The 238,066-nt window shown below is 32.5% G+C and overlaps 13 protein-coding genes, 2 long non-coding RNA genes and 1 other non-coding gene across 21 annotated transcripts; 10 read left to right on the top strand and 6 right to left on the bottom strand.

Moving 5' to 3' along the window:
- The first annotated feature begins 25,029 nt into the window (after positions 1 to 25,029).
- On the top strand, positions 25,030 to 28,642 carry LOC105828664 (enolase). The gene is made up of 7 exons (XM_012667127.3): positions 25,030 to 25,166; positions 25,855 to 25,966; positions 26,056 to 26,229; positions 26,343 to 26,500; positions 26,848 to 27,148; positions 27,242 to 27,528; positions 27,645 to 28,642. The coding sequence occupies exons 2-7, from the start codon at positions 25,904 to 25,906 to the stop codon at positions 27,964 to 27,966; spliced, it is 1,305 nt and encodes a 434-aa protein (XP_012522581.2). The 5' UTR covers positions 25,030 to 25,166; positions 25,855 to 25,903; the 3' UTR covers positions 27,967 to 28,642.
- Positions 28,643 to 29,049: 407 nt separating this feature from the next.
- On the top strand, positions 29,050 to 30,229 carry LOC105828662. Its single transcript, XM_036283034.1, has one exon. It carries the CDS (start codon positions 29,744 to 29,746, stop codon positions 30,227 to 30,229), a length of 486 nt encoding a protein of 161 aa, XP_036138927.1. The 5' UTR covers positions 29,050 to 29,743.
- A 1,777-nt stretch (positions 30,230 to 32,006) lies between these two features.
- On the bottom strand, positions 32,007 to 46,314 carry LOC105828665 (facilitated trehalose transporter Tret1-2 homolog). Its single transcript, XM_012667128.3, has 11 exons — positions 44,262 to 46,314; positions 42,179 to 42,418; positions 41,933 to 42,089; positions 40,324 to 40,459; positions 35,328 to 35,536; positions 34,305 to 34,574; positions 33,353 to 33,575; positions 33,038 to 33,234; positions 32,778 to 32,957; positions 32,374 to 32,508; positions 32,007 to 32,296 (listed from the first exon to the last, which is right to left on the bottom strand). Exons 2-11 carry the CDS (start codon positions 42,199 to 42,201, stop codon positions 32,195 to 32,197), a joined length of 1,632 nt encoding a protein of 543 aa, XP_012522582.1. The 5' UTR covers positions 42,202 to 42,418; positions 44,262 to 46,314; the 3' UTR covers positions 32,007 to 32,194.
- Positions 40,491 to 41,632, top strand: LOC118644459. The gene is made up of 2 exons (XR_004962235.1): positions 40,491 to 41,268; positions 41,375 to 41,632. It is a non-coding gene; the product is annotated as an uncharacterized LOC118644459 (long non-coding RNA).
- A 4,610-nt stretch (positions 46,315 to 50,924) lies between the features above and the next one.
- Positions 50,925 to 53,198, top strand: LOC105828663 (ejaculatory bulb-specific protein 3). The gene is made up of 2 exons (XM_012667125.3): positions 50,925 to 51,174; positions 52,839 to 53,198. The coding sequence occupies exons 1-2, from the start codon at positions 50,979 to 50,981 to the stop codon at positions 53,003 to 53,005; spliced, it is 363 nt and encodes a 120-aa protein (XP_012522579.2). The 5' UTR covers positions 50,925 to 50,978; the 3' UTR covers positions 53,006 to 53,198.
- Positions 53,199 to 71,033: 17,835 nt separating this feature from the next.
- Positions 71,034 to 116,124, bottom strand: LOC105828666. Of its 2 annotated transcripts, none has more exons than XM_036282654.1 (5): positions 115,630 to 116,124; positions 94,937 to 95,038; positions 94,677 to 94,790; positions 85,644 to 85,840; positions 71,034 to 76,991 (listed from the first exon to the last, which is right to left on the bottom strand). In XM_036282654.1, the coding sequence occupies exons 3-5, from the start codon at positions 94,726 to 94,728 to the stop codon at positions 76,056 to 76,058; spliced, it is 1,185 nt and encodes a 394-aa protein (XP_036138547.1). In that variant the 5' UTR covers positions 94,729 to 94,790; positions 94,937 to 95,038; positions 115,630 to 116,124; the 3' UTR covers positions 71,034 to 76,055. The 2 variants fall into 2 exon arrangements, with proteins under 2 accessions (XP_036138547.1, XP_036138548.1); XM_036282655.1 differs by having other exon boundaries at positions 85,644 to 85,831; positions 115,630 to 116,120.
- Positions 78,366 to 85,578, bottom strand: LOC118644335. The gene is made up of 2 exons (XR_004962133.1): positions 84,356 to 85,578; positions 78,366 to 84,094 (listed from the first exon to the last, which is right to left on the bottom strand). It is a non-coding gene; the product is annotated as an uncharacterized LOC118644335 (long non-coding RNA).
- A 10,841-nt stretch (positions 116,125 to 126,965) lies between the features above and the next one.
- On the bottom strand, positions 126,966 to 129,533 carry LOC105840018 (putative odorant-binding protein A10). Its single transcript, XM_012686728.3, has 2 exons — positions 129,282 to 129,533; positions 126,966 to 127,177 (listed from the first exon to the last, which is right to left on the bottom strand). The coding sequence occupies exons 1-2, from the start codon at positions 129,475 to 129,477 to the stop codon at positions 127,011 to 127,013; spliced, it is 363 nt and encodes a 120-aa protein (XP_012542182.1). The 5' UTR covers positions 129,478 to 129,533; the 3' UTR covers positions 126,966 to 127,010.
- Positions 129,534 to 133,040: 3,507 nt separating this feature from the next.
- On the top strand, positions 133,041 to 136,610 carry LOC105840017 (DNA primase large subunit). Of its 3 annotated transcripts, none has more exons than XM_028194451.2 (8): positions 133,041 to 133,679; positions 133,787 to 134,058; positions 134,153 to 134,490; positions 134,567 to 134,794; positions 135,120 to 135,257; positions 135,336 to 135,714; positions 135,790 to 135,954; positions 136,032 to 136,610. In XM_028194451.2, exons 2-8 carry the CDS (start codon positions 133,905 to 133,907, stop codon positions 136,337 to 136,339), a joined length of 1,710 nt encoding a protein of 569 aa, XP_028050252.1. In that variant the 5' UTR covers positions 133,041 to 133,679; positions 133,787 to 133,904; the 3' UTR covers positions 136,340 to 136,610. The 3 variants fall into 3 exon arrangements, with proteins under 3 accessions (XP_028050252.1, XP_028050254.1, XP_028050255.1); XM_028194453.2 differs by having other exon boundaries at positions 133,762 to 134,058; XM_028194454.2 differs by having other exon boundaries at positions 133,753 to 134,058.
- A 320-nt stretch (positions 136,611 to 136,930) lies between these two features.
- Positions 136,931 to 146,279, bottom strand: LOC105840019 (L-threonine 3-dehydrogenase, mitochondrial). Its single transcript, XM_012686729.3, has 5 exons — positions 145,692 to 146,279; positions 143,339 to 143,602; positions 139,406 to 139,666; positions 137,517 to 137,783; positions 136,931 to 137,252 (listed from the first exon to the last, which is right to left on the bottom strand). The coding sequence occupies exons 1-5, from the start codon at positions 145,852 to 145,854 to the stop codon at positions 137,092 to 137,094; spliced, it is 1,116 nt and encodes a 371-aa protein (XP_012542183.1). The 5' UTR covers positions 145,855 to 146,279; the 3' UTR covers positions 136,931 to 137,091.
- An 8,823-nt stretch (positions 146,280 to 155,102) lies between these two features.
- LOC118644114 (protein artichoke-like) lies at positions 155,103 to 163,733 on the top strand. The gene is made up of 9 exons (XM_036282881.1): positions 155,103 to 156,251; positions 156,663 to 157,369; positions 158,185 to 158,509; positions 158,788 to 159,054; positions 159,459 to 159,612; positions 160,397 to 160,609; positions 160,901 to 161,663; positions 162,073 to 162,455; positions 162,706 to 163,733. The coding sequence occupies exons 1-9, from the start codon at positions 155,139 to 155,141 to the stop codon at positions 163,215 to 163,217; spliced, it is 4,437 nt and encodes a 1,478-aa protein (XP_036138774.1). The 5' UTR covers positions 155,103 to 155,138; the 3' UTR covers positions 163,218 to 163,733.
- A 147-nt stretch (positions 163,734 to 163,880) lies between these two features.
- Positions 163,881 to 165,776, bottom strand: LOC105840020 (26S proteasome non-ATPase regulatory subunit 7). Its single transcript, XM_012686730.3, has 5 exons — positions 165,529 to 165,776; positions 165,276 to 165,368; positions 164,996 to 165,174; positions 164,594 to 164,797; positions 163,881 to 164,510 (listed from the first exon to the last, which is right to left on the bottom strand). The coding sequence occupies exons 1-5, from the start codon at positions 165,701 to 165,703 to the stop codon at positions 164,199 to 164,201; spliced, it is 963 nt and encodes a 320-aa protein (XP_012542184.1). The 5' UTR covers positions 165,704 to 165,776; the 3' UTR covers positions 163,881 to 164,198.
- A 132-nt stretch (positions 165,777 to 165,908) lies between these two features.
- On the top strand, positions 165,909 to 168,556 carry LOC118644115 (inosine triphosphate pyrophosphatase-like). Of its 3 annotated transcripts, none has more exons than XM_036282882.1 (3): positions 165,909 to 166,104; positions 167,172 to 167,736; positions 167,774 to 167,901. In XM_036282882.1, exons 2-3 carry the CDS (start codon positions 167,173 to 167,175, stop codon positions 167,786 to 167,788), a joined length of 579 nt encoding a protein of 192 aa, XP_036138775.1. In that variant the 5' UTR covers positions 165,909 to 166,104; position 167,172; the 3' UTR covers positions 167,789 to 167,901. The 3 variants fall into 3 exon arrangements, with proteins under 3 accessions (XP_036138775.1, XP_036138776.1, XP_036138777.1); XM_036282883.1 differs by having other exon boundaries at positions 165,909 to 166,125; XM_036282884.1 differs by having other exon boundaries at positions 167,172 to 168,556.
- Positions 168,557 to 170,393: 1,837 nt separating this feature from the next.
- Positions 170,394 to 179,076, top strand: LOC118644117. Its single transcript, XM_036283072.1, has 14 exons — positions 170,394 to 171,419; positions 172,783 to 172,821; positions 173,263 to 173,561; positions 173,637 to 173,777; positions 173,853 to 174,029; positions 174,134 to 174,276; positions 174,347 to 174,724; positions 175,304 to 175,632; positions 175,744 to 176,366; positions 176,605 to 177,485; positions 177,640 to 177,769; positions 177,846 to 178,082; positions 178,220 to 178,573; positions 178,983 to 179,076. Exons 1-13 carry the CDS (start codon positions 171,401 to 171,403, stop codon positions 178,526 to 178,528), a joined length of 3,705 nt encoding a protein of 1,234 aa, XP_036138965.1. The 5' UTR covers positions 170,394 to 171,400; the 3' UTR covers positions 178,529 to 178,573; positions 178,983 to 179,076.
- A 12,163-nt stretch (positions 179,077 to 191,239) lies between these two features.
- Trnan-guu lies at positions 191,240 to 191,313 on the top strand. The gene has a single exon. It is a non-coding gene; the product is annotated as a tRNA-Asn (tRNA).
- Positions 191,314 to 191,644: 331 nt separating this feature from the next.
- On the top strand, positions 191,645 to 193,808 carry LOC105840234 (protein l(2)37Cc). The gene is made up of 4 exons (XM_012687116.3): positions 191,645 to 191,776; positions 192,157 to 192,261; positions 192,600 to 193,021; positions 193,361 to 193,808. The coding sequence occupies exons 2-4, from the start codon at positions 192,174 to 192,176 to the stop codon at positions 193,667 to 193,669; spliced, it is 819 nt and encodes a 272-aa protein (XP_012542570.1). The 5' UTR covers positions 191,645 to 191,776; positions 192,157 to 192,173; the 3' UTR covers positions 193,670 to 193,808.
- Positions 193,809 to 238,066: the final 44,258 nt, after the last annotated feature.

Raw genomic sequence — 238,066 nt, 5'->3', positions numbered from 1 at the left:
TAATGATTAATTATTGAGTCATTTTTAATAGAATATTGGTAAACTAATTTGTCAAATTATATTTAGTAAAGAAAGACAAAGTGTAAAACAACCATTCGATGGCTGAAAATAAGTGGTCGAAAATCATGGACTAACATATTAAGAAATTGGAACATAACTTATAATTTTCGACAAAAAACATTACTAGATCCGAATGATGGAAGAAACAAACCACTTTCGCTAACGGATTATTTTTTCCAATGGAAAGATTTTGTCTTCGCCTGAAGGGTATACTCTTGTAAGTCTATTAAGTATTTTAATTTTATATTATATTTAATATATTTTATTATATTTAATTGTTACTCAGCCGCTCAATAAGTGGTGTCATTGGAAAAAAGCACGGTAAAGGAAATAAATAATTAAAATATTTAAAACCCCGGACGCACATAATTCTCCCGGACAAATTTTCAATACTTTGAAAAATCCCTCGGGACGTTTCCAAATGCCCTAAAAAAGAGGACAGTGTCTGGGAAAAAGAGGACAAATGGCAACCCTAATTACAACAGATTGTAAAACTGTTAAGAGAATTTAGTATTTTGTATGGAATATTTTTTATTTAATATTTAGTACTTAATATAAGTAGGTAGACAGTTTCATTAATGAAACAATTTTTTTTTAAATGATAAGGTAGATCTATAGCGGAGTTGAAACTGGTTTTAATATACATATAACATAGATATATGTATGTGGAAAAATAGTATCTAAAGGTAATTATTACGCGCAGTCAAATTTTATTAATTTTTATTACGTTCGCCTCAGCTGACAGCAGTAAGCGACCTAAATGCTTGTGGACCGTCCAGCTTACGTCACGTCTCAGTCCTAACTTTGCTGTGTACGAATGCCGAGTAACTATCATAAACAAAAAATTTATTTTATTGATCATTTTTAGGGACAACTAATATCTGTCTTAAAAAAAACTTCATAAATCGCAGTTTATCTGATTTGTTAACATGATATGTTAACATTATACACATAGTAAAAGTTAATATACAAAATTTAAAAAAAAAATACAAACTTCATGCAAAGTTTATGCAGAATTTATACAAAATTTATTCAAAATTTATAGAAAATTTGTAGTTTACTCCTAAAAAATTTCTTTTAAATTTTTTATAAAATTTTTATTCATTTCACATTCATGAAGCAATGGAAGAAGCACTAGGGCATCAAGAGAAAAAACAATAAGTGAAACACTATTAATTGGATGGAGAAATCGAGAAGGACATTACAGAAAAAAGAAATAAGTACAGAATATTTTTTAACTCAAAAATCAATAAAGATAAAACAGAATACAAAGTCCAAGCAAGAGTTAGAAAAAAGATTGCCAAGAAAAAAAACAAAGCATGGGAAACAAAATGTAACAGGATTAATTCCTTCCTGGGAGAACAGAAAAGTACGAAAAGCTGGATAATTATAAAATCATTACGACTAGATAAGAAAAAGGATATAATGCGCCAATTTTGCTTCAGTAGTGAGTTACTTTTTAAAACTACTAAAAGAAAATAGGCCAAAATTTCAGAAGTAGCAACAGCAACAGAATGTCCAAGTAATAGCATCCTCAATCAAAATAACTAAGTATAAACAAAGTCATAAAAATCTGCAAATTGTTAAAAAGCGGAAAAACACCAGGTCCCGGCAATATCCCTGCAGAAATAATAAAACATGAAACAAGAAAGCTTTGGCAACACCTAAAAAGTTTATTTCAGATATGCATAAATGGAATGGCAGTGCCGCAAGAGTGGAAAATGTCATTAATATCAACCATCCAGAAAAAGAGGAACAGAGTTTTGTTTAATCAATTCTAGACACAAAATTATAAAATCTAATATTTAGGATATTATTTATGAAATGTAACGACAATGCGTAGTCGGATCGGAGAGAAACGGGTGATAATGTGGCCTCTCCATTAAAATAGCTTGAAATTATTATGTTAAATTTTTTAGTCACAAAAAGTAAAAATTTCTCTGTATTTATAAATAAAAGATTAAACTTTTTATTTGCATCTTGAGCATTTTTTAATCTTTTCATCTTTTTTATTTTTTGGGACCAAATTTAAGATCCACAATAATATAAATTGTTTTTATTAACATTAAAAAATTAAAGTACATTAAAAAATAAATTTTTAAAAAATAAACTAGCGTGCACACGCGACAATTATTTCTTAAATATTTCATATTTACGCCACTCTAATTTAGATCGTACATTCATATATTACAGCTTTCAACATAGACAAGATGCAGTTACAACTCCGCTGTTGCGCGTCGAAGCGGTGAGTTGCCTTTTACCTTAATCAGAAATAATTGAATTAATGAACAAGTTACAATCGACAAATTACAATCAATAAATTATAAAATTACTTGGAAAAATTTTAATATACCGTTTCACAAACTTGCCAACAATATAATAGTAAAAACTGAAAAACCAATTTCTTTGGGAATTTTAAAAACCAATGGTATAGCTACTCAGATACGGCTTGAACGAGAACTATTGAGAACTGTAAGAAAAGTGATCGAAACTGTTTGCACTTTGCGCGTCTCGCAAATACAGTGCCGACGGCAAGAGAAAAAAATTTTAAAAATTAATTAAATAACAAAATTATTTATTAGAACGCATGGAAATGGTCGGAACTTTGTGAGAACTAGCGAAAACTGTCGTAGGAATAATAATCGACTCTGCTTGCATCTCATACCTCTGCTGAATGCAGTGACAGGAGTCAAAATGAAAAATTATTAAAAAATAATTAATTGACGGAATTGTTATCAAAACGCATGAAATAGGTCGAAACTGTGCGAGAACTATTGAGAACTGTCAAAAAAAAGTGATTGAAACTGTTTGCACTTTACGCGTCTCGCGAATACTGTGCCGATGGTAGGAGAAAAAAATTCGATCATTATTCTAACGACAGTTTTCGCTAGTTCTCACATAGCCCCGACCATTTCCATGCGTTTTAATAACAATTCTGTCAATTAATTATTTTTTAACAATTTTCCATTCCGACTCCTGTCACAGCATTCAGCAGAGGTATAAGATGCAAACAGAGTCGATCATTATTCTAACGACAGTCTTCGCTAGTTCTCACATAGCCCCGATCATTTCCATGCGTTCTAATAAATAATTTTGTTAATTAATTATTTAAAAACATTTTTTTTTCTGCTGTCCGCACAGTATTCGCGAGAGATAAAGTGCAAACAATTTCGATTATTTTTTGACAGTTCTCAATAGTTCTCGCATAGTTCCGATTTATTCCATGCGTTTTAATAACAATTCCGTCAATTAATTATTTTTTAACAATTTTCCATTCCGACTCCCGTCGGAATCTGTTTGCACCTCATACCTCTGCTGAATGCAGTGACAGAAGTCGGAATGGAAAATTGTTGAAAAATAATTAATTAACGGAATTGTTATTAAAACGCATAAAATAAATCAAAACTGTGCGAGAACTAGTGAAAACTAAAAGATGTGATCGAAACAGCATTTGCACGTCTCGCGAATACTGTGCCGACGGCAGGAGAAAAATATTTCGAAAAATAATTAATTAATAAAATTATTTATTACAACGCATGGAAATGATCGGGGCTATGTGAGAACTAGCAAAAATTATTGTAGAAGTAATGATTGACTCTGTTTGCATCTCATACTTCTGCTGAATGCAGTGACAGGAGTCGGAATGGAAAATTGTTAAAAAATAATTAATTGACGGAATTGTTATCAAAACGCATGAAATAGGTCGAAACTGTGCGAGAACTATTGAGAACTGTCAAAAAAAAAGTGATCGAAACTGTTTGCACTTTACGCGTCTCGCGAATACTATGCCGACGGTAGGAGAAAAAAATTCAATCATTATTCTAACGACAGTTTTTGCTAGTTCTCACATAGCCGGACCATTTCCATGCGTTTTAATAACAATTCTGTCAATTAATTATTTTTTAACAATTTTCTATTCCGACTCCTGTCACTGCATTCAGCAGAGGTGTGAGATGCAAACAGAGTCGATCATTATTCTAACGACAGTTTTCGCTAGTTCTCACATAGCCCCGATCATTTCCATGCGTTCTAATAAATAATTTTGTTAATTAATTATTTTTAAAAATTTTTTTCTTCTGCTGTCCGCACAGTATTCGCGAGAGATAAAGTGCAAACAATTTCGATTATTTTTTGACAGTACTCAATAGTTCTCGCACAGTTTCAATCTATTTCATGCGTTTTAATAACAATTCCGTTAATTAATTATTTTTTAACAATTTTCCATTCCGACTCCCGTCGGAATCTGTTTGCACCTCATACCTCTGCTGAATGCAGTGACAGGAGTCGGAATGGAAAATTGTTTAAAAATAATTAATTAACGGAATTGTTATTAAAACGCATAAAATAAATCAAAACTGTGCGAGAACTAGTGAAAACTAAAAGATGTGATCGAAACAGCACTTTGCATGTCTCGCGAATACTGTGCCGACGGCAGGAGAAAAATATTTCGAAAAATAATTAATTAATAAAATTATTTATTACAACGCATGGAAATGATCGGGGCTATGTGAGAACTAGCAAAAATTTTTGTAGAAATAATGATTGACTCTGTTTGCATCTCATACTTCTGAATGCAGTGACAGGAGTCGGAATGGAAAATTGTTAAAAAATAATTAATTGACGGAATTGTTATCAAAACGCATGAAATAGGTCGAAACTGTGCGAGAACTATTGAGAACTGTCAAAAAAAAAGTGATCGAAACTGTTTGCACTTTACGCGTCTCGCGAATACTATGCCGACGGTAGGAGAAAAAAATTCAATCATTATTCTAACGACAGTTTTTGCTAGTTCTCACATAGCCGGACCATTTCCATGCGTTTTAATAACAATTCTGTCAATTAATTATTTTTTAACAATTTTCTATTCCGACTCCTGTCACTGCATTCAGCAGAGGTGTGAGATGCAAACAGAGTCGATCATTATTCTAACGACAGTTTTCGCTAGTTCTCACATAGCCCCGATCATTTCCATGCGTTCTAATAAATAATTTTGTTAATTAATTATTTTTAAAAATTTTTTTCTTCTGCTGTCCGCACAGTATTCGCGAGAGATAAAGTGCAAACAATTTCGATTATTTTTTGACAGTACTCAATAGTTCTCGCACAGTTTCAATCTATTTCATGCGTTTTAATAACAATTCCGTTAATTAATTATTTTTTAACAATTTTCCATTCCGACTCCCGTCGGAATCTGTTTGCACCTCATACCTCTGCTGAATGCAGTGACAGGAGTCGGAATGGAAAATTGTTTAAAAATAATTAATTAACGGAATTGTTATTAAAACGCATAAAATAAATCAAAACTGTGCGAGAACTAGTGAAAACTAAAAGATGTGATCGAAACAGCACTTTGCATGTCTCGCGAATACTGTGCCGACGGCAGGAGAAAATATTTCGAAAAATAATTAATTAATAAAATTATTTATTACAACGCATGGAAATGATCGGGGCTATGTGAGAACTAGCAAAAATTATTGTAGAAGTAATGATTGACTCTGTTTGCATCTCATACTTCTGCTGAATGCAGTGACAGGAGTCGGAATGGAAAATTGTTAAAAAATAATTAATTGACGGAATTGTTATCAAAACGCATGAAATAGGTCGAAACTGTGCGAGAACTATTGAGAACTGTCAAAAAAAAAGTGATCGAAACTGTTTGCACTTTACGCGTCTCGCGAATACTATGCCGACGGTAGGAGAAAAAAATTCAATCATTATTCTAACGACAGTTTTTGCTAGTTCTCACATAGCCGGACCATTTCCATGCGTTTTAATAACAATTCTGTCAATTAATTATTTTTTAACAATTTTCTATTCCGACTCCTGTCACTGCATTCAGCAGAGGTGTGAGATGCAAACAGAGTCGATCATTATTCTAACGACAGTTTTCGCTAGTTCTCACATAGCCCCGATCATTTCCATGCGTTCTAATAAATAATTTTGTTAATTAATTATTTTTAAAAATTTTTTTCTTCTGCTGTCCGCACAGTATTCGCGAGAGATAAAGTGCAAACAATTTCGATTATTTTTTGACAGTACTCAATAGTTCTCGCACAGTTTCAATCTATTTCATGCGTTTTAATAACAATTCCGTTAATTAATTATTTTTTAACAATTTTCCATTCCGACTCCCGTCGGAATCTGTTTGCACCTCATACCTCTGCTGAATGCAGTGACAGGAGTCGGAATGGAAAATTGTTTAAAAATAATTAATTAACGGAATTGTTATTAAAACGCATAAAATAAATCAAAACTGTGCGAGAACTAGTGAAAACTAAAAGATGTGATCGAAACAGCACTTTGCATGTCTCGCGAATACTGTGCCGACGGCAGGAGAAAATATTTCGAAAAATAATTAATTAATAAAATTATTTATTACAACGCATGAAAATGATCGGGGCTATGTGAGAACTAGCAAAAATTTTTGTAGAAATAATGATTGACTCTGTTTGCATCTCATACTTCTGCTGAATGCAGTGACAGGAGTCGGAATAGAAAATTATTAAAAAATAATTAATTGACGGAATTGTTATCAAAACGCATGAAATAGGTCGAAACTGTGCGAGAACTATTGAGAACTGTCAAAAAAAAAGTGATCGAAACTGTTTGCACTTTACGCGTCTCGCGAATACTATGCCGACGGTAGGAGAAAAAAATTCAATCATTATTCTAACGACAGTTTTTGCTAGTTCTCACATAGCCGGACCATTTCCATGCGTTTTAATAACAATTCTGTCAATTAATTATTTTTTAACAATTTTCTATTCCGACTCCTGTCACTGCATTCAGCAGAGGTGTGAGATGCAAACAGAGTCGATCATTATTCTAACGACAGTTTTCGCTAGTTCTCACATAGCCCCGATCATTTCCATGCGTTCTAATAAATAATTTTGTTAATTAATTATTTTTAAAAATTTTTTTCTTCTGCTGTCCGCACAGTATTCGCGAGAGATAAAGTGCAAACAATTTCGATTATTTTTTGACAGTACTCAATAGTTCTCGCACAGTTTCAATCTATTTCATGCGTTTTAATAACAATTCCGTTAATTAATTATTTTTTAACAATTTTCCATTCCGACTCCCGTCGGAATCTGTTTGCACCTCATACCTCTGCTGAATGCAGTGACAGGAGTCGGAATGGAAAATTGTTTAAAAATAATTAATTAACGGAATTGTTATTAAAACGCATAAAATAAATCAAAACTGTGCGAGAACTAGTGAAAACTAAAAGATGTGATCGAAACAGCACTTTGCATGTCTCGCGAATACTGTGCCGACGGCAGGAGAAAATATTTCGAAAAATAATTAATTAATAAAATTATTTATTACAACGCATGAAAATGATCGGGGCTATGTGAGAACTAGCAAAAATTTTTGTAGAAATAATGATTGACTCTGTTTGCATCTCATACTTCTGCTGAATGCAGTGACAGGAGTCGGAATGGAAAATTGTTAAAAAATAATTAATTGACGGAATTGTTATCAAAACGCATGAAATAGGTCGAAACTGTGCGAGAACTATTGAGAACTGTCAAAAAAAAAGTGATCGAAACTGTTTGCACTTTACGCGTCTCGCGAATACTATGCCGACGGTAGGAGAAAAAAATTCAATCATTATTCTAACGACAGTTTTTGCTAGTTCTCACATAGCCGGACCATTTCCATGCGTTTTAATAACAATTCTGTCAATTAATTATTTTTTAACAATTTTCTATTCCGACTCCTGTCACTGCATTCAGCAGAGGTGTGAGATGCAAACAGAGTCGATCATTATTCTAACGACAGTTTTCGCTAGTTCTCACATAGCCCCGATCATTTCCATGCGTTCTAATAAATAATTTTGTTAATTAATTATTTTTAAAAATTTTTTTCTTCTGCTGTCCGCACAGTATTCGCGAGAGATAAAGTGCAAACAATTTCGATTATTTTTTGACAGTACTCAATAGTTCTCGCACAGTTTCAATCTATTTCATGCGTTTTAATAACAATTCCGTTAATTAATTATTTTTTAACAATTTTCCATTCCGACTCCCGTCGGAATCTGTTTGCACCTCATACCTCTGCTGAATGCAGTGACAGGAGTCGGAATGGAAAATTGTTTAAAAATAATTAATTAACGGAATTGTTATTAAAACGCATAAAATAAATCAAAACTGTGCGAGAACTAGTGAAAACTAAAAGATGTGATCGAAACAGCACTTTGCATGTCTCGCGAATACTGTGCCGACGGCAGGAGAAAATATTTCGAAAAATAATTAATTAATAAAATTATTTATTACAACGCATGAAATGATCGGGGCTATGTGAGAACTAGCAAAAATTTTTGTAGAAATAATGATTGACTCTGTTTGCATCTCATACTTCTGCTGAATGCAGTGACAGGAGTCGGAATAGAAAATTATTAAAAAATAATTAATTGACGGAATTGTTATCAAAACGCATGAAATAGGTCGAAACTGTGCGAGAACTATTGAGAACTGTCAAAAAAAAAGTGATCGAAACTGTTTGCACTTTACGCGTCTCGCGAATACTATGCCGACGGTAGGAGAAAAAAATTCAATCATTATTCTAACGACAGTTTTCGCTAGTTCTCACATAGCCGGACCATTTCCATGCGTTTTAATAACAATTCTGTCAATTAATTATTTTTTAACAATTTTCTATTCCGACTCCTGTCACTGCATTCAGCAGAGGTGTGAGATGCAAACAGAGTCGATCATTATTCTAACGACAGTTTTCGCTAGTTCTCACATAGCCCCGATCATTTCCATGCGTTCTAATAAATAATTTTGTTAATTAATTATTTTTAAAAATTTTTTTCTTCTGCTGTCCGCACAGTATTCGCGAGAGATAAAGTGCAAACAATTTCGATTATTTTTTGACAGTACTCAATAGTTCTCGCACAGTTTCAATCTATTTCATGCGTTTTAATAACAATTCCGTTAATTAATTATTTTTTAACAATTTTCCATTCCGACTCCCGTCGGAATCTGTTTGCACCTCATACCTCTGCTGAATGCAGTGACAGGAGTCGGAATGGAAAATTGTTTAAAAATAATTAATTAACGGAATTGTTATTAAAACGCATAAAATAAATCAAAACTGTGCGAGAACTAGTGAAAACTAAAAGATGTGATCGAAACAGCACTTTGCATGTCTCGCGAATACTGTGCCGACGGCAGGAGAAAATATTTCGAAAAATAATTAATTAATAAAATTATTTATTACAACGCATGAAAATGATCGGGGCTATGTGAGAACTAGCAAAAATTTTTGTAGAAATAATGATTGACTCTGTTTGCATCTCATACTTCTGCTGAATGCAGTGACAGGAGTCGGAATGGAAAATTGTTAAAAAATAATTAATTGACGGAATTGTTATCAAAACGCATGAAATAGGTCGAAACTGTGCGAGAACTATTGAGAACTGTCAAAAAAAAAGTGATCGAAACTGTTTGCACTTTACGCGTCTCGCGAATACTATGCCGACGGTAGGAGAAAAAAATTCAATCATTATTCTAACGACAGTTTTCGCTAGTTCTCACATAGCCGGACCATTTCCATGCGTTTTAATAACAATTCTGTCAATTAATTATTTTTTAACAATTTTCTATTCCGACTCCTGTCACTGCATTCAGCAGAGGTGTGAGATGCAAACAGAGTCGATCATTATTCTAACGACAGTTTTCGCTAGTTCTCACATAGCCCCGATCATTTCCATGCGTTCTAATAAATAATTTTGTTAATTAATTATTTTTAAAAATTTTTTTCTTCTGCTGTCCGCACAGTATTCGCGAGAGATAAAGTGCAAACAATTTCGATTATTTTTTGACAGTACTCAATAGTTCTCGCACAGTTTCAATCTATTTCATGCGTTTTAATAACAATTCCGTTAATTAATTATTTTTTAACAATTTTCCATTCCGACTCCCGTCGGAATCTGTTTGCACCTCATACCTCTGCTGAATGCAGTGACAGGAGTCGGAATGGAAAATTGTTTAAAAATAATTAATTAACGGAATTGTTATTAAAACGCATAAAATAAATCAAACTGTGCGAGAACTAGTGAAAACTAAAAGATGTGATCGAAACAGCACTTTGCATGTCTCGCGAATACTGTGCCGACGGCAGGAGAAAATATTTCGAAAAATAATTAATTAATAAAATTATTTATTACAACGCATGGAAATGATCGGGGCTATGTGAGAACTAGCAAAAATTTTTGTAGAAATAATGATTGACTCTGTTTGCATCTCATACTTCTGCTGAATGCAGTGACAGGAGTCGGAATAGAAAATTGTTAAAAAATAATTAATTGACGGAATTGTTATCAAAACGCATGAAATAGGTCGAAACTGTGCGAGAACTATTGAGAACTGTCAAAAAAAAAGTGATCGAAACTGTTTGCACTTTACGCGTCTCGCGAATACTATGCCGACGGTAGGAGAAAAAAATTCAATCATTATTCTAACGACAGTTTTTGCTAGTTCTCACATAGCCGGACCATTTCCATGCGTTTTAATAACAATTCTGTCAATTAATTATTTTTTAACAATTTTCTATTCCGACTCCTGTCACTGCATTCAGCAGAGGTGTGAGATGCAAACAGAGTCGATCATTATTCTAACGACAGTTTTCGCTAGTTCTCACATAGCCCCGATCATTTCCATGCGTTCTAATAAATAATTTTGTTAATTAATTATTTTTAAAAATTTTTTTCTTCTGCTGTCCGCACAGTATTCGCGAGAGATAAAGTGCAAACAATTTCGATTATTTTTTGACAGTACTCAATAGTTCTCGCACAGTTTCAATCTATTTCATGCGTTTTAATAACAATTCCGTTAATTAATTATTTTTTAACAATTTTCCATTCCGACTCCCGTCGGAATCTGTTTGCACCTCATACCTCTGCTGAATGCAGTGACAGGAGTCGGAATGGAAAATTGTTTAAAAATAATTAATTAACGGAATTGTTATTAAAACGCATAAAATAAATCAAAACTGTGCGAGAACTAGTGAAAACTAAAAGATGTGATCGAAACAGCACTTTGCATGTCTCGCGAATACTGTGCCGACGGCAGGAGAAAATATTTCGAAAAATAATTAATTAATAAAATTATTTATTACAACGCATGAAAATGATCGGGGCTATGTGAGAACTAGCAAAAATTTTTGTAGAAATAATGATTGACTCTGTTTGCATCTCATACTTCTGCTGAATGCAGTGACAGGAGTCGGAATAGAAAATTATTAAAAAATAATTAATTGACGGAATTGTTATCAAAACGCATGAAATAGGTCGAAACTGTGCGAGAACTATTGAGAACTGTCAAAAAAAAAGTGATCGAAACTGTTTGCACTTTACGCGTCTCGCGAATACTATGCCGACGGTAGGAGAAAAAAATTCAATCATTATTCTAACGACAGTTTTCGCTAGTTCTCACATAGCCGGACCATTTCCATGCGTTTTAATAACAATTCTGTCAATTAATTATTTTTTAACAATTTTCTATTCCGACTCCTGTCACTGCATTCAGCAGAGGTGTGAGATGCAAACAGAGTCGATCATTATTCTAACGACAGTTTTCGCTAGTTCTCACATAGCCCCGATCATTTCCATGCGTTCTAATAAATAATTTTGTTAATTAATTATTTTTAAAAATTTTTTTCTTCTGCTGTCCGCACAGTATTCGCGAGAGATAAAGTGCAAACAATTTCGATTATTTTTTGACAGTACTCAATAGTTCTCGCACAGTTTCAATCTATTTCATGCGTTTTAATAACAATTCCGTTAATTAATTATTTTTTAACAATTTTCCATTCCGACTCCCGTCGGAATCTGTTTGCACCTCATACCTCTGCTGAATGCAGTGACAGGAGTCGGAATGGAAAATTGTTTAAAAATAATTAATTAACGGAATTGTTATTAAAACGCATAAAATAAATCAAAACTGTGCGAGAACTAGTGAAAACTAAAAGATGTGATCGAAACAGCACTTTGCATGTCTCGCGAATACTGTGCCGACGGCAGGAGAAAATATTTCGAAAAATAATTAATTAATAAAATTATTTATTACAACGCATGAAAATGATCGGGGCTATGTGAGAACTAGCAAAAATTTTTGTAGAAATAATGATTGACTCTGTTTGCATCTCATACTTCTGCTGAATGCAGTGACAGGAGTCGGAATAGGAAAATTATTAAAAAATAATTAATTGACGGAATTGTTATCAAAACGCATGAAATAGGTCGAAACTGTGCGAGAACTATTGAGAACTGTCAAAAAAAAAGTGATCGAAACTGTTTGCACTTTACGCGTCTCGCGAATACTATGCCGACGGTAGGAGAAAAAAATTCAATCATTATTCTAACGACAGTTTTCGCTAGTTCTCACATAGCCGGACCATTTCCATGCGTTTTAATAACAATTCTGTCAATTAATTATTTTTTAACAATTTTCTATTCCGACTCCTGTCACTGCATTCAGCAGAGGTGTGAGATGCAAACAGAGTCGATCATTATTCTAACGACAGTTTTCGCTAGTTCTCACATAGCCCCGATCATTTCCATGCGTTCTAATAAATAATTTTGTTAATTAATTATTTTTAAAAATTTTTTTCTTCTGCTGTCCGCACAGTATTCGCGAGAGATAAAGTGCAAACAATTTCGATTATTTTTTGACAGTACTCAATAGTTCTCGCACAGTTTCAATCTATTTCATGCGTTTTAATAACAATTCCGTTAATTAATTATTTTTTAACAATTTTCCATTCCGACTCCCGTCGGAATCTGTTTGCACCTCATACCTCTGCTGAATGCAGTGACAGGAGTCGGAATGGAAAATTGTTTAAAAATAATTAATTAACGGAATTGTTATTAAAACGCATAAAATAAATCAAAACTGTGCGAGAACTAGTGAAAACTAAAAGATGTGATCGAAACAGCACTTTGCATGTCTCGCGAATACTGTGCCGACGGCAGGAGAAAATATTTCGAAAAATAATTAATTAATAAAATTATTTATTACAACGCATGAAAATGATCGGGGCTATGTGAGAACTAGCAAAAATTTTTGTAGAAATAATGATTGACTCTGTTTGCATCTCATACTTCTGCTGAATGCAGTGACAGGAGTCGGAATAGAAAATTATTAAAAAATAATTAATTGACGGAATTGTTATCAAAACGCATGAAATAGGTCGAAACTGTGCGAGAACTATTGAGAACTGTCAAAAAAAAAGTGATCGAAACTGTTTGCACTTTACGCGTCTCGCGAATACTATGCCGACGGTAGGAGAAAAAAATTCAATCATTATTCTAACGACAGTTTTCGCTAGTTCTCACATAGCCGGACCATTTCCATGCGTTTTAATAACAATTCTGTCAATTAATTATTTTTTAACAATTTTCTATTCCGACTCCTGTCACTGCATTCAGCAGAGGTGTGAGATGCAAACAGAGTCGATCATTATTCTAACGACAGTTTTCGCTAGTTCTCACATAGCCCCGATCATTTCCATGCGTTCTAATAAATAATTTTGTTAATTAATTATTTTTAAAAATTTTTTTCTTCTGCTGTCCGCACAGTATTCGCGAGAGATAAAGTGCAAACAATTTCGATTATTTTTTGACAGTACTCAATAGTTCTCGCACAGTTTCAATCTATTTCATGCGTTTTAATAACAATTCCGTTAATTAATTATTTTTTAACAATTTTCCATTCCGACTCCCGTCGGAATCTGTTTGCACCTCATACCTCTGCTGAATGCAGTGACAGGAGTCGGAATGGAAAATTGTTTAAAAATAATTAATTAACGGAATTGTTATTAAAACGCATAAAATAAATCAAAACTGTGCGAGAACTAGTGAAAACTAAAAGATGTGATCGAAACAGCACTTTGCATGTCTCGCGAATACTGTGCCGACGGCAGGAGAAAATATTTCGAAAAATAATTAATTAATAAAATTATTTATTACAACGCATGAAAATGATCGGGGCTATGTGAGAACTAGCAAAAATTTTTGTAGAAATAATGATTGACTCTGTTTGCATCTCATACTTCTGCTGAATGCAGTGACAGGAGTCGGAATGGAAAATTGTTAAAAAATAATTAATTGACGGAATTGTTATCAAAACGCATGAAATAGGTCGAAACTGTGCGAGAACTATTGAGAACTGTCAAAAAAAAAGTGATCGAAACTGTTTGCACTTTACGCGTCTCGCGAATACTATGCCGACGGTAGGAGAAAAAAATTCAATCATTATTCTAACGACAGTTTTCGCTAGTTCTCACATAGCCGGACCATTTCCATGCGTTTTAATAACAATTCTGTCAATTAATTATTTTTTAACAATTTTCTATTCCGACTCCTGTCACTGCATTCAGCAGAGGTGTGAGATGCAAACAGAGTCGATCATTATTCTAACGACAGTTTTCGCTAGTTCTCACATAGCCCCGATCATTTCCATGCGTTCTAATAAATAATTTTGTTAATTAATTATTTTTAAAAATTTTTTTCTTCTGCTGTCCGCACAGTATTCGCGAGAGATAAAGTGCAAACAATTTCGATTATTTTTTGACAGTACTCAATAGTTCTCGCACAGTTTCAATCTATTTCATGCGTTTTAATAACAATTCCGTTAATTAATTATTTTTTAACAATTTTCCATTCCGACTCCCGTCGGAATCTGTTTGCACCTCATACCTCTGCTGAATGCAGTGACAGGAGTCGGAATGGAAAATTGTTTAAAAATAATTAATTAACGGAATTGTTATTAAAACGCATAAAATAAATCAAAACTGTGCGAGAACTAGTGAAAACTAAAAGATGTGATCGAAACAGCACTTTGCATGTCTCGCGAATACTGTGCCGACGGCAGGAGAAAATATTTCGAAAAATAATTAATTAATAAAATTATTTATTACAACGCATGAAATGATCGGGGCTATGTGAGAACTAGCAAAAATTTTTGTAGAAATAATGATTGACTCTGTTTGCATCTCATACTTCTGCTGAATGCAGTGACAGGAGTCGGAATAGAAAATTATTAAAAAATAATTAATTGACGGAATTGTTATCAAAACGCATGAAATAGGTCGAAACTGTGCGAGAACTATTGAGAACTGTCAAAAAAAAAGTGATCGAAACTGTTTGCACTTTACGCGTCTCGCGAATACTATGCCGACGGTAGGAGAAAAAAATTCAATCATTATTCTAACGACAGTTTTTCGCTAGTTCTCACATAGCCGGACCATTTCCATGCGTTTTAATAACAATTCTGTCAATTAATTATTTTTTAACAATTTTCTATTCCGACTCCTGTCACTGCATTCAGCAGAGGTGTGAGATGCAAACAGAGTCGATCATTATTCTAACGACAGTTTTCGCTAGTTCTCACATAGCCCCGATCATTTCCATGCGTTCTAATAAATAATTTTGTTAATTAATTATTTTTAAAAATTTTTTTCTTCTGCTGTCCGCACAGTATTCGCGAGAGATAAAGTGCAAACAATTTCGATTATTTTTTGACAGTACTCAATAGTTCTCGCACAGTTTCAATCTATTTCATGCGTTTTAATAACAATTCCGTTAATTAATTATTTTTTAACAATTTTCCATTCCGACTCCCGTCGGAATCTGTTTGCACCTCATACCTCTGCTGAATGCAGTGACAGGAGTCGGAATGGAAAATTGTTTAAAAATAATTAATTAACGGAATTGTTATTAAAACGCATAAAATAAATCAAAACTGTGCGAGAACTAGTGAAAACTAAAAGATGTGATCGAAACAGCACTTTGCATGTCTCGCGAATACTGTGCCGACGGCAGGAGAAAATATTTCGAAAAATAATTAATTAATAAAATTATTTATTACAACGCATGAAAATGATCGGGGCTATGTGAGAACTAGCAAAAATTTTTGTAGAAATAATGATTGACTCTGTTTGCATCTCATACTTCTGCTGAATGCAGTGACAGGAGTCGGAATAGAAAATTATTAAAAAATAATTAATTGACGGAATTGTTATCAAAACGCATGAAATAGGTCGAAACTGTGCGAGAACTATTGAGAACTGTCAAAAAAAAAGTGATCGAAACTGTTTGCACTTTACGCGTCTCGCGAATACTATGCCGACGGTAGGAGAAAAAAATTCAATCATTATTCTAACGACAGTTTTCGCTAGTTCTCACATAGCCGGACCATTTCCATGCGTTTTAATAACAATTCTGTCAATTAATTATTTTTTAACAATTTTCTATTCCGACTCCTGTCACTGCATTCAGCAGAGGTGTGAGATGCAAACAGAGTCGATCATTATTCTAACGACAGTTTTCGCTAGTTCTCACATAGCCCCGATCATTTCCATGCGTTCTAATAAATAATTTTGTTAATTAATTATTTTTAAAAATTTTTTTCTTCTGCTGTCCGCACAGTATTCGCGAGAGATAAAGTGCAAACAATTTCGATTATTTTTTGACAGTACTCAATAGTTCTCGCACAGTTTCAATCTATTTCATGCGTTTTAATAACAATTCCGTTAATTAATTATTTTTTAACAATTTTCCATTCCGACTCCCGTCGGAATCTGTTTGCACCTCATACCTCTGCTGAATGCAGTGACAGGAGTCGGAATGGAAAATTGTTTAAAAATAATTAATTAACGGAATTGTTATTAAAACGCATAAAATAAATCAAAACTGTGCGAGAACTAGTGAAAACTAAAAGATGTGATCGAAACAGCACTTTGCATGTCTCGCGAATACTGTGCCGACGGCAGGAGAAAATATTTCGAAAAATAATTAATTAATAAAATTATTTATTACAACGCATGAAAATGATCGGGGCTATGTGAGAACTAGCAAAAATTTTTGTAGAAATAATGATTGACTCTGTTTGCATCTCATACTTCTGCTGAATGCAGTGACAGGAGTCGGAATAGAAAATTATTAAAAAATAATTAATTGACGGAATTGTTATCAAAACGCATGAAATAGGTCGAAACTGTGCGAGAACTATTGAGAACTGTCAAAAAAAAAGTGATCGAAACTGTTTGCACTTTACGCGTCTCGCGAATACTATGCCGACGGTAGGAGAAAAAAATTCAATCATTATTCTAACGACAGTTTTCGCTAGTTCTCACATAGCCGGACCATTTCCATGCGTTTTAATAACAATTCTGTCAATTAATTATTTTTTAACAATTTTCTATTCCGACTCCTGTCACTGCATTCAGCAGAGGTGTGAGATGCAAACAGAGTCGATCATTATTCTAACGACAGTTTTCGCTAGTTCTCACATAGCCCCGATCATTTCCATGCGTTCTAATAAATAATTTTGTTAATTAATTATTTTTAAAAATTTTTTTCTTCTGCTGTCCGCACAGTATTCGCGAGAGATAAAGTGCAAACAATTTCGATTATTTTTTGACAGTACTCAATAGTTCTCGCACAGTTTCAATCTATTTCATGCGTTTTAATAACAATTCCGTTAATTAATTATTTTTTAACAATTTTCCATTCCGACTCCCGTCGGAATCTGTTTGCACCTCATACCTCTGCTGAATGCAGTGACAGGAGTCGGAATGGAAAATTGTTTAAAAATAATTAATTAACGGAATTGTTATTAAAACGCATAAAATAAATCAAAACTGTGCGAGAACTAGTAAAAACTAAAAGATGTGATCGAAACAGCACTTTGCATGTCTCGCGAATACTGTGCCGACGGCAGGAGAAAATATTTCGAAAAATAATTAATTAATAAAATTATTTATTACAACGCATGAAAATGATCGGGGCTATGTGAGAACTAGCAAAAATTTTTGTAGAAATAATGATTGACTCTGTTTGCATCTCATACTTCTGCTGAATGCAGTGACAGGAGTCGGAATAGAAAATTATTAAAAAATAATTAATTGACGGAATTGTTATCAAAACGCATGAAATAGGTCGAAACTGTGCGAGAACTATTGAGAACTGTCAAAAAAAAAGTGATCGAAACTGTTTGCACTTTACGCGTCTCGCGAATACTATGCCGACGGTAGGAGAAAAAAATTCAATCATTATTCTAACGACAGTTTTCGCTAGTTCTCACATAGCCGGACCATTTCCATGCGTTTTAATAACAATTCTGTCAATTAATTATTTTTTAACAATTTTCTATTCCGACTCCTGTCACTGCATTCAGCAGAGGTGTGAGATGCAAACAGAGTCGATCATTATTCTAACGACAGTTTTCGCTAGTTCTCACATAGCCCCGATCATTTCCATGCGTTCTAATAAATAATTTTGTTAATTAATTATTTTTAAAAATTTTTTTCTTCTGCTGTCCGCACAGTATTCGCGAGAGATAAAGTGCAAACAATTTCGATTATTTTTTGACAGTACTCAATAGTTCTCGCACAGTTTCAATCTATTTCATGCGTTTTAATAACAATTCCGTTAATTAATTATTTTTTAACAATTTTCCATTCCGACTCCCGTCGGAATCTGTTTGCACCTCATACCTCTGCTGAATGCAGTGACAGGAGTCGGAATGGAAAATTGTTTAAAAATAATTAATTAACGGAATTGTTATTAAAACGCATAAAATAAATCAAAACTGTGCGAGAACTAGTGAAAACTAAAAGATGTGATCGAAACAGCACTTTGCATGTCTCGCGAATACTGTGCCGACGGCAGGAGAAAATATTTCGAAAAATAATTAATTAATAAAATTATTTATTACAACGCATGAAAATGATCGGGGCTATGTGAGAACTAGCAAAAATTTTTGTAGAAATAATGATTGACTCTGTTTGCATCTCATACTTCTGCTGAATGCAGTGACAGGAGTCGGAATAGAAAATTATTAAAAAATAATTAATTGACGGAATTGTTATCAAAACGCATGAAATAGGTCGAAACTGTGCGAGAACTATTGAGAACTGTCAAAAAAAAAGTGATCGAAACTGTTTGCACTTTACGCGTCTCGCGAATACTATGCCGACGGTAGGAGAAAAAAATTCAATCATTATTCTAACGACAGTTTTTCGCTAGTTCTCACATAGCCGGACCATTTCCATGCGTTTTAATAACAATTCTGTCAATTAATTATTTTTTAACAATTTTCTATTCCGACTCCTGTCACTGCATTCAGCAGAGGTGTGAGATGCAAACAGAGTCGATCATTATTCTAACGACAGTTTTCGCTAGTTCTCACATAGCCCCGATCATTTCCATGCGTTCTAATAAATAATTTTGTTAATTAATTATTTTTAAAAATTTTTTTCTTCTGCTGTCCGCACAGTATTCGCGAGAGATAAAGTGCAAACAATTTCGATTATTTTTTGACAGTACTCAATAGTTCTCGCACAGTTTCAATCTATTTCATGCGTTTTAATAACAATTCCGTTAATTAATTATTTTTTAACAATTTTCCATTCCGACTCCCGTCGGAATCTGTTTGCACCTCATACCTCTGCTGAATGCAGTGACAGGAGTCGGAATGGAAAATTGTTTAAAAATAATTAATTAACGGAATTGTTATTAAAACGCATAAAATAAATCAAAACTGTGCGAGAACTAGTAAAAACTAAAAGATGTGATCGAAACAGCACTTTGCATGTCTCGCGAATACTGTGCCGACGGCAGGAGAAAATATTTCGAAAAATAATTAATTAATAAAATTATTTATTACAACGCATGAAAATGATCGGGGCTATGTGAGAACTAGCAAAAATTTTTGTAGAAATAATGATTGACTCTGTTTGCATCTCATACTTCTGCTGAATGCAGTGACAGGAGTCGGAATAGAAAATTATTAAAAAATAATTAATTGACGGAATTGTTATCAAAACGCATGAAATAGGTCGAAACTGTGCGAGAACTATTGAGAACTGTCAAAAAAAAAGTGATCGAAACTGTTTGCACTTTACGCGTCTCGCGAATACTATGCCGACGGTAGGAGAAAAAAATTCAATCATTATTCTAACGACAGTTTTCGCTAGTTCTCACATAGCCGGACCATTTCCATGCGTTTTAATAACAATTCTGTCAATTAATTATTTTTTAACAATTTTCTATTCCGACTCCTGTCACTGCATTCAGCAGAGGTGTGAGATGCAAACAGAGTCGATCATTATTCTAACGACAGTTTTCGCTAGTTCTCACATAGCCCCGATCATTTCCATGCGTTCTAATAAATAATTTTGTTAATTAATTATTTTTAAAAATTTTTTTCTTCTGCTGTCCGCACAGTATTCGCGAGAGATAAAGTGCAAACAATTTCGATTATTTTTTGACAGTACTCAATAGTTCTCGCACAGTTTCAATCTATTTCATGCGTTTTAATAACAATTCCGTTAATTAATTATTTTTTAACAATTTTCCATTCCGACTCCCGTCGGAATCTGTTTGCACCTCATACCTCTGCTGAATGCAGTGACAGGAGTCGGAATGGAAAATTGTTTAAAAATAATTAATTAACGGAATTGTTATTAAAACGCATAAAATAAATCAAAACTGTGCGAGAACTAGTGAAAACTAAAAGATGTGATCGAAACAGCACTTTGCATGTCTCGCGAATACTGTGCCGACGGCAGGAGAAAATATTTCGAAAAATAATTAATTAATAAAATTATTTATTACAACGCATGAAAATGATCGGGGCTATGTGAGAACTAGCAAAAATTTTTGTAGAAATAATGATTGACTCTGTTTGCATCTCATACTTCTGCTGAATGCAGTGACAGGAGTCGGAATAGAAAATTATTAAAAAATAATTAATTGACGGAATTGTTATCAAAACGCATGAAATAGGTCGAAACTGTGCGAGAACTATTGAGAACTGTCAAAAAAAAAGTGATCGAAACTGTTTGCACTTTACGCGTCTCGCGAATACTATGCCGACGGTAGGAGAAAAAAATTCAATCATTATTCTAACGACAGTTTTCGCTAGTTCTCACATAGCCGGACCATTTCCATGCGTTTTAATAACAATTCTGTCAATTAATTATTTTTTAACAATTTTCTATTCCGACTCCTGTCACTGCATTCAGCAGAGGTGTGAGATGCAAACAGAGTCGATCATTATTCTAACGACAGTTTTCGCTAGTTCTCACATAGCCCCGATCATTTCCATGCGTTCTAATAAATAATTTTGTTAATTAATTATTTTTAAAAATTTTTTTCTTCTGCTGTCCGCACAGTATTCGCGAGAGATAAAGTGCAAACAATTTCGATTATTTTTTGACAGTACTCAATAGTTCTCGCACAGTTTCAATCTATTTCATGCGTTTTAATAACAATTCCGTTAATTAATTATTTTTTAACAATTTTCCATTCCGACTCCCGTCGGAATCTGTTTGCACCTCATACCTCTGCTGAATGCAGTGACAGGAGTCGGAATGGAAAATTGTTTAAAAATAATTAATTAACGGAATTGTTATTAAAACGCATAAAATAAATCAAAACTGTGCGAGAACTAGTAAAAACTAAAAGATGTGATCGAAACAGCACTTTGCATGTCTCGCGAATACTGTGCCGACGGCAGGAGAAAATATTTCGAAAAATAATTAATTAATAAAATTATTTATTACAACGCATGAAAATGATCGGGGCTATGTGAGAACTAGCAAAAATTTTTGTAGAAATAATGATTGACTCTGTTTGCATCTCATACTTCTGCTGAATGCAGTGACAGGAGTCGGAATAGAAAATTATTAAAAAATAATTAATTGACGGAATTGTTATCAAAACGCATGAAATAGGTCGAAACTGTGCGAGAACTATTGAGAACTGTCAAAAAAAAAGTGATCGAAACTGTTTGCACTTTACGCGTCTCGCGAATACTATGCCGACGGTAGGAGAAAAAAATTCAATCATTATTCTAACGACAGTTTTCGCTAGTTCTCACATAGCCGGACCATTTCCATGCGTTTTAATAACAATTCTGTCAATTAATTATTTTTTAACAATTTTCTATTCCGACTCCTGTCACTGCATTCAGCAGAGGTGTGAGATGCAAACAGAGTCGATCATTATTCTAACGACAGTTTTCGCTAGTTCTCACATAGCCCCGATCATTTCCATGCGTTCTAATAAATAATTTTGTTAATTAATTATTTTTAAAAATTTTTTTCTTCTGCTGTCCGCACAGTATTCGCGAGAGATAAAGTGCAAACAATTTCGATTATTTTTTGACAGTACTCAATAGTTCTCGCACAGTTTCAATCTATTTCATGCGTTTTAATAACAATTCCGTTAATTAATTATTTTTTAACAATTTTCCATTCCGACTCCCGTCGGAATCTGTTTGCACCTCATACCTCTGCTGAATGCAGTGACAGGAGTCGGAATGGAAAATTGTTTAAAAATAATTAATTAACGGAATTGTTATTAAAACGCATAAAATAAATCAAAACTGTGCGAGAACTAGTGAAAACTAAAAGATGTGATCGAAACAGCACTTTGCACGTCTCGCGAATACTGTGCCGACGGCAGGAGAAAAATATTTCAAAAAATAATTAATTAATAAAATTATTTATTACAACGCATGGAAATGATCGGGGCTATGTGATAACTAGCAAAAATTATTGTAGAAGTAATGATTGACTCTGTTTGCATCTCATACTTCTGCTGAATGCAGTGACAGGAGTCGGAATGGAAAATTGTTAAAAAATAATTAATTGACGGAATTGTTATCAGAACGCATGAAATAGGTCGATACTGTGCGAGAACTATTGAGAACTGTCAAAAAAAAAGTGATCGAAACTGTTTGCACTTTACGCGTCTCGCGAATACTGTGCCGACGGTAGGAGAAAAAAATTCAATCATTATTCTAACGACAGTTTTCGCTAGTTCTCACATAGCCGGACCATTTCCATGCGTTTTAATAACAATTCCGTCAGTTAATTATTTTTTAACAATTTTCCTTTCCGACTCCTGTCACTGCATTCAGCAGAGGTATGAGGTGCAAACAGATTCCATCATTATTCTTACGACAGTTTTACTGTGCCGACGGTAGGAAAAAAAATTTTTGAAAAATAATTAATTAATAAAATTATTTATTAAAACAAATGGAAATAGTCGGAGCTATGTGAAAACTAGCAAAAACTGTCGTAAGAATAATGATAGAAACTTTAATAACTTTGCACTTTACGCTTCTCGCGAATGCGGTGCCGACGGTCGGAAAAATAAATGTTGAAAAATAATAGATTGACGAAACTGTTAGTAAAACATGTACCCCGGAGCCATGCGCCATTATCTAGAACATTATATCCCATCAAATAGTCGAAAGATTTTGTTACTCGCATGATTGCGATTGTAAAATTTTAAGATCGCGAGTATGCGAGTAAAAAAATTTTTCAACTATCTATTGGAGTATAATGTACTAGATAACTAGATAATGGTGCGCTGTGGACGGGCAGGCAAAAGTATTACTAAAATATAATGTACTTACTATGCTCGTTCGCAGCGGTCCACAGCGATCGTCCTGAAGCAGAGACGGAGGCAACGGCGAAAGTGGTCCTGAAGCAGCGAGGAAGGCAACGGCGAAAATAATCCTGAAGCAGCGAGGAAGGCAACGACGATGCACTTCACACACACCACACCACACCACACCACACCACACCACACCACACCACACACACACGAGGCGATCGCGATATTCTTTTCCGATAGACGAGCAGCGTACATGTTCACTACCGAATCTTCGCGACACAACTGATCCACCGAACCCCTCTCGTCAGGCAACTGAGCCCGGTCCGCGCGGAGTCGTCGAAGCGTTTGAAAGAGGGAAGGAGAAAATAGTAGGCGGAGCTAGTAGCTGATTGGCTACCGTGAGTCGGGCGACTCGGGGATTTGGCGAAAAAGAAAAGATAACCGTTAGGCTCGGAAATCGTGGAGGGGACGATTTCCTAGAACTGCGGTTTCCGCTTCGATGCTTCGGGTAATCGTTTCTCGGAATTCGTCGAGGGGACTGGCGCCTGAGTGGCGCCTCGCTTTTTTTTGACGACAGAAAAAACTTCGGACAAGCATCCCGGAGCCTCAACGATTTCCGAGAAGCGATTATTCGAAGCATCGAAGCGGAAGCCTCGCTTTTTTTCGATGACGGAAAAAACTTTGGACAAGCGTTTGCACTTAAAATCAAATAGGCCGAAGACGATTTTCGAAGAATCCTATTCACCGTGAGTCGCGAAACTCGGGATTTCGCGGAAAAGGGAAGAGTCCCTCTCGACGATTTCCGAGAAGCGATTATCCGAAGCATCGAGGCGGAAGCCTCGCTTTTTTTCACAAGTACGGTGTTGTGTCGTCGCGCAATCATACAGAGATACAAAACTTTGAGAGCGATTTACTTCTGTTCAGTGTGTCTTGACGAGCCGTACTTTTAACGTATTTTTCCAAATGTAACGGTCGCGCCAAGTGAAATTCTCGCGCGCTATTTACGTTTTACTCGTGTGTGATATATAATATTATCCGTAATATCGGGAGTGCCGAACAAAGTATCGGGCGATCGTTATTAATGCGCGGTTCGAGAATAGCAGGATGATGCCAGCAGAAAGTGGCATCTATGATGGATTCGAGCGACTCGGTATTCCGAGAATGTAGCAGCAGCAGCAGGAGCAGCGACAGCAATCGGTGAGTGAATTTTTATCATGTATATGTGGAACAAAATGATATGTGATAAACGTGATGCGAGATAAAATATTAGTTCTGTTCCTTGCTATATCTGTACAGAATCAGTATTGCACATTTGAATAAAACATTTAAAATATGAATGCATATAATTGTAAAATTTACTGGTATAGCATAAAACAGAACCAAATAAACGTGGACATAGCATAGAAGAGATCCAAAAAGTCATGCACATTACCTACGGGATTAATAGATATTTGACTACATAATTCAACATGCACATTTTGTGCATATAGAGGCGCTGATGAAAACGCCTAAAACGACGCGATGACCGCTCACAGGTTCCTCTCTGCTTCTAACCTAATTCATCTCTCGTATACCTTGCAATCGATAACTCTCGACTTGCATCATGATCGAGGAGGTCGTCAGTTAGGTCAAGCCTCATTCCTCGTCAAACGTTTCGTGTGGATTGTCACGCGTTTCACGTTAGGTGAGCATATTCGGAGCATTTGTTTGGCCTAACTGTAGGGAAAATCGCGGTTTTCCCTCGCGAATCGCGTTACCGTAAAATTCGTCTGAACACGTATCTTTTATGTAATCGATTACTTTGAGGAAATGTTGGTGTTGCGCGCCGGTTGCATCGTCTCGTATCGGAACTTTGTTAACACAAGGTCGTTAACAGTCGTGATTACGATAAGAGTAAAATCTTTTAACGAGTAACACTATTTTCAACATAAAATAAATATTTCCCGCTAAACATAATTTTTCTTAAATATTGAGCGGATTATGTGATGACCTTGACAAGGTCGACTTGCGGCTCGACATCTATTCTTATGCATTGACACTTAATGTTTGCACTGTCAGTTCAGCGTTAATTTTCAAATAATCGGAAAATACTATTTTATATCATTATTTTCTAAGTTGTACTTGATAATTTATTGTCATTTCTTGTGCAGCAAATGGTATACTATGTTGCAATATTCTGAACTGAAACAGTCTCTTTTTTAATTAAACATTATTAATTGTGTAATCACTAATTATATATACATTACACCCATATATACTCAAAGATCTTAACGTGAGAAATAAAAGTGGTTTCTTATAAACGCCAGGAAATTTTTATTCCTAAAAAGTCAACACGATTTGCTCATAATTTTTTTTGTCCCGTTTTATTGCAGTCTTCTAATCTCACCAAGGTGCTTTACGTCGATAAGCGATTGTGTCAAAATGCCCATAAAAAGCATCAAGGCTCGTCAAATCTACGACTCCCGTGGAAACCCTACAGTAGAGGTAAAAATTGACTAAATTTTTTTTAAAAAACATCTCTGATCTTATTGAATATTCATCTACTTATATATATATTATTTGCTCTCTTCTAGGTTGATCTTGTCACCGATCTTGGACTTTTCCGTGCAGCAGTACCATCTGGCGCATCTACAGGCGTACATGAAGCCTTGGAACTGAGGGATAATGATAAAACTAAATATCATGGAAAATCAGTTTTTAAAGCTATAGAAAATGTAAACTCTATTATTGCTCCTGAATTGTTAAAGGTATTATTTTCTCTATACAATATATTAATATAGAATATTTATTATATAACATTTGACATTAACATTTGTTGACAATTACATTTATTGACGAATAAACTTTTTTTGTCTTTAAGGCCAATATAGAAGTTACACAGCAAACAGAAATCGACAATTTCATGCTAAAACTGGATGGCACACCGAATAAATCTAAACTTGGAGCAAATGCAATTTTGGGTGTCTCCTTAGCAGTTTGCAAGGCTGGTGCACAGAAAAAAGGCTTACCTTTATACAAGTAAATAAATCCGATACAAATCAATCATTTACACAGAGAGGCATTTATTTTAGATTAATTATAAAGAAATTATCGAACACAATAAACTTACTTTTTTAGCGGAATTTATTTTTTGTTATTTTTTAAATTATATTTTCTAAAATTTTATGTATAATCTTAAATAATCTCAAACAATAAGTATTTTTTAAGTAATAAAATTTTATAAATCTAGTGTATACTTTCTTCAAAAAAAAATTCTAGGAAACATAATTTTATGTTTGATGATGAAACTGTCTTCTCTTAATACATATTCTTTCTTGTAAAATAAAAAGTGTAAAGTATATAAATTTTTGTCGCTCGTATTACAGATATATTGCTGAATTGGCCGGCAATAATGACATTGTCCTACCAGTACCAGCGTTTAACGTTATTAATGGTGGTTCTCATGCTGGCAACAAACTGGCTATGCAAGAGTTCATGATTCTGCCTACTGGCGCATCTAACTTCACAGAAGCAATGAAAATGGGTAGTGAAGTCTATCATCACTTAAAGGCGGGTATCAAGAAGAAGTTCGGTCTTGATGCCACGGCGGTTGGTGACGAGGGTGGTTTTGCGCCAAACATTTTAGAAAACAAGGAAGCTCTTAACTTGATTATAAATGCTATTAAGGTAAATTGAAAAATTTATAATTCAAATGCATTTCTTATTTTACGATAATTTAGCTAGCAGTTAACTTGCAATAATTTTGTTCTGAATTTATAGACCGCTGGTTACGAAGGAAAGATCAAGATCGGCATGGACGTTGCCGCCTCGGAATTCCACAAAAATGGAAAATACGATTTGGACTTTAAGAATGAGAACTCTGATCCAAGCACGTATCTGGAGCCTGAAGCGTTAAAGAACTTGTACTTGGAATTTGTCAAAGATTTCCCGATCGTATCAATTGAAGATCCCTTCGATCAGGACGGCTGGGACTCTTGGACGTCCTTGACTGCAGCCACCCCTATTCAAATCGTCGGTGACGATCTTACCGTCACGAATCCCAAGAGGTAACGCATGAAATAAAAATATTACGTATCGTTATCATTTTAAATTAAAATTTACTTACATCAAAAAATTATACCAAACTTTACTGTAAATCTTATGGTATGCTGTGATTTTACAGAATTAAAACAGCTATTGAGAAGAAAGCTTGTAACTGTTTGTTGTTAAAAGTCAATCAAATCGGTAGTGTAACCGAATCCATCAACGCTCATAAGCTCGCCAAGAGTAACGGTTGGGGTACCATGGTCTCTCATCGTTCTGGGGAGACAGAGGATACGTTTATTGCCGACTTGGTCGTTGGTCTGTCAACTGGCCAAATTAAGACAGGCGCACCCTGTCGTTCAGAACGTTTGGCCAAGTATAATCAAATCTTACGTATCGAGGAGGAGCTTGGTGCAGCCGCGAAATATGCCGGAGAGAAGTTCCGCAACCCTCACGCTTAAAAATAAAATGATAACTATCAAAAAGCCCATTTTATTGTGAGAGTTAAGCAGACTCAATCGTTCATTGATATGATCATTCTAGGCGCAGTATAGTTTAAAAACGTTATTCTTAGCCTAGATGAACAATATTTATGAATTGTTAAACAATATTTACGATCATAAACAATGTTTGATATATATTATGCACAATGATGAAGATTATGCCAAATATGATGTAGATGTCATTTTAAGAACTATGAAGAAAAGACTGTAGAGTTTTAAAAAAGATATAAAGTTCACAACAGTATAGTTTTCCGCGTTTTATTAATTTGTCATGCCATTAACAATTTTCATTTTTTATTATGAAATATAATTATAAAAAATTAATAATCTCTATATATTTACAAATCTATAAATAATATATATTGGAAAAAATATATTGAAGAAGTAGATAATTAAAAATTATATTAATACATATAGAAAATGTTGTATAGTAATTATGTGTCTATATGTAAAATATATGAAGAGGAAAAAAGTCAAAAAGATAATAAGGTTTTAATCCAGTGTTAAAGTGTGTTCAGATCGTATCACATATGAGATTATAGATAATAAATTATAATAAGCTTTATCCCCGAATATCATATCTGTAAAATTAAATCTGAACAAGATTTTTAAATAAAATTTAATTCGATAAAAATGGGTAAACTTACATAAAAATCATTTATTATCCTTTAGAATTACAGAAACGTTTTATTTTTTTTTTACATTTTACACATTAAAAAAAACTATACATACATATTATAATTTAATATTGCGTGTAATCAAAATAAAATTGTAATCTAAATGGAATATAAAGTTATAAAATACAGTAAAAAACTGAATTGTATGAACGAAAATTTAACACTATATAACACTAACAATATATAATGGAAAATAAAGTCTTCAATTGTTTATAACTCTATTAATTCATTACAAAAGTGTAGATTTGTTTTTTAGCTATTAATTTGTAATTTTCAATATTTTTTTGTTTTAACAAAAGATATTTAAAAATATTAAAATTCCTTAGGAGCCAATAAGATGCGATAGCAATTCTTTAATTATTCCAAAACTCACATTGTATAAGTTTTATTAATATAATGGCAGTCGCGTCATCGATCTTTCATAAAATTAATTTCACAAAAATTGTTATAAGATTTGTATGGTTTATTTCTACTTAATTCTACACTAACTGACAATTTAAATAAGCATTCACAAACAAAAAAAACAAATAAAACTAGATTTGTAAGTAAATATTTGTCTTGAACATATTATTATCTTCATCTGTCAACCGTTCAGTAGCACCAAACTCTCGACAGTATAAGCATTATTAGAGAAAATAATAGTTAAAATTGACGATTGCATTATCCAACAAGATTTCTTCAAAATTATTTCAATAAGAAGTACATTCTATTTTTATTTTATCAAGAAAGCAACAACATAAGGTATCTTTTTTAAAAGTATTAAAACGCATTTTAGTATCTCTTGACCGAAGCCGAACATTAATAAATCTGATGTTAAATATTACATTAATTTATAACTTTTTATTTAAGTTGTACAAATTTATAGAAAATAATTGTGATTTTTAACTCTTTCTCAGGTTATAATTCCAAATATCAGAAAATTGAATAAAATAAATTACACGTAAATTTAAATATTTTTTTAATGTAAATTTAAGAAAGTACTCATAAAAGTGCTACGACGTAGATTGAGTTTCTTGACAATTATAATAATATTTTATGTAACAACATTAATTGGAAAAATGATTGAGTTCAAAATATCCGCACCAAATAGATTGAGTTTATTCGGTGAATACGCAGTGAAGTATGGTAAAAGAGGTTTAATGGCCAGCATGGATATACGTACAACGCTGACATTCAAGGAACTCTCGAATTCGCATTCCAGCAGTATGCTTCAAATTGAACTCCCTTCATTTTTCTCATTCTTTCAAATATCTTTACATGAATTTCAAAAGTTATATGACAATTGTACCGAGAATATTGAACTTTTGCGTGAAAAAGTACTACAATATACCAACGACTATGTATTCCCAGCCCATAAAACAATTGTACAAATACTTTATTATTTGCTTGTCTATATTACCTACGAAGAGCAGATCGAAATGAAACCTTTTACTATGCATTTATCTACGAAATTAACGATGGCTAAGAATTTGATTATCTGTCCAGCATCATTTACAGTATGCATTGTATATCGGAATTTGTGCTTATTGCTTTATAATTTATAATTGTTCTAACTTTATAATTGTGTTATTATTGCATATGAAGCTTGTTTTCATGTCAGAAACGAAATTAGTCTAAAATCGTTAAAAATTTATTAGGTGTCATTCATAATCTCTTTTATTAGATGTGAATGAAGAAACTATTAGCAAATTATATATTTTATAAAAAAAGTATCTGGAATTTTTTATTTAAAAGTTCCGTGGTAAAGGTATCGAAATAATTTTGTGTGTCGGCAGTACATATATTATACCTAATTGCCACGCACAGTTTAAACGCGATTTGTCAATTAATTTTGTTTACAGCAGCTGTTTATGTTAGTCGAATTTAAGACCGTTTTGCGATTTTTATAATGGATAAATTTGCTGAGTAAAAAATTTGTCTTAAATTTTACGTTAGCAACAAAATTTTTGTGCCGAATCGTTGAAAATACTACAAATGACAAATGCAAACAAATTAACAATTTCCGGAATGGCGAAAACAAACCCATTGTTTATGTTATTTGTTTGTTTACCATAAATTGTTATTTTAACACAAATAAATGTAAAATACTAATTTAACATAAAATTATTCTAATAACATAATTACATTATTAATTTAGTGTTAAATTAACACTTGAACATGTTACAAATTTAACATAAAAAAACTTAACAAAAACCAATTTTAACATAAAACATGTTTTTTACTGTGTGTATAGTGATGTTCTATATACAAGTAAATATAATATTGCTATTAGTACCTATAATGTTACTATTTACTTTTAAAGAGTGAATAATATACGTCGAATTTTTTTAAACGATCGTTGTTACGAGAAAACAACTCTGAAGTGAGAAATGTGAATCATAATGAGCATAAATACCGACACATTAATTTTCAGTTTAAAATTACAAATCTTGATTAGCATGGCTGTAAATGACTAAACTTAAATAGTGTATTAAACTTAATACTTTACTATATTAAAAATAAAGGATGTTTTCATATATACTATAAATGTGTAAAAAAATAGAGAGGGGATATGTGTTTTAATTTTTCTTATTTTTAGTAATAATGTAATATTCTTTAATTTTTTTTTTAATTGATTAAAACTTTGATCACGTTCTGTAAAAATAAATAAATTAAAAAATGTTTTATCTAGTTTTTTTAAATGTTTTGAGTGTTTTTTACCCATTCATCCCTCCCCCCTCCTCACACACACACACACACAATTTTATTATTTTGTTTTTTTATGTAAGTAAGATGCCTTTCGGTAATGCGTAAAATAAAAAAAATTTTAATTAAATTAAAATAAACTTTTTTAATAAAAAATTTATTGTATGATATAAACTTCTTGTATTATTTTCATATTAATATTAATATTTTATTATAAAAGAATATAAGATCAAAATTTTTAATATTTATTGTAAGAAACGGAAACGTAATACACAAATTCAAATTTTATTTTAGTATATATTTGTAGCTTTAAATCATTGATATCAAATTATGTAATATAATATTAAATTTGTTTTAAAATTAATTATAATACACAATAAAAAATATAGCATTTTATTTTAAAAAATAAAAAATAAACGTTTGAATCTTTCCAATGCTTTTATCCATAAAATCAAAGTTGTATCTAGATTTGAATAATTTTTTAATGTGTTATTTTATTATATATATATATACATTTAATTTATAAAATAATTAACAATAATTACATAAAATTAATAAAAAATCTTTTTATTAAAAATGTAATTTATTCAAATAAAATTTAAATAAAATCTTTCAACTTACAAATATACAATATACTTATTATTCTTTAGTTTTTATTTATCTAATTATATATATTTCCGCATATCAATGCAATATTGAGGTATCTTATTTTTATTCTTATAGACATAGAGGTATCTTAAAATAGTACAAAAATATTCAATTATGTCTATTATAGAAAAATAATATCGCAGTCGTATAAAATTCTAATCATATATTATTCTTATTTACTCAGGTAGAGGAACTAAACTAACAGATTCAGCTTTTGCAGATAAGCGTGTGTCTTTTCTCTTCGCTTGTGTTCTATTTATCCACAAGAAGTTACTTTGCTGTAAAAACACAATTATACATTTATTATACTGTCGCCACTAATAAACTGTTCCATTTCTTATATAAATTTTCTTACTTGAAAGTATTCTTCAATCTCTTGAAGCGAACAATTCTTCGTTTCTGGCAGAGCAAGATAAATGAAAATTGCCTCCAAAAGAGAAGCGATGCCGAAGATAATAAAGACTCCCGTAGTACCAACTATACTATTTACCTTTAACATATTTATATATCTATTACTTCACTTTATTTATTACTATTATTAATATTACATCTATGACTTGTTATATCGATAAAATAAAAAAATATATAAAATATTTTAAATTATACATATATTTATAGATTTGCAAGCATATTGTCTTTATAAAAAAACAAAAGAATAAAGAATATAAAATAAAAACTTAAATGTTTATCTTCCACACACACACACACAGAAGGAGCACTGTGCAATTGACTTCTAAGTTTTATAATACGAAGTTTTACCCATGGAAAACATTTAATCAGGAAGAACAGAAACAGATTGAAGGCAAAAAAGATGAATCCGCCGCCAATGCCACGAGCTCTCAGCGGCATCAGTTCACCGGCCATCAGTCCAGGAAGCGTTAAAAGGCCCAAGGTATTTGCACCAACGTAAAACAGCAAACATACGGTCAGCACGTAGACCTGAAATTATTTGTCAACTTTTTTAACAAATAATTAACAATTGAACAAATTTAAAACAAGATATATGTCAGGATACTCACATCTAAGGAAGATCCCTCCTTTCTAACAATCAAATATCCCGCGAGGATCAACGAAGCCAAGCATGTGCCGAGCGCCGAAACAATGCCTAAGGGTCGTCTGCCCATTTTAAGTAACAAAACACAAGAAAGAATGCTGAAGATAAATCTGATAGCTGCCGTCACTACAGCCGCTAAATAATTATCCACGTTACTGTCGCCTACGAGCAAGGTAAAAATTCCTGTACTTTTTCTGCTGTCTCATCTACCTTTAAGATTTCCCTCATAAAATTGCAAATTAAAGTTTCGCCGAAAAATAAAGTTGAAATTCTTTCTTACCTATATCTTTGATCATATCAACGGCATAGAAGATGACAATGTACGTCCCGCTGGCTAATTGAAACGCGTTGAACACATTGATAATAATTAATGGTTTCAGGACGCCCGGATCGCGAATTGTAGACATCGCCGAGGAGATCTTCTTCATAAACGTGGTATTTACAGTCTTTTTAGCGAGATCGACCTTTATATTTGTCTCCAGCAATTCTACCTCCTTAAGCATCTAATTAATTAAAACAATTTTAATTAGAACGATTTTAATCATTTGTAATATTGTTATGGCAGTTTCATAGTTAAAAGAATACATAATAGGAAATTGACAGAAAAAATTAAAATAAAGCAGCTTTTTTTCTTATCAAATATTTCACGAGAACAAAAAAATTTATAGGTCATTATCCCTTAAGTTTCCTTAAATTTTGGACAGATTTTTTATTTTTAGAACTTTAACATCTCAAATCACACTTTTACGATATAAATTAATAAATAATTAATTTTGCAAAATCAGAGTCCAAAGATAAAAATGCGCTTCTGATTCCTTCAATGAATAATAATTATTATATATATTCATAAGATTTCATGTAACTTTAACGCGTCATAAATCATTATGTCCATTTTATTACCTATAAATTTTAATTTATTTACAGTAGAACTACGTCCATGCAGTTAAAAGCTTCATGTTTAGATCTCCTCATTAAAAAAGACTTTTGCCTCGAAGTTAACAGTACTGCACATCTTTTTATCGTACCTATTGTAAACAAATGCAAAAGAATGGTTTAAAGGAAGAACCGAAATGTTCAATATGCTATAATTTAAATATTTAACGATTGGTATTATTTTATTTTGGCGCACTAGGTATTTAACTCATATTTGCCGCTTTATTTTAATTTTAATTTTTATAGTTTAGCTAAGCAAAAACTTTTTGTATTGCTGAAAAAGGTTTATGACTCTTTACTTGCTCGATATCGCCACCCCTGAGCCACAAAAGAGCTTTCTTGGCTTCTTCAATTTTCTTCCGTTTAATGAGCCAGGCGGGACTTTCGGGTATCAAACAAAGGGCGACAAAGGCCGCGACAGGCAGAATGATAGCATAGAAGGCTACGACGTCCCAATTAAAAGAAGCGCCAAGAGCATAAACCAGCAAGATTCCGGCGCAGTACGAAGCGAACGATCCAACTACCAGGAAGCCTCGAAGAGCTGGATAAGCCGTTTCTCCTACCAGTACCTAAATTTACAGATCATACAATATACAATTTGAAATAATCTTTCAATATTAATAACATTTTAATGAGCAACACATAAGCGAGTAATGTGATTTGTTATTTAAAAATTAAAAAATTCTGTTGTAATTTCATAATTAATATTTAAATAAAATAGAATAAAAAATAAAAATTTCTGGTTAAAGAATTTCTAATTGATTTTATAAAAGTATTAAGATATAAAGTATTAAGATATTAAGATTAAATCTCTTTTTTTAAATTAGATGTAATAAAATTAATAATCTAATAAATGAAATGCGTTTATTTATATAACAGAAAACGGCAAATATTGTTTTTAATAATACTGAGAATTTTGACTACTGTACTAATAACAGAAAACAGAAAAATAAGTAAAAAACCGATAAATAAAATAAATAGTAAAAGTCAGCACCAAATATTCGTTTATGCTTGAAGAGAATTTAATTCAATTACAAAAAAGATAATTGCATTATCGTTATTGGGCATTAAAAATTTATCACGTGTAATTAATATTCCAATGCAGAAAGCATATAATGGCGATGCATAAATTAAATTAAAGCGTATGTAAATTGAATTAACAAAATTCAATGTAATTTTTTGCATAAAAATATGCAATGTTGATTTATCTCCAACTTCGAAAATTTTTGTATCACAATAATGATCATAATTATCGTAATAATTGTCATAATAAATTTTGTATTATTCAAATGTCAGTCATGAAATTTAAATGGAATTTGTACCTGAGCGGGTACTGCCATGAATCCTACGGACACACCGCAAATGACTCTTCCTACTAAAATAGGAGTGACGGTCCTTGACAAACCGATGATTAACCATCCTATACATAAAGGAATTACCGACATTTGAAGGCAGCCACGTCGACCGATTGCATCGAGGAGCGGTCCTGATAATAAAGAGCCGACAGGAGTTGCCAGACTGTGTACTGCAGCTACAGAACAAATAATAATTCGTTGTTTTAATAATTGCGATCTACATGTTATATACAAAATTAATATACAAAATCAACCCAGATTTTATATTAAAATTCTTATTTTCAGAATATCTTTATTTTTAAAATATTTGCAAATTTTCGAAATAAATATTAAAATAAAAATTGAATAAATATTGAGATTATATAACATTAAACAGACATAACATCCTTACATAAAATATGTTATACAGTTTCATGAAAGAATAAATACTTTTTTTATTCAATAATAATTTCAATGAGTTGAGAAGAAAAATCGATAGAAAATAACAATATTTTTAAACCAAGAATTGTTTAATACTTATATTCAATTATTAGTAAAATAATTATATTTGTTTTTCAAATAACCATTATATAATATTGAATACAAGAATATAATATTAAAAGATTGCCAAAATTCTGACATAGGTCTCTTAAAGTACCATCTCTTTATATCTCAAAAACTTAATATATTACACTGTATTAATAAAAGCATAATTTATTTAAATTATTTTAATATTTAGATTATTTTTAATTAAATAAAAAAACGATAGTTTGCATTATATATGCATTTTTATTACACCAATTGATTTATCTTATTCTATGTATAAAAGTATTACAGTTATTAAAAATAAACTTCACGCAAGATATTTTACCATATATGTTATGTCAAGATATGTTAATTTTTAAATTCTATTACTTCTTATAATAATCTTTCATGTAGAACTAATAACACTCTTCCTGATTGTATTGTATACAATTTCACCATTTTGTGTAATTGTGTACAATACCACCAGTTACACTCTATATATAAAACAATAATTGTGTTAAATAGAATATATTAGTTTTAATTGTTACTAATTGTTTTTCTATGTAAAAAAAAATACAAATATTCTACTCATGTTTTTCCTTCATCTACCTCAATAATTCTGACTTTTCTGAGTTGTAGATAGAGTTTGGAAGAAAACCTTAACGCACTTTTCTCGTCCGGATTAGGATTTGTGTGCCATAAAAGGTTAATGAAATTGGAGTCTTGGGTTTCTAAGCGCAACATAAATATAAATTTATACACTAATGAAAGTATTAAACGGTGCATAATTGCGCGCCGATTGAAAAATTCTAACAAGTTTTGTAAAAAGGTCACTGTACATCAGAACGTAACAGAGCAATTAACGATCTATTTACGATCGCATGTGTGTCTACACTATTATTGGATTAAGCGTAGGACGTTCTAACTAAATGTTAAAAGTTTAACTCGCAATAACACGATTATAATCGCGTATTATCACCGCGTACATAATTATCAATACATTACAAAAAGCTTGCGCAGGAAACAATGTATTGAAAATTTATATTGATGTCGGGAAGAAGCTGTTAAGTCGGATTACTCTTGCTATTCCATGACTTAAAGGGATAAGATTATAAGTATATTCCTGCACTTAAAATGCGACGATCATCAGCGTAGATTCAAGGCTCCACCTTTCTACCGGAAATGAGAAAAGTTAGCCCATATCGTTAAAATTTACATTTTATAATTAGAAGCATACCGTAACACGGAAAGTCTCCAAAGATGATAACTATTTTAACTTGCACTCTAGAAAAACTTGGAATAACGCGATTGCTCTTGGTATCGAGCCTCTATTATTGGTATTTGATGTCAATGAAATTGTTATTGCAGAATGTTTGCAACCAACTAATTAATGTAAATTGCAATTCCACTTCTTGTCCAAAGCTATTGACACTCCGTTCATTTCCCAGGGAATGCAATCAGTATCGCACAGTGTTCCGTTGTATGTCGATTTTGTCTTTTTACCGTGTTACTTCCGCTTTAATAAAATTAAAGAGATTCATTACACATTCCTCTTTGTCGGAGATGAACGATTTTACAGTTATCCAAGTTTAATCAGACGCAGGACAACTGCGACATTAGCGACTCGAGGAAAAAGTTGTTGCATACATGTATAAAAGTACAAAAGTAATTAATTTACTATACAAAATCCGTTTTATTATTAATTTAATATAGTAAAATATAAAAATTTAAATTTTGTTTTATGATTTAATTTTATTACGCATATAATATTTTTCTTTTTAAATATAAAATAACATCTAAAATAGACTTACTGCAAATTACAGATTTAGATTATTCTTTAATATAACATAAAACTTTATTATAATGTATTTCTTTCATACGCGTTATATATTTAATTTCCGATTCGATAAAATCAATTTTTAAAAGGAAATGCTGTTTTAGACTTATTCTAAAGCTAAAACCTATATTTCTTTAATACATCCTAGACTTTAAAAAGAAATGCTATTTTGTGACACACCTGAGATTGATACATTAAAAAGACATATACATCTAGATGGATAACACTTTGCGAATTTTTGATGAAAAACAGAAAGAGATAGAGAAAACGATGAAGTTCTGAATGAAAGTATCCCTGAGGAAAAGAAATATCAAAAAATATATGCATATGAACTGCATATCAATATAAGACATAAATTTAAGACTAATGTTATGTAGTTAAAATATAAAAAGTAAATTCACAATAGTTGTAATCCACACATAAATAAGTTTAAAATACAACTTTTTAATATTATAATAATATAATAAATTATTACATTAAAACAAGTAAAAATAAATAAATATACGTATAAAAATAATACAAAAAATTGGTCAATAATCAAAAAATCTGTTTAAATATTTTTTATAAATTATACGCTAATTACTACGCAGCAGTTTTCCATTACTTTTTCGTTACTATCTCGAGTCCTATAATGGTTATTTTATGTAAAATTTTGTCATATAATTTAATTAATATTTTAATAAATATTACCTTATATAATTTAATTAATGTTATCTTATCGAGCTTCATTAAATAGCAAACACTTCCGATAATTTCAGTAGATAGATTATTAAAAGTTATGTTTAATTAATCTTTATTATCTTCGTTAGATTTATAGTCTAATTTACGAACAAAATTTTTCTTGTATAGCTTTTTAAAATAGAAGACATTTTTTATTGCTTTATTGCTACCCATGAAATCGATGCGATAAAGCGATATCGCGAATTTTCATGTGACTTCGTATACATAAATGCATAGCTTTATAGTAGGAGGCGTACATCCACCATTTGCAAACTGTAAAATGTATAATGTGCTGAGCATCGCAAATTTTATGGCGTGATAAAATATATTTCCACGCTATATGTATAAGTAATGATATTACGTACATTACGTGCTGAGACACTTTGTATTGTTCTTTTTGCCTTGTATGTTGTATGTTTAGAACGGTAAATGTATTTTGCACAGCTTATACGCGATGTGCACGTGAGATAAGTAAAAATACACGAAAAAATTATTAAAATTCATGTTCTGGCTTTTATTTCAATTTCAAATTATAAAAATCAAATTACCAGACTAATTTAAACGGCACTTATAGAAGATTATATGTTTTCCATGTGATTATTTAGTTATGATCTTGAGAATTATTAAGATATAAATGTAGGAATCAAAGTTGTTCGACACCAAATTAAATTTTATCGAATTTCATTTTTTGTTCGAATTCAAATCGAATCAATAATTATCTTACTGACAAAATCTAATATCCCAATTGACAGTATGATAGAAAATTTGATCATAATAGAGCAGATTTCTATCCACTATAATTTTTGAATTAGTTTTTGCTGTTACGATTTACCAGCTATAATATAACAGAAAAGTAACAAAAATATAACACACTTTGCCATTATGATATCATAATGCAAAACCTGTTTTCTGATTTCTAACACTATTAGGGAAATAGTAGATTATGTGCTCGGCTATTGTTTACATTTCTATCAATATAATATGCAACACACATTTGCAATACATGCTAATAATAGATTTAGCTATCTGAATAACAACATAATTATTATTAAGTTAAATATATATATATAATAAAAAGGTTTTTATGCAAAACAAATTATTGAATATCTAATATAAAATCATTTTAAATATGATTTTATAAGATTATTAATATATGTGATTTATATTCAAATTTCTTAAAGTCGAAATTTACGAATGGATTTATAAATCTGTACAGAGATTCGAATTTGAATCAAATCAAATCTTAGCTGACTCAATTCAATTTGTACTTATATTCGAATATCATTTCTGTTATCAAGGCTCCCACACGTGCTATCCTTCCTGCACGAACTTGGCCTTGACACTTATTGGTAAAGAGACAGGCTCAATTATCCAATGAGACAGTATGTAGGTCAGTAACGCCATGCAGTGATCAGTTAGACGATCGCTTCATTTGCGCGAGGGTCGTGATAGTGCAACCTTGAACCTGCTTGTTGGTTCTTGAACTCGCAAGGTCTCTGCGAGAGAATCTCACTAATCTCACGCAAAAAATTGCAAGTATACAAAGATTGTGTTTTCTGATTTAATGTAAAACATTGTCTATCATTTCACTTATTTCAGAAACAAAATAGAAATTCATAAAAATTTATTTCCCACACTGAAAAAAAAATTTGGTTGAATTAACTGGAATATGAACTAACGGTTTGGATTCTAGTTAAACCTACCAAATTTCCAATTAATTTAACAAAAATTCTTGTTGAATTAATTGGAAATCTGGTAAGATCGACTAGAAATCTGAACCGTTAATTTAATTCCAGTTAATTCAACAAGACTCTTTTTTTCAGTGTTTTGCAAAAGTGTTTAAAAAATTTCTTGTCTTCTATCTTTTTATTAAAAATAAAAATGTTAAACGTGCGTTCTTACCTATCCAGGATCCAGTTTCGCGATCTATATGCAAAGTACTGTTTTCTTCTGATAGCTGCGGTAACATAACGGCGCTATAACCAATCGGCATGCCGCCTCCGGTCGCAACCAATAATACTGCACCTGTTACCAAGAACTGCAAACAATTGAATCGTTAATTATTTAATTGTGTTCGCCACAATTGTTATAACGTTATTATTTTGTATATTTAAATCTTTCATTCAACATAGTAAATTAATGAAGTACACGGCTACAATGCACCGATTGATATTTCAAAGTTTATTGTCCGTATTAAATGTATCTGTAAATCGAGATAACTGAAAAGGAAAAAATGTCAATCACTAAGTGATTGATACCTTTAAGTTTGGACATAATCTTTTAGTAAGTTTCACTGCGCTGAAAGATTAACGTTCGAAAGGTACATGTGCTCTTTGGTTCTTTCGCAGTTCTACTCAGTTCTTTCGCAAAAGAACCAAAGTCGTGGGAAAGAACTTTGGAACAGTTCCCGAACAGACATATAGTCATGTACAAGACCAAGCCCAAACTAATCGGAAAGAGGATAAGAAACCTGCGGTTGACAATTCGCCAAGATTTACTAGCCGCTTCGCTGCTCTCTTTCTATGAAACTTAAATCGCTATTATATCGCGTGGAATTTGTCTTGCTGCTGCAGGTTCATAGATACTGACGTAGGTTGCTGGAGGATATTTATGCGCCTTGCGACATTCAAGGTAAAATACACTTCAGAATTCTCGCTGCTCGAGATATACAGATATGTAACTTGTGAATAGCAATAAATAATACGTCGCAGACAAAGAAAGGTAGGCTGGTATACGAGCCAAGTCTTCATCGAGAGAATTAAGCGCAATTTTATTTGTTCCAGTGTAACGTAATTTGTATATTACGGAGACACTGAAGAGATGAAGAAACATTATGTATATTTTATGGTAAACGCTCTTGTTTACTTAAAATCACAAATTTTATGTTTCGCTGAAAGAATGTAAGTATAATTCCGTATTTAGCAGTTTTTTTAAATAAAAACATTTATTGCAGATGAAACATTACGGTCATATTTTTTCTCGAAAAATGATAAAACGAGTAATAAGAAGAAAACACGAGTGATGAAAAAGGATGGGTGTGTGTGTGTACTGTGTTTGGTACCTTTCTATCTATTTTTAACAGAAAAATGTTCTGGCAGTAATCCAGAATATCTACGTTGATCTCGCATAGTTGAGCAGTGCATCTCTGCCATGCATTGGAAATTTTCTTTTGTGCAAAAGTCATCAGTTTACATGTGAATGAAAAAATAAATAATTTTATACGCATAATGGTTTTTGATAGAGTAAAAAATTCTCAAACTTTACAAAGTTCATTGCAACACATGCGTTATGATTTAATTAATAAGATATTAATAAAAACGTTTAAAAAATTATTTCAAATATAGAGTTTTTGTGATTTATCTATTGCTCAATCGCATTATGCACAAATGCAACTTTTATAGAGTTATAAGTGCGTATAATGCGATTGTTCAATCAATGAATCAAAAAATTCGTCTTATAAATGGTTTTATACAAATGTATTTAAAACAATAAATTATATTATATATCTCACCTGTGCGAGCACTCCTTTTGAATTCGATGAATTTTGTACAGTTTCTTCCTTCTTATTTAAAATGTTCTTTTCTTTCTTCACATTGTTATTATTGTTATTCTCCATGTCCGATGGATTCTCGATTAAATTGTAACTCATCATGGCACGCCCTTCCTCACTATAACACAACGATTTGAGAATGTAAAATTATATTTTCTAATTTGTTTTAATAGAACAATTTTTATTTTATTTTAAAGTATTTGTTACCTATACGTCAAATCAACAGCCATATTAATTCGACTGAGTTGCGATAACTGAAATCCTCACAAATCTCCGGGTAATATCCTCGTTACGCGAGATTGGCGTCTCGATCACTACATTTATCACCAACAAGCTCTGGTCACGTTTGGCACCGCAACCCTACTGCAGTTTCCGCTCCGCATTATGCAGTCCAAGAAACTCTTAAAACTTTAATTCTGTCCTCTCTCGGGAAGCGTAAGAAATCTTCTAAGCATATAAATAAAGTTTTCATGAGATTATTGCATATGCAAACTTGTTTCGAAATAAATAGCGATAATTTTCTAATGTAACGTAAAAAAAACTTGATATAGATATCTCATAATTATGTATGAAGCAGCGTTTTAATTTAAAGTAAAAAGATATACAAAAAAGTATACACAAAAGAAATGTTAACCCCAGACAACACATAATGTCCAAAATCGGGACATAATACGTCCAAAAAACATGTTAAAAACATTATTGCAATTTGTTGCAATTATTTATCAAAATTGTATTAATTATCAAATACATCAAAAGGAAAATTAATGCAAAATGTATTTTTAATAATATATTCTTCATGCAACGATGTATTCTTAACATTGTTGTCGTAATTATTAAGATATATAACATTACTTATATAAATTACAATAAAAATATTTAATAAAAATAGCAGAGATAAAACTTTGTTATTCATTTAAGTTCAGAGCTTATTTGTTTGTCTCCATCATACAGTTGATTTACATGTCAAACTTGACATTTTTTTTATACATATATAAAGTCTGTCACGTCTTTTAACGATAATTATGGTTGTTCATATTTTCAACTTTCTTTTTCCAACTTTCCAAGAAAGCGAAAAGAAAAAAGGAAAAACGTCAGGTAACAACTCTTGTTGTTGTCTTTCAAAGAATTCTCTCTAATTGTATGAATTGTATTATATAATTATAATTATAATGAAAAAAAGTACACTATTGTATCCAAAAAAGTATACTGTTTAACATGTCTTCAACAATCTTTTGCATATTCATATCAGAATTTTTTAATATTTAATATTCCAATATCTTTTTAACATTCATATCTTTTAACATTTAAAGTAAGGTTAAACTATTAGTGTATAATATTTGCAACTGAGCACGTTACTTGCTTACAATTACTACAAATGTTGAAAGTTATTCAATACCAATTACATGTTTTGTTTTTTTAACACGTTATGTCTCACACAAATTAATAAATTGACTGCAGAGGAAAAATACTATAGAAACTGATTGCTGCAATTAATTTTACAGAAAAAATTACTTAAAAATGTATAACTTCTTAAATAAGTCTCTGTATATATAAAAAAATAATTTGTTTATAACAATTGTTTTTGCAAAATTAATTGTATGTACTTTTTATAATTAAATTTTTATGTTTAAATTAAAATTTTTTTTCCAGTTCTATTTCCTAACGTTATTTTTTAATTAGCTGACATTTTTAATTTAATTCATGGGACTTAATAACGTGAAATAAATTAGTATTATTTAAATTTCATATGTTAATAAACAAGAGATTAAATTTGTAAGATTTATGAATTTCTATATTTCCTTGCAAACTTGATTTACTGTACTGAGAAAAAGATTGTTAATTTGATTTTCAAACTTTCAAATTTCTTCAGTTCAAGTATTTATTTATTCAACATAAATACTATAAAATATTTAAACATTAATTCAAATATTTATATACATTTAATTAAAACAGATAAATACTTGAACTAGAAAAATTTAATCAATGTACACTCTCAGTACATACATTTAAAAACAATAAAAATACATCTTCAAAAATATATTGTTTTCTTTTAATTAAACATAATTTTATTTATTTTTTTTTATATTATATAAAGAAAAAAAAGAAACACTAAATTAAAACGAATAGAAGAGAATTTCTTTTACTGCATTTGTTCAACACGATCACATAAATATCATCCTTGAAGCTCTATGTGAAGTGGAATGCATTCCAGAAACTAAAAACAAAATACTACGAAACGAATGACAATATCAGAGAAAATAGAAAAAGGAAAAAAAAGAAGAAAACTTACGATCTGACACAACTCTCTCTTGGCCCGGCAATGAATGCCACGTGGTGCTGCGACTTCACGCGTGGGTCGTGGACTCATTCATCTCCCCGGAGAACATTGCACTCTCGTCTACGGATCGTAATTCACGGCGTAAAGCACTCCCGTAGAAACTTTGCCTTATCCCGTCCGTCAGTTTCTCGCTGCTTCGGAAACACCCGGGCAGAAACGAGGTGAGATCCTCATTCGGCAATCTCGGCAATAGCTTCTATCGCTTCGCGTGTAACGAGCGAAGACACGAATGATACAAAGGAGGGATAAACGACAATTAATTCCCCCACGATGTCACAATGACTAAGTCGAATTAACGAAGCAAAACTGTCTATCATGAGGTGGCGTATCTAGCTATCGATTATATCATAAGGTAGACCATGCGCGCGCTATCTGACTTCCAACTACAAGGCTAATAGCGTCGGATCGTGTGTTTCCAGAGGTAATATAGCCTTTTGAATAATCGATCAAGTTGAAGGCAACGTCGGCAATTGTCATCAGATCTATACGAGCGCATCGCTTAATATGTCACATATACACCAAGACTAAACTTCAATCGAAGAAGAAAAGACGTCGATTTCTCTTTCACGTGAACGTCACGGTGCCTAATTTACATACTGCAGATTATAAATCTGCAGATTATAATACAGAGCATTTCGTTGTTTTTATGCGAATAGGTGTTCACAATTCTTGATAAAAAACGAAATTTCGATTCTAGGTTCGCAAAATGAGCAGGTTCTTCCGACAATCTGGCGATGAAAATACTATCGAAACCGAATGTATCTAGCAATCTTTTCATAAAAGTAAGCTCCTTCGACCTTCGTTTTGACGCTTATCGTTCTTTCCGGATTCTACGAATACTTTCATAATATTCAAATCCGCATTATCGTATTGATAATCAATATTACACATTGTAACAGCTACTTTGTGACCAGATCGCGAGATATATCGACTAGCATCGACTCGACCTCGATTCCAATGCGGTTATCTCACGCACTTTAGGGATTCTCGTTAAACGTCGTAGCTATCTCTCTCTAATGTCCGGGTCTAAGTAGCAATTACCCAGCTATCTGGGAAGTGATAAATACAGAGAACTGATAATTTCGATGCTCAACAACACGCACTGTCGACAAACAAATGTACACACAAGATAGTAATATTATAGATCGGACTGACACACACACACGAATAAATGTTGTATCCAACTCGCCTTACGAGTTACATTGACTACACTGAATCAAACATCTGTTGAAGCTCGCTCTTATAGGCCGCTCACTTTAGGCCCCGTTTTTCGACGACGACCACTGGTGTCCATAGTCCGTCATGGGAGCCTTGGCTTGCTGACCTCTGCGAGAAAACGTCCGGGGACTCTCTTTTCTCAATGGAGGTAATAGGTGGAAGCCGGTTCGAGCGGAAGCGCTTCAAATGGATCACGATGCGTGTATAAAAATAACAGATACTTCGGTATAATTTTATTACGTCCAAGAAAAGCGAGAGAATTTAAACAATCGAGCTGCTGTCGATGTTATTCTAACTGAAGAACTTTAATTTGAAACGAGGAAGAGATGGTTCAAATACTTCCAGGCGTTCTTAAAATTTGAATATTTCTAAATCACAGTTTTTAATCGTTTTTCCAATCTTAAATACAATTTTAATTTTTTTAGTGGGTTATAAAAATGATCACATCTCTCATGTGTTATAATAACGAAAAAGATACAATGAAAGTTACTTATGCTTATCAGTGCCATTTCATTCATGTGTTACTTCATTGGCCGCACGATTAGCTTTACATATCGATCGAACTTTACACATATTATCGCATTGGCATTTAAATTAAAACTATTATAATTTTAAAATATTTTATATTGCTTATCTATAAATGTTTGATTCGTGACCTTACTTTTATTATTTATGTTAAATGGCGACCTTATCACACAAAGCATTAGCTTGAAAGCATGAACGTAGTATTATAAACTTAATTTTTTCAGAATGTCGTTTTTATTTGTTAGTAAAAGTTTACGCAAAATAAATATTTATTTAAAAATTACAAATTACAATATAATTGCAAAACAAAATATTTTATAATATAATACCGTTATGATAATAAGTTAAATATTGGACAATTAAATATTAATTTATTTTTAACTATGTAAAAAAATATTTGAAAATTTATAAAATATTTTTAATAAATGTAGCAAAAAGTATTTATTAATTATACAATGCCAAAAAATAAAAAAACTAAAATTTTACTATTATTGAAAGAAAATTGATAGAGATAATACACGTAGAATTGCTTTAAAAAATATGTTTCTTTCTATTTAAAAATTTAAGAAAGATAGAGATTATATATTCCAATAAAACAATGATTTTAACATTGAAGATTGTAAGACATTTTTAAAAGAAAGCAACATCTTTTTGCTGCCGTAGTCATAATAAAATTCAAATATTAATCCCATAGAGTACTTATGCAAGAATTTAAACAAATCTGCAAAATTGATATAATAAAATTTTATAACTGCGTTAAAAGAAAACTGACATAAAATATCTTTGACTACGTTAAAATTTTTAATTTATAGCTTGTCTTGTCATCTATTACAAATATAAAAGAAAAAAGTTATTAACTTCATATTTAAACTTTTAAATTAAATTATTTATGAATATAAATTAGCTTTAACTTAATTTCCAGTAAATGTAAATTATAAGTAATTTATTGCTATTAAGTATAATGATAAAATTACTGATGCTATTAAAAGTTTAATAAACCGATTTATAATTGTGAAAGCACTGTACTTGCATCTATTAAATTTATATATCTCTTTAGTAAACTTCATGACGTCGACTAATACCGACATGAGCATTATGACATACTTTACACAATGCTGGAGTACTACTTATTCCGTACATCGATAGTTACCGGTTCGAGAAGTTGTTGCGCACATATTTTGATATGAAAAGTGTACACAACAAATTTATGGAACCGACAACTATTGGTAACCGTGTATAAAATAATATACCTAAACTTATATATTCACATAAATTATAGGATTTTTATTTAAAAAAAACTTGTAATTTTTGTAATCAACTTTGTCAGATTTTACATAAATCTTGTAAATAATACCAATTCCATAAAAATTTTTTTTTGCTAAATAATATTTTAAATATCTTTATTTAAAAAATATTTTTTAATATCTTTAAAATATTTAGTTCAATATAGGAAACAAAATTTCTTTTACATAATTCATTGAATTAATTCTTGCACGTTACTCTTTTATCATGTATGTCATAGATCTCATTATATCATTCTCTTATTATATTTTAAAATTATTATATCATTTATTAATTACATTATCTCTGGAACACTTATACTAACGCAATAGATTACTTATCAGATTTTCTTTACTTCCACGATACATATCTAGCGCATAATTTGCATTAAAAAAAAAAATGTTTTATATTTATAAAAATTACATTATAAAATAATTATATTTAAAAGCTCTATTTTCATAATTCGTCTGTTTTACCGACATTTTGTTTAACCATTTAGTTTTGAAATAAATTTACAGAATTTAAAATTCTTTTACACGTTTAAAGTACGTACACATAAATCTAAGAACGATTAGATCAAGAATGCAAAAAAAAATTTTAAAGTTTATTTGTTCATAAAAATATTTGCTGTAAAATATAAGTTATGTAGCTTATACGTACAAATGAATGATACACCGCAGTTTGGAATAAATTGAGGAATAAGACTATATTCGTCAAATTACGATTACAAGCCGTAAAAAAGAGTTATTTATTGGACCAAATTTTGTTCATCTAAGCGCTTTTATTACAAATTTTTCAGTAAAAGCGCTTAAATAAACAAAATTTGATCCAATAAATAACTTTTTTACGGCTTGTAATCGTAATTTGACGAATATAGTCTTATTCCTCAATCTATAATCAATATTTTTAATTAAAACTTAACAGTTATATTTATTAAAGTGTTGTTCTGTGGTGTACCGTTCATTTGTCGGTATAAGTTACATAACTTGTATTTTGAAACAAATATTTTTATGAACAAGAATAAATGAATAACTCTACATTATCGACCTGGATCAAATTTGACGGGCTGTTTAGCATCCTCTTAATGATAATTAATTAATGGTTTATTTATATTTATAGTTTTAACAATTAAAATTTTTACAATAAACTATTATATAATAATTGCAAATATTAATAAAAATTCAATATCAAAATATAATTAATAAAAATAGAATAAACATTCCTGTATAATAAATGTAACGATAATAAATATAACTATTTTTTTACATTTACTTGTTATTTAAAACCATTTTGCATACGATACAAAACGCGAGTCATAGGCCACAAACGCAAATGTAACAAGCAAAGCATCAATATTTAATGTCTCTGATAGGCTGTGCTATCTGCATTTGCGATCTGCGTTTTAAATCTTATGCAAAATGGTTCTTATGTAATAATAATAATTAATAGCTATAATTTGCATGATTAAAAAGCATAATATATAGTTGGCATCAAAAAATGGCTGTAAATAACAGTTAAATTATGATTATTGCAACAATTTTTTTTTTCAGTAAAATTTTTTTTAGTTTTAAAAATACACGCTATTTTCGAGTTATACAAAGTTAAACAATGACATAGGATTCGTTAATATATAGCTACCTAAGCGTGCTGGTAAAAGTCACTTTCAATCATCTTTATATAACAAAAAATTCCTTGATATATTGATTGCCATTCTAATGTTAATCAATAATTTGTGACATGTATAAATTATTATCGCGACAAAAAGAAGAGATTACGTATAAACCCAAAAATCTTACCTTTATTAAACAAATCTATATACCTCTACCTTTCTTCACCATTATGCTACAATTATTTTAAGTTTAATCAAATTTATTTTATATAAATGTATAATTTTGTAATAAAATATTGTGATTTGTTTTAATAAAACCATGTTTTTTTACAATTATTTTTGTGGTGGCCGTATTACCATCACTGTTTCTTTTCAACCCATTATGCACTACATTTTTATAAATAATATGTAATGTAAATATTTCATAACTTTGAATCTAAAATCTAATGAACAACACTTTAATAAATATAACTGTTAAGTTTTAATTAAAAATATTGATTATTAACGAAGTCATTGTAAATAATATAATAAAATATAAATAGAAAGCCATATCACCTTTTCCTCTATAATCTATAAAATATTCAAAACATTTTTCAAAAATTTTTTATAAAAATCTGATACAGTATTTTTTTAATAAAACAAATTAAATTACCTTAGTTAGCTCTGGTGTTTTAACATAATATAATTTTCAAGAATACATGTTATATCTTATGCACAATATAATCTATTACGTAAGTCTTTCGTATTCTAAAAATAAGTTTAATAAGAGAAATGTGTTCCATAACTTATTAAAGTTGAAGCTATTCTTCTATTCTAAAACATTCGATTTAAATCAAATTTTTAAAATAGATTTTCTTAAGATAAAAAAGAAAACTCTTCGACTCAAAAAATAAAAATGTAGAACACGTAAAGTGTGAGATGGATCCAGGGGGAGGGGAGATACAGTCTCTGTTCCCCTACTATTGACGTATAAAAAATTATAATATATCTCCATGGCACCTAACAATCTATATATAAACAGCGTAGACTGTCTTATTTATTTGTAAGATTAAATAATGCAGCATACTCACGTTACTACATTTTAACAGATATCCTAATGTGACTAGTCTCCAACTTTAATAATTTATATATCTCTTTGCAGGACATAACAGCACTTTTCATTGCCAGATTTCTTCGTTTTGTACAAAAGTGTGTCGATATTCTATATTTTAATCAAAATTTACAAGATAAACTACAAACTAAATATTTGCCAAAATTTTTCTCACATACGTAAAAAAGTCTCTTAATTTCTGAATCGCCAAAGAAAATCCATCTCGCATACAGTAGGCTCTCGATAAGTTGAAAGTAGGAGAGGAAAATTTTCAGAAATGACATCTTACCGCAAGCTCCCACTTCTCCCAGCAGTCACGCGCAGCAAGGCAATTAATGAGTTACACTGGGCCGCAAGCGGCGCAGGCCCAGGCGGCACTTAGCGACGTAGTGGGGGAGCATGAAAAAAATCGCGTTTGTGTGGTAAAAGTACATATGAAGGGGACGGCAGCTTATCACACGGCAACTTATCGAGAGTCTACTGTATTTCTTTTTACCGATAAGAGATCTACTTTCTAAAAATCAAACTAAGCATATTTTTCAAAAAAATTTTGCTTAAATTACTTTATAAGTTCAAAGTTGTCGCAAGAAAGTTATATTTATGAAAATTATATTAATACTCGTATCTGGAAATTTTTCTGGGAACTTTAAGTTATAACTAAACCGTTTTCATAACATTTAAAGTTACATAATAAATTGTTAATTAGCTATGTTTAAGCAAATGCAAATTTATATCTTATATATTCTTTGTACATAGATCTAAAGTAAAGATAATACTCATTGCAGCAGTTTTTTATCCGATTATAGATATGCAAAAGCTGTTACTAGATTCATTAATTTGTATAGCGCCATTTTGTATTGTTTTTATAAAACATAAAATGTATAAAAGAGATGCACATTTGATCACTTAGTCAGTATCTCACAAATTTGTGCGAAATTATAAGAAAATGGCTCGATTAAACTATATAGTGACTGTCATCAGTATTACATTGATGTACGTTGTCGCACAAGAACTATACTCTGATAAATACGACGACATCGACGTAATGAGTATTCTTGAAAACGAACAAATATTTAATAAAATATATGGTTGTTTTATGGATACGTTCCCATGCGAGACGGAAGCTGGAAAATTCTTTAAAGGTATTCGTATACAGAGTGTTGCAAAAAGTAAAACTTTACAACAGATTGTTTAATTAAATATTTTAATTAAGTAGTATTTCTCAATCCATTAATCAAGTCATTTTTAACTACGTAGTAATAGTTTTAAAATAAATATCAATTGTGTATATAAAAAACTTTTGGAGAAAATTATGTGAATAGAAACATAACTAAATAATTAATATCCTCAGCTAATTTTGAAAGAACAAGTTTTTATTCAGAAAATTTAATTGTTTTTACAAATTATTGTCTACTTTATAATAGAATTTTTTTTTAAGTAGCTAAATATTTTTAAAATTATTTTTATATTTATCCCTTATTTATTATAAAATTTTTTTTGTAAATAAAAATATAAATAATAATTAATTAACAAAAGATTTATTTGGCTTCTACATGATTTAATGGTAATTATGATTTCAAATCTCGTATATGTATATAGTAAATTGAAATTAAAGACTCACAGTTATTTTAAGCAGAACACTTAAGATTATTGTCCGAATTGTTTTAATAGTTTTATATTTTATATGTTTATAAAGTTTAAAAACATAAATATAGAAAGATAAAAGGATAAAAAAGTTTTTAACAAGTGCTATTTTTTTTTTTATTATTATTTATTAGAGACTACAGACTACAGACTACTTAACTTTTTATTTTTACTTTTTAAAAATAAATTACAACAATAATTGTATAGATAACCGTCTATACAAATTTGACAATTTCAATCATAATAAATCAAAATTCAATTATAATAATTACTCTGGCAACATAAAGTAAGGGCAGTGAGAGAATCAATCAGCATCGCAAAAAACTGTCAATAATAAAGTCGGTAATATCTTTTTTTTATAATAAAAATGAATTTACTGGACAAAATAACAAATTCTGGTCTTGACTCAATGTCGCTAGTGACAATAAGTAATTAAAATAATGTTTAAATTTTTAATTTTAATTCACCGCATGAGAAGGATTCAAAATTATATACTCAAGAAACCATAAAAGTCAAATAGATTTATTATTATTAAATTAATATGCTTGTTTTTATTGAAAAAAATTAATTATTTAACAATAACAAATAAAAAACAAAGTTATTAAAAGAAATATTTTATCTCTTCTTAAAATAATTATCTAAAATTATGCAAAAGTCAACTCGAGAAAGTATAAAATATCCTTCTAATTAGAAAAATATATAATTTAAAAAATTAAAAAATTACAAAAATGCAATATTAACATATTTAAATTTTTTTCAAAGAAAAACTGACTAGAGTTTAATAAAATTTTATTTAAGAGTAACATAGTTAAAATAGACATTCCATAAACATAAGCAAAGAATATTATGTTATTTAGAACAAACAGAAATTTTTATATTGTTGTGACTTTGGAAAAATTTGTTTTAACATAAAAAATAATTTAAAAAATTTTTTTTTTAAACTACACAGATATCAGTCAGCTAAATATTCTTTATTTTAAACTTAATTTTTCAATATTTTATCCATACTTGTTATAATAGGAAAGCAGAAAGAGAAAGAGAGAGAGAGAGAGAGAGAGAGAGAGAGAGAGAGAGAGAGAGAGAGAGAGAGAGAGAGAGAGAGTAGAAAAAATTATGTTACCAATTAAATGTAATTATTCAAAACTTTTTGTTTTTATTTCAGGGATTTTTCCCGAAGCTGTCCAAACCAATTGTAAGAAATGTACTGAAAAACAAAAAAATAATTTAAATTTAGCAGCGGATTGGATGACAAAAAATAAACCTAATGAATGGCAGGCCCTCGTCGCAAAAAGCGTAGAGGAGATGAAAATGAAAAACGTTGGTCAATAATTCTATAATAATTATTAAAACAACGAACAAAGAAGAGTATAGAAAAAATTGAAAGTTAATTATCTATAAAAATATTGTATCTTTTGTATTTAAAAACATTTTGGGGGAAAAGGGAGAAATGTAAAGATACTTTTTAAGTATTAATAATGGTTGTATTGTATTATATTAAAATATAACATATTATAAAGAGAAACAATAAAATTTTATTTTATTTAAAAAAATTATAAGTACTAATTTTTCTGATAATAATTATGCTAATTATGAGTAACATTCTTATTAAATAAATAGTCTAATTGTAAGTACATACAAAAATAGACAGTTTTATATTCTAATATAACTTTGCGTAAATTCCATCAAAAGTAAAAGAAAAGCAAACTCTAACTCTTTTAATATATTATTCAATAAAATTATAAAATATTGTATATTTGTTAAGTAAATTATGATAAATGTTTATCGTAATTTATTATATACATTTTTATTTAGAAATTATAATAAGTCATTGAAAGAAGTAAGTAAAAAATAATTTTTTTCTAAAATACAATATTTTATGTTATTTTGAGATCTTGATATACGATAATTACGTTTAAGTTGCAATAAAAATAATTCTACAAAAAGTTATTTTGTAGTGTTTATTAGTCAATTTAGAAAAAAAAAAATCTTACGACCGCGCATCACTGAGCACATATCACTGCTGTTTACGTCGTTTTGCATATAATTGCAGGATAATAAAAAAATAATTGTAAATGTAAATTATTAATTACTTTTTCTATCTTTCTGCAATCTCTTGCAAAAAAACACTAGCGCTAACTAATTGAACGCTGTTGTAGAGGCACATGCTAACTTACTTGTAAAAATACATATTATACGTAAATGTTAAAACAATTAGTCTTATTGTTAAAAAGGATTTAAGAAATATATATATTTTACAGAATTATCAAGCACTTAAACAGCACAATATTTAAAATCAGACGCCTTAAATACTTTTTTCTTTACTATATTCTTATATTTTTATTATATTGTTATATTTTATTACTATTTATATTTCTACTATATTAATATTTAAAATTATTATAATTTATAATAAAATGTTTTTGTAGTTAGTAAAACTGTAAACAAAGAATTATTATTACTAACATTACAACAATAATAATTATAAAAATATACCTCTTAACTATAATTCTTTTACTACATAATTATAGTCACAAATACGAAACACTTTTCTATCTGTATAAAAATGCTCTAACCTGCTTTCAGTATAATATATGTAAGGGTATCATTTTCGTAATTTTTAAGCAGAATAAAAGATTACCGTATAACATTAAAATAATTTCAAAATGATTAATAAAAGTCATTTTTTGATCACGATTTATTTTACAATCATTTTAATGTTATTGTGACTGTTTTATTTGAGATGATACACGTCATAAATTGACAGATCCTCTTTGTAGAATATATAATTAAGACATTAAAAATTACAGGAAGAGCTCTCATAACGATGATAAACAATGTCATAATTCTGTGAGGAATAACAGAGATTGATGAAAGTGTTTATGTGCATTTCTCACAGTCAACGCTTGACGTTGCTTCAATCTTTTAGGCACGGAGATTGATTGTTTGAATTAATTCATATTAAATTATCACCTACTTGTCCTTTCATAGATTATTGTGTTCCTATACAAGAAAGGGCAGATTAATTAATATCAGATTAATTAATCTCATACAACGTTGGAAGATATTTAAGATCCACGAGTATCGGAGCCACGCAATGCTGGGCTAGGTATAGAGGAATACGGTATATATATTTGCCACATCTATGCCGGAGGAGATGGTTCTATGGATACTCCCTCGCTAGCTAATTATGGGCCGTCGGCTATTTGGAAATTAATCGGGTCACTTGTGTTATTCGCAGACAATCAACACTAATTACGACCGCTAGAAAACATAATTATTGAAGAAACTGTCTTAAGTTAATCATCTCTTATAAACGATATAAAGCAAATAATAATTACTAATTATCCTTTGTGCTAAATCAACAATCTTTCAGAAAACTTTATCCTTTTAAGAAATATCTGGCCATATAACCTGAGGAGACTTCAGTTATATGGAAATTTAGCTTCGGAAAGTTTTGCGGAATAGTAAAATGAAGGAAAGTAAATTCTATTATTTTTAGCAATTTATACGATCAATATAAAATTTACATTTAAAGTAAGGAACAGAATAAATTGCTTTGCAGAAGCGTCCAGATAGCAGAGAATGCGGACTAGTTAATTAAGCTTTCTTGTTTGACTCATATTTTGGCTATGATCTAAAGAATTCAAAATCTAAATTAATCGACTGTATCAAGGAAATAATTACGATTAATTATGAGTAAAATTGTAAAATTAAAACAGAAAAAATCAAATGTTTTAAACTTCATTATTTTACTTATGTGCAAAATATAATAATTATCTTATAAATTTTATGTACGCATAATGAGTAAATCATTAATTGCACGTATTGTCTCATTTTGTTTGTGTTTATTACTTTATTGTAGAAATTTCGAATTTGGTGTAATCAATGGACTTGTGTAAAATAATGTTATTAGTTAATAATTGCGAATTACTGTGCTGTTTGCACAACGCTATTAATAATATGTTGTTTAGTATAATTTAATTTATCAAAACAAAAAATTATGTGTGTGTGTGTGTGTGTGTGTGTGTGTGTGTGCATGTTTAAACTATTTAAAACACATTGTCGTGTCGATAGTAAAGCTTTCTCTGAATTTTCATATGAATTGGGACACGTTTCAAAAATACAGAAAATAATCTACATACGTTCTTAGAATTTTTCATATATAAATTTTGAAAATATTCTAGATTTGTATAAAACTGCTAAAAAAATTTTTTTAATGTAGTTAAAAGTTTATAAAATTACACAGAAATATATTTCTGAAAAGTTCTAAAATTCATATAGAAAATTCTAAAAAAGCTATCTAAAAAGTTATGACAAAAGATATAGCTTTTCTTAGTCTTTCTGAAAAATGTTTCAATTCGTATAAAAATTCTAAGTAAAATTTTCACCGGGGCACTTTATTTGCCATATCATAAAATGTTAATACAGCATGAAAGTACAACTCAAAACAGTTTTGCATTTATAATTTGACAGTCGCGGTTTCGATAGATACTCGACAGGTAAATCCATGAGTATCAAGTGGTCCTACCTTCAATTGTACAACAGAAGGACCCCGGCGCGGTGCGATAATCGTTTGAATGCAGTGTCATCTTTATCGCGCATCAAAAATCAGCCAGCGTGATGCCAAACGTTTGTCCATTAATATCTGGCAACCTCGACCCGATATTCAGACAATTCGTTGACAAGGCTAACGTTCAACCTGACAAATTAGATTGAGACTGCCTCGATACGTGTATATGTATGTGGTCACACCGGCTGATTGTTTGTATACATGTACAATTGTTGATTCGTGGACCGTTTCTGGAGCTCCCACCGGGAGCTCTTCCTAGATTTATGGATCACAAAGTCCAGGGCCGCGACTACGCGCCATTCACCAGTATAGACGAAAATGAACCCGCAATAACAATTACGATGATTTCATCGTGACTGTCTTAAGTGCATGTCGTAATGACGTAATGTATGCGTTTAAGTCTTACCTTCAAGTTACCTTAATTATCAGGAGTAACTGATTGTGAGTTGTTCTAATACTTTTCAAAAAATTTCCGTTTAATATAGAATTAACAAGCGTTTACAAAGAAATTTTTTTTTTAGAATTTAGTTTCAAAATCATGATAGTAATAGTACAACATAGACTTCGAAGAATTTTAAAAAAGATTTGTCAAATGTCAGTACCTTTCTTGTCACCTAATCGTATCTAGGAATCTCTTAAATTGCATTGCCTTTAAAAATTGCCTTCAAGTTTATTACTTAAAATAATTAAAAATATAAAGCATTTTTTACTAATATTTAATTTATTAAACAAAAAATTTGATAATTTATCAAAAAAATATCAAATATTTAATAAATAAGAATAATAAAAAAGTAATGATTAGACATAAAATTAACTCAAATATATTTTTACAACTGATTTATTTTTAATTACATTAATTATTAGTTATATTATTATTACGTAATATTCTTATATAAATATCAACTATTGTAATAAAATTGGTGTAATGGTTTAAGAAATTTAATGAGTTTTATAAAAATTATTAAAAAATTTGTATATATGTAATAATTATACCTATGTATATACAATAAAATATATATGTAATAATTATACCTATAATAAATATGTAATAATTATACCTATGTATATACAATAAATGTAAAATATTTTACAATAAATTGGTTTTTGAATAAAAATTTATCAATTTAATCATAAAATTGCAAAATCAAATTATTATATTACTACTTGTATAAATTAATCAAAAATTAACTTCAGTTTTATCTTTAAAAAAAAAATTTGCGCAAAATAAGAACTTCTAATTTGTTAACAAGAACTTGTAATCTGCTTTTATATTTTTTGTTTCTTTTTATATTACTTATTTCTCATTTATTGCATACTTTTGTTATACCAAATGTTGTTTGTATTATGCAAAAATAAGATTTAAGAGATCGATACACATTTAGCAACTCTGTCCTACGTTTCTATAAAATTTAATAAAATTTTAATAAAACTTAACCAAACTTTTATATTTAAAATAATTTGATTACATTTTACTAAATTTTATTAGAAGTAAAAAATTTCTTTAATTTATGTTATCCTACGATTATCCTGATTTTAAAGGCAGATTAAAAAAAAATTTTCTGTATTTTTTAATCTTTTTTAAAATAATTTATATTTGTTTAAAATACAAAACTATAGTTATACATGCAATATTTTATATTTTCGATAGCTAGTCTTTTTCTTATTTTGCAAACGTAGCACATTTGCGTGCATTAATGTAAGTATTGCACATTACATTCACGTATTGCTTGAGACCGTATGGCATGTGCCAGATTCATGTATGTACGTATTTACATGCGGTTTTTCAGGGCAAGCCGATCATCATTCGTAACTGTTGGAGCTTAAGAGCTTAGATTAGATAGCGGGAAGCGAGGTATAATTCGGCAGATCTTACTCCTAGCTCCTATATCTCTTACAACTGAACTAGCGCAAGGTCGACTGTGGTTTCTCGTCAGAATCATCTTGCCAGGAGAAAACACTATACTTCTTGCAGTTTGTTTTCTTTTGTAATCCGTTCTTTTATTTTAACTCTCGCGAGCTTTGGCACATATGCTAGACTACGTGTGAGGATTTAACTTTAATGTTTGCTTTTATCACGTAAAATTCTGCATACGTGTAGAAATAAAAGTACAAATACAAATAAAAGTACAAGATAGTTCAAGATAAAATTTTAAACAAAATTTTGTGTTATTTATTTAGTACATTATTTATTTAAATTTAAAAGCTGTAACAAGATCAATTTCAACAAAATTTGTTAAAATTAAATAACCATGGCATTTTATACAAAAAGATATAAAAAGAAATAAACCTGATTTACTGATTACAAATAAATTCGCTACTTGCCATCGGCTTTGTAAAAAAAAAGAAAAAACATAATTTAGTTTTTTTTCAGTCAATATCATCGGGGCAAAGTCTGGTAGGTAACTAGGAGCTATTAGTAAGCATGACATATGTATGTTTTCCTGCACCTCAATTTATTTCGCGTGAGCGCAACATCCGTGACGGTTCTGTTAGCTAGAAAATATGTTTACAAATTTATTGGATTTCCTACTTCGTGGGAATACGAGCTATATCTATCACAAATCTGTTATAAGCCAGATATAAAATTCAACAGATGCATCAACATTAAAGGTATTAAAACAAACTTGTCAAAAGAATCCATATAAAAGGAAAAAATATATGTACTACTTTTATATATATTATTGTTGCATATATATATGCAACAATAATCTCTATATGATTGCAGGCGAACTGCTGCGAGAGAAATTAATCCTGGACTTGCCACTCTAAACTTCTACAATTTCTCCCTTTCTATCTTCTTGCGCCTATGTGCTTTCCAGTCGCGTATTCGCGAGCGAGATATTATATTCGCGTTTGTCATACATATTTGCATAAACTATGAATAAATGCATACGCATTAGTGTCTTAATGCGAGGACATAATTTCACTCGTACGCAGCATTTAATTAGAAAAATAACAGACAATGCTTTTTGAATTAAAAATAAAGATGAAAATATTAAATTCCCAAACTATTTTCTTGCACAGCTTTACTTACAAATAATAAAAATAAAATAACATTTTTTTATTATTTAAATAATTAGATAATATTAAATTATGAATATACTTGTATGATTTATATAAACTCAATTATTAATACATAAAAATAAAATATAACTCAAACAAATTAATATATCAATGTATTAATAATAATTTATGAGTTATAAGATAATAATTGCTACGGTAATTGTATTTACACGTTTAATAGGAAGTACTTAAGTAAGTTACAATTTTATATCAGCTCGCCATCTCTTTTTTATAATAATTTATACATAATCGCTTATTTAAAGTTTACATCATCGATGAGAGTTATTATTGTCTCGCTCTTATCTATGTGTAATTAATCACGTATGCAATACGATGTTTAAGATTATTTTGAGGACACGTGTACAATAACATCTGATTCTTTTCCTGTTCGCACGGGCATTATGATCGTAACGCAAGAGTGATAACATGCAAATTCGCGTTACTATATCGTGTTTCCACGTTCCGCACTGCATTCCGCAACTGCCGCTTCCGCTCTGGCTCCACGTGCCGCCATGCCGCGTCGTTTTGCTTCCAGAACGTGTATGGCATGGAGCCAACGGCGGGTTAGTCCGCAATCATATCGTCCGCAGAATATCAAATCATCCGGGAGACTCTTCCTGGATCGGAAACTGGCAACGCGTAAATCAGTGAATTAAACGCAGTCCCATGGAATTCCGATAACCAATCGTTCGGTCCGCGCGGCAGACAGATTGCCGTTCGATATTAACGTTCTACGCGAGCTGCATGCTCCATAAACTGCGTCCCCGAAGCGCCATAGAAGAAACCGTCATAAACAGCACGTTGCCATAAATCCATAACGCCACCGACCATTTGTCCGTACGAATCGCCCATAAAGTGTCAGTATAGTCCCGACAGATAAGGTGCATCCCCTATCCAGTGAGACGACCTTGAGATCACGCTGGTCCATAAAACGTATAATGATCGACTCCAAGCTCTAGTGAACGACCACCCGAGATACCGCCATCCATCACCATGACTGACAATGCGTAAGAAATACCTGGAGCCGAGCGTGACACGAGAGATTCGACCGAGGGGACGAGCTGATAAATGAAGCTGACGTTCGCAGAGCGGTATCCCCATCGCTTCCCGTATGAAAGATAGGGTTTGAATATACTTGCCGACATTGCCGATCTCTATGGAAGGTCCCCCGCGACGTCTGTAGCCGTCGGGAGACGACAGCTGCAACCGTTCTTAAGCACTTAGCGAACAATAGCCCTGGGGATCGAGGGTTGAGGGCGAAGGTGGTGAGCGCGTGGCAAAGCGAGCTATGAAAACGCGAGGACAGGTGGACGAGGGATACGTAATCGAGAGCAGGTACGTGCCGTAACCTGTTCTAAATTCCGATGGGAAACGCGATCCGAGATGAAGCATCTTCTTACGTGCGCCGGCTTGGAAATAGAAGCGGAGGCCCGCGGCTCGCTTCCGCTGCTCGCGTCATACAGACCGAAATGGTTCTTCGAACGTGAGAAAAAAGGAAAGACGCAAAAGTGCAGAAATGGCCGCTGACGAAGTGGGTAAACACTTCTTCCTAGGTGTACTTAGCAAGGACGGCACTTCGAAGAAAGCGGAGCAGTGGGCGGGTAGACTTGACGCACGTTCGCCTCGAGAGTGTCCTCGACAAGATGAAAAACCATGCTTTGCGCATCATTACGTAATATATCCTACGGTCCCGTTGTTCCTAAAACTACAAAAGCCGATCAGACCTTAATCGAAGGTGACCTACTCAATCCCGGACGAAGGCTGGACTTATTGTATGACGCGAGAGGAGAATGGCATTCTCGTATGGCGCCGGATACTCCTCGTAAAAAAGCATACGGTGACTCCACACAAAAGGTAATAAATCCGGAATTGATGAACCAGCTAACGGATAAATCGAGTTATATGATAGTGTCCGGCCAAGTCGAGGGAGATCGTGTCTTGGAGGGGTTCAAAGCCCTAATCCGCAAATAGAATCTCTAAATGCAGCCTTCAAAGGAGGAATAGAAGCCGCTGGAAATTCGATTGCCACTCGAACCGCAGATTACGTCGCATCTGCGCATATTCTTGCATAGCATACGCAAATGGAAATGGCACGTATGATAAAACACGTAACTACGCCAATGGAATTATAATATAAGATATATACCTGAGCCGGATGAGACCCAACACGAAACATGGTTCTCTTTTAAATTTAAAAATGCATTTTACATCTAAAGTATGCTTAAAAGATGTATCCTAGGAAGTAGAAAAGAAAAATCTAGCGAATTAGAATTGGCAGTAATGCGTCTGCAACAAAATATAATGCAACAAATGCAATATATAATACAACAAAAACTTGAAGTGGGTGTATGAACCGTATACATACATTGGATTGAGTATGCATACATACATATACATATACATATATTAAATATACATTATATTTTATTATTTATTATAAAATATTATTATATGAATTAACTTTCTAAGTATAAAAAATAAAATGTATAAATATCGATCTTTTAAAATAAGTATATCTTTTTAGAAACAATGTACAAATTAAATAATGTCTACTCATATGGTCATTGTTATATATTTTTTTATTAAGGTTTGCATCAGAAGATAACGATTTTCAGTAGTGCTAATGTTTGTGTAACCAAAATTAACGCTAAGAAATTTTTTTTAATTTAGAAATTAATTAACGACCAAATTAAAGATAATTGTGCTTAAGAGTAAAATTATAAATCCTAAAAGATTCTATTTTTTGTAATTAATAATAATTTTAAAACTGATTTAGAAGATAATATTTCATATATTTATTAGTTTCAATTTTTTAATTTCCTATTTAAACCTTATTTTATATATTCATATAATAAGATATCTGATAAATGTTTTTATTTATTTATTAATATTCTATATGAGGAAAATACATCTATTTTAATTTTGTAAGCGATTGAAAGATTTACTTGACTTAGTTTATTTCAATGTTTTGAAAGAGATAAACTTTTTAAAAAATAAAATTAATTGAGTGAGCCGTCATTTAAGATATCTTATTCTCGGTTTGTTGGTTTTAAATGTAAATTTAAGATAACGAGAAACGCTGTGGATGTTCTCGAGGTTAAAGTTACTGAATATGTATGCACGAATGAACTTGCGTCAATGAGGTTCCCGAAACTTTTGCGAAACCTTATTAGTCCTTTACGCGTTTCCTCAAAAATTATTTCGAGAGTTAGCTAGCAGAGGTATATTACCTACGCGAGTTACAAAGGAATGCCTTGGGGGAATTTTAGTGGTCCATATAAATGTGATTAATCTAGTGGAAGTTGTTCAAGTCTTTAAATGTAATTGAATTGCGATTTGTGCGTTATTGCGCAAGAAGAAAAGAGGAGAGGAGAAGATAGTTTTAAAAGAGTATGAAAGAAAAAAAACACGTCAAACGATAAAATAGACAATAAATAATAATAGACAATAGATAATAAAATAATAGACAATTATTGAATCTAATAAAATCTTTCAGATAAAACTGATTAAACTGCATTATTATCAATTCCTTCATTTAGTTCTGTTTATTTAGTTTTCTTATTATTACTTGTTTGACGTCGACAAAAGGTTTATTTTTATTTTAACAATCTCAAGTTGAATGTAAAAGTCGACAAAGTCGTAATTCTGAATTTCTATCATTCCTAATGGCAATATGTCGTAAGACTCACAGTTTCTGTTATTATCGTTTCATACGTATTCGATGACGCTGCAAAACGTCAGCCTTAAGCATGAAAATGTTTGCTGACACGAGAAAACGGAGAGATTTTCCACGTACGTATCGAACAATGAACGTAGGACGGAGTGATCCCGGCGGTAATCCGAAAGTTCCCAATTCTGGCTTTCTTTATCCGGAATTAAACCGCCGTCGGAAACACGGTAACGCGGAAACAACATACCGGTGATGGACACTGTGACTCGTCGAGTAGAGGACTGCAGGGAAATTATTTGCCAAACTCTGTCTCTGAAGCACGGCGGAGTGAAATTTTTGCGGTCAACGTCCCGGCTCTCATCGTGCAAAATACTCAAATTCCCTGGTGTACACGTGTACGTACAACCGCGCGACTGTCGCGCTGAAGTTTAACAACTGCAGCGCTATAGTCTATAATTAAAGAGTAAATTAATTCTCAGCGAGTCGCATTTTCCTTCTCGTCGAAGACATCGCGAACGATTACGTTCTTCTTTTCTCGGGGTTCATATTATAGCGAGTTTCTGCGGTATAATTAAATGAAAATAATTGCGCTCTGCGTATCATTGGCGACGAAGCCGAAGAAGCCTCTCCATGCTGCCAGATTCCACATACTTGTCCCTCTCTGTCTCCGCTAGATTAGACGTCACCGTGAGTCGAGTCGGCGGTATCTCTCCTCCGCTCATGTGTTACCCAGGGATCTAATTTTTCCCCTTTTTTTTTATCGACTACCTTTCCACCTGCGACCCTTGAAACTACCTATCCGCGCTGCCCTTTGTCAAAGGGGAAGTCTGCCATTACGCAAAAGCGCACAGCCTGTGATATAATTAATTTTAATGTTGGATTAAAATTATACGTCAAGTTGCATGAAATACCTGAAAGCTCCCATATTCCAAATGCAACTTTGAATAATTTCCGAGTTGAATAAACGCAAACTCTCCATCTTTCTCGCAGAGTTAAAATTACATTTCGTAAATTGGAAATACGGAACGTATCAAAAGAGAGAAAGTGTGTGTGTGTGTGTGTGTGTGTGTTTATAGAAAGAAATATAATTTTATGAAAAATTTGTCGATTGTACAGAGAGATAGCCTGTGTTCAGCAATTTTATTTGTTATTCCTTCTTTTTGAAATTAACATCGGATTCTGCGTCTCACGATACACTTTGTAATCAAATAGTATTGTTCTATGGAGTGGAACTAGCAGGCTTTGCTGACGGGTGAGGCTGTGAGCCGCAGCTAACGCATTAACTCGATCTCACGGCGCATTAGTAACACAAGCGATCGAATGTTTAACGAATGCCGTTAAAAGCTACATGGGAACGTATCTGTTTTCAGTCGATGCGTCGATCTGTTCGAACAGCATAATATTAATTTACACAAGAAATAAGCTACAGCTGGAGTAAAGGTAGATCGGATGTGGCATAATTAATCAAATATGGAGACGCGAACGTTGGAATATTTAATCCATTTAAATTAATTAACGCACTCTCCCGCGTATTTCAAACTATGACATTTAGCAACAACGTGCTTCTGTGTAATTAAGAGTGGTTATTATATTGCTGTTGTACATCGCAGAAATCGGAAGAGGTAAATTTATTAAATCACTAATTATCCCGAACGTAAATTGATCTTTTGCCGGGAATAAGATTATATTTAACGTCACAGTTGAGACAGAAATCTCACTGATACTTACGAAAGTCGGCTAAACTTTAGAGTTCGCTAATTATTCAATTTACTGGCTAGCTAGAAGAGATTTAGGTCTTTTTAAAGCGTTTTATTAATTTTCTCGCGATTTCTTCTTCTCTTTTAATAAAGAACTTTTCAAGCAAATGATCAAGTAGAAAACTCTGAGTATTTACATCGCGAAAAATATTTTCTATCACGATAGAAATTTTGTACAGTACATTAGTTACGTTTTTCTATATAACGTACATCACATTTGTTAGTGAAAAATCGGAAGCGATCAACGTGTAACTCTATCTCGCGCTTCTTCCTAGTGAAAAAGCACGCGATCATAATTCTTAAGGGCGGACGTATTATTGTGCTGTGTTTGACTATAGCGCTGCATTTCGCAATGTCGGCCGTAAACTTTTAACAAGATATAAAGAGCGCCAACAAGCCTTGAAAGATGGATCTCGTCTTTGCGCGACTTAGGAATTGTGGCATAATTCCGCTCATCGCGATCGTTTCCTTTACCTCCGTTTCTCGCAAAGTAAAGGTATTGTCATCCGGCGAACGCGATTTACGAGTTAAAACTTCACGGATCGTATAACTTCTAACGCGTCGGAGCCGGAGCGGCGCGAGCTGCCCTACTCGGCTGCTCCAAGAGAGACGTCTTTGCCTCCCTCGATAAACGTATTGAAATATAGCGATCGATGGAATCTATAAACGATACACTCGTAGAAAACCATATTACGTAATCATGAAATATTACTGAGACTCTTAGTGCCGCCTACGAAAAGATGATAAAAACGGTACGAGATAAGACGTTTACAATGTTGAACAGCGATACGAATCGATCACTAGATACTCGCAACTCTTAGTCGTGTCTACGAAACGAGGACATAAAAATAAAATAAGATGCTTATATTTTTTGGATAACGGTACCGATAAACACGAAAATAGATGTATAACAGTAAATATATTTACTGTTTTCCATGCGCCCTTACGTACAAGAGCCAAAGCAGATAGCAATCTCTGTTGTAAAGTCATCCAGAACTTAATTAAGGAGTCTCTGGCCGGAAACCAGTGGGAGTGCCTGACGAAATCCGGTGGCTAACGATCTAACGACGCGACGTGACGATTAACTGAAATAGTTTCCGCAGAGGAGAGAATAAATAAAATACATATACATATATACATACATATATATATAAATTTCAAATTTTCCAGACTTTTATTTCGACAATTCATACACAAAATGCACAAAATATTTTTAACTTTTTTCTTTATGTAGAACGCAAATTAAATACAACAAAATAAGCAAAGTATCCTCGAGAAAATCGTAATATATGTCACATATACAATTAATCACCTTTTTACATGCAATTTCTATTTCGCTTCAACGTTACTTTCTTTAAATAGTGTTCTACTTAAAGCTTGCTGGAGTATTGTAGAAACCAACTACGAACGACGTCAGAAGTACTTACATGCGGTAAAAGTCGTAGGAAATTTTACCTCGAATTTAAGGTTCTTTGCTGAACGTTTGACTTAAAAAAAGAATTCCGCAAAAATTCTACGTTGCCGGGAAGCAATTCTCCGGAAAAGTCCGAGGAGGTTTTGTATTATTTGTACCAAGATCAAGCATTACAAAAGACCGTAAGCATCATTTATACAGAGCATCATTTATACGTCGACTCGGGTAATGGACTTTAACGTTTACGCTTGAGTCGTAAGCGGGGTAGTCCGCGCAGGGACAGCTCTCCTTTTTCAATCTGTCTTAAACGTCATCCAGATTTAACCTCGGACCTTTACGTTTCGCATGCGGCTCCCCAGCATTGAGGGCTAAGTATTTCGTATATCCTGCATTCCCTGGGAATTTATGTCCCCGACGCGCAAAACCACCGCCATATATCCTCGTCAGGGATTTTTTTTTACAGACCGTAGATCGTAAGAAAGAACAAATCGGATCTCCGAAGACGTCGTTGGGAATACCGGCTAGGTGTTTCTCCGTTTTTACCTCCGTCCTTTTTCTTTCTTTTTTTCTGGAAATTCTTCCGTCAGAGTCGTCCGTACCTTATATCGTCCAGCTCCTTCGAAGGCATCCTCCTGTTTTTCGGTCTCATATATACGGCATCTCGCGCGGCCGTAAAAATAAACGTAGAAATTCACCGTAGCCGGAAGATGGAAGAACGCGATAGTTACGTGCAATACCTGGAATGCCGGAAACTCGACGAAAGTGCGGAAGATGCATTTGAGATCTTGGAAAAGAGGAAACATATAGTACAAGATAAAAATGACGAATAAACAGCTTTATGGTTTTGTTCGGCTGCGAAACATATCGTAACATTATACATATCGGAAGCAATGTATTTAACCCTCGCACTATCGGATGTGAAATAATGCCAAGGTGGAACGTCGTGTCCTTGAATCAAATCATCCTCAATAATCTTTAAAAGGAGGACACTTCACCGTCATCGCCGCGTCGTCGTAATGCTCGGCCTTCATAAATCATATCTATTTCATTGTCAAAAACAGAGCCTTAGATTATATCCCTCTGTCATCCCCGCTAACTCGTCCAAATGCGTAATACAGCGCGGAGGACTTCGGATTAAATGGAGCCCATTTTACGGTGTTACATTTATTCACGGCGATACAAATTTTACGAGTCTTTCGTTGAGCTTATTTTAGTTTCAATGCTTTGCCTGCGACCGTGAATGATTCGAATTGCTATATATGTATATAAGTACATGAATAAAATTTGCTTCATATGCAAATTAAAAGTAGCTGCTGCTGTATTATATATAACTATATAGTGTATATAGTAATAACAAGAACTCGATATTTGCATATATATATAGAGGTTTATGAAAATAATCTTCAATAGAAATCAAATAATTTTTGAAAAAATAAATTTAAACAAACATAACTTTCAAAATATTAATTACAACGTATTTATTAAAAAAACAGTTGTATGAGGAATAAATATAGATGTAAGTATATCTATGTTTATATATTTTACGAACAATTAATCCTAATATAACAAAGACTAAAAAATTTATACTTCTTTTTTGTTCTCTCTACTAATTTTATCAAAAGTTTTTAGAGTTAATAAAATACATCGCGTTTGGGAAGAACAATGACTTACCTTCTAGGAAGTGGAATCTTCTGGGAAAACCTGCTTTGCAGTCGCTGTTTTGTGTCTTGTCGCAAATGTCTCCATGAAACTTTTGATAGCTGCCAGCGGACCGTTACCGGTTTTCTCCATGAGCCCCTCATCCCAGAATCTTTTTTCACCTGTCCTCGCGTAAGTACTTCGTTTTATTTCCCCCCCCCCCTCTCTCTCTCTCTCTCTCTCTCTCTCTCTCTCTCTCTCTCTCTCTCTCTCTCTCTCTCTCTCTCTCTCTCTTTCTCTCCGGCAAACCACGACGGCAAAATAGTTGCCCTAGTTTTGAGTTCGTCCGAGTATGGTGAGAAAAAGCAACAATCTTGAACGTGCCAATGTTGGCTTGGGATATCAAGCCTACCTGATCCTGCGATCCCTCGACCTTTCCTGAATCACGTGCGATTTGAAGCATGTGGAAATATTAAGGTTGACCCATCTATGAAAAATCTATAATATTCTTTACTGCCAAAAAATTAATAATGTAACATTAATTTTGTGAAACACTAACAAGATAGATTATCGCGCATTTCTATTAACAAAGTTCCTATCCATTAACAATATTAAGAAAAAGATCAAAGTAATTTACACAAAAATCTAATTGAGCAATTTTAGATCAAGTTAGGAGAAATTTATTAAATATGCAAAGATTTTACTAGATATTTCGCAAACTTATAAAGTTAAATTACAAATTCTTAAGCGCTCGTTCAACGAAAAGGAATTAGAAAAATGTTGAGAAATAGTAACCACAAAGCATGTTGTATTCTACCTGTGTTATCGTACTAAGCGCGGAATGTAAAATATTTATAAATTTTACTAATAGATAAATAAATGCAAACTTTAAATAAAGTGGCTTTCAAAACATCAGCGTTGTTGTAGTTATAATAATAAAATTTTTAACCAACTCTAATTAGTAATAAAAACGAAAAGATCTTTACGTTGTAACAAATAAAATTAAGTATTAACAATAAAAAACAAAACACAAGGATATAATATTAGTAAATATTCAATATTTATATAATTTTACTGTTCTCGTACGTCGAATATTTCTTCCTTACATCCACATCCGACATAAAAAGTATAATTGTTGAATCGCGTGAAGATAATAAAAACTTTAGAGAAAAATGCACCACATTTTTATTAGTCACACACAGTAGCACGATAAGGAAAAAATATTCTATTAAGAAAACTAGAAAAAGTATGACAGATTAAAAGTATGGAAGAACGGTTATATGCGTTATATGCGTAGTTTACAGATATTGACGTTTAGTCAATAATATTGATAGGTCGTATTAAATAGTTTGAGCTGCTTGTTTCCTTCATGTTCAAACAGTTTAACGTGATTATAAAGGTAATCCATGCGTTGATGTCCGATCAATGTTGAAATATCATGTAATATGAAGTAATATACAGTTGACAATTGACAATCGCGCCATACATTAACTAAAATATGAAATAAAGTAAATACTAAAAAATTCATTTAAAATAAATAATCTGTAATTATCTCAAAATATGCAAATTATTAAAATTAAATTATAAAAATATACTATACTACTGCAAAAAAAATCATTTTTGCTTTGAAAATATCTTAACTTTTGAAATATTAAACTAGTGTTTAATATTTCAAAAGTTAAGTTCTGAAATTAGTGTTCGAAAATGTTAGATAATTAAACAATTTAAATCTCAAAATTAATGTTAAATACTTCAAATCTTTTAAACTAAAAATATGTTCAAACTGTTTAAAGTCACTTCACATCAAAAATTAGTATAAATTAAACCTAAATTTTATGAAATATTAACAATAGTGTATATATAACATATATATTTAAAATTATTTTGTTGAAAATAGAGATAAAAGTAATTTATAAATAAAATAAATAATAAAAAAGAAATAAAAATTCAAAATAATATTTTTTTATAACGATGAATTAAAAAAAAAAACTTATTTTAACAAAATACATAAAATATATTCAAAAAATTTAAAAAATAAAAATCAACCTTTTAAAAAAATTAACTAACTTTTAAAAAAAGTTTTTTTATATTGAGTTTTATTATTATGAAATTTATTGAGATAATCCTTTACTTTCCTCTTTTACATTTAAAAGAAGAGAAAGATTTCTCATAAAAAACTACTCTTTTGTTTCAATGTATATTGTATTCAATCATCTTTACTGTCCGAACTGTCTAAAATATTTTATATAGATCCTTTTTACTTTAAACTATTCAAACAACCAATTATACAATGTATTTTAAATATTTTATTTAAATCTTAATTAAAATAAGTTTATATGTATTATTGAACAGCTATAACTTGCTTGCATAAAGAATTTCTTTATAGTTTTATCAAGAAAAATATATTTTTTTATTAAATAATAATTTTTATGAATTGAGAGGCAGAATCTCTAATAGAAAATTACATCTTCAAAAATTAAAATTTTATAATAATATTATTATTAAAACAGTCATTGTGCTGTTTAAATAATTATAATGCTGAAATAAGAATAAATAAAATATTCTTCTAAAATGTAAGATTACCAATTGAAAAAATTAAATTATATATAAGCATATTATCATTGTTAAATATATAGAATACATTAATTTTTATTTGATACTAATATTTAATATTATTTCTTGTGTATAAAATTTATTAGATAAGATTAGAACTGTTAAATGTAGTAGAAGCAAGAACATCCCTGAACTCTTGAAATGGATGAGAGAAATTGAACGAGAAGGTTCCTGGTGCAATAGAAAATTCTTACTTGGTTCGTGTCCCTTTAAAAATCGAGAGGTTTTAAGATAACGAGTCTCATCACGATAATCATCATGGGATAAAGGGTGCAATGCGGTCCAAGATATTCTGAAATAGAAGGCTTTTACGAAAATTTCCGGTTAGCGAGAGAGCCACTGATTTCGCAAAGCTCTGCGCATTTCGTTCGTCGCTATTGCACTTTATCGCACAACGAGCGGTAGCCGCTGGGCAATCTTCTTCCAAGCTCGTGCAAAAGCACGGGTACATTTTTCTGGTGTGTCGCTTTGCTTCCCTTAAAAATGACAATGGAGATAGGATAATATGTAAAATTAATTTACTAGAGCAACTGACGTTTACATATTATCATGAAAACGATACACAAGAAAACTTTATAAGCTTTGATTAAATTAAAAATAGATATACTCTAACAAAAAATTGTTTTCCAATATTTGTTTCAAATAATATTTATTGTAAAAAAGTCATTTGCTAACATATTGACAAAATTATTTTTTACACATAATCTAATGTTTATAAGACTAGAAAAATTACTCGACCAACACACACAATGGTTAATTGTAAGAAATTATAATCGATAATTAACGTTATTAATTAATCAAGTTGTACATCTATAATTATATAAATAACAAACTCGTTAAAACATAAATAATTTAAATATATGTATGATAAGGTACATAACTTAACATCAATTTGTTTAATAAATGCTTCTTTGTCGAATTACTTATCCATTTTGCAAGTCATTCATAATAATCCAATCTTCTTAACTATTTATCATACTTTTACATTATATTCCATACAAGTTTTACATTATTCTTACTCATACGTGGTTCTTTGATATATTGTACTCCTCTTCAAACTCTTCGAACTCTTCGTGAGAATAAGAGAAAGTCCATTATAGAAATGTCCGATTTTCTTAGAAATTCACACAAAAAAACGCGAAAAATTTCAAAAGTACAATATTTAGCAATTTTTAGCAATATTTAGCACTTTTATCATTACCATTAAAAATATTTGGCAATTTCTATACTTAAAATAAATATACAGCCATCTGTCGGACAAGTTTTTAATAGAATTAATGCAACGCATTAATGTAACGCTAAGTATTTAATAAAATTAATGCAATATTGTGCAACGCTTCGTTCATATACATAAAAAATATACTTGCGCTTAATATTTATCGGACATTCATGAAAAATACACTTCAAATCACACTTTTAGAATTCTCGAAATCTTTTGATTGAAACAGTCTGAGTCGTCGAAAGTACGAACGTTTCTAATCTGTCTGAATCTAAAGTTACGAAATTAACGTGTAATATATAAGTAGTCTTTATTATAATATTTTGTAATCTTAAAATTTAAAGCTTACATTTGGTCTGAACGTGTCTACGTACGTATACATCTAATTACTCTACGATATTCTCTCATTATCAACTAATTAGAGAAGGTCCCCTTACTTTAATGAATTTCGATCGGACATGAAAGAGTTATAATACTTCCGTAACTTCGTTTAATACTTCCGTAAAGTTTGATAATAGACATAACAGAGATCGCGAGAAATATAGTATTTTATTTTACATAAAAGAAGGATCTCTGCAACATCGCATTCTTTTTTTAAAAAGTAATGCACTCGAAAAAAAACGTAATTTTTTAGTTGAATCATTTCATAATTACTTATTTATGTAAGTTAAGTAAACATTAGATATACTCTATCACACAATCGTCAAAAGTGTAGATCATAATAATTCAAAATAAAAAAAATTTTAATAATTCAGTCCATATGTGTTAAAAAATATTAAAATTATTGTTACTTAAAAATAATAAAAAGAGATCAAAAAATAATGCTTAACCAAAAGTTGCTTAAGAGAATTGTAAAACACAAAAACCAAAAATAACATTTAACCATGTTTTTAAAAGTTTATTCAAGTATTTCATTAGTAATTAATTTTTGAAAAATTTAATGTTTTTATAAAATGCGCAAATTTAAAAATTAAAAATTAAAAATTTGCTTAAAATTATTAAAACTCAAGATCTGCTCTAAACAATAAAGCTCTTCTTCTCTTTGCTTTTTTAGTATTACTTTTAAAATAAGAATACGACATGTATATATTACTTAATAGCTATAATCAATAGCTATAATCAATCATTAGGAACAAAATTGGTTTGGATCAATAATGTATTGACTACTGTAGATGAGATACGTTTTTCATGTAGATTAATACATTATTGAGCCGAGCCATTTAATTATTATATAATGGTGCGATCACATCAGGAGGAAAGTAAAATGATAACCTCATCAGCAAACAGATTCGCATTCCCACTTTTATATAAATGTGCACAAGAAAATTGTACAGTGATATCTTGTTTTTATTAAAGGCCGCTTTTTACCGCACGGGATTAAACAGTGATGATTCCTCTCTTTTTACACAGTGACTTCGTTGCACTTTTAATTAAAGCATCAAATAGCAGACGGGGGCCTTTAATAAATTGAGAGACGCTCGCACTGAGTTATCTAGTAACATATTTTTTTTTTTTAATTCACTCTTATCCTTTAGCATGAACAGTTCAAATTGAAAGGAGGTAATATACCGATGGCTCAACGAGCTCATCTCTTTAATTTCGTGCGCTACAAACACGTGTACAACTACGAATCTCGCTAAGAGCTCTCTAGCACCGAACACGATAATCGCATATCATACATCTTCCAATGTTGAAGGAACTAGATACTATAAGAGTATAATCTTAGTAAGTCTGCTAGTCTTATCCCCCAACGCAGATAAAAATATGTAGGCTCTCCGAAAATATCTGACATTAATTCCCGCATATATGTATGTATATGTATGTATTATGTAAATCTATCAATTATTCAAAATAGGTTTCTCGTTATATTATTATACATGGATATTCGTGGATATGACAGCGAATATTATTACAGTTTTTGTCCGTGGCTTTAGAATAGTATGCTTTGAACGCTTTTGTACTTTACGACAGCTTTAATCGCGAAGAATTATGTCATACCTTGTCGAAACAAGAGAAGCAGAATCAAACCCATTGCTACGATAATGAAATTTTAATGACCGTTACGATCGTTAAATGTAAATGTACGGTCGTAATGCGCGGACTGCGTATCGCATTTCATACGGCGGCCACAAAGCTCGATTAATGAGCCGACCGATGCATTCGATACCAATTCATTCGACATTAGCTAAATTAATAGGCTTCTGTAATGTTTAATTAATTTGGAACAAACAAATGCGCATGCATGATAACTTGACGTATCAGATTAACAGACTGCCTTTTCACGAGAATGAAGAAGATTTTAAATAATAAAATCCCTGAGAGCGTGTGCCGTTCCTTCCTCGTGCTGATGTTCGATGGCGTTGACAGGTTCTACAAATCGAACGACCGAGTGCGCACTCGGCGAACGCGTCCCTTTTTTTTTGCGTCCAACCGATTTACGCTGCCTCGTGTGTGCAGACAATTTACGAGAGCCCGTACGTACGTCTACGACAAGTAAGAGGAGATGCTACGTGAGACGCTTCGCCTCTCCTAAGAATGGAGCAATTTCTACAGTTCGCTCCCTACGGCGGATTTAAGTTCTGAGAAGAAAACGCGGAAAGAGAGGAAAAAGTCTGCCGTATATAATTGTGGCTACGAGGGGCAAAGGACAGAAGGAGGGATAGAGACAGTGAAGAGAGCAAAATTGAGTAGAGAGATGAATAAAGTTGATCGATCGATTCTCATTTCGTTGGACTAATTATATGCCGCCCGCTCGTCGGGCCTCGCCGATTAAATGTGTTAATTAAAAATTGCGGGCCGCCCGAATAAACGCGTCGCTATGAAACGATCTACAATTCGTTGGCTCATCTCCCTACGGTGTCCGTTCGTTACGGAAAATGACGCCGCCACGCTCGCGATGTATAGTATATCCGTTCTACAGTTTCGTTGTTCGGCTAGCGAAACTCTCGAATATATCATTAACGAATTGTCGACTAACGAAGGAAGTTCAACGGTGTTTCCCAGGCGAATTCGTTGAAATGCCTGTCATGTATCATTCATGAGATCGACCGAATCGAGGCGCGGCAGGTAGTTTCGTTATTACGTTTAGTCCGTGGCAAAAAATGAGGGAAGAAAAAAATAAAAAAAAGAAGAAGAAAAAATAGAAAATACCGCGCAGAAAAACGTTCTTCAATGTCCGCCCTTCTGTTGCGTGTCCGCGCGACGCGCTTTTAATTTCCGGAGAGCACCTAAAGACTTGACGCGCGCTTAATTTCGCACGCGCAGGAAATAAACGAGAAATGTTTCTCGGTCCGAGACCAAATCGTTTTACATCTCGCGGGATGCGGTCGAAGCGACGTTTATCGCGCAAAGTAGGGAAATAAGGGAAAACCGTCATTTCGTAACCGCGTCACGTTCAAATAAATCGGTCATTTGGAGAAACAACATAATCTCGCTTTTGGAAAATTGGAAAAAACTATCTGGGGTTTTACATGCTTTTAAAAATAATTAAAAATTTATTAAAAAATAATTTATTGTTTTATGCGTTAAGTGAATAAAATGTATCACTTTTAAAATCTCAAAGGAAAACTAATTTTCGAAATTTTTAGCCTGTGTTGTTTCTTAACAAAATAAGCATTTTTGTATAATATTAAATAGTATTTTCTTTACATTTCGTAAATGTTGAATTTTGTAAATAAAATGTTATTTTTTAAAAATATACAGTTCATAAAACAACAAGCTTGTAATATTTAATTCTAATATGCTAAAATGGATCGTTGTTCAGCGTGTTTTTATAGAATATATTGTAAGGGAAAAACATGGTTGCTGGGCACAGATTTATGACATTATACTCATGTGAATAACAATTTTGTAAACCCGATGTCTAGCAAAAAAAATGCTTTAATTGTGGTTATTAAAAGAAATTGTACATATAACTCAGTTACGACAAAAACTGTCTTGATTTATGTTGGCTTTTACAAATGATCGACTCAAATACGGCGATTAGTTATGGCGGTTCGATAAGAGCCATTGGTGCTCGGGGCTGTGGTATTTTCAAGAGAATCCACAAAAGAATGCAAGAAATATAGGCGATAAAAGTGACATTGACGCAAAAGCGATTATACGAAAGAATTTCACAGCCGTATTTCGTCTAAGGTACACTGAGAAAAAAAAGTTGTTGATTTGATTAAATTTTTCAACTTGATTAAATTTCTTTAATTCAACTATTTGTGCATTTCAGTCAAATGTATAAATACTTAAATTACAATTCAAGTATTTTATGTATTTAAGTTAATTACATAAATACTTGAACTAAAGAAATTTAATCTAGTTGAAAAATTTAGTCAAATTAACAACATTTTTTTCTCAGTGATATAGATCCGCGATTGGACCAGTCGTCGACGGAATCAACGTCGTCTTTTTCGAGCGTTCTCCAGGCCCCCGGAAGAAGCTACGACTAGACACACGTCGCTTTGTACCCAAGCACGACGTCGGACGTTTTGCTGCAGGATGGACGATCGAAGTGATGCACGGAGTTGTTCCTCTCCCGGATCGTGTTGTATTTTGTCAGGCTGTCCTGCCTGTTGTCGATCACGTTGCCGATGCTGCCGCGCAGGTCTCTGCGCGACGACGATTTCCCAAGGGTCTCAATTTTGTCGACGTTACTGACGCTCAATCGCCTATCCTTTTGCAAGGAGTTTCCGCTGCTCGGCTGCTCCTCGTCCCTCTCCAGGAAGTTGCACACGCTGACGCGTCTCTCGCGCAGCAAGGACTTGCCGGGCGGAAACGTAGGCCTCGCCAGCACGTCCATTCTATCAAAGTGGCAGATACTCATGCCGCGGTCCCTCTGCAGCGGCCTGGCGAGGACGTCCGTCCTGTCGAAGTGGCAGATGCTCATGCCGCGGTCCCTCTGCAGCGGCCTGGCAAGAACGTCCGTCCTGTCGAAATGGCAAATGCTCATGCCGCGGTCCCTCTGCAACGGCCTGGCGAGGACGTCCGTCCTGTCGAAGTGGCAGATGCTCATGCCGCGTTCGCGTTGTATCGGCCTGGCCAGGACGTCCATGCGGTCGAAATGGTAGGTGCTGGTCCGACGCTCGCGCTGCAACAGTCGCGACGTCTCGCCGATGGACCTGAGGGTCCTCAACGTGTCACCGTCGCGCTCCTCCTCGTCGTAATGTGACCCCGTGCCCTCCGCGTGCACCAGCGACTGCAGATCGAAGGCGCTCTTGGTTCGCCTGGGCGTCTCCTGGCTGGCCGGCAGCAGCGACGTGCTCGAGCCCACGAACACGCTGTTCTGGCGCAGCCTGGCAGCCGGCCCGGCGGCCGAGATGCAGCTCACCTGGTGCACCGGATGCTCCATGCAGTGAATGTTGAACTTTGAGTAGCTCCGGTGCTGCGAACAAGAGGAAAGTTGTCCGACGGTCTATTCACTACCCCGCAAGTTCTCGAGACGTAATTCACGTCTTGCAATATTATGGCAATGTTACATCTCTGCGGCGAGTTATATTTAAAATGGCAGTCTGACGAATGTGCAACGCGACGTAAAGATAAAATCTTTTTATCAATTTTATATGCTACAAAAAATTAAGATATCTGAGCCGAATAAGGCCCACTTGGAAATGTACTACTTAAAAACGCATTTTATACGCAAAGTAAGTGCTTAAAAGATATGTTATATAAAATAGATAAATAAAAATCTAAGATTTAACGCAACAAAAACTTGTAATGAATACAAGTGTAAAGTAAATCAATATAAAAATAAAAAATTTACGAGATATACCATTATTTGTCTATTATGTGTAAGGCATGCATCAGAGAATAACGATTTTCTATTAATCCATACTATTAACTTTTAAGTACCTAAAATTGCACTCAAATGATTTGAAACTTTCAAAAGTAAAAGATTAAAACCAAAATTAAAGATAATTGTAATATTTAACATTAGAATAAATCCTAAGAAATTTTGTTTTCGTGATTAATAATCATTTTAAAACTGATTTAAAAGATAATTAATATAAAAGTATACAACAACAAAAGGTAATTAATTTAGTTTAGTTCTTTTGTTAGTTTTAATTTATTCTTGATTTGAGCTTTATTATATTCATGAGTATGTAATAAGGTCCATTGTCAAAGTTAAAAAATTTTTTATTTACAATTATTCTAGACCTAAAAAAATTTGGTTAATATAGACTTCTTGATATCACAACCAAAATGTATCTACTAAAATTTCAGCTGTCACTTATATTATAGAATTTGAAAATTCTGCTTCTATTAGCTAGATTGATTAGGTGCAATACATATATACATATCACAGTATTTACTAATTATTTATCTATCTTAGCTAGATTTTACATACAAAATTTTTGTTAAAGTTGCAAGATCATTTGTTTGAGTGTATATAAAACATGTATTTTACTTTTGTGAGTAATTAAAATAAAGATTTTATTCTTACTTAGTTTATTTCAATATCTCTATAAATGTTAAAAACTAAAATTAATTGGGTGGTCTTTATTAGGCTCAAGTAATTTGCTATAATACGAAAATATTAATAGTTGTTACAGATCGTTGATCACTGACGATAACTTAGTTGAGAAAATTAATCAGCAGCGGTAGATGTCCTCGACAATCAAGCGTACTATTGACATTACAGTTAAGCGGCTTAAGTGCCATAAATACGCGGACTCGTAATTGAGTATGTACATTGAGTCAGGTCCATTATCAGTTTAAATTCATATTCTCCCATAGGGATATTCTAAAAATTAATTAATTTTTTTTTTTTAGTGAAACACGATGCGACTCTCGAATAATGTATACATATCCAATAAAATGTTGTGTAAATTATGATGGTGTTCTTACAGAAACATTTGGACTAGGAATTGTATAACGTATTTGGACGGGGCACACACACACACACACGCACGCACGCACGCACGCACGCACACACACACAGACACACACATACACATACATGTGACTGGTTGTCTGCCGGTGGAGAGATGTGTTGAGCGGACGTGACCTGATATACGGAGGCGTGTGGTACATCGGACACGTTGACATGATTTTCTAGTAGACGCGATGACAGTTTAATGGCCGTAGCAGTATTGTTGTGATAACGAGGGGAATTTGTTTTATAAAAGCCCCGGGGCCAGCCTGGATAATATTGTTCCTTCGTAAATGAAGTTTCTCAACGCGATCGAAGTTTCTTCGTGTCAAAATCGGGTTAAAACCCCATTCTGTTGAATTCTATTAAAACCGAAGGGGGAGAGATTGCGTTACAAGATTTCCTCGTGGAGAGTAAATGGAACGTCTTAAGAGTCCGGGTTTGTGATACCGCGCGCGCTACCGGTATAGCTCGCTAAACTATGTAGCTGAAAAGTTGCAACGGGGGAATTCTCTTCCTTTTTCTCTCGCGCGCGACACACACGTTCGCGATTTTCATTGCGGGCTACGCGGGTGCACGTTATCCCGGGCACCGAGCGTAAGTTGGTATCGCGTTGGATTTTATAACACGCGGCGCGGCGGGTGCTGCTTCTTCCGAGATTACGGATGTCGCGAGTCCGTTGAAAGGGCAAGGGATGATGCTGCATTTACATGTATTATGCAACAGCGGGATGGAGACGCGTATACCTCCGCCGATGCTTCGCTCAATTTCCCTCGCCGATCCTCTCTGCTGCGAAAGTAATTCAACGCGGAACGTTGTATTAGACAAACAGAATCAAGCCGATAAAACATCATGGCGCAGGTAAACGGATGGAAGCAGCGAGACGAGATTTTCCATCTCGTGATTTTTCAAGCAACGTAGAGGCTGCAATTTCTCATCTGCAGTGTAATCGTTTGTGTTTGTAAACGAAATGAGAGAGAGAGAGAGAGAAAGAGAGATTGCTGAGAGAGAACTAATTATTCAACTCCTGAATGATACGATTGGAGATGCTCGGAATACATTTCCACGGAATACATTTTCTCCTAATTATCGGGGAATGTTCGACGTTATGGGCGTGTACGAGTTGTCCAGTCGCGATGAAGTGCCCCCGAGCACACGTCGAATTCGGCAAATATCTTCCACAATTTATCTGACCCTGACAGACCGTCGTTCGTCATCATTAACTTCGCGCGTAATTCCCGATCATTTTGCTATTTATGGAGTCGACGTGCAAATAAACAGAATGATTCCTCGATAATATGATGATCACGTGAATTATTGCGTGAGGCATTTATCGCAACGTCGCAACACGACGACGAACAAAATGTGAAGAAGTTGTCATTTCATTCTCGCACCGGCTACATCACGTTAACGATGCGTTTCATCATTCTCTTTAGCGAATCTCTACTCTGCAGCTACTGTAGCGGGATTCTGTAACTCGTTATCTTGTCGTCGTGTACTCATAACGACAGTTGCGCGGCTTTTTCCCCCATATAAAATATCTGCGCAACTGTCGTTATAAGCGCATAACGACGAGATAACGAGTTACAGAATTCCACTACAGGAAAAATACTCCCGCGAGAAATTAATTCGTTCGTAAGATCGAAAGTCGCGCCAGGGGTCTCCTTCGGTGGGCTTATTTCCCCCGTAGGTTCCTCATCAATCATGAAAATTGCACGAGACAGCGATGTCGCTTAACGCGGCTGCGTCGGATTACGGATGTATCTGGGAAACACACACACACACACACACACACACATTGAAAACAAGATGAGATAATATCTCCAAAATGAAAATGCGTGTAATGCACAGCACGACATCGCTTTAAGGCTTTGACGGCACGATGTAACACGGCGTACTTGCGTACAGAGAATGACAAATTGCAGATTTCGTGCGCAGACGTGTGCGGCACCGCGTTCGGCACACCGCTTCATTACACAGATGCTGCCCTGAATATTGCATGCAATATCGTGTCGTTATTCGCAAACATTAGCATAATCGTCTAGCGTCTCGCACAGCGAATTGGGGATAACGGAATGTTGTTACAACGGATTTAACTTTGGGATCCAGAAACTTCAAGATACGTATCGAACAGTAAGGTATTAATTCATCATGTAAATACAGGGTACCTTCGCGACCTCACGGTGACGTGGGAATGTAAATTGTTGGTTCGCGATAACTCGAGGATTTACATGGGCACGCCGAATATGTAGATCCAAGATCCGCAGGTTTATGGATATATTCTGGAATCTACTTGATCAGCGGGAGAATATTCGTTTGCACAGAGTGGAATATGCATGATAGGTAGTCGACAGTGGTGTTAATATGTCAGATCGTGTGCACGCGCCCCAAGCGCTTCCCTCTAGAGGCTCTAGAGTCCCTCCGACCGCGGGTTGTAATCCCCTGAAAGCTCGCCAAGTACTCACTCTCGAACAATTTAGAGAACAATAGTAAATCCACTCGCACTCGATATTACAAATGGACAATCGATCCTCCTCTCAGGGTGTTAAACCGAATATTCGGAAGATTCTCGCGAGATTCCGAGCAACCCGAATCCCACAGTAAACTTCAGTAACTCGTCCCGACGATCTACGATCCCGGCATTCGACGGTTTGAGTAACCTCTTGTAACTAACGTCGGAACGAAGTCTCACTTCAAGGACATTTAGAATGGCGCTTCGCTATCCAGGACAGTTAAACAGAATTACGCCAGGTATCCTGAGAGAAGTTTTCACATAGTTTCATTAAAGAACTCTCGCCAATCGACTTGCTGTCCGTCACCGATGAGCAATGTTGTTACCGTCTTTAATTTTCCTTGCATCACGCCAAAGATACAAATTAATTCACATTGTTGCACTGGTTAAGCTCGTTGTTATTGGTATTATAAATTTTATACCTCTACAGTTAGACTTCTTGCTTATTGTGTTCGTATTTTACGTCGTTGCGACATTAAATGCTATTCTATTGGCTGTAGCAGTAGTTGTAAGAAATAAGTACTAAGCAAATTGACCTATTCTAACAATTCAAAAATAATAGATTGTAATTGGCCTATTTGCTTACTACTTACTTCTAACTACTGCAATGGCCACTGTAGAATGGTCTTAATATTTTGATTCAGATATATTCGCAAATAAGAAATAGCTTTAAATCAACATCGTCTATGCAGACCATGAGCAATTTGCTTCTTAATAGACTTCTTAAGTTTCTAAAAAAATTAAATTTAAAAAACATAGTTTTTTCCAAACAAAAGGAAAACGGCTATAATAATGAGATATTAGTATTCTTTTCTAAAAAAGATAAAATTAAAGAAAAATTCCTTTTTTAATACATAACAATATTTAATACATAAAACTATAATAAAATAATAGATTTTAATGATGAATTACTTAATTATTAAAGCACAAAAGAAATCTTCACATCATTGATGTATAAAGGACGATAAAAGTGATATCTAATCTTTAAAAAAAAACGTGAAAAACTGTGGTGAGGAAAAAGATCGGTTTTTCCAAAAAATTTTAAAGAATTTTTCCAGATTAAAAACACTATGCGCAATTTTAAGAGACGCGATTGTCCGTTTTGATAGAATTGAGGTCGACGTGTTTCTGACATGGTAAATGCCAATGCAATCGAACGTTTCCGGGATTGAATTACCATGGACGCAGAAATACATATTGGCAAACGGTGATTCCTATCTAAAAGTAATTGCTCGAGTCTCACGAACACGAAATTGTGTGTCCGTGTAACATCCAGTGCACATGCATTCCCCTTTCTATCGAAGTAAAAATCTTCTGTTTTATATGTAACAAAACATTTTATATATTTTTTGCATCACGTTCAAACAAAACTCGGAATTATTTTACCGTTTTTGCACGCGAGTGTGATTAATTGACGCGATAAAAAAAATAGTGCTAATATCGGGGAGCAAAATTTTACACGGAACAAAAGATAGCTGCAGCGAGTTCGTAAAAACCTCAGCCGGTACGCAACGCGACGATATAATCGGACTTCTGTGAACTTCGTTGTCGAGCACCCATTCCGGACGTTTCCCATTCGCATCGTGATTTATATTCCTTTGTACCGGTAAATCCAATATCGATATATGCGATTGACATCGTGAAATATTCGGCACATTCTACGCGCGCCGATGGAGGTCGGTTTCAGACACAATGCGTTATTCGCTCGGAAAATTCTTTTCTAATTTGCGCTATATATGAATAATAAAATGCGCGTCAATGCAACAACATTGTAAAAAAAAATTGCCGCGAGAGAAGATGCGATACATTTATATTTGTTATCTAAAATCTCTCTCTAGGGAATTACAAGCTCAATTCTAAACAAATAAAAGATGATCCGTACGACAAATTCTCTCGTTTTAATCTTTTTTATTTACCAGGGTTATTTAAACAATTCTGCGAATGTGAATATATAGATAACTGGGGAAAAGAATGTTTTGCATGCTTTCGTTGCGTCATATTTTAACACCATCAAATAAATTTTCTCTCTCTCTCTCTCTCTCTCTTTCTCTCTCAAATAATCAATCCTTGATTAAAGATTGAATCTTTATTTCATGCTTATGCATTCTTTATGGCGTAACTGCATTAGCAAAAATATTACACTCAGTGGTTTGCTATTGTCTTCCGAGAGATGGTGATCAATTAAAAATCTGATATTGTCCTGAATAAAAGCCAGATCTTTGGCACAGAAAGCACACGTGCAACTCTCAATTGCTACGATTGCTACATATTATATCAGTATATTTCAAGTTTATCATTTTGTACAATGATAAATAACAGTTTTATTTGTGTCTACCGTGCTTCGTTGAATCAAGACTGCTAAACTCCGGTCGGTTACTTCTTTTTCTTTCTTCTTTCATTTCGTTTTTACGCAATCCCAAATCAGCACATCTTTCTCTTTGTAGATAAAAATATTTAAATTACACGTCTTTTTACAAGATATTTATCAAAATATTTACCAAGATATTATTAATATTTCATAATTTTGAATCTAAACTAAAATAATACATTAATAAATGTAACATTGAGTTTTCAATTTGAGATTTTGTTTATTAAGGAAGTTATTGTACAAAATGTAAATAAGGTGGAAGATCGCAATATCACTTTTTTACTGTCCACCAACACGGATCCATTAAGTTGCAACCCGGTAATTGATCTACGGATATCAAGCAATCCTACAGTGTTCTATAATAAATGATAAATTGCTCCATTTTCGCGCGTACTTCTCTTTTGTATAATGAAATTATGAAGTATACATGGTTACGTGAAACAAGGCCAGCTGCGGAAATATGTTATCCGCGCCCGACCACGATGAGAAGCGTCTGTTCCGGTGCAGGGAACCATTCCAGAATCAATTTATAACAACACGCAGTAGTAAATCCTCTCGTTTATTTTGCATTCTTCTATAAATGATAAATAAGCTGACATAAATGCGTCTGGCAGTTTAATGGGTACTACAAGATTTAGGTACTTTCAAAGCGCGCGTTTAGAATATGAAATGAATGGAGATATCGACGATTTGACTTACTGAATATGCACTCTCTCAGGGCCGTCAATCGAGTGCCTTTTCGCAAAAAAAACAAATATTATTTAACACCCCTTCTGACATCATCGAGGAGTAAAAATAATATTTTGAAATTAATTCTTGTATATCCTACAACGATCCTTAAAAAATCCTCATTTAAAAATTACTATATTTTATTTTCTAAATTGATGCCTAAATATATGTTTTTGTTAAAAAATTATTATTTTCAAAAGAAAATCAATACAGTATTTTTTTTGTAAGAATTAGTCTCAATCTTTGTAAATTCTTTTTTTAACTTACGATTCATATTTCTTCTTTTTTATGTCGCTTTTGTGCGACGTAAAATTTGCACGTTGCTCTACAGCACTGCTGACTCAATTCCTAAGAATCGCACAATCTGAAGCTGAAGCTGAATTACCATAAGGGTCCACTGCAAGATACGAGTGAATTTATGATCGTATCCATGTTAAGGTAAAAATACGTTTACGTTACGTGACTTGTGCAGCATATGGAAAATACGTTATTTCCCGCGTAGGCTCGTGCCATCTCCAAGTTATTGCTTGCTTAGGCCATAATGTACGAGACACTGCACACGCGTGTATTTATTAGGTTGTAAACTTTATTGAAAAAAAGATAGGAAATATTTCATGTTTAACAAATTGAATGAAGTTTACAGTATTTCTTCTAAAGCGAACATTAACAATAATATTAATATTAATAAAAGCTAAAAGTTTATCTGCAATTGTAACAATAAGTAATACTTTAGAACGTTTAGTCTACATGGTATTTAACTGACCCAGTGTACATCCTGGATAGGTTGCGGTGATTATTACGCTATACTCACGAGCTTGCAAATCCCTTTTAAACGGCGGTTTAACATACCCATTGGCAGTGTGCTACAGCGCTGTATGCGTAATGTTTGCCGTTATTTTAGTAATTAAATGGAAAATAATCAAAATCTCGACATTGGTACATAAATTATATTGGGAAATTTAATTTCTATCCCCAATAATTTAATTATATAACTGCAGTATTTATGTTTCGCAGAGTACATTACGTAATTTATATACCGCGATGAAACTTCGCAAATTATTTAATTTAATTAATGCACAACGCCCGATAACGATCTGCACAAATGATATTAAATTCATAAAATTTAAGGGAAACACTATCGACTGGACCATAAATAATTAAAAAATTTGTAGCTAATGCTAAAAGCAAATTGAATTCCATTAATTAGTATTGTTTAAATGTTACCGAGCAATGTATGCAATTAGTGCTTTAAGTAATTAGAAGCAAAATCTGTTATCTAAATGAAATCCGTTAATTTACTTTATTTAATTGTCTATTAGCCGCAAGACAATTCTAGATACATGCATATATTGTAATCGCGCGGCGTCATGTAAAATACAGTTTGACGTACAGGGAGCTGTTTACGCATTTGCGCAGATTATGTGCATTATGCTGATCTGACTATGCAATTCGACGTACTCCAACAACTGTACGTTCTCTGTGTTAACTATCCATGCGAATCCATAAGAGAATTCAGACAGAGAGACGAGAGCATGGGCGGTATGAATGCACTTACCTGGAGAGAGTTTGCATCGATCATAGAGCAGCTTTGTCTGTGTTGTTGCTGAAACTTCGGCTGATACGGTTCGAGCATTCGAATCTTGCCCCATCGATTAAAAAACAGAGCGATGGCGGCCACCCACAATACCAGAACGAGAACGACGATCAGGACTTCCTCGGCTCGCACCACCACCGTACCTGTTCCTGCAATCCCTAATTAAATCAAACCCAGTTTCTTACAAAGTGTAAAAAAATTGTGCAACTAAAAAAATAAACACAGTTATAAGTTACGGAGTAAGTTTAAGCAATAATTGAGACCGTGTGTGTATGTGTGTGTATAACATAATTAAAATCTGAGAAAGCCAACAAACAATTATAGCAGTATCTTACTCGATAATATTTCTTGTATAATTTTATACATTTTCTAGTTCTTCAAATTGCGCGCTGTTACTTTTGCTGGTTTTTCTTGAAAACGCAATTCTGAGTTGAACAAGAATAGTAATATCATAATGGTAAGTTGATCAATTAATCAATTTTAACCCTTTTGTACCTGGTAGAATTATATATTCTGATCCCTTTCAAAGATTCATATCTTTCAAAAATAGCGACTTCTTTCTGAATCTATTTTAAAGATGAAAGATAAAACTTCATAAAAGATTCACAACCTTGTGAGTTTCATCCCTTGATCTGCATACCTTATCAAACAAAGTAAAAAATGAAAAATACATATACCTTTTACAAAAATTTAAAAAAATTGCTACTTAATTTCAAAATAGTGAATTCAATGTAGCGAATTAAAGGGTTAAATTTTGCAATATTTACATGTAAGTTGATATAGGTTTTTGATTGTCAATAATAAATCAGCAATAAAAATTTCAAAATTAAAAGTGACAAATCTAGCTTAGCGAACCAAAATTGAGCGAAACTTATTATAATTCGTAGTTTTGAAATTTGAAATTTTAACTACAGATTTGTAATCGGTGACTTTAAACAATCTTTAGATGTAAATTATTCTTTGGATACTAATTATTCTTAGAAAAGTCAGACACAAAAGAGTTGATATTAACAAGCATCTATTGTATCTATGTTGCTAATAAAATAACTTCCTCTGTACAAGCAAGTTTGTGTTGAGAGATCAATGTTAAAAGAACAGCGTGGATGCTTCTATTAATACAGATTATCATTAAGATTAAAACTGAGCGAACCATTACGATAATGACCTAATTTCTCGTGTGCACTCTTTGATCTATGAGCTAACTACGCGAACGTGTCTGGGTAACTGCATGAGAGAAAATAAACTCGGGAAATATCGCTCAGAGGCACAATTCGATGTTCAGTCATACGTAAACCTTTGTTGGCGGTTCTACAATGCCTTCTAACGATGTTTCATAGTACGTTCGCATGGCAAACAATCGAATTGATAAATTGATATCCACTGTACTACGTGGGTCAAACTGGGTCCGAGGAGAGAACTTTACCTCGGGGGCTATCACGTAGAAAAAATCAAAAGGAGCAAAACGACTAGTCAGATTCCATTATGCAGTGCTCCCATATACTTGTTCCTGGTATCCGTACTGTATGTCCTATCTAAAAAAGGAGATGTTAAATCAAATCGAATTTATTGTTGCCGCTATTCCGAGATGCTGATTGGCTGTCTCGCTATCTCGTTGTTAAGTGCGTTGTGACTTTCTTCACTTCGTGTCATTTCCAGCTGTCAAACTACTTCGTGTCATTTTCAGCTGTCAAAAATTCTCATATAGTTCGGGACGCGTACAATATGTTTCTATAAAGTTTAGGTGATATAATTAATTAGAACATTTTTTAAACAATTATTTTGCCCGAAAAACTTGAATTTCTAGGGTTACACGTCAAGTGCTAATCGAATATCGACAGATCTATTTATTTTAACGTAATTCTCATATAGTTCGGGACGCGTGCAATATGTTTCTATAGAGTTCAGGTGTTATAATTAATTAAAACATTCTTTAAACAATTATTATGCCCAAAAAACTTGAATTTCTAAGGCTACACGTCAAGTGCTAATCGAATATCGACAGATCTATTTATTTTAACGTAATTCTCATATAGTTCGGGACGCGTACAATATGTATCTATACAGTTCAGATGATATAATTAATTAGAACATTTTTTAAACAATTATTTTGCCCGAAAAACTTGAATTTCTAAGGCTACACGTGAAGTGCTAATCGAATATCGACAGATCTATTTATTTTAACGTAATTCTCATATAGTTCGGGACGCGTGCAATATGTATCTATAGAGTTCAGGTGTTATAATTAATTAAAACATTTTTTAAACAATTATTTTGCCCAAAAAATTTGAATTTCTAAGGCTACACGTCAAGTGCTAATCGAATATCGACAGATGTATTTATTTCAACGCAATTTTCATATAGTTCGGGACGCGTACAATATGTTTTTATAAAGTTCAGGTCATATAATTAATTAGAACATTTTTTAAACAATTATTTTGCCCGAAAAACTTGAATTTCTAAGGCTACACGTGAAGTGCTAATCGAATATCGACAGATCTATTTATTTTAACGTAATTCTCATATAGTTCGGGACGCGTGCAATATGTATCTATAGAGTTCAGGTGTTATAATTAATTAAAACATTTTTTAAACAATTATTTTGCCCCAAAAACTTGAATTTCTAAGGCTACACGTCAAGTGCTAATCGAATATCGACAGATCTATTTATTTTAATGTAATTCTCATATAGTTCGGGACGCGTGCAATATGTTTCTATAGAGTTCAGGTGTTATAATTAATTAAAACATTTTTTAAACAATTATTTTGCCCAAAAAACTTGAATTTCTAAGGCTACACGTCAAGTGCTAATCGAATATCGACAGATGTATTTATTTCAACGCAATTTTCATATAGTTCGGGACGCGTGCAATATGTTTCTATAGAGTTCAGGTGTTATAATTAATTAAAACATTTTTTAAACAATTATTTTGCCCAAAAAACTTGAATTTCTAAGGCTACACGTCAAGTGCTAATCGAATATCGACAGATGTATTTATTTTAACGCAATTTTCATATAGTTCGGGACGCGTACAATATGTTTCTATAAAGTTCAGGTCATATAATTAATTAGAACATTTTTTAAACAATTATTTTGCCCGAAAAACTTGAATTTCTAAGGTTACACGTCAAGTGCTAATCGAATATCGACAGATCTATTTATTTTAATGTAATTCTCATATAGTTCGGGACGCGTGCAATATGTTTCTATAGAGTTCAGGTGTTATAATTAATTAAAACATTTTTTAAACAATTATTTTGCCCAAAAAACTTGAATTTCTAAGGCTACACGTCAAGTGCTAATCGAATATCGACAGATGTATTTATTTTAACGCAATTTTCATATAGTTCGGGACGCGTACAATATGTTTCTATAAAGTTCAGGTCATATAATTAATTAGAACATTTTTTAAACAATTATTTTGCCCGAAAAACTTGAATTTCTAAGGTTACACGTCAAGTGCTAATCGAATATCGACAGATCTATTTATTTTAATGTAATTCTCATATAGTTCGGGACGCGTGCAATATGTTTCTATAGAGTTCAGGTGTTATAATTAATTAAAACATTTTTTAAACAATTATTTTGCCCGAAAAACTTGAATTTCTAAGGCTACACGTGCAAGTGCTAATCGAATATCGACAGATCTATTTATTTTAACGTAATTCTCATATAGTTCGGGACGCGTGACAATATGTTTCTATAGAGTTCAGGTGATATAATTAATTAAAACATTTTTTAAACAATTATTTTGCCCGAAAAACTTGAATTTCTAAGGCTACACGTCAAGTGCTAATCGAATATCGACAGATCTATTTATTTTAACGTAATTCTCATATAGTTCGGGACGCGTGCAATATGTTTCTATAGAGTTCAGGTGTTATAATTAATTAAAACATTTTTTAAACAATTATTTTGCCCAAAAAACTTGAATTTCTAAGGCTACACGTCAAGTGCTAATCGAATATCGACAGATGTATTTATTTTAACGCAATTTTCATATAGTTCGGGACGCGTACAATATGTTTCTATAAAGTTCAGGTCATATAATTAATTAGAACATTTTTTAAACAATTATTTTGCCCGAAAAACTTAAATTTCTAAAGCTACACGTCAAGTGCTAATCGAATATCGACAGATCTATTTATTTTAACGTAATTCTCATATAGTTCGGGACGCGTACAATATGTATCTATACATTTCAGATGATATAATTAATTAGAACATTTTTTAAACAATTATTTTGCCCGAAAAACTTGAATTTCTAAGACTACACGTGAAGTGCTAATCGAATATCGACAGATCTATTTATTTTAACGTAATTCTCATATAGTTCGGGACGCGTACAATATGTATCTATACATTCCAAATGATATAATTAATTAGAACATTTTTAAACAATTATTTTGCCCGAAAAACTTGAATTTCTAAGACTACACGTGAAGTGCTAATCGAATATCGACAGATCTATTTATTTTAACGTAATTCTCATATAGTTCGGGACGCGTGCAATATGTTTCTATAGAGTTCAGGTGTTATAATTAATTAAAACATTTTTTAAACAATTATTTTGCCCAAAAAACTTGAATTTCTAAGGCTACACGTCAAGTGCTAATCGAATATCGACAGATCTATTTATTTTAACGTAATTCTCATATAGTTTGGGACGCGTGCAATATGTTTCTATAGAGTTCAGGTGTTATAATTAATTAAAACATTTTTTAAACAATTATTTTGCCCAAAAAACTTGAATTTCTAAGGCTACACGTCAAGTGCTAATCGAATATTGACAGATCTATTTATTTTAACGTAATTTTCATATAGTTCGGGATGCGTACAATATGTTTCTATAAAGTTCAGGTCATATAATTAATTAGAACATTTTTTAAACAATTATTTTGCCCAAAAAACTTGAATTTCTAAGGCTACACGTCAAGTGCTAATCAAATATCGACAGATCTATTTATTTTAACCTAATTCTCATATAGTTCGGGACGCGTACAATATGTTTCTATAAAGTTTAGGTAATATAATTAATTAGAACATTTTTTAAACAATTATTTTGCCCAAAAAACTTGAATTTCTAAGGCTACACGTCAAGTGCTAATCAAATATCGACAGATCTATTTATTTTAACCTAATTCTCATATAGTTCGGGACGCGTACAATATGTTTCTATAAAGTTTAGGTAATATAATTAATTAGAACATTTTTTAAACAATTATTTTGCCCGAAAAACTTGAATTTCTAAGGTTACACGTCAAGTGCTAATCGAATATCGACAGATCTATTTATTTCAACGTAATTTTCATATAGTTCGGGACGCGTGCAATATGTTTCTATAGAGTTCAGGTGTTATAATTAATTAAAACATTTTTTAAACAATTATTTTGCCCAAAAAACTTGAATTTCTAAGGCTACACGTCAATTGCTAATCGAATATCGACAGATCTATTTATTTTAACGTAATTTTCATATAGTTCGGGACGCGTACAATATGTTTCTATAAAGTCAGGTGATATAATTAATTTAAACATTTTTTAAACAATTATTTTGCCCGAAAAACGTGAATTTTTAAGGCTGGACGTAAAGTGCTAATCGAATATCGAAAGATCTATTTATTTGAACGTAATTCTCATATAGTTCGGGACGCGTACAATATGTTTCTATACAGTTCAGGTGATATAATTAATTAAAACATTTTTTAAACAATTATTTTGCCCAAAAAACTTGAATTTCTAAGGCTATACGTCAAGTGCTAATCGAATATCGACAGATTTATTTATTTTAACGTAATTCTCATATAGTTCGGGACGCATACAATATGTTTCTATAAAGTTCAGGTGATATAATTAATTTAAACATTTTTTAAACAATTATTTTGCCCGAAAAGCTTGAATTTCTAAGGCTACACGTCAAGTGCTAATCGAATATCGACAGATTTATTTATTTTAACGCAATTTTCATATAATTCTGGACGCGTACAATAATTTTTTAAAGAGTTCCGATAATATAATTAATTAAAACATTTTTTAAACAATTGTTTTGCCCGGAAAACTTGAATTTTGAATGCTAGACGTGAAGTGCTAATCGAATATCGACAGATTTATTTATTTTAACGCAGTTTTCATATAGTTCTGGACGCAAACAATAATTTTCTAAAGAGTTACGGTGATATAATTAATTAAAACATTTTTTAAACATTTATTTTGCCCGAAAAACTTGACTTTTGAGGTCTAAAGGTGAGATGGTGTTCAAATATCGACAGTTCTATTTATTTCAACGCAATTCTCATATAGTTCCGGACGCGTACAATGAGTTTCTTAGAAGTTCCGGTAATATAATTAATTAAAACATTTTTTAAACAATTAATTTACCCGAAAAACTTTAATTTTGAAAGCTGGACGTGAAATGCTTATTGAATATCGACAGATTTATTTATTTTAACGCAGTTTTCATATTGTTCCGGACGCGTACAATAATTTTCTAAAGAGTTCGCCAGAAAGTGAAAGTTTTGAAAGTTGATTGAAAATCAACAGGTAACATTACATATAATATATTATAATTTTTAATTTATTTAAAGGGGATTAAGTTTGGAGATAAAGTATGTAAGAGTGATATTAAGAAACATGAAAATATAATATAATTACTAATTTTTGTTTAGTAAGAGAGTAAGGGGTGGAAGGGGGAGAGTGGAGAGCGTGAGAGATAAAGAAGAGGATTAAATAAGAAAGTAAAGTGTAAGAATAATATTGAACAATATGAAAATAATATAATTAATATCATTAATAATATAATTAATAATTTAGAGAGGGGGAGAAGAAGCGTGAGATAGAGAAGGGCATTAAATATGATAAAGTGTGTGAGAGTAATATTACAGAAGAAAAAAAAGTGCATTGTTCAATATAAAAATGCTAAGTGGCGCGCGCAAAGCGCGCGCTATGTTGTGTTCTAGTAGTAGTAAAATATACGCAATTTAAGATACGACATTCTATACTTAATTTATATCTGCTTTAAGTCTCCTCTCTTTGTATCCCCTCGAGCGACAAGACTCTTTATGCATTTTCAAATTTGCATGTTTAAAGAAATAAAATTTAAAATAACTGCAAAAAACGCAACAAATTATAGAATATAATTTGCTTTCCTTCTTTTTTTTTGTAACAAGTTTGATTACATTACAGGTGATTTATCACAAATTTCATTACGATTAGGTAAAATTTATATAAAATTTTGTTCTTCATGTTTTTATTTCCACAAAAAATTATGAGTTTAATCTTCTGTCGCCAACAATTTTTTTATAAAATCTCTGAAGTGTCGTCAAGTATAAACATTCTTGTTTACAGTATTGCGTACAATAGATAGCAACCGTGGAGACGTGCCTAAATAGTGTCGGATTACCAAAAATCCAATGCTATAAACGAAAATTCAGATATCGGAAAACTTGCACGTTTTGCAATAATCAATTATTTACTCAATTAAAAGCGTAATACATTACATCTCCGTTCACCGTTGAAACCGTTACTTTATAACATAGATATAGATTTCACGAAGATACCATTGGGAAAGAAGGATGTGAAATAATCCTCACTGAGTAACGTTTCATTGATTGATGAGGATAAAATTGAGTCGACTTGCAGGACAAAAGCTCGAAAAGTAAAAATCGTTGGAAAAGATAGTTACTCCACGGATCATTTCTTTTCGTTTGTACCAACAAAAACAGAGAGAATCGTGTCAAAATTTCACAACAGAAATACAAACAGTTTACGAAAAGGATCCTTCTTTAAACTCCAACCCCTCGGGATCTCTTTCTAAATTGAAAACATTATTCGTAATCAACCTTTCAAAGATCTTATTAAACTTTTATGTAAGAATGTTTTTCTATTTCTATTTTATTTCTATTGTTTAATATAACAAACCGATAAGATAAAAGCCACGTACAAAACTTTATCAAGTTTAAAGAGAATCGTAAACGAAATAAGGTAAGTCGTGGGAAGGTGCCAGTTGAGAGAAAAAGCCACTTTGATTATAGGTTTTTCATAAATAAAATTAGATATTCTGATTGTGCATTAGACTGTTGGAAAGTTATAGCTGCGGAGAAGAAAGTTCCGATACTAATAAAATAAAAATTTTAAAATATAAAAAAATAATCATTAAATGTGCTTTTTATAATATTTGATTTGATAGCGTAACAGCTAAATTCTGTAATTCGAAACTTACTTGAGAATTAAATAACTGTTAGATTTGAGTCACATTTCAAAGCAATCACGTAACTGATATAGGTTGCATTTTATGAAATCATTATGTATACAAATCGCAATATAACAGTTTTTCTTTATACTTAGGAATGATAAACTAGCATATAAACAAAACATTTTTTTAATTTAATACTTTTAATATATATATATGTATATATATAATATTGTATTTTATTATATATATATTTATGTGTACATTAAAATAATTTTATAAAATAAAATTTTGAGTGTTTTAAATTTAAATACTTGGAGCATTTTCCTTTGTGGCAGATATCTTATCTGTATACATTATGAAAGAAAGACAAATGTCAGTTTTGCAATACTTAACTAATTCTTTATCGGAAATTTAATTATTTTATTTGTACGAATAAATAAGAGTCTCAGAAATTACATTAATTTTTAGTAGTTTAATTCCATAACATGACAAAGTTATTCTAGAAAAAAGACTTAACACATTTTCCCTCATCTCGACTTATCTTATAGCTTCTCGTATCCCATAATTTCCTAAAAGTAATCTTATTTTTCTAGTTATGATAGTAACATAAAAGAAGAATTAAAAAGACTTCGAAACTGCCATCAATTTTTGTTACGTCTTTTGTGAAAAAAAGAAAGTGGAAAGACAGAGTTGCAAAAAGAACACACACCTTTATATCTTGCTTAACAAGATCGGGCAAAGAAACACGATCAGAAATATACAAGAGTTACAGTTCTCTCTGGATTATACGAAGTTATTAGACTTACCGTTGGGAAAGGTCGAATTGAGTTCAGAGGTGGCTTCCAATTCCGATGACATTGAACCGACGATGACAGCGTCTGGTGCTTCCTCGAGCACCACTTCGATCTTTGTCACGTTACCTGTAAACGAATGTCCAAGACTTTTTAACTCGCCTCAGTAATTACCAGAGTGTCGTAATTAAATATTAATTGTAGCAGTATAATCAAAACTTTTTAATTAAACTTTTATCACTTCTTATAGTACTTCTATGTATACGTGAACATACCGCTTCCATCAGCGTCGCGACGTCTGCTCGGCGGTATCGCATGCCGATGTCTTTTGGGTCGATCGCTTCCCTCCACAATGAGATATTCTCTACTGTGACGGCCTTTAATTCAAACAGTGGCTTTGTTAATGAAAGTGTTATAATTAAATTTAAGCTGTAAAATCTTTTTCATTAATTAGATTTTATATCAAATAAATTTGATAACGCAATTTAATTATAATTTGCATCAAAATTCAAAATACATATTTATGTAACTTTATATGTTGTATAATATAAATATTTAAAAATAAAAAATATGTTTATAAAATATACATCAAGTTAATATTTTTAAAATTAAAGGTAAAACTGTATTCTGAAATATTTGATGCAAATATTGTATATTGCAATAAATTTTTTTTAACAAGATTTTCTACAGTGTTTTAGATGCTGAATATAAATTCGAATTTTAAATTGTAACAGAATAATTAAAAAACTTGATTTGTATTTAATCCAAAAAACCACTAGTAAAATGATTAATCTTGTTCTTATATAGTAACATTGTTTAAGAGTGTATGCATTAAAATATTATCAACAATTTTATTACTAAAATTTAATTATTATTAAAATTTATTAATTTGTTATTAAAATTTTATAGATTGTTCTATTATTTAAGTACATGGGTAAAATTTGACACAATTTTCTTGGTTTAATAATTATTTTATTTTTTAGTTTATTTTTTTATTTTTATATATAAAATAGCGTTTTGTAATATTTATTTACGAATTTAATGAGAAAGTAGCATTACAAATTAAACTTTCTACGTATAGAGGAACATTACTAATACCGACGTGTCACTTTATTCTTTTAAACAAAATTAAAAACAATTTTAAAAACAAATACAAACTAGAAAATGTCTTCTATCAACTACGTGATACAGTTTTTATAATATTGTTTCGAATTTTGCAATAATTAGAGGTGTTTCTTTAGAAGCTGCTAATGACTTTCTTTTATTATTAAAACTAATAAATATTTGTGTAAAAGATAATTTGGATATCTCTTGTTCAAAAATTATTTATCTAAAACTGTTGTCATATAGAATTATTTTCGCTAAATAAGCCATTGTAAGTCAAACATTTTATCATTTTCTTTCTTGCAATTAATTTCAAGAACCAAAATTTGAGTATTTCTGATAAGAACTTTTTGAATTGATTAGGAAAAAAGTTTAAACCTAAAAAGCCTGCAATTATTAAATTTTAGTAACTCTTAGCTGATATTGTACAGCCCGGACATTAAATGGAAATTATTTACAGAATGAGCTTTCTTCTCTTAACATTCCAGTTGTCTCAGCACTGCAGTTGTCGTAGCGCACTTCAATTGTCTTCGAGACACCTTTATTTCTAAAGAATTCAAAACACGCTGTGATATTATAAGATTCTCTCAGACCAGGATGTCTGCAATGGATTTACATGAAAAATGTCGCATTGCGTTTCTCAACCAGAAATGAGAAACAGGTGAGGGTGCATCTGCATGTAGAATGCACACAAAAAAAAAAGAACGTCGGTGGTGCTGAAAATGTGTCTCCTCGCTCGCGCATATGCATTATTCAGGGAGCAAAGCTCGTCTACGTTTGATATATCGGTTACGGTATATATCTGCGCTTCACATTTTCATCGCGAGCAGAGAAAGGCTTCGTCGTGTGGACGGCGCAGCGGCGACATTCGTTTGCGCTTTCATCCTATCGTGTGTGCAATTTCGACATTTTGATTTAACGTCGCGCTAAATCTTCCGGCGCGGACGTCCCGGCGTAAAGCGACTTCAAAATCCGCTTAAGTTTCGCCACGTGCCTGTGTTTATCTTCCTCCTGCATACTATAAATCGCGCATTCGAGCGCTCGCCCGGCTCCGACTAACGCGCGATTAGAAGCATACGACTAATCGCATAAGCCGCCCCCTCCCCTCCTCGACCCTGAAAATTATCGTGCCGATCACGCGTAAGCTTTTTGTAAGCTCGCGAATATTTCTTCAAGCGTACGCCTTTAATAATGAAAAAGCGGATCTATCGACCGCTACTGCGGCTCCGTAAATAATGCACGCGACTAATATAACTCGCGTACTACGTCTATTAGGGGAATTGCCGTAAGAAGAAGGACTCGCGATAGGCGGGGGATTAAAACGTCACAGTCGCCGTATCGCACGAGTTACGATTGTTGAAATAAGTTTCGTATAGCCCGTAGAGGTGGAAAGTTTACGCCGACTTTGCGGCGCAATTTTATCCCGCAACGGCCACTATACGCTTAATAGAGGGAAAAAAATCTTCGACAAATCTCGATGTCTCATATTTCACGGTGGGGACTCGCTTACCGTTAAAAGCCCGACGGCGGACAAAGGGTGAGAGAAAGAGAGAGAATTGTGTCGACGAATTGCCGGGGTGCCGCGAAGAGCACACGAGAGTAATTACGCGTCTGGAATTTCCTCCTCCTCTCTCTCTCTCTCTCTCTCTCTCTCTCTCTCTCTCTCTCTCTCTCTCTCTCTCTCTCTCTCCCTTTCGCTTTCTCTTTCTCTGCCATTTTCTCATGCTTTATTCTCCCGTAGACAACGGCGAACGGAAGGAGAGATAATCGTGACACTTAAACGAAGCGAGAGATTTAATGGAGCCGCAAAGTAGCGGCAAGTAGCTTTTTTTTGTTCTTCCAGGCAAAAAATCTACGACCTTGGGGTGATAAAGTACATGCGCGATAAAAAAGAGTTGGGAGATCAACGCGCATGCATTTAATTGCACGCCTCTATAATACCGTGTACACGTGAAATTCTGCAGAGCATTGTTGCACGCCATTTTATTCCGTGCAACGTTATTTCTAGGCCACAATTATGATGTAATTTTTTCATCCGCCTATACGAATGTTACTTCTATTGATTGAAAATAACCGGTGCTATTAGATAAATTTATTATGTGCTGAAACAGTCTCCATTTCATTATGTAAGATCGGCCGACATAACCGGTTATATAATATGCAATACCGGCTCTCAAAGAGCAACGCATACACAAGGGTAATTTACCTTCTTTTGAAACAAAGACGTCTTTGATAAATTTTAATCAATATGTTTACTAATTAAGGTACATAAAATAAACGCTGGTATTGTCAAAACATATTGACATAATAACTAATAATTACAAATTGAACAATAATATTAATAATGTAACAATAATCTTTACAATGTAATAAAAATTGATAAATAATATTAAATTAAATTCATAAAGTTTTATTACTAATTATTATAAAGGATTAATGTAATATATAATATTTCACATATTAATCAGCAAAATATTATATTAATGACATATTATTATATTGCTTTATCTGTTTTAATAAAAGAAAAACTGTTATCACGTCTTCTTCCTTAAGTTTTCTTAAAAAGTATGTAGAGATAAATAAATATCTCAGAATTCTTATTTAATTATTGTTATAGCTTTTAGCACAAAAGCACTTCACATTGGAATGCTTTAAGAAGTCTTGATAAAAGTACGTGAAATGCAGGAATGTAAACATCTTTAGATCCAGAAGAATACTTCTAGAAAGTGTTTATTCTATTTTATGCGAAATAAAACGCGCGTGTAAGTAATAATTAAATAAAATATATTAATTTTTTTTATTGACTTTAAACAAAAAAATGCACGAATTTTCTCGAGAAAATTTAGATCTTAAAAAACGAAAATTAAAGCTAAAAGTGATAATATATTAAAAGCTTTTTGTAATCTTTGATCTATAATGAGTGTCACAAAAGAACGGAAATAATTTACAAGGCCTGTCCTTTACATTCATTCACGTTATGATATAATATTAGAATATAAATTGTAATAAAACGTTTACAATAGTTTTATACAAAAATAGTAACAGACTTTATAAATATAATTATAAGTAAATTTTTTAATATAAAATAGAAAGAAATATATAAAACGTATAATATGCTAATGTATTAAATAAAAATGTACTTTTTTATTTAATACATTATAACATTATGATATTAATATTATGTAATACAATTTAATATTCTAAAACAACAATACATTAAAATAAATTAGTTTAATATAAGTACTATTGCAATTTTAAATAAATTATTATTGTATAATAATTAAAAAAGGGTTGACCTACATATATTTTCTGCTTTTCCCTAGATAAAAATTACTTTTCTATATTTATAACAGTTTTTCTACTCAGTTTTACAATCCTGACAAATTGCAACTTTCATCTCTCAGATTACGTTCTCTCAAATACTATGAAAAAGTTGAAGAGTGCGACAACGATCACTAGAATTGAAGAGATTCTATGCACCGACTACAAGCTAAGCTACTGCAATGGGACACATGCAAAAAAACATTACACGGAATAAAGTACCGTATAAAACCAACATTAAGCTGCTCCTTGATCAGCACAAGCATTCTTTTCACAAGAACGGACACTTTATTTCAAGGAAAAAACGTAATCCTGTTGAATAATCGGCCTTAAAAAAAACTGTATAAGATTTTAATACAATGTTATTGTCCATTTCTTTCTACCTGAAAGTCCAATAAATATATTCGATCCTATTAAAAAATGTAATAAGGAGTATTATAAAAATGTAATAAGAATTATTACTTTTTCCCAAAACACACAGTCTTAAGTCACTCTAAAAGTAGTGTCCAATCGAAATTAGGTTTTGTTACCGAAATCGAAACCGAAATCGAATTTTCAAGTCAGTTTCGGCCGAAACCGAAATTAAAACCGAAACCTTTTTTAGTTTAGTTATACATAACCAATAATTAAATTACGGAACAAAATACATATTAATAAAACATATTAATTATTTATTAATAAAATTAAAACTTTTACAATTATATAAAATTTTACCAAATAAAAAAGAGATATTCTTCTTCGAAAAATAAAAACATAAACTCTCTTTAAAAAATAACACAAAAAATTTTTTTAAACAAAATTTATCTTTTTTTATTTCTATTCTTATTTGCACAAGACATAATTAATGGAATATAAATATTTTGTAATAATTTCTCAGTAATAAATAATAAGTAATAATATTGGTTGATTGATTACTGACAGTAATATAATTTATTTTGTTTACATTATTTGTTAATAATCAAAATTAAATAATCTAATGTTATATGCTAAGTACGCCGAGATATGCCGAACATAGTTTTGGCAGCAGTCGAAGGCTCGGCCATTTTTTGCCCGAAACTGAAAATCGTGTTTTATATCGAAATCGAAACCAAAACAGAACCTTGGATCGGACACTATCTACAAGTATATAAACACAAAAAATTTTGCTGATATAGACAGATTTCTTGATATATCAACCAAAATGTATCGCTAATTTTTGTATATACTAGAATTTTGGCTGTCACGTATAGAATTAAAAAATTCTACTTCTATCAGATAGATGGATAGGTGCAATGCATATACATATTACAGTATTTGCTAATTATTTATTTATCTCGGCTAATTTTTACACACATATAATTTTTATTAAAGTTGCAAAATTATTTTTAGAGTGTATATTTTTTTAGATTTCATATTTTAAACATTACATTTATATTTTCTTTATTACGAATAAAATTATAAAATTAAATTAAAAATAATATTTATAATATCCTTTCACATACGTATTTATTTTTTAATATTTCATAAGCTCAACCGTTGAACATCATTTAGATTAATTAAATCGCATTAATAAGTTATCTTATTAATAAAAAACTGTAATTCACGGTTACATAATTTTATTCACGTTTAGAAGTTGACAATAAAACGTAATGTAACAATTTTTATTTAATAAAACGCAGTGCTTTAATATGAGAATTTGTAAGAATAAATTAAGTGCGAACGCTTTAGTGAAGCCGCTACGATAAGTCGACACAAGGAAGTAAGAACAAATATCGAAGGTTTAATAGGGTGCACGTTCCAGGGTTTAGCACAAAGTTTGCCAGCACACAGCATGCTTTGGTCACAGGCACGATAAATGCGTCTTGCGGTAAAGAACAAACACCCACATGGGGAACACACAGCTGCCTAGCAACTCCTAAATGCCGCACTGTACGAAAATAATAATGCAACTTTCAAGCAAATTGATTTATCATAAGTCAAAATAGCAATTAATTATGCAGCAATTTTCAAACGTTAAAAATCTATCATTTTTTAATGTTCTAAAAGATGAGAAATAGAGCCTAATTTTAATTGGATTGATTTTAGTGTTTATGCGCTATTTATATCTCAAGTAATTTGTTTTGCTTATTACAAATGTAACATGAATAAGAGATAATAGACGTCAAAAAAGCATCTTCTCATGTTCACGTTGTTATTTATCACATAAGAAACAGTTATTCCAGTTAAATAACACTGAAAGAGAATAACGTAGTTGCACGCAGAACTAAGGCTGCAGTTTCACGAACGTCGAGTAAAACAGAATTATACACTCCAAGTTGTCCAACGGTGATGTAATACGATACTAAAGTTGATATTTCAAACATATCAAAGTATATTGCACAACATGTTTCGTTAGAATAATTTGTTTTTTTTGTGATAATAATTTATCAAATGACAATCAAGTTATTTTTTTTATAAATTTTTTAAATAAAGATTTAAAAAATATATATCCAAATATTAAAGAACATCCAATATAGAAGATGGATACATAGTTTTCAAGAGCACATACATAGTTTGTGAAGAAAATGCTATTCAACAAGAAAAGCTTTAAAGGCGAGATTGCATTTTCTCAAATATCTGTGGAAGTATGCGCCATTTCCCAACGCTATTTACAGTCTGCCTCACAAGAGCGTATACATATCTGTGTGCAAGAAAGTTTAAAAATTAAAAAAAATGTATGTAATGTTAAATATATTTTAGAATATATTTAAAGGCCTATTTCGTCATTGTCTAAAGTCTTCGGCACAGGATACGATTTTTCATGCTAGATCGCATACGAAAAATCTTAATACGTGTCCTGATTGGCTTGGATGATTATGTCACCAATCGTAAGCCAATGAGGATACGTAATAAGACGCCTCGTATGCGATCTGCATAAAAAATTGTGTCGTATGCCAAAGGCTTAATATATTGTCTTAGTTTTCATCATAGCTTAAAAAAATGTAATACTGGACAGTATCAAATTGACCAGTAATTAATATTATTTTAAGTATAATTGAAAGCACTGTTGTTTTATTAGTATTTTTAAATAATAATTATTAAAATAATAATTATTGGCCAATTTAATACTGTCCAATATTAGATTTTTATAAGGACTTGATATATGTTTTCAATTAGTTTTATAGTCTGGAAGTTCGAAAATATCACGACTGGCAAACTTTTGATGCAAAACTTTTTACGCGTATATAAAAAAACTTCGAAGAAAACGTATATGTAATCTGAAACAGTTATGTTATCAAATCCGGCAAAAAAGTTACTTTTCAAAACTATATACATATGTTATAGAAAACTACTCAAAAGAGCATACCCAGATTATAATAGAATTATTATAAGCTATAAGAAATAACAATAGAGTTCTAAACAATTCTAACGACATATTAGGCATTGACAAAATAGATAATTAAAAGTATTTTAAAATAGTATATATATATTCTCATAATCTTCTTGCAAATTTAACATATACGCCTTTGTGGAATTGTATCAAATTGTTGAAAAAGAATTTCTTTAAAAAAATAGATTCTGCAAGTGCTTCTATATCCAGCGTTATGTGTAATATCCAGCATTATATAAAAGTTACATGATTATCCTTGCTCTTACTCTTTGGTAATAACGAGGCAAACCATATCTAAGAAGCAATTAAAAACAATGGATATTATTTTTTATATTTATATGTTGCTAAAAACATCACATTTATGTCACGTTTTGAAAGTTTTTAATTTTATTTTAGGAATCATATTAGATAACTGATTATTAAAGCTCAAAGATAGACGCCTATCTATTTTTACCTTCAACATTATCCAGAACATCGTACTGAACAACACTCCAATAAAGTTTATCCGATGAATTTAATTAGTAATTTAATTTTATACACAAATACAAAAGAACGAATTTTGCTGAAATATGTAAAAATTTAACTATGATGTGTAAATCCGAAAATATTGTTATGTTAAACTATTCAAATAATTATATTGGACCTTTAACCTAGCTACTCATAACTTTTTACAGCATTATCATTATGTTTTAGCGTTCTACATAATTATCAATATGAAACTTTTTCAATCCGTCAGTGAACGATGACAAATTGGAAAATTATTAACTAATTGACAGTACTGGTCTAAGTAATGTTTATTAGTAAATGTTTATAACGTTTCGGCCTTTGCTTAGACCATTATCAAATGATAGTCTTGAATTGAAAACGCAGCTAAACTTTAATCATGTACATACGCCGAAGATTTTCCCAAAGAAACAAGTACATGGTAGAATTTAATATAAAAATTTTCAATTGCATTGACTGTTATAACTAAATGCGTCACATACTACGATGAGTTGGTCAAATTTTTATAGTGAGACATAATTAATAATGATAAAAAGAGTCTGCACACCGTATCTTGTTAAACGTGTCGGAGCGACTCGTGTCAGTCGCTCCGACACGTTTAACAAGATACGGTGTGCAGACTCTTTTTATCATTATTAATTATGTTTCACTATAAAAATTTGACAAACTCATCGTAGTATGTGACGCATTTAGTTATAACAGTCAATGCAATTGAAAATTCTTATATTAAATTCTACCATGTGCTTGTTTCTTTGGGAAAATCTTCGGCGTATGTACATGATTAAAGTTTAGCTGCGTTTTCAATTCAAGACTATCATTTGATAATGGCCTAAGCAAAGGCCGAAACGTTATGAACATTTACTAATAAACATTACTTAAGCCAGTACTGTCGATTAGTTAATAATTTTCCAATCTACATAATTATCTTGTTGATCGAACCTAATTATTTTCAGATCTGCGTCTGACCTAATTTTTATAGGAGCTTTAGCAAATCCGTTCTTTCCGTGATTTCTATTTCATATAATGTGAAACTTTGTATTTTCCCAAGTAATATGATATGGATGTTCATATTCCCTCGGATAAAAATCGTGAGAAAAATGCGCGTTGAACCATACATCGGTTACATTACCGTTATATCTACCTATTGCATTGGATTGTTTAGAAGGAAACATAAAGGGATAGCAGGTGGTCAGAGAGAAGCGTTCTTCTTTTCAATTTCAAGAAGGAAACCATGCAGGAAATGACTACCTCGAACGTTGCCACGAATAGCAAAGGGAAAGATTTGCAGGAAACATTTGAATGAAATGGTGCTTATAATACGCGTACACAATTCTTTCCTTATCATTCGGCTGGTCAACGGAAAACCCATAAAAACTGAAATCGCAATTTTTCGATAGAAATGTCTCTCCTCGCATTGCCTTCCATATCTCGTAACACGTTTTCGCACGAGAATGATTTCATCTCGAACCATTCCAATTCAATTTATCGAGAAAGTATCACCAAAGACATATAGGTTGTCAGAGAAATAGATTTTTCCATTTTCTTCTATCTAATTTGTAATTCTACGTATTTTTTAATTACACATGTATTATTGCCAAAAGAATATCGCAATTGCTAAAAGAATACCGTAAGAAAAATGTAACTTCTCGAATTTTGTGTTTTTAATCCATCGGCCAATATATGTAATACAATACACGTATACTTAATACAAGTCAATTTTTTTAAAAATAAAGATATAAAAAAATAAAAATTGAAAGAAAATATAAAATTAATTTCAACATGATAAAAGTAATGTCTACATTATTCCTAAACGTAAAACAAGGAATTTATAATTAGCTATAAATATATTAAACAACTTTATATTTGTTATACTTGTATCATTCTTCTTGTAAGAATGCGATATACATACATTATAAGATATCTTTTAAAATAAAAAAAATTGATTTTCAACAAATATCTTAAAAATTTTGATAAACGCTCTACTGAATATTTTCAACTTCCAATTTTAATCAAAAATAAACTATACACAAAGAATATAAAATTTTTTAATCATAATTCTTTTTATTTTAGATTCAAATTGCACGCAAAAAATAAGAAACTTTGGTTTAAAACATTTTTTCCAAAAATATCTTTATTAACTATAAGATAATCTCGAAAAAATAAGTATACATATATAATAAAAAAATAAACTTAAATCAAAGATTAAGATAAAGGGATTTTTAGAAAAAATCTTTAAAATAGAAGTTTCTTTTTGCGTGTAATTTATATGATTTATCTACAATAAAAAGATTTCTTTGTTTTATTTTTTTATGGATAGTCTCAGATATTCTGTATAAAAGTTTTCAACAAGAGCATTATTTGTAAAGAAAATATGATTAAATAAGACAAATTAAATTTCTGCAATATCACATTATTGTAATATTTGATAAAGTAACTAACGATAATACATAATAAAATTATAAAAAAATATCACAAATTAAAAAGAATATAACAAATGATCACAAACTTTCAAAATAAGATTTACAATGGAAATTAAAATACACGTCTACATATTGTTACATTAACTCTCCAGTGTATATATGGCAAGCTTTTGCATGAAAATAGCCATTGAAATTCCGTTGCCTTGAAAGGAAACATCAATATTTACATCAAACTCCATTTTCGCTTTTCAAACTTGTGATCCTATGCGCGCCGACGAGTCTTACTGACTGAGTTTTACTGACATTTTCTATAACACTTTGATTGCAGAATGTTTTGCTTTCCTTTATAGTTCTATAGATTCCTCGTGTCTGTGAGCCATATGCATCCTGTTTGTGCCAAAATCACGCTGCCAGGCTACAAAATTGGCTGCCCTCGTCAAAAGCTAACAAAAATACCAAAAAAAACTCGATGTGCCTGCTTTATCGAATGATCTCCGTGGTATCAGCAACGTCAAAAGATCGATACTGCCGAAGCTGCGACGAAATTGCGGAACTTGCCTAGATGCAAATCTTTCAATTGCCCGTTCGTTAGCATTTCTGCATAATTAATCGGCTGAATCGACGGATTCAATATCGAAACTTTGTTGTTGATCGAAAGAAAACTCTGAACGTATCATGAATCCCTTCTACACAATTGTAAATACTTACAAAGACTTTCTTGTAGACGCCTAACAGTTATGGCTATAAATAAAAGTAAAGGTTTTTATTTAAAAATCGATGCAACCTATTGAGAGCTCATATCACGGAGCGAAACTCTATACGACTTCGATAAATGCGCAATATCGTGAACGATTAATGGATATCCGACATCAGCGAAGCGCAAAAAGTTACGGGTACCAGCAGGCGAAGAATTACGCTGTGTTTAAGGCGGGCTCTTTTTTATTGAAGACAGACAGGAAAAAAAGACGAAGAAACCCGCAGTAGACAGTAATTGATGGAAACGGATTACGCTTGGAGTACTCTGATTCTTTTTTTGGTCCCTACTAGGTCAGACTGCATTCGCCCTTACAGGGATTTGTTCTTAATGATACAACAAAAAAGAGTTTTCCTGTAAAAAATAATAAATTTAGGGTAAAAACAAGTAATGCCTGTTATTATTAAATCAACATTCAATAAAAATCTTTCTGCGCAATTGTGTATAATTAAGTCAATTTAATCAAAGCCAACGTGACAAGCCTTCACAAATCAAGGAGAATCGATTCGACAAAATCTACCATCGATGTGAAATTTTGGGATTCTCACAAGTTAATCTATGCTGTCATGTCCGGAGATAACGAAAATGAAGATAACTGAATCCGATATCGAAGAAGATATATCTAACTTGACTGGATCCTGTGATAATTAAATTTGCGATTTTGCATTACCTGCAATCTCGCTTTCGAAATTGGACAAGTATATAATCACAAACGTAATGCGCGAGTAATCCATTGCGAAAAAATAAATTAAGGTATTAACCATAACATGGAATCGTAGAGTTCTAATAAAGAACAAATAGATTCCAAAATTCAACTGGCTTATTTTATCGTAATAAAGGGTTTAACACAAACATTAATATTTACATTAATAATTGCATCAGAAAGTCCGTTTCTCATTCTTATATTTCACAATAAAGGCGCAACACAAGTATGAAATATGAGATTGAACACATTGACCGTGTATCTCTATAGTTACTCGGTCAAGCAACGAGGACTAATAATAGTCTTTCTGATAGAAGAAAAGGTTGTAAGGTCTGAAAAACAGACGAAATTAAAACGGTAAAAAATTCCATTATAATATACAAGACAATAAAATTATCAGACTCGTCGTAAGTAAATTTATCTCTAAGTATCAAGGAGAACAATGCAAATCTATCACTATCTTCTTGCTTTTTTTCTACTTTTTGTCATAAGAGCCACTAGCTGTTCTAAGAACTTCGTTTGTCAAAATAAAGTTCCATTCTATCCATTTGCGTGAAACCGTGTTAAAGTTTTTCATAACGTTCATTTTGTTGCGCAAACCGTTGTATTTCGTAAAACAACCCAGTGCAATGAGAATCAATAATGAATTTATATGGAAAAACCAACGCATGGTCTGATAAGTTTATTTAATGTATGTCTCAATTTGATCGCGATAATTGATTTCGACCAAAATACAATCAGACATTAATGACACAAAATTTAAATTACAAAAAGCTATTTAACAATTGTAATTACTTTTAATGTATTTTTGTCTGATAAATATAAATTCGTTCTTCAAATTTGATTATTACAATTTTTTAAAAAAAGATAACATCAAAGAAGCAAAAACCAACGATTCTGATAATTATCTTGTTATAACATCGGCACCAATTTTTTTTAATTTCTTTAATATCACGCAAAAGTATCAACTTTTAGTTCTAAAGCGCACTTTAATTCACGTTGATTTTTTCGATAATTTTTTGTTTTTGAGATATAGCAATTTAAACATAGTTCTTTTCTCATGTAATATTCTGTTCGACAAAATTTAATCTTTTTTTATATCGCAAATGTAAATGTCATTTTTGATCAATTTTTGCCTGTCGAACACGAATCCATTATCCAAATTTAGATATTATGTCTCAGTTTTAAGAAAAACGATAATTTTATATATGTATTATTTTTAGCCTTTTTAACACTATTTTTTTAATTGTGACGTGATAGTCAATGAATTTGTGTTCAGCAGACAAAAATACATTAAAAACAGTTATAATTGTTAAACGAATATTTATTATCCAAATTTTTTAAACCAGTGTAATTTTAAAATTATTAAAATTAAGATTAAGACTTAAAGATTAAAAACAATATTAATGATTTAAAGATTTTTTTAGCCTAAAGTAAATTTATTTATATTTTTGTGAAATAACGATGACTGAGGACTTGCATGTATTTAATTTTATATCAGAAAATTTCACTGATAATATTATCACAAAGTTGCACCAGCCGAACCAATGTAGTTATCTTCCGAGACACTAACAAACTTGTCACAAGAAAATGCACTTTCAGCATCCACTTTACTTACGCCTGCCATCTTTTTGCCTGAGGATGCCATTAACGAATTTGAAGCAACGTGAAACATGCGGTTTCTTTAGAATTTGTGAAAACAAACTTGGCCTTCGTCGAGCAGCAGCAGCAGCCGACCGTAGTTCGGAAGACGCAAAACCCAAGCGTCAATAATTCTTCAAAGCTCGTTATATCTGTCACGTGGAAAGAAAAGCGAAAATGCATTTTATCTTCGAATAATACAAAAGTCCAACGATAACATTTTTTTTTTTTTCATTAAATCCTCGTTTGACAAAAAGGTGTAATTCAATGGAAATGTCTTTCATTTTTATCCACTCTAGGGGTAACGCGTATTCATTCCTCTCCATTTTTTATATACGTACGTTGCCGTCAGAGAAGATTCGAAAGAATAAGTGAGATTAATGTCCGCGCACAACCGATCGAATTATTTTCACCTCGACAACACAAACCTCTGAAGTCCGAAAAATAAAATTAATTTTTCGAACAAGTGCAAGTACGTGAAAGTTAACGGCACGTTCGAGCATAGATATGCGCTACACAATCCGTGTAAACAATCAGTTGCGACATTTATTATTTCGAAGCAATCGATGACCGAGATCGATCGCCCCGAATCAACGTCAGAGAAGAAGGCGTCATCGATGTGATCGAATCAACATTTATGACAATTCAATTTGACACATGTGCATTTTTTAATAATTTTTTTATGTCACTTTAAGTTAAGAATATTCTCTGCAGATTCTCTTTGTAGATTCTCTGCAGATTTCTCTAAATAGATTTTTCAAAGGCAAACAGATTAAAAAATTGTCGTCAATAAGATCTACAAAAAAAAGGTTTTATCAAAGTATTTAAAATTTTAGCTAGATACAGACCTAAAATTAATTTTGTCAAATTATCAAAATAACTACGACGTTCATAATTATTTTGCATGATAAGCTGCAAAGCTGTTTTGACATTATTCTAGTAATCTAAGCATCCTGTATAATCATTTTTATTTTGTAATCTTTTACTTGAACTTAAAAACTTCATAAATAATTATTTTTATTTTTACATTTGTTTTCGATTCTTGTGTGTGTATGCGTACGTGTGCATACGCGTGTTTGCGCAGTAGTAGTAGTATCCAATATCACAATTTCAAAAGTTTTTAGTTTACCGTAATTTTTTTCTCTTGACATAAATTGCCACACACACACACACACACACACACACACACACACACACACACACACACACACACAATTTAAACGCAATTTAATTTCCGAACAATTTTACCAAAATAATCGCTAAGGAAAATTGTAAGGAATTAATTTTTGACGATATCAAGATAAAATTTGAGAAAATTTGGTCAACTTTAAACATATTTATAATTGTGACAAGATATACGTGGATAATTTATTGTGATATATTAAATTAGTTAAAGAATTTTTCTAATTTGCAATTGTAACAAAAATGTAAACGTACATTTCAATCCAAACTTTGTTTCACGGATATATCGATTAAATAGTAGAAGTTTGCCACATCAAAATCTACTTCACTACATTCACAGAAGCAAGACCAGTTTCAACCCTTGCCTGAAATACCTTATTTCTCTGGTAAAATCGAACATTTCTACGTCATCGGTCATAGTAGCCGGGCTCATAACATTGTCTCTCTCGACAATGCTGATCGAAAGTGGCTGGCGCTGTGTCTGTTCTGCGAAATTGCAGCTGGAGTCCATTTTTTATGAGATACAGAGTTCAATATCTCTTCACCTAGCGACCGGTGAAACTCCACGTGTGTATCGCCAAGTAACACGCCAGTGAATTCCCTATAGGATACGCGCTTTTAGGTTATTAACAACGACTCAGATCCCACAAATTTCGATATCAAAGTGAAGTAGGTATTTTATCCGTGAATGACCACACGAAAGAGACGAGGGAAAAATTTACCTAATGCCGCGATTACACAAAATATCGGTTTGAATTTTCTTTCACCCTTCAATTCTTTGTATATAAAAAATATCTACCTATAACATATTTATATTCTCTCAAAACAATGTACAACACGGAAAAAATCTTCTAATCAGATTCTTTAATGTCACTTAGTAATTTCCCTTTATAGCTTTCACATACTCGAGAGATTTGTCCTTTTGCATGCTCGTGTGCAGAAATTCGGGACAATCGATGGGTCACGAGACCCTTAGGGTTTTGCCGGTCAGGTTCGTTAATCTCAATCGAGGATCAGAATCACCACAAAGGACTAAGCGCATCGAATATCCTGTCCACCCACATCTCGTTGCATCATCGGGTTTCCCAACGATGCACCAAAATATCTCGTTCGTGTCTGTGGTTTATAGACTAAATTATTTTCCTGCCTTTGATGTTAATGTAACTTTAATGACATCCGAATTGGAGAATTAACTTTAGAATTAACTCTCAAGTTATAAAACATAAAAATGTGAAAGTTCTTTAATAGTAATATCTTTCGACATTTTTGTTAGACAAAAAAGCATTTTTTTTATTTTCTATTGAATAATATTTAATCCTTACTTTCTTAATTTATCTATTTAAATAATAATAATATCTATAACATATTATTAGTTTGTTGTGCATATAAAGTATTAAATTTATAATTTATATATGCTTTACATACAATTTATATATACACATAAAAAATTAAAGGACCTTAGCAGATCAAAAAATAAACATATTTTTTAATATTATATAAAACTTTTGTGTAAAAAAGCAGATATGTAATGTGTTTCTGTTTTAAAAATATTCAGAATATATTTGTTATAAAAAGAAAACTGTGACTGAAACAGTGATACAATTTTTTTTCTGAAAATCCATTATTTTATACACATTAACTTAGTATTTTAATTTATTAATGATTTTTCCATTCTAAAGAAGAGCTATAACTTGACATATACAATATATAAGACTTCAAATATATAAGTTTAAGCTACATAAATAAAAGATGGAAAGTCGAGAAGTTTACCCTTTGACGAGTGCTCATAAATACGTCGCACGACGAGAACCTCTCTTCGGGAACCAAGAGAAACACGGTAAATGCACACAGGAGAAACTTTCATTTGCTTAATTCTTTCCGCTCGCTCGTTGAATTCGAGTCGATGTTATTTGACCCATATAAAAAAGCAATTTTGTATTTCTCGATAGAAGATGGAATTTTCATCAATGCTATAATGTCATCAGGGATTATACCGTAAACCTTTACTTGCTTCTCTTCCTTATTCGCAAATAATCTGTGGACGTAAAAATCAAGAAATAAAAATTACTTTGTTAATGATTTCTATTTCGTAACTGCGTATTATTCTGCATATCGTTCATCAGATATTAACTGTGTGTCATGAAAAGTAAGTGAGCTATATAAATGTACTATACATCACGCGAATTATAGTGGCACGCGTGAACTAAAACTTTTCGATTAATCTAACTGATTACGTCTGCGTGACACGGTCGGTACATTTTAAATGTTTTATGAACTTCCGTGCCGCAATGTTTAGTACCGCAAATTTTCCGCCAAATTAAATTTGATCAATTAATAATTTTAATAAAAGGATTGAACAATTACGCGCTATAATTTAATTTATAATTTAATACGTTAAAATACAGCGCTTTATAAATATTTGTACATTTTAATATACAATAAAATAAAATAACAAAAAGCGATATATATTTGCATTACAATTTAAAATGTTAAATGTCCAAACGCGTTCTCTTCCTTTAAAAAACTTTTTCAAAGATTTTTTTAAAGAAAATAGGATTAGGCAAAACAGTCGCATTGTTTCTAGCAACGTATAACTGTTGACTGATTCATTAGGAGTGGTTTCCGGCTCTTCAAAATTTCATCTTTCGAGATAAACCACTGCCGCCCCGAGAGACTGCAAGCTCAGATATTGCGCCTTTAAGAGAAGTAAATCGTGCTCTATTTCCGGAAAGGTGAAAATCGTCTATCAACCCCCTGGGAGTGCGTTTGAAAACTTTAACTCAAATACAATCTTCCATCTTCGAACGGATTTGCAAAACTGATAGAAAATAAATGTAAATCACTCGGTTATTATACCATTTGTTAACAATAATTTATTATATATTAATATTACTTTGTGATTAACATACGAACCTTTAGTTAACGATTAAACACAAGTATAATAGAATTTCTCGCTAAAGATATGATTGGTTTTAAACACACAGTTGATTCCAACTGTAAGTTGAGAATTAAATTTGAAAGATGAAATATTTTGTGGATAAAACATGCCTATATTAAAAGAATAATTTTATTGCAGTATCTAAAAATGTAACTAAATACAGATCAGAAAGTAAATTTATGTTGGACTATCAAAATAACATGTAAAACACTTAAGCATAATAATAAGCCAGATTCAAATATGAAAATAATTATACTGGAGCAAGATAATTATGTAGGACTCTTAAGCGTGGCGATAATGTTGTAAAATATTTTGACATTCTAGCAGCTTAAACGTCCAATACAAATTTTTTAATATTTTAATATAATTGAAGTCTGTACTTATCTCTTTTATCAAAATTGATTTTTCTGTTTAATTTAATGTTGTACATTAAATTATCAAGAAAAACTATTACTGTCATGCGCTAAGTACACACGTAGACCACCCCGTTAAGATTATAACTTCGCGTCACGTACGTAATTTCTTCCTTGCGATGGCGATAAGATACGGCAGATAATATATATACATTTGTGCATAGAGAGAAAGGGGGAGAGAGAAAAAAAGAGAGAAAGAAAAAGAAAGAGAAAGCAAAGATGTCACAAAACTAATTATCCGAACACAGGATTTGGACATTTACTTTATACTATAAATATACTAAAAATCATAATTGGTTTTCCTACCAATTAAACATATAAAAACCTTTGAAAGTGCATCTTCAAGTGTAGAATTATTATGCTAAGAAGTATTATGCTACGAATCAATCTTTGATTCGTAGCATAACACTTCTCAATACCTTATCTTTGGACTTTATTTTTGTGATTACTTACATATTGTCCGTAAAATTATCTTATTTATTTAATATTATTTCGCAATATATATATATATATATATATATATTTACATCATTTTTTATACACATTTTCAAATTTCAATAAAACAGTAATAAAGTAAAACCAACGTTTTACTACAAAATAAAATCAACGTTTTATTGCAATTTTATGTATTTAAATACATCTTTCAATCTAGTTTTGTTAACAACAGTGCAGTGAATCTTTTCAGTTTAAACATAAGTACACTTTTGAAAAGAATACTTTATTTCAGTATGATAAAGGTTTTTATCGTGTTTTCACTAATACATTATATAATTTTTATCAAATTTGTAATATAAAATAAAGTTCTAATATCATGTGACAATTAGTATTTCATAACAAACACACATATATACTTCCATAATATACATATTAGTATTTCATAACAACATACATATATAAACCATAAATTCCCAATATATTGTACATATATATACACAAAAAAAATAATATAACCAATAACATATGTAACTGCGTTACCAACTATATAAAATATTCAATACAATAATATTTATTGTTAATGCAAATACAATGTTGATATTGCAATAGCATATATTATTGTATTGAGTATATTGTAGTTGTTGGCAGCCCGCAACTACATATCTTATTAGATATATTACTTTTTTTTTCAGTGTACATATCTTTATAGAATATTTAAATGAAATCCATGTAAAACTCGATTTTCCGCAAATGAAAGCTCAAAGAACTTTACAATGAGCATTCGAAATAATGCATATTAAAATAAAGAGTATAGCGACAACTCTTCACTTTCTTGTAGATTTCCTATGTCAATCCCCGAGAAGTTGCACAAGGTAGAATATCGCCGTCGCGCGTCGTCAAGTGAGCATCGATGCATATTTCATTATTCAATACAGTAACCAAGTATCATCGGACATTGAGACTGCGTTCCCCCGGGTAGATATTAGATTCCAAATGTAGGCTCTATGTTGCGCGATATCGACCGTATATCTACTTTCGCAGTATGCTCTCGTCTTTCAAATTAATAACGCACTTATGTCAAATGATGAGTTATCTTATACTCGATTTTACAATTTTTTAAGTCACAAATTAATACAATAAAATTAATTAATAAAAAAAATTTTAATGAGAAAACATTAATTGACAACTGCTTCATTATTGTCCCAACATTTATTGTTATAAAATTGCAGCTTTTTGGCCATTTTTTATTTTCTCTATTTTCTATATTATTTTTCCTATTATACCCAGATAACCAAATGTTTTGATGTTACAAACACGTTGCCAACAATCATTGCAACACTAATTTAGACTAACTAATTGCACAACTAATTGAGACTAACTCGGAATAAGGTGAGACGACATTTATGTATATATATTTATTAGATTAAACTCATAATTGTAATTTTTAATACAGCATAATAATAGCGATGTGTCAGCATCAATTTGTTATCAATCACTTGTTATTATCATGTTATATTGCAAATAATATATTAATATTGCTAACCGTTTCTTTTTTTAAATGTCCTCAACTAATTACACGGATAAGTAGTCATGCCGCTGAATTTGTAGTGTATTTTATTTCAATGTCAGTAAATATATAACAACACATATAATGCGTTAGTTTACTCAGAATGCTACATCACTTGGTTATCTGGGTAAGTACATACAAGAAATTTTCAGTCAGCTACGAAATAGTTTTACTGAAGACTAGGATTGGACGTTTATGCGTAAAGTTTAAATAATCTTTGTGTATACTATGTAAACTGTGTATTGTTCTACGTGTCACGTGTTACTGTGTAAACAATAATCCATAAATCATAAAATCATAAGTCAAGATTCAAATTTTATGTTAGAAATAATCAATATAAAATTCCTTTTTTTAAATATTTTATATTAAACAAATTTATTTTATTAATATTAAAGATAGATATATTAAAATTTCAATAACTTAAGTACTTTTTTCTTGTATTTTATTTTTAATTTTAATTTTACTTGTATTGCATTATTTAATTTATAATAATTTATATTGCTTGCATAGTGTCTACATAAAAAAGATTCATGTAAACATAATGCAAATAATAATAATAATATAAACGTAATCTATGTAAGCATAATTTTGAAATTTACGGCATAATTCTTGTGAAGACTTTTACAAAGACATTTACCTTCGACGATCTTTAAAATGCACCTTGAACCGTGATGAATCCAGATGTCTCCTCTCTCTTTCTCTCTTTCTCTCTTTTTGATACTGGTTTCTTTTACACCACTGAAAAAAGCCGACAGAGGAACGCGATCCTTACCCGCGAAAGCTCACCACGTGACTGACGGGAATAGGTGTATCCGTCGCTGCCGGGAAAAGCCAAACAGAAATCTCTTGCAGCGCGCAGACTCGTTGGTGGATGGAGCACGTCAAAATAAAGCAAGATATGTGTGTGTTTTGGATCTGTCCATCTTATCTGTGTTACATCTCAAACTTTCCATTGAAATTGATTTTAAAAAACCATAAAAAACACGACACGAAAACTAAGGAGGTCCGAATAATAAGAGAAATAGTGATCAGAGAATACAGAATAAGGAACAGTTTAATATTGAATAAGGAAAATAAAAAACATTTTTTATTATGTTTAACAGAAACATATTACTATACAATGTTCATATCTTAAAAATTATAAAAATAAAGATAAAATGCATAATATAAATACAGTTATAATGAGAAAGATATTTTTTGTTATTTTTATTTATCACATATCGTGCCTTTTTTTTCCTACGGAAGAAATATTATCTTTTAATAATAATCCCGGGCAAAAATTTTTTATATAATAGCATATATAAATATATATAAAATGTATCTATATATGTTTATACTAAGTTCCTTTTTTTTGTAAAATTTCTGTTTGATATAAAAAAATAACAGTCATACTGAAAAGACAGAAATTAACTTAAAAAATGATATTTGCATTGCTTTTTTTAAAAAGCTAAGTATGAAAAATTGTCCATATACAATTATATATATTCCGGAATGTATATGGTTATATATTGACAATTTCATGCTTGGCTTTTTTAAAAGAAACAATAAGAAAATTATTTTTTAAATTAGTTTTTGTCTTTTTAGTATAACTATTGTTTTTTTATTACAAACAGAAATTTTACAACAGAAATGAAGCTAATATAAACATATATGGACATATTTTACATATATTTATATATGTTTTTATATGAAATATTTTTTTCCCGAGATGTAACAATACTTATCAAATAATTTGTTTATGATTGTCTTGGAATCTTAAATTAATGATCCATTTATATTTGGTGTACAAAAAATTAATAAAGATAATGAAAAATAACAATTTTTCAATTCTGTATACACGTAATGAATATTTATCATAAAATTATTAAAAAACACTATCGAGAAATAAAGAAAGATCATTCGAAGGCGAAATTTTGTCATACACATACTTCTTTTTACATTTATTAAAATTTATTAATATATAACAAATATTATACACATAATAAACATATCGACATATAAAAAACATTATTTATACAAAACTGTTTTACATATTAAGAGATTACGGAAAAGAATATTAATAGAAATAAAAAACTGAAGAATGGAATTAAATAGGAACAATAACAAGTTATGAAGCACCATCTAGCGTTTATTAATAACAGAGAGAAACTTGAGAGCGCTCTTATCCGTATTTTAGATGTTCCTAGGGTGTTCTTATCGACTAGCGCCTCAATGTGCATAAAATGGGCACCTAGAACATAGTTAACGTATGTCCACGAAGGTCCATAGATAATGTACACAATTATCTGGGTCTCTTCCATGCTATATGTCTACGATTATTTGGTTCTGTTCCATACTACATTCATAAAATTGTAAAAAATAATCAATTTACGTAATAGGAGCTTGACTTCTGTATAAAGCGATTAAAACTAAATTATTTTTAGAAACGTGTTTTAAAGTTTAAAAAACCTTTATGTCTCCGCTCGAATACTTTGGATAAACAAATCATTCTCAATTATTAATAAAAAATAACTTTTTTTAACGTCATTGACCTCAGAAATTGTCTTTGTCATTGTACGTTTTGGCGCAAAACGCAGTCGTTTGAAATATTTAATCTTACATATTCGATGAAGGATATATGGCGCATGGACTTTCCAAACATTGTCGAGTATATTACAAATATAACTGCAGCAAAAGACAGACTATTAAACATCGAGAGACATTTCGAAACGTCGCGATACGGTGAGTATTAAATTTTAATTAATGTTACAGTTAATCTGTTTTATTTAGTTGTACTTCTTTAATACTTCGTCTATGATATGCTAATTCTCTTTATTTCATGTACGCGCAGATACTTGGACAATACAGAAATCTTCCAGACTCTCAACTATAAGTAAATTAATATTTTTTAAAAATTATTTGTCTTAGATATTGTCCTTGCACTTGTGCATTTTGGTTCAAAACGCAGAAGCAGTCAAAAGATTTTCATTTTATGTTTTTATATGCGTAAGAATACTTTGACTCGGGAAAAAATCTTCATATCAAGAATCAAATTATAAATTAAATTATATTACAGAAAATCTGTACCATCTCTGGATTATCTTACATTTGATCTATCTAATATAATTTAATCTATTTTGATGTAAAGACTTTTTTGTGGTCAGATGAATGGATCACTTTCAGGCCTCGATTATTAAAAAATAATTTTTTTTCTAACGTCATTGATTTCAAAGATTGTTGTCGGTTTTATACATTTTAGCTTGAAACGCAGAAGCAATCGTTAAAAGTTTTTTACTTCATGTTTTTATACGCGTGCGAATACTTTGACTCGGAAAAAAATCTTTATATCAAGGATCAAATTATGGATCAAATTATATCACAGGAGATTTAATTTTATTAATTGGTTTGTAAAATTAGATCTGACGCAACGGTTGAATCATATTTTCGTATTATTTGAATAATTTAACTCTATAAATACGTTGTGCCCGTGTATATTATTATTATCTACGATTTTAAACTGAATCATATGCAAAGGAAAGGGGAGGGATTGACTGAAAAACGCGCGAACAGTAAAAGTAAAAAGACGCGCAGTTAAGCACTTACAGATAAGTAACAAAATTCTAAATTTCGCGATGCATCCTATTTTATAATTAAATTATTAAATACATCCTATTATTAGCTCTAACTTCTTGAATTTTTAATTAAAAATCTTATCTATCTCTGAATTATCCTACATTTGGTCCTTCCGATAAAATTTGATATAAAGGTTTATTTCGCGGTCAAGTAAACGGATTGCTCTCAGACCTCGATTATTAAAAAATAATTCTTTTTAAACCGTTTTCAAAGATAATTACATATTTACAATATAACGATACATTGTCAGTTTTCAAGATATCTTAAAACTAATTAGGAATTTGTTTGTAGTTTTTGTAGTAATTTTTATTTACAAAATATAATTTATTTATTTAAACATTTGCAAAATATCTTCAAGCAACAAAATGCGTTTTCATTATACATACAATTAAAAATATTTCAAGCAATCAATTGACTGAGAATAAATTGGAATTTATTTAGGATAACAAAATTTTGCATTTACAACATTAAATTAAAGACCGTTTTAATATATATATATATAACTAGCTATGCCCTGCCACGCGTTGCTGTGGCTCTCTATTTTTAAGTTACGTTTTTTTCAAATTTTCTTTGCTTTTGTTGTTTAACTTTCAAGAGCCTTGCTTTACTGTTGCTCTTTTTATTTTATTTTTGAATAAGCATTTATCTATCTTTAATAAATCTAATATTCATTTATTCACGTACTTCTAACTTACTTTATTTATTTATTGCCTTTGGCACTGTATTCAATTAATTTGTTTTCCGGTGTATCTAAAATCAAACTGCATAAGAACACTCCTATTTTCGAATGCAACATTGTGTCCAAATTTCAAATCCTGCCATTGATTCTAAATTGTCATATACACGCTAAAAGAAACATTCTCAAATTAAAGGCTTGTATTTATGAAACGACTAGTAATAAATCTAATATTTATTTATTCGCGTACTTCTAACTAAATTCAATACTACGTTGTGTCAAAATTACAAAAAAAATATCATTTTAAAAATATTGTTTAAAATTAAATTATGGCCCCTCATTTTTGAAACACCAAGTATTTTCAAAATCAGACCCTGTAACAACACTCACGGTTACGAATGCAACGTTGTGTCAAAATTTTAAAGCATTCGGTGAAAAACTTACGGAGATCTTAGATGACGAACAAACATTTACATTTTTATTTATATAGATTTTAAATATTTTAATTGTAGTATACAGTTCTTGGTTTATATAATAGGTATGTGCGATGACAGTTAGTCGATGTTATCCTTTGTGCTCCGTGTCTCGAACATACAGATCTTGCCATTACTTGGATTCAATTATTTTTTAAAACACGTTAGCGCAACAAGTACTACAAGTAATTTTTGCGAAGACTAATCAATCTGTTTGAGATTGATAAACTTCTATATGAAAAACTATTTTAAACTACGAAATAAAAATTAAAATGCTAAATAATAAAAACTATAAATTATTGTTTCTTAACGTTTATATAAGCAATATAATTATTTTTTTAATTTACAAATATCACACACTTTTAATTTACCGAACGATAAATGTAATTTATCGGATTTTAATTAAGAGCGTGACGTAATGCACGAAGAGCCGGTAAAGCAAATAATTTTACAGAAAACCGCATCATATATATCGTATATATTACAAGAATTTTATAATAAATTATAAAATAATACGAAATTTAATAGCTTATTCGCACGCAGCTCAATCTTCTAATTATTAAAAATATTTTAATATAATTCAATATAATTTTTTATAGAATCTGAAAATATCTCCTTCGATAATTGATCGTTGTTACAAATATTTAATTGTGTAAACTAATTTCGCTTATTGTGATAATTAAGATACCTAAAATATAAAATTACAACAATTTTATGAAATAAAAAAAACAATAAAGTTTACTTATTAAACAATATATAAAATGTAAAATAGGTTATTTAGCGTTTACTTATTTCTATAATATCTATAGTCTATAATACCAATGCATATTACACGTCAAATGTTTTGGTAAACGAAACTTGCTCAAGTATTCTTTTGTTTCACAATGATAGACTGATATATGCTCAATATTCGTTCCTCTTTTAAGTGAATTAAAATTTGTATAATCTTTTAGAAGAAATCTTCCCTTCCACGACCTTGACGTGTTGGGAGGGTTCAGTACCCTGAGGGCTTGAAAGTCTATGGAGGAAGCTAACTGTACCCATTGCACTGATTACATCGTCGACGAACACAACTGTGGTTCGTCGCGTTGCGTTTTCGGGAGTGCCGACCAACTTAATTGAAAACGAATCGTAGTTGGTTCGTCACGTCGCGCGTTTGCTTCAGGAGAGCCATTCAATTGAACGAACTAAAAGGGCTTTTCTCATAACTATCATGATACAATTCGATTGAATATAATACCGCTGATCCCCTTCGCCCGTTTCTACCTGAAATAAAGAAAAGGAAATATTATTAATAAACATACAATAAGATAAGATTTATGGTGTTGATTCCACGGAACTCCCTTTGAACTGAAAGTTATATCATGCACTAAAAAAAAAATATCAATAAGATATATAATATATCCAATAAGATATGTAGTTGCGAGCTGTCAACTACAGATATACACAATACAATAATATATGCTATTGCAGTATCAACATTGTACTTGCATTAACAGAAAATATTATTATATTGAGTATTATATGTAGTTGGCAGCCCGCAACTTCATATATTATTGATTATATTACTTTTTTTATGTGTGGGTTTTATAGATTAGTCTAATTAGTTCCACGCGCGATTATAGTATGTTATTCGCGAATGTGCAACAAGAAAAGAAGGAGGAGATTGATGCCTAAGAACAAGGAAAGGCAATCGGGATCTCGGCACAACAACCTTGAGGTGAGTATGATTTATTATTATTTACATAAAATTAATAGTTTTTTTATTCAGTTTTACTTGATAAATTAAAAAATTAAAAATAGAATTACGTAAAATTTTCTCTCGTCTTAAATATATGAACGTTTTATGTATCAGCAAAAAGTTATATGTAATATAAACTTTGTAAAGTATATTTAAAAAATATATTAAAAATTATTATGTAAAAAATTATTTTTCGTCGGTTTCCATAAGATTAAATTAAAAATTACAATAAAAACCAACATTTTTAATTAAGAAAGCATCAAGTTTACTCAAAGTGTATTTGGTTACAATGATATAAAACGGTATAAAAACAAAACAGTCACAATTTATCTTATTATCGTACAAAAGATTCTGTTTTTTTATTTACTGTTCAACTTTCAATTAGTATTTCGTGTCTTTTTTCAAAAGTTGGAAAAACTTTTTGATAAGTAAATGTTAAGATAACGCCTTGTAGTAAATAAAATTTTATATTTAATAAATAGTTGTGTTTATTCCTTATATATATTTATAAATGTTTAATTGAACATAATTTTTTTATTTAACATTTCTTTCAAAATATTAAAAAAAAATCTTATATGTAATAATACTGGGCCATATTAAGTAATATGTAATAAACATGAATTGCGAAAGGCTAGATAGTTAATGTTAAAGGAGTTCCGCTGCTAAATCAAAATTATCAGATTTTCATGAAACTTTGTAAGAAGTTCAAATTAGTGATATAAATTGACCGTCAAATATTCAGAAAGCTGAACTAGCTAATTAGATATTAATTTAGATATTAAATATTTTATTAACCTGAGCTCTTATGGGAATCGATAAATTTTCAGGATTTTTCAGTTTTTATTATCGTATTAAACATAAAAGTAATGAACAGATGTTAGTGAAACTACTTTACAATAATACATCTTAGCTGTCCAGAAAAATACTGTTAAATTTTTGAAACAATGCACTTGCTCGTTAGAGTGAAATAATTGATAAAATAAAAAAAGTTTACAATAATCGAAGTAATACACGTACCATAAGTGTGGTAAATGTGTGCTAGTGATATAACATAAATTTCAAATTGTTGTATTTAGTTATCTAAGGGTGGTATAATAGTGAAAAATGTTTATTCTCAATAAAAAAAATTATTTTAGTAATAAAGGTAGTACTTTATAGCCAATATTTTTCTTATATTCACCATTATTAACTTTAGAGCACATACAACAAAAAAAAGGAGGCAACAAAATAGTCATTTTCTTTACTTGAATCCCTGTGCATTTGTTCTGCCGGGCCTAAGCAGAGAAATTCCCTTAAGCTATCTACCAGCTCGTATTTTTTTTATGACTGCAGCAAAACAATTACTTTTTACAGTAAAAAAAGCAAATAATTAGCAAATAATTTTCATATATTGTTTTTTGCCTTATGATAATTTGACTTAGACAGCTTAATAGACCTTCTTCACCTTGCTGTGGTAGAGGACTAGTAGTAGATATGTGGAACATTTTTTATCTCCACTTTAGCTCTCGTTATTGTTTATGGTTTGTAAATGCCTAACACATGAATACTGTTCGAATATACGTATTCAATGTTCCATCTGAGGATAAAAAATGTTTAAAATAATATTGCTTTACTTATTGGATATCCTACATGTTTCAATCTCGATAACCATTTCTGCTGTGACAAATGTTGGCAACAGATATATATATATATATATATACATTCCTTGAATCTTTTTTAACAATATGACCTTTGTTTTAACATTTACGTATTATATATATTTTTACAAGTACAGCCTCTGCAACAGCATTTAATTAGTCTTGTTTTGTAAGAGATTGTAAAAAACACAAAAAAAGTAATTTGATAATTTAAATTTATAACTACTTTTTTCATCATCCTGCAATTATTTGCAAAACAAAATAAACAACAGCGGTATGTGCTCAGTGATGCGCAGTTATAAGATTTTTTTCACGTGAGAATTTCCAACGGAAAAATTCCAATATGTGCGTGTTACGTCAGGCAGATTCCACTCCTTCGTCAGAGATTAAATAAGATTACAAAAAAAAATTCTGTTTTAACAGTCTCCGTTAATCTTTTTATCCGCCTAGGATTAGTTTGTTAGAAACGTGACGATAAACATAGATGGACGAAACGACTAAGTTAATAATTTCGGTTTCTTTCGAATATTGAGTTAACAAATAATAAATTTTGACCGTATAAATACAAAGACAAACTCACGTTCGAAGCAAGGTTTCACGTCTCCTCGCCAAAAAATGAGTAATAAAGAATCCAAATATTAGTAAAAAATAAATAACAATTTCTTCCATCTGCAAACTATATCACAGCACGTTTAGGACAATGGAGAATTTATCTTTTAAACTTATAGGGAAGATAGACTAACGCAGTAGGTCGGATTCTTTCGATAAAATTAAAGGAAATGTGGGAGAAGACAGAGAGACTTTTAACAGATTATTCAATGTATAATATGTCAAAAAGGAATAACGATTCCTTGCAATATACTAGGAATTCACCCACTCCATAATCCTGTAAAAAGTCCCACCAAGAACCCTTGAATTACCTACATCTCGATCCTCCTTCTGTAAGGCCCTACATATATAAACATCATATTATGAAAAGTGGCATCACTATTAAGAGTCATAAAGTAGAGCAGTTGTAAAGTAGAAAAAACGATAGTCAGATCATTAATAGTAATTAATATTGCAGAAGTATATAGAAGTATGGCAGTCAGAGTAATATAACATTATCAGTATAACAGAATCAGTATATAGCAGTAGTTATCAGTATATCAGTATATAGTAATAGTATACAGAATATAATCATGTGTGTAGAATCACTGCGTGAATAAACTTTATAGTGCCGTTCCATCCGGTCAAGAAATCTACTCGATTCAATCAGAGAACCAGTGATAAATAAATCCCACAATTTTTTTTCTTTTTATTTCTTTATTCTCCTCCGTTTTTAATTCTTTAAAACACATTTCTATTTATAAATAACCTCTCTTATTTTCCAATCCACGATTTTAACCAAGAGTATCTCATCGTATCCATCCTTAGTTTTCTTGCTCAAAGAATCTAGTGTTCTTCGGTTCTTCTCTTCTATCTCAACCGTTGAAGAACCTGGTGTTTCTCGACCTTTTTCAAATACCAACAACTTCTTCCTAAGTCCTGCCTCGTCACTACGTTATTCTCCGTTAATTCTCCGGAGCCAGATTCACTAACTCCTCAACTATCCGCTTGCTCCTCAATTATTATTACAATTATATTATAGAATTAAAATGGAAAATTCTTTCTGTTTCCCTTTCTCCGCTCACCACACACTTGTATAACTGTATAATTATTTACATATTTAGTATGCGTCTTAAATTCGATAATTTTACCGTCATTATAATCTTTCAAATCACGACTTCAGCGTCTAGGTTGTATTCCCACTTAAAAAATGTTATTAGAATAAATATTTTGTTAATTTTAAGCAAAATTTTACCATTTATTTAAATTTATAAACTACCCTTTTCCTCCTAACCAAAGATTGTACCTGGTCCAGTCTCGAGTGGATTAAAGTGATTCAATTCGAGATACCTACCCTTTCTCCATTTGCATTCCTACGGAAGTTGTAAAAGTTTTGTTACGTCCTTCCTTACCTTATCTGCACTCCTTTGAAATATCCTCCCAACCATTTAAATAAATAAAAAATGAGGTAAACTTGCAGTCGCCAATGGTAATAAACGATAAATGAATGTTAATAAGGCTACTTTCTGGCAAAATTCCGTTTATTGGAGAAACAACGTTTCGATCCTGATTTGGGTCCTCTTCAGGTTACAATATTCGCAAATTGATCGGCATAACTGCTTAATAAATTCGGATTTGACACAAAACGATGTTTGACGTTACCATACATAAAGGATATCAGTGATAGTACTTATTAGTCACCATGTGAAAAAAATTAAAATTAATGCGCTCTTTACAGTTCCAAAAAGATTAGATATTGTCATAAAAAAGGACAAAGATAAATTAGACATATTTAAGAGAATTGACGTTATGTATTGCTCGAAATGTAATGGTTGTGATGCATCTTACATTGGGCAAACGAAACGTCAGTTAGAGATACGCAGAATGAAAGAGCATAGGAACGACATAAGAAAGAATGAAAGTGAACATTCAGTAGTTAGTAAACACCGAACAACAAAAACTCACAACTTTGATTGGCAATCTCCGAAAGTATTATACAGTGAAAAAAAAACAGAAAAAAGGAATATCACCGAAATATTTTTCATAAGAAAGAATCAAAATTCTAATAACTTCCAAAAAGATACTGAAAGTTAGAACACGGTATATAATAGAATTATCAAGGCAGCTTAATGTTTACTTTCTATACATATGTTATTTGTACCTTGCTATGATCTTCAGTCCATTTGCTACCATCGTGCACGCTTGACATGATTTTTGTTAATTTGACGAATGGTACTTCACAAGCAACATATGTACGTATTACTTGATCACATTGTATTTTATAACTTTTTCATTGACATGGACATAGACAGTTTCATCTAATTTATGTTCATATATATTTGCGACGGCTTTTTTTTATTTGTTTATTGTTTTAACTTAATTATACTTGCATTATAGAACGTTGCTTCATATTCCGTTGCTTTAGATCCGATTTATTAAACGGTTATTTTCAATTCGATCAATTTGCGAATATAATTGTAACCTGAAGAAAATCCAAATCAAGGGTCGAAACGTTGTTTCTCCAGTAAACGGAATTTTGCCAGAAAATTAACTTATTAACATTTATTTATCATTTAAATAAAAATTCTAATTCTGTAAGGCTGGTCGTAACATGTGCATATAATGTATTTTCTTCTAAGTTAACTAACAAACACTAAAAAACAACTTTTTGTAAAATTATTTTTATTGAAAATTAAACCCAATTATCGTATATCAAAATCTCAGAATAATAAAGAGTATTATATTCTACAAAAAAAATTATTTTTTACTTACTTCTTTTAAAGACTTACACAATTTCTAAATAAAATTATGTACAATTGTACATAATAAATTACAATAAACATTTAACATAATTTTCTTAATAGATGTACAATATTTTATAATTTTATTGAGTAATATATTAAAAGAATTATAGTTTGTTCTTCTTCTACTTTAGATGGAATTTACGCAAAGTTATATTAAATTATAAAACTATCCATTTTTGTATGTACTTTATAGATCATTTATTAAATAAAAATCTTACTAATAAGTAGCATAATTCTTATTTAAAAAATTAATGCTTATGATTAATCTTTTTGAAATAAAATTAAATTCCATTGTTCTTCTTTATATATAATTTATTTCAGCATAATACAATACAACCATTGTTAATATTTAAAAAGTATCTTCTAATTTCTTTCTTTTTCCCCCAAAAAATATTTTTAAATACAAAAGATACAATATTTTTTTAGATAACATTTTCAATTCTTTTTATACTTTTTTTTATTCATTGTTTCAATAATCATTATAAAATTATTGATTAGCGTTTTTCTTCTTTATCTCCTCCATAGCTTTTGTGTTAAGAGCTTGCCATTCATCGGGTTTATTTTTTGTAAACCAATCCTTTATTATTTCATTATCATCCTTTTGTTTTTGAGTACATTTCTTACAGTTGGTTTCGATTATTTCAGCAAAAATCTCTGAAATAAAATTAAAAAAACAAAATATTGGATTTAATTAAAAACATAATTTTTTTTTCTTTCTTGCGCTCTCCCCTCCTTCCTCCGTCTCTCTCCCTCTCCCTCTCTCGCTCTCTCTATCTATCAATCTCTCTCTCTCTCAGCTATTCCTTCCTAATTACCAATATAGATGACGTATTAAAAAAATTAAATTTGAAATAAAGAATATCTAACTAATATCTGTGTAGTTTTTTCAAAAAATAAAATTTAAAATTTATTTTTTATATTAAAAAAAATTAATCAAAATTACAACAATACAAAATTTTCTGATTAAATTATATAATACATATATAGTATTCTTTGCGTATGTTTTTATCACATATTTTCATTAACAAGTATCTTTATCATAGGTATAGTTTGAACATTCAGAGGCTTGTAATTTTATTAATTTTTTATTAATAATATAATATTTTTGACATTCATTACATATACATATATTATGTATATTATTTATTTATGTTATTATTTATTTATATTTCAATTTTATTAAATTTTCTTCACGTACCAATATTCACCACTTACGTTACAAAATAATTTTATTTTAGTTTATAAATTGTATATAGGCACATTGTGAAGCTCCTTGAAAGACAAACTGGCTTTAGGTGTGTATACATGTAAATCTGTAGAAAATAATTCAAGTGAGCTTTTTTTGCAAGAAATCTCGAGATCTCAGAATTGAGTGTACTAATTTTAATCGGACTGGTAGCAATTGAAAGCTTACATCAATATTATATAATAAAATTGCCATTAGATTTGTGATTATGATTGCAGTTTCGAAGATATTTTAAATGAAAGTGAATTTGACAGCTAAATTCTAGATAAAACATAGTAACGGCGTGACGTTTGCGCAGTGAAGTTTGCATCATGCGGCACGATTTTTTTGTACTTGGCGTCACGCCGCTACCGCGTCGCTTAATTACATTTTTTGAAATTTTTTAATTTTTAAATTATATATTTTTCTGATTTCTGAAGAGGAGGTTTTATATACTTCTTTTTGCTGCAAAATAAGAGAATGGTACTTGTTATATTTTTTATCTTTGTTTGTATTTTTAAACTGTGAAAATATGTAAATTATAAAATTATAAAAATTATCAAAACAATTCAAACGGTAATCCCAAGTGTTCACAGAAAAAAGAACAAATTTTATATATTTATATGATCGTGTTCATGGTTTCATATATACGCAACAATATATAATCTTAGAAAAATTTGAAAATCTTGAATTTCAACAATATTATAGTTTTATTTTAATATTATAATTGTTATTTCAAAAATATAATATAATTTGTAATAATATTTTAATAATTAACAATATTTTGATAATTTTATTCTAAGAAAATTATAATTTTTAATTTAAACATACAGTATTTTCTGTACAACATTTTTTTCTTTTCATTTAAAAAAATTATTTCTAAATAACAAAAATATCATTTCTCTTGATTATAAACTGTATAAAATCTTAAAATAAATCTTCATTCAAGTAAAATTTTTTTATTTAACGCAATATAATCTTATTTCAAGATTTTTATTTTAAAACTAAAGGTAATGTTAAAATAATAATATTCTTTTTTTTTGTGTTTTCCTTAAAATAACTTTGACTTTTTAATTTCAATCCACTATATGTATATGTAAGAGATCTGAAATCATGATTACCAATAAATTCTGTAGAAGTCAAATAAACTTTTTGTTAATAAATTATTATCTATATTTTTTCTTACAAAAAAATAAATTTTTGGTAATAAATAAGAGATAAAGGGAACGATAATTTTTAAAAATATTTAACTACTTTCTAAAAAATTTATATTAAAAAATTGATAACAAAGTAGAAAACTTTTTTAAATTTTCTAAATATAAACTTGTTTCTTTATTTGATGAGAAATTATTTATTTAGTTTTTTTATTCAAATAATTTTTGTCAAAAGTTCCTTACTTACAATTGATAATGATTATAAAGCTATTGATATGTAGTTAAAAAACTTATTTGATATATTGAGAAATACTGGATTAAAATACTTAATTAAACAATCTGTTGCAAAATTTTACATTTTGCAACACTGTGTATATACCTTTATAGAATTTCGCATCTTCTGTAACGCATGGCGATGTTTCCATAATACAACCAACGTATTGATTACGAAGTTCTTCGTTCTCAAGAACACTCATCACGTCAGTGTCTGCATCGTATTTATCAGAGTATAGTTCTTGTGCGACAACGTACGTCAGTGCAAAACTGATTATTGTCATATAGTTTAATAGAATCATTTTCTTCTATTTTCACGCGAATATATAAGATACTGAATAAACGATTAAATGTACGTTTCTTTATATACTTAATAGAAACGATTCAAAATGGCGCCGTTCAAGATATGCTGCAATAGTTTTTGCATCTCTCTAATCTTGATTAGATAGGGAAAAATTACTACAATAAATCATTGTGTATTTGAGTCATAGATAAAGAGGTATAATTTGCGTCTGCTTAACCATGGTTAATTAACAATTTATTATATAACTTAAAATAAAATGATCAAAAATTTTTACTTCACCAGTATAAGAACAAAACAACTCGAATAATTAGTTTCGAGCTAACTAGCCAGGTTTAATTCAAAATTATAGCACTAGTTTCGACCATAGCTTTTGGTCCTTTTCAAGTACAGAATATGTTACATTTCCTTTACATTACATAACAAAAACGATCTATGATAACGATCTATGAAACGTAGTGCTATAATTTTGAATTAAATCTGGCCAGTTAGGTCGAAACTAAACTAATTATTCGAGTTGTTTTATAACTTAAAATGTTATGACAACGGTTGTATAGTTATAACTTGCAGTTTCCAGTAAAATTTCCATCCAAATCTTTCTTTTCTTTACAAAGTACTACAAAGTACTACGCTACGCATATATTTTTAACAGAGGGAGAGAACACTCCTTCTATTCATCTTCACATTCATACATTTATATCAGGGACTTCCGCTTCCGTTGCTTTAACAATTACATTTCATATTTCCACATTCATTCACTTACTCTTTTTCTCTCTCCCCTCCAAGTTCCTCCTTCCACTACATCTTTCTTGCTCTCCTCTTTCAAATTATCCATTCTCTCTATCCACCAATCTTCATCTCCCCCTCCCCCAAAATTTCTACTATCATTTTCTGCCATCCTTTTTCCACCCCCAATCTGCACATTCTTCTAAAATATGTTTCCATGTTTCCTCACTCCTCCTACACAACCTACAGCTCCTCCCGACCCTATCAGATCAATATCCCCCCCCCTCTTATTTCACTTTCCAATTTGCCACCCTTTGCCACCTTTTTTCCTCCCAATTCTTCTTCAAATAATCCGGAATACCCTTCCCTTTGACTCTCTCATACCACTCATTGTACTTCAAATCTTCTCCTATAATTGTATTCAAATCTTCTCTCTTTTCTCTGTTTATTCCTCTCTCTTCTTACCAAATCTTCTCCTCTAAACAAACCCTTTTTCCTCAAATTTTCCACCTTCTCCATTCTCCATCCTTTTTCTTCATAAAATCTCCGCCTTTCTTCTTCTCACCCTGTCCTTGCTTTACCTTCCTTTGCTCTTCCCTTTATTTCCTCTCATCTTCTAGCTAACACTCCTTCTCTCCCTTCTTCTAACTTTCTTTATAACCCCTGCATGCTCTCATTTCTGCTCTCTACTCTAACCTATTTCTTTGTAATTCTTCATCTCGGCACACTTCTCTCTACTCCCAACACCCACCTCAAATATCTTTCCTGTAACTTCTCTACTCTTTCTTTTGCTTTCCAATCTCAGATTTCAATCCCATAGCTTACCACTGACCATACCAACTTATCAAATATCCAAATTCTTCTACTCCAATCTTTTTCAAATCTCCTTTTACCTATCAAAGTTTCAAATTATGATTACCAATAAATCATGTAGAAGTCAAATAAATCTTTTGTTAATAAATTATTATTTATATTTGTTTTACAATAAAATAAATTTTTAATAATAAATAAAAAATAAATATAAAGATAATTTTTTAATATATTTAACTACTTCCACAAAATATTATTTATTTTGTTTTTTTTTATCCAAATAATTTCCGCCAAAAATTTGTTACTTACACAATTATTTTAAAACTATTGATATGTAGTTAAAAATGACTTGATTGATACATTGAGAAATACTTGATTGAAATACTTACTTATTATAATTAAAACAATCTGTGGTAAAATTTTATTTTTTGCAACACTCTGTGTACGGATATATTTGTAAAGTATTTTGCATCTCCTGTCATGCATGGCGATATTTCCATAAAACAACCAACGTATTGATTATGAGTTGTTCGTTCTTAACAGCACTCATGATATCATTAATGTCGTATTGATTAGAGTATAATTCTTACACGAGAAGATATATCAATACTGATGATCGCCGCAATATAGTCTAATAAAGCTATTTTTTTTTTTACACATTTTGAATTTATGAGATACTGAATAAACGATCAAATGTGCGCTTTTTTATATATTTATAACAGAAACGATTTTAAATGGCGCCGTGCAAGATATTTATATAATTTTTGCATATCTATAATCTTAATTAGATAAAAAAAATGCTGCAGTAATTATTGTGTATTTAAATCCTACGTACAAAGGTTACATAATTTGCATTTAATTAATAACAATTTATTATATAACTTGAAATGTTAAAAAAACAATTGTGTAATTTAACTTGCAGTTCCCTGAAAAATTTCCAGACATTAATATAAATTTTATAAATATAATGTTTTCTTGCGACAATTTTGAATTTGTAAAGTAATTTAGGAAAAATGTTTTTTGAAAATCTCGACTCCCACTTAGTTTAATTTTTGGAAGATAGATCTCTTTTAGATAAAAAGAAACATGCAAGATGGAGTTCTATTAACGATTCAGAAATTAAAAGAATTTTTTATGTATGCAAGAAAAATTTTAGCAAATATTTATTTTATCTCGTAAAACTTATCGTAAAGATTAAAATGTAGACAATCGACACACTTTTATGCGAAATGAAGAAATCTGACAACGAAAAGCGTCGCTATGTTCTGCGAAGCGAGATATTAATTAATTATTAAAATTTGAGACTAGTCAAATTAGGATCTGTTGAAATATAGTGACATAAGCATCATCTAATCTCATAAATAAAAAAGACAGTCCACGCTGTTTATTTCCATATTATTAGGTGTCATGGAGATATGTTATAATTAAATTTTTTGTACGGCAATGTAAAGAAAGAGAAACTATGTCTCTCCTCTTGCATCTGACTCACACGTTATATGTTCTACATTTTTATCCTTGGAGTCGACAATTTTTTTCTTATCTAAAAAAATATTTTATCTATTTAACAAATTTGAACTTAAATCAAATGTTTTTATAAGAAGTTTTTAGAACCTTTAACTTTAATAAATTATGAAATATATTTCTCCCATTGAATTTATACTTTCTAAATTATAAAAGAGTTACTTAAAAAATTAAATCGTGCATAAAATATACATGTGCCTTATTTGCAAATTATATTATATTAATCTTCAGTTGTCACAACGTCGGAATTTCCCGTCGTTTACATTGTGAGTAATGCATACCCAAGCAATTTTCAATTACTTATATCTCAGAATCATATATTAACTAATTTTTTACTATTATATTAACTTTTTTTAATTGTATAAGGTCAGAATCTCAAGAAAACAAAAATCATAGTTAGAACATTGAAAATTCATAAACTTTAACTTTAACTTTTACTTTAACTTTTATTTTTTTATTGCCAAAATTACAGCTCGGGTATACCATTGGTGATAACTGAGGGTTAAAACAATAGGCTGAATAAGACTACCAAGAGTATAGCATATAAGAGACCCAAAAAATTGTACATATTATCTACGAGCATTGGCTATGTAGTTCAATCTGCACGTTTTATTCATATAGAGGCGCTAGTGATAGGAAACACCTTTTGACTGTAAGTATACGACATGACCCTCTGTTAATAAAGGTGTGATTCACTTGATTCTACAAAAATGCCTTGAAACGTGTTTGATTGACCAATTAGAACCAAAAATTTTATGCACTGATCAATTAAAGAATGCTTTGAAGTGTTTATAGCATTATATCAAATGGATCACACCGTAAGGCTTATTATATAGCACTATCATTTAAAAAATATTTCTAAAAAATTGTAGTACTTGAAAAAATATGTACAATTTTGAAAATATACATACAACTACAGTTCCTTTAATAATAAACAATTGAGAAAGAATGAATAATTAATTTTTTTAAGATATTTTATTTAAATGTAAGATTTTCCAGTTGACGGTAGATGACGTTTAAATCATATGTCACGTGGTGGACCCGGTGGAGTAAAAGGGCGGGAAAGCAATAAGCATCGGCCAGGCAAGTAATTGAAGGAGCATGAAGCAGCATGAGGGAGCTAGGAAAGAGCTAGAAAGTTACAAAGTAAACTTCATTTACAGAATTATATCTTATTTCTTTTATTTTGTACGCTACGAGTAGTCAATGTATCACATAGATCTCAAAGATATCAAATACTATCGTTTCCACAGACGTAACCTAATCCACGACGTTCGTCACCTCTTCACGTGTGCTTTATTTATTACCATTTATTACGTTTATCTTCATCTCCACCGCGCAACCAGAAATAGATCACTGTAAGACTGGAGAATGGATTACAAGACACGTCGACGTCACACGGCCGTTGCGGATGTAAATGGCCTCAACAATGATTATCCTTATGACATTCAGATGTACGATGTGCCGCCGATAGGAGAAATGTCACTGGAGGAGTTTCAAGAGCTGGGATTTGACAGATTAAAAGGTAGAGAAATCAAAGGTCCTTGTAGAATTTTCTAGCTCCCTCTATACTTAGTCATTGGATATAATACTGATGGTTACTATCGACTTTGTTACAGCATTACGGTTGACAGAGACAACAAATTGCAGAGGCGATTTAAAAACGCTGGAGGATCGTAAGAAAGCATTCTGTGAATCGTTAAAATCCGATGGACTAAAGTATTATGCGAACCTCTTGTATGCCGATGGATCCAATCCACAGTCAGAGGAGCATTCACAGACCAGAAGGAGAGATCACATTTCACATTTTATTTTAAGATTAGTATACTGCCATGATAATGAACGAGCCAAGTGGTTCATTAATCAGGAAGTCGAATTTTTCAAATTAAGATTTAGCTCTTTAGATAAGAAGGGCATTGAGCATCTGTTGAGTACTAACAATCTGGATTGTATGCCTGTACGTTCCATTATATTTTCCTAAGAGATTACAGTGTAACATAAATTATAATTTGGTCATTAATGTTTTTTTAAAGATTTCCCAAGATGAAAAACTTGATCTGAAAGAAGAGCTTAGCTGGTCTTGTGGAAAAGTTACAAATATTGATATCACTGATATTTATAAAGTACCTTTCGAAAAAGTTATTGATTTGGTTAAAGGACGGAAAGTATACCTCAAAGCAGGAATGGCATATATTACTCATATGGATCTAAGTTCTGTGTTTGTCTCCTATTTTAGAAAAAATTTAGTTACAGGATTAGAGGTATGTAGTTTTCATTAGTTTCAAAAAAAGATTACCATTTAACCATTTTTATTTCTATCTGCAATTTGGGTCTTTAAGTCTAGCCTACATTTTTGTTCTAAGCTTTCAAAAAATTTGGAAAAATTCACGATTACTTTTTAACATTTCTATTATAAAATAATTTTTTAACTTAAATGTATATTATATATTTTTTTTAATATTAAATTTATGAAAATTTTTATTAAAATTTAAACAAATCTGAGAATAAAATTTTATTGATGCCAAAAAAGTCCAAGATTGCAGACATAAAGTTACATTACATTCAATTAATTTCTATATCTTACAGAATGCAAAAATTCAATACAACAATATATCAGATGATGAAAGATTGACTAAATACTTAAATGGTCTTCCTTCAGCTTTTTCTGGCATGGCACGTGTTGTGTGGTCAACTACAACCACACCCATCGATAAACTGAATGATGTATAAGTCAATTATTTTAGCTGGAAACTGTACTTTCTTAAGTCATTTTATTTAAAATCTATTGTAAATTATTTTCAGTTATCAAAATCATCATATCCGTTATGCATGAGAACACTTCACGAAGCGTTGTTAACCAACAATCATTTAAAAAATTCAGGGCGCATGCAGTATGGATTATTCTTAAAAGGTATAGGTGTGACCCTAGAAGATGCTCTTCGTTTTTGGAGAGACGCCTTCTCAAAAAAAACAGATGGAGTTGGATTTGAAAAAAATTACGCCTACTCCATTAGGCACTATTATGGTAAAGAAGGGAAACAAACAAATTATACTCCATATGGTTGTCAAAAGATTATATCTAGTTCAGTTGGACCTGGAGAATACCACGGTTGTCCTTTCAGACATATGGATCGTGATTCGCTTTGCCAAAAGTTAACAAGTTGCGGCATATTCGCCTCTAGTAAGACCATTAGTTTTGTCATTATTCCAAAACCAAAAGTATTTTTTTATGTTTAAAAATTGTATTCTATTTTAGATGTGAGTGAAATATTAGACTTAGCCAAGGATGGACAATATCATTTAGCATGTGCTAAGTATTTTGAAGTTATCCACAACAAATCAGCAAGCAAACCACTTTTACATCCCAATGCATATTTTAGTGAAAGTCGTGCAATTTTAACTGAGGACGAGAGTGATAAAGGTAAGAAAAGAAGAAAGAATTTTTAAGGGAAAAGTATTTTAACATTCATATTACACATATGTAACATTTATTGGCAGATATAGATAGCAAAGAGAAATTCTCTCAAAGTACGGTTGGAACTCCCGGAAGCCTATCTTCAAGGAGAAGCGATAAATTTCCTACACCTTCTAGAATAACAGAGTTTGCTGGGACACCAAAGAGGAATAGATATGCTACACCTACGAGAAGTATAGACACGATCGGCACTCCTTCGAGAAAAGATCAAAAAACAAATTATCAAACGCCTTCCAAAAAGAATAAAATGACACCAATAAATATTGCAGAAATGCTGAACGACGATGATTTTACAGAATTTATGGATGTAGATACTATGGATCAGAGTTAACACATACCATTCTGTCTTTATATTATATGTATATTTTTCGCATTTTATTTACGAAATTTCTTTAGTTATATATTTTTATTGCTATTTATCAATATTCTTTTTATCAATAATTATCAAATTAGAATTAATAAATATTTATATACAAAATAATCTCTAGAATCTATATTCTCAATTCATTTTTATCGATAAATGTACCTTTAGGGATGTGGTTTATATTATGTATACATATAAAATCTCAAATGTTCGTACTTATTATTAAAAGAATTGAAAATATGGGCCTAGATTTCTAATTTTTATGGCCTATATCTTTTGATAATATAATTTTTAAAAAATGTTTAGAATAAAAATTAATTTTTAGCATATTAGAATCTAATTATATTACTATTTTTATTATTTGAAATTTCAGTGATATATATATTATACTCTTTTCTACCTAGTCTCGAAAAAGTTCCGAAATTCAATCGTGATATAGTTAAAAAGTTTCTTGTAACAAGAAAATCACTATTTTTTATCTAATTTTATCTGATCTAAGATATCAGTCTACAACTTTGTTTGCGCCACCTCGTAATATGAAAATATTTCTCAAAAATTTATTTTAACATAATTATATTAACTAGCGATTTTTTCATGAGTTGTTTCTTTCGAACCATTGAAGAACTTTGATGAAGCCACATGTATTAAATTCATAATAGAGAAGCTCACAAGGCGTATATCAATTGAAAGAAGTCAATATGTATACATTTTTTATGCAATTATACATAGCTGTTGACCTCTTTCAATCGATGTTTCGGTAGAAAATTCGTGCTAACATCCTGCACCATTAATTCCACCAGCCTCTGTAGATCATATTTGTGTTTCCATCCCCAATCCCGGCGTGCTTCGCTATCGTCAAAAACTTGCGGCCAGCTTTCCGCTGAAATCATATCGACATATAAATTTTAATTCAATTATCTTTGTTACATAATCGATTTAGTCACTGCATCAGTCAATGAATAAATAAAAATACCCTAATGTAATTACATTAAAAAAAAAAAAATATTTTAATCAAATCTGTATGTAAAATAAAATTAAAAAAATATTAATTTGTAATTTATTATTCTAAAATCTTATTTTTTTAATATTTTTCTTAGTCATTTACACTAATGTTTGTTTAGCAATTGGTGCAGTCCGTACGTACCAATATGTTGTCGTTTGTCAGGTTTATAAGTAATTTTCAAATCCGGTATATACTTAAGGAGTTCATTAAACAGCTCCTCGGGGGTGAAACTCATGGCTGTGACGTTGTAAACTCGTCTACGCAGCAATTTGTCAGGTGTATTTAAAAACTGAAAAAGTGCCGATAGACAATCTTCGATGTATATCATCGGCAGTCTCGTGTGAGGCTCTAAGTAGCACTCGTATCTTTTGTTTAACAGTCCCTCGTGAAATACCGCTACGGCGTAATCTACAAAAGCGTAAAAAAAAAATTATTGAAAATCTATTAAACGTGTAATACACATACGTATAATTAAATGACATGTATATAAAAACATGTTTTTCATCGAACGTATATTTCCTGGTACTTTACGCATTGAAAATTAAGAAAAAAGCAAAAACAACCAACCAAGGAAACTCGCTGCATTATTTGCTAGTAATATTGTCCTTGAGAAACGATACATTCTACCATTATGCAGTTACTTCAATCGCAGTTAATGCTCTAGTTCTTTGCAAAAGAAGGTAAAAGATAATAATTTTCAGTTATCAACCTATTCTACATGCGGCATTAAGCGTTCCTTAAGCATAAATATGATTATCTTGCCATGAATCGGAAAACTTGAACACGCAAATGTTCGTTTGAAAAATCTCATGTTTTAAATATTCCGTGACAGTGAATTCTTAAAGATGAGATATTAACAAATACACTAAAAAAAAAAACCCGCGATGAGAAAAATTACATTAACTCATTCCATGTACTTAACGGTGAATGATGTTTTTAATAGTAAACAAATCATTGCAAACATAAAACATTACAAAGTAAAGACGCGTTTCTGTTATGTCCTAAGCGTAGATAGTACTACATGTTTAGTTTATATACATTTTAATTATAACGTATGTATAATTTATAAAACATGATCAGTAAAAAACATACCAAAGATATTTCTAAAATTATAATTTACGAAACACAGCTTTTACGTTTTTATATATTTAAGAAAGATTTATTTCTTATAAATAAATAAATTTTCTATTATTATAAATTTACTTTATTTATAATAATATTACCTATTATTATCTATATTATATATTACATATTTTGTTTACTTTTAATTTACTTTAATTAATTTAGTAATGCAATTTTTAACTGTGTGAGTCAGTTTTTATTTATGCAACTTTTACCATAATTAAATTATTTTTTTAATTATTAATTTTAATTTAATTTATAAATTTTTTTTTAATATTAATTTATCCTGAACATATTTATTAAAACATATTTATGTATAAATAATGTTTTTATAATGTATTATTTATAAATATTTATAAATGTAAATTATTTATAATCTGGCTCGCCAAATCTATAACATTTTATGTATAAATACATGTGTTAAGCACGCTTTGATGTATATACAGTCTCTTACCGTATGATATGTATGGAAACGCTCATCTGATCACGTCTCTTAAAATTTGATTATTAATATATTTGTTAATATTCTAAATATAGACAGCAAAAATATTTTAAGTATACAATATATATGTTATTGTATATAATATTGTTTATTGAAATAATTTTGTTTAAAATATTGTGAAAATTTTCTTTATCCATAAAATATAAACATTTTAATAAATATATTTTTCTTAAATGTATTTTTGCCAGAAACAAAAACGTTTTATCTAACGTTTTTCGAGTGAACATTTCAATTCATGAAAAATGTTTCTAGAACTCGATTATAAACATCCTGGATAAAACCTTATAAAATAATTTTTTAATGTGTGCGTGCGTGCACGCACTACCTGGGACGTTTTTATTATAAGGAAAGATAGCAATTGATTATTAAATAAGCGATAAGTATTAAGGAAAACTTTTTTTCTCACCAGTGGTACCGCCGCCAGGTGGATCGCTGCTAATTACACCGGGGAATCGAAGACACCGGAAATCGAGACCAAATCGATGATGGTAATACTCTCCTAAAAGTTCGGCATGAACCTTGCTAACACCATAGATCGTACGGGGTCGTTGCACCGTGACATTCGGGGTAGGATTCCTCGGCGAGTCGGGACCGAATGCTCCAATTGTCGACGGTATGAAGATCCTCAATTTATATTGCTTCGCCAACTCGATGACATTGTGCATTCCTATTAATTTACAAAAAAAAAAACAGACAATGAATTAATTAATAGTGAGCAACGTAAACACACATTCACAAATATCTTGAAAATAAATATTTTTAATGTCTAAAAATTTACATAGTTTCACACGCCTTTTCTTTTAGGGGATATAGATACATCTAGACAGATTAAAGCAACACCTAACTTTGCAAATTTTTTGCTTCAAATACAATATACAAATACAAAAAAACCGACTTTTATAAAACACTATAGTTTAAGTTCATAAAGTTTGTACCATTTTGCTTTCTAATTGTCTTGTAGGAACAGCAAATGTGTAAACTTGAAGAATTTACACATTACTACTTATTAATTTTTATAAAATAATAAAATGTTTAAATTTTTATTTAACATTTTTACAATATGTTACAATGAAATAAAAGCAAATTCTTTCCGTTTTTCTACAAAAAATTAACAAAGTTAAATCGTCATTTTGATGTATTTAGTTGTGCATTTAAGAATTAAAATCAACAAGGAAGAAAAGATTTTAAAGAGCACTGATATTTTAATAAAAAAATAGAGACCAAAAACGAGCAAATTAAGGTGTAAAAATTTAGTGGAATTTATTATTATTAACCAAATCAATTATAAACTGTACGTTTCTACTTACTTAGTCTTCTTCGGCAGTAATTTAACATACATATGAAATAAATTAAGACATTGCAAACAAATTAATTAATTAATTAAAGAAACAAAGAATTGAGTCATAAAACAATTACATACAGTTTAACATGTCAACAGGTTACAAAAAAATTCGGTGATTATAGTCAGATAGTATAAAATTTGGTGGGTGAAATGGTTGTAAAATACAAAACTGATTCTTATTTCTATACGAAAATAGCTTGAGTTCATAGTTAGAATCGTAGTAACTTTGTTGTTAAATTAATAAAATAGAGTTAAAAAGTAATATAAAATTTGTAATCTGAGGAAAATAAAAAAGTAAGAAAACTAATAAGTAAAACGTGAGCACAAACAAAAATAAATATTATTGAACTATTTACTCACTGTGGATGCAAAAGATGAAGTATTTAATTTTAATTTATGCTTGACGTATATCTCGATCAATTCGCAATGTTCAAGCGTTAAATTGGATCTTGCTGTAAAATTCGATCTAATCGGCTGACATTGTTTTTATTTGTAATAAGCGCGTTATTTATACTTTCTCCTAACAGTGTGTGTTTTTATTGTTATTCTTAAGTCTATCTAAGATGGCAAAATAAGATTCATCTAACAGTTCGGTATCTTTAAGTTCGGTATCTTTGTTTAAATTGAGACCGTACGACTGCTCTTTGATGTGTAACATTTCTGCAATCAATCTTCTGTTATTCCTTTAACGCTCAAATAAACAAGATTTTTTCGTAAACTTTGACGACGTAAACTCTGCATAAAACGGATAAATTTTTTATCCAAAAGTACTTTTCTAGGGGTTTTAAGTGTACTTCGAATGCCGTCGAGAAAAATTGAAAAAAAAGTCAAAAACAAGTTTTTGAACTCTTTTTAAAAAAGTCACGATTTTTCTTGTGTAAACTTTTTTTTTAAGTGGATTTTCTTTACCGTAATGGATAAGAATCGGAACTGCATAAAGCGTGCATTTTTTAATTGTACTTGAAAACTACGCAGCGTAAAAATTTGTTTTCACATGATGGATTTAGTATGGCCGTCTAAATGTCAGAAATTTTGGAAATCCCCTTTTTTCTGTCCAAATAATTATGATTTAATTTACTAATGCTCATTAATCATTTAGAAACGTTTGACCATATAAGTTTGTACCTTGAAAAGTGAAATCTAATATGAAACAAGAAGTTTTGTATTTTACAATCATTTCACCGACCAAATTTTATTCTATCTGACTATAATTATCGAATCTTTTTGTAACCCGTTGACATGTTAAACGTTAAATTGTGATGTAATCGTTTTATAACTCATTTTCTATGTTAAATTAAATTATTGTATGTTAAATTACTGCTGAGAAAGACTAAGTAAGTCGAAACGGACAGTTTATAATTGATTTGGTTTATAATAATAAATTCCACTAAATTTTACATCTTAATTTGCTCGTTTTGCTTCTATTTCTTTATTATTCTTAAATAACTTTATTTAACTTTAAATCAAACTAAATCTAAATTATATTTTTTCTTGATTTGATATGTTTCCTTATACATGTATATATGCAGATAGCACAGTAAATTCTTAAACTATTATTGAAGTAGTCTTCTGTTATAAACTTTTATATACTTTGTTATATTGTATTTGCAGTTTTAAATATTAACCAGACATCTTACATAGTGAGAAACATCGAAGAAAAAGAGAGTTGGCAGAAATGATTTTTATCAAAAAATACACCAATAGTATAAACCTTCAGAGAGACACCGAGAATTTAAACCAGATTTACAATAATATTATTGAAACTTTATGACTTCTATTGGCAACAATGTCAATCTCACTCGTAATACTGTACGCTCGCTCAGCATCTATTACTTTAACATATGCTATAGTTGACTAAAGACCATTGTACTCTTTCTTATGTTGGGGTTTCTCAATGATTGTAGTTTTTTATATGACATTCTAATCTGTGACACTTAATTTTTAATTGATACGAGATAATGTAACGAACACGTGAGTTTACTAACTTCTATGTCTTTAATAATTATTAAAATAAAAATGCAAGTCTCATTATTTTCTGCTTTGAGTTCAAATTCTTCTTTTTCTTTTTTATCTTTTCTACATACTTTGGAGTTACTTGAATTGCATTTGGTTTCAATTTTATAGTTTTCTGGCACAATTAATAAAAATGTGTGACCGTGTTATTAAAGAATTTAATTTATATATGTACTTGATAAGAGCTCAAAGTGAAAGCCAAAACGTCATCTTAATTTGAATAGAATACTTGCCAGCTAAAGTCGACTTCGTCATTAATTCTTTTTAATTGGTTTTTTATTACTGGCGACTTACAAATAATTTAAAAAAATTGTCTAATTAGAATTGCTTAAATCACGGATTAATTTTTTTTTTTTTTTTTTTTTTATTGGCAATGTAACTGCTATAATATTGTACGTAGTAAAAAACACTGAAAAAATACCTTTACAAATTCTTAAGATATTTAAATATCTGAATTACAAAGAGTTTATCATAATAAATTTCTGAAGAATATTTTGACACTGATTTGATTGTAGATACTTTATAAAGAATTCTTCAAATATGTATTTTCTTAATAAAACAGATATTCATAATAATAATATATCTCTACGATTTCTTATTCACCTGTGCTATCTGGATATGCGTATATCCCTCAAAACGGTCTCAATTCTGTTTATCAAGCATGTTTTCGTAAATCGCGGTACTATCTATCGCGTTTCGACTGTTACTCTGTGTCCGCTTTCTCCCGGACACTTTCTTCCCTTCGTGATCACGACCGCATCATAATTAATATCGTAATGACAAATTTACTCGTCGGCACAACATTCCATTTCACTTGGACGCAGTTTGCGGAAAACTACGTACATCCTCGCACGAGAGGTTTTGCGTTCTATTAAGTATTAAAGCAAAAACAAGAAGTAATTACGCGACGTAGTAATATAAAGCTAAAAAAACGCGATCCTGATCTGATTTGATAACAGACGTGAATCATATGATTCCATATACCTTCGATGTTGACTCTGACGGCTAACGGTACGTTTTGTTCACCAACAGCGCTAAGTAGAGCACTGAAGTGGATGAGCCAATCGATTCTATAGTCCACAACGATCTTCTGTAGACCCTTAAAGTCGAGGATGTCGGCGAAGATGAAGGGACCGTTCTCCAAGTTCTCCTCCGATGGTTTAATAATGTCTGACAATATGACATTCTCATTGCCGTAATTTCGACGAAGTAATTTCGCGCATTCCGTACCCAATTGTCCGAGACCACCTAAAAAAAAAATCGCAAACATCAATAAAAATTTACAAGACGAAGAGAGCATCCATATACCCCGATAGGAAAAGATTTATAAAATTGTATGACAAAATATTGTAAAAGATTTATAATCCGTCATTATGAGGGCATATGTTGAGAAAATAGATGTATAAAAACCTTAACCTTTTATAAAACATTAATAAATGTTTGCGCAATTAAATTTTGGAATAATATCACTGCAAACCCAAGTATGTAGTTTTACACACTTTAAGTGTCAAAATGCACAGTAAAAATACACAATAAGGTGTGTACAATTACACAGATAAAAACGAATACACACGTACAGACGCGTAAAAAGTGACTACATAAGTTTACACACTTAAAGTGTGTAAAACTACACACTTGAGTTTGCGGTGATGTTAGCATAACAATAGCAATATGATAAATCATCTTAACAGCACATTTGCAAAATTATATTTAAAAAAAAAAAATTGTGCAAAAACTGAAAAAAATATCTCAGTCATAACACGTTTAAGACATTTAGAAATATAATTGTGCACAAAAGACTCAAATTATTCCTCAATTATTCCTAAATTAGAATGCACAAATATTGAAACATGGAATGTGTAATATTGCATGTTTCAATATTTGTGCATTATAATGTAGGAATTATTTAAAAGTTTCTGACCGCTCCCAGCAAACACAGAACATAGCAGCAACATTGCGGCAATGTTATAACATTGTAGCAACATCACAGCAATATTACAACATGTTCTGTGTTTGCCGGTCTATTACTATCAATAAGATAATTAACTCTCCAATGGACGCAACTAATCTGTCAAAGTGTCTCTTTTTCAATCTTTATTAAATATCTATTGAATAAGCAATATTTGTTAAACTCATTGTAATACCTTTTGATATTAATTTTGAATTAAATATTAAAAATCAAATGCTGCAAATATTATAAATATTTTATTATTGCTGCATTATTGCTACATTATATTGTAAAAATATTGAAAATTATAATGTGATAATTTTAAATACTGAAATAATTACAAAATATTTATGTTTTAAATTATATTTGTTTAATCTTTAACAAATATTATTTAAGAATTATATTCTGACAAAACTGTTGCGTTATGGCGACTCATCTTAGCACAATAATGCTATTATTGTGCAATGTTTGCAAAATCTTCCTGTTGGTGTAATTGTATTTATGTGTAAAATATCTCTCAAAACTGACTCAAGTTTTTATAACAGAAATGTGTCAAGTGTAATGTAAAAATATAATGTAAAATAGTTACATTTAATAACCAATTAATATAATAATATTATGATACTATAATATAACGTCATATTTACTAAAAATAATTTCCATTTTTAAATTATTTAAAATTTTTAAAAGATTAAAAGGTTAATAAACACAGATAAGAATATAAAATAGATAAATAAAATTAATTTAACATCAAATAAAATTATTAAAATAATAGAATGTTTTAATGTTTTAATGTTATACAGAATTCTTTAAAAAGTTGCTAGAATACGAAACAAAATTTACAAAAATGACAGTGCAAAGTCTAAAAATTAAAATTAATTAAAATACATAATAATAAAATATAAAAACACAATATAAAAACAAATAAAATAAATATGCAGCTTCTAGTATTTTATCCTTATTTTTTCGTATCTCTCGTACTTTATCAATATTACTCGTAGGAAAAAATTATGCAAAAATTACTGCACAAAAAATTGCATATTTTTGTGCATAAATTTCTACAGTTTTTACAAATTTTTGTACAAAGTTTTTGCCTTCAGAACTTTTCTGCAGAAAATTTTGCAGAATTTTATCCAAAAGTAAAGTAATTTTTTCTGAATACAAAATACTTCAGAAAACATTACATAAAATTCTGCAAAATTTTCTGCAGAAAATATGCAATACAAAAATATACAAAATATGCAATATTTGTGCAGTAATTTTTGCATATTTTCTTACGGGTAATAATATTACTTAATTAAAATTTTTTAATTATATAAAATTTGTTAGATATATTAATTTAATGAAAACAAGTTTTTGTTATCTTATTAAGTGTTATTAACTATTTACCTGTTATTAGTATCCGTGGAGGTTTAATTATATTTCCGGTATTGACAGATTTGACATTACCAGTTTCTTTGATCATCTTGCGAAGAGGATTGATAGTTACGTGAAAGTTTCTACGAAAGTTTCTTGTAAAATAATACGAGAAGCCAACATTTTTGCACAACATTATTCTAATAGTCGATGCACTATGATTTTCGAGTAAATAAGTAAAAAATCTTGTCAGCACGATGTTACTTCTTATTGATTTTTCGATTTAACTTTTTGTACAATAAAATTTATATTTAAAAAAATATAGTCTAAAATTGTTCGCACTATTTTAAAGTGTCCACTGTGTAAAAAACATATGCTTTTATGAAGAAATTAGTAAGAGTCAAAGAATAAAATCCTTCTCCGTTGATAGTCGATAAACAACTGAGTCCAGCAATAATACTACATTATAATACGGCCCATTTTCAAAACCAGTTAGAACACGGATGCAGTCTCATCTGTGTATCTATAATAAAGGCCCGTTCATACAGGTAAAACCACGCCTTACGCAAATATTTATTAAATATATATACTACACACACAAAAAAATTATATCGAAGATTAGATAAGTTAATTTCTTAACTAAATTAAGTTTAATGACTTAAATTAATTTAATTAAATTAATATAATTAAAAATTATATAAACAAAAATCTAGCTTAATTAAAAGTTTAAAATTAAATTAAGTTAAATTAAAAATTAATTTTGAAAATTATTTATATTAAAAATTAGAACGTTATAACTTTTTAAAATTAGATTACTCAAAACAAGTAGATAGATATACCCAAAACAAGTATAATAGATTATTAAATATATTTAATACTTTATTTCTACATTAAATTTGTACATTAAATAACAAGGAAATGTTGTGTTTTATATAAAAATGTTTTTTATAATTATTTATTATATACATAAACTTTTAAATTATAAAAAAAGTTAATAAGTTAAAAGTGTATGTGTGTTAAAAATAACTAATTAAATTTAAAAATTAGCATATTTAAAATTAAATTAAGTTAAAAATATTAACTTTTTAACTTTATTATTTAATCATTCATTATTTAACACTACAAAGCCTTGCATATATTACTGAACAAGCTACATGAAATAAACAAAATAATGTAAATATCTAGGATTTCTAGGAAATACTATAGAACTCTATTTCTCTTATTAATAAAAGATTATTATCATTTTTCTTTAGTACAGATTTTATTTGTTTGGAATGGGATGCTCAACAATAATCAATAGCATGTAGTGCAATTCTTTTAGCAGAAAATATTTCAATTAATTGTATAAATAATGTTGAAAAAAGAAATTTACTTTTATTATATTCCAAATCACTATATTCAAAAATTACCCCTTGTTCTTCAAAATGATAATGCTTTTCTCAGACTGATTTAATTATCTCAACTTAAATATCATTGAGATATTGTAGATTTCAAAAAGTAAAATAAAAAAAGAAATTTTTTCTTCTAATATATCTCTTATAAAAAGTATTTCAAGAATATTTATTTTATTAGAAGAATATATGTTTAAAGTATTAGAAGAATGATAAAAATAATAACGCTTACATTGATCTTATTATTTTTATATGTGACACTTTTATTGGTCCTAATTATAATTATTAATATTTGGAGGAATAGTACATAAAACTGGTGACTATTTAAACATTGCATAAGCTTATTCTAAACAAAAATCTGTATTAAAGATAGTAATAAACCAACTTTTTAATAATAAAATAAATAATGTATATTCTAGATGTTCATTATTTTGTTTGTTCTTTGTATGTGTACTTGAAAAGGATTAATATATCTACATGTTTTCAAATTTATTTCTTAAATACAACATATTGAATCGTCTTCTCATTGTAAATCTCGAATTGTTAAAAAAATATTCGAATAACTTGTACCATCGCAATCATTATCTTTGACGCCAGGTATAAAAATTCTCAAAAACCTGTCTCTTCAAAGAAAGTATTTTTAACTCTTCGTGGTTACGTGGAGTCCAATAGACCCCCAAAAAGTTTAGCGCTGTGTATCTGAGTTATTATTTGCAAATTAGACGAATTCTTTTTCATGTTAGAATCAAATTTTTACACTCGCTACTAAACAATATTTAGAAGAATATTTCAAGTTTATTCAGTATTTTTTTTGTTAATAAAAACTGTTAATACGGCAACTAAGAATGTAGACTGGACTCCATTATACCTCGGTGTGACCAGTATGAAACTTTTCGAATATGTGACCACGAAGAATTAAGATTTTCTTATCGACGTAAGGTACGTCATACTTTGCCAGTCAACATAAAAAAAATACTTTGACAAAAATTTGTTAAAACAATAAATACTGTGACCACGGATATAATCGCACTTCTACTCGTGCGGTGTGAATAAATCATTATGCAAAGGATTATTATGCAAATCATTATGCAACTTTAAACGGCTTTCAATCTTTCTCGAGCTTATATACATATAACTCGTTTGACAACATTACCCACCAAGATTATGTTGTTTTTATTGAAGTTACACCCACTTTAATTACAGAATTTTATTTACTACAGCAATTACAAATATTATTTTATTTCTTATCGACTATGTTGTATTGTCATAGCTATTGTATTTACTATTATACCTTATCTTTAATTAATTTAATTTTTAACAGTATAATGGCAACTTTAATCACAGATAAAGCAATAATATAAAAATTATTTTAATGAATTTATCACATTCTTAAAATGAGAGAATGCTCTACCAAAAGAAAATAAAATTTATCATATTTGGAATTTAACAATTTTGATTAGTGATTCTCCAATATTTCGGATTACAGTTGTTCACTAGGGCACATATTGTAAATCACAATATAATATTTAATGTAAATTTTGCAAGAATAATTTGTAACTATAAGAATAGGAATAGTATAACTATAAGAAAAAAAAGAAAAACAAGAAAAAATTAGCATTAAATGTATAATTCGATATATAATTGAAGAAATTATGATCTCCCAATTTCGTATTTTTCTCAATTTATGTTGGGATTTATATATTTTTTGAAAATCAAGTTAAAAGATGCCAATTCATAAAAACATAATTTATTTACCGATGACATTTGTTTGCAGTAATAGATGAAGGCTTGGTCTGTGCGGACCAATAGCAAGGCTATTTTCCTCGATTCAAAACCGGTTATTGCTTAATCCCGCATACTAAGAGCAAACGCATAGTTAAAGCATATACATATGAGACGCTCGAAAATCTCATGAATATCAAGGTTACAAAAAAACTTTTGCTTACATTATGTCAATGCACAAAAGAATGGCAATTTTAGTCACAGATGAAGCAATGATATTTTAATGAATCCATCACATCTTTAAAATAAAAGAATGCTCTACCAAAACAAGTAAAATTCCACAATCATACTTGGAACTTAACGATTTCGATAGCAATTCTCCAATATTTTGGATTAATTGTTCAATATCGCACATATTATAAATCACAATATGATATTTAACACAAATTAGGCTTGTTATTTAGATATAATCATTATTTATTCATATCACTACACGATTGATTATCGAACGTACTCGCAATCGTAAATACAAGTTACTAACTTCATCAGTCTAAGCATACCAAATGCAGTTGTCTTAGTTACATGAATATGTTAATCTTTTTGCTATTAATACGGTTATCTTATGCCAGCTCTACTTTTGCAGACAATAATATTGCAAATTTGTACGCATACATATGGATATATGTATAACGTTAAAATCACTAATTTATTTCGCCTTTAAAACATAGAAATATAACTTATACTTTAAGAAATATAACGTACCATTAAATGATTCCACGTGAAATTGTAAGATTTCAAAAGAATTAGTGTGGAATCAACGTAAACATAGTTATGTCAAATAAAATTAATAGTTTGTCTATTTTGTGGAACATTAGAAATTCTCAATTTTCGAAATCAATTAATTATTGAACATTTTCCACCCATTTTCAAATAACTATTTAAGCGAGTTCGCAATCCAGGTCCAGGTGCAATTGATCTCGGTTGCTTCACCAGACGTGCAATGCGGAAAACGAAAGGGAAGACGATTTTTCATCAATCCCGAATTATACGCATTCGGCGATCGGTGAGATTTGTGGGGAAAGGGAAGAATTTCCTGGAAGCGTGTCTTCACGGTGGCTGGACACGCACTTCGCAATTCTCTCCGCGTCCCTCCCGCCATCGCCCACGCTATGGTACCGTCATCTTCTCCCCTCAAGTTTGTGCAGGCCACCACGCTTTTGCGAACAGCTTCTTCAGTGCATTTAGTACGTAACGAGATCACGAAAAGCTATATTCGTGACCGAGGAGACGTTAATAAAGATAAGACATGTGTATATGCGTGTGTGTGCGCGTGCTCCTGTAAAATAATATATTGTTTGTTTTATACGTGAGTGCAAATCATTTTTAAAAAACAAATTTAGTTTTCCTCTGTGAATTCCGTTCTTGAAAAACGTACAGTTTTTCACAAGACGCTGATTTGACAAACAGCGGTATAGAAGGTAAATATAAATTTGTAAACAAAAATTGAAATGTTGATATTATTTGTAATTTTTTAAGTAAATTTAAAACGGTACAGTAACAATATGTCATTTTGTGTTAACCTTTGCTTTAAAACATTCTTGTTTTATAAAATTTTATTGATTCTAATAATGTGTCCAGTAAAAAAGTTTAAATATTGATATTATTTGCAATTTTGAAGTAAATTTAAACGGCACAGTAACAGTATGCAATTTTGTGTTTAGTAATTTAAAACATATTTCTATTTTATAAAATTTTACGTTACTTCTTATTTACTTTAATAATATAGTAAGAAAGAAACACTAAAGTAACATTTAGAAATGTTAAGTTTGTGTATATTTTTGATTATTTTAAAATAATATTATATTTATTGTGCATTAAAATAATATTAAATTGTATAAATATTTTGAAAAGATTATTTAATACATGATTTTTTTCGAAATATTGAAATGTTTAAAAAATGTTATTAAAAATATTTTCTTCAAGTTACGTTTAAAATTTGTTTGCATAATGTTGTATACGACGTAATGATATTAAATACAACATAACGTTTGAAACTTGTATATTGTATTTAACATTATCATGTAGAAACTTAAATTTATTTCTGTTATTACAATAATATTATTCAATAACGTTACATTAAATATCATTGTGATAACATGGCAAAAATTATTTTATGTGATTTTGAGTGATGGTACATAAAAACAAAAAAGCTTCCTCAGAGATAACTAATTTTTCGAAGATAGATATATAATTATATAAAAGGATATTTTAGAAATCACACACATGTTAGAGAAAAATTTTACAATAAACAGATATTGCCAGATATCCATATAGATCCATATCAATTAGCACTCTTACATGTTATGAACGCCCTATAGTACAAAAAGAACAATCTTCCTCATACAGTTGCATAATGACGTAAAATTAGCATTTGCGATAGAAAATGAGATGTACGCTTGAGGTCACTGACGGCGAAATATCAGGGAAGTGGGTATCACTTTCACTAAAATTGCATCCATACCTATTCGAGGCCAAACAAACGCTATTGTTTGATCGAAATTCAACTATGATTCAATATGATGATGGAATTGGAAAACAACTGATTGTGTGAGTTACATAAAAAATCAACCACAGTCTTTATCAGTGCATCTTTATTGAACCATGTTATAGAAAATAAAAAAGTAATACAATAACAATAACTTTATTAATAATAATATATGTAGTTTATTAATAATAATATATATAGTTTATTAATAATAATAATAATAATAACTTAATAATAATAATAATTTTATTAATAACAGTATATATAGTTTATTAATAATAATAATAACTTTATTAATAATAATAATTTGTACCCTTTATTTTGTATATTTTGTATATATAATTATATATACAAAATAAAATATACAAATAAATTGTATAAAATAGTAATGCGGAATATATAAAATAAGTATAACAGAAACATACAACATTAACATTAATATAATGCTCAAGAGATTTTGAAAAAAAATTTTTATTAGAATACATAATTATTAATATCCATACAAAAATAAAATACGTAAATATAATCGCAGAAAATAATAATCAGAATAATATGCAATTAACTATCTTGAATAAAAAGAAATACATTATGTAATCATTCTCAGTACAAAGAAAAAATATATATTAAAGATAAACAAAAGATAAACAACATAAAAATAAACAAAAAGATAAAAATGACATTGCTCGGTCTGCAGTCTGAGCAATATATCTACTAAATATATATACTAAAAAGCAACGGATACGAAATACTATATTCTGTTAACCAACCACATGTCACATTCATATCTCCCTGTTATTACATAATTGCAACTTTATTGCTACCGATTAAATAATCTCGATACAATAAAGTTATAGTAATCTATTTATACACTTTATACATTAATGAAATACAAGAAGACTATTTATTAATACATTCAGTGTCACAAGCACCATCAGTACGTTAAACTTTACATTGGTATATTAAATTATTTAAATGCATTTAAAACATATGTTTCATAAGTTTAAAATTAAAAGATTATTAGCACCAAAGAAGAAAGCAATGCAAATATACTAGGTATAACCTAATTACTTGTCAACCAATAATATAATGAATTATTTTATGCTAACATAAAATTATAAGATAATATATAATCTTTAGTCAAAACATCAAAGGGCTTAAATAAAAAGTCGATAAAACAGCTTAGCAGGAACGTGTTAAAATATTTTCCAAGACTCAGCAATATCATGTTTGTGCTTTTAATTTTAATTTTCAAATTACCTACTTTTGCTGTTCAAATTTCCATATTAGAGTGCAAAATGCTTTTTGCTTGGTTGCCAAAAACACATATTTTTGCAATTGCTAATGTTATTTTGTCATCTGAGCTCAAGTGAAAATTCGATAGTAATATAATGTTCCAATTTACAGAAACGTCTTTTGAGATGCAGAAACAGATACAGCAAGACTGATCTTCTCGTTAACACAGTACGCACAATGCAATCGGTTTATCAGAGATTGCACTGTATCGACGTTATTCACGTGCGAATGGCTTTTCAGGTCGCCCAATTGTTTTCTTCATCTTAAAGACTGACACCTTACGAAACCCACTGTCTCCCTGACAGGATGCTTAGGGAACAACTTTATTTTTTTATTAAATTATAATGATTTCTTTTTTTACACAAATATTATTTTAAAACAATATTTATAATAACAATAAAAGCAAATAATATGTTGCAAAACGTAAAATATTAATCTCTTAAATTTATTTCTTCTATATGTAATATATTATATATATTATTTTACATATAATATATAATATATAATAATTATGCCTAAATACCGAAAACACTCGGTAAGCACAAAAACCGATCGCAACGCGTTCTGACTCTTCAAATTCAGCCACAACGCGAAATTCATGTTGTGGCACTTTTAAAAACGCTCATATAACACAAATTTGACAATTTCAAAAAGACCACAAAGCAAAATTCGTGTTGTGGTTCTTTTAATATTCGATTAGAATGGGTTCACAAAACAAATATCACAACACGTTGTGGATGCTCATTAATGCAGTCATTACGCGATTCACTTGTATTCTAATGGTAAATGGTAATGACCATACATATTAAATTTTAGTCTTACTAAATAGATGAGTCTACAATGTACTAATAGATGGGACATATTATAAAGCACACACAAAAACATCATAACACATGCTCGTAAGATCTTTTTTATTTCTCTTATTATTTGTTTCTAAATTACTATATTGATACTAATTACTGTGCTTAAAAAATAGTTCTTCATTTCTGTAATAAACACTAATTTCTGTAATGAACATTAATTTTATAACAGCCAGGAAAGAAAAGGCTCTGCCTATTATACATTTTTGTAATAAACACACATTAATAAAGTAATTACAGTTATATTTTTTATTAAATTTAATAATGGACAACATATAATATTCTTATACTATTGCTAAAAGGCAACATTTAAATACTTTGTTATAATTGGCAACAATCATTATTTTTATCTTCTATAACAAGATTTATTAGCTTTATTAATTTTATAGCTTTAATAATAAAATTTAAAAAAAAATGAATATAATTCTCAGTCAAGAAGGTACATGTTTTATAAGTGATTTTGTCAATTAGTTGCAAATTTGTTTTAATAAAAAGAGATCCTTGAATAAACAACCTGTAATCAATATATTACAATTAAACAAATTGATGACAAAGTTTCTATAACAAAAATTATATTTTTCTTTTTTTAGAATGCATGATAATACTATCCGAAAAACAAAGATACTGAAATATTATATACAAAATACAATTAATTTGCCAAACTTTCTTCCCCTTTGAAGTGCGAATTTTTAATCCCAATCCGGTTCGCCCTCTAACTCTACTCGTCGGTCATCACTTTATACTTCAAAAGCGCGCTCGCGCGACGACAATTATTACGGACATGATTGTCCTAGCGGTCTTTAACTTCGCTTACGGTACGGGACATCAATTTTGTCGTCTGCGACCGTGACGTGTGTACACGCGTACACAGTGCGTGGCATGGTGCTCAGGATACAGAGGCGTACCGTGACGTCCAAGGGCTTTTAACGTCTAAAATCCCACCAATCGGTGGTTGTTTCGTTAACGAGATTTCTAATCTTAGCCGTGCATTCGTCATATTCGCGGAAACCGGCTACGAAACCCCTTGATATGTCGAAACGAGACACCCATTGCTGTTATCATTTTCGTAATGAGTCTCTTACTTTCAGTGTACAATGTTATGTAGGAACGACTTGACAGTTTGTCACGGACGTAAAGGAAATTAGGAAAGCTTGAATGTTCTTGTGTATCATGTTGCTCAATCTAAAAATTATAAACTCGTAAAACGCACAATTAAATAAAGAGCTAATTAAATAAAGAGCTAAATTCAGTTTTTTCTAACGTTCAATTTTTTATTTCTCCAAATCCGTATTTGTCCATTCGTGTGCAAATGCACGCATATTTCAGAAAATGCGGAACTGGTGCTCGTGGTCGTAAACTACAGTCCCAATGCGCGATGGTCAGGCCGTTGGAGGGCGGTGGACTTCTTATAGTCGGTTGGCTTCTGGCACTCCGTTCCATCGGTGCCAGTGCCCAGTTAGATCCGGATTACGGATGTCCGCTTCAAGAGAGAATACTCCCATGCAGATGTTCCACGCGCGATATGGAGGTTCAGATATGGCAAGTTTAGATCAGATACATGATTCTATAGAATTAGGCAGACAACATTGAATGCTATACAAATTTGCGTAGGTGTAGCCACAGCGAATTACCAAAGGTATTGGAAGGTCTACAGGCAGTGAGTCACTATATGGATCGACCGGTAGACGAGCTGATTCTGGAGAATAACAATTTGCCTAGTCTGCCTGGCAAGGTATTTGCAACTTTACGAGTTTTGCGCTTAATGCTGCGGAACAATCGTCTCGAAAGAGTGTCTTCTGGCTGGCTAGAAGGCCTGCATGATTCCTTGCTGGAACTGTTTATCGTCGAGCCCGAACTGCGATCTCTACCTGTGGACAGTCTGGAAAACTTACAGGGTGTTGAGGCGATGACACTGCAGAGTCGCGTGATGAAACGACTTCCGAAATTCTCTGGTCTACCGAAGCTGAGATACCTTCAGATCAATTCTCCGGCTTTGCTAGAACTCGTCCCGAGAAATTTCCGAGATGTTCCCAATCTAGAGCAGCTGCACATATTGGGTAGTCCGAGATTGGGTAGATTAGAGGCCGGGCTTCTTCGAGATCTACCTCGTTTAGAATTGATCAACATCACTGATTCCGGAATCCATTGGATTCATCCACGGGCCATGATCAATTTACCGGAGCTCAAGGAACTCTCGTTGGTCGGAAACGCTATAATTGACGCTGGTATGGTCGGTCGCGCGTGCATGGATCTTCCATTGCTGTCGGTGATACGTCTAGATCGAAATCGCATCAATCGCCTTGGCGAAGGCTCCTTCGTCGATCTTCCTGTTTTATCGCGCCTCTATCTGTCACGCAATCATATCACCGAGATATTTGCCGGAGCTTTCGAGCGGATACCAGTTCTCAAATCCATAGACCTGAATCACAATTTGATTCATCGTATACATCCGGAATTCTTTCCGCAGCGGACGGGAAATGCGTTGGAAGAAATGTGGCTGATCAACAATGATCTTAGTCACGTAGCCGAGATACGATCCGTGCTTGAGGCTCTACCAAGACTAAAGTTCCTAGATGCCAGTCACAATCAATTGGAGGAAATACCCTTCGGTGCTCTAAGAGGCCATCCCACTTTGGAGAGACTCCATCTAAATCACAACAGGCTGGCATTTTTGCAAAGAGAAACATTTACAGCGATGCCAGCGCTCAGAGAACTCAGACTGAAGAACAATTCTCTGTCAAACCTGCTGGAGGCTCCTTTCTGGAATTTGCCAGCGTTAAAGGTAAAGTGCTTAAATCAGTCTAATTCCTTAAATCCTTAATTACGGATTTTATACAATAATTTAATTTTGTCTTTAGTAATTATTAATTTTAAATTTATGGCAAATTCGGTTGGGTGCACCAGTGCGCACTGGTGCGCCCTCGTTCAGTGTTTCGTATTCTGTTGCCTTATATTTAGAATGAGAAAAACTAAACTGCACTAAACGAGGGCGCACTCAGTGCGCACTAGTGCAATCCAATCGAATTCGCCATAACTTTTATTAAATCTTCTAATAAAGATGTCCATAGAACAATCTAAGAACGTACAAAAATTTTTTATAGGACGTTCTAGGAATATCATGTGTTGATTAAATAATTCCTTTTTAAAATTTAACTAAATACTTTACTTTTACAATTATAATACGTGATTCCAGGGTCTGGATCTCTCGGAAAACTATTTCCGTCACATAGAACCACGGTTGTTCGCTAATCTGCCAAATCTCCGACGGTTAGATCTTAGCGGCAACGCTATAGGACTCATTGAACCCGAGTCTTTTCTGGGCACACCAGCGCTGGAACATGTCAATGTCTCCGGGAACGCCTTATCCGTAATTCATCCTATGACCTTTCAACACTTGACAAACTTATACGAATTGGACATCGGTTTAAATCGTATGCTGGAAGTGGTGCCTGGTTTGCCGAAGGATATTGAACATCTTCACATGTCCAAGAATCGTATTGTCGCCCTGCCAACCGTGTCCTCTCAGGATCTAGCTCTGCCCGCTCTACGATCATTGGATTTAAGCTCGAATGGGATTGAGAGAATTCCGCCTGGTACCCTGGCTAACTTGCCGAACTTGAAAAAATTAAATCTGGGATACAACACTCTGAGAATCCTAGACGATGGAGTTTTCGATGGGCTGACAGGTTTAGAACAGCTGGACTTAAAGTGCAACCGGCTAGTCACATTGCACGGACGAAGTTTCCGACCTCTAAAGTCGTTGATGGATGTGAATCTTCGGGGCAATCGAGTGGAGGTTCTGCGACCAGACATTTTTCAAGAGAACACAAGATTACAAAGAATTGACTTGAGCAGAAATAATCTCGCACAAATTCCTCATGCCGCCTTCGCCAGTACCAGGTAAGAAATTATAATTTTAATAATACAATATTAGTAAATAATAAAATATGTGTGTAGTCTATTCCTACAATATCTTATGTTATACGATGTGATGATATATTATTTGTTGTTTTTATCACGTGCATGTATTAAAAAAATACTTATGTAGAAAGTTACTATCAAAATTTATCATTTATTTTAATTAGTAAAATTTAGAATATATTAAATTTATAATAATAATAAAAATAATTTTCCACTCCTCTGTATATTAACTTGCGATCTCGTATTATAGTGGAAAAATAGTTTCACTCGTAGTTATTTGGTTGCATCACTCTTAACTTGGTACCTAGAAAGTTCTTCGTGCACACGCTAATATCTCTTTCTCGTTGTTGTATAGCAACGGCCTGGCGTGTCGACTAATTTGACAGTAATTTGACTCGAGTTTATATGCGATTTTATTTAATCTCGTCCATCAACTTTAACTTGATTGCGTCGATCAAATGTAAAGCATTTTTTAAGGCTTGCGCTTTAATTTAAATTAAAAATTAATTTTAATCTAAAGCACAGATAAGAATTAGAAATCTAATGTTGATTAATGTCATTATAATTCTCTCTCAAATCCGATAAACTTATCAATATTCGAGACATGCTATTTGCGATTAGACTTAAATTTATTGTAATAAACAATTCGAGTACAACATTTAGTTATTATAAAAAAGACGGAAGATGCTTTGATCTCTTATACATCTTTAAATGTCTTTTGCACTTTTACTGTGATAACTAAGATTTGTTTAAATATTCCACATCCGAAACGGTAACGTCAATGTCAATTACAGAGACCTTCGTGAACTGTACGCATCACACAATACTTTGACCGAGTTACCCGGATCGCTGCACGGCTTAACGGCTCTACGGGTCCTCGACTTGAGCTTCAACAAGCTGAACATCCTATCGCCGGAAACTCTAAGCAGTTTGTCGTCCTTGTTAGAATTGAAACTGGTCAGAAATCATATACGGGAACTGCGGGAAGGTGCATTCGACGGATTGCCCCGACTGTCCCTGATTGATCTCGAAAACAACGATCTCAGGGTGATCGAGAGAAACGCGATCAGAGCGTTACCGGAACTGCAAGCTGTTCGACTCGGCAGGAATCGATTACAGGTAATAATAGTTTCACGGCCATTCGCGGTTGTAGAATAATAATAAATATTTTTCAGAATATTTCTAGATGAGATATCTTTGATATTTATTTTATTAGATGTACATACAGATAAAGAAAAATTTGTTATCGTAAAAAGATTGTAAAATTATGTAAATAACTTATCATCTACATATTATCGTTTAACTTGTATATTTCAGAAATTAACTTTAACTTTTATATTTTAGAATGCATTGAGCTAAATAACTAAGAATCTAATATAGTGTACATGATGTTGTAGTCCATCCCAATTGGCGCTTTCACCGAATTACCATTGCTGCAGAGTGCGGAACTTCAGGAGAATCATATCCAGGAAATAGCCAGTAATGCTTTCATTAACGTGCCACACTTACTTTTCCTTAATCTAAGTCACAATCGCCTGCCGGACTTGGAATACGTCGGTCTGGACGGTCTTCGCTCGTTAGAGGTTCTTGATCTCAGTTACAATCGATTATCCAGAGTTTCTAGCGACAGTTTAGCAGCTATGGAGTGGCTAGTGGAACTAAAGGTATACATAATAAAAATTCCAAGATTCTATCAATTTTAAAAGATGAAATAGATAGTTATCTTGTATTTTAGAGTATATTTTATATTTTTTAAATGTCTTTTTGCATTAGTAATTTAAAAGCTTTTTACGTTAGTAATTTAATAGCTATAACAACTTCCGAAAGATTTGTCCGAATTAATCTGCAAAATATCACGTATAAAACAATGAGAGTGTGAGAGCGTTTGCTAATAAAGAAAAATACTTTCTCGTCGAGAGTGAAACTCCTGTGTGAACCATGGTGCGAGACGAGCCGTTCTGCTGGCGGAGTAATTATTCGTATACCTGCATCGTTAATTAGGGAGATAGCTGAACCATTTTACATAGCCGTCGTAAGGCTGTAAAGCCGTTTTCTTTTCTGCATGCAGATGGACAACAATCGAATTTGTGCCGTGCACGGTTCACCTTTTGACGATATGCCTAGATTACGGGTATTGAGCCTACGAAGCAATCGAATGACCGCGATTTCTGAAAACGCCTTCAAAAGATTGCGATCGAACATCGCTGTCTTGGATATCGACGGTAATTTAGAATATTGGTTAAATTAACTCTTTCTATTAAATTATATTAATTTTTTGTAAATATATAAAAGTTAAAACTTGATATTTATTCTTTGATATTTGAATGGTTTTCCAAATTTTTTGAAAAACATTAGAAAAGACATTCTTAGTAAATTGTTTGCAAGTTTGTGTAAACATGTTAAATGTTTATACAAATTTGCAAACAATTTACAAAATTAATGTATCATCTTATTGTTGCTATAAAATTTAAGATGCAAGGTTATCTAAAACAAACAATTCGAAAATGTTTTTAATCTATGTAAATAATTCTCGTTTAAACAATCGAATTAAAAAGTTAATTTTTGCAAAAAAAACAGTAACATTTTGAAAAAACAATTCAAATTTTTTGCTTTTTAAAACTTTCTTAATAAATCTTAAAATTGTTACTTGATTCAAGTTTTAGATAAAAAAAATATTGTAAACATTTTCTAAAATTTTCAGTCAATCAGATTAAAAATTAGATAAATTATTGTAACATTAATTTGTATAAAACGTTAAAAACATGTTTAAAGTTTTGTGGACAATTTATACATTAACAAAAACTTTTATAAATCCCTTTCCCTTTTTCTTCTTTTTATTTGCTTTAAAATGATTAAAAGATATATCAAAAAATAATAGTAATTTATTTTGAAAGTAAAAATTTTTTCTTAATTTTTACTACAAATTTATGAAAACATTTCTCAATATTTATAATTTGTTAATATACTATTTTGTATTTATATATTTTTCTTTTATTTCTGAGAAAGGAAATCCATTATCCTGTTCTTGCGGCATGCTTTGGCTGCGAGGTTGGCTGCAGCAGTCTTCCTCAGAAGGTCCTAGATGCGCTGATGGCTCTCTTTTTAAGGAGCTCAGATTATCGCGACAAGATTGCCAGCGTGAAAGATACGTGGAACCAATTCCTCCAGGCTGCGAGGCTGAAATGATTAATGTTGCGACGCCTTCGGTTTCTTCCTCTGGTAAATTATAAATAGTCCAAGTAAAATAATTTAATTAGCAGATTAATTAGCAACCCAGAAAAATTAAAACATTAGTAGCTGAAGAATTCTTGCATTAATTTTGTTTATCTGATAATTTTAAGTGCACTTTAATTATTTTACATTACTAATTCTGGTTACCATTTGTATATATAAAAGAAACTTTCCTTCAAAAGTATATAATACTCTTGAATTATATATTTGTTTAAAATTTATAAATTAAAAAAACAGATTATAACTTGTAACTTATTAAATCACATTGAAATTTGCCAGCATTTGGAATTACAGAAACGGTACCGTTGTGGATGAATCTAAAGGATTCCTCGACGCAGAGACCTTCCGTTTCTCAGGACTCTGACTATTTGTACCAGTACGTAGATTATCAAGACAACGGAAACGATACAAGCACATTGCTGCCCAGCGTGTCTGCCATCAGCACACCTACCCAGACCGTGAAGATCATTCACCCGCCACCACATACACAAAAGCATCAAGTGCAGAAGAACGCCACGTCACCAATAAAAAAGAATCCTGTGCCACCGTCGGCCGCCAGCTCCGGCTTCACCTTTTTTGGTCTACCTCTGCCAAATTTGAATTTTAATTTGTGGGGATATTCGGGCAGGAAAGCGGAGAGAAAAGAGTCTCCGTCGTCGTCGTCATCGTCGGATAGACCAGGCCGAGGACGTTACAGGTCCTTCCCACCGACGGAACCGGAAATTCACAAAGGTGGTTTCATGCCTTTGCCGCGCGGTCAAAGCGGATTCGTGCCGATTGCCGATCCTAGATTGAAGCATGAGAAACATGCGAAGCATGACAACACTTCGAGATCGTTGAATATTAGCAGTGCACCAATACAAGAGGAACATCCCCGAAAAAGTGGAAACAGCACCGTGACTAAGATGGAAAAAACTGTCTCCAAAACCGGAAAACCGCGGACAAGTTTCCGAGAAAGAGAAGAATTACCAACTGCATCGACGAACGTTCGATCAACCGGTTTTGAATCTCAAAAGATTTCACTCGATGTCAATAAGACCAGGTAAATTATTCAAATTATTTTTTCTTTTTTAATGCAATCTTTTTAACACACAGCCCGTCGAGATGACATTTTCTAGATTGTTTAATCATTAAAAAGAAAGAATTTTTCATATAATTTTTAAAACAACTAACAGTTTAAAATATACATAATGTATATTTATCTTTACATTTTAATTAAAGAATTTAAATAAAGAATAAAAATAAAAAATTAAATTTTAATTAAAAATCTAAAATTTAAATGACTTCAATGATAAACAATCAAATGACAGAAGGAAGAGGCAAAAGAGCACTACTAGTTCTCCGTGTATTGTACATATATTTTATAATCAACAAATTTCAATTGCTTTAAATTTAGCTGTCATACCGATATTTTTGCTTTCATCTAATTATTTTAAATGTTTCTCTGTTAGCCTTAATGTATCAAACGCAATAAAAAGTAGCACGTCGATAATCGTTGTGGAAGATTCATCGCAAGAAGCTTACGAAACATCGGTGTCCACCGAGATTTATGATGGCGGAAGTTTAGAAGTAAATACAAAAGATACTAAATTTATAGAGAAGCCGCAGATGGAAATTGCTAATAGAATAGTTTGGACTACACCAAAAGTAATAATAGAGGAAACGAAAAAATCTATGATTGCCAAGGAGACTGTGACTACAACGATGGCACCATCAATGGAGGTAGTACCATCGAAAGAAACCGGATCCAAAGACTGGCACTTTGAATATGAAACATCTGAATATGAAAAAGATTCGATTCTGGACAGTACAACTAACTCTTATGAGGATTTTGGTAAGTTTATAACATCTTAATGGATTAATAAAATTTGATTTTAAAATGTTATATAGGTATATTTCATCAAATTTCTTCATTCTTACGTTTGTAATTAAGTTTCTGTTAAAATAAAATTTGTTTTAAATTAATCAAGAGCCAATTTCTTATTAATTTGTACTAAAATTTAGTTTATAAAAAATTAAATCCTTTATATCAAATCATAATCCATAAGAAACATTTTACAAAAATAATTACTTATTTATTGCAGACAATTCGGACATTGTGACAAAAGTGGATGCGGAACCGATTCCATACTTCTCAGCACCCACAATGATCTCTACGTCAAATCTACGGCCCAAAGAAACCACAACTGTTACTTCGAGAGGGACGGAGGCATCCGCTCTATCTGCGCTTTTGATTCCTGGGGGACAAGTACCGTTTTCGGGACCCACAGTAAATATACGTCCACTTGGCAGATCTACGATAACCAAAGTTGCCTCGCCGTACATCAGCTACAGTGCCGAGCAATTCAGGGAGAAACAGAAGTCAATCGCTGCTCAGAAAAGCGAGATTGTCGACGAGACGACGACCGAAAGTCAGAACGAGGCGTTCGTCATCGACGATGAGGCCAAAGTGATAAACGACAGTCCTTTCAACTGGTACTTCCAACATTACAACGATACGAATTTGGAACCTTACGTAGGTATAGCTTACAACGCTGCCGAAAAGATCGACGCCTATCCATGGTTTCTCTTGCTTATTTCTAGCGTTTTGATATAGAAAAATTTAAAGTTTGTATAGCAGGATTCTAGATAATTTTTAAATAGACAGATTAATCGCTGACTCATACGAAAAATCAAATATACTTGTAATATTTGTTAATAAATGCTGTAGTACATGGCTGTTTTAAATCACCAATCATACACGTATGTATGTACAATCATGTTACGTATATGATTGAAGAAAGTTATATTATCTTAGAAAGTTATATATGCACATTATTCCGCCCAAACATGCACAAAAATTGTACATGTACAAAAATAACACATTTATATATATATATTTTTTTTTGCGATTTGTATATCCTTGTTGAAAATGAGTGTAAGTAGGAAAGCATTTCTATATCAATGATAATTTAATAACACAATATATAAGTAAAAGATTATTTTATTATTAATGTAATATTTTTTCTTAATAGAATGACTTGTATTTCCTAAAAAATACATTATCTATATCTATCACACATGTTAATTGAAACATAATTTTTAAGCAACATGCCTAAAGCGATTTAAAAAAGTACATCAATTGCTTGTTATTATTTGAATAGATGAAATTGCAAGAGAAAATAAATAATTGTGTTTCATATAGAGTACTATTATTTGTATTAATGTTAATTAAAACATTGAAGATATTGTAAGGATTACAATATTTTGCAAAAATGTCTTATTCTATAAATTTCTTGATATATTTATTACATAATTTATTAGACTCAAAATACACGCAGAAATGTTGAGTTATCATTTATGTTCTCTCTTGCGCTTAATATATTAAAAACTCACAGTATTACGCCTAACCAGTTCGGAAATCAATTTGCTTGTTTCTGATACATATTTAAACTGTTTTTATGTCAATATTTATAAGTGGAATATAATTCTGTACAAATAGTGAACAGGTTTGTGTGGACTATTACACAGAGTCATTAATTGTCCTCAACTTTAACAGTCTCAATCTCGTAACTGAGCAAGTTTAGAAATGCTCTGATCACTGACTTTTAGTTTTCGCCTTTTCCTCACTCTTTTTTTCCTCTTCCTTCTTTTCTTCCTTTTTCGTATCCTTCTTCCCATCCGTCTCTTTCTTCTCAGCGTCACGATTGGTCAGTTTATTGTTAATTAAATTGTGCAACGCCACTATGGACCTAACCAATGCCGCTAGATATACAACGAGCATCTGATCGTTCGTCTTTACATATAACGAATCGACAAAGCTACTTTGAGTCATGTCCGGTAATAAATTAAAGATATCCTGAAGCTGATAAACAATTTGATGATTTATAGGTAATTTTCCATTACCAACCTATAAAAAAATATTTAAGTACATTAAAGTAACAATACAACTTTTTAACAATATTAACATAAAAACTGTATTTTAATATATACCTGAAGCAAATAATCTCTAATTTCCCGGATTTGTTCATGAAGACCTTTCAAGCCAAGTAATTGATTCGTGATTCTTTGACTGAGGGTACCAACTGTAGTATCTTTGATATCCCGTAATAAATGCTCTACTCCAACCTCTTCCGCTTCTTCAGCTCCGATTTCACTTGGAATATGCTCGAAAGTTTTGGAAGTAGGAGAACCATCCTGTAAATAAAATTCTTGGTAAGCCTCGCATTCATTACGATAATCTCAATCCTCTCTCTTCTAGATCTCAAAACAATGTCCAGTAATTATCCACATTGCTCACTTGAGTAAATTATCAATAAACATAAAGCTCCAAAATTTTTTCATATTTTTTTTCAAACAAATATTAGATAATAAATGTAATAGATGTAAACTCACATCGTGTACTTCTTCAACTGCTTGATATGCCTCGGTAGGAAGTCCAAGATCTTTCGGTTTGGCATCGATAATCACCAAAACTGAATTAGGACAGTATCTTCTTATTAGCTCGTTGATAGCAACATCATTTTGGTGTAACTTAGGCCCAGTATGGTACCAACCAACTACTTTCTCACGAGCTAGGAATCAACATAGAATATTGCAATCAGAATTCTTATTCCAAGTAAAACCCACCAAATTTGTATGAATTATTCATAATCGTCTTTTAATTCATCTTTACCGTTAACTTTTTTGAACATTCCATACATATTTTCAAGATAATCATGGTCAAGAAACCACACACTTTTGTCTTTGTCATCCTCATCGAAGGGTACTGAAACAAGCGTTTTTCTTTACATTGCACTCAGCTTCAAAAATAAGAACTTTTATTCCTTGTGCATTTATATATTTATTAATAGAAGCAGAATGAGGCTTAACTGCAAATTGACGTATAAAACGTATTTTAAGAAATATCGTAAGCATGTTTTCCTAACCTGCAAAGCTGTTAGACACGTCGAGGATTCCCTTGGCCCTCCAGCAGCCCAGGAGAACACCGACCACTCTCTTTTGATTTCCGATTTTCCCCATCCGATTAAAATGGTCCACCACGCTCAACAGCACCAGCGGGTGGACCACAACCTTCGTTGTTACGACCTCTTGACTCGGCATTTTTGGACGAACCTGACTCGACACACATACACCGCTATGCTACTGACATTACTCTAGTAGCCACCATTCACTCGGAGGTTACAAGAATGGCGTGTTGATTGTCAGGTTTATCGAAGCGCCATGCGCGGACGAAGAGGAAAACGCCAATGGTTTTATTTTACGATATATAAAATAGTACAAAATAATTTTTTATACGTTGAAAATAAAATATTATATTATATTTAATTGTTCCCTATTATGAATAATAAAGCTATTGATCATTTGATTAATGAATAAGGAACATGTCTTGCCATTCATCTGAGTGAAGTTGGCTAACTTGCTTGAAGAAGCGACACTGCACGCAGGTACACATACAGTGAATCTGTTGGTTAGGAACGATAGGAGTGACGACAGGTTTTAACGTGAGTACTCGAATTAAAAAGGTAATTTTTTTTTTCTCATATCGAGGAAATGCCCTACAAAAATCTATTATTCGAATCCATTACATTCACATTATTTCAAAACCAATAATAGTAGATCTAATCGCATCAAAGTGAATAACGCGTGTGTCAATACTAGGTATGTAAACAAGTTTAGTGCAAAGGTGCCAACCTAAAACATGTAAAAAACGCGCGAAATCAAAAACAAATTAAATAACGAACATATATCTCTCTGCAATAAATAAAACTAGACACCATTACAAACGCGCGTTTCGCGCGCGCTACTTTACTTTTTTATTTTTTACTTTTTACAAATAAATTACAACGATAATTGTACAGATAACTATACAAATTTTGACAGCTGTCAAAATTCAATCGCAATGACAGCTACTCTCGAAATACGAATTAAGCACAGCGAGAGAACTACTCGGCATCGCGGAAAAGCGACGACAATAAATTTCGAGAGATGCGAGCAATCGACTTTACATGCATTTTTTTTTAGATAGGATAAAATAGAATAAAATTATTTAATAAATAAAATACGAAAATATCATTTTAACTTAATTATTTAACTTAAGAGGATGCTGATATCATTATAGTTTTCTGACCGAATAATACGATGATAATACACATGCATACTTATCGCCAGTATCTCCTTAATCTTTGGTTATTCTTATTTATTTAATTAAAGCTATAGAAATCTAACGTAAAATATTGTTTTATTAAATTTTGTAAAAAATAATTAAAGCTGAAATAGTGAATTTATTTTTATAATATAAAGTACACTAAATTATTACACAATAAAATGCGCAATATGAATATTTTTTAAATATTTGTTTTTCTGTTTCGTAATAACTTATATTTTTTATTGGAAAGATCTTTAAAATTATTTTTTATAGAATTTGCTAACATAAATTTTACAATATGTTAGTTGAAAAAGAGCTAATTTTACAGTAGAAAAGAAATTTTTTAAATGACGTAATACAGATTAAATAGATTTCAGATTAAAATAATATAAGTGCCATACTTAACACGTCTGTTTGTTGCAGAATGTCGCTGCCCATAGTATTTGTGACGGGAAACGCAAAGAAACTGGAGGAGTTTGTCGCTATTTTGGGAAAAGATTTTTCTCGATTATTAACGAGTAAGAAGATCGATCTACCTGAATATCAGGGCGAAGCAGAGGATATATGTCGAGACAAATGTCGAGCTGCAGCAAACCTAGTGAAGGGCCCAGTGATCATTGAAGACACCTGTCTCTGTTTCAATGCGCTGAAGGGTCTTCCGGGGCCTTACATTAAATGGTTCCTTGAAAAACTGGGCCCTGAAGGTCTTCATCAGATGCTCTTTGGATTTGAAGACAAATCAGCAGAGGCAGTTTGCACGTTTGCTTACTGCTCCGACGAGAACTCTGAGGTTCAATTATTTCAAGGTCGAACTCAAGGTACCATTGTGAGTCCGCGAGGTTCCAGGGATTTCGGTTGGGATCCTTGTTTCCAGCCGCTGGGCTACGATAAGACTTATGCGGAACTATCGAAGGAAGAGAAAAACAAAATTTCTCATCGCAGCAAGGCATTAGAAAAACTGAAAGATTTTTTGCTAAACAATGAGAAGATTTAATTAATAAAAAAATTAGTTTATACGATAAATTAAATGTAAAAAATAAATATAATTAAATATAGTATAATAAAATTACTATCTGTAATAATATAGTAATACTCTAACTTATTTATATGATACGACATGACGTAATAAAATTATTGACGTTCTTATGATCCATTTTGTCTTTTTTTTTTTTCAGGTTTTTTTCTCTTTTGAGAATGTCTTGCTCCACATTTATAGATAATTTTTCAAAAATTTTTACAGTTTTGCATTAATCAATAAATTACAGACACACTTTATAAATATTTACATTAATCTTATAAAATCCGTTTATACCGCTTTGTAATCGAGATAATCGTTATATTAATGTGATCGCATTTATTACGATTCTTTTTAATTTCGAAGAATACGCAACGAGTACGCGTTGTTTTGTCTTCACGTTATAATTTACGCTGTGACCTATAATGTTAACGTTCGATATCCGTTCAATTTATCAAAGGTGATTCCTCTCTAAAAACAACGCATGTATTTCGATGTCTTGTCACAGTGATAGTCGTCGGACAGCATATGGAACCACTTACCAACACCCTTGAAACTATTGTGACACTTTACATCTGAAAATCTGATAACTTTAATTTTAATAGATGACACAATATGCTACTCGACAATTTCCTTCTTACAAATTTTACGTGATGCAACAAATCAAAATATGAAACCATATATATTTTAATCATCTGGTGGTAGATATTGTTAATCATGTAAACCGATACCTCTCATACGCAAGCACTCATAATTATAACTGTAAATCATGTACAATAATAACCACGACAAATCAATACCACTGTTCAATTGTTTTATTTGCCAATGACGCGGTTACATATGTCGTGTGAGTGGCACTGAAATAAATGCTATTTATACATATTATAATTAATGAGATATGAATAAATAAAGTGAGTTCATAAGTCGATTAAAGAAATGGTATTAAAAATATAACATTATTTAGAATATTAATTAATAAATTCTTTATGAGCTATGTGATTTTTATTGTAGGCATTTAGTAAATGACGCTAATAATTTCTGTCACAAAGATTTTTGTAATACTGCTAATAATTGATAATAATAGTATCTCGCTTTATTGAAAAAATTAAACTAGTTACTATCAATAATGGAATTTACTGACATGGATAACAAATAATTAAATTTATACATTAATTGATACAAAATTAATACCAAAATATACAATATTACACATACATTAATTTTTGTAAAATGCTACTTAAAAGCTTTATTTAATATCGTGAAATTATAAAATTATAATATTAATTATTCAAATATATTTTTTATTTAAATTTGGTAAACAAGAAAATGTCGTTATGTTTGATATAATATTCAACAAAAAATAAATCTTTGAATATAAATAATTATTATCTACAAACAAACTGTTTACCAAAGTAAAATTACAGATAAGAGTAATTAATAATACAAGATATCTTGAAATTATCGAGTGCTCTTTTAACAACAGATTTTTTGCCTAAATTTAAATTCAATTTTTTTATAGCGAAATATAAAGTATCAATAATTTCTAAATTAATAAAGTTAGAAAAAAAACATATTTCATGATCCATATCTTATTAAATTTTACAAAGTTAAATAAATACTACATTTATGAGTTAATTTTTTATTCATATTTAGTTAACATCAACTAAATTGACTGTTTACATATTTACAATTAGTATTTTCTTTTACCTATATAAAATTATCTAAATAAAAAAATGACTTTATTGTTTCTCATATCATTAAAATGTATATTTCTTCTTTTATTTAAGATAAAGGAAGTGTTATTATAGAGACGTTATAAGTGTTATAAATGTTATTATATAAGAATAAAGTATGTATCCTTAGCCTCAACCTCCAAGTTACAAATTTATTTTAACAGGAGAATTTTTCAAAGTGACAGTTTTAAACAGATTGCACAGATCAGAAAATAGGAGTTCAATACAAAAATTACACAAAACTATAAGTTCAAAAATTTTTACAAGAAATTTTGTTAATTATTATTATATGAGTTATTTTGTTGTACATTTTTTATTTTTAGATGTTGATGCAAACTAAAAGAAAATATATATCTTACAAAATATATATATACATATTTTGTCAGATTAAATTATTTGAAAAACTCTTGTTTTTAAAAAATAAAAATTTAGAAATAAAAATCTAAATACATTGTTTTTATATTCTAAATTACGTTTTGTTTAATTGTAATATTATAAATTGTCTAGATAAGACAATTTTATCTGTTATCTAGATACATTTAAAATTATCATTATATATACTTTATTTAAATAATTTGAAATATTATATTATAATATTATTATTATTATTTTAAATAATTTTAATTATTAAGTTATCTAAATGCACTGGTTACAACCAAACAAAACTATATAATAAGACAAGAAAATTGTAATAAATTGTAATAAATGATAACCACTTTTGACATTTTAGTTCAATTTAAAATTCACATTAAAAAAATGTGTCAATGAAAGGACATTTTATATTCCAAGACACTCAGTATAACACAATGAGATGGCAGATATACTTTGTGCACATTGGTGTGTTGTTATTACGTAAAAGCGCTGGTAAACACGCAATCGTTTTTGTTTTTTTTTTTTGTTTTTATCAAACTTTCGGTGATTATTTATGCGATCAATGGAAAAATTGTTCAATTATTTTTTCGATAATTGCTTGTGATTATCGTAATTAATCCAGAAACACGTTACAAAAAAAGTCGCCTCAAAGAAATTAAATTTGCTACAACACTAAAGTACTAAAACTTTATCTTCAATAATTGATAAACGAAAAAATAACCAAATTGCTTCTTAGGTTCTATATTTTACAAATACATTATCTATTCTTCCTTATCGTTTCTACGTTAACAACAACGTTTTTATATTTAATATAAAATTGCAATGCTATTTCTCTAATAGTGAGTCAAATTCTAAAATCAACGCTTTTTTACATATATATAGCCTGCTTATTTCGATCTCGCTAAAGATCTTTTTATTGAGTAACCACTATTTCTCCTGACACTTTTGTCCTCATTATTAATATCACATCGTTATTAATATCTTTGTAAAGTTGGCCTCTTGTAAAATTTATGCTCTTTTCAATGCTCTTTATTCGACTTACAGACTTATTACTGCTTTTATCTCAATATGCCGACTGTTTGGAATAAAGTATTTAACAGTTTCTCTTTTCCGGTGCATTATTGAGAGCAGCGATGCATGGCGTGTGCATAAAGATAAAATCGTGGAACTCAGATCTGTGTAATTTAGGCAGAAAGAGACAGAGAGAAGCAAAATATTTTTTCAATGAAGAAGAAACTGACGGTAAAGAGTGTCAATCATGATTAATCTGACGTGCAAATTATTTTTTAATATACATGCGTGCATTTTTAAAGTAACAGTTGCAGTGGGGCTTGATGCCCGAAAGGGGTTATCTTTATGATTACCGGCATGATTCTCTTTCTCTTTCTCTCCGTAACGTGTAACACCCTTTCGGCGCGAGGTTATCGGTTTGTCCGCTTTTTTCGCATTTTACCGGCAATTAGAGAATTTTGCGACCTATAAAAGCGGGAGAATCCCGCGTTCCCTACCAGTCTTACATCAGGGGCCACACTATGATGAATGCCCTTACTGGTAAGTCGTTCGGTATCGAAGAAGTGTTTTCGTGCTTCCGAATCTCGCGCTTCGACAGAGTTTGTCTCTTTTTTTTTCTCTCTCTTTCTTTTGCAACTCCCGCGACAAGTGCAATGTGCATAATTGTGAGAAATATAGGTGTCCTAACACTCCATTGCTCTCGTATGAAGCAAACGCACAGTTCACATTTGATTCTTTTAATTGAATGTGGCTTAATTAAAAGTTGACGCTGAACCGTTCTAACTTTTCATTTACAATCTTCTAGTCTAGAATATATTTGCATAACTGTTCTTTTTTCTAATATAATTTTTGTTAAGAACTTTAAAAGTGTAATGTGATTTATCTGAGCGCGGCGCTTACTGCGAGAACAATTCGTACAATTGACGCGACTGTTGCTAAACTGCTTTAAAAAAAACAGTTGATGTTACATCCTTTGTATTAATTTGATGTAACACAGACTATATTTGTTATTTTCATTTTTTTTTAATTTTAACAATAATCTTCAAAATGTGATCAAAAAAACTATGTGACAACATCAAATTAAGCAATGATACTTATAGGCGCAACACTACATACAATACATTTATGGAATAAAAGTAATAAAGCATTAAGCCCTTCCTTATCATATACGCGGATTATGCTTTAAAAATTAAGAACTGCAAATTGGAGATTAGAATTTAATCAACCTGAAGGAAACGGATTAAAATTAAATTTATCTTATTAGTCAATTCTTCAAAAATCGTTAATTCAAAATTCTCAATCTCTAATGCGTAGTTTGATATGGGCTTAATTTATCTTCACATCGATTGCTCGGCTGTCATCTATTCAATTGTTCTTAAGTCACAAAGATTTTCAGTTTTACATTTTTAGAAACACTTTGAATTTAAAAAAATTCAAAAGCAGTTAATTTAAATTCCGGTAAAAAATTGTTTATATAAAAACGTTTATAAATATATATAATTTTAAAAAATGTCCATATATGTATGTTTATACTAATTTCTATTTCTTTTTTAATTTTTGTTTGGTGTAAAAGAGTAATAGTTATACTAAAAAGACAAAAACTAATTAAAAGGATAATTTTCACATTGTTTCTTTTACAAAAAGTTAAGTATGAAAAAATGAAAAAATTACCTATGTATAACCATATATATTTCTTAAATCATAAATAATTCAAGTACTTCTTTAATTACTGGAGTTATTTACATTTTTGTAGCTCAGATGTATGTACATTAAAATTTTACAATTACTTAAAAAATATATTAATTCAAATTTCACATTTTCTAGTAACTGCTCTTTTCATATATCTTAAAAAGTTTTAATGCATAATACATTATATTACACTATATATAAATTGTGTTTTCAGTATTACTGCTGTGCCTAACGGCCGGGTATGCGTTACCAGGTAAGTTTTACTTTTCTTATTTAATAACAGAGAGAAAAAAATATTTGTCTTATCTCAAATTTTGTTTTTTATGTTTAACATATAATATCAGACTGTTAATTAAAATTATTTCTTTGGAAAAAGTCAATTATTTTTTAAGGAAAAAGATGCATATTTGTTATATTATAAGGAATTATATTGCACGTAATGTAGTCCGATTTCAATGATTTAATAAAAATAAAATTACTTTGATCTTTCTTTTTCTCAATGTCATAAATCATTATAAATAATTAAGCATTATTTGGTTTAAATTAATTAATAAATTTTAAGAAAATAGAATGGTTTAATCTGTGTTTACACAGAATGTTTATTAAAGTAGAATTAATTAAGGTTATTACAGTAGAACGTGAAATTATAATAGATAAGTTAATTTGTACATTTTAAATCGGTATAATATTTCAGTACACTTTCCTGCTGAGAAAACGGTTATTTACAATTACTATGCCGACGTGAAAACTGGGGTTTTTGAACCAACGCATTATATCTCCCAATTCAGTCTCGCAGGACAACTTCACATAACGAAGGATGTCAGTGATTCGACTTTAAATAATGCCTATTACGTCAAATTGAACAACGTAAAGTATGGCATGTACAATGGCATGGTTACCATGTCTCAGCCGGCCGAAGTTCTTCATGAACTCGGAGAAGCCGCACAAGAAATCCAAGAGCCGTTCATGATCGTTTACGACGAATATGGCAAGGTAAATATCCGAATTCTTAACGTAACATAAATTATTCCTGGCGATTTTATCTGCATGTTGAACATTCTATTTCAGTTCCAAGGCATCAAAATGCCGGAAACAGAGAGCGGTTGGTCTAGAAACATCAAGCAAGCTATTGCCTCGATGCTGCAATTGGATTTAGCTCATATACACATGGAAACTCCGATGAAACCGCACGCTTTCATCACGCAGGAGGTAGGTAACGACTGATGGGAACATCCAGCAAAAGCGTGTCTGTTTCAAAATGTTCTCTTTGGTTGTTACCACTAGAACACTATCCACGGTACCTGCCAAGTCGCCTACGATGTTCACCCGAAGGTCGCATCAAATATGGAAAACGTCAACGTTTTCATGGTCACTAAAATGCACGATATGAGGAACTGCAGCCACTTCGTTCAGCGCGTCTTCGATCACAACGAATGTGAGAAATGTCATATGGAGCCTGTGGTAAATTTCTATTATTTTGCCTTGAAAGGTTTCTTTTATGGAATCTTTTATTTAAATTCTAGCTAAACTAGATTATAATTAATCTATATTTTTTTTAATTTCAGGATGACGTGGTTACTTCCGCCAATAGAGTCTTCGAGATCAAGCAGCAGGATAATGACATTCTCATCAAGCGTCTGGTTGCTCACTCAACTATCGTTTATTCCCCTTGGAATAGCCAATCTGATACTCACTATGTCTCGACTAAGTAATTATATGATCATTATCGTACCGTACAATTGCACCGGCGATCATATTAATTTTATTTGTTATTTCAGCACTACTTTGGATCTGCATTCCGTAGTACAAATGACGGAAGTTCCTGTGTTGGCTGTGAATGTTCAGAATGTGCCTATTATTCGTGACATTACTTTCAACAAACCGATAGGAAATTATGCTTCCCACGCTGCCGAAGATCTCACTCATGGTCGACATATTGTGAAATTGGACACGCTCATCCCTAAACTTAAGAAGATGTTGGTCGAAGCTGCTGATTATCTCGAAGAAAATCACTTGGAAGCCAAAGAACCCGAATGGAAGCACGGGCAAACTATCAACAGGCTGCAGCACACTATGAGCTACATGGATCTGGGTTCGCTGGAGCAAGTTTACAATGCCATTCAGGATCCAAAGACCCCCAAGGAAGTCACGATGAAGTGAGTAATATTTGATTATTTCAGACTTTGTGCTATAACAGAGTTAACTAGCATTAAACAGTAAAAAAAGATTTGTTACAAATAATAATTAACACTAGACTGTTTATTTAAGTAAATACAAATATATAACGACGTACCAATTGCAATCGATGCTGCAATTGGTACTTAATAATCTTTTACATGTAAATCTTAAATACATTTTAAATACCAAACACAGTCAATCTTGAAGTTAGAAATAATATCAAATTAGAATTGATCGTCAAGTTCTTTACAGTATTGTAAGATGTTTATAGCATCGTTATTAACAATCAAATTGACGATTAGTTTTAATTTGTAATATTTTTTTAGCTTTAATTTATGGTTGTGTTTAAAATCGAGTTTGACCATTGCATTGTTTAAAATGTGTTTGGGCGAGCAATAAAACTAAAAAGGTATTTAAAATTTATATATAAAAGATTATTAACCATCAGCCTCGACCGTTGGTGTTTTTTTTTGTTATTTGTTAATAATTTTAAAGCAACGTAATATAATCACAATTTTGCCTGACGTAAAATAAAAGAAAACATTGGGACTTTAAAGGAATATCTTCTTGCGAATGATTCCAACTGTGGGCACAGCCGCCGCCAGCTATTTTGTACGAAATGTTGTCCGTAAGCATAAAGTCAACGAAGATACTGCTGTCGCAATGTTGATGAAATTGCCGATGCATGTCAAAGTACCATCTGAAGGATTACTTCTGGAAATGGAAGACCTGTTAAAATTCGGTAGCACTGTATCACCGCTTGTCAGAAAGACCAGCATCCTCTCCTTCTCCATTTTGATTCGCAAGACGTTCATGCATCAGCAGAGCGATATCGTCAATCCTCTTCTGGAAAGATATCTTCACCGTTTCCTCGATCATCTTAAGAGTAATTATCTATACTAAGTATTAAAAGCACGCAGCAAAAGTGAATCTTATATAATGTAAAGTACAAATATACATTTAAAACGCTAATCAATCCTTTTCACAAATGTTTCAGATGAACAATCATACGATATGAAAATGGTATATCTGATGGCAATAAAGAACGTACAAGTCGGCAATATTGAAAAGCTTTTAGAACCAATTATCCGTGGCGAACTTATGATATCCGAGAATCATCCATATCATATTCGCGTTCAAGCAATCTGGGCCATCAAGAAGGCAGTCGCCGACAAAGTCGAGTACACTCATAACTTGCTCTGGCCTATTCTCGTTGATGTCAGTCAACCACTACCTATGAGGCTTGTCGCTTATGATGTCTTAATGAGCCAAATGCCAAACATGCAACGTATGATGAACATTTACTGGCTCATGAATTCTGAGCGGAACAACCATCTGTACAACTATCATCTTACTACCCTAAAAGGACTAGCTAATTCCGTTGATCCTTGTCTTATGCCAGTTCGCGAAATGGCCAGGAAGATTTTACGTTTCACAGCAATCAGACCAGTCACCACTATGCTTTCGTCTAAACAGTTTGTTGACTATACAGATCCTATATACGAATACGGTGAATCCCTGAATATCGCCTGGGTTCTCGACGAAATGACCGGTATGCCACAGGCTGGATACTTCGAAAAGCACATCTCGGTCTCCCGTAAATCCGTCGATAAAATTGGCGTGAGTAATACACCAACTTTGAAATAACTTCGTGACACCCGAAATATTGGCATGTCTAGCAAAAATCTTTAAAAATGAATAAAACATTTTTATCGATCTTTCCCAGATAACACAAAAGTGAAAAATTGGATCAAAAGATGTCTTAGCCCATTTAGACTTTGTGTTGTTTAGATTTAAATTTCTTTAGAATTTAAAAATGTGCATATGCGTGCAATAGATTTATTTAAATTTCTTTTAGATCTACTGGAATGTCTATGGCCTTGATGAAATGATGAAAGTGGTTAAGAAGGAATTGGTCGGCACCACAGTAGAAAACCTCAACAACAAGAACGTACAGAACATTTTACTCCGCGCCGCTCAGGACATGCCAATGAAGAAACTCATTCACGTTGACATCTGCATCACGCTGAACGGTCTCGTCATCATTACACAACACTTGGATCAAAACACCTTCAAAAATATGTTGAACGAAATGCATCAGCTAAAACAGATAATGACCGCCAATTTCCAGGATATCTTATACGAGACTCTTTACGAGATGCAAGTGCCCACTGATATGGGTTTGCAGGGAGTTTTTAGTACTAAGATACCTCAATTGTGGTCGCTAAAGTTCAACAACGTTTATACCGAGGTCAAGAAACCGTCGGTGAATATGAAGTTCGATGTCGACGCTCGCATCTGGAGGCATGGCGAATACGCCATGTCAATCTATAACCCGATTGTCGACGTTTGGCACTCAATTCGTCGCGCCACTGTCCAGGACACCGTCGTACCTATGCAGATGAGCGTCGGTTACAATCACGAAGCGAAGAGCCTTAAGATCAGCATGCCGAGACTGCCGGTCAATAAACTATCAGTTACGGGAATACGGTCCTACGCGAAAAACCTGGTGACCGTCACCGAGGACGAGCAAGATGTTCTCAAGACCTGCTGCGCTACCTGCCATCATCACACAGTCGTCACCACCGGCGAGAAAAAGAATCATCACGTCGCTATGGATTCTAAAGATGTAGGCCTCAAATACAGCATGTCAATCTTCGATTGCGAGAACGAGATGACCCCGATGACTAACGCCCAGGAATGGCAACGTGTGCTCTCCATGGAACACAAGAACACCTGGTAAGTAACAAATAGAGTGCAATCTAATTTAATCTATCGCTATTGATCTTTCTTTTGTGTTATAAAATAAACACAATGTAGAGTCAAACAACAACGAGTATCGATTGTCAATGCAACTTCTTAGAAAAAAATTACCATGTAACTTATTCATTAGGAATTCGAAGCTCCTTCATTACGTTATGGCCATTCGCCAAAAAATGATCAACGAGCAGATATCAGCGGAAATAGGCAACTGTGGAGTACTATGGAAGATGGAACCCAGCATCATTTATCCTACATCGCATGTAAGCAGTCAAAAATCTCCATCTTAGAGAAAGAAATAATTTCAACATTTTTATCTTGTCATTTTCTTTTTGTCAGGTCGATTTGAACGTAAAAATGAATATGGAAGATACCGATCGCCTTGATGAAAAGATTCACGCTCTTAGCAGCAACAAGATCAACATACGCGGTACCCTCGAGGCCAAAGCAGCTTCCACAAACGAGTCCGTCCGCTCGTGGGACATGAATATGAACATTGACATGTCTTCGGGACACATAGTCAACAATTTCAAACTTCAGATGATGAGACAGACTCCAGGAGAGAAGAATTGGAAGGTATGTTTAACTTAACTTAATTTGTCTTAATTATAAAACAAATTAATTCAAGTTACAAATGGATGAAAAACTCAATCAGATTAAAATAACATTATCGATCATGAGATTCCCATTTTTCTTTTTACTTCTACTTCTAGATTTGCGTAGACGCTCAGAAGACCTACCCGGTCGTCGAAACAGATCCCTTGAAGATTGACACCACTAAAGAGGAGACCAACAACAAGATAACCGTCACAGCAGGATTTACGGATGAAGATAAGTGTGTTCGTGACGATATGATGATCACGATGACCATTAAGGGCGAAATGACAGAAGAACAGAAGAGGCATCTGATGCACGATAACGTACATGGTGCTTGCACTAAAGATGTCCAGAACCCGCAATTCCAAATCAAACAAGGTCATGTTGCCAAAACCATGAATTGTGTTCGTGAGATGTTACAATAATACACGACTTTGAAGAAATACACTGTTAACGCAACGTATAAGAAGGTAAGAAGAAGTAAATTTATTGGTCGAAACAAAATTTTGTCCTACATATAATAATTTAATGTAAAATTATAAAAATAAAATTTAAATTATAATAATACATATATATATATATATATGTATTATTATAATTATATATATATATATATATATATATATATATATGTATGTATGTATAAAATACACAAATGTAAAATAACGACGTATAACTAGCTCCCTAATTTTTTTTTAATCTTGTCTTTTAAATCTGTTTTGTTTGAGTTTCCGTTGTTTCGTCTCGTTATTATATTACGTTAAAATAACTTTTTCATTTACTTGCAAATATTATAAAGAAGAATATTATACAAACGTGGAAAAAATTGCTCCAAATATCAGTATCACAGATATTAGCAAGAAAACGTGGTTCTTTCAGGTGCCTGTACAAGTATTATCGTACATCGCCATGATTGAAGATCACATTCGCGCGTTGCATTTGCCGTACGTGAAATATATGGTAGATCGTGTTAAGAGCGGTAACGCGAAGGTTGTAGTCGAGTATTCCTCCGATCTAAGCCATGTCAATGCAACCGTCGTCACTCCGGTAAGCGGATATGAGTACGTCCAAGTCCCGTTGCAACAACATCTCTTCGAGGGCATGGTCATGAATAAACCGATGCTGCATCCACAATGGCATCCTATGATGGATAATACTCGTTTTTCCGTAGGAGTTATGCATAAAATGACCCAAGGCCAAGCTAGTAAGTGTTATGATACTAAGAATAAATCGTTTTTCTTATTTAAATATTAAAGTACACTCATACATTTTCAGTGTTCGAAATGACGTAACTTCTTATTTGTAACTTATTTGTAATTTTATTAAACTTTTCTCTCGCAGAGATCTGTACCATCTACCCACAAGTCTTGGTCACCTTGGATGAGGGCGTACTTCCATTCGTAATGTTCGATAAATGGACTCTTGTATCTGGCGATCATATCGACAGCACGTACGCCATTTTCGTGAAGTCCGTGCAAAATACTAAATTAGCCGTAAAGATGTACGTCGCCGATCACGAAATGGAGATCGTACCGAACGAGCTCAGTGCCCTCGTTACTATTGATGGCCAGACAATCGATCAATATGAAAAGGGAGTCATAGTGCCGAAAGACGAGCCACAGTCTTACGCGTTCAAGTAAGCGACGATAAATCGACCGAAAATTTAAAACGACCGAAATCGGCAGAAAATTTAAAAGATATTAATCGTATTAAAATACAATTTTCATTTGCAGACTCACCGAGAATTACAAACATCTTGTGGTCCAATCTCAACGTGTACCGATTGTAATAATGTGGACTCCTAGCACCATGACCGTAATGCTGGATAGTAATCTGCAAGGTCACGTGACCGGTATGTGCGGACACATGGACGGCACGCATAAAGAGAAACTTCCTAAAGTTTATACCGATGTCAATCTTTAATTACATAATCTAACTTGAAACTCATTTTTTTCTTGTCTAATTAAAATTAACTTTGAGTACCAAGTTTAAATAATTAACATAAGTATAGAGCACAATTTTGTTCACTAACAAAATACAGCATGACGATAGAATAGAAACAAAAAGAGAAATAACACAATAAACTTTTATTTTCCACGTTTATCTGTATTAATTTATTTATTCCTTTGATTTATAAATATTTATCCGGATAAACGCATAACGTGTAATAGCATTATAAATTAACAAAGATTTTGCACTGATTACACTAAAATAATTCATCAAGTTTTGTAATAGTTTTGTCAAAATATAATTTCTAAATAATGGTTGTCAAAAATTAGAAAAAAATTTGAATTTAACATATAAATATTTTATAATTATTTTGAAAGCCATTTGATTATTGAAAATTTTTGCCATGCCTAACATGTAATACTTTAAATTATAATATTTCCACGTAATAATTTAGAAATAATTTAGAAATAGATAATTGTAACATAATAACATAGCAATTACACGGAAATTAGTTAAAATTTTATTTTAACTAAATTATTATAATCTAATTGTATATGGCACTTAATAAAACTAATACAAATACTATAGCCGACAATTTGTAAAGTTTTACATCTGTAATAATTTGTATATCGACACTTATATGTGTAATTAATCTACTGACGTCTGCAGCATTTCGTAATCTACGCATATCACATCGCACGTAATACATGTGATATGTTATCATCCATAACATAAAAAACCGTGATTGTTGGCGATAACAGACGTTAATTACATTACTTTGCGACAATTAGTTGTCGCTCTGCGACATGTGTTTCACGTGAAAACTAAACTTAGGCCAATGCCAGAAAATTTCGGTATTAAGAATTTGCGATAACGTTGCACATCGCAATACTACTTTATTGTTATAAATCGCAAACAGTATTTCATCGACCTATGTAAAACATAATATCAACATTACTTGGAAAAATCACGCACTATATAATAGAGCCTCGGAAATTCAGAAAAAATACGAGCCGGGCAAGCTAAGTTTTTGCTTCACCATAATCCCGTTGGTTGATTTTAATCATTTAATTATTTAATCATCAAGCCCGTTTAAGCAATTTTTTAATAGATGTTTATTAAACTTCTTTAAGTCTGTTTTTAAATATACTTGGCTAACTGTATTGATCTCAAATTTATTTTGTAAAGCACGCGTTTATGTACTTGGCGTATCTTTTTTACCTTTCTAAGGCTTTTTTATGGGATTTCACTCTATTTTGTAAAAATTAAAGAATAACTTCTTGTTTTAATTACATTAAGTTTCAATATACATACTTTTAAATGTGTTAATTTGATATGTATGTATGTATATATGTATATATTTTCCATAATTTATTTTATTTTATTTATTTTGTAAAAAATATGAATGCATTTTTAGCATTTTGAGGCCAATTGCATTTCTTTATAGTTAAATCATTTATTAACACCCATTTTGCGCTTTTAGTACATTTCATGTTTGTATAATGTACATCGATTATATTTTCATTGTGATAAAAGATTGCACTAATAATTTGATATTTATTTGCATTAAGAGATAAAGTTAAATTGAAATTATAAAATTATTTACTTTGCCCCTTTTTCCTTTCTTTCATTTTCTCGCACTCTCTTTTCCTCTTTCTTTTTCTCGTTTCTCTTTTATCATCGTTTTATTCTCTTTATTATACATACTACATATTATACATCTATAATTGTAATTATAGCTTGAATATTTAGAAACTTGTAATTTTATTAATTTTTTATTAATATTTTAGTATTAATATTTTTGACATTTTTACATATATATCATGTATTTGTTTATGTTATATATTTATTTCATTTTTATTAACTTATTAGATTTTTTTCACGTACCAACATTTACCATTTACATTACAAAATAATTTTATTAATATTTTGGTTTTATAAAATTGTATGTAGGCATATTGTGAAGCCCCTTGAAGGACAAACCGGCTTTTTGCGTGTATGTGTGCATGTATATGTGAATCTATGGGAAATATGTAAGTGATGAACTTTTTCGCACAAGAGATCTCGAAATTTCAGAATTATTAAGTTTATTATATTTTTTTCGCGTACCATATTCGCGTACAATATTCACCACTTACATTACAAAATAATTTTATTTTAGTTTTATAAAATTATATGTGGGCACATTGTGAAGCCCCTTTATGGACAAACTGGCTTTGCGTGTGTGTGTACATACATGTGAATCTGTAGAACATAACTCAAATGAGCTATTTCGCGCAAGAGATTACGAGATCTCAAAAATGAGTGTACCAATTTTAATCGGAGTGGTCGCAATCGACAGCTCACATCAATAGTATCCTATCTAAAAAAGGATCCTTCTATCCTTTCTAAAAAAGGGCATGGCATCGATACTCGCATCTCTCGAAGTATTGTTGTCGCTTTTCCGCGATGCCGATTAAACGTGTGTGAAATTAGCATCTCAAAGTTTAGCATCTCATAAAAATACTGCAGAATTACTTGCATCCAGCATAGTTCTACAGTTCTTGATAGGTTTCAACAATAGTTCCGTTGAATTATCTATTTTAATTAAATTTTTATAAATGAGATGCTAATAGTTCCGATGAATTATCTATTTTAATTAAATTTTTATAAATGAGATGCTAACTTCCAAAATCACATAATAGCATCACACCGTATTTTGAATATACGACCATAGAGAAGACTAAATCTAAGAGTTCTATCGTTTAGAGACGTCCTAACAATAGTTCAGATGATTAAATTAATGAAAAAATAATTTTTTGTTACAAAACATACGTATATATGCGTGTACGTCTGCGCACGTGAATTTGGTGTAACTGGCATCTCAGATAGACAAAGTTAATTAATTTAAAAATTTTAAAAGTATTTTTCAACAACTATCTAGATGGAAAACTTATATTTATAGGACTATACATGATATACTGGTTGAATATTGACAGTTTTATTTCTCTTAACGAAGTTCCCATATAGATACGTAAAAGAACAATAATTTTCTAAAGAGTTTCGGTAATATACATAACTAAAACATTTTTTAAACAATTATTTTGCCCCAAAAAATTGAATTTTGAGGGCTAGACGTAAGATGCTGGTCGAATATCGACAGATCTATTTATTTTAACGTAATTCTCATATATTTCGGGACGCGTACAATATGTTTCTATAAAGTTTAGGTGTTATAAATAATTAAAACGTTTTTTAAACAATTATTTTGCCCAAAAAACTTGAACTTTTAAGGCTACACATCAAGTGCTAATCGAATACCGACAGATCTATTTATTTTAACGTAATTCTCATATAGTTCGGGACGCGTACAATATGTTTCTATAAAGTTCAGGTGATATAATTAATTAGAACATTTTTTAAACAATTATTTTTCCCGAAAAACTTGAACTTCTAAGGCTACTCGTCAAGTGCTAATCGAATATCGACAGATCTATTTATTATAACGTAATTCTCATATAGTTAGGGACGCGTACAATATGTTTCTATAAAGTTCAGGTGATATAATTAATTAGAACATTTTTTAAACAATTATTTTTCCCGAAAAACTTGAATTTCTAAGGCTACTCGTCAAGTGCTAATCGAATATCGACAGATCTATTTATTATAACGTAATTCCCATATAGATAGGGACGCGTACAATATGTTTCTATAAAGTTCAGGTGATATAATTAACTAAAACATTTTTTAAACAATTATTTTGCCCGAAAAACTTGAATTTCTGAGGCTACACGTCAAGTGCTAATCGAATATCAACAGATCTATTTATATTAACGTAATTCTCATATAGTTCGGGACGCGTACAATATGTTTCTATAAAGTTCAGGTGATATAATTAATTAAAACATTTTTTAAACAATTATTTTTCCCGAAAGACTTGAATTTCTAAGGCTACTCGTCAAGTGCTAATCGAATATCGACAGATCTATTTATTATAACGTAATTCTCATATAGTTCGGGACGCGTACAATATGTTTCTATAAAGTTCAGATGATATAATTAATTAGAACATTTTTTAAACAATTATTTTGCCCAAAAAACTTGAATTTCTAAGGCTACACGTCAAGTGCTAATCGAATATCGACAGATCTATTTATTTTAACGTAATTCTCATATAGTTCGGGACGCGTACAATATGTTTCTATAAAGTTCAGGTGATATAATTAATTAGAACATTTTTTAAACAATTATTTTTCCCGAAAAACTTGAATTTCTAAGGCTACTCGTCAAGTGCTAATCGAATATCGACAGATTTATTTATTATAACGTAATTCTCATATAGTTAGGGACGCGTACAATATGTTTCTATAAAATTCAGGTGATATAATTAATTAGAACATTTTTTAAACAATTATTTTTCCCGAAAAACTTGAATTTCTAAGGCTACCCGTCAAGTGCTAATCGAATATCGACAGATCTATTTATTTTAACGTAATTCTCATATAGTTCGGGACGCGTACAATATGTTTCTATAAAGTTCAGATGATATAATTAATTAGAACATTTTTTAAACAATTATTTTGCCCAAAAAACTTGAATTTCTAAGGCTACACGTCAAGTGCTAATCGAATATCGACAGATCTATTTATTTTAACGTAATTCTCATATAGTTCGGGACGCGTACAATATGTTTCTATAAAGTTCAGATGATATAATTAATTAGAACATTTTTTAAACAATTATTTTGCCCAAAAAACTTGAATTTCTAAGGCTACACGTCAAGTGCTAATCGAATATCGACAGATCTATTTATTTTAACGTAATTCTCATATAGTTCGGGACGCGTACAATATGTTTCTATAAAGTTCAGGTGATATAATTAATTAGAACATTTTTTAAACAATTATTTTTCCCGAAAAACTTGAATTTCTAAGGCTACTCGTCAAGTGCTAATCGAATATCGACAGATCTATTTATTATAACGTAATTCTCATATAGTTAGGGACGCGTACAATATGTTTCTATAAAGTTCAGGTGATATAATTAATTAGAACATTTTTTAAACAATTATTTTTCCCGAAAAACTTGAATTTCTAAGGCTACTCGTCAAGTGCTAATCGAATATCGACAGATCTATTTATTATAACGTAATTCTCATATAGTTAGGGACGCGTACAATATGTTTCTATAAAGTTCAGGTGATATAATTAACTAAAACATTTTTTAAACAATTATTTTGCCCGAAAAACTTGAATTTCTGAGGCTACACGTCAAGTGCTAATCGAATATCGACAGATCTATTTATATTAACGTAATTCTCATATAGTTCGGGACGCGTACAATATGTTTCTATAAAGTTCAGGTGATATAATTAATTAGAACATTTTTTAAACAATTATTTTTCCCGAAAAACTTGAATTTCTAAGGCTACTCGTCAAGTGCTAATCGAATATCGACAGATCTATTTATTATAACGTAATTCTCATATAGTTAGGGACGCGTACAATATGTTTCTATAAAGTTCAGGTGATATAATTAATTAGAACATTTTTTAAACAATTATTTTTCCCGAAAAACTTGAATTTCTAAGGCTACTCGTCAAGTGCTAATCGAATATCGACAGATCTATTTATTTTAACGTAATTCTCATATAGTTCGGGACGCGTACAATATGTTTCTATAAAGTTCAGATGATATAATTAATTAGAACATTTTTTAAACAATTATTTTGCCCAAAAAACTTGAATTTCTAAGGCTACACGTCAAGTGCTAATCGAATATCGACAGATCTATTTATTTTAACGTAATTCTCATATAGTTCGGGACGCGTACAATATGTTTCTATAAAGTTCAGGTGATATAATTAATTAGAACATTTTTTAAACAATTATTTTTCCCGAAAAACTTGAATTTCTAAGGCTACTCGTCAAGTGCTAATCGAATATCGACAGATCTATTTATTATAACGTAATTCTCATATAGTTAGGGACGCGTACAATATGTTTCTATAAAGTTCAGGTGATATAATTAATTAGAACATTTTTTAAACAATTATTTTTCCCGAAAAACTTGAATTTCTAAGGCTACTTGTCAAGTGCTAATCGAATATCGACAGATCAATTTATTATAACGTAATTCTCATATAGTTAGGGACGCGTACAATATGTTTCTATAAAGTTCAGGTGATATAATTAACTAAAACATTTTTTAAACAATTATTTTGCCCGAAAAACTTGAATTTCTGAGGCTACACGTCAAGTGCTAATCGAATATCGACAGATCTATTTATATTAACGTAATTCTCATATAGTTCGGGACGCGTACAATATGTTTCTATAAAGTTCAGGTGATATAATTAATTAAAACATTTTTTAAACAATTATTTTGCCCAAAAAACATGAATTTTTAAGGCTGGACGTAAAGTGCTATTCGAATATCGACAGATTTATTTATTTGAACGTAATTCTCATATAGTTCGGGACGCGTACAATATGTTTCTATAAAGTTCAGGTGATATAATTAATTAGAACATTTTTTAAACAATTATTTTTCCCGAAAAACTTGAATTTCTAAGGCTACTTGTCAAGTGCTAATCGAATATCGACAGATCTATTTATTATAACGTAATTCTCATATAGTTAGGGACGCGTACAATATGTTTCTATAAAGTTCAGGTAATATAATTAACTAAAACATTTTTTAAACAATTATTTTGCCCGAAAAACTTGAATTTCTGAGGCTACACGTCAAGTGCTAATCGAATATCGACAGATCTATTTATATTAACGTAATTCTCATATAGTTCGGGACGCGTACAATATGTTTCTATAAAGTTCAGGTGATATAATTAATTAGAACATTTTTTAAACAATTATTTTTCCCGAAAAACTTGAATTTCTAAGGCTACTCGTCAAGTGCTAATCGAATATCGACAGATCTATTTATTATAACGTAATTCTCATATAGTTAGGGACGCGTACAATATGTTTCTATAAAGTTCAGGTGATATAATTAATTAGAACATTTTTTAAACAATTATTTTTCCCGAAAAACTTGAATTTCTAAGGCTACTCGTCAAGTGCTAATCGAATATCGACAGATCTATTTATTATAACGTAATTCTCATATAGTTAGGGACGCGTACAATATGTTTCTATAAAGTTCAGGTGATATAATTAATTAGAACATTTTTTAAACAATTGTTTTTCCCGAAAAACTTGAATTTCTAAGGCTACTCGTCAAGTGCTAATCGAATATCGACAGATCTATTTATTATAACGTAATTCTCATATAGTTAGGGACGCGTACAATATGTTTCTATAAAGTTCAGGTGATATAATTAACTAAAACATTTTTTAAACAATTATTTTGCCCGAAAAACTTGAATTTCTGAGGCTACACGTCAAGTGCTAATCGAATATCGACAGATCTATTTATATTAACGTAATTCTCATATAGTTCGGGACGCGTACAATATGTTTCTATAAAGTTCAGGTGATATAATTAATTAAAACATTTTTTAAACAATTATTTTGCCCAAAAAACATGAATTTTTAAGGCTGGACGTAAAGTGCTATTCGAATATCGACAGATCTATTTATTTGAACCTAATTCTCATATAGTTCGGGACGCGTACAATATGTTTCTATAAAGTTCAGGTGATATAATTAATTAAAACATTTTTTAAACAATTATTTTGCCCGGAAAACTCGAATTTTGGAGGCTAGACGTGAAGTGTTAATCAAATATCGACAGATTTATTTATTTTAACGCAGTTTTCATATAGTTCTGGACGCGAACAGTAATTTTCTAAATAGTTACGGTGATATAATTAATTAAAACATTTTTTAAAATATTATTTTGCCCGATAAACTTGAATTTTGGGGGCTAAAGGTGAGATGTTGTTTAAATATCGACAGTTCTATTTATTTCAACGCAATTCTCATATAGTTTCGGACGCGTACAATAAGTTTCTAAGAAGTTCCGGTAATATAATTAATTAAAACATTTTTTAAACAATTATTTTACCCGAAAAACTTGAATTTTGAAAGCTGGACCTGAAGTGCTTATTGAATATCGACATTTATTTATTTTAACGCAGTTTTCATATAGTTTCGGACGCGTACAATAATTTTCTAAAGAGTTCGCCAGAAAGTGAAAGTTTTGAAAATTGATTGAAAATTAACAGGTAACATTACATATAATATATTATAATTTTTAATTTATTTAAAGGGGATTAAGTATGGAGTGAAAGTATGTAAGAGTGATATTAAGAAACATGAAAATATAATATAATTACTAATTTGTGTTTAGAGAGAGAGAGAGGGGCGGAGGGTGGAGAGTGGGTGAGCGTGAGAGATAAAGACGAGGATTAAATAAGAAAGTAAAATGTAAGAGTAATATTGAACAATATGAAAATAATATAATTAATATCATTAATAATATAATTAGTAATTTAGAGAGGGGGAGAAGGAGCGTGAGATAGAGAAGGGCATTAAATATGATAAAGTGTGTGAGAGTAATATTACAGAAGAAAAAAAAGTGCTATGTTCAGTATAAAAATGCTAAGTGGCGCGCGCGAAGCGCGCGCATTGTTGTGTTCTAGTATCTAAAAAAGGAGATGTTAAATCGAATCGAATTTATTGTTGCCGCTTTTCCGAGATGCTGATTGGCTGTCTCGCTATCAGCATTGTAAAAACTAAGTTTCTGCAATAGGCTGACAATTGCAGAAACTATCGAGTTTTTACAATACACAGAGCATTGTAAAAACTAAGTTTCTGCAATAGGCTGACAATTGCAGAAACTATCGAATTTTTACAATACACAGAGAATTGTAAAAACTAATTTCAACAAAAGGCTGACAATTGCATAAAATATCGAATTTTTACAATACACAGAGCATTGTATTCGCACTTAACAAATCAAACTTTCGCCTAGGGATTCTCAAAGTAGAGTCTGTGCCCTTTAATTTAAAAAAAAAGTACATGTAATTTAGATGATATTTCGCAAAGTTGCATCACTTTGAAGATTGCCTAAAATTCGGTCAAAATTTTTGGCTCGTTTTATTTTGCGCCAGTGTATATATACATTAATATCTATAAAAAATAAAAAGTTTAAAAAAATTACAAGAATTAAGTGATAGGTAGAAGGAAATAGAGAAAGAGAGTGAGAGAGAGAGAGAGAAGGAAAGAGAGAGTGGGAGAGAGAGAGAAAGAGAGATTTCGGGAAGGTAACATTTGCGTTTTAAATATTTTGAAAAAAAGTAATCTTAAACTCTTAATTCTCATTTTTTATTAATTATCATTCTTAATAATTATTATTTTTTATTAATTATTATTTTCATTAAGTATCATCTGCGTTTTAATTGTTTTGACATTTTGTGTATTTTAATAGAAGAAAAGGAATAAGATTAGAGAGAAAGAATTGAAATCCAGAGAGTTTAAAAGGAAATCCAGAAAGTAAAAGTGTTGAAATTTGATTGAAAATTATCAGGTAATAATACATGTAATATTATAAATTTTAATTTATTAAAAAATTTAATTTTAATGATGTATTATTAAGGCATAAGATTAAAAAAAATTTAATTTTAAAGTTGTTGAATGCTTATTATTAGAAGTTGTTGAAATGGTCAGAGAGAGACAGTGAGTTTCGTCGAAAGAGATTAGAAAAGGAAATAGATTAGATAAAAGGAAATTGTTATTGAGAGAGATTAAACAAGAAAGCCAGAAAGTGAAAGTTTTGAAAATTGATTAAAAATTAACAGGTAACATTACATATAATATATTATAATTTTTAATTTATTTAAAGGGAATTAAGTATGGAGATAAAGTATGTAAAAGTGATATTAAGAAACATGAAAATATAATATAATTACTAATTTGTGTTTAGAGAGAGAGAGGTGGGGGAGGGGGGAGAGTGGGAGAGCGTGAGAGATAAAGAAGAGGATTAAATAAAAAAGTAAAGTGTAAGAGTAATATTGAACAATATGAAAATAATATAATTAATATCATTAATAATATAATTAGTAATTTAGAAAGAGGGAGAAGGAGCGTGAGATAGAGAAGGGCATTAAATATGATAAAGTGTATGAGAGTAATATTACAGAAGAAAAAAAGTGCAATGTTCAATATAAAAATGCTAAGTGGCGCGCGCGAAGCGCGCGCAATGTTGTGTTCTAGTATAACAAAATTGCTATTAGATTTTTGATTATGATTTTAGTTTCTGAGATATTTTAACTGAAAGTGAATTTGACAACTAAATTCCAGATAAAGCTTAGTAGCAGCGTGACATTTGCGCAGTGAAGTTTGCGTCATTTGCGTCATGCAGCAAGATTCTTTATGTACTTGGCGTCGCGCCGCTACCGCGTCACTTGATTATTGTATTTATTAAATTGTCATTTTTAATTAACTAATTTTTTTTAATTGGATTTATAGAATCGCAAAAGTCTTTTACAAAATTACAATATGTACAAAATTATGAAGAAAACGATTAAATTTATATCAAAAACGAAAAGAATTTTATTTTTGGCACATAGAGCTGTCATTTGATTACAATATTTGCTTAATGTACAAAATCTACGATATATGTACATATTATATGTAGGTACATAATAAAACCGTATTTCTCTAGGAATAATAGGTATATACGAATAATATCATGCAATTCAAACTAAAATTAAAAACCTAGAAAATAAAAAGATTATCTTTTTTAACTTTTTGTAACTGCAAATTCAAATAAAAAAGCAGTTTAAACAAATTCATCTTTATACTACGGTATAAAGTCCAATTCATAAATATTATTATTACGTGTACTTTAATTCTGGACAAAATTTAATTCCAAATCTATAAAAGAATTACATACAAAATCTTGATTAATATTAGTTTAATATCGATGCTTGAACAATATACGTTCAGTTCGGATTATTATTAACATTAAAAATGTTAGTGATAGGAAAATATTGTTATTATAATAACAGACGCATGTTTTAAATTTATTTTTGAGAAACTGTTAATACATAATTTAAAACATGCTTCTGTTAAAAACTTTTGCTCATCAACATATACTTAAAAAACTTTAATATTTAACAGCAGACATTTAAATAAATTATTAGTGCTAATAATGTCAATAAAACTATATGTTTTATAGAAGCAAATAATGTTTTTTTACTCACTTGCTATATACTAAGCGATAGAAAGCTTCGTGGAATTGCCTCCGTGGCGCAATCGGCTAGCGCGTTCGGCTGTTAACCGAAAGGTTGGTGGTTCGAGCCCACCCGGGGGCGTTTTTTTTTTTACATTAATAATATTATATTCTCACGTTTTGAGCGAAAATCTTGCTCGTAAGACCGAAACAACAATAAAAAAACATTTTATCAAGTAATACATAATTAAAATTAACAACGAAATAACATTAATTGAAGTTTACAAGAGTTTTATAATTTGATTGTGTATATAATTTGCCAGACTACAATTAAGAATTGTAAAAAAATGTAAGACGCATGTTTATTGTTATATAATGCAATTATTTATATTATAAATTATTTTTGCATTTTTGTAGTTTGTGTAATTAGTATTTAAAATTGCCGCGTAAAGTTACGATAGACTGCCATTATCAAAAGACGTGGCGCTTGTATAGTGTACCGATTATCATGGACCATGGACTCCATTTTCTGCCATTTTCTTGTTATCGACTCCACGCTAGAAGAGGACTGAATATATTCCAACCCTAAAGTCACGATTTATTACGTAAGAATCAATTGTTTTACTATAAACACTAGCGATTAGTTTCAATTTCAATTTGATTATATGTTCGTATGATATAAGAAGGTAGACATTAATGTTAGATCAATGAAAAAAAGGGTTAAATTTCACCGGTCGGAATACTCATTGCCGCTTCATTTTGGAAATATGTGACAATATATATACAAATATATATGCAAGTATCGTCACAATTGAAAAATACATCTATTTTTTTTGTTTTCTTTTTACTATAGATATGCGTGTTCTAAATATATTTTTTTCAAATTTTTAGGTTAGAACAGTATCATGATATTGAGACTGAACCACGTTAACATATTAGATTTCATCATCTCACATATTACATAATAGTATTTTATATTTTGCAGATAATACACATTTAATTATGACAGCACAGTTTTTCAATCGATTGGGTCAGATTGGCCTGGGCATGGCACTGGCAGGTGGTGTTGTTAACTCTGCATTATACAATGGTACTGTATTATTCCTCACTCTAAAAATCAACTATACTGTTTTTTTTATATTAAACCTTTTTGTACAAACAGGAGTATTTCAAATCTAATCAATTTCTATCCATGAAAATTTACCCAATCTTCAGTAATTAAAATATACTATATTCTATCTTTTTCCAAAATTAAGTGCAAACATTTATTATACGGATTTGAACATATATTCCTAAAGTTTTACAGACTTTTAAAATCTTTAATAGAAAAATCATCAATAGAAGAAACAGTGATTAAATTTGTTTATACGAATAAGGAATAATGCTTCACGTTATATTGCAGGTTCTAATCTATTAATATTTTTTTAGTTGATGGTGGTCACAGAGCAGTTATATTTGATAGATTTGCGGGTATAAAAGATACCGTGATTGGAGAAGGGACACACTTCTTTATTCCTTGGGTGCAAAAACCAATTATTTTTGATATCCGTTCACGTCCCAGAAATGTGCCTGTTATTACGGGCAGCAAGGATTTACAGAATGTAAATATCACTCTTCGTATCCTCTTCAGGCCTGTACCCGATAAATTGCCTAAGATATACACAATACTTGGTATTGACTATGATGAAAGAGTACTACCTTCTATTACCACTGAAGTGTTGAAAGCTGTTGTTGCGCAATTTGATGCTGGTGAATTAATTACACAAAGAGAAGTTGTGTCTCAAAAAGTCAACGAAGATTTAACGGAGAGGGCTGCACAGTTTGGATTTATTTTAGATGATATTTCTCTTGTAAGTATAATTACATTTATTATTACATTTACTGTTTTACTGCTATAATGACATAATTTGAAAAATAAATCGGTAAATAGAGTTTAAATATTATCAGTTGTTAAAATTTTGTAATATATTTAAATACAATTTTTTATAACAATTTGATTTATTGATAGTAGATAAATAAAAGTATCATTAGTTTTTCAACATTTTTATCTTTTTTTTGCAAACAAGTAAACAATTTTTTAATTATGTTGTGATTGTAGCAAATAAGCAATATACACATTAGAATATCACAAAGAAAATATATTGTAGTCAATGCATAGATTATCATTATTTCTCTTAAAATTTTTTCAGACACATTTAACATTTGGTAAAGAGTTTACCCAGGCAGTAGAATTGAAACAAGTAGCTCAACAGGATGCAGAGAAGGCTCGTTTCTTGGTAGAAAAGGCTGAACAGCAAAAGAAGGCGGCTATTATTAGTGCTGAGGGTGATGCTCAAGCCGCCAGTTTACTAGCAAAATCTCTAGCTGAGGCAGGAGACGGTTTGGTTGAACTCAGAAAAATCGAAGCTGCAGAAGATATTGCACACAATCTATCCAAGTCTCGTCAAGTGGCGTATTTACCACCGGGTCTGAATGTGTTGATGAATATGCCACAGTAAAATGAATGAATTGTTACATGTTTTTACATGAATTGTGCATTTATATCATGAGAAGTTTGATGCTGTAATAGAGAGAGAGTGTATAAAAAAATATATAGTCTATATATGATGAAAGCTTCCCTGAAAGTGTTGCATAACAAGAATATAGAGTGGCGAAAATTCTGGAATAAGTAAATAAATTAATAAAATAACGAATTATCAGGAAAAATGTCTTAAACAAAAATTTTATGATCTGAAATAAGATAAATAATAATAAACTTAATTTTTGAAAAAACTCAATTTTTTAAGGTCATTATTTTTCAACAATTTTACCTTAATATTGTTATATATAAAATAATGAGGTAAATCACATTAAATAAAAAGTTATGTAATTTTATTTTTAAAACTGGAGGTGACTTTAATATAATCTTAAAAAAGTGAATTTAAAAAAAATAATTTTATTTATCTTCTCAAATGCACTTTTGTCTGAAACATTTTCCTCGATGATGTTTTATTTTTGAAATATTTGTTCCAGAACTTTTGCTATGCATTGTGTACAGTATTTTTACACATTTGTAGTTTTGATTTATAAATTTACATCATTTTATAAATGCATTATATCCTTATACTTTTTAGTTACTATAAATCTCTAGTTGTTAAATAACTTACTTAATTTTAAGGTAATCAACTGTCAATACTTACAACATACATTTGAATATTTGGAAATGCATAAGACATCCTATACTTAACAAATAGTATTTTCCATAAAATTATTTTTACAATCAATAATGATATAGCATTTAATGTAAATTTTAACATTAATATAATCCTATCCACCATATATGAATAATGTATGAAAAATAGTTTTGTTCAGTTTATTCGAAGTTATCAGTTGAATAAAAATCGTCATAAAAGTAGTAGCAACAAAATAGATTGGATATTTATACGCAAATTATTTGAGCCAAAGTATAATTAATAAATCTTAATAATGATTGAAATGATTAGGTTTATAATCTGTATTGATAATGAAAGGCTCAATTACCAAAGAAAAGCTTTAATTATATTTAAGAAGTATAATCGAAAAAAAAAGAAAAACAGTTTATTATGTATATTTACATTCTAAACAATCTAAACTCATATTAGTCTTGAAGTAAAATTATAGTTATGTATTAATGAGTCAATCAAATTGAATTCATTTATTCCGTGATTCAAATTTATTCTTAACATAAATCATGTGAATAATTGTTATTTTGCTGTTCATTTATTCTGTTTTTCTTTTATATCTATCTCAGAAGTGTCGACATATACTTTTTAAATCCGCGATAACGAAGGATTTCGTATCGGTAGGTGATCTAACTCGTTTGTTCCGGATGATCCGTTCGAGCGAACCATCCGATGGACCGCTATGATCAATCAGGAAGTCGAAATTGGTGAAAGATTATCTCGGTCGGGGTGCTCGCATCTCGCCTCTGTCGGCACAAGCTGTTAATAGAGAAAACAATTCATCATAATTTGGCGATCATCGCGGGGCGCCTTTACCATGGTGGTCCACTGTAAAAACGTAAAATATACACGACGATGTTGGTTGCACTTACACATGTTTTGTTACCGGTTATTAACGTCCAGATAGATTTATTGCGTGCCTACGACGGGAGCGAATAATTAGCAAGTTGATTTATTTTTGTTTTAACATCGAATATTGCATTATATTTCGACATTTATCATTTTTTAAAATTTTTTTCTAAAGAAAGTATATTTTTAAATATGTAATTAATAAATATAAATTTGTTTGATTTGACAATGAAGTTAGGGAAATGTAATAATGGAAGATTTGCGCGATATGCAAAAATTAATCCCATGTTTTTCTGGTTCTTAAAGATACTGAACACTGTATCATCATGCTATACGCATCGTTTGCTTCACGGTGGTGCCGTACGATAATAATATAATTTCCGCGAAGTATACTACGAATAGAGAGAGGCGAGTGAGAGAGAGAGAGAGAGAGAGAAAGAGGAAGCACCAAAGAGGGTTCGCGGTGGCAGCAGCACAGGGCGAGAGCAGATTAGCGTGAATAATGAAGACACGACCCCGTGAAAGCCTAAGCGGGTCTCCTTAAGTCTGTTCCTTCGAGTAGAAGCCGAAGCTGGAAAGGGAGGATGCTGAGGGAGAAAGGGAGGGGGGGGTGGAGCGGACACAGAAAGGAGGTAGAAGCAGTTAATTACTCCTCCCATCCACGGGATAACGACTTCCCCTTATTTGTCGAGAGGCGCAAACAGCCAACCCTCTGCAAAATCCCTCGCCAAGACGCTTTCTCCACTCTATACGCGTACATTTGACTTCATATATACGTATATACGTGTATCATGCCGTACACATACATATATGTATATATGCATGTATATATATGTACGCGTAGGTAGACACGGCCAAGGACCACCCAGTCCATTTCGGAGTGCCCGTTTCTCTCGTATACATCCACAATCGATCGGTCAGAATTTCGCGAGGAGATAAGCTTGCCTCGTTAAATCGAAGATGCAAATCTCAGCCCGGGATAAATCGAATTTAGGGCAGCAGCAAGATGATTGGAATACGAGGCATTTTAACCTGAAAGATCTACGAGTTTTGTACCAAAGTTTGTAAGATGTAATAACAAAATAATTATCTAGAATGATAACTAAGAAATCAATACGCCGTTCATTGAATTTCTCGGGACAACGCGTCACGATGCAAAGTAAAAGAAATTACTATTTTTGTATTGCGCTACTCCGCATCAAAAGAGTTAATATTCTCCCATGCAAATTTTATTCCCGAGCGAAATATAAACTCGTATATACGGATGATAGCCGGTGTAAAATCATCGTGTTAACCGCCGTCGTTGTCCCTTCGACTTAGCGAAGGGCCATCGGCAGCTACACGAGGTGATGCGGTATAACACATGTTACGTGGATCGAGCCGCAACGAAACATGCAACGAAACAAATGTTAGGTACGCCCGAATACACGTACGAATGCGGGATGCGAAGGAAACGGGAGAAAGAAAGAGAGAGACTAATTACGAAAGAAATCATAATAGGCACACATGCACCGCGGGCTGTCGGGCTAACGATCGGGCTTCCTCCGCCGCATCTGCACCTGTTACTCGGATCCTATGGTCGCGCCGATGCACGCGAGCTGCATATGCCGATGGGCTTCCTCGTGCAGAGACAAAACGCCTTAGGCTCGCCTCTCACCGGAGAGTCCCCATAGATCCCGAGAAGGGTGAAATTACGTCTCTCCTCCTTGCAACAAATTTTCTATGTCCTAACGATCCGCAAAAAAAAAGAAGAAAAACAGAAGTATCAACGAAGAGGAATAGAGAGAAATTAGCAGAAATTAAATTGCCAATCTTCAAATTTTAAGGTATTGGGATTCCATTGATTAATTCTAAGTAAATTCTCTTTCTCTTTTTCACCCTGTAATTAATACTGCAACCTCTCAGTTTCAAGTGTTACAGCCGCGCATAAATACGAGACGTAATCGTCCGACGACGCGGCGACGCTCGGGCCGCGGAGACTCGGGGCCGCTACGTAAGGTGCCGGCGCGATTAGTTATTAGACGCGACTAGCTACATCATCGATACTAATGATACGAGTGGCGGGGGCTATAAAATTTCCATCGATTAGGTCCGTCGGGTCGCGCCGACTCGCTCGCTCGCCCGCTCGCGAGTACGTTCCCTATCTCGAGTTCGTAATCATAATTAACATCTCGACTGTTCCGTTTTACCGCGTTACTCCGCTTGCAGAGAGAGAAAGGGAGGTATCGAGCTTGAGAAGTCGCTCACGCACGACGAGTCAGCGTAATAACGGCCGCTTTGAACTGACCACGACCGACCGAGAGACCGACGATATATATATAGATATATGAACGTGAGCGCGCGAACGGCCCGGGGTCCGCTCGTTACAGAAACCTCGTTAATTAAGGCGGAAAATGCGCGGGCGAAAATGTGCCGCCGGTCCCGCTGTTGCGCCTAAAGGCAACGGCGATCTTTTTGTCTTGATACGGTCCACGGGGCATGCAAATCGTAACCCCGGTCGGCCGGCTGGTCGTCTACCCTTGCCGGGGTCCTCGCCAGTATTTCTGCATTAACAGTCGACGATGAAATTGGATGAACCGCGATTTTAAACACTCGCGCTGACCGCTGCCGCCGTCATCGCCGTCGTTTCGGCTCTTTTCATCCCGCCGACGAGTCGTGCGTATGATTACGCACTTTGTTCGCGATTCTCGGGTAATCAACGTCGAATATTTACGTCCATCGGACTGCGCTTTTCATCGTAGGTTCTATGACGAGATATGCAGTAAAGTACAAATATCATTATTATTAGAAATGTAATTTCAATAGAGATGTGAGAAGTTGGATTTCAAAATAAGTGTAATATATTTTCGAAATCGACGTCTCGTCCTTTCATCACAATGGCCAGCAAATCGTTTTAAAGTAGCTTTTAAGTTCGTTTTCAAGTAGCAAAGTTATTTGTCATAATTTTAACATTACGGCGAATTCTTGACAAGTTTGAAGAAGCTATATAAAAAAAAAAACATTAAACTAGCTATTATCAACTACCTTTAAGTTAAAAGTAATTTTCGATAGAAGCCTAGATATAGATAAGGGTCAACAGGTGGATTTGTAAGATTTTCAAATTTGAATAAATCCTATGTTAAACTTCTTCGATCATGAAGATTGCTTTTATCTTCGTTATTAGCTCAGGTAATAAACTAATGTTATTTTTCATGAATGCATCAGTTACGGTTGCAATTATATAAACCGCAACTGTTTTATTTTTTTCTTCAAATTTAAAAATACTGTAAAGAAGTTGTTAAATTAAAACCAGTGATGACCACATTTTCCCATTTAAAATGACAAAATAGATAATTTGTTACGGAAAATTCTATCGAAAAAAAAAAACTTTTAACAGACCGTAATTGAGTCTTACTACCTGAGTTCATATCAAAAATTGTTTTTATGTGGTCAGTTTAATATAGAGTTTCTCAAATTTGTATGAATCACGATCTATTCTTTAAAACGACAAGTACGATTTATCTAATTCTAGTGGATATAAAAAAAAGCAAGAGAAGAAGAGATAAGTTAAGATTTATTCATACCACTTTATTACACTTTACTCTTCCTATTTTTTATTTTTTATTGTGAATATAATTTTATTTTATTTCTTTAACACACACACAATAAAGATGTAAAAAGATGCACTTATTTCCTATTTCTGATGACAGATGTGACGATTCCGATCATTTAGATGCGCGAAGAGTTTGATAATTGTAGCTTATTTTAAAATTTAGTTTTTATTTCTACCATCACTAAAAAAATGTATAATTCATTTTGGGAATCCCTGGATTGTTTAATGTCTTTTCTTCAAATTTAGTCAAGAATAGTAAAAGCCGTTACAAGAATTGATTGCAACTGCTGCGTTTATTCGTTAAAATTTTGGTTGCACATGGGAGCAACAAATTGAAATTAGAACGGCCTTCTAAGTATTCTTCCGCAAAAATTCCCCGCTGGGCACGAAAATTTCCTTCGACCTCGGCCGCGGTAATTTTCGTCACCGGATGGTCAGAGTGTGAAGATATTACTCTTTAAAGTGTTTTAACCTGTCAGAGCGAATGCAGGCCGTTCGCCTCCTGCAGTCGCAATTTTGGGCTGAGCCAGATTTTTCCTTTTGTTCTCTCCCTCTCCCTCCTCTCTGCTTTTATTCGAAACCTCGCACGCGAGGAATAATTTTCAATAAATACGCCGCACGATTCATCCTGACGAACAGACTTTTAGAAGCGCTGAAGAACGATTGTACTATACTATAGTAAAGCTGATATAATATGACACACGGAAAAAATAAGCTTTGAATCTTTCTTTTACTGAAACAAATGGCTTTGATCAACAAGACATATATCGTAAAATGCATTTTAATCAAACAGAATTTATCATAGTTAAACTCAATATTTTGTAATTAAAATGTTTAATAAACTTTACTATAAAAATTTAATTAAAATTTTGTGGTTGACTTTCTAGAATTTCTACATGGAAAGAACAATTTTACTAAAATATCTAAAAATTTATTGGATACAGATCTGAAAAGAATTTGTTAAATTAAAATAATAATGTACGTTTATTCACTGGACATTTATTTCTTTTCATTAATTAGTTATTTTGATATAAATAGAAATTTAGGATTATTATCAAGAATTCTGATATCATATTTTTAACAGAAAGGAATAAATCATAATTCAGACTCTCATCTATACGTATGAGTATCTCGACAGTCTATGGGAGGTAAATGGCGATACTCCTTTTTACCTCTAACACCTGAAACTCGCATTGTCCAATTTTGGACGCATTTGTTTTGATGTCAGACTTGATGACAAACAAATATGATATGATAATCATATCTGGTAATTTCAAAAAGAATTTCTACTGTATTTCAGAAATTGTAATATCGCTTACGCTTCTATTTTGTTATTGCTCTACAAATTATTTCTAGGCCAGGTATTCATAGTTGAGTCATGTATTTAATATATTATATTTAAGATTGTTTTATCTTATGAAAACCAATTACAAACTCGTTCTTAAGTCCTTAAACACATTACTTAAGTGTTGAAATATAATTCAACAACGAATACCAATTTAAAACATACACTACCGATAACTACCTGAATCTTTTCTTTTTTAATTATCTCTAGAAATTATCTCCAGAATTCTATTTACTTACTATATGTTATCTTCTTTGGCGCAGCTAATTACTTAGACATATCATATTTGTTTGTGTTCAAGTCAAAACAATTGTATAATTCGGGGTTAAATAATGCAAGTTTCGAACGTGTGTCAGAAGAAAAGGGATGACTTCGTATCGTCTCGTCATTCATCTCCCATTGGTTCGGTGGACGAGACGCAGGTGAGAGCCCGAGGGGGCCGCTCTCTTTCTCTTTCTGCTCGGCACTCGACTCGCGATTGATTTAGATCGAGGGAAGTCTCGAACAGGCCCTGTAATCACGCTGGCACGCCGGTGCATACACACGCGAACGTAAACCTCGGGAGTACATTAGGATACGGGAGGGGAAAGACAGAGTTGCAGCAGGGATGTTTGAGGGACTCCTGCACTCCCCAAATTTAACTCCCGTCAAGATCGGAGAATGAGCTGCACGGTCATTCTTGGTAAAACAAATTAGACAGGAATGCGCCTACTATGCCAATTCGTTCGACACACGTTACCGTGATGAGAAGCTATCTAGGTCTTTAAGGGTTCCTAAAAGGGTGATTCGCCGTGCTCGAGAAAGTAATCAATAGTAATTAAAATAAGAAAGTTGCTGCGGTAAGTCAATAACTACATTTAGATTTTGGAAATCTCTCTCGACTTTATTTCAATTTTCCGCGAAGTTCGAGCACGCCACCTCATTCTGTCGTACTATAACTTACGAAACTTCGCGTACCCTATTTCACAGTAATACAAATTGTACGTCGTTAAAGTTAGATGGAAATTTGTGGCCGGAAAGTAGGATGGCGCACCCGTTAGGACGCTCCCTCCTCGCGAGTATCCTCAGGAAGTGGGGTCATCGCGTGCAGACCCGTATGGGACGATCGCGAATTTCTATTGTCGACGGCGTATAAGAAAGAGAAGGTTCACGGCTACGGAGTACGCAGGGTCAGGTGATGACACTGAATGTCACCGTTACCCGACGATCACCACGCAGCGCAAATACAAGCGTGTGCATTCGAACGAAAGTGGAACGAAGCAACCGTGCCGAGTTTGCCTCCGCCAAAGGAAGAAAAGCTCGGAAATGTTCTTTCTTTCCCTTATCACCATCTTCTGTTTTGTTTCGTCTGAGAAAAGTATATCAAGATTTTGATTTAGTTTACCGGGAAAATTCTCAGAGAAATTTTTTCCCCGCAAAGAGAATTTCGAGGTTGCCGCTTATCTTCCCTAATTCCTATAATTTTAAATTAATTTTCTGAAGAAGAAATTCCCATTTATGCGGCAAAATTTTCATGCGCACAATGCGCATGACCGACGCGGCGAACAACACGCATAAGGTGAAATACTCGCGTGACAAGAACGATCGGCACATTTTACGCGCGATGTTCGGCTAACGGTGGAGTTTCTTACCGGCATTTCATGAGGAGGTATGCGCGATATTTTTATCTCCTGCGTGATAACCGCTCGCCCGTGGTCACGTTGCTCTTTTTCTCCCTTGAACGATCGAGTCATATGAAGCGGACCCATTTCTTCTTCGCGCCTTCGACCACCTTACCGACATCGTCACGCGACTCTGCTCGGGCAGAGAATCATTTTGCATTTGAGGTCGATTAATTTCTCGAGGTTGCGGTCTTCGCGAGCCTGAACGTTTCCTCACACTTCGGCCTCACACATTTTCATAGATTTCTATGGAAATAAAAGATTATATGGTTGAAATAAAAACGGCTCAAGTGTTTCGAATGAAACCTCTATGTGAAAGGCATACATCTAGCTCTTGCTTTTCTTCGTGATTCTATCGGATTGAGATTTTCATAACATTTTTAATGTCTGAACGAACTGTCGTCCGTTCATCAGTATGTTCATTGAGCGTTACTTGAGCCGACACTTTTGGTACCCGCCATTTCCACGGCCTCGGTCTCGGTAACGTCTCGGCGACGACCTCTTGATGACGAACACGACGACAGGTAAATGGGGTTCGCCGTGACCCTCGTGATCATCCAGCCAGCGGCTTCTAGGATCGGCGGCTGCGGAGGACGACGCCGTCGTACAAAAGCAGAGCAGTTCGGTTCCCACAGGAGCCGCTCTTCCGTGCTGGCCTCGTACACGTACGTTAATTCGAGGGAGAGGTCGCGCGGGCTGGAGGGACACATCGCCTGCCGGAGGATCATCGCCGACGTGGAAGGAGAGACCGGCAGGCAACATATGTGTAACGTGAGGGGCGTTTCGTGGCTGCGGTCCCGTCCGTCCGTCGGTTCGTCTGCGGCAAGGAGCCCGTAATTGCCACATCCTCAGATGCTGCCGTGGTGTGTATGCCCGGGTCGCGCGATGCATTGCGGCACCACCACCACCACCACTACCACCACCACCACCACCGTCACCACCGTTACCAAAATCGTCCCACCGCGTCGTCGTCGCATCCGATACACCGATCCAGGGGCGGATCTGAGACTCGACTAACAAAAAAAAAGTAGACAAATTAAAAAGTCCTAATGATGTTATTAGAAAATATTTCCTGATCCCTTTATTAATTATTAACCCTTTATTTGGTAATGCTCAAGCAACATGACTTTCATATTTGCCCCGCATGCCGTCTTCGTTACCATATGATTGAAGTTCGAACATTACCATCAAGTTATAATATGTTCTCAGCATTCAGTAAGTAGTCAACTCTCATACGCAATCACAGCTACAAAACATCTTCTCCTAAATAAAAGATTAATAAAAGTAGAAGAGAAGGCGTAATTATGGTCCTCATAAGTATTATGGTCGCCCATAATATCTCCGTTATTAGGTAAGAAATTCTAGTGATTATTTATGAAATCATATGTAGCCCGCAGTGCAATGGCACTAATATGTCAATATACAACAATTGATTTATTACACATACCAGGTATTTATTTTTAAGTATTTTGAAACTTCTTTAAAATACATAAATAATTTTTTAGATATATTTACGAATACTTTTCCATATTTTTTAAACTTAGGCGTATTAACACATAAATATATATACACAAGAGTGTTATTTTTTGCTATTTAACATTTTATACACAAAGTTAAACAATAGCATGAGATTTTGTTATAACACAGCTCTAACCCGATATCTCAACTAATCTCAATGCCCTTTCGAAGTTTTTATATCGAAATAGTTATTAGATAAGTTGATACTGTAGTTTATATGCTAAAAAGACCATATGTACATACACATATTTGCATGGTGTGTAATATTTTCTCTCTATTTTGATTAAATATATATAAATAACTTTATAATAAAGCACTGTGTTTTTTAAACAAAATTAACTGTTTAAATTTATTTTAGTGGAGGAGTATTCCTTCTCTTGATACATTATTCGTGCAGCATTATATTTTTATAAACATCCCAAGTATTAGACACTTCATAACTTTGTCTAAACTTGATTGAATAACATGATACCAAAATATATAAATTTTTAATGTAAGACAACGATTATTAGCAAAGTTACTACACAAACCATAAATGGAACCAAAATATTTCTAAAGATCTGAAAATATTCTCAAGAAGGAGATCGTACGGTTTCTCCGGAAATTATCATTTCTTCTCTCTATTGCCATAATTAGCCTTTCGCATCGCACAGTTTAGTCCCAACAATGTTTCCGGTTTACATACTTTATTCAGCGTGAATGTACATTATTTTTTGCAAATTACCGCTTGCCTGGTTTACATACCAGCGTGCAATGTGCAAAAACACACGTGTTGAAAGTTGCGGCCAATTTATTCCCTAGCCGTCGCCTAGTATTTATAAGTCTCGCAGTTTTACGAAACGGGGCCCGGTCCTCCGCCCCTACCGTCCACCCCGCCGCGGCCCCCGGTATGCAACGCGCGTGCAAGATGCAAAATACGCGTGTGCGTGTCCGCGCGACGCTTCCGTCACGCGACCTGCTGTGCGACCATTGCACGTTTCTCTCCCTCTCGGGGCGAGCTTTTTTTCTCTCCTTCGTCTTCTCTTTCTCTCTCCCAGGAGTGCGAGCCCTCGGCCATCCGTCGTGGATTTTGATGGACGGTGACTCTCGCACGAGAGGACGAATTCCCGCGGATGCGGATCCGCAGGAAGGACGGATGCGCACGGAGAAAATTGCCGCTTGGGGTGGAATTAATTTTCGACCGGGCCTTCCTTCCCGACCTCCTTCCCACCCCGTTCTCGTGCGTGCGGCTTCTTTAGAAATGCACCTCTGGGTGTTAATGTGTACGTCGTTGCCGCAAAAGCGGCTCTTAATATTTCGAACAACTCTTTATCGACAAAAAAAATTTAGGAACGCGTAAGAGTATTTAACAATATTAGTAAAGATTTTAGAGTTAATAAGGAGATCCCCGGGAACGGTGAAATCTTCGTGCAATTAGCGAAATGTGCCTTTTTTTTTTCATTCGCTTTAACGTCGAACGTGCGCGGCCACCCCGGCAATAAAGGGAAACAATTATCCCGTTATCTTGGCGTCTTCGCTTTGTACAGCGGCGGTTGTTAAATTTCTCGCTTTCACGATGGATAAAACGACGCCCGGCTACTTCGACCTGAGAACTTAAACGAAGAACAATCCGCCGCCGACTCTCTCCCTTCCGGTCTTAACAATGTTTTTGTCCGGAGCGTAACCACGATTTCGCCGTAGCTCACTTTTTACCACGGCGTAACGATACCAGCAAGATTAACCGGCACAACGTCAAATAAAAGCGCCTGAGAAGAGATAACGTAATAAATCTTCATTAGGAAGGAAAAAGCGCTGGGCACATATACACGCAGATAATACGACGATAAATGACCGCGCGGCGCCCAGGCGTTTCCTTTTCTTTCCCCCAGGAAAATCGCGGGCAGAAGTAAAGATATCCGACGCAAAGAACGAGTAATTTACAAAATTATCTGCTAATCTGATAAAATTGCATTAATCGCAGAAGTAACGTTGCGACTATTGCCTATAGTAGGAATAAATTTTTAACATTACTGGAAGGGGTATTCTAGTTTAAAGCGCAAGAAAGTGACCTATTTTTGGAGAATTTTTTCAAGAGAACTGCTACACTTTTAAACAACTGCTTGTACACATTTAGCAATTATCTATTAAATTATACAACTCTAACAATGTTCATTAATTTTTATTTCTACGTAAATTTAAAAACCATATCTTTTAAGTTAGCTGACATGATTTCTTATTATAGAAATATTGAAGCTTCACTACGTATATATCTGTTTATTACCTAAATTAGGATTAATAAAAATGTAAATTATTAAAACAGCGCAATTTCAGAAAACAAATATCAATTTTTTATAATTTATTAAATTTAACGTAATTAATTTAAAAAGAAATAATTAATTAATTTATAGATATTGCGATAATTTTACTTGAAACGATAAACAGCCACATATTTTACATATATCTAAAAACTTATAAACTCGATGGCGCCAGATATTTCTGAGGAAATCATGTCAACCAACCTGTTTTTACACAATTGATTTTTAAATTTACATAATATAAATACATAGGTAATAAACATTTGGCCATACCAAAATGTGTAAATGTTTATTATTGTAGATTTATGTATAAAACTGTAAACAAATGTGTGCAGCAACTTCTTTTAGTTTTTAAAAATAAGCAGACACTTTCTTCACGTTCTAAATAAAAATAGCCTCTTAAATAACACATTTTAAGATAAACTTTTTTTAAATATATTCGAGGAAATATATTACCACTAAACGAATGCGTTGCATTTGAACAACGGAGCATAGGAGATCACATTGAAAAACAGTCACGTTTTCTTACCGTTCTTCGAGTAAACATAAGGGAGACTATTCTTTAAGGCACTTTGAAATGAAAGGTTTCTCCTTTCGTAAGTAGCAGGTCAACTTCAAATCTACGTCGTGGGTCCGCGGAATCCTTCTAATTCAATCGGGTTCCCAACCACAATGTGCATCCACGAGAAGCGTAGAAACGACCCCAATTTAACTCACGCATTTCACGTGTCAATCATTAGAGTTTGATGCTTGAGAACCGGGTTGCGCCTTCCGATCGTTTCCGCTACCGGCGGAAGTTCAACCTGTAATTTTCCACGTAATTTGAACGGAACTTTCGCCAAAAATCCGTAACACAGGAAAGTCACCCTTTAATAAAGTTTGTTCCGTATATTTTTTCCCAAGATATATTGCAACTACTCGAATATTTTTAAAATAAAAATTAATATTTTTTTAGATATTGTATATTTTATGTAAATTTTATATAAATAGTAAATAAAAAAGAAAAGATAATGCAAATATTAAAATAAATTTTATTTATGTGTCAAAACTCATCCTAATTTATTCTTTATTTTTCAGTCTTATTCAGACTAATTCTGTAGGACTCGGACCGAAGCGGAATCGAAATCTCTTAGTAATCGTTCCGTAATCTTTGTTCAAAATCGTAATTTAAACAATTCTATGCAGTCTTTTTGAGTTAAGAAACTGAAACCGAAACCAGAAAAATTTTTCCGAAACAGCTTTGCGTTAAACTAAAACCTGAATTGAAACATTCTTCGCCTTTCAATGTATCTTCTTCCTTTAATAATACAAGCATTTAACATTAAAAGTATTGACTGCGATTATTATTGTATCGTTTTTATCTTTTAGAAATTAATAATATATTTCTTATGTGAAAGGTAAAATTCTGAAATTCTTTGACATTCCAATATGCTTTCTATACTAATAAAATATTATTTTAATTATATTTTCTTTATATTTAATAATTTATTCATTTGGTCTCTTAGCGCATAGGAAACATCAATACTTATAAATATCAATGTCAATTAATCATTTTTATAAAATCTCTATCTAATTACAATAATTAATTAAAATAAGGTTGTAAATAGTTAAAATTAAAGAAGGGCCAACGTAACAAAATTTTGGTGTTCGATAAGATTTCTTATTTTTGGTCTTGAACTGTAGTTCCTCAATTAAAAAACCAGAATATTAATATCACAATGTTAAATTGACTGTCAATACATCCGTTCTTTTTCAATTTTAATTTATCAAATTATATCAAGCTTTTTTTTTTAAGATACTGCAGCAGATCTTGAACTTTAAGTTATTGTCAAATTTTCATTGACGAGTGAAAATGCGTGACATTTTCCGTAGAACAAGTATCTGAAGTGATACCCCATCCGATTTGATCTCGTGTCCATTATCTATGAATAAGAGAGGCGCAACCTCGACGTCACTAAGAGCAGCATCCGAGCAGCATCGCCGCCGACCGGCCGCCCTCGCTCGCGCGTCTCACGGCCGACGGCGTAGAGGCAGTAACGACGAGATTTACAGTGGCGCTTGTAGGTAATAAGTCATGCCCGACGAACATGTCGCCTACCGCAGACCTTAGCGCGTGGCCCGCAGCCGCATACATAAAGATGATGCCAGGTATGAAACGCGATACGCGACGGTGAATATACCGCCGGCGCGGCCACTCCTTCCCGATAATATCGCGCCAATGCGCCACTGCACCTTTCGGGACACACGTTTGACGCATGCACGCGTGCATATGCACGAACATCCGTCGCTACCGTTGCCACCGCTGCTGCTGCTGCAACACGCGTGTCCTTCACGTAATCTTGCGAGACGTCGCGGCATTGACACCGTCCGTTTCGCACCGTAGAAGATACAAAGATGCCAGCCGATTAGATCGACTCGGTTATTTGAAAGCTGAAAGAGTTGAAAAACTTATTTAACATCGCAAAAAATATTAATATTAATTGTAAAAAATTAATTACATGACTTAGAAAACAAGGTCCTCCGAGAAATCAGTTTGAATGTTTTAAATCTTTGAAACTGTAAGTCGTAAAAATGATGAAGAAATTATTTTTTAATGTTTTTCAGCATAACATCTGATATTGTAGAGAAATAAAGGTATCATTAGTTCCTCACATTTAATATATAAAAGTCTTACGTATTATAAAAATAATAATATGTAAATAGCAAGCGATAAATAAATTTATCTTTGAGATAATTAGTTGTTTTCTCGAAGAATCCTAGCAAATTGAAAAATATGGTTTTCATTAATATTATATAACACTTTTATTTTTAAAGAGAAAGAATTAAACAGTGTATTTTTGTTTTAAAAATATATTTTTTCATTAAAAAAGAAGATGCAAAATTGAATAAATTTGAACAATTGAATAAGTAAATAATATAATAACATTCTAAATAAATGCGCATATTTCCATATTAAGCTAATCAGCCTTGATAAATTATCTGAAATTATATAATAAGCAACTTTTTGACACTTATCACTTTAAAATTTTTAAAAGTTCATTTGTCGCAAAACTGCACACATTTATATCTATTAAAAAATTTTGTTTCTTCTGAAATTTTTTTCTTTTTTGTTATAATTTAAGAAAAAGGTTAAAATCAGGAAAAGCCTTTGTGGTCCAATATCAAGTACTCTAAAAATAGAATATTAAAAATATTGCTTTAAATTTTCAAATGAATTTGATAAATCATATTTAAATTGTCGTGGTTATAACCGCTTCAAAAAATATTTGTAGGAAAATGGGAAAAAAATTCAAAGTTTAATAACACTTTTCCAATATAATTTTGTAAAGTTTCGCATAGTGTTAAAGATTAAAACTGATTAACATATCGATTTATTTCGATTTTGTTCGACTCGTTTTCTCATATCGTAGACGTCTTGCGCTTCCCATGTCTTTCGCCGGAACTTGGCACGAAAATTTTCACACAACCGACGTAACTCTCATCCTTCTCTTTTTCATAGCGATCTTCCGTCTCTGGCCGCTGCAACCGTCGCATCCCACTGACGATATTGAGTAGAAGATTGCGCCGGCCTCTGCATGTAATGATGATTGTCCGGAATAATTTCGGTGGCGCGCCGCTTTTTGAGTGTCACGCCATTCGGGGCAGCGGGCCTGCGACCGCATCGAGAGAGGAGGGGGGAGGGGAACCGAGGCTCCGGCTAAATCTTTCGATGTAAATTTTCGCCTGGTACCTCTTCCCGCTTTCTTCGTCCTCGCTACCGACGATAAAATTGACTGGCGTGTAATTTTTCGGTAATTCGTACGCCTGACGCCGCGCCGCGTTCGGTTTTGCATCCGCTCGCGAGCCTTTTTGCTCCAGTTCGAGACGCTCTCGACTCCTCTCGCGTGCGAAATTTCGTAGCCATCGAGGGCTTAACCATTCGTTCTCGGGGATAGGCAGATTGAGAGCGGAATTCTCGAATCTAAGCACAAACACGCTGAGATCGGGAGCCGTTGTAGGAAAGTGACGAGACCAAATCAGTGATACGCAATAAAACACATTGCCAAGTTAGATTAAGTCTTAAAATTAGGAGAGGGGGAATTATTTATTTTCTCAAAAGATATTAGTTATTATCGGAACGATGACAGCGATCATGATAATATTAGTAATCCTGTGAATGTGCATGGGGAATAAAAAGGCTTAAACCTCGACTTCTCTAAATGATCATTATCCTAAACGCGAAATTCATCCCTTTTGATGAGCCATGGAAGAAAGGAGCATCGTCCCGCCCATCAAGATCCTTCTTTGCCATATGATCCTTTCCCCCTCCCCCTTCCTCCCTCCTGCCTGCCCCCAGGAGAGTTCCCGATATCGATATGTCTGTCTTCTTCAGCTTCCAGATCAGTCGGATACTCAATATCCCGATATCTTATCGCCCACATGATTTCTGAACCGCTTGTCTAGGTATAAGAGATATATATATATATATATATATATATATATATATATATATATATATATATTCGTCGAGAGAAGCCCGGCGAGAGAGAAAGAGATAGAGAGAGAGCCCGTGCCCGGCTAACCCGGCCTCTTTCTCTTTCTTCCTCCCATCTTCTCGTCCTCACCTCTCGCTCGCTCGCTCGCGTGCTCACGTACGCCGGTTCTCGCTCTCTTCTCGCTTACCATCTCAATAACGCGAATGACTGAATGGTCTGAGTCTCGAAATCCCGAGATAACCTTTATTGTAATTACAATGAAGCATTATATATACGCGGCCGGTATCCACGGAGGTCGGAGGTCATCCGACCGCTGAGGTCTTCACTCGAGCTTTGCTCACCGCGTCTTACCGTTTCTCCCGTTCCTCCACTAACGTCCGTTTTCATCTAGCTCTCCTCTAGCTCTCCACCATCCCTCCTCGATTCTACGAGCGATAAATACGAACGATGTTTTTTACATTGTAATACGGAGTAAGATTGAAAATCGGCAAACAGTGTAGATAGTGATATTATTGATTTTTAAAAATGTGCCATATATAGGAAATATCGGTAGATGCGTAAGAGAAAAGTCTACTTCTAGACACGTATATATTCTTTGGAATTAAAATTTAATAACCCTTTGGCTTAAACCATTCACGGCCATGTTTTACGTTTGCGTATTACCACACGTTACGCTGTTATTACATAATAATTACGCAATAATTTTGCAACGAAACTTCACATCGGGTTAATCTCCGCTCATTAATAACGCCTTGTCCCGTGTCTCATTATCTTTTGCACTCCACGAAACCTTCCTGAGGTCGGACGGGGAATCAAGAGAGAGAGAGAGAGAGAGAGAGAGAGAGAGAGAGAGAGAGAGAGAGAGAGAGAGAAAGGAGAGGCGAGACTGGCCTTTTCAATTAATTTGTTTGCGCGTGAACGCCTCTTCCTGTCGATGATTTACGGATTTTCGATCGATGAATCTCTCCCTCTCTCTCTCTCTCTTTCTCTCTCTCTCCTCCCCTTTCTCCCCGCTAGCGTGTGGCAAGTGAGTCACGTGTCTTTACGCGTGGATCTCAGGAACAAACACCAACTCGGACCTTATCTCGAATCTTATCTGGAATATCGGATTAAGACCTCCCTATTTATTTCTAGTTTATTGTAATATCCTCTTCCTTATTGTAAATTCAATGAGATGTAGATATTATTCCGCGCGGTAACAACAAGATACGGAGTTGATCCAATATATATTTTTAACCAAAGCAGTTCGGCGCTCGTGATAAATACGAAGATTTTTAAACGTCTACTTGCGTAGATGTAACCAGTACGTGGAAATCAAGAATAATATTTTCATAATATCGCGATACCGGCAATTAATATCACTATTCGCTACGGCGAAGTGATATTTCTTAGAGAATTTTAGTCAATTCCCCGCATGCAGAGGGTCCCGTTTCCCCGGATGGCTGTCGGAACGGTATAATTATCCGAGTATTAATAATTCAAACTGGTGTATGTGATTAACAGGTGCCGAAGATCGGCGAATCTCTCCGGCTGCCTTGGCTTTCCTTTTCTTCACCTGTAAAAGGTTCGGTACTCGACGAAGGCGGTGCCGACGACCACACAGAATGCCGATGAGAGGCATGTCTCTCTGAGTACACTAAAATCACTTTATACGGGGTGTCCGACGCGCAGTTGGTTACCTCGGCTTTTTTATTCGGGCGCACGGAAAATGAATTTGTTACGCTCGATCCTAACGATTTATCCTTTCCCTTGTTCATTCCCTTTGATCCTTTCCCTTCACATTTGCTATTATGCACGTACGTTGTTCCCTTTAATTCATTGTACAAGTATCCTCTTAGAAACGTAAAGAATTAACCCAAAACCTCTCTCAATTTACCACTTCAAAAATAATATATATCTTCACTTACCCGTTCTAAATATATCCGAGAATAGATTTATGATCGAGCGAGAGCATCGCCGCACCGGACAATCAGGGTGATCTCACGTCGCGAGACGCGCGGGTCGAAAGATCGTACGGGGGGGGGGGGGGACCGTAAGTGCGCGACGGCCGTTCAATTCTTTCGCTCGCGTACGGGCTGCACCACCCGTTAGAGAGGCTGTTACCGCACCGGGTGTGATTTACGCGTCCCCTGATTTACACTGATTACGGGGGGCCCCGCCACGTCGCAAAAGCAAATACAGCCTCTCTCTCTCCCTCGTGTCCCCCCTCCCCCTCCCGTCGCGTCGGCCGGTTGCAGGTCGTCGAGCACCCACTCGCCCAGGCCAACATCAATTCCCGCTGATTGATTTTACTCAGGTATTAAATTAATCCCCCGGAGACCGGCGAACCCCGATCCGCGCCGTAAACGCTTTGCCGTGCGCCGCAAAGGGGCACCCGCGAGTGCGTTTTATTCGCACATTACCGCCTTATTATCAGCAGCCCCTTCCCTCGGGCCCTCGAGACTATTTCTGTTCCCGCGTTACGTGCAAGCGATCAGTCCTGCGCGCCTGCACGCTTTTCTGCGCAATGGAATGCTAAATTAATTTAGAAAAAGAAAAGGACAATCAGGAATGAAACAGCGTCAAAGTTACGAAACACAATTAAACAGCTTGTATCCAATAGCGTTTCAAATATGTATACTTTTAAAAATGAGAAATACATGTTATGGAACTTGAAAAAAACCCCTTGCTCGTATAATTAGTACAATTCTTAACATTGTTTGAATGTCGGAGCACTTAACCGTGACTTGGCAGTTTACGCGATTTTACAAGAGGATAGTCAACATAATCGGATAAAACTGAATTAGCGAGAAATGCGTTAACACGGTGCGTTACACCCTCTAGCGCGAGTTTATCGTAAAACGGACATTTCGATCGATCAAAAGCACCAGGATTTGAAAGCATTCGAAATTGCAACCGGTTCTACCGACGATCCTCGCGATGATTTCCGATCTCCTCTACTTCCTCATCCTTCGGAGCGCGACGGCGATACTCGTTAAGGGCCGATTCCTCTCGTGCATCTCTCGCATCAACGTGCGCTCGTACAAACCGGCGTTTAATATCCGAATCCGTCTGGTATTTATCACTTCGTAGACACGCCGTGGCAAATTGGTTCGCGAGGCATTCAGAGAGCCCCCGTGTACCCGAGTCATTCTCTTTCCTTCTCCGCGATCGCTTTGCCCACTAATTCTCCGTTATCCGTTTCCCCTTCGCACTATTTCAAGATCCTCATCGCTACCCGTCTCTAATTACCTCCTAATTATTATTTTTTCTTATATAATACGTAAGATTATGTTAGAATGTGGATACAAAGATAATTTAAGATGATTTACTTTTAGGAAAAAGTTTCAATTTTTGGCACTGATCATATTCTACACAAAATAATTGTACACGATCAGAATATTCTACACAAATATATTGTACACGAAAAAATTGTACGTGGAAAAACTGGGCACAAAAATTATCCTTGAATTAAAAATTGCACACGGATATATTGTGCGTAGAAAAACTGTCTACTGTACTGTTTTTCTACGCACAATATATCCGTGTGCAATTTTTAATTCAAAGATAATTCTTGTGCCCAGTTTTTCCACGTACAATTTTTTTGTGTACAATATATTTGTGTAGAATATTCTGATCGTGTACAATTATTTTGTGTAGAATATAATCAGCGCCTAATTTTTCTATTTTTTTAATATATTATGATATTTGGTCTCTATTTCTCTCTTTTCTCTCTCTCTCTCTCTCTCTCTCTCTCTCTCTCTCTCTCTCTCGATATCAAACTTTTGTTTAAAAAATAGATATAATGTCTTAATAATATAAAATAATAATAATAATAAAATACACAAAAATGGTAGTTGATGTTATTGAAGAATCTAACAATTTACCAATACATACATATCTGAAAATAATTTCATTGAATCAAGAAAAGAAGGAACGTTCAAACATAATGAGCAATGCTGCAAAAAAGTTTTTCGACATTTCAAATCGTGAGCCAATTTATACGTAATCGTGCATAACAATTTACGCCAGCACGTTGGAATCCGGTAATTGTAATATTTACTTCTGTCACCTTGCCAGGGACACACATAGCGTTCTTGACGAACGACCCTGAGACACACACGTGTGTTTCAGCCGGTCTACCTCGAATTCGTCCAATATTTATCGCACCGTGGACACGCCGTGGCAAATTGGTTCGCGAAGCGTTTAAAAGCCTCCTCTTATATGAGACACATCCCTCCAGCACCTCACTTTTTTATCGCTCCACCTCGCTTTCTCTCGTTCTTGTTTTGGCCTACGGTGTCTCGCGCGTCCCGCCAAACTCTTTTTGCTCTTCCGGACCGTCTTCGGGCACGAGGAGAAGCCCTCCGGCAAACGTGACCGGACGGGCCCGAATCATAAATTCCGCCGGGTAATGTAACGTCCGACGCGATTATTTACTGATACTTACCCGACGGCCGGCAACCCATCGGCGCTACCTACCAACCCGGAGACTTTTCCTGGACCGAGGTTTCAGGGCGAAATGACAACGTACACTCGGGGACCGCTAACGATGCAAAATATCCAATGTGTGGGTTTATATTTAACTGAAAGAATTTAGAACAAAAAGATATTCTGCATTGCTTCCAAATTGTAAAAAATAATGTTAATTATTCTCAGTGCAAACGTGTTAAGGCGAATTGATGCGATCGACGAGAATAAATCGTTATCTATAACATGCAATGTATTATTTTATCGTATATGTAACGTCAAAAAGTAATGTACTTGAAGCGTCACGCTACTGCGTCTCTTGATAAAACTCACCCTCGCGTTTCGTGTAGGGTTTCGTATAAATTAAATCCGCTATAAGCTTTTATAATAATTTGCAGAGGAATGTGTCCAGGGTGTGATATATATCTCAACTTTAGCTTTTGTGTCTTCCCAAGTGCCCCTCTTATACTTAAGAACGATAATGAACGGCGTTCATTAGAAGCGAACATTGGAAGCAAGAAAGGTTTAGAACTCCTTTTTACGCCATTGCAAATATATTTAAAATCTTACATTTTTTAATAAATATTCAAAAAGATTGATTAATATATCTAAAATAATTCAAGTATATTGTTACATTTGTACAAATAGGTTATTTATACAATTATTATTGCAATTTATTTGCAAAAAATAAAAAAAAAATCTAAATAAAGTACTCGTAGCGCGCGCCTATAAAGTTCTAGTTAAATAAATTTCATAATATAAAAAAAGACATATAATCTGTTCTCAGTAACAGAGAAATACAGTTTACACACCACAATTATTTTATGTTTTATACCACATTATGAGAAAAATATAAAAAAATGTAATCAAAACAGTTTTAGGAAGCTTTAAACATGTAAAATCACCGTTCCTGTTACTGTTTTGTTCAATTTGTAACTGTGTGCACAACCATTTTATGTAAAATCTCGATATTAATTCGATACTTTTAATCCGACATTGAAATGACTCATTAATTCGATATCGATTTTATGAGTCATTTCTTGCTGGAAAGAACTAAATCAAATTAATAGATTTCTGGAGATCTGCATCTTCTCACAATCTCCACATTAATTTCGACAATTGAGGCAATTGAGTCATCAATAAACGTCTACACCGTAGTGTGTCGAATGCGCACTGGTTTCAATGTCAAGAACTGTTCGTAATTTAGCTGTTCCGATTTAGAAAATTTTTCAAGACCGAGTCTGAATCTCGAGTCAATATTGGATTTTTTAATCTCTATCCTTTTTTTAATAATCAAATTTCAGTACTATTTTAATATCAGTTTGACTTCTTTCTCATTACACGAAGAGAATTTTCTCTGAAAGTTTACCCTCAAAATCTGGTAATTGTGGAATAATGTATGACCTCGAGGAATTTTACTATACTATTTAGTAAAATTTACTATACTTTCAGTAAAATTTACTATAGTAAATTTTATTAAAAAATATAGTAAAATTTTTTCAGCTCCCACATTATCTCACAATTATCAGATTTGAGGGTGAATTTTTAAAGAAAATTCTCTCCGTGTAGGATCTCTTTTTACACTTAAAAAAAAATGAGAAAACGCACAAGTGACTTTCTCGCGAGAAAACGCTGAAAAGCAGGACATGCTAAATATACCTGAAACGAGTATGCGACTCTCGCAGTAGAAATCGCAGTTGAAACTGCTTTTCGGCGTACGCAACGATGGCCGGGCGGAAAAAAGTGGACGTGAAAGACCCGGTAGAAGATATCTACGCGGAGGGGATAAAGCTCGTTTCTCTAACCTCCAAAACTACATCGACTCTTCCTCGCTTCTTTTCCTGTTCCGATCTCACCGTCCTACTCGCTTTCTTCCGTTTCGCGCGTTCCACGCGCGCAGACCCGCAATCCGCAGGTTTTTCGCGGCGGAGAAAACGCAGATATCTCATCGCGGAGAGCTAGAGGGCGGCTTGTTTCTCTTTTTTTCTCGTTCTCTTTCATCCGCTCTCTCTCTCTCCTCTCTCTCTCTCTCTCTCTCTCTCTCTCTCTCTCTCTCTCTCTCTCTCTCTCTACTTTTCTCTCCTTTCGTAAGCTCTCTTCTGGTCCCCTCCCCCGTCCTCGTCATTGTAACTCCCGTGCCCACCCGGCGCTCAAATGAGGTGGAAAAGATAAAGACCGCGACGGGCGATCATTAACATGCACGCTCTGCTTTCGAGGAGTCTCTGAAGGATCGGCTGGCGGTGGATGGGTAGATTTGGAACTGCACCTCCTGTGTGTGTGTGTGTGTGTGTGTGTGTGTGTGTATTTGTGTGTGTACATATATATGTACATGTATAATATATGTATAAGTGTGCGCTCGCGTACATAATATCATGAAAGCGGAAAGACAGAAAGAAGCGCGCGGAGAGGATGCGGCGAGGATCAGCCGCGGTAGAGATGCCAACCTAATGGCGGCAGCAATTAACAACAAACACGCTCATTAATCGAGAGAAAGAAAGAGAAGAGAAAATCTTCGTTTTCCCTCGCTGTTCTCCAACGGCCGTATTTTCTCTCCCTCTTTGTCCCTTCTTGCTACCACCCGCTATCTATCCGTCCGCCGCGCGCTCTCCTCCGCAAACACCGTTTACCCCTTTCACCGTTTTGCCCCCTCCCGTGACACACGACGCGAAGTTTCCTATTAAAAAAAGAGGGGTTGGGAGAGCATAATAACTCCGCGGGTCTTTTCATACGAACGATCGATGTGTAAAATCGCGTACGCTGTGTACCGAGAAACGAAGCGGGCGCATTACGTTTACAAGAGTCACGCTTTATTTATCCGCGAAGACTGCTTAACTCGGCGAGAAAAAAAAACCGGGGAAAGAAGCGAGAACTGTGAGCAACGAGCGGTCTCGTTACGTGTCAATAACTCGCGAGTGGAACATATAATCGACCTTGCCGATAATAATTTGGACGAAATTGAGCGATAAACAGAATCACAACGGAATAAGGACAGCATAACAAAACGTTCACTCAAGACACACACACACACACACACACACACACACACACACACACACACACACACACACACACACACACACACACACACACTTCGTGTATACTTATAATATCTGTATCTAATTAAATGTAATTCGCATATATAAGAGATAAAAAAATAGAACACATAGAGTTACAAATTTAATTATTTCAGAATACAAGGTATTTAACATTTATTTAATGATATAAATTTGCTAATTATAAATATTGCAATTTTTTTAGAAGAAACTTAACTGTGTGTGTGTGCATGGAAGTGGAAACTCTTGTCAGTAATGCATTTCCATTAAAAGCAAAGCTATGTTCAAATTGGCCAGATATTAACAAAATCAGATGAAAGGATGTACTTAAATAAAATTGCAATCAAGTTCTCTAATTCTACATTATCTTTATTTTAATCAATTTTTACTTACAAATTAAGATAATCTTATATTTACGAAACTTATATTTTTCTCCAGATGCCTCAGATATTATAGGAAGTTTATTTTATAAATCAAAAACATATTTTTGATGAAAGCTCATTATTGTCAAGAGTTTTCAATCTATATAAATAAAAGTGTAAAATGTTTGTTTCTCATCTAAGATCTCCGTAAGTTATTCACCGATTGCTTAGAAATTTTGACACAACGTTGCATTTGTAACCGGTAGTGTTCTTATGGGGTCTGATTTTGAAAATACCGTGTGTTTCAAAAATGATGGCCATAATTTAATTGTAAAAAATAGTTTTTCATTAATATTATTGAAATTTTGACACATTGAGACGAGAAGAGACAGGGAGAGACCGGGAGAGACAGGAAGAGACCGGGAGAGACGGGGAGAGACGGGGAGAGACGGGGAGAGACCGGGAGAGACGGGGAGAGACCGGGAGAGACCGAGAGAGGCGAAGAATGTTTCTATTGTGTTTAAATTAAGGTAATAAGAAAAATAAAGATAGCTGTTATTTTATTGAAAAAAAGGAACTTATTTAAAACAGTCTTTTGAATAGATTTCTAAATTCATGGTAGCTTTTAGAAAAAAAATTAGAAGTACGTGAATAAATGAATATTAGATTTATTAAAGATAGATAAATGCTTATTGAAAAATAAAATGAAAAGAGCAACAGTAAAGCAAGGCTCTTGAAAGTTAAACAACGAAAGCAAAGAAAATTGGAAAAAAACGTAGCATAAGAATAGAGAGCCACAGCAACGCGCAGGGCATAGCTAGTTTATAATAAAAATTTGTAGCATAAAGCAAACTTTCATATTCTAACAATTAGTTTTATAACTGCATTATCACTTTAGTTCAAAATTTGTTTTTTTCAAATTGCACATTTTTGGAAAGTTAAAATAAATGTATTTGATATCATACTAATGACTTTGAATGCCTATTAAATGTATGCAACTCTGGTCACAACTCTCTTTATATTTCTAATGTTGCTGGTTCTTGAAAATGGGCACCAAAATGGAGATTCTATCCCCGTAAATTAAATCAGATTATTCCGGCGGAAATCACCATTGAAAGGCTCAAGCGCGATAGTAATCGACGGGAATTGTTGCAACACGAAGGTTCTGTATATCTCGCGTGTAGCGAAAAGTTTCCATTTCGTCTCTGTTTGCTCATGTATCTTGCGGTCCGGCGTATAATGCTTGTCAAAAAGAAGAAAATCAAATGTCTCGATATTAATAAGATATTAATAATATAAAAATGTATATATTATATGTATAATAAATAAAGATTAAAATAAGACTATAATATTAAAATACGTATGTGTCTTAGTTTTAATATACGCTGTTATATTTGTAATAAATTAGACCTAATTTGAATTATTGTTAAGCATTACTATAAATTGCTATTATTCTTATTTAATGTATTGTTAATTTAAGTCCATTGTTTACTGAGTGCATACATTAATATAGACACCGTTTAGGTATTTGAAACTAAGCAATTCAACAGACATAAAGTTATTCTTTTAACTCATATTTTATGTTAAAATAATGGTTTTTGACGTATATAGTACAGACTTAATTTAAATTTGTTTTTTTAATGTTTAACAGTATACTAAAAATTATCAGTGCATTATAAAACCAAAGTTTAGTCAAAGTAAAACATGAGATAAGGTAAAATTTAAGTTGTCTCGGATTTCAAGTCTCTCTCTCTCTCTCTCTCTCTCTCTCTCTCTTTCTCTCTCTCTCTCTCTCTCTTGAAAAAGAAAAAAGTATAAGTATCATATATGTCCGGAGAACCTTGGCACTGTCAAATTGACAAGAAGGTAATCGTATGAGACGCGATCAAACGACACGAAAGGCCTTCGGGCGTTGAGATGGGCCCGGGCGGTTCACACGTGACGGTCCGCGCGTCCTCATGCATGTTTTTGCGTAAAATATTCGTGGGGGACGTGGTTTCCACGTGAATCGGCAGGTAGAGGGAGGCAAAACCGCGTGACGGGGCGGGGAAGAAGTCGTGATACCGGTCGAGAAAGGCGCGAAAAAGGGATAAGAGATGAGGGACACCAAACTGCGACAAGACATGCAAAGCCTAAAGATGAATCTCGATCACGCACACGATCCTCTTCGGTTCCTCCTTTCCGTCGGTTACCGCCGCGAGTTCTCGTTCGTTTGTACCCCTGATAATTGGAAATCGGTCTGAATATAAATAACCTCGCACGAGCGAACAACTCGCGCCCCTCTTTTTCTCTCTCTCTCTCTCTCTCTCTCTCTCTCTTTCTCTCTAACTTTTTTCCTCGTCGACTTTTACCCCCTTGTGCTCAAAACATTCGGCCCGATTTCGCGCTTATACGGAGATTCCCTTCTTGATCAGGTGCATTTTCATTTGCATAATGACCGCTCGCGGGGAGAGATGAAAGACGGCGAGAGCAGCCGTCCGGAGCCAATCGGTTTGTGGAATAACAAAATCCCGACGAAGTCGCAATCAATACGATGCATTGCAATTAGGAATGCAAATAATACACAAGGTAACAAATAACCGGATAACTGTATGTTGACGTGCTCGAAGTAACTATCGGATTTTTTGTTACAAGCAATTGAAAATTGTATTCGAAGATATATTTTATTATTAACGGTAAAATATTGTACATAATGATTTAAAAAATGCGTTTTTAGAATACGCGGCAGTTTTGAAAGGTGGTGGAGCTACCATTTTTTTTCGTGCCACGTTATTCGCTAAGGGAGCAAGTAGGCGGGCACCGGGCTTGAGCGTCGGTGCATCCGGTGACAAATTATGCGGAAAAATGCGCGAAAAGGATCCCGGCTCGAAGAAGACGGCGGTGACTACCGCTATTCAGGAGGAAGTTTCAATGCGCATACACGACGGGGGCGAAAGGGAGGAAGGAAGAGAGGAAGAGAGAGAGGGAGAGAGAGAGAGAGAGAGGGAGACAGGGGTTCGTTTAATGAGTTTCGCACGGACCGTGAGGCGAGAAGCGAATGTAATTTACGAGGATCGTGCTACTTCACGAGTCGATGAAGTGTCGCGGCTGGGAGAATTTGTGAAAACGGTATCGAAACGTCAGGGAACGGTGCATTTTCGACGCGGTCCGGTGCATCAAAAATGCGAATTCAATTTCCGCGAGGTAACTTCGTCGTTCCTTCGAGCGCGCGACTTCGATCGTTCACTTCGCGAAAGTACAGAAACGTGAACTATCGAAGTGTTCCCGAAGCGAGGCGGAGCTCGCCGCTTTTAAATCCGATAAAGTCTCTCGGTCGAAGGGAATCCTGTAAGGAAATTTGTACAGCTGAAGAAATATCTCGCGAACGAGTACAATTACACGTGACAATGAAGACCGGTAATATAATTCCTTCTCCACTTAGGAAAAGAGAGATACAAAATCTTTCTTCCGTCCTTCCATTACGATACCATTCAGATACAATTATTGTAGATTAATATTTACATTATTAATAGGATCACTATGTGACCCTACTAAATTAATGAACAAATAAGAAATTTAATCGATTAATGAATAAATGAAATCAGTCTAATTAATATAATTTCATTTTTCAAGTAAAAATTATATTTTAATTAAATCTGTATGAAAAAAATTAACAATTTATTATCATAAAATTTTATTTTAATATTTTTTAAATTATTACTTTTACTGGTAATTTTTCAGTAACTGCAGTAACTTTATTGATATACTATTAATGTAATATAGACATTAGCTAAAGGTCTTTTTTTAGTTAATATTGCTTATCTGGATTGGATTTTACTTATATTTGATCGAAAGACTTAGAAGTCTAAATATTTTTCTATAAAAATCACAAAAAATTGGTGTCTTCTTAAGGTGACAGGTGAACATGCTTGAAGGGACGAGTTCTTTCAAATGAAAGTTATTTCACAAGTCGCTCGTATGCCCAATATTATGCTTTCTTAAGCACATAAGAAATTGCTGAAGAATCTCAACCTTGAAAATCGGGACGTGATGTCGACAATAAAGATGAAGAAAAGGAGAAAGATTAATTTCCAAACTTACAGAAAAAAAACTAAGTTTTTTAAGTCTTTTAAGAAAATATGAAGTTTAATTACAAATAAGCGGGATACAGCCAAAAGAAAAGAAGACATTTAATTGAATAACTCTAGATTACTAATATATCAAGGTATATTAAGAGTGACGTGCAATTTTTAAAAATACATACGACGACAGGGAAAGAACGGTTTTGCTAAAGTATCCTCTTCGACTCAAATATTCGGCATTTCTTTCGACTGGGGTATTCAGATTTATTACCACTGTAATACATTCACTCGGATGATTTTTCACGCGGGTGCAGACGTGTCTCCCCCTTTACACGCAAGTTTACGCGCAAGTTACCCGTCCCAGAGAGGCCCCGCAGAAACGGGATAGGAGGCACGGATTTCCAGCAGCTGGTCGAGCAGAGGGTTGCCGGGGATGTAACGTTGTAATTTCAGATAAGCGTCTCCCAGGAGACGCACGCATTGTGCGCCGCTGGCCGCCTCCACCCTCTCGGCTTCCTTCAGCACGGAGCGCGTGTCGCACGATGTTCACGCACACGCATGTAACCAACGTACCACGCGCGCGTCACGTCCCCCTTGTTACCGTTCATTACGTGGCGAATCGCGATATCTCGCTAGGACACCACCCTTCGACATCGAGACTTCGAGTGTCACGGCCCAACTTGTCGGACCACACACAATCGTCACTTGTGAATTTATCGTCACGCAGGATATTTCGAAATCATAGCATTTAATTTCGATACTCGATTCCCGATTACTAATCTTCAAAAATCTTAAAAATTTGCTTTGAATGCAAATCAAATTTTTTTTTTAATATACAAAACTTTGCTTTTGTTCCGTTTTCAATGAATTTTGCTTTGTGAAAATTTAAATTCGTCGTTCTCTTATCTTCCGAAAGATAAAACGGATAATTAGTTCTCTGTTACGTACAAAAGATCGCAAGAGAGTTCATTAAAATTAAGTGGATAAAACGTTGTAGCATTTTTCATTAACAGCTGATCGTAGAGCTTTGCCCGCGGATCCTCAAAATCGATTTAAATACCATCTCATATTTCTCTACGAGTTTATAGGACTTGTCTAGACAATATACTAGTATAAGGGACACTCCACGGTGTTCTCGCCCTAAACGAATCAACGCGATAAAGGTAGGATAGAAAAAGAGAACGGGAAGAGAGAACAGTGACGGAGAAAATGACGAGCCGATGATCTTCCCTGGGGACAGTGAAGCTGCACGAAACGTGCGGACGCCCACGTGGGGACACGATAGAATGAGATTCTTAATTAATCTTTGCATTTCCATTAGGATTTACGAAATTGCCCTCGCCGACCGCTCTCGAAATCAATTCCAAATAATTGTGTAGAAGATAAAACGGATCCGTGTAACCGTTCCATCAATGTTTCATTCCGATCGGTGTTTCCTCTTTCAGAAAATTAATAAACAAATCAAAATCAACAATTAAATATAATAACAGCGTAAAACGTGCGCACGTTTTTTCACATGTTACATTTACATAACTTTAAATTATCTCGATAAAGATTAAATAAATTACATGTAAAACATATCTCTCAAATATTTTAAAGATAATTTAATTTATCTACATAGAACAAAATTATCAGCAGAGCATTTTATCTCGACAATTTTAAGATAGTATCGCTGTTAAGCGAAACAATTTGGAATATAAAAACAGTATATTTACATTTTTACTTATTGATCTTTGTCTCTTAAAAACAGAATTTTTTAATTAATAAATCCGACGAAAAATGTTTCTTTTGTGATTTGAATCAATATGCAAATAAAATTCAACAAAATTTAAAATATAAAGGGAATATGTAATTCATCTTATGACTGATAAAGTTTCTTGTAAAAGTTGTTAATTGCTCTAAAATTATCTATAATTTTAGAGCAATTTTTACGTTGCATTTTACTTTTTTAATCTGTACAATTTTTTGTTATTACCTTAAAAAAATTCTTAGGATTAATGGTAATTTGGAGATTAAAGCTAAGAATATTTCATACTTATTGTTATATATAGATTTTACCTTAGATTTTTTAGATAAATATATTCTAATAATCTAAATAAAGATAGAATAAAGCAATTTCTAGACAATTTCAACTGGATAATAACACAAGCACTGTCCACAATTAAAAATTATGTAGATAATTGTCCAATTAATATACATTAAAATTATAAATATATAATTTTATTATTTTTTCAGAAGCTCATTTAATTAATCATAATTTGATAACTCAGTATTTTAAATAGCAAGCTAAGAAAGGAATTGCGGAATGTACGAGGAAGTTTGAAGTCCGGTGTCGCTGTTTAGCTTATCACTGCGCTGCCATAAACGCGTAACGAAGCGTCACGATGAACTACTCAAAAAACACGCTATTTGCTGTTTGGAAGGAAGACTATAAGTGCCCTTCGGTATCCGGTACCAATTGACGGACCACTTAACGGCACGGTTAACACCCGTAACGTTAGAACGATGTTTGACTTCTCAATGTGTTTAGGTGGGCGGCGCGTGGGCGAGACCCACGAGCTTCTTACTTATGCATTCTGGTTAGCGTGCGGGGAGAAAATTAATGCCCACCGTACGCCACTCCGGCTGTATAGGATATACCGAAAACATCACGAAGCGCGTTGCACTTGCCGATGCGATCGAGACTTCGCATTCGATTCCTCACGTGAGATTAATCCCCAAGTGGCGGCCACGTTGCAAGAGATCAATTTACATTTGCTTAAACAAATAGGGATCGGCGTAAAACTCCACGATACGCCGTAACAGTTGCGCGCAACATTTTCATATTTATTGCCGCAAACAGCGGTTTCCAGATACACAATTTCTCAATCGTGATACAATATTTTCCCTTTAGAATTAATGTTTTACGATCTAGATGCTTTTAGGAAAAAAAGAACACTTATTTAAACTCGAAGTAGACGAACTTGTTTCTGTCGGTTCGAAGTGCTCGGGACGTTTTGCAAACGTAAGCGCGAATTCGTTGAACTTCGGGTTGGCCGCAAACGGAACTTTTAAGACAGGCTAACTTGCGAAATGTTTTAAGCAAATTGCCAGTCGATTCGTTTGGCTTTAAAATATCGTGAATGGGGCGTGACCGACCGGTCGTTTAATCAAAAAAATAATTAAGAGGCTCCGCCGTCCCTCTTCGTTTCGTCCGAGGCTACTGCGTTATATGGGGCGTGAATTATCCTACGATATTGCCCGATAAATTTCACCTCGTTGATTGAAGCAAAAGTGCTTTCGGTGCCGTGATATCGAGTGGACAAAATTCACTCGACGAATTCTCATTTTGAAGAAATAAAGAAATTCTTTTGCGGTCGTTTGCGAAAAAAATTACACTCCGTATTTAAATTATTAACATTAGCTGCAAGATGATGTTTTAGTTTCGCTTGTTAAAAAAAGATGTTAAAAAAGAGTCTTCAATTCTAGTAAGTTCTTTTATTCTGCATAAGATCATATTCGTGTGTTTAGTCGTTTAATCGTTTTATTCGCCTCATTCTACAAGGCTGGAGGCGTTTTAATTAATGTATATATAAATTACATTTTTATTCGACATTTTGCGTGTATACTTGTTGCGTGTATAATTGCCCATCCGCGAACATTTACGCAGTCGAAGTTTTTTTTCCTCATAAGAAAAGCTTTTCTGAGAACCAAAGTATGCATTACTTCATTATATTTAAGGTATTCGGTTCTTTCTTTCTCTCTCTCTCTTTCTCTCTCTCTCTCTCTCTCTCTCTTTCTCTTTCTCTCTTTCATCGCAATAAATTACGGGCTACGACTCGACGCACCTGCGCGCAAGTGTGCGAAGTCGTAGGCGATCTCTGCAAAGTGTGAGGCCAACAGGGCCACCTATGAGGGTTCCCCCTTTCATATTTTTCTTTGCGCAACTCGCACCAGCGGACTCCGTGGAATGCGGCCGAAAGGGATTTTACTTTCCATTTTACCGCGACGTTTATCGACACTTATTTAGGCAGACGACCGCGCTTATTCGAGATAAAGTTTCGCCGAGGCGTTTATATCTCCGGATATTTGCAAACAGTAAGGTGTAATAGTTCGCTAATGAGTCGCGAACACGCGCGCGTGTAATTTCGTCCGGACATTGTTGCGAGACTTCTTTGAGATTTAACAAGGTGGTTTAATAAGTAACCACCAGGGGTATTTTCAGATGCACATCCCGTATCTTTTTTTATGTGCCAACATAACGTGCGGCTTGCTGGGGAAACGTCGCCTCTTGCTGCGGGTTTTCGAAGCCGCCGAATAAAATGCGCGACGGGAATCGCGGAAGCCCCGCTCGAGTCGATTTATTCGTGCTAATATTATTTGCGCAAGTTGACCGCCGTTAAACTCAGCATAATTTCGATTTCGCCCCGGGGTCACACTCGAAGTGGACCGGATCGAAAGCAGCTGCATGGGCGGAGGAAAGGGGCTCGTAAATAGGGGGTGTTTTAGAATTCGACGACAGGAGAAGACGGGAATAAGAGCAGGCGGAGGGAGAGGCAGAGAGTACTGGTGATGCTGGCGTTGGAGGGTAGCAAACAACCACCAAACGTGCCACCCTCCTTGCAGTACGACCACTTTGGTGGCTCCCCGCGTTTCATCCTCGAGAGGAATTTGGCTTCAAATTAAAAGATCTCGGCCCGAGCCCCGAATGAAATCTCATCGCACGAAGGGTAGATATGTTCGCGAACTACGCTCTACTGCAGTCTGTGCACAGGGTGTCCGATATTTTTGTCTGCTTACGTTGATATGAAAACTTTAGTGATGAATAATCGAAGTAAGTTAAGAAATAAGGAGTAAAATACTTTTCTCATAAAAAGAGTATAAATAAGATTCAATTGTTAAAAACAAAATGTGTAGTATTTTAATATATTATTACTTTTTAAGAAAAAAATTCTGAAAAAGTTTTGAAAGAACATAGGTCTCCCGTATGAAAAACATTACCGAATATTATAAAAATGTAATATTAAACTGAAGTTAAATAAAATGAAAAATCGCAGAACAGTCATTTAATAAAATTTATGACATACAAAAATTATATGATTTTTTTTCTACAACGTTTTAATATATTTTTAACGTTTTATTTGGATTTAAAAATTACATTTTTACAAAAAGATTAAAAAATAAATGAAAAATCTTAAAAGAACAAAAGTTTGAACCTTTTAAACCTCCTCTTGAATACACTCACGCTCACGTCTACACACACGGATCGCCTAAATAAACTAAAATTAGAAACTGATAATAATGTAATATGCAATAATGCATTATTTAATGCTTTATTACTATTATCAGAGGATTAACATTTAAGATTGGAAAGAGGAAAATATTTCTCCCGCACACCCAGTACGTGAACCGCACAACGGCAGAAAATGCCATCCGTCCTCACGGGCTTAACGCTACCAATATCCCAAAATTAAAACGCGCCACCGGCTTCGCAAATCATTCGTGCGACAGTGTACCGCGAATAAAAGTAACAATGGCTCTACGACGAGAAAGAAGGAGGAAGGAAGGAAGGAAGAAAAGGAAAACGGTCACATACATACCTCGTACAAACTACATTGCGCGTAGGTTGTCCATCGACCTCCTGGTCGCATCTCTTTCTCTTTTTCACCAGAGTCTGCCCTTCTCGTTGCGCTACGTAATCATATATTTTGCGTGAATCAGCTACTCGAAGCCAAAGAAATGTTTTCTGCTACGTGCTGGCGTTATGAATCGGATGGTTGGCGCGTTGGCGTGTGTGTGCATTGATATAAGAGATTTCCAGAACTACGTGTAAAGTACACAGATTGTGTTCTTAGTTCTAAGTATTATTATTAAATTTTCACTTGACTTGATAATAATTATTAACAGTAGTATTAAGAATAATAATATAATAAGAGCTAATAATAATGAACAAGTTGGGTGTTATTTTTTTATTAGTTTATATAATAATTGTTAAAAAAGACAGTTATTATTAAAACTTGACTCCTTTGATAACGATTATTTACAGGTCAATACGGTCTCTTTTTAGACGGAAAAATTCGACGGAAATTTGCAAGAAAGGGCGAATCGCAATATTCAGGAATTATAAAATGATAAATAGTCTCGCCAGTGTGATAACGAAATTTCGATTCGGCGATCTCTCGACCCGACCCTCGATTCGACCGCCGAGGAGCTTAAGAATTTCAATCTGCGGTCAGAAGGGTGGTGTCAGTGAAGGGTGGATAGAGAGACGACCCCCGTAGTACCGTGCCCCTTTTACTTTAGGGTGCGACGTGATTTCATTGCCGCCCTTTTGCCGCAGAGATCAAGTTAAAAAATGATCCTTGCGGTAGAAACCGTGCCAATTGTTTTCTCCAGCGGGCGAAGGAGCTAATGGAGAGATCGACTTCGTACAGTCGACTAACAATGAAAATATCCGTAAGAATCAATTATTAAACATATATTTTTATTTTTTGACAAGAGAAAGAGAAAGAGAGGTCATGCATAATTTACTATAATTACATAATTTAACAAGAAAAAATAGTGCAAATATAAAAAAATGAGCGATATGAGCTGATTTTTGTTCGACATGTACAAGATGTAATTTAAACTTCTTTTATAAAAATATTAACATTTTCAAAGCGTGACAGCCTATATAAATTGGGTTTACGATACGAAACGTAGAATTAAAACTAAGTATATGTCGAATTGAATGTCTAATTTTTCTAAATTAAAAACGACGAATATCGCTTATTTCTGCTAATGTTTAGGCAGCTGCTATTAGCGCATCAGTAATCACCGTTATTTAGCGCGCGAGTACAATGCGCCATGGAAATCCGGAAAAGTAAAGACTCGGAGGAAAGAGTGGACTGGTCGAAACGATAGCAGCTATCGGAGGTAGCCAACCGGCCTGTTGCTCGCTGACAAGCTGAATTTGCATTTCCCCTCTTCCGTCTGTTGAATTACGGATTAATTCGTAAAAATAATTATAGCGAAGATGTTGGAGCTTTAATATGGATAATTGCTTGGGCTTTTACTATTTATCATATTTCTCTCGGGCTTATTTGTTTCCATTTTTATTCCCATTTTTATATTACTTGCAGAAATTATACACACGGTCCAAAGTTCTTTTTATTCTTATTAGGACGCTGCAATTTTTATCGAATTGTAGAAGAAGAGAGTTTCATATACTTTCACATACTTTCTTGAAATTTTCTACATATACTTTGAATTTTAGCTTTTTCCTTGCACACTTTCTTTATCTTTCCTTTGATTTAACTCTCGTGTTCCGTCAATCGATTTATTCTACCGGATGTTAGCACGCACGAGCACCGCGAACGACCCGCCTTTGACATACGAACGAGTACAGATTTGTTCCGAAGTCAGTCGTCAGATTCTGTGAGCTGACGGCCGCTGCAGCTTTGAAAATTCCAAATGAAACCCACGATTCCCTAAACAATTCCAATTGGATAGCCACGGGCTGTAAATTGCGTGATCATCTAACCGCCGAATTTTTTTTTTTTTTCCTTTGACGGCGCGAAAGCAATGACCGAAGTGGAGACCGCTCGCGTGTCGCGCGAACGCTTGTTTAACCATCCTTTCACACGTGAGTAAACAAATAGGCGAATAAAGAGCGAGCGGTTGCCGCATCGATGCGCGTGTCCGAATAGCCGAATCTTTAATGAGATGCGAGACGAAAAAGTCTTTATTATTATGTCGTGAGTGCGGCGCACAATCTACGGCATATAATCCGATTTTTTAAATTCTTGTGTGCCACGATACCCGCAAGTCGTCATTCTCTTACGATTATATGCGTATGTGTTGCAGATATACAGTACATAGTATGTCTAAAAACTTTCCAGGTTAATTTTTTTCCTCGAAAGACAAATAGCATGATGTATCGGCCAAAATAGCGTTAAGCCTTGTGTCTAATATATGTAAAGCCAATCGTCAAAATAATTACCGTAGAAACGTCGTTTTGTGTGTTTTTTGTTTTGTGAGTTTCAGTTTTATCATGAAAAAACAAGTATATTTTAAAAAATATTTTATAAGGAAAATAGCAAAAATTTATTAAAGAAAAGTTACTAAAATTGCATCACTTTAGTTAAAAATTCAATATCTCTGTATACTTGTATATGGAATTATGAAATACATAGTGCTAACTAATAATGTTTTATTACATTCAAAATATTAGGCACAGCAAAAATTTTGTTATTTGTAGAAAAATCGTTCATTAAAAAGTCGATAAAAAATTATATTGCAGTTAGACGTAGCTAAAATGCAAAAAAAAGTAAAAAGTAAACTAACACAAACTTTAACAATTTGTAATAATCATAATATTGTTAAAATTAAATTAGTTAATAAGGTTAAAATTTACTTTTATTTGTAAATTAGAGATTCTTATTTGTAAATTAGATAATAAGATGGGATTCTTCAGCGTTAATATATTTTTACAAACTGCTTTAGGTTTCTACCAATGTGAATTAACTTTAATCTTGATTTAATTTACTTGTTATCTTATTCTAGTTCCAAAAAAATAGAAAAAACTAAAGAGTTATAAGTTATAAATAAGTTACACCAAACTTTAGGGTAATCTACGTAAGCTTGGTAGAAACGGGCCTTAGACAGGAGAGCCCATTTGCAATATAATTTAATTTTAAACTCGGTTTAACTTACTATCTATGTCTTCCTTTAATTCTAATTCTATAAATTCTATATAACTGAATGCCGATACAGATTATTGGATTTGAAACGCAATCATTATGGATAAACAGTGTCTCCCACTTGTCTTTCAAAGAAAAAAATCATAGACTCTTTTTAGACATATTGTATACTATGCATATTAATACATGCCAAAATTGTTATATATAATTGTTTTATAATTTTATTATTAAAAAAATTGATGCTATTTTTTATGCTGTTCTTTGTGATATTACGAAAGAAGGTAGGTTTAATAAATATGTAATTTTTTATAAATTATTTATAGCTGGCTTTTACAAATTCATTTAGTGTTAACGGGTGCTGTGATGAATAAATTAGTTGCCAGCCATCGTCAATCGCATCAATTGAATCTCCCGACTCTCGATCGCGGATCACTCCGCGCATCGCCGAAAAGAAAGAAATGCAGAACAGCTAAATGCCCGAGAGCAAATCGGAAATGCCATTCGCTCTCAACGCGCTGTGCTCCACATTCAGCCCTCTTCCTTCTTGCGAGGCGATCCACCTTAATTAATGAGTTTATCGGAAACTCTCGCGGGAGTCGATGTCGGTCTTGCCGCGTAACCACCCTCAGGCGCGGAAAAAGACTCCAAGGGTGAGGGTATATACATAAGCGGCGGATGCTGTGCCGCTGATGTTGGGACCCGGAGGAGGGTTCTAGACGAGGCCACTCACTCCGTCACTCCCCGCCATTTTAATTTCGCGAAGAAACTTTCTAATTACGAACTTTTCTGATTAATCACAGTAATTAATTAGTAGCCCTCACGGAAAAAGGGAAAATACGAACCTCCGGGATGTAGATGTGCTCCCTTCTCCTCGTTCCTCCTCTTCAGCCACACTCTTCTTGCAGTTCTGCACCCTTCTTTCGCTTTCGCGCTCACGAAGCAACTTTCGGTTCTCTCTCTCTCTCTCTCTCTCTCTCTCTCTCTTCTCTTCTCTTCTCTTCTCTTCTCTTCTCTTCTCTTCTGTTATCCTCTTTTTCTCTCTTCTTCTCTGTCTTTTATATCCGCATTTTTTAATCTTTTTCTTTCTAAGCTCTATCTCTCTCTTTTCTCCTCTCTCTCTCTCTCTCTCTCTCTCTCTCTCTCTCTCTCTCTCTCTCTCTCTCTCTCTCTCTCTCTCTCTCTCTTTGGGAATCCGTTTCATCACGTCATTTCGTTTCTTTCACATCTCTCTGACGTATCTTCATACACGGTCTTTTTCTTTCTCTTTCTCTCAATTGAATACTTCATAATAATTGAATCCCGAAGGGATCTCGAGCGATTGCCTCGCGCGTGGAGAACGTGCTTACGCCTCTCTCTCTCTCTCTCGTCGCCGTTTCCGCAGCACGCAATTGTACCTAATTTGCGTCCCGCGCGATTCCGCTCGTTTTATCGAACCGTTGACTTTGATGGATTCATCCGGACACTTTATTCACTGCCGCTTTATTCGCGGGATCTTAAATCGTTAATTATAAGTGCGACGCGCGCGAAGGACCAGCACGCTGGAAGAGAAAATTATGAAAAGAGGAACCCATCAGGAGGGCAGGGAAGAGGGAGAGACAGCGATTAATGTCCGCCAAAGCGTACGTCGGGCCGGTGATTAATTTACGGAAACGCGCGTCTTATCTCGAAAGTTGCGCGACGCCGCGCGCTCTTTATTTTTAGCAAATTTCTCCGATTAACGGGTCTCAGCGCTTTTCGTTATCGTTCGGCGAACTTGCGCCGACGGGACCTCCTGGCGCCTCTGCCCCTGAGAGAAGGGAAGGACGAACTTCGAACATCGATTCACTTCTACGAGTAACTCCCGATTACTTTTCTAATAAAAACGCAGCGCCAGGAAAATCCAATGATGGACGGCCACTAATGCGGAAAAAGAAGCAGATTGCTTGAGATGCATAAATTAAGATAATCTGCGAGAAGAGCTCTCCTCATTATTATCAATATCATTTTTTCGAGATAAATACGCCGCATCTCGAACAACTTGGATTAATAAATATAACAAATTAGAATTTATGAAAATATAAACGTTTTAAAAACTGCGAATAGATAACAAAACTCTCATTTCGTATCAATTAAAAAAATTTTTAATTTAATACTTTTAGATATTAAAATAGTGTAAATATTGAGGCTAAGGAAGGAAGATTGACTTCCGTTGATTTCTAATCTTTATTAGAAAAGTATCAACTTTGAATTAACATATTTATAAGTAAAAAATATTCACAGCACTGTTCTCGAGTTTGACTAAATAAAAGTCAGCGTATCATCAAGTACTCTTCTTCTTTCCGGTTAACCCGTTTAATAAACCGTTTTGATTGGCCGGCCTTCGCGCCTCGCGATCATTACTCGCAAAGTTCGCGCACCAGGTAGTCGATGACTCGACGATAACAAACTATAGTATTCTGCGTAGACGGTTCAGCTATCTGGAGAACAAACAATTATTTCAATAAATATATCCCATGAGAGTGGAGCAAACGCCCTAATGTAGATTCTCGCTTTCTTGAAGATCATCCAGGGAGGATTAAATAATGATTCCTTCAGCCACGTAGCCACGACAGATTACGCTATGAAATGCTATCTGGACGTTTATTAGCGGCGGCTACACGTAACCAACGTGGGCCGAGACCCGGCGACTGTAACTATACCTGCATTCCGTGACTGGTTCTAATTCAGAAATTGTCGGTTTCTTAATAGTCGTGATGGTGCGATCAGATCCATTTTGATTTTATCGCGCGACCAAAAATATGTCAAGCAAGTCTCTCCATTTATGTTATAATATATAAACACTATTTTCTACAATTTTGAGAAATGGACATGTAAATATAATAATGTTAAAATAAATAATAAAATTTTTCTTTTGATCTTTCTGTCTCTTAAAAATCGTTTTTTGTAATTTTGATGCTACTAATTAGAGTTAATAAATGCGTATTAATGTGTCAAATGTGCTTAAATTATGCCTCATCAATATTTTACTTAATATAAGCATTTGTGTGTGTGTGTGCGTGTGTAAAAACAAAATTATAAAATAAATAAAAAAGTAATTTAAATAAAAATTTATCACATTACTTGTTTCATGCGTACTAACAAGACTTTAAAAAATCAGGTCAATTAATGTTAATGTTAATTTTTTATCGGTTAATGTAGCTAATAATAATGTCATAAATTATGAGACATTTAATTAAATTTTTATATTTTTAAAAGAAGATATATTATACAATTTATTTTTAATTTATAATTTTAATACTTTCATGGGGACCTGAATAAAAATCATACGTTGCAAAAAAGCTTATAATAAATTAATTTATAGTAATAAGTTGGATATTAAACCGCGTAAATAACAAAAAAAAGAAATTATTTCTATGTCAAAGCAGGCCTTGATGCTTAATAATATTTTTACATAAATTATTAAATATATTCTTCTACTGCGTGCCAGTATAAATGTCGGATTTAAAATAGAATCGTAAATAAAGCTGGAAATAATACCTTAAATTAATTTATTCGTTCATAATTGCGTTGATATCTAATTCGTTTATAAATGCACCAGTTTATATCTGAAAAATATATTTCATAATCCACTTTTTTAAGGCGTGTTATTGATTTTGCTACCGCTTTTCCGCGATGTTGGTTGTCGAGTTTGTGCTCAGTGGCATTTCTTCGAGTTCCTGCTGAGGACAAGTATCGCGAAATCCTGCGTCCGAGTATATATCCACCTCTACATTTTTCTGCCTCCCCCTTTCGTCCACACGGGGGATCATCCGCCGCCCTTCCGTTCTCCCCGGGTGTTGCACAACTGCCGAGTCATCGTGTAATGACGTGCCGGCTGTCAGATCTCGCGAGAGGCGAGGCGGCACGATTCGAGCCACGAAACGATCGGCATCGCAGGTCCGAGGAAGACGAAGAAAAAGACCGAGCGGAGGCCGCGGATAAACGCGAGCGAGACGAAGATCCGGAGGAGATGAACGCGAGTGAGACGACGTGATCAAGGAAGGTGAACTTGGCGAACCTCCTAAGGACTCAATATCTCGGACGTCATCTTCGAGGCAAACCTGATGCATCTCGGACCCAGCTTCTCGGAATTTCTGCGAGGACCTTGCGTTTCGAAGCCGCGAAGTATCGATACAGTTACGAGCGAAAAAAGATCCATTTTATCTCTCGCACTGCTCTCGGTTTTGATTGCATCCGATTAGCGTGCCATTTCGACTTTTATCTTTGTCTCGCTTTTTTTCATACATGTCTTATATTATTACTCGTAGTAGCGTTATACGAAGACATTCCAAAAGGTTCTTAGACTTGGATTCACGTATATATCCCATATAATCTGCCGTGTACGTTCTACCCTATAAATCTCCTCTCTTTGTAACCCCTTGGCTCGTGCAGCGCACGTGTTACGAGGATCTAAGATTTTCTTCTGATTTCTTACTCGGCCGGCGACGTCCTCGACCGTTCCGTCAGAGCTTCTAAACACCTTAAACCGTTTTTTTTTTTTTTTTTTTTTACTACACGGAGCGTTTCTAATTTAATCGGAGGCGTGCCCGAAGATCGGATTGTGGTATTTATGTCTACGAACGTATTGTGCGCACGTCATCGCCATTATGGGTGATCGTTTCCAGAGGTCTCCCGGAGTACGTTTGGACTGTCAGATACGTCAATAAAATTAGAATAGGATTACGCGCTTCCAAGACCCGCTGCTGGCAATAGGTGTGCGTTGAGTAGTTAATTATCTATTTTCTCGTGTTCTTGGCATAATTTTCTGTTTTCCTTCATCCCGTAAATTACACCTTATTTAACTACGAAGAGAAGCATAACAAACCTGTTCGATCTGTTCAAATTTACTTCTTTGATATGCACGTTGATCGTATGTCGCTCCGATGTACTTGATCATTAAAAAATTTTATTTCAACAATGAGAAAGGACATATTAATATAATTAGAAGACGTTCCTGAACTTATATGCTTTTTATCACCAACACAGGAATTATAATCCTAAGGATATACAACGTCAGGCTTTGTATAGATGCAATCCGACACAAAGTGAGTCGCTCGATACGACGGCACGTACTTTTCTCGTGACAATCGCTCACAAGAGGGTGTCATACGAGCGCTCGAAAGCGAGCCCGGGACGAGGAAGGAAGGAAGAAAGAAAGAAAGAAAGAAAGAAAGAAAGAAAGGAAGACATGAGGAAAGAAAGACACACAGATAGAGACGAGCGAGCGGGTCGCGTCCGAGGAGTCACGATAATTCGTGTGATCAAAGCGACCGACTCGGTGGTGTCTCCCGCGCTGGCATCTCTTCTCACCTTTAATAAAGCTATCTCGCATCTCTAATATCTCCTCGCGCCAACGCGCGAGAGGTAGACAAAGACGGATGAGGAACGTCGAGGTGGCGGAGGAGGAGGGGGGTGGAGGCTTTGGTGGAGTAGAAGAGGAGGGAGAGCCGGGGGCAGGGATCTCGAGGCTCTGCTCGCTGCCCCGACACCTTTCTACAACGAGGCCTTGTTCGCCAGGAGAAAAGACACGTCAGCCGACACCACGTACACACCTCGTCTCTTCGGGGCCATCGATACGACGCGAGACTCTCCACTCTCTCTTTCTCCATCTCCGTCTGCATCTCCCTCCTTCCAGCCTACACGCTTTTTACATCGTAGTCCACCTCTGGTGCCATGCCATTCTCTCTCTCTCTCTCTCTCTCCCTCCGCGTAGCCGTCTCTCGCGATATCAGCGTATACCGCTAGGCGCAAGAGACCCACGAAGATATTACACTTACCATCTCGCGGAGAGAGCCACGCGGCGATGCTTATCGGCGACCGCCGTCAATTAAGCAATTATCGCCACCTCCGCCGATGGTGAGGCCGCTCCGCGTATGCTGGGTCATGCCGCCGCGCTGTTCCGCTCGTTTCACGGGGATACGCTTACACGCGCAGCGACGTAAACGTTAATGAACGACACCGGTGTTAATAGGAACGTTGTTTTCCTGTAACCGTCTCCGTCGTTTAATCAAAGCGCGAGGCATTACACGGCGCGAAACGACGAGCCCCCCTCCCCCCCCCCCCGCGACATAGGGGGTGGTCGTCGCTGCATTCCTCGGGGCTCGAAAGCGAGGCTGGAAAGTCGAATCAATCGGCGAGGACGATGATAGCGAGGAATGCGCGTTCCTCGCGGCGAGGCTTGCGCGCGAATCCTTGATGAACCGTAATGACGCTGGACGTTGGGAACGCTCGCTATCTTCGCGGTCTAGGAAGATTCTTATCGATGTGTCCGGTGTCAATTGCACGATTAGGCGGACTATCACGCTGAATGTGGCTGGGAATCACAGAAAGGGCCTTTGATGCTTCAATGTGCCTACAAAGTACTTCCTATTCGATATAACTAATTGAGTTGTGTAAGATTTATCTATTAAATGTGACAATGCACTTTGAGAATTATTGTTTGGCAATAGTGTAATAATAATAATTCCCATCGGCAACAATGTGTACATGATATATTTAATCCAAACTGTAACAATAAAATAAATTTCGCGGGCACAATTATTCGCGGTAACGCAGCGCGCTGTTTCCCAATGGCGCGGAGTGGCGCGAAAGGTATTAAATTATTCTCTCCTATACGTTTACGACTCCCTTCCTCGTGGCATTTTCAATTTCTGATAACAGCGCCTTCTCGGCCACGAGGAAAATTCGTTTCATATCATCGCGAGATGGCTTCGCCCTGCATCGTGCGTTCGCCTCTCTTTCTCTTCTTCCCTCCTCCCCTCCCCTCTTTCCCCTTTTCTTCGTCTTTCTGCCTTACCTGCCACACCAGACCCATATACATGTAAACGAATTCCAGACATAAATTTACTGACTTCCGTTCCGCATTCAGTAGCGGGAAACGCGTCTCGAGGCATCGATATATTGGGATGATACTTCCGGCAATTCTCGAAACTCTTCTCTATGATAAAGTCATCGGACTGGAATGCGATAAATATCATTTTGCCGCGCGCGGTGGTCCTCTCCCATCGCTTATCGCTGTATCGAATTTAAATATTGCCACCTACGCGACTTGATGCTTCGGAGGAAACTTCACAATAATGGCCAAACTCGCTCAATTCGTAGCTCTAAACTGTTTGCGTGCAAAATCAATGTAACTAAAAAATGTCCGGCGTTATTATCTTAATTTTGAGACACAGAGTAGTGCTAATCCCTTTTTGTTAAGTTGGGCTGCGCGCTGTGGGGCACTTTGGGATAAAGTATTTCGTCCACACAAGCCAGGTATTTCAAAAATAAATCCCGAGAAAATGCAATGACAAATCGCTAGCAATGAGATAGGGGATCAACGCTGAAGTTTCACGGAGGCATTCACGATAATTAAT

The sequence above is a fragment of the Monomorium pharaonis genome, chromosome 2 (genome assembly GCF_013373865.1).
Source record: "Monomorium pharaonis isolate MP-MQ-018 chromosome 2, ASM1337386v2, whole genome shotgun sequence".
Taxonomy (NCBI): domain Eukaryota; kingdom Metazoa; phylum Arthropoda; class Insecta; order Hymenoptera; family Formicidae; genus Monomorium; species Monomorium pharaonis.
The sequence above is the reverse complement of the archived record's forward strand: the minus strand, read 5'-3'. Positions and strand labels throughout refer to the sequence as shown.

Bases quoted from the DNA above. Each gene is read 5' to 3' on its own strand.
- LOC105840017 (XM_028194451.2), top strand. From the start codon at position 133,905: ATGGATTACAAGACACGTCGACGTCACACGGCCGTTGCGGATGTAAAT. The intron at 134,491-134,566 runs GTACGTTCCATT...GTTTTTTTAAAG, and splicing joins ACAATCTGGATTGTATGCCT to ATTTCCCAAGATGAAAAACT. The intron at 135,715-135,789 runs GTAAGACCATTA...ATTCTATTTTAG, and splicing joins TTGCGGCATATTCGCCTCTA to ATGTGAGTGAAATATTAGAC.
- LOC105828662 (XM_036283034.1), top strand. From the start codon at position 29,744: ATGATTGAGTTCAAAATATCCGCACCAAATAGATTGAGTTTATTCGGT.
- LOC105840234 (XM_012687116.3), top strand. From the start codon at position 192,174: ATGACAGCACAGTTTTTCAATCGATTGGGTCAGATTGGCCTGGGCATG. The intron at 192,262-192,599 runs GTACTGTATTAT...ATATTTTTTTAG, and splicing joins TAACTCTGCATTATACAATG to TTGATGGTGGTCACAGAGCA. The intron at 193,022-193,360 runs GTAAGTATAATT...AAATTTTTTCAG, and splicing joins TTTTAGATGATATTTCTCTT to ACACATTTAACATTTGGTAA.
- LOC105840019 (XM_012686729.3), bottom strand. From the start codon at position 145,854: ATGTTGTGCAAAAATGTTGGCTTCTCGTATTATTTTACAAGAAACTTT. The intron at 143,603-145,691 runs GTAAATAGTTAA...TTTTTTTTTTAG, and splicing joins TCCACGGATACTAATAACAG to GTGGTCTCGGACAATTGGGT. The intron at 137,253-137,516 runs GTACGTACGGAC...ATATGATTTCAG, and splicing joins TGACAAACGACAACATATTG to CGGAAAGCTGGCCGCAAGTT.
- LOC105840020 (XM_012686730.3), bottom strand. From the start codon at position 165,703: ATGCCGAGTCAAGAGGTCGTAACAACGAAGGTTGTGGTCCACCCGCTG. The intron at 165,369-165,528 runs GTTAGGAAAACA...CGCTTGTTTCAG, and splicing joins CGTGTCTAACAGCTTTGCAG to TACCCTTCGATGAGGATGAC. The intron at 164,511-164,593 runs GTATATATTAAA...ATTTTTTTATAG, and splicing joins TTAGAGATTATTTGCTTCAG to GTTGGTAATGGAAAATTACC.
- LOC118644117 (XM_036283072.1), top strand. The intron at 175,633-175,743 runs GTAATTATCTAT...CAAATGTTTCAG, and splicing joins TTTCCTCGATCATCTTAAGA to ATGAACAATCATACGATATG. The intron at 177,770-177,845 runs GTAAGCAGTCAA...TCTTTTTGTCAG, and splicing joins TCATTTATCCTACATCGCAT to GTCGATTTGAACGTAAAAAT.
- LOC105840018 (XM_012686728.3), bottom strand. From the start codon at position 129,477: ATGATTCTATTAAACTATATGACAATAATCAGTTTTGCACTGACGTAC. The intron at 127,178-129,281 runs GTATATACACAG...ATTTTATTTCAG, and splicing joins AGATGCGAAATTCTATAAAG to AGATTTTTGCTGAAATAATC.
- LOC118644114 (XM_036282881.1), top strand. From the start codon at position 155,139: ATGGATCGACCGGTAGACGAGCTGATTCTGGAGAATAACAATTTGCCT. The intron at 156,252-156,662 runs GTAAAGTGCTTA...ACGTGATTCCAG, and splicing joins GGAATTTGCCAGCGTTAAAG to GGTCTGGATCTCTCGGAAAA. The intron at 162,456-162,705 runs GTAAGTTTATAA...TATTTATTGCAG, and splicing joins TAACTCTTATGAGGATTTTG to ACAATTCGGACATTGTGACA.
- LOC118644115 (XM_036282882.1), top strand. From the start codon at position 167,173: ATGTCGCTGCCCATAGTATTTGTGACGGGAAACGCAAAGAAACTGGAG.
- LOC105828665 (XM_012667128.3), bottom strand. From the start codon at position 42,201: ATGGCTGTTGATTTGACGTATAG. The intron at 42,090-42,178 runs GTAACAAATACT...GTTGTGTTATAG, and splicing joins GCTGTTGATTTGACGTATAG to TGAGGAAGGGCGTGCCATGA. The intron at 32,509-32,777 runs GTAAAACTTCGT...AATATGTTAAAG, and splicing joins TGATTAAATGTTTTCCATGG to GTAAATAGTATAGTTGGTAC.
- LOC105828663 (XM_012667125.3), top strand. From the start codon at position 50,979: ATGGCTCGATTAAACTATATAGTGACTGTCATCAGTATTACATTGATG. The intron at 51,175-52,838 runs GTATTCGTATAC...TTTTTATTTCAG, and splicing joins AGCTGGAAAATTCTTTAAAG to GGATTTTTCCCGAAGCTGTC.
- LOC105828666 (XM_036282654.1), bottom strand. From the start codon at position 94,728: ATGTCATCGGAATTGGAAGCCACCTCTGAACTCAATTCGACCTTTCCC. The intron at 85,841-94,676 runs GTAAGTCTAATA...TGATTTAATTAG, and splicing joins CAATTCGACCTTTCCCAACG to GGATTGCAGGAACAGGTACG. The intron at 76,992-85,643 runs GTAAGTGCATTC...TCTTGTTCGCAG, and splicing joins TCGATGCAAACTCTCTCCAG to CACCGGAGCTACTCAAAGTT.
- LOC105828664 (XM_012667127.3), top strand. From the start codon at position 25,904: ATGCCCATAAAAAGCATCAAGGCTCGTCAAATCTACGACTCCCGTGGA. The intron at 27,149-27,241 runs GTAAATTGAAAA...CTGAATTTATAG, and splicing joins TGATTATAAATGCTATTAAG to ACCGCTGGTTACGAAGGAAA. The intron at 27,529-27,644 runs GTAACGCATGAA...GTGATTTTACAG, and splicing joins ACCGTCACGAATCCCAAGAG to AATTAAAACAGCTATTGAGA.